Source organism: Musca domestica, unplaced genomic scaffold (genome assembly GCF_030504385.1).
Source record: "Musca domestica strain aabys unplaced genomic scaffold, Musca_domestica.polishedcontigs.V.1.1 9, whole genome shotgun sequence".
Lineage (NCBI taxonomy): Eukaryota > Metazoa > Arthropoda > Insecta > Diptera > Muscidae > Musca > Musca domestica.
Genome location: NW_026712435.1, coordinates 16004228 through 16292585, shown reverse-complemented (window position 1 = coordinate 16292585; position 288358 = coordinate 16004228). Strand labels below are relative to the sequence as shown.

At 34.8% G+C, this 288358-nt stretch overlaps 3 protein-coding genes across 3 annotated transcripts; 2 read left to right on the top strand and 1 right to left on the bottom strand.

Moving 5' to 3' along the window:
* The first annotated feature begins 62770 nt into the window (after positions 1-62770).
* Positions 62771-226818, top strand: LOC101889977 (glucose transporter type 1). The gene is made up of 19 exons (XM_059131636.1): positions 62771-63036; positions 63366-63670; positions 98761-99127; positions 108050-108219; positions 123400-123561; positions 129451-129564; positions 134952-135168; positions 170391-170556; positions 170637-170804; positions 176027-176283; positions 178926-179050; positions 179112-179390; positions 179473-179750; positions 182566-182688; positions 195843-196046; positions 196113-196252; positions 212977-213080; positions 217765-217984; positions 224000-226818. Exons 5-19 carry the CDS (start codon positions 123417-123419, stop codon positions 226755-226757), a joined length of 5298 nt encoding a protein of 1765 aa, XP_058987619.1. The 5' UTR covers positions 62771-63036; positions 63366-63670; positions 98761-99127; positions 108050-108219; positions 123400-123416; the 3' UTR covers positions 226758-226818.
* Positions 226819-260312: 33494 nt separating this feature from the next.
* LOC101890140 (putative odorant receptor 92a) lies at positions 260313-268285 on the bottom strand. The gene is made up of 4 exons (XM_011293435.3): positions 267487-268285; positions 264362-264566; positions 260671-260826; positions 260313-260517 (listed from the first exon to the last, which is right to left on the bottom strand). Exons 1-4 carry the CDS (start codon positions 268263-268265, stop codon positions 260461-260463), a joined length of 1197 nt encoding a protein of 398 aa, XP_011291737.1. The 5' UTR covers positions 268266-268285; the 3' UTR covers positions 260313-260460.
* Positions 268286-279242: 10957 nt separating this feature from the next.
* LOC105261709 (uncharacterized) lies at positions 279243-285173 on the top strand. The gene is made up of 2 exons (XM_011293436.3): positions 279243-281083; positions 284985-285173. The coding sequence occupies exons 1-2, from the start codon at positions 279376-279378 to the stop codon at positions 285074-285076; spliced, it is 1800 nt and encodes a 599-aa protein (XP_011291738.1). The 5' UTR covers positions 279243-279375; the 3' UTR covers positions 285077-285173.
* Positions 285174-288358: the final 3185 nt, after the last annotated feature.

Genomic DNA, 288358 nt, shown 5'->3' with positions numbered 1-288358 from the left:
TACGAACTTCAAATACCAACTTTGAAACAATTCCGGAGAATAATGTAGCTAAAATCATCAAAATATCCAACATCGGGAGGTTCCATTATATGGGGGCTATACGAAGACGTTGACCTACACAGAAAATCTCCTGCCATAGGCTGTAGCATCCATTACGAACATCAAATGCCAAATTTGAAAAAATTCCGGTAAATAATGTCGCTTAAATCATCAAAATACCGAATATCGGGAGGTACCGTGATATGGAGTCTATACCATTACTTGGACCTATATGGCCATTTTAAATAACAAAAGTCCTGCAGGCATAACATTCATTTCAATAAAATTTTATCAAACTACTTCAATTCGTTCGGAAGCTAGAGTGATTCCCACAGACGGACAGACGGACGGACATCGCTAAATCGAAACAGAATTTTATGCTGATCAAGAATAAATATACTTTGTGGGATCTAAAATGTATATTTCGAGGTGTTACAAACGGAATGACAAACTTTATTTACCCTCCACCATTTGAAAGAAATGAGCAAATTTTCAAAAAAAAATCCTTTCAAAAGTTCTAAAAATGTCGAATATAGGGATTTATTCTTATATTGCGGCCAATACGCAGACATGGTCCTGTATATGCAATTTTTTCAGAGGCCATTGCGATATTCATATATATATATATATATATATATATATATATATATATATATATATATATATATATATATATATATATATATATATATATATATATATGTGTGTGTGTGTGTTTCATCTGATTTGGTGTTTAAGTGCCTCACATTCGTAACATCCCCTCCACAAGAATGATATTTGGTACCGGATATCAGATACAGTTCAATTTTTATCGAGAGCGATTCAGATTTGGATATAGCTCATATATCTTAATCCGATTTCACGGTTATTGTTCACAATATATGTAATATCGGCCCAAATTGGATGGAGTTTTTCACATTTAACCGAATATTGCCATTTCATGGAACTCTGCTCCGATATATATTTTAATATAATCCTTCTCTACATCATATTATGCAACCTATAGCAATGTTATTTAGTACTGGAGGTACAACTGCCTCTGTCGAATTTGGTGTAATTCGACTCAGACTTGGATACAGCTCCCCTAAATTAGTTCTCTCTTATTCCAAATTTAAACTGCCCTAGAGCCATAATACTCATTCCAAATAGTTTCATAGTTGGTATGATCTACTTCACATAAACTCGCAAAATATGGAGATACCGTTATATTGGGGCTACACGAAGATCAATTTTATGGCATAGGATGTAGTACCCATTAGGAACTTCTAATTTCAAATTTGAAACATTTCCGGTGGAAAGTGAGACACAAATCATTAAAATACTGAATATCTGGAGCCTATATGGGGACTATGCCAAAACTCAGACCTTTAGTGACAGTTCTATGCAGGAATGTTTCTTACATAATGGGAACACATGCAGCAAATTTACAGCCAATTAGGGTTAAAATTGTGACTGAAAACCCTTAAATCTCTCGGTTATATGTACGGAAGTTAGGGTGATTTCCACACGGACTCGGTTAAATCGACATAGAATTTTATATCAAACAATAATGTGGGATCTAAAATTTATATTTCAAGGTGTTATAGAGGGAATGACAAACATAATATACCCTCCATACTATGGTTGAGGGTACAAAAATTGAACACCATGGCAACCTCTATGAGTGTAAGGAGTTGCCTTGGCGTTGCCGTCTACAAAAATTGATATGTCCTTGGATATAGTCTTCCAGAAAATTGATATGTTTAAATTATTCTCTGTAATTCCGAAATAGTTTAAGTTCTCTAATTGATACCCCACAAACTTTTATATCTTCCACATTGAAAAGGAGGGCATATTAACTGTGTCATTCCGTTTGTAACATCCCTAAATATTCATCGTAAACCCCATAAAGTGTATATATGCATATTCAGCATAACATTTTAAGTCGATTTACCGATGTCCGTATGTGTGCCTGTCGGTCCGTCTGTCTGTCCGTCTGCCGAAATTAAAGCCCACATTATTTGACGTAGAGCGTCAACATTTAGCAGAACAATTTGTATTGTGCCTTGGGTGGTTGGTATTGAAAATAAGATATATCGGTCCACGTTTAGGCATAGCCCCCATACAACAATACCTTTCGATATTCTGTACTTTGATGAATTTTGCAAAATTTTTTTACGGATTTGTCTAAAAATCGGTATTTGTAGGTTATAATGCATTCTGGCTTGTGTGGCGAAACACGTTTTGGTATAGCCCCTGTATAACGGTACCTCCCGATATTCGGTATTTTGACGATTTTTGCCACATTTTTTTATGGATTTGTCTTAAAATTGGTATTTGTAGGATATAATGGGTTTTAGCTCGTGTGGTGAAACATTGTATGTATAAGTCCACGTTTTGCTACAGCCCCTATATAAGGGTACCTCCCGATATTCGGTATTTTGATGATTTTTGCACATTTTTTCACGAATTTGTATAAAAATTGGAATTTGTTGGCCATGATAGGTTCTAGCTCCAGAGCCAAAATATTGTATGTATCGGCCCAACGTTTTGGTACAGCCCCCATCTAAGGGTACTTCCCGATATTAGGTATTTTAATGACTTTTGTCACATTTTTTCACGAATTTGTATAAAAAATGGAAATTGTTGGCCATGACGGGTTCTAGCTCCGGTGGCGAAACATTGTATGTATAGGTCCACGTTTTTGTATAGCCCCATATAACGGTACCTTCCGATATTCGATATTTTGATGATTTTTTTCCACAATTTCCCACAAATTTGTCTAAAAATTGGTATTATCGATATTTTAATAAAAGTTGGTATTTTTAATTCATACTGGGTTCTAGCACGGTGGCAGAACATTGAAGATTTACAGGGTTGCCCATATTCGACGGACCCAACTGGCAACGCCATAACTTTTGACAGAGATGTCACATCGCTTAATGACATACCGCGTTTGAAGCGTCAGTCCAAGCAGATTTTTACCATGAACCAATATACACCACGCGAGCGCTCTGAAATAGTTGAAATTTACATTCACACACCATTAAGCGTTTATACGAAAAATTTTCGACTGGTAAGGCTCTTTCAAATCGAAGAGGCCATATAAAAGTCGACCAAGGCGATCGGCCGAGAATATCGCTGCCGTACGAGCCAGTGTTGAGAGGTCCCCAAGAACATCCCAAAAACGCCGTTCTCAGCAGTTGGGCATGGCTCGGTCCACTTTACAACGGATTATTCGCATTGATTTGCATTTGTTCCCGCACAAAATTCAATTGACGTAAAGAATTTTGACTGCGGACAAGCCTCGTCGATTGGAATGGACCCAAAGGGCTCAAAGGTCCGTCGAATATGGGCAACCCTGTAGTTCCACGTTTTCCCATAGCGCACATATGACGATACTCACCGATATTCAGTATTTTGATAATCCTAGCCACATTTACCCACATAGCTGTTTCAAATTTGGTATTTTAGAAGATTTAATAGATGACAATCCTGGAAGTATAAAATTTTCTATAGAGGTTCCCATTTTGGTATGGCCCCATATAACGGCCACACTCACTTTACGGTTTTTTTGATAAGTTTAACTGCATTATGCAAAAGGTATTACTGGTATATGAAGTTTAAAGTGAAACACGCTTGAATTCAGATACTTTTATGTGAAAATGTTTCTTTTACCCTAAGGTGGAGGGTATTAAAAGTTCGGCCCGGCCGAACTTAATGTATTTTTTTTTACTTGTTTAAATTGCCATTGAATAACAATTTGATAATATTTTCTTTTTATTTTTTACAGGTAATGTGTTGCTTTATTTATTAGCTTACCTTGTAAGTACATCTGCCTTTGTAAAACAATTATAAATGTAAATAAGTTATATTTTGAATTTCCAACAATTTTTATATCCTGTATATAAATGCAATGGGCTCTAAAAAATGTTTGTTCTGAGAATATTAATAAATAAAGCATAGCATATTTAAATTCCATATTAGAGGAAAGATAGGGAGAGTAGAAGATACTTTTCAAGATGTATCACCACCGTGTAATTATGATAATGACCCATGCCCATACTAAACTGTAGTTTCGAAATTGTGACCTATGAAAAACGTTAATCTCAATTAAAATCAACATTGAAACACAAGCCACTTCTACACGCTAATGTCTTAGATTTCTAGCTGCCACTATTCGTACTGAGAACATCTGCACCTATGTAGGTACTTCAATGCGGTTGTGGTCCTCGTAGTTCTCTGAATCTTTGTGGTTAGATTCGTATCATTCCTGATGTTCATCCTGCAATGCAGTAATTTGTGGTTGCCACTTAGCATACGTTTAACTACCATTTGCCTCCACAACCACCACCACCGTAGCAATTTACTTTCGGAAATTATAATTGTCCAACGATATTGTATCGCTTTAATCTAGTCAGATGAACGGTCATAAAATTTAGTTTTGGTTTGGCATGATTTTGATGTGGCTTGTCTTGAATTGAGAACACATATGCATAAGTACTGAAGGAATGTGTGTGGGGGGATACACACATACGTAATTAAGAGGGAGAACAAGTGTCTAATAATAAGTGCACTTGAGATGTGTTTAATTGCTAACTTTGGTTTAAACGTCAATTACACTAAGCTACATAAAAAACCAGTAAGGAAGGTCGAAAGTCGAGCGGGGCCGACTACATGATATCCTACACCACTATGGGTATTTAGTAGAGCTGCGGTTACAAAAATGTTTATATTGGGAATTTATGTGAAGTAGTAGATCATACGAACTATTAACCAAATAACATTGCTGTATAGTTATTGTATGACTTCGATAAATTTTTATTGGAGCAATAGATTTACCGGACCGATTTTCACCAAATGGTAAAATTCGGTTGAAAGTTGGGCAGACATTACATATATCAGCCCAAATAACAGTACAATCGGATGAAGATGTATATCAAAACAATATAAAAACCTGAACCGATCTCGATAAAATTTGGTAGAGGTATTTCCGAGCAGTATCTGATGCTCTGTATCGAATATCATTATTGTGGAGTGCATATTACGCATGTAAGGGACTTTAACACCAAATCGGATGTTAAAATTATTCACATGCGTATTATATATATATCTTAACCAATTTGAAGCACTTGATTTTAGGCTGAATTCTGTTGGAAGTGCCAAAATTCAGTCCATTTGGACTGATATTGGCCATTTGGTGCACAAAAAACTTGAGCTATATACAAAGTCTGGACCTATCTTGACAAAACTTGATACATTTATTTCAGAGCTGTATACTTTTATTTGCGGAAAAAACTTTGACTAAAAAAAAAGACGTTTGGTGTGGTTTGGAATTATAACTTGCTTTCTTTATTTTTCACTGGCTTATATACTAAAATTCTGTTTATTGCTGCATTTTCGTTGTCGGAAATGCAGCAGAAAAGAAAATACAGTTTTAGGCTAATATTAATATTTAAGTAAACAATTCTTTGGAAATTTGTCTGGAATAAAATGTTGAATTGCATATCAATATTTTAATAAACAATTCTTACAAATAAAGTATTAATGAATATTTATTCTTTGGAAATTTATTTTATAAAAATGCTGGATTTGCATATTAATATTTTGGTAAACAATTCTTTGGAATAATAAAATGTGGAACGATTCTCATTAAGGGAATAACGGGAGACACTATCGTTGAGGGGAATTAGTAGTTGATACTATAACACCCCCACCCTTAGTTTGAGGCTCCGACGAAATTATATTATCTTTGCCGGATTGTTTATAATAGTTTGGTTTTTTAATTGTACATTTGGAACATAGGTTTGTTTATTCTTAAAGAGATATATAAATATAATTAAGATACATATTGATGTACCGATTAAAATATCTATACTATAGCCAATTATTTTTGAGTTTTTATCTGTATATAGTACTTGTTTCAGTGTTTCCTCGTATTCTATTTGTTTTAGATATAAATTTTCAAGTTTTATGTCTGCAAGTGTTGTGTTACTGGTATCTTTAATTTTTGTTATAAGGTTAGGTAGGATAAACTTGTCTTGTATTTTTATTTTAAAATTCGTAAAGGTTTTGTTTAACGTGTTTACTTCACAATTTTCGAATTTGATTAAGTAATTTCCTGAAATTTTTAATTTATCTTTGTTACAATTATGTGATATCGTACTGTTAAAGTGTTTAAGGATTAATACTCCTGGAATTATTTCGCTAATTTCTTGTGTATTTAATGTTTGCGTTTTGCAATTAGCTTGTTCAAAGTTTAGTATATTGTTCAAACAATTATCATTAATTTTTATAAGATTTCTTTTTAGGTTATCTTTAATATACGTGCTATAAATATTTCTTTCTAAATCTATAAGAACATCAGAATGATTAACCATTATGGATTTATTATTTTTGTCAGGAATGGGTACGAATGTTACCTTGGATAGTGAATCTTGGGAATATTGTGGTATAGAGAGAATTATTATAACGTTCCCTTCATTACGTGCTATGGCTACTTTTATATTGGTATAGCTGTCAAAGCTTGTGATTAAATCGAGTTCTGTTTGGGTGAGAATATCTGTGGGAATTATTCCCAGTTTCCCGGAGAAAATAATCTGTCCTATGTCGTCTACGTGATGCCGTAGGAGTGAGATGTCGTTGTTAATCTGGTATATGTGTTCTATAAATGTTATCTCGTCCTCTATGGTTGAAATTTTATTCCCTATAATATTCTTGAATTTGACTAAGTAGTCCCCGATAATGTTTTGCTGATAGTTTATATGGTTAGTTATGTTCTGGATTTGGGAGTTCATGACATTGTTTATATAAGTTAGTTTGTTCATTTTGTTAGTTAAGTTTTCTTCGTTCGAATGTAGAGATTTGAGAGCTTCAGTTATTTGTTCTTCATCATCGCTGTCCATTGTACCTGCAATCATTTTTAAGCCTTTTCCTATAATGTTTAAGAGTGCCCGTTTCTTTCTAAAATGTGGGTTAAGATTTTCTATTTTCGCTTTTAGTAGCATAAAGTTCTTGTTTATTGTACTGATTAATGTTTTTGATTCGCTACTGGATGTCTTTAGGGTGTCAATGTTGGTTTTAATTATCTCCATAGTTCGTTCGAATTCTGTAGTGTTTATTATGTGCAGTACTTTTATGTAGTGTTCTACGGTATTGGTCTCTCCTGTTTTTATCGGTATGTAACCATTATTGTTCGATAAGTCTTGTAAGTCGATAGTTTGAGTCTTGAATGTTGGGGCAATTGTTATCAGCATTATGATCCATTTAATCATCTAAAAGGGGATGGTAATTATCTAGATTTTGCTTTAATTTTTGGGTTATTCTTGTCTTGATATTTCTTTTGAGGTCTTATATGTGCTTTGTAATATTTATGCCCTGTTTTTGTGTTTTCAATATGATCTTCGTCGACTTTCTTAGATTCTATCTTTCTGTACCTCCTATGATTTTTACCCCCTCGGATTTCTCTTATATAGTTTGTACCTTCCTCTATCACTATATCGGTTCTATTTTTGTTAAGTTTATTAATATAGTTATTTTTCTTCTTTAATATTAGATCATGTATTTCGGGATATTTATCCTCATGTACTTTGCCATTTATAAAGTCTATAGGTTTGATTTGTGTGGTGCTATGAATAGTATTATTATAAAATCCAATGATACGTGATATTTTTTCCTCTGTCGTTTCGTCTTTGGATTGTTCGTCATGTCGTAGTAATCTTAAGTGTTCGTTCAATGTATTGTGAAGTCGTTCGATATCTGCGTTGGATGTATGGTTACTGTTTGATGTGTAGTGTATATTAATGTTCTCTTTCCTTAAATATTCTTGAATCGGAATGGCTTTAAATCCTAACTCATTGTCGACAACAATTTTTTCTATTCTTCCAAATGTGCTGGTATATTGCATTAATTTTGATTTAAACTCTATCCATGATCTTCCATTAATTTTGTATGCTGTGGCGTGTTTTGAAAATTTGTCAATTATAGTTAAGTAAAGTTGTTTCTCTAGTGTATAGAAAACGTCTAAGTGTAATATTTCTCTGGGTTTTGTGGGTGTTTCCGTTAGTTTGTAAGGTAGTCTAGGTGGTCTTCTGTCATACTTTTCCAATGTGCATATTTCGCAATTGTTAATGAACTGGGTTATCCTTAATTTAAGTTTGGGGTTATAAATTTTTGTTTTTAGTTCCTCGAACACTACCTGAATTCCTCTGTGATTTTTGCTTAGATGTTCTTCCTCAATTATGTTTGTTAGTTGGAGTTCGTCTTCTATATCGTCTAGTTTCTTAAAAGTCCTGATTAATTTGAATCCGTTATTATTTGAAAAGAATTCCCTACAAGTGTCTCTGAAAGTGTCGTAAAATTCATTGTCTATCAGAACTGCATTTATTTGTGTTGGGTGACAGTGGGTTTTTAAAATCATAATTGCATACTCTTTATCTAGTTCTTTTATTGTTACAGTTTTTCTAATATTCTGAAAGATGTTTTCGGTTTTTATCCTTGCTGATCCGGAATGAATTTTTTTTACGATGAGTTGGTTTTTAAATAAATTTATAGGTGAATCGCTCTCTTTAAGAATGGGTTGGATGTTTTCTAATGAATTGATCTCAACAATTTTATTTTCGATCCTTGATAATGCATCTGCATTACTGTTTTTTGTTCCCTTTTTGTATTTAATCTCATAATCGAATTCTGACAACTTGAGCCTCCATCTGACTAGTTTTGAGTTGGGTTCTTTAATCGAAAAGAGCCATGTTAGCGGTTTATGATCTGTCTCGATTATGAACTTGCGTCCGAAAAGGTATGGGCGAAAGTATTTTGTGGCCCAAATAATTGCTAGAAGTTCTTTTTCTATCGTACTGTAATTGATCTCGTGATCATTTAGGGTACGACTAGCGTAGCAAATCGGGTGGTTTTCTTGAGATAGTATCGCTCCAAGGGCAAAGTTACTAGCGTCTGTTGTTAGGGTGAATTTCTTAGTAAAGTCGGGGTAAGCGAGGATTGGGTCGTGTATTAGTAAGTTTCTTAGCGTATTAAAGCTTTCCTGATATTCTGGATTGGATATGTTTATTTTGGCATCCTTTTTAAGACATTTTGTCATGGGTTTAGCAATTAGCGAATAATCTTTTATAAATTTTCGATAATAACCAGTCAAACCTAGGAATTGTTTAATTTGTTTGGGTGATTTGGGGATGGGGAAGTTAACTATGCACTCGATTTTTTTTGGGTTAGGTTTTATACCTTCTAATGTCACGACATGGCCAAGGAATTCAGTTTCCTTTTTTAAAAATTCCGACTTGTCCAATTGGACCTTGAGGTTGGCTTCTTGCAAACGGTTAAAAACAAGTTTTAATGAATTTATGTGTTCCTGCAGTGAGGTGGAAAATATTATCACATCGTCTAGATAAACCAGACAGATTTTGTTGATATAGTCTCTAAGGACGTAGTTCATCAACCTTTGGAATGTCGCTGGGGCTGTCTTTAGCCCAAACGGCATTCGTAAAAACTCGTAATGGCCTCCTTCTACACTGAAGGCAGTTTTATGGATGTCCTCCTCTTCGATTTCAATCTGATGAAATCCTTTTGCGAGGTCAAGTGTTGTAAAATACTGGCATCTTCCCAGTTTGTCGAGTATTTCGTCAATGTTAGGTATGGGGTACTTATCATCGATTGTAACTTCATTTAATTTACGGTAATCAATGACAAGTCTCCATTTGTTCTTCCCACTTGCATCGGCTTTTTTTGGCACAATCCAAATAGGGGCAGAATAAGGCGAATTGCTATGCCTTATTATATTATTTTGCAACATTTCTTGTATCTGTCCTTCGACTTCTCTTTTATGTATGTAAGGATATCTATAGGATTTACTAATTATTGGAACATTGTTTGTTGTCCGAATTTTATGCTTTATAACGTTGGTAAAACTCAATCGAGTATTTTCTTGGAAGAAGATTGAAGAGTATTTTTTTATTAGCTGTAAGAGACATCTTTTCTCTTCAGAATTAAGGTGTTGTGTCCTAATTTGTTTTTCCAAGCTATGATATTGCTTCATATCCCTGGTATCATCGCCTACCTTCTGCGTGGGCATGATTTTACTTAAATTTTTGTTATATTGTTCTTCAAAAAATATTGGTTTGTCATTTGTTTCTTCTCTATTTTCGCTATTTTTATTGTCAAAAAGTATTGGCATGTCCTGTCCGTTTATTTGTATGGAATTGTTTTTATAATTTATGCAAGTATTGTATGTTTTAAGTATATCGTTGCCTAGTAATCCATCATAGTGATTGTGAAATTTTAAAACATAAAACTCTAACGCATTATTAGTTATATTAAATTCTTGAAATGCTGGAATTACTGCCTTTTCTGTTATGGTAACTTGGTGTTGGAGAGTTTTAATAACAAGAGGTTTTATTTGGTGTATCCATTTCGGATGACAAATTCCTGGATTAATAATTGAATTAGTGGCTCCAGTATCCACTATCAGTCTCAAATGACCTAACTTGGTTTTTACCATTATATATGGTAATTGCCTGTCGAGGCTCTGTCCTGAAAATTTTCGGCTGTGCCTATTTCCATGGGTTCAGGCTGATTTCTAGTGTTTTGTCTGTTTGCATGGAAAGGGTTTTGGAAATTTCCTTCGTGGTTTGGGAATGGTTGTTGGTAATTTCTTCCTTGGTTTGTGAATTGTGGTTGGTGATTTCTTCCTTGATTTGCGAATGGTGGTTGGTGATTTCTTCCTTGGTTTGGGAATGGTTGTTGGTAATTTCTTCCTTGGTTTGGGAATGGTTGTTGGTAATTTCTTCCTTGGTTTGGGAATGGTTGTTGGTAATTTCTTCCTTGGTTTACGAATGGTTGTTGGTAATTTCTTCGTTTACTAGATTGTGCATTGGTCTGTGCTCTATTTTCATTGTTTCCGGTGTATGCGTAGCCGGCTTGAAATAATATGTCCATGGCCTGTTCCAAGTCTCCTGGGTTCCTACAGAGCAGGATGGATTTCATAGGCTCCGGAATTTTGCTTTTAAAAATGTTTAAAGCGGTGCGTTTATTATTAATCGCACTTTGCCTAGTTGCTTCACCTTCTCCTAGTATAACTACCAGTTTGTTGTTTAGTCTGTGCAATTTGTCCTTTACGTCATTATAGAAGTCTAGTGTGTTCGTCCTGAAAGTCACACTCCTTAGTTCGTCGAAAAGTTCTTCACTAGAACGTCTGTCCCCAAAATTGTTTTGCAACATGTTTTTTATGTCAGTCCATGAAATCGCGTGGCAGTTTATCTCAATTGCCTGCCTAGCTTTTCCTTTGAGTTTGGACTTTATAATGTCGGAGAAAAGTAATTGGGACAATTCGTCGTATGTGCGTAAGTGTGGGTAAATTCGGTCAACGAGGGTAGTAAAAGTCTGTAAGTTTTTTGAATCCCCATAGAACTCTGGTAAGTTGTTTAAGTATTTTAGCGGGTCTATGATTAGTCTATTAATCTGATTTTCGGCCTGTTCTGCCATTTTAGTTATTAATTTTCCTTTATATTTTGGGTTATAGTCCTGTTTAGTTTTTTTTTTTTTTTTTTTTTTTTTTTTTTTTTTTTTTTTTTGTTTATCTACGTCTAAAATATTGTCTGAGTTTCTTTCTAAAAATGCGTCTGTTTCTGCTACTTCTTATGTCACGAATGTAATGTTCTGTTCTTTCGTCAGTCAGGTATCCATCATTCGATTCAATCCCTGAGTCAAGTTCTAATGCTGTCGACCCGTTATTAGAGTTTCTTGGTATGTATTCAAAGTCTGATGGGTACTCTGATAATGAGTCACTATCGCTCATTGAAATGGGAAAGAGGGAGGAGAGGAAAAAAAAAAATTTTCAACAATTGCTTGTAGGGAATTATTTTCCTACACGATTTTTCACAAAGGTATGTTAAATATTTTCTTATAAAATATACAAGTTATTCTTAATTATAGATTTCTAGAGATAGTCTTACTTTGTAATTTGGTTGTTGGTGCTAAGGATTGCAGGTTTACTTTCTTCTTAGTAGTAGGGTCTTCCACGGTGCAGTTCTCGGCATGAACTGTTCCTTATTGGTTTGTTGGTAATGTTATTTCTTTACAATATTGCTCCAATAGTTGCTGTTGTTTTATTACTTCTCCTTGTTGTTGTTTGCTTGTATTAGACCCGTATTTTAAATTTTATTTTGTTTTGTTGTTGTATTGGTTATTTTTTCTTGTTTTTTGTTTAATATAGTTTTAATCAGTCTTTATATTATGGTTGTTGTTTTTTGAAGTTTATAATCCACTGAAGGAATATCCTTTTTTTTTCACTAGGTTTCCTTCTGACACCAGGATGTTCACCAAAAGGATAGATCTTTATATCCTTTCTGGTTCCACTAATATTTTTTAGTCACAGGGATATTTCTTAATATCCTTTTTTTTTTCACTAGGTTTCCTTCTGACACAAGGATGTTCACCAAAAGGATAGATCTTTATATCCTTTCTGGTTCCACTAATATTTTTTTTAGTCACAGGGATATTTCTTAATATCCTTTTTACTTTTTTCCTTCATAAAATTTGTGTATCCTTTAATCTTATAAAGGATATTTCGAATACCGCACTAAGGATTAAAATCCTAGTTCTATCACGCACAATAAAATCTGTTTTATTATTTTTATACGTTGGATAGGACTTTGCGGTATCCTACCGACTGCGCCACTTTTATTTGCGGAAAAAACTTTGACTAAAAAAAAAGACGTTTGGTGTGGTTTGGAATTATAACTTGCTTTCTTTATTTTTCACTGGCTTATATACTAAAATTCTGTTTATTGCTGCATTTTCGTTGTCGGAAATGCAGCAGAAAAGAAAATACAGTTTTAGGCTAATATTAATATTTAAGTAAACAATTCTTTGGAAATTTGTCTGGAATAAAATGTTGAATTGCATATCAATATTTTAATAAACAATTCTTACAAATAAAGTATTAATGAATATTTATTCTTTGGAAATTTATTTTATAAAAATGCTGGATTTGCATATTAATATTTTGGTAAACAATTCTTTGGAATAATAAAATGTGGAACGATTCTCATTAAGGGAATAACGGGAGACACTATCGTTGAGGGGAATTAGTAGTTGATACTATAACACTGTATCTGATATCTGGTACCAAAGATCATTGTTGTGGAATGCATATTAAGCGTGTGAGGGACTTTAAACCCAAAATCGGATAAAACATATATATGGGAGATATATCTATATCTGAACCGATTTATACCAAAGAAGTATTGGGTTCTAGAATAATTTCAGTCGTAATTGCCAAATTTCAGTCCATTTGGACTGATATTAGCGATTTGGTGCACAATAAACCTGATATCGGATAAAGATATATATGGGAGCTATATCCTAATCTCAACCGATCTCGATAAAATTTGACTGTTTTTCGAACAGTATCTGATGTCCGGTACAAAATATCATTCATGTGGAGTCCATATTACGCATGTGAGGGACCAAATTAAAAACCCAAATCGGATGAAACTTATATATGGGAGCTATATCTGAACCGATTTTCTCCAAATTTGATTTACTTGCTTCTAGACTGAATTCGGTATGATGTACCAAAATTCAGGTCATTAGGACTTATATACAATTATAGCACACATGTCCGAAACCAGCTCCATGTGTCCAGGCTACACATGAAAAGCGAATCTAATAACAAATTTTAGACTCTAAGCACTATCTCTTGGCCTAATACCAAATTGTACCAGTAATAGTACTAATTAGTACTTTTCGTGCACATTTCCAAAACCACCTCTTTATCACAAACCTAACACCAGCGGGGACCCCGATACAAAATTTCAACTCCATCCGTTTTTCCATAAACCAAACAGTTCCAAAATTTAGTACCATGTTGTAGAGTTTGTACACTTAGAACACATTTCCTGAACCACCTTCATGTATCAAACTTTCTGTCCAACATTGATTTTCATACTAAATTTTTGAATTATTGGCTCTCTCCGTTCACATAATACCAAATGATACCATTTTAGAACTTTTCATATCCTTAAAGTTCAAAATTCTAAAAAACTCTTTGGTACATCTATCCTACACTCCATCAATGACTCTTATTCCAAATTTCGTTTATCCAAAACACAGTATTAAATTTTTAGTACGTTTGTGTACTTTTCGTACCCTTTTAGTACGAATTTCCAATAACCCAGCCTTATCACACGCCTACAAACCATGGTAGGGCTGTGTTTTTGGAAATTAGTTTAATATACGAATGCAAAATTTCAAGATTCTAGACTTAGCTGTTTCGTCTGGGCGTTAATTCTAGATCAGTCGGTCAGTATTTCAGTACTTTTTATACCCTTCATCATAGTATGGAGGGTATATTAAGTTTGTCATTCCGTTTATACCACCTCGAAACATACATTGTAGACCCCACAAAGTATATATATTCTTGATCAGTATAAAATTCTATATCGATTTAGCGATGTCCGTCCGCCTGTGCCTCTGTCCGTCTTTCCGTCTGTGGAAATCACTCTAGCTTCCGAACGAATTGAAGTAGATTGATAAAATGTATAAAAAGTAGATAGATAAATGTATATTATGTCTGCAGGACTCTTGGTATTGAAAATGGGCCATCTAGGTCCACGTTTTAGTATAGCCCCCATATAACGGTACCTCCAGATATTCGATGTTTTGATGATTTTTGCGACAATATTAATCGGAATTGTTTCAAATTTGGTATATGAAGTTCAAAATAAGTACTACAGCCTAACACATAAAATTGTCTGTGCAGGTCTACGTCTTTGTATAGCCCCCATACAACGGTGTCTCCCGATATTCGGTACTTTGTTGATTTTAACGACATTATTCACCGCAATTGTTTCAAATTTGGTATTTGAAGTTCGTAATAGATACTACAGTGTAAGACAGAAAATGAGCCATGTAGGTCCACGTCTTCGTATAGGCCCCATATAACGGTACCTCCCGATATTCGGTATATTGATGATTTTATTTTTTTATTCGGTATTCGATGTTTTGATGATTATTCTTCGATTTTTTTAAGTTTCGCATTTGAATATTGTAATGGCTTATGACAAAAGTTAAGTTTAAGTTTCTAACTGAATTTTTAACGGATTTTATTGTTTTTGAGAATTGCCAAATTCGTTCCAAATGGTAGAGGGTATTCAAAGTTCACGGCCAAACTTACAGCTTTTTCACTTGTCTATATATATATATATATATATATATATATATATATATATATAAAGATACCTTATACCAAATTTAGTACCAATTGGTACTTTTCATTCACGTAATTTCAATTCATTTATTTTTAAAACCAAATCATATCTCAACCCTATACCGACCAATATCGACCATAATGTAATTTGTGTACCATTTACTACCTTTCACTTATCTACGGTACGTATTTCCAAAATTACCTCCATATCTGAATACTACACATTAAAACCAATATTTAGAAATATAACTCTATCCGTACAATCACTACTAAATGTTGTACATTTTATTACCTGTTGTACGCACTCATAATTCTTTATTTCAGAATTCCAGCCCTATTGGTTTACGCAAATTCAAACTTAGTACCACATTTAGTATACATAAGTACGAATTCCTAAAACTTTCTACATAGTCCAATCCTACACACCAAACTTCCGAAATTATCTTCATACCTCAATCACACAATCCCATAGAAATTTTTATTCCAAATTTCAGAATTCCATCCTTATCGGTTCGCCCAAATACAAATTATACCACATAAGTCAAATATCTACAACAACCTGCACCGTACAATCCAATAGAGATCGTATTTTCAAATTTCAGGATTCCAGCCCTGTCGGTTCACCTAAAATCCAAATTGTACCAAATTTAGTACCATTTAGTACAAGTAAGTGAACATTTCCATAACTATCTGTATTCTAAAATCCAAATGAGATCTTATTTTTAATTTTCTGGATTCCAACTCTACCGGTTCTCCCAAAATTGGGTCAATTTTAGCGATATTATTTACCGGAATTGTTTCAAATTATGTGTTTGAAGTTCGCAATGAATACTACAGCCTAAGGCATATTGTACACATCTTCGCATCCCAATATTCGGTATTTTGATGATTTTAGCGTCATTATTCACCGGAATTGTTTTAAATTACGCATTTATAGTTCGTAACGGAAACTACAGTCTATGACAGAAAATTGTGTATGCAGGTCCAGGTCTTCGAATAGGCCCCATATATCAGTTTGAGATGTCGTATTTAAAGTTAGTAATGGAAGCTACAGCCTGTGACAGAAAATTGTCTATGCAGGTCCAGGTGTTCGTATAGCTCCGATATAACGATACCTCCCTGTATACGGTATTTTGATGATTTTAGCTACATTATTCGCCGTTTATTTCAAGTTTCGAATTTGAAAATGGTAATGGCTTATGACAAACAATGCCTATGTGTAGGTTCACGTCGCACAGAGCCTAATATAACGACTATATTCGGAATTTTTAGATGTTAACTGATTTTTTGGCGAATGTTATTTTTTTTCGAAAATTTCCAAATTCGTTCCAAATGGTGGAGGGTATTCAAAGTTCGAACTTACTGCTTTTTTACTTGTTAGAGTTTACAGTTAATTTAGACTTACTTTATTGCATAGTTTATTTGTACAATGATGACAGTTAATTCGTTGATCTGAGTCAAGGTTACAAGGGTTATTTTCCCTTATTCTCAGATAAATTCCACTTCTATGTATCTTGCTCTTTTTTCTTTAACTTTTTTTGTCATCAACCTCAATGATGCTCTTCTCTATTTTGCGCTCGATATTGAAATGTTAATAACTTTTAATAGCATTTGAAAATGAGAGAAGATTATGAGAAATGAGAAAAAACTCCCCTCTGTTCCACAAAAACGTTTCCATTTGCTCACTTTGGTATTTTTTGTTTTTCCTCGTTTTGGTTGACCTGCTTTCCGCTGTGTTTTTCTTTTATTTTTTGCACTCAAAAAGACAGAAAAATGCCAACAAACCTTTAGTCACAATAAATAAATGAATAGAACGCTGAAAAGGGGCTGATAAAGCATAATTTTTGTTATTGTTGTGTGACAACTCAAAGTAGAGTAAAATATACCACAATACTAATTTCGAAACAATGGACTTGCCCTTTTGTTGTCCTTTTATATGGAAGACAGTTGGGGACCCTGTGAATAGCCTCAATCAAAAAATGTCACCATTACATTGATATGCAAACCATTAGTCCGTTTTATACAATTTGCAATTTAGTCATTTCGGCTAGATGTATTAAAGCTTTAGAGATGGAAAATTTAGATGGAAAATTGAAAAAAAAAAATGTTAAAGAAATCTTTTTTGGAGAATCAGGTCTGTTCCTAAAAATGGTTCTATTACTGAAGCACTAATAAGCAAATGAGCAAAATACATAAGAACTACGCCTATGGCGGTTAGAGTTTTGGCTAATATAAAAAATGAAAAAGTATTAGGCGGTTTTGCGGAAACGCCTCAGCCAATGTTCGATTATTATACCCTCCACCATAGTATGGAGGGTATATTAAGTTTGTCATTCCGTTAGTAACACCTTGAAATATACATTTTAGACCCCCCAAAGTATATATATTTTTGATCAGCAAAAAATTCTATGTCGATTTAGCCATCTCCGTCCGACTGTCCGTCTACCCGTCTGTCCATCTGGGGAAATCACCCTAGCTTCCGAACGAAATGAAGTAGATTGATAAAATTTTACTTAAATGTACAGGGTTGCCCATATTCGACGGACCCACCTGGCAACGCCATAACTTTTGACAGAGATGTCACATCGCTAAATGACATACCGCGTTTGAAGCGTCAGTCCAAGCAGATTCTTACCACGAACCAATACACGCCACGCGAGCGCTCTGAAATAGTTGAAATTTACATACAACAGTAGAAGTCAATTGTGAAAAAAAAAAATGTGAGAAGTGCACCTTCAAAGAACACCATTAAGCGTTTATACGAAAATTTTTTGACTGAAGAGGCCATAATAATCCGAAGAGGCCATATAAAAGTCGACTGAGGCGATCGGCCGAGAATATCGCTGCCGTACGAGCCAGTGTTGAGAGGTCCCCAAGAACATCCCAAAAACACCGTTCTCAGCAGTTGGGCATGTCTCGGTCTATTTTACAACGGATTATTCGCATTGATTTGCATTTGGACAAGCCTCGTCGATTGGAATGGGCCCAAAGGTCCATCGAATATGGGCAACCCTGTATATTATGTCTGCAGGACTTTTGGTATTGAAAATGGGCCATATAGACCCACGTTTTGGCATAGCCCCCATATAACGGTACCTCCCGATATTCGGTACTTTGTTGATTTTAGCGACATTATTCACAGATTTTTTTCAAGTTTCGCATTTGAATATTGTAATGGCTTATGACAAAAGTTGCCTATGCAGTCCACGTCGTCGTTTAGACCCTAATATTACCTGTTGCACTCTTGTAGGCTACATTTGGTATTTTTAAGATTCAGATTGTTGACACCATATTGAGTATGTTCCGAAGTAATGGGCCAATATCGTCTATTACGTATCGGACCTAAAGAAATATGACATAAGTATCGAGACATGCCAGGTTTGGAGTATATCGACTTCTTCCTTCACTTTAGATGAGATTTGTGACAATTTTTTGAAAAAAAAAAAAAAATACAAGAAAATCGAACATTTATATAAAATTTTATTCCATTTATATATATTCTTGGTCCGAAGGGGTCAGATAAGGCTGGGTTTTTGGAAATTCGTATTAGATCAGTACACAAAGTAATTAAATGTACTAAATATGTATTTGAGGAAGTTTTGGATGTGTGTTCTCATGTACACGAAACGTACTAAACGGTACTAAATTTAGTTCAATTTAAATATGGAGGATCGGATTGAAATCTAAAATTTACATGGGGATATGTCGGAAGTTTTCGAAATTTGTCCTATGTGCACGAATAGTACTAAATGGTACTAAATTTGATACAATTTCGAATTGGATGAAAAAGTAGAGTTGGAATTCTGAAATTTACAAAGAAAGATTACTAATACATTCTAGGGCTGAGGAATGTAGGTCGTTATGGAAATTCGTACTTATGTGTACTAATTACATTTGGAGTGTAGGATTGGAAAATCTGTACAATTTGGTACAATTTGGATTTAAGTAAAACGATAGAGCTGGAATCCTGAAAAATGAGAATAAGATTAGTGTCGGAGTGTAGGATTTGATATTTGATTAGGAAGTATTAGAAATTCGTACTTATGTGCACCAAAGGTACTGAATGGTACAAAATTTTGTATTGCGTGAACAGAAACGGTTTGAAATCTGAAATTTGGCATTAGGATTACTGTTTTTGTGTAGATTTGAGATTTGGAGGTGGTTTTGAGAACACGTACTAAATAGTACTGAATTTTGTTTTTGGGTAAGGAATTCAGTTGGAAGTCTAGAATTTACCATTTGGATCACCTTTTGTGCGGTTTGATTGATTCTTGGCGGGGGATTTGGAAATATGTACTAAAAAGTACGAAAAGTACTAAATAGTATTAACTTTGGTGTTTGAAGAGGGCGTGAATGAGAGTCTTTGATGTTGTATATGATAGACAAGCTAAGAGGTTTTTCAAAATTCTCACAATACCTATATCATAAGTACGAAAATGCACTAAATTAGGTACCACTTGAAGTAGTGGTAAAAACTTGGAGTTTGGTATGAAAATCAATTTGTGAAAAAAAGGCTTGATAAAAGTATGTGGTTTTGGAGATGTGTTCAAGATCTGAACTAAATGGTACCACATTAGTACTACATTTATTATAGGAAAATATATAGAATAAAATAATAGAATATTAAGATCACTGCGAAATACATGCAATCTAGTCATATTTACAAATAAAGAAAAATACAATGCCACATGATCTATGCATAACGTGACCATACGTCCCGCTCTGGGCGGGACAGTCCCGCTTTGAGGTTATCTGTCCCGCTGTCCCCAGCGAGAGCAAAAATGTCCCGCTTTCGAAAATACTGGATATTGATATTGATGAAAAATACATGAGTTATTTTTTTCCCCGTGAACATATAATTTATTTGCATAGTTTTTTTCAAGCAACATTAACATTAAAATTAACTCGAAAGATTTTGTAATGCTAACGCTGGAGGTAATGTCGACGTCGTCGACGGCGTCAAATGTCAAAAAAATTGAATCGTATGAAATTTTATGAGAGCAGTTAATCTTAACGCCGTAAGAAATTCGACGCCGAAAAAGTTCAATCTGTTTCAACTTTTTCGGCGTCGTCGACGGCGTTGACCTTAACTCCAGCATAACAAGGGAAATCACCAAATTAAAAATGATTATAAAAACAGAAAAAGTTTCTGTCACTCTGTCAGTACCCTAAGCATAGACGCTCTAAATTGTTCTGGTACCTTTTTATCGCGCAGTCGGAGAAGGCGAGCAAAGTCAAACAATTTATTTTCAATGTTAGTGATTGTAACATTACAATAATGCCTAAACGCAAGTGCACTTTTAACATTTCTTTGCAAAATAAGTATCCATTTATAAAACAAAGAAGTGGTGAATCAGACGTTACGTGTGAAAAATGTCGTACCGATTTTAGTGTTGGACATGGTGGTGCCAGTGATATTGAGAAGCATTTAAAATCGGAAAAACACAAGCTTTCTGATCAAGCTGCTGCTTCAAGCTCGTCAATGCTTTCTTTTTTTAAAAGAACAAATTTGGCGACTTCCAAAGACTTGGATATAGCTGCAGCGGAGGGTGCGTGGGCGTACCACACAGTGCAAGAAAACCACAGTTTTCGTTCGAATGACTGTGCTTCAAATCTAATACAAACATGTTTTGAGCAAAAATTTAGATGTGCCCGTACAAAATCACAAGCTATAGTTGTAAATGTGCTGGCACCTATGGCGATGGACGAATTGAAAGAACACCTTCACGAAGCCCACTGCATATCTTTATTAACCGATGCCAATCATGGCTCAATAAAATTATTCCCTGTTTTAGTTCGCTATTTTGTACCATACGAAGGCGTGAGAGTCAGGATTTTAGAGTTTCAAAAGCAGCCAGGCGAATCATCTGATATAATTGTGGATTATTTGAAAGAAGTATTATCTTGCAATGATTTGAATAAGAAAATTGTGGCATTTTGTGCAGACAATACAAACTGCAATTTCGGAGGAAAGAATAGAAAAGGGATAAATAATGTTTACGCGAAATTGAACCTATCCGTCGGAAGGCAGCTCATTGGGATTGGGTGTGGAGCCCATATAATTCATAATGCTATCAAAACAGCCGCAGATTGTCTCCCTGTTGACTTCGAATGCATCATTGTGAAAATTTATTCATTCTTCTACATCTACAGCATTCGGGTAGAAGTTCTGAAAGAGTTCTGTGATTCCACCGACACAGAGTATCAGAAACTGTTGGGCTACAGTAAAACAAGGTGGCTTGCTTTAATGCCGGCGCATGAGAGAATTTTAAAAATGTTTCATCCTTTGAAAACCTATTTTCTGAGCATAGATATATGCCCTATTATTTTAAAAACGTTTTTCGAAAATCCCAGCTCTGAATTGTGGTTATATTTTTTGCACGCACAGACAGCGATTTTTCATCAAGCCGTGTTGAAAATCGAGAGACAAAACGTGTCCGCAATAGAGTCTGCGAATGAAATTAATCGTCTCCGAGATAACTTAGAACATAAAGAGAATTCGATTTTCCTTCCTCATTCCGTCCGCAATCTACTGGTAAAATTACAAAAAACTGACGTTGCTGTTGATGAGCAGAATGTGAAAACTGCGGCAGCGGATTTTTATAAGACAAGTAAAGAATACTTGGAACTGTGGTGCCAGTTCAATGCACAACTAGCAGTATTTGAATGGTCAAATTTGAGAAAAGTCCCTACTTGGGAAGACGTACAGAATGTGACGGATTTGCTGTCACACAAAGATTTCTTAGCAGTAGCCAAGATACGGAGCTGTTCGATGAGTTTTCGCTTATTTCCAGTTACGTCACAGTTGAAAAAATCAAAAGCTGGAACGATGAGAATGTTGCTACTGAAGACCGTTGGGTGGAGCTGTTTAAACACTTCCGTGCTAATAATCTCAACTGCACAAACTTTCGCACAATTATTGAGTATGTTTTATGTATGCCTGGAAGTAACGCACCTGTCGAAAGAGCTTTTTCCCTAATGAATAAAATATGGACAAGTGAAAAAACGCAGTTAAGTGTGACAGTTTTAAAAGCTATTTTAATTACAAAGACTAACATCAACAAACAATGTAATCAGCTCCATTCCTACTTGAAAACTAGACCCGATATTTTAAAACTAATTTGCTCTGCTGACAAATATAAAACAAATACTTAGACATAAGATTAATTTCATAAATAAGATTTATACGTATTCTCTCCGTTTTTGAATAAAATTTGTTTTTAAATGCATAATTTTGTTTTTTTTTTTTACAAAATTCCGCAAGCGTCCCGCTCTGACGAAAAATATAAATGGTCACATTATCTATGCACCCACTTTTAGTAATTTATTAGACAGAAAAGTACCATTTTTATACCCTCTACCTTGGAAAGGAGGGTATATTAACTTTGTCATTCCGTTTGTAACATCCGTAGAGCGCCAAAATTTAGCAGAGCTATTTGCATTGTGTCTAGGATGGTTGGTATTGAAAATGAGATATATCGGTCCACGTTCTGGTATAGTCCCCATATAACGGTACCTCCCGATATTCGGTATTTTGATGATTTATGCCACATTTTTTCACGGATTTGTCTGGAAATTGGTATTTGTAGGTCATAACGGGTCCCTGAGCGTGTGGCAAAACATTACATGTATAGGTCCACGTTGTGGTATAGCCCCCATATAAAGGTACCTCCCGACATTCGGTATTTTAGTTTTTTTGCAACATTTTTTCACGGATTTGTCTGAAAATTGGTATTTGTTGGTCATAATGGGATCCAGCTCCGGTGGCGAAACATTGCATGTATGGGTCCATGATTTGGTATAGCCCCCATATAACAGTACCTCCCAATATTCGGTATTTTGATGATTTTTGCCACATTTTTTCACTGATTTGTCTAAAAATTGGTATTTGTAGGTCATAATGGGTCCTACGGCATTTTAATGGTTTTTGCCACATTTCTTCTAATGTTTATTTTACCCTAAGGTGGAGGGTATTAAAAGTTTGGCCCGGCCGAACTTAATGTTTTTTTTTACTTGTTTATATTCGTATTTTTTTGTATATACTTTTTTCGATGTGTAACGAAACTTGTCCTTCAATTTGTTTAATACATTTCCCATTTTAAATCCACTCAGTTTAAATTCATATTTTCGCATAAGAAGTAGCGGGAATTTGCTAGTAATAACCTTGAAAGTCTGAAAATTTAGTACGATGTATGAAGTTGATATTACAATTTTTTGTCAAACTGAATACACTGAACATTTTCAGTACTAAAAAGACGAAGTAGCATGCACTTGCTAGTTAGTGATTGTTAGCTATTAAGACCTGGATCTGGGAAGGTACAGGAAAGTGTGGACCGACATACCCATACCCCATATTCACAATACGAAAAATATAAATGGTCACATTATCTATGCACCCACTTTTAGTAATTTATTAGACAGAAAAGTACCATTTTTATACCCTCTACCTTGGAAAGGAGGGTATATTAACTTTGTCATTCCGTTTGTAACATCCGTAGAGCGCCAAAATTTAGCAGAGCTATTTGCATTGTGTCTAGGATGGTTGGTATTGAAAATGAGATATATCGGTCCACGTTCTGGTATAGTCCCCATATAACGGTACCTCCCGATATTCGGTATTTTGATGATTTATGCCACATTTTTTCACGGATTTGTCTGGAAATTGGTATTTGTAGGTCATAACGGGTCCCTGAGCGTGTGGCAAAACATTACATGTATAGGTCCACGTTGTGGTATAGCCCCCATATAAAGGTACCTCCCGACATTCGGTATTTTAGTTTTTTTGCCACATTTTTTCACGGATTTGTCTAAAAATTGGTATTTGTGGGTCATAATGGTTTCCAGCTCCGGTGACGAAACATTGCTTGTATGGGTCCATGATTTGGTATAGCCCCCATATAACGGTACCTCCCGATATTCGGTAATTTGATGATTTTGGCAACATTTTTTCACGGATTTGTCTGAAAATTGGTATTTGTTGGTCATAATGGGTCCTACGGCATTTTAATGGTTTTTGCCACATTTCTTCTAATGTTTATTTTACCCTAAGGTGGAGGGTATTAAAAGTTTGGCCCGGCCGAACTTAATGTTTTTTTTACTTGTTTATATTCGTATTTTTTTGTATATACTTTTTTCGATGTGTAACGAAACTTGTCCTTCAATTTGTTTAATACATTTCCCATTTTAAATCCACTCAGTTTAAATTCATATTTTCGCATAAGAAGTAGCGGGAATTTGCTAGTAATAACCTTGAAAGTCTGAAAATTTAGTACGATGTATGAAGTTGATATTACAATTTTTTGTCAAACTGAATACACTGAACATTTTCAGTACTAAAAAGACGAAGTAGCATGCACTTGCTAGTTAGTGATTGTTAGCTATTAAGACCTGGATCTGGGAAGGTACAGGAAAGTGTGGACCGACATACCCATACCCCATATTCACAATATGTCAATGGTTGGTAAAAATATTAAATATTCGAAATTTGAACAAAATTTTAAAAATGTTGGCTCTTTGTGACCCATTTCTGTGTTTGAGTAAAGTTTCATAATAATATTACCATGTTATCGTGAGCACCAGCCAGGCTGAAAGATGGTTTACGGACAATGCTAGATCGACTCCAAATGTCCTGAAACGGATATCGTCCAAGGATACTTAGCATCTAAAGCCCTTATTTCGATGAGGCCCATTTTGGCTGTATAAAATTATATATACACTCTGTAAAATCAATAACTAACGTTACATACCGCCAAACTATTATGTTTGATTACCAATGCTTATTATTATTCTGAGCAAAAAATAAATAAAAATATTAAAAAAAAAAATTGTGGCCGAAAAATTCTACGAAAATTCTGCAATAAATAATAAATAAATTACTATACATTGTGAATGGCAGATGTATTTATTTTCCCGCATGGAAAAGAATTTAATAACTTCATTGGGCATTCGTTTAATTGCTGAAAAAAGAACTACTGGAATACATAACCACATTACCTTTTACCCTGAATTTTATATACGGATGGTGTATATTGTTCATTGCATAAACATACATATCTACAATGTGGTAAGTTGATGCTGGATACTCCACTGACACATATTGCTTTCACACAGACACACACACATACTAACCTAACACACTCGTACACTCATACACCCTGTATTGGTTTGAACTCTAGCTAACTCGTCCAAGGATACAAAAAAAAAAAAAAAAAAACAAGAGAACAAATTCTAACAAATGCACAACAATGAATGACGTCATTGGTGAACTTCAGTTATTTTTAAAACGTCTACCGTCAGGTCAAAGCATTAAAACGGAACGTTTGACCAACACAGCAACAAAAACTTAACGAGCATCCAATAAGACAGGCGCTTGTGAAGACCACAGTTCGAAATGAGACGTTAAAAAAATGGTTTAGTTAAAATGGGTTCGATAGATCCTATGAGCAAGCCCACAAATACATATATTTAACAACAATTTGTAGGTACCAGTTATAGTATACCGAAGTATTTCATTATTATAGTTCATCTAATACAGATAAAAATATTTATTTTTTATTCGAAATCATAAATTCCATATTCATCTCAGGTTTCTGGTTGAGAGAAATATTCGGTTATAGCAAGTTGTAAAGAATCGCTGACTTGTTTCGCAAGTTATGACAGATAAAAGTATTGCAAATTGTGACCCTTTGTGGGTGAGGTACTAGAAGGGGTTTGCAGATATATCACAACAGATCTTGTGTTAGCAAAAATTTTTTTTGTGTGAAATTTGAAGAGAATCGGATGCCTATTTCGCTTTCTTTGAGCATTTTCTTTTCCAAAATCTTGAACCCCGTATGGGGGAGGTACCTTAAGAAATGGTCCGATACCTCCCATCCTTAAAACCGATCTTGTGTTGATTGAAAAATTGTGAACGAAATTTCAGACCCAGACTCATGTCAGACCCAACAAAGTAAATATATTCTTGATCACCGTAAAATTCTAAGTCGATCGAACGAACATCGCTAATCGTCTGTCTGTCTATCTTTCGAATGAATTGAGATAGAAGGCTAAATGCACACGTGCACATATTTATTTTGCCAGGAGACATGTTTATTTCGTAAATGGGTTATGTAGGTCCACTTTTTCATATAGCCCCATATAACGGTACCTCCCGATATTCGGTATTTTGATTGTTTCAAATTTAATATTTGAAGTTTGAAATGGATACTACAGCCTAAGACAGAAAATTGTCTATGCAGGTCCAGGTCTTCGTATAGCTCCGATATAATGGTACCTCCCTATATACCGTTTATAATATGGTAATGGCTTATAACAAACGATGCCTATGTAGGTCCACGTCGTATAGACCCCAAAATAATAGCTACATTCAGTATTTTTAAGATATTAACAGGATTTTTAGCGGATTTTATTTTTTTTTTTTTTTGAAAAATGCCAACTTTGTGCCAAATAGTGGAGGGTATACAAAGTTCGGGCCGGCCGAACTTACAGCTTTTTACCTGTTTTTTTTTTTTTTTTTTTTTTTTTGAAAATTTCGTCAGTCAGACAGACAGGCGGACGGGCCCACAGTCATTGCTAGATCGACTCCAAATGTCCTAATCATCATCAAAATACCGAATACGGTGCCATGGGGGTTATAAAACGTGGACCTGCACAGACAATTTTCTGGCATAGGCTGTAGTATCCATTACGAACTTCAAATACAAAATTTGAAATAATTCCGGAATATAATGCCGCTAAAAACATCAAAATTCCGAATAGAGGGGGTACCGTTATAGGGGGGTTATACGAAGACTTGGACCTGCACAGACAATTTTCTGTCACAGGCTGTACTTTTTTTACGAACTTCAGGTGCGGAATTTGAAACAATTCCGGTAAATAATGTCGATAAAAACCTTAAGAATACCGAATATTGGGGGCTACCGTTATATGGGGGCTATACGAAGACGTGAATCTGCACAGCCAATCTCCTGTCACAGGCTGTAGTATCCATTACGAACTTCAAATACGGAATTCGAAACAATTCCCGTAAATAATGTCGCTAAAATCATCAAAATACCGAATATCGGGGGCTACCGTTATGGTTCGTTTCTGTCTTAGGCTGTTGTATCCATTATAAACTTCAAATACCAGATTGGAAACGATTCCGGTAAATAATGTCGCTAAAATCATCAAAATACCGCATGGACTTCTATGGCCCATTTTCAATACCAAAAGTCCTGCAGACATATTACACATTTGAGTAAATTTTCATCACCTTACGTCGTTTTGTTTCGAAGCTGATAGAGTGCTGATCAACAATATATATACTTTGTGGGGTCTAAAATGTATTTTTCGAGGTGTTACAAACGGAATGACAAACTTAATATACCCTCCATACTATGGTGGATGGTCAATAATTTTAATCATCATAACAGAAGTCAAAATATAATTAAATAATCGAACATTGGCTAAGGGTATACAGCTGTCGGCAAACCCGAAATTTGAAATTGCCTTACAGATATATAGCTATTACTCTCATATATATTATCTGATAAATATTTTTATTAGAGGCCTCCAACTAGACAACAAACTAATTTGAGTAGACCCCGAAATGCGAGGTCGCCAACACACACATACACAAATATAACGACTACAACAAAATGTTAATGGTTAGCACTACATTTACATTTAACCAACTGTCAGTTACTAACCGCAGCTATGCCGAAGAAAATCCATGTAAAGCCAAGAGTACATGGCCACTAAAATGATTGCAAACGAAAGAGTTTGCATTGCGGCTCTTGAAAAATGAACAATAACAAAATCCTGTGGCTTTGACGTATCCCTCTTTTCATTCCGCCACGTCCAATGCGATCCGAACTCTACAAATTGTGGTTAACATTTTCGAAGAGAGTTAGTGGAGTGTAAAAATGAAATTCATTAATAATTATTAAGGACGACAAATGAATATTAGCAACAACAAAGAGGATATTCAGAAGAAAAATGAAAACTATTTCGCAAAAGTTTTTTAGTTTTTGCAAGAAAATGGGTATTTTATTTAAACATTCAAATATTTATTATTAACTAGGAGGAAGCAAACAAAAAATTAAAAATGGTTAAAAAAAAATAATAAAAGTAATTTATAATTAAAAATTTAATTTTTTTATATATCGCAATCAATGTACTATGTGAAAACGTTCAATGTGGCTTAAAGTTGGGTGTTCCTTAAAATGCCTACCATTTTTAAATAGCGTTATACTAGTATGGTCTTTGCACAAATATCTGTAAATACTCATTTTAGGACCAACTCTAGTAAATATCGAATTTTATTGACATTTATACCAAAGGGTAGGTATTTGTAATCTGATTCCGGGTTAGTATCTTTCTTTTTGGGCACAGACCCGGATACCCGACTATTTGCCCCGAAAGTCCGGTTCCAAGACACGGATCTTCTAGACTGATATGGACAATATAGGTAAATTTTAAAAGAAAAACCAGTAAATAAAGTCTTAAATTCGGGCGGGGCCGACTTTATGATACCCTACACCACTTTGCTAATTTAGTAGAGCTCCACATAACAATTGAAAGTTTTTATGGGAGAATTCAATCATAAACGCTATGATTATAATTATAATTTTAAGTTCAAAGGACTAAATATGCCGAAACATTTGTATCTTTTAAATTCGGACTTGTGTTGCCCATTTGGTGAACAAATAATTTAAGATCGTATAAAAATATATTTTGGAGCTATATCCAAATCTGAACCGATTTCGATCACTTTATGATACTTATTTTCAGGCGTAATTTGGGTGTATATGCAAAATTCCATACAATTCGGGCTGATATTACACGTTTGGTGCACAATAAAAGATAAATCGGACGAAGATATATATGGGAGCTATATTTTGACCGATTATCTCCAAATTCAATAGGGTTCGTCCCTGGGCCAAACAAATGATCTGTGCAAAATGTAATCTGGATCGGGCAATAAATGCGACCTGTACTTTGTTTATATAAATACATTGACGGACGGACGGACATGCATAAATCGACTCAGAATGTGATTCTATGCAGATCATCAAAAGGAACTATGGGTCTAACTCGTTTCCTTTTGCCCGTTACAAACAAATGCACAAAGACATAATACCCTGACCACCTTGTGGTGCAGGGTATAAAAATACCTATACAACAAGTGGCCACATTAGAACGGTTCTGGGGATTTTTATCAACGCAAGATTAGTTGCGAGGATAATATATACCAGCCCACCCCTTCTGGTACCTCCCCACAATGGGTCACAATATTCAATACTTACAGGGTAAAATGAAAAAACTGCAACAAATATCAGACTGCTGTCATTTCTAAGCCACTCGTCCGACAGCTGTTAAAATTATTCCAGTGACAGCTCATTATATTGTTTACAAGAGTGCAAAGGCATTTCGGTGAGAATTTTCCAGAAAAAAAAAATTATACGTGATGGCTTGAATTCCATCGTGATAGTGTGATTTCTTTATATTTGGCTGGAAAACCACAAGTGGCTATCCTTAGAGCACTCCAGCATTTAAATGTGAATAAATCGTTGGTGTCTCGTACCATCGCTCGTTACTGTGATACTGGTAGCGTAGCCCGACGTCAAGGAAGTGGACGTAAGAAAACAGCAACATCAGCAGAAATGGTTCGAAAAGTAAAGAAGCGACTTGATCAAAACCCGCGTCGCAGTGGCCGAAAAATGGTTTGTGAGCTGAACATATCGCAGTATTCCATTCGGCAAATATTGTAAAATGAGCTCAGGGTAAAGCCATTGAAATTCCCAAAAGTGCAAGAACTTATACCGCAACAGAAAGAAAATAGACTCAAAAGAGCTAAAGATTTGCTTCCCTTGGCCAAAAGTGGTGAACTGCTGAATTTGGTTTTCTCCGATGAGAAAACATTCGTTGTCCAGCAGTTTGTAAACAAACAAAATGATCGTGTTTACTTGCCTAAGAGGTCAGCTGAAAATGTGCACCTTCGGCTGGCCACCAGAACTCACGTGCCGGCCATGGTGACGGTGTGAGCTGCCATAACAGCCGATGGTGCCTCTCCGCTCGTATTAATCGGCCGTGGCATCAGAATAAATGCCAAATATTATCGCGAAAATATCAGGGAAGGCCGCAGACCTTAGACATTCCAACAGGACTCAGCACCATCGCACTTAGCATGCGCCACCCAATAATGGTTACAAAATGAGGTTCCTCGCTTCATTTCCAGTGCACAATGGCCACCAAAATCTTCGGATACCAATCCGTTGGACTATTGTGTCTGAAGTATTTTGGAAAGCAAGTTTGGCACTAAAAAATGTCGAAGTGTCGATCACCTCATGCAAGCGCTTCGCCGGGAATGAGACAAAATACCGCAGAGCATTATTCTGACAGCGTGTGACCGTTTCATTGGCCGTTTGAAGGGCATAATTCGTGCCAAAGTTGACAAATTCGAACAAATCTAAAGTTATTCTAAAATTTGGTGCTATTTCCGACATTTTTTGTTTTTTTCATTCAATAAAATAAAAAATTAAAAAATTATGGCGTTTGACTTTGTTGCAAATTTTTTATCTCACCCTGTATATGTTTCATCCAATTTGTTGTTTAAGTCCCTCACATATATATCCTCAATCCGATTTCAAGTTTATTGAGCAAATAATGGCTAATATCAACCCAACTGGAGTGAATTTCGGGATATACGTTTCCGTTTTGTGCAACTCGGCTCCGATAGATATTTTCTTAATATAATCCTTCTCCAAGAAATATCCTGCACTCTATAGCAAACTATAACTGCTCTAAAGCCAAATGTTGATAGTTGGTATGATCTATTTGAAATAAATTCTTTTGTTGCGGGAGCTCTACTATATGTACAGGGTTGAACATATTCGACGGACGGATCCAATCGACGAGGCTTGTCCGCAGGCAACATTATTTGCATCAATTGAATTTTGTACGGGAACAAATGCAAATCAATGCGAATAATCCGTTGTAAAGTGGGCCGAGCCATGCCCAACTGCTGAGAACGGCGTTTTTGGGATGTTCTTGGGGACCTCTCAACACTGGCTCGTACGGCAACGATATTCTCGGCCGATCGTCGACCAGACTTTTATATGGCCTCTTCGGATTAGAAAGAGCCTTACCAGTCGAAAATTTTTCGTATAAACGCTTAATGGTGTTCTTAGAAGGCGCACTTCTCACATTTCTTTTTTTCACAATTGACTTCTTCGGTTGAATGTAAATTTCAACTATTTCAGAGCGCTCGCGTGGCGTGTATTGGTTCATGGTAAAAATCTGCTTGGACTGACGCTTCAAATACGGTATGTCATTAAGCGATGTGACAACTCTGTCAAAAGTTATGGCGTTGCCAGGTGGGTCCGTCGAATATGGGCAACCCTGTACATGGTGTAGGTTATCATATAGTCGACACTGCCCGTCTTTTGATTTTTCCTTACTCGTTTGTGATGCAAAATGAATTTCACATATTATCACATCCAGGTGCAGTTCTTTGTTAGTTCATACTTATCTCTTTACAAGAATTCATTGGAGCTATGTGCATGTTTAGTATATATTTTTTGAATTTTCACCACAAAAATTAAAATAGAAATAATCTCACGAATGAGAGGCAGACTTGAATGCATACATACATACATAGGGGCGTTGCAGTATACGTGAATATCCCAGTAAAATAAGTAGCTTTAACTGTTTTATTGCAGCAGACAAAAATAAATACTCGGTATGATTGAAACGAAAGCCTTGCATGTAACTTAAAAAAATCATTTTTTTCGATGAGAAAGATTACACTATACACACTTTTATTTTGATCGTGGAAATTTAGCAATAGACATGGAAAAATTGAAGAATTTTTATAGGAAAACAAGAAGATATGGGTACATAAAGATATTATCAATTTGATAAATTATTTTCATAAATATACCATTAAAAAAGTTTAAATATTTTGAGACTATATCAACGCTTTGTATGACATCGTTATCACTACATTTCACAGTTGTCCCAAACTGTGAAAGATTATCAAAAACCTGAACACAACAAATTTTTACTTTAGCGCTTCAAATGTTATCGCATTTTAATATTCCAACAATATTTTTATGAAGGGTATATTAGTTTTGTCATTCCGCCTCTAACTCCTCGAAATATTCATATGAGATCCTACAAAGTATATATATTTTGGATAAGCGTAAAATTCTAAGACGATCTAGCGATGTGTGACTGTCTGTCTGTCTGTTCTAATCACGCTATCTTTCGAACGAATTGAGATAGAAAATTTTGCTTACATGTATAGTTTACCAGTAGGCAGGTTAAGTTCGTAAATGGGCCATGTCGGTCCACGTTTCCATATAGCCCCCCTCCTGATATATAGTATTTTCATGATTCCATATTTAAAGTTTGTAATAGGTACTACAGTCTATGACAAAAATGTTTGTACGCATGTCTACGTCTTCGTATAGCCCCAATATAACGGTACCTCCGGATAGTGGATATTTTGATGATTTCGGCAACATTAGTCACCGGAATTACTCAAATTTCGTATTAGAAAATCTTAATGGGTTCTACAAGCTCTAAAAATTTGACAAATATGGACTCACCTTATATGGGAGTTATACCAAAGTATGATGCTTTTTTGACAATTTTTTTCAAGAAGATATATATCGTATTCAGAATCCAAAATGCCAAATTACATCCAAATCTGTTTTTTTTTTTTGCCAAAATCTTGATAATCCCCAAATCTGGCGCAGGGTTCCATTTGAGCTATATCAAAAACATGCTCAATGATGACAGTTTTTTTACCCTATTCCCAAACATAAATAAAAACTATGGTAAAAACGTTCCAAAAAATTGAATCCAGGGGTGGGATTCTATGGGAGCTATATTTAATTATGGATCCATACATTATTTTGCAAGGACATCAGATAGCCATTAACAACACCAGATGTAAAATTTCAGTTAATTTCAATTAAAAATGTACCTAAAATCTTCAAATTTCATTAAATCGTAGAGTGTCTTATATGGGGACTATGCCTAAACGTGGACCAATCTTCACAATTTTATGATTCCATCATTTTTAATTCATTATGAACCTACTCTAAAAAATTAGACCTCTTAGTTATATAGAATCTTTTTTGTTACACCTTCCCATACATGTGGGACCAGTGTGCATTGGGAGTGTCGTTACATCGTCGTTACTATATGAACCACAAGACTATGGGCCGACTATGTGATACCCTACACCACTATGCATATTTAGTAGAGCTCCCGTAACAAAATAATTTATTTCAAATAGACTACACCACCTATCAACATTTGGTTTCAGAGCAGTTATAGTTTGCTATATGTAGAGTGCATGATATCATTTATATTAAAAAATCGGATTAAGGATATATATGGGAGCTAAATCCAAATCTTAGCCGATCTCAATAAAATTTGGCAAAGGTATTTCCGAGCTTTATAAGATATCTGGTACCAAATATTATTGTTGTCGAATGCATGTTACGAATGAGAGGAGCTTAAACACCAAATCAGATGTAACATACATACATGTTTGATCTAATTGCTTCTAGACTGAATTCGGTCGGATATGCCAAAATGCATATCCGACCCGATACTGAAATTTGCTATACTTATATCAGAGCTGTATCTGATATCTGGTACCAAAGATAATTGTTGTGGAAATCTTATTACGCTTGTGAGGGAATTTAAACCCCAAATCGGATAAAACATACATACGGGAGCTACAGCTATATCTAAACCGATTTACACCAAATGTGAAGTATGGGATTATAGGATGAATTCAGTCGTAATTGCCAAAATTCAGAATCCATTTGAGCTGATATTAGCCATTTGGTACACAATAAACCTGATATCGGATAAAAATATATATATGGGAACTATATGCTAATTTGAATCGATCTCGATAAAATTTGACAGAGGTATTTTCGAGAAGTATCTGATGTCCGGTACCAAATATTATTCTTCTGGAGTGCATACTGCATATGTGTAGTCTTAAAACCTCAAATCGGATGAAATATATATATATATGGGAGCTATAGCTATATCTGAACCGATTTTCACCAAAATTTGATGTAATTGCTTCTAGACTGAATACGGTCGGATATATCGAAATTCAGGTCATTTGGACTAATATTGGCTGTTTGGCGCACAATTAACCCGAAATCGATTGAAGATATGTGGGAGCTATATCTAAATGTGATCCAATTATCACCAATTTCAATAGGGTTTGTCCTTCGGCCAAACTAATATTGTCTAAAAAAATGTCATCTCAATCGGATAATAAATGCGTCCTGCATTTTATTCACAAGAATACATGGACAGACGGACGGACTGACATGCATACATCGACTCAGAAAGTGATTCTATGAAGATCCTCAAAAGTAACTATAGGTCTATTCCGCTTCCTTCTCCATGTTACAAACAAATGCACAAAGTCATAATACTCTTACCGCTATGTGGCGTAGGGTATAAATATGATAAACATATTGGGATGTGCAAAATTTATAAAAAAACAAACATTTATTTCAAATCTGAAGCGAATAATTGTTATTCAAAATTGTAACCTTTTGTGATATTGTAAAATGTGATCCTTTGTAAGGAAGGTACCGGAAGGGTAGAAGGTACTCCTCTAGACCTTATCTTGTGTTAAAAGAAATATTAAAATGTGTAAAATCTGAAGAGAATACCATGCTCACCTTGAATTTTATGAGTATTTTGTTTTTCATAATTTTGTTCTCTTTGTGAGGGAGATTGGACCAATATATCCCAAATTCACACCAGATCATTTGTTTTTAAAAATTATGGGGTGTGTGGAATTTGAGGAGAATTGGGTGCTTATTTCGCATTTTATAAGAGATATAATTATTCAAAATTTTGACCCCTTGGTGGGAGTGGCACCAGAAAGGATAGACCAATATATTCCATCTTCACATCAGAGCTTGTGTTATTAAAATTATTGGGATATGCAAAATATGAAAAATCATACTCATATTTTATAGGAGTTACAAATATTAGAAATTTTGACCGTTTGTGGGGAGGTACTCGATAGAGTAGGTCAAAATTGTCCATTTTCCCACTTGATTTAACACTGATAAAAATATTAGGATTTCTAAAGTAAAGGTAAATTATTTTCTGTGAAATTTTTGAACTTCTGTGGAGGAGGTACCAAAAGGAGTGGACCGATATTGTCCACCTCCGAACTTGATCTAAGCTTTATAGTAATATTACGTTGTACCAAGTTTGGACCAACTCGGATACTCCCTTCGAGAGTTATCGTGTGCACAAGACAGCCAGTCAGACAGGCAGACGGACATCGCTAGATCGACTTAAAATATCCGGAAACGGATTTGGTCCAAAGATACCTAGGGTCTAAAACCGTTTTTCGGTTTGGCCCTATCAAATGATATATACCCTCTCTAGCCATATAACTGAGGATATAAAAAGCAGTAAGTTCGGCATGCCGAACTTTATATACCCTCCACCTCTAGAAAGGAATTTGCAAACGTTAAAAAATACTGCTAACATCATAAATATATCGAATATTTGTAGTTATCGTTATATTGGGGCCTATACAAAGACGTGGACCTGTAGAGGCTATTTTCTGCCACAGATAGTAGTACTCATTAGGAACTTCAAATACGAAATTAGATAGGGAGGTACTTGGAACTATATAGCCAATTTTCAATACCAAAATTCCTGCAGACCAAACAAACATTTGAGTAAAATTTTATCAACCTACTTCATTTCGTTCGGAAGCTAAAGTGATTCATACAGAGAGATAAATCTGCCCCAAAACAACCTAACGGAGGCCGCTGGGGGTCAATAAAATTGAAAAAACTTAAGCAGCCGCCCATGATAAGAATGCACTAAAAAGTCTACATTTGTGCGAACTGCAGGCCAGAGCTAACTTCTCAATACTCCTGGGACATGTTATACGGAAAATTGCATTTCAAGCTATTGCCCGAAAATTGGCTCCACTTGAGTCATACAATTAAGCCAACGTTGCGCCTTGGCGGTCTAATACAACAGTGAAGACTGCATGGCCCCAGATGAATCCTACCAACCGTTCCTAACTTTTATAATAAATGACTTTTCCAACAAATGACATTTTAAACGTATGGCGAGCAGGCAGGCTGGCAGTCAGTCGTTGTCCAAAAATACATAATCGCTCTGAAATACATGCATACATATACACTGACAAAAACGTACACTTGAACATGTGGCATAAAATGCTGCAAAAGTTTTGATGACATTTTTCCTTTACTCTCTCCCTCTCTCCATCTGAGTGCTTGTGTGTGAGAGTGGTCGTGAATGTATGCGTTCACAGCTATTCCATAAATTTGCAGCTCAATGTGCACAAATTTAACATTAAATATTAGCTAGGAAATGTTTTATGACTTTTCCGCTTGACATTTACGTGTTTAACCGAAATAATTCAGCAACGAAGAATGAAGAGAAAAGTACCAAAAACGAAATGAGCACTGCTGCAAGTTTTTGTGTTTTTTTTTTTTTTTTTTTTTTTTTTTTTTGTTACTACAAAAAGGGCTTCAATTGCTGTAACTCCAACTTGCAAATTGTAAAGGTAATGCAAGGTCATACCGTAGCAAACCGATCTATACATACATACACACATACACTAGCATAGTTCCAAATTAGTTACATAATTAGCAAAACTTGTCAGTGTAATTAATTTTGAGTCGTATTGTTTTTATCTGTTTCCAGGAGAAACCATCTACGACGAAGATTACGACGACGACGACGATAATAACAACAACGACTACAACTAGACCCTTAGAAATCCATTAAAATTCCAACAAATGGTAAGTAAAAATGTTACAAGTGGTGCTCTTTTGTCTAGAAATTAAGATTCAAAACCATGGCGCTGTAAACTGTCAGTTATGCATTTGGCAGGAGCCACAAAAAGAAACAGAAACAACAACAAAATAGACAAACAAACAAAAAATGTAAATATACGACCAGACATTGCAACTGCTTTCGTTACCTAACGGTTGACAACGAAAACGACCGATGCCATCTAAGGGCTCACTGGGGTTTTATGCAAATGCAGCTCGTCCTGCCATCCCTTTTCCGTGTCATTACTTTTATGGTCTGGCCAATGTAATGCTTCGACAGGAAACGGAAACATTTAAACACAGTACAGGCTACATTTGTTTTGCTAAAACTCCAATACAGACACACACGCACACACACACACACACACACACACAGAGAAATGATACAAGTCATTCGAAGAAGACGACATAAAGCGTTGAAGAGAAGTCATTCCTAGTTGTCATCGCGAGAACATTTGTGCAATTGTCGAGAAAGATAGACATCAACGAACGATATGATTTTCATTTTCAAAGTGATTGCAGTTCCGGGCTAATGCCAAGTGCTGTAAACGGAATGTGGTCATCAAGAGAATTATAGAAAGAGGTTAAATACAGAGTGGTTTGAGAGGAGGGGGAAAGCAGTAGTAAGTAATATATTGAGAAGCGTTTGTGTGTAAGGGGTGAACCCTTATCATTTTTGGCTTCAGCAATCGAATAACTCGTATATCCTGTAATAAATTGAATGATTTGAATTTTATATACATTGAACTTAAACAAGTAAAAAAGCATTAAATAAAGCCGGGTCGAACTTCTAACATTTGGATGCAATTTGCAAATTTTCAAAAAAAAAAATAAATAAATAAATAAAAATCCCTTGCAAAGTTCTGCTAGATTCATAAGAGTATCGGATATAGGCAGTTACCATTGATGCTTATACGAAGACGTAGGCGTAAGAGTTTCTGTGACAGCACTACAGGAATCAGTAAAAAAAAATTAACCAGTAAAGAAAGTCTTAAAGTCGGGCTGGGCCGACTTTATGATACCCTACAGCACTTTGCTAATTAAGTAGAGCTCCACATAACAATTAAAAGTTTTTATGGGAGAATTCAATCATACACGCTATGATTATAATTATAACTTAGACGTTTGGTGCACAATAAATGGTAAATCGGACGAAGTTATATATGGGAGCTATATCCAAATCTGAACCGATCTCGATAAAATTTAGCAAATGTATTTCTGAGCTATATTTGATATGTTTCCCCAAATATTGCTGCTACAGAATGCATATTACGGCGGCGGTGGACAAAAATAATAAATCGGATGAACAATATATATGGGAGCTATAGCTATATCTGAATCGATTTCGATCAAATTTGGCATACATATTTTCAGGCCTAATTTGGGTGTATATGCAAAATTCCATACAATTTGGGCTGATATTACACGTTTGGTGCACACAAAAAAGCAAATCGGACGAAGATATATATGGGAGCTATATCTAAATTTTGACCGATTATCTCCAATTTCAATAGGGTTCGTCCTTGGGCCAAACAAAAGATCTTTGCAAAATTTCATCTGGATCGGGCAATAAATGCGACCTGTACTCTGTTTACAAAAATACATGGACAGACGGACGGACGGACAGACGGACGGATGGACATGCATAAATCGACTCAGAATGTGATTCTATGCAGATCATCTAAAGGAACTATGGGTCTATCTCGTTTCCTTCTGCCTGTTACAAACAAATGCACAAAGACATAATACCCTGACCACCTTGTGGTGTAGGGTATAAAAAGTATCAGTGGGTTTTGCCGACAAATGTATACCCTCAGCCAATGTTCGATTATACAAATATAACTCGACTTCTGTTATGATTACTCAAATTGATGACTCTCAATGGCGTAGGTTCCAAAAGAATGGGTCAATATTTTTCATTTAGTATCGGTCGAAAATACATATGATATAAATATTGCAACATGCCCGGTTTGGACTATATTGCTTACCCCCATCACTTTATATCATATATCTGATCATTTTTAGAAAATGTTCAAATGCGCGTGAGATACCAGACACAGTCTACCAAGGTACTCCATTTTCATACTTCAACTAATACAGATAAAAATATTGATATTGGCAACATTTCAAGAAAATCTAACTTTTATATCCAATTTAATGCTAAATCACAAATTCCGATAAATTCCATATTGATCTCAGGTTTATGGTTGAGAGAAATATTTAGATATAGCAAGTGGTAAAGAATTGCTAAATTGTTTCACAACTTACAACAGATAAAAATATTTAAAATTGTGACCCGTTGTGGGTGAGGTACCAGAAGGGGTTCGCAGATATAAAAATCTTTGTGAGTGTAAAATTTGAGGTGAGTTGGATGCTTATTTCACTTTCTTTGAGCGTTTTGTTTTTCAAAATCTGAAACCATATGTGGGGAAGGTACCAGAAGAAATGATGCGATATCTACCATCTTTATAACAGATCTTATGTTTATGGGAATATTCTACCAAGCGATTTATGAGCTTCATGGATACTCAAAATTTTACACCTTTGTGGGGGAGCTACCAGAAGGAATGTTTCGATCTTTACCATCTTCATAACAGATCTTGTGTTAATGGAAATATTGAGATGTACCACGTCTGAATGGTAGAGTTATAATTATTCAAAATTTTCACACTTTGTGGGGAAGGTACTTGATAGAGTGTACCGATATTGTCAATTTTATTACCTGACGTAGAACTGATGCAAATATCAGGATTTGCAAAATCGGATTATCCTTTCTCTTTCTGTGCAGCAAAATATTTTCTTTGAAAATTTCGAACTTTTGTGGGGGAGGTGCCAGAAGGAGTGGACCAATATTGCCAGTCTCCGAAGTCGAAATTAGTTTGATAATAATATTGCAATGTACCAAGTTTGGACCAAATCGGATACTCCTTTTGAGAGTTATCGTGCGCATTAGACAGGCTGACGGACGGACATCGCTAAATCGTCTCTAAATGACCTGGGATCTGAAAGCGTTATTTCGACGCGGCACGTTTTGGCCGTATCGAATGATATATATCCTCCTAAGCCATATGGGTATAAAAGTCAGTGGGGGATGACAGCCCTATGGGTTCGTCTGTAAGATTTGAGTAAACCGATAGAGCTGGAATTCTAAGCATTGGAAATTAGATTACCATTGCATTCTAGGACCGGTACATACGTAGTTTTTTGAAATTCGTACTTATATGAATTAAATCGTACTAAATTTGGGAGAACCGGTAGAGTTGGAATCCTGAAATTTAAATATAAGATCTCATTTGGGTTTTACGATACAGATTGTGATGGAAATGTGCACTTATTTGTACTGAATGGCACAAAATTTTCTACAATTTGGATTTGGGTGAACCATTAGAGCTGGTATTCTGAAATTTGGAAACATGATTACTGTTGGAGTAGAGGGAGTGGTATGTGGAGGTAGCTTTGGAAATTTGTACTTGTATGTACAAAAATAGAGATTAAATCCTGAAATTTGGAATTAAGTTTGTAGGATTGCTGCATAGTGTTTGCTGCCGAGTTTCACCAAATTGTAGAATTTTGTCGAATATGAAAGAATCTATCCAATTTGGACTGGTATTACATGTGTGGTGGAAAATAACCGTAAAATCGGATGAATATTTTTGAAAATCTGAACCGATCTCGATAAAATTTTCAAACATCATTGTTGTGGAGTGCATATTATGCGTGTGAGCGACTTTAACACCACATTGGTTGAAACATATGTGTGGGAGCTATAGCTATATCTGAACCGATTTGCTCCAAATTTGATGTACTTGCTTCTAAACTGAATTCGGTCGGATGTGCCAAAATTCAGGTCATTCGAACTGATATTGGCCACAATTAATCCGAAATCGGTTAAAGATATATATGGGAGTTATATCTAAATTTGAACCGATTCTAACCAATTTCAATAGGGTTTGTCCTTGGGCCAAACAAATATTGTTTGGAAAATGTCATCCTAATCGGATAATAAATGTGACCTGCATTTTGTTCACAAAATACATGGACAGACGGACGAACAGACAGACTGACATGCATAATTCGACTCAGAAAGTAATTCTATGAAGATCTTCAAAAGTAATTATGGGTCTATCTCGCTTCCTTAACCATGTTACAAACAAGTGCAACAAAAACATAATACCCTCACCACTATGTGGTGTAGGGTATAAAAATTATCATTTCGCACTATTTATGGAAAACATGAAATAAAGTGACATTCTGAAACTTGCAACCACTACTAAAAGGAAGAAAATATTATACTGTAAGTGCTAAAATTATGAGATTCAGTATACGGTTTTGCGACACACTCGATAAAAGCTACCAATAGGACAAAATTCCAATGATACGAGGGTCGCTGGTGGTCACTTTGAATATCCTCTGTCATTTGAAAAGAATTTGCAAATTCTCGAAAAAAAAAACCGTTTTAAAGTATTGTTAAAACTCATAAATATACCGAGTATAGGGAGTTACCATAATATTGGGGCCGATACGAAGACATGGACCTGTATATAAAATTTTTGTCACAGGCCATTACGATATTCAAGTACGAAACTTGAAATAATGTCAAAATACCAAAATACCAAGTATAGTACCATCGATCACTGGCCGCAGAACCGTTTACGAACTTACAATATGAAATTTGAAACAATTCAAGTGGATTATGTCGATAAAATCATCAAAATACCGAATATAGGGAGGTATCGTTATATGGGGGCTATACGAGAACTACAACCTGTAATGGGATGTAGTACCCATGGTAAAGAGTGTGACACAAATCATAAAAATAACGAATATCTGGAGGTACAGTTATAGACCCATATTGACAGTTCTATGCAAGGATGTTTCTAATAGTGCGAACACATGCTACCAATTTCCAATACATTCGGGTTAAAATTGTGACAAAAACACACAAAAAAAAAACTTAAACCTGTCGGCAAAGTTATACGGAGGCGATAACAAAACGTGGACCTACATAGCACATTTTCAATACCAAAAGACCTATTGCATTTCGTTCGGAAGCTAGAGTGATTTCCACAAACGGACGGACATTGCTAAATGGGCATAGAATGTTATGCTGATGAAGAACAAAGTATATGTAAGTTCTGGAACGTACTCTTTATATAATTGTGGAGGTATACAAAGGGCTAAATGGTATACCATTGTTAGTGATCGATAGATAAGATCAAGAACTTGGAAATATAGTATGAGGATGAAAGCAAAAAATGTCGGAAATAGCATCAAAATTAAGAATAAGTTTAGATTTGGTCATCTAGATTTTGGTGGCCATTGTGCGCTGTAAATGAAACGAGGAACCTCATTGTGTAACAATACTTGGGTGGCGCGTGCTGAGTGCGACGGTTCTGAATCCCGTTGGAATGTCCAAGGTCTGCGGCCAAAATGTTTGCGTGCCCAAGACTTTAATACACTCTCCAGAATATTTTCGCCACGGTCGATTAATACGAGCGGAGATCGACCATCGGTTGTTATGGCGGCCCACACCATGGCCGGCGCTTGACTTCTTTTGGCCAACCGAAGGTGCATATTTTCAGCTGGCCTCTCTGGCAAGTAAATAGGATCATTTTTTTTGTTTACAAATTGCTGGACAACGAATGTTTTCCCATCAGAGAAAACCTTATTTGGCTCTTTTGAGTCTATTTTCTTTCAGTTGCGGTGTAAGTTCTTGCACTTTTTGGAAATTCAATGGCTTTACCCCGAGCTCATATTTCAATATTTGCCGAATGGAATATTGCAATATATTCAGTTCACAAACCTTTTTTCGGGCACTGCGACGCGGGTTTCGATCAAGTCACTTCTTTACTTTTCGAACCATTTCTGCTGATATTGCTGTTTTCTTCCGCCCACTTCCTTGACGTGGGGCTATGGTACCAGTATCACGGTACTTTAAGGTTGTTTATTTGTTCCTTCGCATCAATCCATCTGGCAGAAATTTGCTAATATAGGTCCATGTTTTTATATTTTCCCCGACAGAACCGATATTTTGTATTTTTATTCAATCTTATTTTTCAATGGTATAATGTTCTAAAACTTTTGCACATGTCTGTGTTCCGGAACTGCCGATTTCATTGAGATACATTTTAAAATTATCCATTTTTCCCATTTACACGTAAAACCCTACTTGTTTTAATTATCAAAATAACTTTCTTTATTTATTTTGGTTCGGATCCTTATAACGGTACCATCCATCAACACGACCATTGAAAAGTCAATTTTGTATGTAACAAGTAAAAAACATTAAGTTCGGCCGTGCCAAACTTTTAATGCCCTCCACCTTAGGGTAAAAGAAACATTAGAAGAAATGTGGCAAAAATCATCAAATTACAGAATATCGGGAGGTAGCGTTATATGGGGACTATACCAAAACGTGGACCTATAATTACAATGTTTCGCCACACGAACTAGAACCCATTATGACCCACAAATACCAATTTTTAGACAAATCCTTGAAAAAATGTGGCAAAAACCATCAAAATACCGAATATCGGGAGGTACCGTTGTATGGGGGCTATAGCAAATCATGGACCCATACATGCAATGTTTCGCCACCGAAGCTGGAACCCATTATGACCAACAAATACCAATTTTCAGACAAATCCGTGAAAAAAATGTGGGAAAAACCATCAAAATACCGATTATCGGGAGGTACCGTTATATGGGGGCTATACCAAATCATGGACCCATACATGCAATGTTTCGCCACCGGAGCTGGAAACCATTATGACCCACAAATATCAATTTTTAGACAAATCAGTGAAAAAATGTGGCAAAAAAACTAAATTACCGAATATCGGGAGGTAACGTTATATGGGGACTATACCAAAACGTGGACCTATAATTACAATGTTTCGCCACACGAACTAGAACCCATTATGACCCACAAATACCAATTTTTAGAGAAATCAGTAAAAAAAAATGTGGTAAAAACCACCAAAATACCGATTATCGGGAGGTACCGTTATATGGGGGCTATACCAAATCATGGACCCATACATGCAATGTTTCGCCACCGGAGCTGGAAACCATTATGACCCACAAATATCATTTTTTAGACAAATCCGTGAAAAATGTGGCAAAAAAACTAAAATACCGGATATCGGGAGGTATCTTTATATGGGGGCTATACCACAACGTGGACCAATACATGCAATGTTTTGCCACATGTTCAGGGACCAGTTATAACCTACAAATACCAATTTTCAGACAAATCCGTGAAAAAATGTGGCATAAATCATCAAAATACCGAATATCGGGAGGTACCGTTATATTGGGACTATACCAGAACGTGGACCGATATATCTCATTTTCAATACCAACCATCCTAGACACAATGCAAATAGCTCTGCTAAATTTTGGCGCTCTACGTCAAATAATGTTGGCTGTACGTGATTTCAACAGACAGACAGACAGACAGCCGGACATCGTTAAATGGACTTACAATTTTATGCTGATTATGAATATATATACTTTATGGGGTCTAAGACGAATATTTAAGGATGTTACAAACGGAATGACAAAGTTAATATACCCTCCTTTCCAAGGTGGAGGGTATAAAAATAATTGATTCATGTGTTTTGTGTTCTTCAGAAACCTCCAACAACATTACAAAGGAAGTCATAACGCACAAAGACTTAACTTCCAACCGATTGTCGGTACTTTCAATGACAGCATTTTAAGACTTCCTAAAGACACCATTTTAAAACGAAGCAAGGCGGAAATATTATCACTTGTAAAATGCAAACAGACCATTTTGAGTTTATTTCACATTTCTAGTTTGACATTTAACTGCCAGGCATGACACAATCAAATCGTTTCGTGGCCATAACTAAAATCCAGACAGCCATCAAATGTTCGTTTAAGGCGTTTAAGGACATTTGCATGGAAAATGACTGATGATGAAGAGCAACAACAGCAGGTCGGCAATACAATAAAGAACTTCACATAAATTTCATTTAATAGCCATCATAGAGAATTGACCACACATTTATAACCGAACACTTTTGAAGGCGAACAAAAAAAAATGGTATAACACAGCTGAGTACATTTTCCACAATAACTTCGTGAACATAGAGAGACATTCAAGACCATTTCACTTTGATATTTCAAACTAAGAGTACGTACTTGACAACGGACACGACATTCTAATTGTGAGCAATAAAGGTTGAGTCAGTATCCTAGGTGTTTTTAACTATGCATTAAGAGCTGTTGATAGTGTACTCTGATTTGGGTTTCCATCATTAATCACTGAGTGAAAAAAATCAAACTATTGCCGTTTTCACTTTTCAATAACACTAAATTAAAGTTAGCATCAATTATTTTTTCAACATTAGCTCATTTCTATCCTTTATAGTACGAATGCCCAAAATCCGCTCGTCGTCAACACTGAACTTCTTGACTGTCCTTCCCATATTTGCTATTTTTGTGATATTAGCCATTTTCAATATATTTGTTTAAAATTTGATCCAGGTTCATATAAAGATATCTTCCAATATTCGATTTAGATATTTTCAGTAAAACTCTAAACGGGGTTTTTATACCCTCAGCCATAAATGTGCCTCATCGAAATAATAGTTTTAGACCCTAGGTTCCTTTGGACCAAATCCCTTTCAGGACATTTGGAGTCGACCTGGTGTGTCTTTCTGTCTGGTCAAACGATAATTCTCGAAGGGAGCATACGATTTGGTTTATATTCGGTACAACGTAATATTTTTGTCAATTTAGGTCGATTTCGAAGAGGGGCAACATTAGGCCATTCTTTCTGGTACCTTCCACACAATAGGTCAAAATTTTGACCGAAAATAATTTACCGCATAGAAAAAGAAAGGCTTATCCAATTTAGCGAAAACTTTTAAAATCGCAATATTTTATTTCAAGTGCTAAAATGGACAATATCGGTCTACTCCATTATGTACCTCCCCCATAAAATGCGAAATAAGCAACATTTATCTTCAAATTTCACACATCTCAATATTTCTACTAGCACAATATCTGTTGTGTACATGGTAGATATCGGTCCTTTGCTTCTGGTACCTTCTTCACAAGGGGTCAAAATTTGAATAGCTCATAAAAGGCGATATGAGATACCTATTCCTTTCAAACACATCCCAAAATTTCAACAAACACAAGATCTGGTGCGAGAATAGAATATGTCGAAAAACTCCTTCTGTTACCTCTCCCAAAAAGCGTCAACGTTTTAAATAATTATATCTCTTATAATTTACCAAAACGCATCCGATTCTCTTCAAATTTTACACATCCCAATATTTCTATCAAGACAATATCTGGTGTGAAGATGAAATGTACCTGTCCACTCCTTCTAGACCCCCCCCCCCCCCACAAAAGGTCAACATTTTGAATAACACTAACTCTCATAAAAAGTGATGTCTAATTTTCTTCAAATTACACACATCAAAATATTTTTATTAACCCAAAGTCTGGTCTTAAGATGGAATATATCGGCCCACTTATTCTGGTACCTCTCCCACAAAGAGTCAACATTTTGAATATCCATGAAGCTCATAAAACGCGAAATTAATATCCGATTCCATTTACAATACAATATTCAATATGGTACAGATCGGACCATTTCTTCTGGTACCTCCCTCACATAGTGTTCAAGATTTGAATAACCAAAACAGTTATAAATTCTCTTCATATTTCACACATTATTTCTACTAACACAAGATATGCTGTGAAGATGGCATATATCGGTCCATTCCCTCTGTAACGTCACCTAAAAAGGGTCAACATTTCGAATACCCATAAAGCTCATAAAACGGGAAATTAGCATCCGAATTTATTTGGACTTGACACATCTCAATATTTCCATCAACACAAGTTCTCTTATAAAGATGGTAGAAGTCGGACAATTCCTTCCTGTACCTCCCAAACAAAGGGTCAAAGTTTTGAATAACCAAAACGAACTATGAACTATGAAAATGGAATACTTCGATCGACAACATCAGGTACCTCACGCACAATCTAACATTTTCTAATAATTATCACATATCTCGTATAAAGTGAAGGAAGTAACCAACATAGTTCAAACCTGACATGTCATAATATTTATATCATATATATTTAGGTCCAACACGAAATGGACAATATTGGTCCAATCCTTCGGAAACTACTCCATTGAGAGTCAACATTTTGAATAATCATAACAGAAGTCAAAATATATTTAAATAATCGAGCGCTACTGTCATTTCAAAGCCACTCGTTCGACAGCTGTTCCAGTGACAGCTCATTATACTGTTTACAAGGGTACAAAAACATTTTGGTGAGAATTTTCCAGAAAAAAAGTTATCCGTGATGGAACTTAAGCGTGATAGTGTGATTTCTTTATATTTGGCTGGAAAACCACAAGTGGCTATCGTTAGAGCACTCCAGCATTTAAATATGAATAAATCTATTGTGTCTGGTACCATCGCTCGATACCGTGTTACTGGTAGCGCAGCCTGACGTCACAGAAGTGGACGGAAGAAAACAGCAACATCAGCAGAAATGGTTCGAAAAGTAAAGAAGCGACTTGATCGAAACCCGCGTCGCAGTGGTCGAAAAATGGCTCGACAGCTGAACAAATCGCAATATTCCATTCAGCAAATATTGAAAAATGAGCTCGGGGTAAAGCCAAAATGATCGGCTGAAAATGTGCACCTTCGGTTGGCCACAAGAACTCAAGCACCGGTCATGGTGATGGTGTGGGCCGCCATAACAGCCGATGGTCGCTCACCGCTCGAATTAATCGACCGTAGCATAAGAATAAATGCCGACAATTATCGCGAGAATATTCTGGAGGGTGTATTAAAGCCTTCGGTACGCAAACATTTTGGCCGCAGACCTTGGACATTGGAGTAGGACTCAGCACCAGCACGCGCCACCCAAGAATGGTTACAAAATGAGGTTCCTCACTTCATTTCCAGCGCACAATGGCCACCAAAATCTTCGGATACCAATCCGTTGGACTATTGTGTCTGGAGTACTTTGGAAAGAAAGGTTGGCACTAAAAAATACCAAAGTGTCAATCATCTCATCCAAGCGTTTCGCCAGGAATGGGCCTAAATACCGCAGATCAACATTAGGGAATTCTAAAATTTGATTCTTTTTCCGACATTTTTTTAATTCATTCAATAAAATTGAAAAAAATTTAAAAATTATGGCGTTTGACTTTGTTGCAGTTTTTTTTATCTCACCCTGTATGTATATTCACAAAAATAAAATTCTAAATCAATTTATTGATGTCCGTCTGTCTGTTGAAATCACGATACAGACATTTATTATTTGACGTAGAGCGTCAAAACAATTTCAGAACAATTTGTATTGTGTTTAGGTTGGTTGGTGTTGAAAATGAGATGTATCAGTCCACGTTTTGGTATAGCCCCATATTACGATACTTCCCGATATTCGGTATTTTGATAATTTTTGCCACATTTTCTAACGAATCTGTCTAAAAAGTGGTATTTGTGGGTAATAATGGGTTCTAGCTCCGGTGGCGATACATTATATGTATAGGTTCACGTTTTGGTATAGCACCCATATAACGGTACCTCCTGATATTCGGTATTTTGATGGTTTTTGCCACATTTTTCGTAATGGGTTCTAGTTCCTGTGGCAGAACATAGTATATATAGGTCCACGTTTTCGTATAGTCCCCACATAATGGTACCTCCAGATATACAATATTTTGGGGATTTTTGATACTTTTTTCCACGGACTTGTTCAGAAATTGGTATTTTTGGGTCATAATGGGTTCTATTTCCGTCGGCAGAACATTGAAAATTTAGTTTACCGTTTCCTATAGCTCACATATAACGATACCCCCCAATACTCGGTATTTTGATAATTCTAGTTATATTTTCTCACGAATTTTTTTCAAAGTTGGTATTTAAGAATATTTGGTAGATGACAATCCCTGAAGGTTCCCTTTTTGGTATGGCCCCCATACAACGGCCTCCCCCACTTTATGGTTTTTCGAAAAGTTTAAAAGCAGTAACCAAACAATCTTACTGGTATTTGTAATTTTAAGTGGAACATGTCAAGAATCTGTCACTTATATACTAATTATCTAAATGGGGTATTAAATGTTCGGTCCGGTCGAACTTTTCTATTTATTTACTGGTTTGATGAGATGCGACTGATATATCGCCTAGAAAAACAAGTTGCAACACATGTCGACTTTTTGTGTTATTATATGACACCAACATACACTAGTATTTGATAAAACAATACAATAACCGTAAATAAACATCATGGCAAGGGAGTTGCAGTTGTTGTAGTAAGTGTCGGTACAAGAGTGTCGTCATGCTTCGAGTACATAAATTGTCTTAATGGCAACTAATGTTGCAAGTGTGTCTGTGTTGGTGTGTTCTCTCTAAACTTTCTGTATATACACATGTAGTATATGTATGTGTGTGTGTGTGTGTGTGATGGAAGTTCTCTCTACTTGTTTATTTATAGCTTGCTGTTTGTTTTCGTGCAGTTTATCTTAATGTTCTTGCTTGTTGTTCTTCTTAACTTAGAGGAGACACCTTTTTGTTTCTGCCCGACTTCGGCTGAACGAACACCACTTATGTAAAGTCTTGCTCCCAAACTTATTTCGTTTCCCCCAAAAACAAAACATATCCGTCCATGGTCATGTCCTGCGGCAACGTCTTTGGCATTTGTCCGTCCAACTGGATTTGCAGCGCCATCGCTGGCGTTGTTGTGTGAATTTATTTTATGGCCATTTTCTTAGTCGCTTTAGGTGTTTCTCCTTGTTCTTATCTCCCCCTCCCCCCTCCTCATCGGACCTTGCGACTCTGGCCCATAGCCATGGCGTTCTGCATGCTTTTACATTTTCTCATTTCCCTTAACACGATAAAGAGTCGAATGAAAAGAAATAAAATAAAACAAAAACAAAACAAAATACAATGAAAACATGAATAAGGCTAATGTCCGTTTCCACGTTGAGTGTCATTAAGTTCTGCTTCTGAACACTTGGCCATTTTTTTTTTGTATTTTCTTTTGCTTCGTTTGTTTATTTGTTGGCAGCGTCAATGTCTTTTCGATGAGATTGTTGTGAGAGTATTTGTAACATTTTTACAGACAATTGATGTTTTAGGTGGAAAATGGGTTTTGTTCTAACATTGATTATTGAAAAGCGATACCAATAACCAATAAACTGTTGCAAAAAAAAATGTATTTTATTGTTAATGGCTTGGATTGTGGGATTTTAGAAGAGCTTTGTTCTTGTCTCATTGTAGCCAATTATGATATTGAAATGACATTTTATCAGTTACAACAAATACATAATAAAGTGTGCCTTTTTTCGCGATCCAAAAACAAATTCACTAACCAGTAAAGAAAGTCTTAAAGTCGGGCGGGGCTGACTTTATGATACCCTACACCAATTTGCTAATTTAGTAGAGCTCCACATAACAATTAAAAGTTTCTATGGGAGAATTCAATCATACAAGCTATGATTATAATTATAAATTAAAGTTCAAAAGACTCAATATGCCGAAGCATTTGTATCTTTTAAATTCGGACTTGTATTGCCCATTTGATATATATGGGAGCTATATCCAAATCTGAACCGATCTCGATAAAATTTGGCAAAGATATTTCTGAGCTGTATTTCATATATTTCCCTGAATATCGTTGTTACGGAGTGCATATTACGACTGTGGGAGACAATTATAACAAATCGGATGAACAATATATATGGGAGCTAAATCTATATCTGAACCGATCCGACCAAATTTGAAATACTAGCTTCTAGACTCAATTCGGTCGTAAGTGCCAAAATTCATCCCATTTGGGCAAATATTAGACGTTTGGTGCAAAATAAAATGTAAATTGGACGAAGTTATATATATGGAGATATATCCATATCCGAACCGATCCCGATAAAATTTAGCAAAGGTATTTCTGGGCTGTATTTGATATATTTCCCCAAATATTGTTGGTACAGAATGCATATTACGAGGAGGACTAAAAAAACAAATCGGATGAACAATATATATCGGAACTATAGCTATATCTGAACCGATTTCGATCAAATTTGGCATACTTATTTCCAGGCATAATTTGGTTTATGCGCAAAATGCTTATATTACACATTTGGTGCACAATAAAATGCAAATCGGACGAAGATATATATGGGAGCTATATCTAAATTGTTACCAATTATCTCAATTTCAATAGGGCTCGTCCTTCGGCCAAACAAATGATTTGTGCAAAATTTCATCTGGATCGGGTAATAAATGTGAACTGTACTTTGTTCACAAAAATACATGGACAGACGGACGTACATGCATAAATCGTTTCAGAATGTGATTCTATGCAGATCATTAAAAGGAACTATGGGTCTATCTCGTTTCCTTTTGCCTGTTACAAAGAAATGCACAAAGACATAATACCCTGACCACCTTGTGGTGTAGGGTATAAAAAGGCAGAAACAAGTTAACAGGTATCAGTCCGTTTTGCCGACAGATGTATACCCTCAGCCAATGTTGGATTATTTAAATATATTTTGACTTCTGTTATGATCATTCAAATTGTTGAACCTCTATGGAGTAGGTTTAGAAAGAATGAGCCAATATATTCCGCTTAGTATCGGACCTAAAAAAATATTATATAAATATTGCGACGTGCCAGGTTTGGACTATATTGGTTACTTCCTTCAGTTTATATGAGATATGTTATAATTTTCAGAAAAAGTTAAAATGTGCGTCAGGTATCAGACCGAAGTAATACTTCCATACTTCATGTAATACAGATAACATTATTTGTATGCGCAAAATTAAAAGAAAACCGAACATTTATTTTCAATTTTAAGCGGAATCATAAATTCCACACATAAATTCCGGTTGAGAGAAATATTTGGATACAGCAAGTTGTATAGAATCGCTGACTTGTTCCACAAGTTATGGCAGATAAAAGAATTGACAATTGTTACCCTTTGTGGAAGAGGTTCGCAGACATATATCATCTTCGCAACAGATCTAGCGTAAGCAAAAATGTTTGTATGTGTAGAATTCGAATAGAGTTGGATTCTTATTTCGCTTTCCTTCAACGTTTTGTTTTTCAAAATCATAAACCCTATGTGGGAAATGTACTAGAGCAAATGCTTCGTTCTCTACCATCTCAATAACAGATCTTAAGCTGAAGGAAATATTGAGATGTACCAAGTCTGAATGGAATCGGATGTTAATTTCGCGTTTTATGAGCTTCATGGATATTCAAAATTTTGAGCCTTTGTGGGAAGGAATGGACCAATATATCCCATCCTCACGGTATATCTTTTGTTATACTGGGTGAGATAAAAAACCGCAACAAAGTCAAACACCATAATTTTTAGATTTTTATACCCTCTACCTTGGAAAGGAGGATATATTAACTTTGTCATTCCGTTTGTATATTCATAATCAGCATAAAATTCTAAGTCGATTTGACGATGGATGGTTGGTATCGAAAATGAGATATATCGGTCCACGTTTTGGGTATTCTCTGTATTTTGATGATTTTTGCCACACTTTTTCACGGATTTGTCTAAAAATTGGTATTTGTAGGTCATAATGGGTCCTAGTTCGTGCAGCGAAACATTGTATGTATAGGTCCACGTTTTGGTATAACCCCCATATAACGGCACGTCCCGATATTCGGTATTTTGATGATTTTTGCCACATTTTTTATGGATGTTTCTAAAAATTGGTATTTGTAGTTCATAATGAGTTCCAGCTCCATTGGCGAAATATTGTATGTATAGGTCCACGCTTTTGTATAGCCCTATATAGCGGTAACTCCCGATATTCGGTATTTTGATGATTTTTGCCACATTTTCCCACGAATATGTCTAAAAATTGGTATTTGTGGGTCATAATTGGTTCTAGTGTTTCCATTACCCTAAGGTGGAGGATATTAAAAGTTCGGCCCGGCCGAACATACTGTTTTTTTTACTTGTTTTATTGTTTTTAGTTTTATTGAATAAAAGCCAAAAAGTCGGGAATAGCATCAAATTTTAGAATAAGTTTATATTCGTTCGTATTGGTCACCCCGAATTATAGCCTTCAAACGGCCAGTGAAACCGTCACACGCTGCCCGAATGTTGCTCTGCGGTGAAGCGCTTGCTTGAGGTGATCGACACCTTGGTATTTTTTAGGGTCAACCTTGCTTTCCAAAATACACCAGACACAATAGTCCAAAGGATTGGTATCCGGAGATTTGGAGGCCGTTGTGCGCTGGAAATAAAGCGAGGAACCTCATTTTATTACCATTCTTGGGTGGCGCGTGCTGAGTGCAATTGTGCTGAGTCCTTTTGGAATGTCCAAGGCCTGCGGCCAAAATGTTTGCGTGCCCAAGGCTTTAATACACCCTCCAGAATATTTTCGCAATAATATTCGGTATTTATTCTGATGTCACGGTCGATTAATACGAGCGGAGAGCGACCATTGGCTGTTATGGCATCACCAAGGCCGGCGCTTGAGTTCTGGTGGCCAACCGAAGGTGCACATTTTCAGCTGACCTCTTTGGCAAGTAATCACGATCATTTTGTTTGTTTACAAACTGCTGGACAACGAATGTTTTCTCATCGGAGAAAACCAAATTCGGCATTTCACCACTTTCGGCCAGGCGAATCAACTCATTAGCTCTTTTAAGTCTATTTTCTTTCTGTTGCGGTATAAGTTCTTGCACTTTTTGGAATTTGAATGGCTTTAACCCGAGCCTGAGCGATGTTCAGCTCACGAGCCAATTTTCGGCCACTGCGAGGCGGGTTTCGATCAAGTCGCTTCTTTTTTTCGAACCTTGACGTTGGGCTACGCTACCAGTATCACGGTAACGAGCGATGGTACGAGACACGAAAGATTTATTCACTTTTAAATGCTGGGGTGCTGTAACTATAGCCACTTGTGGTTTTCCAGCCAAATATAAAAAAATCACACTATCACGCTTGAGGTCCACCACGAATAACTTTTTTTCTGGAAAATTCTCAACAAAATGTTTTTGTGAGCTGCTAATAATTTTAACAGCTGTCGGATGAGTGGCTTAGAAATGACAGCAGTCTGAAGTTGGTTGCAGTTTTTTATCCCACCCTGTACTGTGAAATATGCTGCAATAAACTTCCCTAATCTCACGAAAATCATTGTTCCCAATATTTCTGGCGGTTTACGCACAAGTTGAGATAATCGAGTTTAATAAACCAATCAAGTTGCGAGGTCTGGTTGAGATTTCAACGTACAAATTTTGCCAGAATCTGTTTGGAACCTACCCGTACTTTGATTAGCCTGAAAGAGGTTTTACAGGAGATAAATTTTGATATATCATATATATATATATATATATATATATATATATATATATATATATATATATATATATATATATATATATATATATATATATATATATATATATATATATCTATATATATATATGTAATCCATAGCAATGACATTTGGTATTAGAGATCAGATAAAACCGAGAAATATCCTTGAAATATACTTTTTGGCGAAATCGGCTTAGATTTGGATATAGCTCCCACGTATATCTTCTTCCGATTTCACATATTCGCCAAATTCAGATGTTCGCCAAATGTGTAATATTTTCACAAATGGGATACATTTCAACCGAGACTCTTAAATTTTGCCTAGCAGCAATTATATCAAATTTGGTGGTGATAATCGGTTAAGATGTATAGCTAGCATATCTAGGTGTAAATCACCCAAAACCGTAAAAAAAACCGTTATTGAGTCATGACGAAGATTTTCAGTAGAAGATATCAGATATAGGCGAAAAATAACCTTGCCAAATTTTGACGAAATCGGGTAATCCTTCGATTTATCTCAGTGATAGGTCAGGTGCTGCACAAATGATTGGTTTATTAATTTCAGACCAAAATATTTATATTCGTAATTCAACAGCGGTTTTGTGGAATTCCTATGAACATGTATACACACACCTATAAACTCGATGGCTATAACTTCATAACTCTTTCGACTTAACCTTTATCAATATCACAGCTTCACCTTCAATTAAATAAATTAAATTACTTTTACTCTTTGGAACCAATCACTAATACATTTTTGGTCCTGTACACTTTTCACTGAAACTGCTTTTTTTGGTCCTTATTTCAAGCAATGTTGGCTTAAGCTTAATGGCCCTACCCAAAAAAAGGAAAGAAAAATACTACGGAAAATGATGAAAACAGTCAAAGGGATAAAAAGAGTTGCTATGACTTTAAAGGACAGAGAAGTATTGTTCATATGACAATGAGAAAATCAACAACAACTACGAAATGGAGCACAATGTACTGAAATAAAAACAAGAAAGAGAATAAAACATTTCGTAAACGGAAATGCTTATCTTTCTTGTGTTGTGTCGTATTTCCATCGTGTGCTTAAAAGCAAAAGTAAATTTCCGTTCTTTATTCCAGAATCGACTACTCTTTTGCGCCATTAAAAAAATTAGTCAAGTGAAACACAAACAAAGGCAAAACACAAACAGTAGGGAAAGGACATAAGTATCGTGTTTGATGCATAACATACATGAAATCGGGCGACTCTCTGTTCGAATTTCATTGGAATTGGACATATACATCGGGTAAGGTGCATCATATATGTAAAATCGGCCGAAAATATATATGGGAGCTACATGCAAATCTGAACCGATTTCAATATAATTTGGCAAATTTATTTTTGTTCCAAATTCCGCTACGCATTCCAAATTTGGAAAGTATCTGTAATTGATCAATAGATAAGTGCATGTAAAATCTTTATTTTTGTAAGGTACCTCCGATTCTGAGGCTATATCTTCAGTTTCAAGTGGAATTTCAAAAATTTATATAGCCTAAGTTACTTTCAGGCGATGTTGTAGTTTACTTGGAAATTTTCAGGAAATTCTGTGCAACGGTTTTCAAGTCCATAAATTACAAACAAATATACAAACATTTCTCCCTTTTTATAGAAAAAGATCTATTTAGGTCCGATACGAAATAGACAATATTGGCTCATTCCTTCAGAACCTACTCCATAGATGATCAACAATTTAAACAATCATAACTCAAGTCAAAATATATTTATATAATCGAACATTGGCTGAGGGTCTACATCGGTCGGCAAAGCCGACTGATACTTTTTAACTTGTTACTTGTTCGTTATATAGCTTAAGATTTTATATTCTTTGCTCCGTAAAAAACAATAAATTATATCGAAGGAAACTTCTAACATATTTTCTAAGTATTCGAATGCTCTTCATATAGGATTTCCTATCAGAGGCATTCCCACACACACTCCGAAGGAGGTCCACAGTGACCAACCCCCTACGTATGTCTGTGCCTGCACACATATATCAAATGACTGGTGCATTCAACATTTCAAGGAAATAAAAAATACACCTTTGCTAGACCACCTCCCAATAATTTCAATTTCCGTATTCTATTTTATTTGTCATGAAAGCAAACCCAATGACACGAGAAATAGACGAATAAATGAACGGTCTACAATAACAACATATTTCCAACTGTTATTTTCTATAACGCCTTTTGCAAGGATTATTTACATGAATTGCAAAAGAATCCTGTTTCATTTGTGTTTTCCTGTTTCCCAGTTTCCTAGTCTTGATGGACTTTTTTCTTGCCATAATCCTTAGGCTATCTCTGCCTTTCTTCAATGGCCTTTGGCTGGCTCTTCTTATTCCTTTTTTTTTGTTATAATACTTCCTGTCTGTAAGTGGATTGATAGTGGCCCGCCCTTAGTTGATGTTAAAGCACCATAATTCCACTAAAGATGTGCGTCCACTTTTATGCTCTGCCATCCATGCTTATTGAATATTAAATATTTGTAGACCTGGTATTGTATATACCATATAGCGTTCCATTATAATTAAAAATATTGATGTTAAGAACGTCAAGTTAAAACAACTGCAGCACTAGTTTGAAGAAAATGGATTCAAAGTTTGGAAAATATAACTTTGCCTTTAGTAGTTAAATATTCCAGTATCCGTGAAGGAAGAAAACTTGTAGTCAACACAACAGAGTCTAAGTATTGTGAAAATTTCAGCGGAATTTAAATAATTTACAGAAAGTTCTTTTTGAAGAAACTTCAGAAATCTCATTAATATTTTCTTCAGAGGAAAAATCCAAAAAGGGACTAGTAATACATTAAGGTATTGACTTCCTAGTAATGCCTACTTTATGTTAAAGCAATGACTCTGACAAACTGTGATCTAAAGAAAAATCAACTGTTTCACAAAATAGTTCATAAAAATGAAACCAGTAAAGAAAGTCCTAAAGTCGGGCGGGGCCGACTTTATGATACCCTACACCACTTTGCTAATTTAGTAGAGCTCCGCATAACAATTAAAAGTTTTTATGGGAGAATTTAATCACACACGCTATGATTATAATTATAATTTAAAGTTCAAAGGACTAAATATGCCAAAGCATTTGTATCTTTTAAATTCGGACTTGTATTGCCCATTTGTTGTAAATTAATTTGAAATCAGATAAACATGTATATGGGAGTTATGTCCAAACCGATATCGATAAAATTTGGCAAAGGTATTTCTGAGCTGTATTTGATATATTTCCTAGAATATAGTTACTATGGGGTGCATATTACGGCTGCGGAGGACAAAAAATAACAAATCGGATGAACATTATATATGAGAGCTATAGCTATATCTGAACCGATTTTCACCAAATTTGATAAACTTGTTTCTTGACTCAATTTGGTTGTAAGTGTCAAATTCCATCCCATTTGGGTTAATATTACACGTTTGGTGCACAATAAAAGACAAATCGGATGAAGATATATATGGGAGCTATATCCAAATCTGAACCGATTTCGATAATATTTGGCAAAAGTTATTTCTGAGCTATATTTCTACAAATATCGTTATTACAGAGTGCATATTACGGCTGCGGAGAGCAAAAATAACAAATCGGATGAACATTATATATGGGAGCTATAGCTATAGCTGAACTAATTTCGATCAAATTTGGCATACTTATTTTCAGGCCTATTTGGCTTGTATGAGCAAATTTCCATACTATTTGGGCTGATATTACCCGTTTGATGCACAATAAAAGCCAAATCGGACGAAGATATGTATGGCACCTATATTTAATTTTTGACCGATTATCTCCAATTTCAGTAGGGTTCGTCCTTGGGTCAAATGAATTATTTGTGCAAAATTTTATCTGCATCGGGCAATAAATGCGAACTGTACTTTGTTTACAAAAATACATGGACAGACGGACGGACATGCATAAATCGACTCAGAATATGATTCTATGCAGATCATCAAAATGAACTATGGGTGTATCTCGTCTCTTTTTGCCTGTTACGAGCAAATGCACAAAGACACGATACCCTGGCCACCTTGTGGTGTAGGGTATAAAAAGTATCAGTCAGCTTTGCCAACAAATGTATGCCTCAGTCAACGTTCGATTATTAACAAATATTTTACTTGTGCTACGATTATTTAAACTGTTGCCCCATTTTATGGAGAAGGTTTCGAGGAAGCCAATATTGTCCATCCCGAATCTAGCATAAGTCCTTACCTATAAACACCATATTTGGACTATATCAAGTACTTACTTCACTTTTTATGAGACATGTGATAGTTTTGTGGAATATGTTTAAATGCGCATGAGGTCCCAGATATAGCAGACCGAAGTATTCATCTTCATATAATACTGATAAAAATATTGAAATGTGGAAACTTCAAAGAAAATCACAAATTTATTTCCAATTTTATGCGAATAATTGTTAAACAAAACTTTAACCTTTTTGTGAAGGAGGTGCCAGAAAGCGTGGGCCGATAAATTCCATATTCCCAACAGTTCTTCGGTTGAGAGAGTTTAAATGAGTAGTTGACTAGTTTCGCAAGTTATGAGAAATATAAAAATGTTTAACTTTGCGAACCTTTGTGGGACCGGTACCAGAAGGAGTTGGCGGATACATATCATCTTCACACCAGATCTTGTGTTTGTATAAATGTTGGAATGTGCGAAGTTTAGAAAGGATCAGATGCATATTTCGCATTTTATGAGAGATATAATTATTCAAAATTTTGATCCCTTTGTGGGGGAGGTACCAAAAGCAGTAGACCATAGTAGACCATCTTCTAGATCTTGTTTTAATAAAAATATTGGGACATGCAAAAATTTCAAATTTAAAATTAAGAGTTATAATTATTCCAAATTTTGACTCTTTGTGGAGTGGGCCGATATTGTCCATTTTTGTACCTTACCTAGCACTGACAAAAATATTGGGATTGCAAAATTTGCGCAAAGTTGAATGATCTTTCTGTTTCTATGAGTTAAAGTACTTTCTATGAACATTTTGACCTTTTGTGGGGGAGGTACCAGAAGAAGCGCCCATCTCATAGCTCGATCTAAGTTTGACAATAATTACAATGCACCAAGTTTGAATGAAATCGGATAATCTTTTTGTAAGTTATCGTGCGCCCCAGGCAGCCAGGCAAAGAGAAGGACGGATAGACAGATATTCTGAAACGGATTTGGTCCAAAGATACCTAGGTTGGCTGTATCAACCGATCCGATTGCCTCCAAATTACACACTTCACAATATTTTTATTAACCCAACGTCTGGTGTTAAGATTAAATATATCGATCACCTCCTTCTGGTACCTCACCCACAAAGGTCAAAATTTTGAATAACCATAGAGCTCATATAACGCGAAATTAACATCAGATTTCATTAAAACTTGGCACTTCTCAATATTTCTAACAGCAAAAGATCTGTTATAAAGATGGCAGAGATCGGACCATTTCTTCAGGGAGCTCCCCCACAAAGGTTCAAAATTTTGAATAACCAAAACGATTATAAAATCCGAAATATGCACCCGGTTCTCGTCGTATTTACCACATCTCATTATTTCTACTAACACAAGATGTGCTGTGATAATTCGGTCCACTCCTTCTGATACCTTTTCCATAATGGGTCAAAATTTTGAATATCCATGAGACTTATAAAACTCGAAATTAACATCTGATTCCATTCGGTCTTAGTACATCTCAATATCTCCATCAACACAAGATCTGTCAAAAAGATGGTACAGATCAAAACTGCAGCAAAGTCAAACGACATAATTTTTATTTTCATACCCTACACCACAAGGTGGTCAGGGTATTATGTCTTTGTGCATTTGTTTGTAACAGACAAAAGGAAACGAGATAGACCCATAGTTCCTTTCGATGATCTGCATGGAATCACATTCTGAGTCGATTTATGCATGTCCGTCTGTCCATGTATTTTTATAAACAATGTACAGTTCGCATTTATAGCCCTATCCAGATGAAATTTTGCACAAATCATTTGTTTAGCCCAAGGACGAACCCTATTGAAAATGGAGATTATCGGTCAAAATTTAGATATAGCTCGCATATATATCTTTTTCCGATTTGCCTTTTATTGTGCATTAAACGTGTAATATCACTCCGAATAGTATGGAATTTCGCACGTACGATCAGATTGGACCTCAAAATAAGTATGCCAAATTTGATCGAAATCGGTTCAGATATAGCTATAGCTCCCATATATATTGTTCATCCGATTTGTTATTTTTGTCCTCCGCAGCCGTAACAACAATATTTGGGGAAATTTATCAAATACAGCTCAGAAATATCTTTGCCAAATTTTATCGAGATCGGTTCCGATTTGGATATAGCTCCCATATATATTTTTATCCGCTTTCAAATTAATTGTGCACCAAATGGGCAATACAATTCAGAATTTTAAAGATACAAATGCTTCGGCATATTTAGTCCTTTGAACTTTAAATTATAACTATAATCATAGCGTGTATGATTGAATTCTACCATAAAAACTTTTAATTGTTATGAGGAGCTCCACTAAATTGGCAAAGTGGTGTCGGCCCCCCCTCACTTTAAGACTTTCTTTACTGGTTTTAATTTTATTGAATGAAAGCAAAAATTTTCGGAAATAGCATCAAATTTTATAATAACTTTTGATATTTTCGTGCCCAAGTCTTTATTAAACCCTCCAGAATGTTTTCGCGATAATATTCGGCATGTATTCTGATGCCACGGTCGATTGATACGAGCGAAGAGCGACCATCGGCTGTTGTGGCGGCCCACACCATCATCTTGGCCGGCGCTTGAGTTCTGGTGGCCAACCGAAGGTGCACATTTTCAGCTGACCTCTTTGGCAAGTAAACACGATCATTTTGTTTGTTTACAAACTGCTGGACAACGAATGTTTTCTCATCGGAGAAAACCAAATTCGGCTGTTCACCACTTTCGGCCAGGCGAAGCAACTCTTTAGCTCTTTTGAGTCCGTTTTCTTTCTCTTGCGGTGTAAGTTCTTGTACTTTTTGGTTTTTAAGTGGCTTTAACCCGAGTTTATTTTACAATAGTTACCGAATGGAATATTGCGATATGTTCAGCTCACCAGTCGCTTCTTTACTTTTCGAACCATTTCTGCTGATGTTGCTGTTCTGCTGTTTTCTTCCGTCCACTTCCTTGACGTCGGGCTACGCTACCAGTATCACTGTAACGACCGATGGTACAATACACAATATATTTATTCACATTTAAGTGATGGAGTGCCCTAACGATAGCCACTTGTGGTTTTCCAGCCAAATATAATGAAATCACACTATCACGCTTGAATTCCATCACGAATAACTTTTTTTTCTGGAAAATTCTCAACAAAATGCTTTTGTACGCTTGTGAACAATATAATGAGCTGTCACTGGAATAATTTTAACAGCTGTGGCTTAAAAATGACAGCAGTCTGAAATTGGTTGCAGCTTTTTCATCTCTATCTGCGAACCCCTTCTGGTACCTCAGCCACAAAGAGTCACAAAAGTCAATACTTTTATCTGTGATAACTTGCGAAACAAGTCAGCCATTTTTAAAAGTTGCTATATCTAAATATTTCTCTTAACCAGAAACCTAAGATGAATTAGATGAGGTATGAAAATGGAATACTTCGGTTGACTATATCTGATACCTTACGCACATTTTAAAATTTTCTAAAATTGATCTCATATCTCATATAAAGTGAAGGAAGTAGTCGATATAAGCCAAACCTGGCAAGTCCCAATATTTATATGATATTTATTTAGGTCCAATACAAAATGGACAATATTGGCCTATTCCTTTGGAACTTACTCCAGAAAGGGTTAAGCATTTTAATAATCGTAACAGAACTCAAAATATGTGTAAATTATCGAACATTGGCTGAGGGTATACTACTGTTGGCAAAAGCGACTGATACTTTTTATTATTATTATTTTTTTTTTTTTTGTTTTAGTAATAACTTCGATCAGTATACGATACGAAAAATTGTCTATACTTTCATTATTTTGTTTTTCAACTACATTTCAAAATCACCAATTTAACTATTTTCTTGTTGGCCTTCTTATCTTGGGGGAGTAGTCTTTTGATTGCATTTAACATGGCAACACTGGCAAGAAACAGCTTTCAATCAAATAACAGGTTGTTCTTGCCGGTGCTGCAGACGTTGTTTCTAATGCGACATGAACGCCAACGTCGACGTTGACGACTACGTCTACGTTTATGCTCTCAATGCCGATCGTTGTCTCTGGTTTATTATTAAACAATCAACTGGTTTTGCCTGTCATGTTCGAATGGTTGGTTGGTTGTGTTTTGATAGCCATTGGCTGGGTGAGTGTGCTGCGGTGGCGTTCGCTCGTCTGTCGTCACAGTCCACATCAACAAAACAAACCTTTCGCGTCACCACTCCATCTCCAGATATAGCAGACTACAGCGATTCAGTGCATCGCGGCGAGTATTAAGCGCGTGTTGTACATTTAATATACGGCGATCGGTGAGCGTACGGAGATTACCACCTAAATTTATAACAGCCAAGAAAAAGAAGAAAAAAAAATGTGATTATTATCAAATAAATTTGTTCACAAAGAATCCATAAAAATTCCACACAAGTGTTTTCATGATTGAAATGAAATATCAAAAAAATTTATATATTTTTAAGAAGTTGTGAAGAAAATAAAAATAATATTTGCCCATTTCCAATTTGAGATAAAGGCGAGGCACTTACGGGTTCATTTGCCCTGCCGTTTGTGAAAGTGTTTTTTTTTTTTCTGATCTGCCATCTAAAATGTTTTCGTTTTCTAAATTGTTTTCTCCAGCTGAAAAAACAACAACAAATGTTTTGTCAATATTTTGATTTGGTTTTACTTTCGATTATTGTTTCTAGTTTTCGTTGTTGTCTACAACTCTTTGTTGCAAACAAAACATTGTAAATTAGCATTTAAATGTTTTGTGATTCATTGCAATTCAGTTTAAATTGCTTCGGTTTGAATTAAAATTTTTAAGTGTCAATTCAATTGTTGGCGTTGTTGTGCTTAATTGTTTATAGTATTTGTTATTGTTTCGCATTGCTGTTGTTGTTGTTGTGTGCATGGATCAAGATTAGCTTGAATTCCATTCACAACTAGAATGTTGTTAATGTGAAATGCAGTGGAAATACCAGAAGGCATAAATAATTACGACGTCAGTTAGGTAAGTTTGCGAAGTAATTAAATCTACTATATTTTTTTTTTCTTTTTTTGGTGGGTATAGTTCTAATACGTAATAACGATCGTTTATTTAATTGTATTCCCTCCACCATATTTTGGGGGGTATATTAGACATTCCGTTTGTAACTCCTCGACATAATCACATTGGACCCTACAGGGTATATACATTCTTGATCAGAATAAAATCTAAGTCGATTTAGCAATGTCCATCTGTCTGTTATAAGCACGCCATCTTTAGAACGAATATTGCACACATATACAGGGTGAAATGAAAAAAACTGCAACCAATTTCAGACTGCTGTCATTTTTAAGCCACTCGTACGACAGCTGTGAAAATTATTCCAGTGACAACTCCTTATATTGTTTACAAGCGTACAAAAGCATTTTGGTGAGAATTTTCCAGAAAAAAAGTTGGAAAACCACAAGTGGCTATCGTTAGAGCACTTCAGCATTTAAATGTGAATAAAACTTTTGTGTCCCGTACCATCGCTCGTTACTGTGATACTGGTAGCGTAGCCCGACGTCAAGGAAGTGGACGGAAAAAAAGAGCAACATCAGTAGAAATGGTTCGAAAAGTAAAGAAGCGACCTGATCGAAACCCGCGTCGCAGTGGCCGAAAAACGGCGCGTGAGCTGAACATATCACAATATTCCATTCGACAAATATTAAAAAATGAGCTCGGGGTAAAGCCATTGAAATTCCAAAAAGTGCAAGAACTTACACCGATTTGCTTCGCTTGGCCGAAAGTGGTGAACTGCCGAATTTGGTTTTCTTCGATGAGAAAACATTCGTTGTCCAGCAGTTTGTAAACAAACAAAATGATCGTGTTTACTTGCCAAAGAGGCCAGCGGAAAATGTGCGCCTTCGGTTGGCCACCAGAACTCAAGCGCCGGCTATGGTGATGGTGTGGGCCGCAATAACAACCGATGGTCCACATGTATTTATAGCCCCCATATAACTGTACCTCCATATATTCGATATTTTGATAATTTTAGCGACATTGTTCACCGGAATCGTTTTATGTTTAGTAATGATAGTTCGTAAAGAGTACTACAGTCTGTGACGGGAAAATGGCTATGCAGGTCCACGTCTTTGCACAGCAATTGTTTCAAATTACAGGTACTACAATTTATGGCAGAAAATTGTCTATGCATATCCAGGTCATCTTGTAGCTCCCATATAAAGGAACCGACCTATATTCGTTATTATGCTGATTTCAGCGACGCTATTCACCGGAATTGCTTCAAATTTCGTGTATTAAATTCGTAATAGGTACTACAGCCTATGACAGAAAATTATCTATGCAAGTGCAGGTCTTCGTATAGCCCCTAAATATCGGTACCTCCCTAATTCTGTATTTTGATGATTTTAGCTATATTATTCTTCGGAATTGTTTCAAATTTCATATTTGCACTTTGAACTAGAGTATTTTTAAGATTTTAATAGAATTTTTAAAGGTTTTTATTTATTTATTTTTTTTTTTTAATATTTCCATATCCGTTCCATATTGTGGAGGCTATTCAAAGTTCGGTCCGTTCGAAGTTACTGCTTTTAAATTTGTTACTTGTTGAATTTCTCTTTATTCATTTTAACATATGTATGTAAAGATAAATTAAAAATTTTCCAATTTGCGGATAAATATTTTTCGCAGGAAAAGGGTCACTTTCACAAAATTTTTTTTTTCTCAAAATATTTGCTATAGGTCAATTGATTTTGAAAATAGAAGACGTGAGCTTTCCAGCGCGCCTTTTCATATAGACGCAGGTGTCATAGTTTTCGCACAATGGGCCGATAAATAGAGTTTTCACAGTAAAATTTAATTTTAGTTGTTACCCCTAATATTCCACAGAAGTTACCCCTAATATTCCACAGATTCCGCCTCCAATAATCATATGTGCTCCAGAAAATGCTCCTTCTACTAGTAATAACGATTTAATCATAGTTGCTCCCAGAAAAAGTATATTTGTTTCTAGACTACATCCTAGTACTTCTGTAGATAACATTAGTAATTATATCAAGTCAAAACTTCAAAACGTTCTTGATAATGATTATAACATTTTGAAATTTAACTCATCTATACCACGTGATTTATCATCATTTAAAATAACGGTTCATTCTAAATTGTATGATCTAATGTTAAAAGATTCTTTTTGGCCAGACGGTGCATTGGTAAAAGAATTTGAATTTAGAAAACGGCGAAATTTTGTAAAACCAATAACGCTACCTTCTGATTCGAATGTCCCAAAAAACTAAATAAATCTATATCTTTGCTTTATCAAAATGTTAGAGGCCTAAACACTAAACTTAAAAATACATATTTAAAGTCTTTTGAATCAGATCTTAAAATTCTCGTTTTTACAGAAACTTGGCTTAAACCGGATATCCGTGATACTGAAATCTTATCCGATCAATACCAACTTTTTAGAAATGATAGATTAAATAAAGTTGGTGGAGGGGTACTCATAGCAGTTCACAATTCCATTTCCTCTGAGCGTGTTATGCTTACTGATAGTCAAGATGTTGAATTTGTATGTGTGAAATTATCTTACATTAACCAAACTATTTACATAACATGTTCGTATATTCCTCCAAATTCTGATTCAAACATTTATTTAAAATATTCTGAATTAATTAAAAACGTTTCACATATTCACTCGCCAAATTCTGAATTAATTTGTCTTGGTGATTTTAACTTACCAAATACATCGTGGATCCTTGATGATGACACGGCACATTATGTACCTGTTTCGTCAACAGTACAGTCTAACGATATGGAAAATTTTTGGCAAAATATTTTTGACCAAGGTCTATATCAACTCAATAATATTTATAATTTTAAAGGTAAAATATTAGACTTAGTGTTTTCTTCATCCGTTAATACTTCATTAAGTAAATGTTCACCTTTTGTAGAACCGGAAGATAAATATCACCCAACACTTGTCATAGACCTTGAACTTAATATTCAAACAAATTATGCAAAACCACAAACTAAGCCTCACAAATTAAATTTTTCTAAGACTAATATTAATCTCCTTCGTTCTATATTGTCCAATTCAAGTTGGTCTCATGAAGGTGACATTGAATTGCAAATTTCAAATTTTTATAGCGTACTTAAAAATGCGTTAACTATATCAGTTCCATTATTGAAGTTCTATCCTGACTCAGGACCAGTTTGGTTTACCCCACATCTTAGGCGCTTGCGCAACATAAAAAGTAGGTTATTTAAAAAATTTAAAGAATGTAATACCACTTTAAATTATTCAAAATATTCAAAAGCTCGAAGTAAATATAACATTGAAAATTTAAAGTCTTATTCGATTTATTTAAGAAAAATGAAAAATAACTTTCAGAAGAGTCCTAAAAGCTTTTATAAATTTGTAAATTCAAAACGTAAAGTCCGCGAATTTCCTAGTAGCATGAAACTTGGTTGCAGGGAATCAGGGGACCACCTTGAAATAGCAAATTTGTTTGCTGACTTTTTTCAAAATACTTACTCTAAGCATAATCATAATGACAATTATGCTTATAATATTAGTAGATTAAATTATTTCCCCCAAATTATTCTGTCTGAGGAGGAGGTTTTAAATGGTCTTCTATCGTTAAAAAGTAGTAATTCCCCTGGTCCTGATGGAGTACCTGCTTACATTTTAAAGTCATGCGCATATGAGCTTTATTTACCTCTAACCACTATATTTAATTATTCTTTGACATCTGGTTATTTTCCTCAAGTATGGCGATCTAGTTTTGTTATTCCTTTGCATAAAGCTGATAATAGAAGTGTCGTCGAAAATTATAGGGGTATTGCAAAATTAAGTGCAATACCGAAATTGTTTGAGTTTTTAGTCTCGCGTAGACTAACACACTTTGTTTCGTCTATAATATCGTCTTACCAACATGGATTTGTAAAGGGTAGGTCAACTGTAACTAATTTATTAGAACTTATATGTTGTGTACACAGGGGGTTTTCAATAAAATGCCAAACTGATATTATATATACTGATTTCAGTAAGGCTTTTGACAAAGTGGATCACTTATTATTATTACATAAACTTGACAAAATGGGTTTCGCAACATTATTTTTATCATGGATATCATCTTATTTGCAAGGGCGTACACAGAGAGTTTCTTTCAATAATGTTCTTTCTAAACAGATAACTGTGTACTCTGGTGTCCCCCAGGGTAGCCATTTAGGTCCTCTACTTTTTGTATTGTATCTAAATGACCTTCCAACGGTTATACGTTACTCTAAGATCCTAATGTTTGCTGATGATGTCAAACTTTTTTGTAATATGGACTCTCACATTAGTTCCCTTAACTTGCAACATGATATCTACTGCCTTGTTAATTGGTGCAGTGCTAATGGTATGACGCTAAATCTCAAGAAATGTAAAAAACTGTCTTTGTTTAGAACACAACCTTTTAAAAATGATTACCTCATTGGTTCTTACAAATTGGACAATGTAGACTCATTCGTTGATCTTGGTGTAATTTTAGACAATAAATTGCGTTTTAATTTGCATATTGATTCATGTGTAAATAAAGCCAAGTCATTGCTGGGTTTTATAAAAAGATGGTCAAAAGAATTTGACGATCCTTATGTGACTAAGCGTTTATTTATTAGTTTGGTTCGGCCCACTTTAGAATACGGTTGCGTATTGTGGAGTCCTTTTTACAAAACATATTCTGCTAAATTGGAATCAGTACAAACCCAATTTCTTTTATTTGCTCTCAGAGGATTAGGATGGGATATAAATGATACACTTCCACCATATGAGAATCGCCTAAAACTAATTGATCTTCCGACACTGGAAAAGAGACGTTTAACGTTAAGAGCTTTATTTATTATAAAACTTTTGCGTGGCGAAATCGATTCACAGTTTTTAACCGGTGAATTAAATTTTAATATTCCTGCTCGTAATACTCGAAATTACATACCACTTAAACTTTGCTTGGCTAAATCCAATTATGAATCTTATAATCCTATGAGGTCTTTATGTGATATCTACAACAAATTATATAATGAAATATCATTGACAGACCCTTTGCATGTCATTAAACACACTATTTTCCATCTTTAGTATTAAAGCAAGTAGTTGCCAGATTCTCTACTCTTATCTGTTATATGTTGTTTTATTTCCTGTGTGTTGTCTTTATTTGTGAATTTAAACAACCGACTGATGTATAACTGTAGCTGGTTTCCCTAACGTACTAACCCTCCATAGTTCGGACTATGGGGTGTACGCGCTCCCTACGTAATTGGGAGGTGGCAACCTCGGTCGGCAGGGGCGGGTGAGTGTGGCGTTGGGACCGATCGAAAAAAAAAATAAAACTTTAAAAATATTGTATATTATTATTATTATTATTATTATTATTATTATTATTATTATTATTATTATTATTATTATTATTATTATTATTATTATTATTATTATTATTATTATTATTATTATTATTATTATTATTATTATTATTATTATTATTATTATTATTATTATTATTATTATTATTATTATTATTATTATTATTATTATTATTATTATTATTATTATTATTATTATTATTATTATTATTATTATTATTATTATTATTATTATTATTATTATTATTATTATTATTATTATTATTATTATTATTATTATTATTATTATTATTATTGTTATTATTATTATTATTATTATTATTATTATTATTATTATTATTATTATTATTATTATTATTATTATTATTATTATTATTATTATTATTATTATTATTATATATGTATATATATATTATAAGTCTTCAAGGGTGGACGATATTAGTAAAGCACAATTTGATTTGGATTTGGTCCAAATTGATCTAGCCAAAACCTTTATTTCTATTAGGCACGTTTTGCCTAGATCAAATGATATATACTCTCTGTAGCCATATAGCTGAGGGTTTGAAAATACGCTTCTATGAACAGTTCCCACACGTCTCCACTGATATCGGATTATTTTTATTCAATAAAGGAACAAACTGCTCACTAATTTTTTGTATGACATGATGTTCCATTGGACACCTTTACACGATTTAATTTTATGTCAACCCGTGCATAATGATTATTTTTATTTTTGTTAATTTTATTGCAGAAATGTGTCACATTAAGATAATTATTAATAACACCATTTTATTTATTTTTTTAATTTCAGGTAAGCAACAAATATACACATATCTATAGTAAGTATGTATATGATTTTTTCATCACCTTCTTACTATATATAAATATTTTATAAATGCCAAATACGACCTAATTTAACCCAACCCCTTGGAGGAAAATGTGTTTATACCCCCTAACATCTACCACTACCTAACCGTGCTCATCATCCACATTTTGGAAGATAAGATTTAATTCGTTGATTAAAAACAGCTTGTCATACTTAATAGGTTCCTAATTAGATTATCAGAGATAGATATGTGGCACGTATGAGAAAGTATATGTTTAGTTTCATTCCAAAATGATATTGTAGGGACAGATCTGCTCTTAAATAATAAAAAAAGCGGCTGAACTTTCTATGTTTCAATTTTTTGCCAATAAAAGTCAATTAAATAAGTATTAATTAATCGATTTTGGCCACTAAAAATTGTTATAAGAAACCAATGTATCGGCTTTTAGTGGTCAAATTATAGCTACATATTTTTTAACCAGCTTTCCAATGGCACAGTGCAGTTTTGTGATAAATTAAAAAAATAAAATTTTGTTTTTAAATTTTGCTTCTTTATCATCGTTCATACTGAGAATTATGACTGTTATACAGTACGCTGTCAAATTCACCGATCTTCGACTTCGTTATAGAAATTATTTTTCACATCAAGTTTACGCGTATAGCTAACTGAAAATCCAACACCTCCTCAAACTAAAATTTCAATAACATTTTTATTTTCATGTTTATAATATTCTGAGAGCTATTTAGTGGAATGTTTCAAATAAAATTATAAAATGATATTAAGTTTCGAATAGATTACCTTAAAAATAGGTAAACAAACTCACACCGAGAAACAAACCCACATCTACTGCGAGGCATAAAAATCAAACAATGGGCCGTGACAACAAAGTGCTTATATTAACATACCATAAAGGTCACAACAACAAATATGTTGATAATACATATTTAACAAATGACATGTTAGGGATGACATATTGTGATTTATGTGGGAATTTTTATTTTGTTTAATTTTGACATTTTCCACAAAAAGTAAGATAGAGAGATACTTTAGAAATGGGAGATTCATTTTGGGAATTATGGCGTTTGGCAAAAATATAATAAAACCCCAAAGGAAATTATCAACATAGATCAAGATTTCGAGTTATGATGACATGGATTCTTGAATCGGATATTCAGATTTGAAAGACAGCTTTTATGGGTTTTAATTAACGAAATATTCAAAATTTTAGTCTCTTGTGACAGTGGGACGATAAATTCGATATAAAAATCAATATTCATGGGATCTCTGGTTGAGAGAAATTTTCAGAAAAAAAAAAAAAAAAAAAATAAGTATGAATTTTTCTAAAATAATAATTATTCAAAATGTTGACCTTTGTGGGGAAGGTCCCAAAAGGAGTAACCCGATATATTTCATCCTCCCACAAGATCTTGTGTTAGTGGAAACATTGGAATATGCGTAGCTTAGAATTTGTCGGATGTTTATTTCCTCTTTTCTGAAAGTTTGGGTTACTACAAATTTTGATCCGTTGTGGGGGTGGGATTGCAGTAAACTATATATTCCGTCTTCAGCCCAAATTCTGTTTTAATATAAATATTGGGAGGTGTGAAATTTTAAGCGAATTGGATTGTTGGCTTAGTTTGCTTTTTATTATAGTTTTGGTTATTCAAAATTTTGGTACTCTGTGTGAGAGATACGATATCTACCATCTTTACAACAGATCTTGTGTTGATAGAAATATCTACCATATTCACCAGCTAACTTGTTTCAGTATAAATATTGGGATGCAACGAATTCCAAAAGAATCGAATGGTCATTTCGTGTGTTACCCGTTGTGGGGGAAATATCGGAATGTGATGAATTTCAAAGGAATCGGGTGCTCATTTCGCGTTTTACGGCTATTCAAACTTTTGACCCGTTGAGGTGGAGGTACCGGAAGGAGTATACGGATATATCAGACCAGATCTTTTGTTAACAAAAAAAAAAAAAAAATCGGTAACATTTTATAAGAGTTATAATTATTCGAAATTTGGACCCTTCGAGGGGGAAATACTTGATGGAGAGGGCCGCTATTGTTCATTTTCGCACCTGACCTAGCATTATTAGAAATATTGGGAAGGTCCACGACAAATATTGTCAATTTTCAGACCTGACCTCGGCCTCATCGCAATATTACGACGTGACGTATTTGAATTTGATCGTATGTCTGTTGTAATCACGTTATCTTCCGAACGAATTGAGAGAGGAAACTAAACATTTTGCAGACATGTGTATTTTGCCAGTAGACAGGTTAAGTTCCTAAATGGATCATGTTAGTCCACGTTTCCGTATAGTCCCCATATAATGGTACCTCCCGATATTCGGCATTTTTACGATATTAGAGACATTATTCACTGGAATTGTTTAAAATTTCGAATTTGAAGTTCGGAATTGATACTACAGCCTATAAAAAATAATTATAAACAAATAAATACCCTCCACCATTTGGAACGAATTTGGCCATTCTTAAAAACAATAAAATCCTTTAAAAATTCTGTCTAAATGCCGAATATAGCTATTATATTAGGGTCTATACGACGACATAGACCTGCATAGGTAACATTTGTCATAAGCTATTACAATATTCAAATGCGAAACTTAAAAAAGATAGGTGAATAATGTAGCTAAAATCATAAACATACCGAATATCGGGAGGTACCGTTATATGGGGGGTAAGAGGCTATTCGAAGACGTGGATCTGCAGATACAATCTCCTGTCATAGGCTGTAGTATCCATTACGAACTTCAAGTAACAAATTTAAAAAAATTCCTGTGAATAATTTCGCTAAAATCATCAAAATATCCAATATCGGGAAGTACCGTTATATGTGGGCAATACCAAAACGTGGCCCATTTTCAATACCAAAAGTCCTATAGACATAACATACATTTGAGTAAAATTTTATTAATCTACTTCATTTAGTTCGAAAGCTAGAGCGATTTCCGCAGACGGATAGACGGACGGACATCGCTAAAGCGACATAGAATTTTATGCTGATCAAGAATTTTGTGTTACCAACGGAATGACAAACTTAATATACCCTCCATACTATGGTGGAGGGTATACAAAAATTACCACGTGTTCGAATTTTTCGTTTTTTTTTTTTTTTTTTTTTTTGAAAATGTTCAATTTTTGTCCATATGATGGAGGGTATTAAAAGTTTGGGCCGGACGAACTTAGATGTTTTCTTTCTTGCTAATAGTTTAATATCACCTTTGTTATATGTTCATGTTATTGCAGGATATCATATGGTCATATCATGGTGATTGTCGTTTGCTATTGAGACTTTAAAAATATCTTGTTATTTATCTCAATCCAGTTAAAAAAAGTTATAAAGTTATTCGTTCATTTAAAAACCATTATTATTTTCTACTTTGTCATACCTATCAATATTTTCCAAATTTATTTTAAACTAGTTATGATTGTGTGTAAATCGTTCCATGTAAAAGACTACATGCTGAAGTTTGAAACAAAACGGCATTTCAATAAAATTCATTGAAAACTTCGTCACAAAGCAAAGGCCGGTTAGAAAAAATACCAAATAGCAATTACTAAATTTTTAATAACTGGAAATTGTAATTATCGTTCAATATTGCAAAAAAATGTTTAAGTAAAATTATAACAATATTCTATATTGAAAATTGAAACAATACTTTTGACGTCATTGTTTAAAAAAAAAAATTCAGTCATTGTATTTAAAAGCTCGCAAAGTAATTTTTATGTAAGAAGGAAGGATAAGCTGTTATGAAAATATGAATCTCTTCAATTTTTATTCTTACGATAATACAAAATTTTCAATTAGAATAATTTTCAATTAGACGATAGGAAATAAATTTACATTCCTAAGAGAAAATCCTAATTTAATTGCAAGGGCAACAACAATGTTATATTGAATTAACATATGATTTAAAAACATTGATTGTTTTGCTAAGTTCGTATTGAAGTTATTATGAAAGGGTAAACGTGTGTAGAATATGGCTTCTTTTAATTTTCATTATTAGTATACATTTCGAGGAAAAATTATATTCGGAGATAATCTTAATTTTATTGTAAGGAGCACAACTAAATGACAGACTATTTATGCACCCTTTAAAGAAAAACAAGTAAAAAATCATTAAGATCGACTGGGTCAAACTTTTAATACCTTCCACCATTTGGAACAAATTTAAAAATTTTCAAAAAATAAAATTCGTTTTAAAATTCTATTAAAAACTTAAAAATACCGAATATAGAAAGTCGCCGTTATATGGGGGTCTATACGAAGACGAGGACTATCAAAGGCAACTTTTATCATAGGCCATAACTATATTCAAATACGAAACTTAAAAGAATCCGGTGAATAATGTAGCTAAAATCATCAAAAAACGAATATAGGGAGGTACCGATATTGTGGGCTATACGAAGACCTGGACCTGCATAAAAAATTTTCTGTCATAGAGTGTCGTACCAATAAGAACTTCAAATATGAAATTTTAAAGAATTCCGCTGAATATTGTACATAAATCATCAAAATACGGAACATACGGGCTATACGAAGACGTGGACCTGCATAGACAATTTCATGTAACATGCTGTAGTACATATTTAGAACTTCAAATACGAAACTTGAAACAATTCCGGTGAATTATGTCGCTTAATCGTCAAAATACCGAATATAGGGAGGTACGGTTATATGGGGGCTATACGAATACGTGGACCTGCATAGATAATTTCATGTCACATGCTGTACTAAATATTTGGAACTTCAACTATGAAATTTGAAACAATTCCGGTGAATATTGTACATAAAATCGTCAAAATACCGAATATAAAGAGGTTCTATTATGTGGGGCTATACGAAAACCAGGACCTGCATAGACAATTTCATGTCTCATGCTGTAGTACATATTTAGAACTTCAAATACGAAATTTGAAACAATTCCGGGGAATATTGTAAATTAAATCTTCAAAATACCAAATATAGGAAATGGGGCCTATACGAAGTATGTGGGGCCTATACGAAGACCTGACCTGCATAGACAATTTCATGTCACATGCTGTAGTACATATTTGGAAATTCAACTACGAAATTTGAAGTAAATCCTGAGAATAATGTCCCTAAAATCAGCAAAATACCGAATATCGGTAGGTACCGTTATATGGGGGCTATACGAAGACCTGGTCCTGGACATAAACTATTTTCTGTCATAGAATGTATAACATATTTAAAATTTCAATTACGAACTTTTAGACAATTCTGGCGAATTATGTCGCTAAAATCGTTAATATACGGAATATAGGAAGGTACCGTTATATGGGTGCTATACGAAGACCTGGACCTGGATATAAACTATTTTCTGTCATAGAATGTAGAACATATTTATAATTTCAAATACGAAATTTTAGACAATTCTGGTGAATTATGTCGCTAAAATCATCAAAATGCCGTACCGTTATATAGGGGCTATACGAAGACCTGGACCTGCATAGAAAATTGAATATTGTACCCAAAATATCAAAATACCAAATCTAGGGAGGTACCGTCATATGGGGGCTATACGAAGACCTGGACCTGCATACACGATTTCATGTCACATGCTATAATACATATTTGGAAATTCAACTAAGAAATTTGAAGCAAATCCGGTGAATAACGTCCCTTAAATCGGCAAAATACCGAATATCGCAGTAACGTTGTATCGGGGGATATACGATATCGTGGACCTTTGTAGACAATTCTCTTCGAGGGGGTAAACTGCTTAGAAGGAACTCCTTGTGTACATTTCCAGACAATTCCATTGACAGATTTGGCTACAATCATCAAAATACCGAATATCGGTGGCTCGGTTATATGGGGGCTATATGATATCGCGCATCGATATAGCCCATCTTCATACTTGACCTGCCTGCAGACAAAAAACCTGATCTGTGCAAAATTTTAGCTTCATATCTTAATACGTTTTGACTCTAGCGGACGGACGAACAGGGCTAAATCGTCTTAAAATTTTAGTCTCATCCAGTCTAGATTGGTATAAAATTATTACTTTGATGAGTTACAAACGGAATGACGATGAACCTAATAAACTGTGTATTGTACAGGGTATAAGAAAACATTGATTGTAATTATATATTGGATAAATGCTCGACAAATTTTAAATTACTTATTTTGAGAAATATATGTTTGAAACATAAAATTGTATCCAATTAAGCAGGGCTGTTGTGTACCACAATTTGTTAACAATATTTTTTTAGATATGATTTCTCAGATAAAGCCATTGAAACGCAATTGACTCTAATTACTAACGTCACTTTACAACAACGAGATAAGATAAGTGCAGTTAGACACGAGAAACGTGACACCAATCAAATGAAGTTTGATTGGATGTACTCACTTGAAGAATATTTGTTAATGGGTTTTAAGTGGGTTTACGAATTCCCAGAAGGAAATGCATTTCGCATATATGTTTCTCTTATTTTTTATAAATTAAACAAAATTTACTGTACCGCATACCACTTTTTCAATAAGAAATTGTTAATATATATATTTTTTTTTTGTAAAAGAATACTGATTTAAACTACACGTGATTATTGAAAAATGTGGCTTTTGAAATTACAAAAGACGCAACAGCCGTGTTATATTTTGAAATTGTTAATGTAATTTTTCCATTAAATAATTATAATTGTATAAATTATAGATCTTGAAAATAAAATACAAATATTTATTGCTAAATACAGAGACAGTTTGGAATTCCCATTAGACAAAGCGCCATCGGCTTCATTATCAAAGCTATAAAGATCTTAAATATTCACATTCCGAAAAAACTAACATTAAAAGGGGAAGGAAGAGAATAAGCTGAAGTATTTGCTCTCCTCGCACATCGTCATGGGTACAGTGGTTATACCCTCGACCATGCTATGTAGGGTATATTAAGCTTGTCATTCCGTATGTCATGCTGTATGTCTTGATTGTTGTTTCAAAATAGTCAGGATTAATGCCATTATTGTTGTTTTTATAAAAACAACGTTTGTTTATTAGTGGAGAAGAAGGAGGCTGGGTATACCTAGGTTTCGGAAAAAGCCGCCAGTGCTATGACAAAAGAAATACCCCTAGCTACCGAACGAAATGAAGTAGTCTAATAATATTTAAGCTGACGTGTGTTAAGTCTGCAGAACTTTTGGTATTGAAAATGGGTTATATAGATCCACATTTTTGGTATAGCTTCCATATAACTGTACCAACCGATTTTTGATTTTTTGGGTGTTTTAATCATAATTTTAACCCGAATTTGCTGCAAATTGGCTGCATTATGTAGAAATCAGCCTTGCATAGACCTATATGTGTAGGTTTTGGTAAAATTCCCATATAACTGTACCTCCTTATATTTGGAATTTTGATGATTTTAGCGTTAGTAACAGGTGCTACAGCCTGTTACCGAAAATTGCAGATCCACGTTTTCATATAGCCCCATATTATGGTACCTAATTATATTCAGTATTTTGATTATTTCAGCGAAATTTTTCAACGGAATTGTTTCAAATTTCGTATTTGAAGTTCTTAATGGGTACTACCGACTGTGACAGAAAATTGCCTTTGCAGGTCCACTCCGTCTTCGTATAGTCCCCTCCATATAACGCTCCCTCCCTATATTCGGAATTTTGATTATTTTAGCGACATTATTCACCGGAATTTCGTATACAGGCCTACGTCTTCTTATAGGCCCCAATATAACGGCAACTCCCCATATTCGGTATTTTTAAGATTTCAACAATAGTTTTTAACGTAATTTTTTATTTATATGTTCAAATTTCTTCCAAATGGTAGAGGATATTCAAAGATCGTCCCGGCCGGACTTACTCCTTTTTCACTCGTTTTCAATTTAACTTTTAAAATTAATCCATAACTATTTACGCAAGACTAGTAGCATATACAGGCTGAGATAAAAAAATACTGCAACAAAGTCAAACGTCATAATTTTTACATTTTTTATTTTAAATTTTATTGACAAAAAACAAATAATTCGAAAATAGCATCAAATTTTAGAATAAGTTTAGATTGGTTCGAATTGGTCACCTTTGGCACGAATTATGGTCATCAAACGGCCAATGAAACAGTCACACGCTACCCGAATGTTGATCTGTGGTATTTTGGCCCATTCCCAGCGAAGCTCTTGCTTGAGGCGATCGAGACGATTTTCTAGTGCCAATCTTGCTTTCCAAAATACTCCAGACACAATAGTCCAATAGATTGGTATCCGGAGATTTTGGTGGCCATTTTACACTGGAAATGAAGCGAGGAACCTCATTTTGTAACCATTCTTGGGTGGCCCGTGCTGAGTGCGATGGTGCTGAGTCCCGTTGGAATTTACAAGGTCTGCGGCCAAAATGTTTGCGTGCCCAAGGCTTTAATACACCCTCCAGAATATTTTCGCGATAATATTCGGCATTTATTCTGACGCAACGGTCGATTAATACGCGCGGAGAGCTACCATCGGCTGTTATGGTGGCTCACACCATCACCATGGCCGGCGCTTGGGTTCTGGTGGCCGGTGGCCAACCAAGGGTCGAATTTTGCCAATGGAATATTATGTAAAAATTGTGTATCATATGTTAGCCATGGTTCCCAAGAAATTTATAGTGAAATGGAAGGTAGAGAAAGAGAGAGAGAGCTGCAGTATGGCTTCCCCACAGATATTCATCAGTAGCATATTTGTATCCTTTAGAATACTATAGGTTGTATATAAATTTTCTAAAATAATTATTTAAAATTCGCTACTTAGAGTTCGAAACGAGTTATACCTTTTGTAGCAGATTATTTTCCCTCCCGATATTCGGTATTATGTAACGGAATTGTATTTTATAAAGGAATTATTTAATATTCACTACTTAGAATCTGTAGCGACTTCAATCTCTTGTGGGGGATTATTGTCCATATATCCACCTCCTGATATTCTGTATTCTGCTGATATAAGTCACATATTCTCGCGGAATTGTTGAAAATTCGGCTCTTAGGGTTCGTAATGGGGTCTGCCTCCTGTGACAAATTATTGCCTATATATATTCACGTTTCTCTATAGCTCTCACGTTTCGGTACTTCCCGATATTCGGCATTCTGATAATTTAAGCCGTATTTTTCATGGGAATAATTTATTCGGTGTGTAGAGTTTTTAACGGGTTCTGTATTCTATGACGGAAGACTGCTGGAATAGGCTCATTTTTTATACGAATATATATTTATAAAAGAATAGGGACTGACCTGAAATCAACGCCCAGACGAAACGGCTGAAACTAAAGTCTTACAATTTTGAACGAGAGTCAGTCTTGGCGCGTAGTCGTGTGACAATGCTTGGTTTTTGGGAAATTCATGCTAAAAGTTCTAAAACTTGATTCTTTTGTATTGGGCTATCAGTATGAGCTAGAATCCTGAAATTCGGAATGAGAGTCACTGGATAAATGTACCAAAGATTCTCTTGAAATTCGAACCTTAAGACCATAAAAAGTTCTAAAATGGTACTAAACTTCTAAAACTGTACCATTTGGTATTATGTGAACGGATTGAGCTAAAAACTTAAAATTTGGTATGAGAATAGAGATTGAAAAGTAAGTTTGGTTTTGGAAATGTGTATTAAGTGTGCGAACCCTTCTAAATGGTACTAGTTTTAGACCAGTTTGGTTTAGGGTGAACGGATGAAATTGAAATGTTGAACTTTTTTTATTAGAGTCCAAGTGCATGGTAGGTTTCTGATAAAGGGGATGTTTTGAAAATAGTACTATATTTGGTACAATTTGGCATAGTGAAGTGCTTGAAATCTGAAATTTGGTATTAGGGGCGCTGTCCTTGCGTAACCTAAACATATGGAAGTGGTTTCGGAAATGTGTACTATAATTTTCCGGAAAGTTCTGAATGGTACAAAATTTGGATGAAGATGAAGAAATAGATCTGAAATCCTGAAATTAAATATATATATGGATGTCACTGTTGGTGTGTGTGTGTGGTAAAGATATGGTGGTGGTTAAGATAGGTTTGTGATAAAGAGGTTGTTTTGGATATGTGTACTATGATTGTTCGAAAAGCAGAAACAAAGGGATACAAAATTTGGTATTGGGTGAATAGAATCTCGTAGCTTGAATCCGGAAATTTGATGTTATCTCTTGTTATCTGCATGGATACGGAGGTGGTGTTGGAAATGTGTACTATAGTTATACGAAAAGTACTAAGTTTGGTAAAGTTCACGAAAAGTACTAAATGTATTATATTTGGTACAATTTGATATTTGTTGAACAGATAGTATTATAATTGTACGAAAAAGTACTAAATTTGGTAAAGATAGATAGTGCTAGAAATCAGAAATAGGAAATGTTTACTACAAGTTCAGGAAAAGTACTAAATTGTACTATATTTGGTACAATTTGGGATTTGTTGCACAGATAGTGTTTGAAATCTGAAGTTTTGTATTACGATCGCTGTTCATGTGCAGCCTAAATATATAGAGGTTATTTCGGATATGTGTACTATAATTGTACGAAAAGTACTGAATTGTACTATATTTGGTGGTTTTGGATATGTGTACTAAGTGTTAATTTATTATTGGGGAAAATTACAGGGTTGTAATCTTGAAATTTAATATTAAGGTCGCTGTTTGTATCTGAGTTTAAAATATAATAATGGATGAAGGCGTACAGCTGAAATCCTGAAATTTGTTTTTGATGTCACTCTTGGTGTTTGTATTTGAGAGGGAAGTGGTAGTTTTGAAAATTCGTACCATGAACGTACGGAAAATGAAAAATGTCACAAAATTTGCCGTTTGGTGTTGGATTATAGATGGAATTGTTAAATTTGGTATGGAATTCACTTTTGGGGTTTGGGGTGAAGAGCTGTTGACGTATAAACCAATAACATCTAGCCCTTTACTTGTCAGGATTGTCAGAATATTTGATATTGTAAATGTTATCTTTACTGTTCGACATAACTCTCTCTCTCTCTCTCTCTCTCTTTCAATTAAAAATGCAACCAAGGCTAAAAACACCTACTCCTTGTACATGTGATTGGAAGTGCTTCTGACCGTCCTACCACAAACTAACCAAAAACAAAAAAATGAGTACTTCCTGCCTGGGCTTAACAAGAATGAAGAATATTAATTTTAAAAAGTTAAACCTCTTGTAAATTACATATGAATTTTAAATGAATCTCATTAAAAACTCAGTTGGAAAACATGTTCAGGCCATGAACACACACACAGATATGTATATAAATACATGCCGAATTTTTGGGCAAACTATGGCAAATTATGTGAAAGTGGTAAAGTTACAAAACACTTTAATATTAATTTTCATCAACACTTTTTTCTGACGTTTGATGATGTAATCTCAGCCACGGTTAAAAAAAAAAACAGTAAGGAAAGCTCAAAAGTCGGGCGGGGCCGACTATATGATACCCTACACCACTATGCATATTTAGTAGAGCTCTCGTTAAAAAGGTTTATACAGGGCATTTCAGAGCTCTATGAGATATTTGGTACAAAATCAAAATCTATCTAATTCTATCGTGCATTTTACGAACTATAGCTATCTCTGAACCGGGTTTCTCCAAATTTTACGTATTATCTTCTAGACTGGTGATTTGGGCTGATATTGACCATTTAGTGCACATTTAACCCGAAATCGGATGAAGATATATATGAGAGCTATATCCAAATCTGAACCGATTTCGATAAAATTACAAACAGCTATTTCTGGGCTGTATCTTATATCTGGTACCAAATATCATTCTTGTGGAGTGCATATTACGAATGTGAGAGGCTTAAACACCAAATCGGATGAAAGATATATATGGGAGCTATAGCTATATCTGAACCGATTTTCTCCAAATTTGATATACTTGCTTCTAGGCCGAACTCGGTTGGGTGTGCCAAAATTCAGGTAATTTGGACTGGTAGTGGACATTTGGTGCACATTTAACCCGAAATCGGATGAATATATACATGGGAGCTATAGCTGTTTCTGAACCGATTTTCTCCAAATTTGTTGTATTTGCTTTAAGGCTAATCTCGGTCACATGTGCCAAAATTCGGGCCATTTGGGCTGATATTGGCCATTTGGTGCACATTTAACCCGAAATCGGATGAAGATATATATGGGAGCTATATCCAAATCTGAACCGATTTCGATAAAATTACAAAAAGCTATTTCTGGGCTGTATCTTATATCTGGTACCAAATATCATTCTTGTGGAGTGCATATTACGAATGTGAGAGGCTTAAACACCAAATCGGATGAAAGATATATATGGGAGCTATAGCTATATCTGAACCGATTTTCTCCAAATTTGATATACTTGCTTCTAGGCCGAACTCGGTTGGGTGTGCCAAAATTCAGGTAATTTGGACTGATAGTGGACATTTAGTGCACATTTAACCCGAAATCGGATGAATATATATATGGGAGCTATAGCTGTTTCTGAACCGATTTTCTCCAAATTTGTTGTATTTGCTTTAAGGCTAATCTCGGTCACATGTGCCAAAATTCGGGCCATTTGGGCTGATATTAGCCATTTGGTGCACATTTAACCCGAAATCGGATGAAGATATATATGGGAGCTATATCTAAATTTGATCCGATTCTCACCAATTTCAATAGGGTTCGTCCTTGGGCCAAAAAAATATTGTTTGGAAAATTTCATCTCAATCGGATAATAAATGCGACCTGCATTTTGTTCACAAGAATACATGGACAGACGGACGGACGGACGGACAGACGGACTGACATGCATAAATCGACTCAGAAAGTGATTCTATGAAGGTTCTCAAAAGTAACTATGGGTCTATCTCGTTTCCTTCTCCATGTTACAAACAAATGCACAAAGACATAATACCCTTACCACTATGTGGTGTAGGGTATAAAAACAGAGACAACAGCCACATGAGGTCGAGTCGTTGTATATATACAGAGGATGCATCCTAGCATACGTGGCTGAGTTGGTGTATATGTTCATGAGTGGTCATGAGGATGTTAATGAAAAATACCACATACATTTGTGTGTGTTAATTCCCAGCAAAAAAAGAAAAAGAAAAAAAAAACCAAATGATGAGTTTATTAAGTACATTTAGGTTCCAAAAACTACTTACAAAACATCATCAGTAAGTACTTACCAAACTGCAAACAGGCATCAGTAAATCTAAATACATAAATATGACCGACTGAGAATCCATGCCCATGAAATTTATCGCCAGTTTCAGTCTAGGTGCGCAGACGTGGGATAAGACTGGGTTTTGGGAAATTCGTACTAAAAGGGTAGGAAGTGTACTAAAAATTGCAGACATTGTATGGAACAAATGGAACGAGTTAGAATTTTGAAACGAGAGTCACTGATGGAGTACAAGTAAGATGTATGAAAGGGTTTTTGGAAATTCCAACTTTAAGGTTACGAAAAGTTCTACAATAGTGCTAAACTTCTGGACACGTAGCATTTGATATTATGTGAACAGATAGAGCTGAAAACGTTAAATTTGATATTGGAAAGTAAGATGGAAACATGAAGGTGGAAATGTGTACTAAGTGTGCGAATTGTACTAAATGGTACTAAATTTGGAACAATTTGGTTTTGGGTGAACAGATGAATCTGAAATCTTTCATTGGGTGATATAGAGGTGGTTTCGGAAATGTCCACAACAACTGCAAGAAAGGTACTAAATACAGGGTGAGATGAAAAAACTGCAGCCAACTTTAGACTGCTGTCATTTCTAAGCCACTCGTCCGACAGCTGTTAAAGTTATTCCAGTTAAAGCTCATAATATTGTTTACAAGCGTACAAAAGCATTTTGGTGAGAATTTTCCAGCAAAAAAGTTATTTGTCATGGAATTGAAGCATGATAGTGTGATTTCTTTATATTTGGCTGGAAAATCACAAGTGGCCATCGCTAGAACAGTCCAGCATTTAAATATTTATAAATCTTTTGTGTCTCGTACAATCGCTCGTTACCGTGAGCCCGAAGTCAAGGAGGTGTACAGAATAAAACAGCAACATCAGCAGAAATGGTTCAAAAAGTAAAGAAGCGACTTGATCGAAACACGCGTCGCAGTGGCCGAAAAATGGTTCGTAAGCTGAACATATCACGATATTCCATTCGGCAAATATTGAAAAACGAGCTCGGAGTAAAGCTATTGAAATTCCAAAAAGTGCAGCAACTCTTTATGCATCAAAAGAGCTAAAGAGTTGCTTTGCTTGGTAGCAAGTGGTGAACTGCCGAATTTGATTTTCTCCGATTTGAAAACATTCGTTGTCCAGCAGTTTGTAAACAAGCAAAATGATCGTGTTTACTTGCCAAAGAAGTCAGCTGAAAATGTGCACCTTCGGTTGGCCACCAGAACTCAAGCGCCGGCCATGGTGATGGTGTTTACAGCCATAACAACCGATTGTCGCTCTCCGCTCGTATTAATCGACCGTGGCATCGGAATAAATGCCGAATATTATCGCGAAAATATTCTGGAGGGTGTATTAATGCCTTGGGCAAGCAAACATTTTGGCCTCAGACCTTGGACGTTCCAACACGACTCAGCACCATCGCACTTAGCTCGCCCCACCCAAGAATTGTTACCAAATGAGGTTCCTTGATTCATTTCCAGTTCACAATGGCCACCAAAATCCGTCGGACTATTGTTTCCGGAGTGTTTTGGAAAGCAAGTTTGGCAATAATGTTCCAAAATACCGCAGAGCAACATTCGGGCAGCGTGTGACGATTTCATTGGCCGTTTGAAGGCCATAATTCGTGAAAAAGGTGACCAATTCGAATAAATCTAAACTTATTCTAAAATTTGATGCTATTTCCGACATTTTTAGCTTTCATTCAATAAAATTTAAAAAAAAAATTTAAAAATTATGGCGTTTGACATTGTAGCAGTTTTTTTTTATCTCACTCTGTAGTACTATATTTGGTACAATTTGGTATAGGCTGAACAGATTGTTCTTAAAATCTGAAATTTGGGATCGGGGTGAAACCTGCACATATGGTCTTGGTTGAAGAGATGGAGATAGAATTCTGAAATTTGATATTTTGCATAACTGCTGGTATCTGAAGTTGAAATTTAGAGGTGAGTTTGGAAATGCGTTTTATATTTTTGAGGAAGGTAGTAAATAGTACCACCTTGGAGTTGTATAAAGGAATAAGGCTGGAATTTCAAATCAAATTTGATATTGAGGTCTCTGTTGGTATCAGGAATTGAGATGGGAAATTTGCACTATAATTGTACGAAAAGTACTAAATAGCACTAAATTTGGTTATATTGCAGTATTGAAATTCTGAAATTTAATATAGATTGCACTATTTGTGTCTGTGGTTAAGATATGGAGAGTATATTGGAAATATGTAATAAGTGTGCGAACGGTTCTAAATTTGGAACAGTTTAGGTTAAACGGATGAAACTGGAATTAGAAAAGAAATATTGACGCTCCTGTTGGTGCTAGTTTTGTGATTAAGAGGTAGTTTTGGATAAGTTTACTACAAGTGCACGAAAAGTACAAAATTGTACTATATTTGGTACAGTATGGTATTGATTGAACAGATAGTGCTGGAAATCTGAAATTTTGTATTAGGGTCGCTGTTCGTGTGTAGCCTGGATATATGGAAGTGGTTTCGGAAATACGTGCTATAATTGTACGAAGGTTACTAAATAGTAAAATTTTTGGAATTGGGTGAAGGGGCAAAATTCTGAAATTTAGTATTTAGATTATTGATGGTATCTGTGTTTGAGATTTGGCAGTGGTTTGAAAATGTGTCCCAAATTTGTACAAAAAATACTTAATGGTACTAATTTTGTATCACTGTTGCTGTCTAATATGGAAATATGTATATTGTTTTGGACATGCGTACTAAATGTTACTAAATTTGGTATTGGCTGAAGGGATAGAGCGGAAATTCTGAAATTTAATATAGATATCACTGATAGGGTTTGAGATTAAGATATGGAGGTGGTTTTTTTGAAATGTATACTATAATTGTTTGTAAAGTACTAAATTCAATTAAATTTGGTATTGGGTGAAGGGTTAGGACTGGCATGCTCAAATTTGATAATGAGGTCTCTGTTGAAGTCTGTGATTGAGAGAAGGAGCTGGTTTTGGATATGTGTGCTATAATTGTGCTAAATGTTACTAAATTCGGTATTGGGATGAAGGGATAAAACTGTTGCGATATGTTCAGCTTACGAGTCATTTTGGCGACGTGGAATTCGATCAAGTCGCTTCTTTACTTTTCGAAGCATTTCTGCTGATGTTGCTGTTTTCTTCCGTCAACTTTCTTGACGTCGGGCTACGCTATCAGTATCACGGTAACGAGCGATGCTACGACACACAAAAGATTTTTTTCTCATTTAAATGCTGGAGTGCTCTAACGATGGCCACTTGTGGTTTCCCAGCCAAATATAAAGAAATCACACTATCACGCTTGAATTCCATCACGAATAACTTTTTTCTGGAAAATGCTCACCAAAATGCTTCTGTACGCTTGAAAACAATATAATGAGCTGTCACTGGAACAATTTTAACAGCTGTCGGACGAATGGCTTAGAAATGACAGCAGTGTGAAGTTGGTTGAAGTTTTTATGTGCGTTTTAAATTCCGTTACATATTCCAAGTTTCATTGAAATTAGAGATACATAGCGTGTTTGGTGCATCAAATACCTAAAATCGGACGAAAATATATAAGGGTGCTTCATTCAAATTTCAACTGATTTCAATGTAATTTGGAAGACAAATTTTTTTGACAAATTCCATCACAGATTCCGAGTTTCATTGAAATATAGCTTACACAGCGTTTTTAATGCTTCAAATGCATGAAGTCGGGCGAAAATATATATGGGAGCCATATCCAAATCAGCGATTTCAATATAATTTGGCAAATTTATTTTTTTCCAAATTCCGTTACAAATTCCACATTTGGAGACTGTATTTGTAATCGATCTATAGATATCTGATGCTATATCTTCAGTTCCAAGTGGAATTTCTCTATATAGGCTATAGGTTACTTCCAGGAGATGTTGTAGTATACTTGAAAATTTTCAAGAAAATCTGTGCAGCGGTTCAAAAGTAGGACGGAACCGACTTTATGATACCCTACACAACCACGTATATAAGTGGCTCTCACTGGAATTATTTTAATAGCTGTCGGACGAGTGGCTTAGAAATGACAGCAGTTTGAAGTTTGTTGCAGTTTTTTCATCTCACCCTGTATATCTACGAACTCCTTCTGGCACCTCACCCAAAAAGGGTCACAATTTTCAAAACTTTTATTTGTCATAACTTGCGAAACAAGTCAGCGAGTAACCAATGCACAGTGGTCGCTGCCATTGCACTATGGGTTTTTTTACGTTTATTTTGGCATAAACTCTAATTTCACAGCTATTGAATTGAAATTTGGTTTTTATGCATTTTTTATGCTTCCAAGATGACCTACCAATTTTCATATGATTTGGGGCACTATTTCATATAGCTGCTATATAGCCGATCTGGCCGATTTGACCCAACTTTTTTGTTTATGAAGCTATTGAAGTGAAATTTGGTTTGTATTCATTTTTTATTCTCCCAAGATGACCTACCAATTTTCATATGATTTGGGGCACTATTTCATATAGCTGCTATATAGCCGATTTGGCCGATTTGACCCAACTTTTTTGTTTATGAAGCTATTGAAGTGAAATTTGGTTTGTATTCATTTTTTATTCTCCCAAGATGACCTACCAATTTTCATATGATTTGGGACACTATTTCATATAGCTGCTATGTAGCCGATCTGGCCGATTTGACCCAACTTTTTTGTTTATGAAGCTATTGAATTGAAATTTGATTTGTATTCATTTTTATGCCCCCAAGATGACCTACGAATTTTCATATGAGTTGGGGCTCTATTTCATGTAGCTGCTATATAGCCGATCTGACCGATCGGCTATGATGATTTGGAGAAACATACTGCTCATTCATTACAATAATTATACTTTTGCTAAGCCATTTTGAATGTTTAGTTTTAAATCGCTCTAGTTTACGGATGCACATTGGCAAATGCTTTTTTATATAATTAACAAAATCTTTCACTTGTTTTGATATCAAACGCATTTGGTCTTCATTTAAACTGATATTATTGATATTCTGTAACACATATTTCACAAGTGCATCTTCTGAGCGATTGTTGCTTTTCCAAATTTCAATAAGCGCTGCATGGACAAACACATGTTTATCTGCAAAACACGTGTTGGCACAAAATAGAACAAAAAAGGCTAGTTACTCATTAATTAACACACTTTTGTTAATAACTTGGCATTTATACCTTTTTGCAATGCTTTGCCATTCACAAGTTACACTCCACGGAACACAACTACAATTTATAGATTTTATATAAAGCTATACATAAACGAAACAATTCACAGTATTACAACAACAGACAATTATGACAAAAAGGGCACCTCGTCTTAATTTTACATACCTGCACTAACGTTTTCCATAATTACACATTTTATTTTTTTCAATTTTGTCAAATCAGAAGCACTTGAACTTAGCTGATCTTTACCGCCAGTTGTACCAAAACAAAGTGACTTTCAAACAGCTGACTTTAAAAGCTCGCCAGCAAAAAAGGGTTGCCACCCGTATTGATATTAAACATTTTTTTTTCTAATATGGGTATCTACATTTAGGAAATCAGTTAAATTTCAAAATATGAAACCAAAAAAAAAAATGACTTTATGCCAAAAAATCATGCTTTTTACCCATAGTGCATTGGCCAAAATTCAAAAAATTAAAATCAGATATTTATTGTCAAATGTGTACACATGAACTCTTAAGAGGTTAAGCTTTCTAGAAAACAATAATCTTGGTTTCATTCTAACAGGACACTTCGAAAATAGCATAAAAAAATAGAAAATGTAGTTGGTTGCTTTTTTCGGTGGGATCAGTACAAAAAAGAATAAAAATAGATCTGTTTTAGAAAATTAAATACATTTTAAAATGACAATTCTTGGCATAATTATTGAAAAGCAAGGTATTGACTTATTTTTAGTGCAGTAATTTGTGTGTTTAGTAGTTGTGTATAATATAGACGATGTGAGTGTTCTGAGTTGCCTTTAAGATTAATTTTAAAAATAAAATTGGATTTCAGTTAAAGATTTAATTGTTTCCCCCCCCCCCTGAATCCTCCAATGTGATTTTTTTTCACGCCATTAGTAATGATCCTAAGATTCTAGAAGTGTTAATTTAACTGTCAGATTTTGTCAGATTTGTATGTTATGCCCAATATACTGAAGTGACATCGCTCTAATTTTGTCAGTTCTATGGTGCTAGTGACATTGAATATGTTTTTGTTGTTTGGAATTGATAAGGATATAATTGAGGGGTGTTCCATAATGTTGCCTGCATTGTCTTCTGGGTATAATATTGATGTCCAAAAATTTAAGGCCTTTGCACTGGAAACGGCTAAATAGTTAACAAATAGATATCCATGGCACTATCTTCTACCCGCAGCTAATAAAATTTTAATACATATACATTTGTCATTGTATCGATTGGAGAATTATAGGAGGTGGCCGTGGGGTCTAGAAACAAAGATATAAACAAGTTTCGACTAAATCATACCCGAAAAAATATTAATCGTCTTCTTCTGAGCTCTGACCCTTTTATAACGGGCAGCGAACGCTACCAATCAATAAAAAATCTATATTATTAAAATCTGCATTTGATTTACTTGAATAACACTGAAATTTATAAATATCCATTAGTAACTTTCATTTAATTTTATATTGAATTGTTTATTTTGTTTACAAAAAAATCAAATTTGGAATTTTGATTTGTATAAAAAATACTTCTATTTTTGGAGGTACCTTTACAGGGGGATTTGTATAAAAAAATACTTATATTTTTGGAGGTACCTTCGCAGGGGGCTCTACCTGAAGGCGGGCCGTTCCAAATAATTTTCAGTTAGACTACTTTTTAGCTCTTTAGAACGTAAAATGTCAAATAACAGAACAATCTAGTGTAGAAATCTGACAAAAATTGGGCAAATAACCCTTATTCGGGAGGTACGTTGTAAGGGGACCATGCCAAAACATGCATCGACCATATCCATTTTGTCACATTTTTTATTTTTATCCCATCAAGGTACCATAACCAAAGAATCATATTGATATCTGCACTGAAAGTATTTTTGGTCGCTGTTCCCATACGACCTCGTCCACTGTGCAATGTAGTCCAAACCTGGCACGTCGCAATATTTATATCATATTTACTTAGATCCGATACGAAATGGATAATATTGACCCATTCTCTCGGAACCTAGTCCATAGGAGGTCAACAATTTGAATAATCATAAGAGAAGCCAAAATATATTTAAATAATCGAACAATGGCTGAGGGTATACATCTGTCGGCAAAAACGACTGATACCTTATAACTTGTTTTTTGTTTCCATATTTAATCATTACTTGCTAATGATTTCTTGGCCCCTTTACTCATTACTTGGTAAGATAACAATAAGTAATTTTTTCTTGTAAATTTTGTATGAATAATTCATTATTTTTAAACGTTTCTTGCTTCATAATCGTACCATAATATTAAATGAGATATAATTTACAAAAAATTCTACTGAAGCTTAAGTTTCCCTCTGCCAACGTTTTGACAGCAGCCGCGACTTGAAGAACATGTACTTGACGCATTATTTAATTTCCACAGCAAAATTGTAAATTCACCTCACATTGTAGTGTTTCATTTACATCGGCATGCTTGAGTTTCTGTTCATTTGCCAATCCGAAAGGAGGTGGTGATGGCAGTGGGTGTCTGCCCATAACAGTTTTATCCTTCATTCACCTGCTTAACTTTGTCTATCTGGTTTTCTTTTTTCTCATTTACAAGCAACAAAAGTTTGCATTCCTTTATTTTCTTTTTGGCATTTTTTAATAGAATCCTCTTGATTTGGAACAGCTGTCTTAGTAGTTGTTCACTTGAATTTTTAATGGAAATCTGTGTGGGTGTGTGTGTGTGTTTCTTCTTTTCCACAAGGAAATGGCGGTTACAGCAACATCAGCCTCTATTTCCTTGTGGTCTTTCGTCCATAGCGAGCCTTGATTTTAGTTTGCTATTCGTCGGAATCACTGGCATTGTCTATTGCCATGGCAATGCGAATTATTCATGTGAATTCGAATTTGTAAATTACATTTGCATTCCCACCCCCATCGCAAGCGACCCCACCAAAGTAACCATCCATCCCACTGGCGATGCAAACGATGGTGAATGGACCGACCACCAGTTAATGGAAGTATATTTCCAATTTAAATAAGTTTCAAATCCAAATGAAGTAACTTTAACTTAGGCACTGTGAGACGAATTACAAGGGGTTTTAAGGCGGAAAACCGGAACATTTTTTTTTTTAAGTAAAAAAAATGTAAGTTCTTTTCTTAATTCTGCAATTTGGGTTTGTTCTGAATTATTCATAGCTGAGTTTTGACTCTTGCTGAACATTCAACATTATTGGACAGTCTATCCCAAGATCTCTTATAATAATTGGTTTTGAGTTCAAATTCTATATCAGAATTTTAGAGATACAGCACAATCAATATTAGGCAGAGCTATATGTAACACATATACGTCGGCCGTCGAGTGGTCCATCCGTCCAGTATTGGTAAGATACAAGGGACACGTTTTGGTCATTTCTAGAGGCTAAAAGCATCCTATCACAGAAAGGGGAGAAGTGTGAGTGCGAAAATCCTAAGCGTAAAATTCTAAGTCGTCTGTGGAAATCATTCTAGCTTGATGAAATTTGATGAAATTTTACTCAAATGTGTGTTTGTCTGCGGGACTTTTGGTATAGCCTACTTTGAGGTATAGCCCCCATATAACGGTATATTCGGTATTTTTATGATTTTGGCGACGTTATCCACTGGAATTGTTTCAAATTTCATATTTGAAGTTCCCAATTGGTAGTACAGCCTGTCTCTAAATTTGCAGCTCCACGTCTTCCTATAGGTCCCCTATAACGGTACCTCTCCATATTCGGTATTTTGATGATTTTGGCTATATTATTATTTGGAATTGTTTCAAATTTCGCATTCGAAGTTTGTAATGGGTATTTTTAGCAATATTTTCAATGGATCATATACCCTCCACCATACTATGGAGGGTATATTAACTTTGTCATTCCTTTTGTAACTCCTCGAAATACTCATGTCAGACCCAACAAATTATGCATATTCATGATCAGCGTAAAATTCTAAGTCAATTTAGCGATATCCGTCTGTCTGTATGTATGTATGTCTGCTGTAATCACGCTATCTTTCGAACGAATTGAGATAGAAGGCTAAAGCATACAAGCATAGTTTACCAGTAGGCAGTTGGAAAATGGGCCATGTTGGTCCACTTTTTCGTATAGCCCCCATATAACGGTACCTCCCGATATTCGGTATTTTGATGATTTTGGCGACATCATTTACAGGAATTGTTTCAAATTTGGTATTTGAAGTTCGTCATGGATACTACAGCCTAAGACAGAAAATTGTCTGTGTAGGTACACGTCTTCATATAGCCCCCATATAACGGTACCTCCCAATATTCGGAATTCTAACGATTTTAGCGTCATTATTTACCGGAGTAGTTTCAAATTACGTATTTAGAGTTCGTAATAGGAACTACAGACTGTGACAGAAAATTGTCTATACAGGTCCAGGTTTTCGTATAGGCCCCATATATCAGTACCTCCCCCATATATCAGTATTTTGATGATTTTAGGTACAATACTTAACGAAATTGTTTGAAATGTCGTATTTGAAGTTCGTAATGCATGTCCAGGTCTTCGCATAGCTCCGATATAACGGTACCTCCATATATACGGTATTTTGATGATTTTAGCTACATTATTCACCGTTTATTTCAAGTTTCAAATTTTAATATGGTATTGGCTTTAGACAAACAAAACCTATGTAGGTTCACGCCGTAGAGACCACCATATAACGGCTATATTCGGTATTTTTAAGATTTTAACAGAATTTTTAACGGATTTTATTTTTTGAATATTTCCAAAATCGTTGCGAATGGCCGAACTTACTGCTCCGGCCGAAATTACTGCTCTTTAACTTGTTTTTTTTTTTTTTTTTTTGATAATTTGCAAATTTCTTCCAAATAATGGAGGATATTCAAAGTTCGGCCCGAACTTAACTGCTCCGAACTTACAGCTTTTTTACTTATTTTAATTTCATGGGCCAGTTGTTCTCCAACACTGATACTCACCCAAATACAAATATGAAAAGGTTTTTACCTTTTTATATGTGGAAGTACTTCGGCACTTTTACTTACAAAAAGAGTACTAAAAGTAATCAAAAAGTATCAGTCGGTTTTGCCGACAGATATATACCTGTAGATGTAGATACTATCCGTTTAATTAAATATAATGCAACTTGCATTATGATTACTTATACTCCTTATGGGAGTGGTTCTGAAGAAAGTCAAACATTTATTTTCAATTTAATGCGGAGATTTTTATGGATTTTATGTTTTTTTCAACAACAAAATACAACGGTATCCCGAACAAGCAAGCCAAAACTGTTTAGAAAAATTAACCTTTTATGGGGAGGTCCGAGAAGGATTGGGCTGATAGATTCCAAATTCACCTCAGATCTCTTGTTGAGATATATACCAAGTTTGAAAATTTCGCTGATTTATTTCGCAAGTTATGAGAGATATAAGTATTGAAAATTGTGATCCTTGGTGAGGGAGGTACCGTATCTTGGGTTAATAGAAATATTGATTTGTGTGAAATTTACAAGATTTTTCGCATATTATGAGTGCTTTGTTATTCAACATTTTGACCCATATCCCATCTTCACAGAAGACCAGATTTTATGAATAACAAAACATACAAAAATGTGTAAACCATTTGCGGGAGAAGTAGCAGAAGGAGTGGGGGGGGGGTTGAAGGAGTTGGTCTTCACAGCAGATCTTGTGTTATTAGAAATAATGGGAAGTGTCAAATGTAAACAGAATCGGATGCTTTTTTCGCACTTTATGTTCGTTTTCCTGATTCAAAATTTTGACCCGTTGTGGGGCCGTACCAGAAGAAGTGGTCCTATGTACCCCATCTTCCCACTAGATCTACCTCAAATTTTTTTTTTTTTTTTCAAAATGTTTAACCTTTTGGGGGGAGGGGGGCTGAATGTGGCAGAATGAGTGGATTGATAAATCCCATTTTCACACCAGATCTTTTGATGGTAAAAATATTGCAATGTGTTTGGTTTGAAGAAAATCGGACTCTTACTATACTTTTTATAACAGTTATAATTATTCAAAAATTTGCCCTTTGTGGGGAAGCTACTTCGTTGGGTGGCCCGATACTGTCGCACCTGATCTAGAACTGATCTAAATATTAAGATTTGCAAAGTTGGAGCAAAAGCAGATGATCCTGTGTTTTTCTGGTGCATAAAATATTTTTTTCAAAATGTCCACATTTGTGGGTCTTTCCAGAAGGAGTGGATCGATGTTGCCCATCTCCGAACTCGATCTAAGTTTGATAAAAATATTAGTAAAATATTGGAGAGTTATCGTGCGCACCAGCCAGAGAGACAGACAGACAGATGGACGGACATCCCTAGATCTACTGATCCGAGACCTACGGTCTAAAACCGTTATTTCTATGAAGCAAGTTTTGGCCATATCATAAATAATATATACCTTCTCTAGCCTTATGGCTAAGGGTATAAATAGTTCTATTGTACTAAACACTCCACTGTTAATGTAGTCTTGTCCTTTTAAGTTCCGGCCTGCCATATCACGTGTTTATTCTTCAGTATTATAATATTATTCAATAATCGGTTTTATTGGCCAGATGTAAAACCCCCAAATCAATTTCTTTGTAAACATACCCTACTGTTGTTTCGAACCTGCAATTTCAAGATAATTCATTGCCGAACGTTGTGTTGAATGGAATGGAAAGCTCTTCGAGCACCTCATAATGGATTTTAATCAGTTTGAACAATATTCAATGGAATCTCATCAAATCCGAACCGGCAATCAAAATAAAATCCTTTCTTCTATTTCATTTTGAACAGAAGCAGTTGGCATTGCATGCCGCACTGTATTTGCCTACCAATAACTTGGAAAATATTTAAATGTACATGTATATGTATTAGTAGTATTTGCAAGCATAAGCAGGAATCCGTACAAGGACATGTGAGAGAGCGAGCGCCAACACCACCACCCTCCCGTCTACACAATTTGCATTAATAGGACCAAACACACATGCAACCAACCAAATATTGAACCGATATACAAATACATACACAAATCCATATATACATACAAACGTATGTAGGTATGTAATATGTATTTGATTATTTTAAAGGATTTATTGCTGGAAGCCTGAAAACGTCAGCAAGAATTTCTCTGTAATTTCTCTTTCATTCAATGCAAAGGCAAAGCAATGCGTAGGAAAATTTCCTCGGCAAGTGTTCTCTCATTTGCTGGGTGGTGGTACCACAAACACACACGCACATAACCACCCAAATACAGTTTGCCAACCATTGTCGTGCGCCTTGTTAGCTGCAATGCCAACCGATGCAATGAAATGCCCACAGCTATGTCCGTCCTTCCAAAGAGCTCTGGCAGTTATGGTGGGTCGGGACGGGGCTGGTAGTGCGTGTTTATGTCGCACCAGCAACGATTTACGTGGCAATATAACAATTGACCCACTTGTTTCGAGACTTCAAGCATTCCTGCATGCATTACCCATACCCAGCCAGCCACCCACCCTTCGTATGCGGCAATTTTCTTCGATAAATAGACTGAAATTTAAAGGATTATTAAGTAGATGTTAAACACTTGTGATTTGAGTGTCTATAGGCCGGGTCAAAAGCATAAATTTTCATGCGCTGAGGGAGGCATATTCATAATGTAATTTAGGAAAAATAATCAACAGGGTACAGCAGGAATATACCATGTTTATACCCTCCACCATGTCATGAAGGGTATATTAAGTTTGTCATTCCATTTGTAACACCTCGAAATATAAATTTTAGACCACACAAAGTATATATATTCTTGATAAGCATAAAATTCGATGTCGATTTAACGGTGGCCGTCCGTCGGTGGAAATCACTCTAGTTTCCGAACGAATTGAAGTAGCTTGATAAAATTTAACACAAATGTGTGATTCGTCAGTAGGAATTTTGGTATTGAAAATGGGTTATATAGGACAAGGTTTAGCTATAGCCCCCATATAAAGGTACTACCAGTATTTTTATGATTTTAGTAACATAATTCTCCGGATCTGTTTCAAATTTCATATTCGCACTTAGAAATGAGTCCACGTCGATATTTTCACAACTTTAACCAAATTTTTGAAGGGTTCCATTGCATTCTATTTTTATTTTATTTTATTTATTTATTTATTTATTTATTTATTATTAATATTATTATTATTATTATTATTATTATTATTATTATTATTATTATTATTATTATTATTATTATTATTATTATTATTATTATTATTATTATTATTATTATTATTATTATTATTATTAATATTATTATTATTACTATTATTATTATTATTATTATTATTATTATTGTTGTTATTATTATTGTTGTTATTATTATTGTTGTTATTATTATTATTATTATTATTATTATTATTATTATTATTATTATTATTATTATTATTATTATTATTATTATTTTTTTTTTTTTTTTTTTTTTTTTTTGAAAAATTTCGAAATTTTTTGCAAATGTCGGAGTGTATTCATAGGATTTGAAAAGTTTTCACAAAATTGGAAGTTCATACCTGATTCTACAGGGTAAATTATTGCAATGTTGAAATGTTGACCTTTTGTGGGGGAGGTATAAGAAGGAGTGCGCCGATATATCCCAACTTCACAGCAGATTTTTTGTTAGTAGAAATAATGGGATGTGCGAAATTTAAAGAGAACCAGATGTTTTTTTTTTCGGATTTTATAATCGTTTAGTTATTCAAAATTTTTACGCTTTGTGGGGGAGGTACCAGAATCTACCAGATCTCTACCATCCTGAACTCTAGATCTTGTTTTGATGGAAATATTTCGATATGTCACGTTTGAATAGATTTTAATTTCGCTTTTTATGAGCTTCATGTAAATTCAAAATTTTGACCATTTGTGAGAGAGCTACTTGAAGGATATTTTTCATTTTCGTACCTGACCTAGCACTGATGCAAGTATTTGGATTTGCAGAGTTGGAGCAAAATCGGATTATCCTTTCTCTTTCTGTGGAGTACAATATTTTTTTGGGCCGAAAATGACTTGTGAGCTGAACATATCGCAATATTTCATTCGGCAAATATTGAAAAAAGTGCTCGGGGTAACGCCATTGAAATTGCAAAAAGTGCAAGAACTTACACCGCAACAGCAAGAAAATAGACTCAAAAGAGCTAAAGATTTGCTACGTTTGGCTGAAAGTGGTGAACTGCCCAATTTGATTTTCTCCGATGAATAAACATTCGTTGTCCAGCAGTTTGTTTGCCAAAGAGGTCAGCTGAAAATGTGTACCTTCGGTTGGCCACCAGAACTCAAGCGCCGGCCATGATGATGGTGTGGGCCGCAAATATTTTGGCCACAAACCTTGGACACTCCAACAGGACTCAGCACCCTCGCACTCAGCACGCGCCACCCAAGAATGGTTACAAAATGAGGTTCCTCGCTTCATTTGCAGCGCACAATGACCACCAAAATCTCCGGATACCAATCCGTTGGACTATTGTGTCTAGAGAATTTTGGAAAGCAAGGTTGGCACAAAAAAAATACCAAAGTGTCGATCGCCCCAGGCAAACGCTTCGCCAGGAATGGGCTCAATTACCGGAGAGAAACCTTCGGGCAGCGTGTGACGGTTTCATTGGCCGTTTGAAGGTCATAATTCGAGCCAAAGGTGACCAATTCGAACAAATCTAAATTTATTCTTAAATTTGATGCTGTTTCCGAATTTTTTTGCTTTCATTCAACAATTTTTTTTTTTTTTTTTGCTTTCATTCAACAATTTTTTTTTTTTTTTTAAGTAAAAATTGTGCCTTTTGACTTTGTTTAATTTTTTTGTGTATCTACATATCTTAATGTAGGCCCTTTTTGGTACATCCCCTGAAAAAAGTATACATACTGAGCCTATATATTTTTCGGAGCACCGACTGAAACTCTCTAACCTCTTGTTTTAGTCTTCTTTAATGTAATATATTTTTATTAAAACTGTGTTGTTAAGGTGAATAGATATAACTCTAAATTTATTAGTTTCCCAACTTTAGGATATTCGGAGAAGAAGATTTACATTACATACGATCCAATTTGGTTGCATATTTCATTTGATTTTGAATTTTCATATTTTCAAATATAAAATAATGCCATATTTTATATACTCATTTCACGCCATGTAATAAAGATTGATTATAGATTACCAGTTTCAACATCCAATATCGTCCTATTGTCGCTGTGGCAATCTCTTTCGATGTATTTAGATCAATTCAAATTTTGAGATCGATTAGATTCTTTGTACAATTTTATCGTGGCGTATTAAAAAATATTAATACAGCAATCCTTTTTCATAATCCTTTACCACACATTCAGCAACCCGTTTGCCTCCTCAGTCATGACGTAACTGGAAAACAGGGTCAACATCGTTAAAAACAAGGAAAACATTGTCCGAAATAAATAAATGAGTTATCCCAGTTTGCACACACCTGCATACAACACACTATTCCTCCATTTTATTTATATTTGTATCATCTATCCATTCACGTTCTTTTTCAAGTCAAAATGAAGTGATTGCGATTTTCTGTTCTCAATTAACCAACTTATTTTGTAGCTGCGCATTTGCTGATGTTTCCCTTTTCGTTTTGCTTACAGACTGACATCGATCGGCGCGGCTTGAACGGGCAACTTTAAGGCAACGCTTTGTCTGCTATTCTTTCGACAGGCGCCTCAAGCAAAATGCCTTTTTTCTAGCAGAGAGGGGAGATTTAATTTCCTTAGCTCACTCCTCTCCTTGTTTTATTTCATTTTATTCATTCATTTCGAGGATGAAAAGAAATTGAATGGAACAAAAGCAAGGTCCGTTAAACAATAAAATGAATAACAACAGCAATTAAACAATTCAGATACTGCCTTTAACAACAACTACAACAACGGTAACAATTGGAAGAAAAGGCCATGCAGATTGTTGGTCAAACGGAATAATCTTCTCAACTCCCGCCAAACAATATCCAGAAAATTGGTAAGTTGCAATAATAACGGAATGTTTGATTAACATGTGGGTATTACATAATTAATGGAATCATTTTGGGATGGTATGTTGCAAAGAAAAACAATTAAAAAAAAAAACAGTAAGTTAGGCTGGGCCGAACTTTGAATACCCTCAAACATTTGGAAAAATTTTAGAAATTAAAAAAAACGTTCAAAAATGACCTCCATCATTTGGAACAAATTTGGAAATTTTCAAAAAAAAAAAAAAAAAACAGTAAAGAAAGTCCTAAAGTCGGGCGGGGCCGTCTTTATGATACCCTACACCACTTTGCTAATTTAGTTGAGCTCCACATAACAATTAAAAGTTTTTTTTTTGGTAGAATTCAATCATACACGCTATGATTCCAGTTGTAATTTAAAGTTCAAAGGACTAAATATGCCGAAGCATTTGTATCTTTTAAATTCGGACTTGCCGAACCAATCTCGATAAAATTTGGCAAAGGTATTTCTGAGCTGTATTTGATATATTTCCCTGAATATCTTTGTTACGGAGTGCATATTACGGCTGTGGGTAACAAATACAACAAATCGAATGAAAGCTATAGCTATATCTGAACCGATTTCGATTAAATTTGGCATACTTATTTTCGGGCATAATTTGGTTGTATGTGCAATATTCCATACTATTCGCGTTGATATTACACGTTTGGTGCACAATAAAAGGAAAATCGGACGAAGTTATATATGGGAGCTATATCCAAATCGGAACTGATCTCGATAAAATTTAGCAAAGGTATTTCTGAGCTGCATTTGATATATTTCCCCAAATATTGTTGTTACATAGTGCATATTACGGCTGCGGAGGACAAAAATAATAAATCGGATGAACAATATATATGAGAGCTATAGCTATATCTGAACCGATTTCGATTAAATTTGGCATACTTATTTTCAGGCATAATTTGGTTGTATGTGCAATATTCCATACTATTCGCGCTGATATTACACGTTTGGTGCACAATAAAAGGAAAATCGGACGAAGTTATATATGGGAGCTATATCTAAATTTTTACCGATTATTATTATCTCCAATTTCAATAGGGTTCGTCCTTGGGTCAAATGATTTGTGCAAAATTTCATCTTAATCGGATAATAAATGCGACCTGCATTTTGTTCACAAGGATACATGGACAGACGGACGGACGGACATACGGACTGACATGCATAAATCAATTCAGAAAGTGATTCTATGCAGATCCTCAATCTCTCATTTCCTTTTGCCTGTTACAAACAAATGCACAAAGATATAATACCCTGACCACCTTGTGATGTATAAAAACGCTGAAAACACCCGTTACGAACTGCAAATATGAAAATTGAAACAATTCCGGCGAATAAAGTCTCTAAATTTATCTAAATATCTATTGTAGGAAGTTACCGATATTTTGGGCACTATACGAAGACGTGGTCCTGTATAGGAAATTTTCTGTGCAAATATGATATTTGAAACAATTCCGGAGAATAATGAGCTAAAATACCACCAAATACCAGATTATCGGGAGGGATCGTTTCTTAGAAGCTATATAAAGAACTGGACCGGCATATGCAATTTTCTGTCGTAGACTGTAGTACTAATTAGGAACTTCAAATACGAAATTTGAAACAGATCTGGTGAAAAATGTCGCTTAAATCCTCAAAATACCGAATATAGGGAAGCACAGTTTTATTAGGGCTATAACTAAACGTGGACCTATATAGCCCATTTTCAATATCAACAGTCCTGAAGAAAAAACACACATTTCAGTAAACTCTTATCAACCTACTTCAATTCGTTCGGAAGCTAGAGTGATTTCCCCAGCCGGGTGAGATGTACAGGATGAGATAAAAAAAAACTGCAAAAAAGTCAAACGCCATAATTTTTACATTTATCTTTAAATTTTATTGATAGAATGCAAAAAAATATCGGAAGTAGCATCAAATTTTAGACTCAATTTAGATTTGTTCGAATAAGTCAATTTTGGCACGAATTATGACCTTAAAACGGCCAATGAAACCGTCACACGCTGCCCGAATGTTGCTTTGCCGTATTTTGGCCCATTCCCGGCGAAGCGCTTGCTTGAGGTGATCGACACTTTGTTATTTTTTAGTGACAACATTACTTTCCAAAATACTCCAGACACAATAGTCCAACGGATTGGTATCCGGAGATTTTGGTGGCCATTGTGCGCTGGAAATGAAGCGAGAAACCTCATTTTGTAAGCATTTTTGAGTGGTACGTGCTAAGTGCGATGGTGCTGAGTCCTGTTGGAATGTCCAAGGTCTGCGGCCAAAATGTTTGCGTGCCCAAGGCTTTCCAGAATATTTTCGCGATAATACTCGGCATTTATTCTGATGCCACGTCTATTATGGCGCCCCACACCACCAAGGCCGGCGCTTGAGTTCTGGTGGCCGGTGGCCAACCGAAGGTGCATATTTTCAGCTGGACAACAAATGTTTTCTCATCGCAGAAAACCAAATTCGGCGGTTCACCACTTTCAGCCAAGCAACTTTTTAGCTCTTTTGAGTCTTTTTTCCTTCTGTTGCGGTGTAAGTTCTTGCACTTTTGGGAATTTCCCGAGCTAGTTTTTCAAAATATTTGCCGAATGGAATATTGTGATATGTTCAGCTCACGAGCCATTTTTCGGTCACTGCGACGCGGGTTTCGATCAAGTCGCTTCTTTACTTTTCGAACCATTTCTGCTGATGTTGCTGTTTTCTTCCGTCCACTTCCTTGACGTCGGGCCACGGTAACGAGCGATGGTACGAGACACAAAAGATTTATTCACATTTCAATGCTGGAGTGCTCTAACGATAGTCACTTGTGGCTTTCTAGCCAAATGTAAAAAAATCACACTATCATGTTGGAATTCCATCACGAATAACTTTTTTTTTTTGGAAAAGTCTGAAGTTTGTTGCAGTTTTTTAATCTCATATCGAGGTGTTACGATAGGAATGACAAACTTAATATACCCTCCATACTATGGTGGAGGATATAACAAATAAAACAAGTAAAAAAGCAGTAAGTTCGGCCGGGTCGAACTTTGAATACCCTCCACCATATGGAACGAATTAGAAAATTTTCAAAAAAAATCCACCGTTATATGGGGGATATACGATATCGTGGACCTGTATAGACAATTCTCTCTCAGGGGGTGAAGTACTCACAAGGAACTACTTGTGTTGATTTTAAGACAATTCCATTGAAAAGCGTGGCTAACATCATCGATCATATACCGAATATCGGAGGTTACAGTTATATGGGGGATATACGATATCGTGGACCTATATAGACACTTCATTTTGAGGCGGTAAAGTACCCACAAGGAACTCCTTGTGTGGATTTTCAGACAATTCCGTTGAAAAATGTGGGTAAAATCATCAAAATACCGAATATCGGGGGGTACCGTTACATGGGGGCTATACGATATTGTGGACCTATATAGATAATTCTCTGCCGAGGTATAAAGTACCCACAAGGAACTCCTTGTGTGGATTTTCAGACAATTTCGTTGAAAAATGTGGGTAAAATCATCAAAATACCGAATATCGGGGGTACCGTTACATGGGGGCTATACGATATTGTGGATCTATGTAGATAATTCTCTGCCGAGGTATAAAGTACCCACAAGGAACTCCTTGTGTGGATTTTCAGACAATTCCGTTGAAAAATGTGGGTAAAATCATCAAAATACCGAATATCGGGGGGTACCGTTACATGGGGGCTATACGATATCGTGGAGCGATATAGCCCATCTTCGAACTTTACCTGCCTGCAGACAAAAGAGAGATCTGTGCAAAATTTTAGCTTCCTATCTTAATTCGTTTAGACTGTAGCGTGATTACAACAGACGGACAGACGGACGGACAGGGCTAAATCGTCTTAGAATTTTACGCTGATCAAGAATATATATACTTTCTTGGGTCTAAAATGATTATTTCGATGAGTTACAAACGGAATGACAAAGTTAATATACCCTCCATACCTTTTTTGGTGGAGGGTATAAAAATAGTTAAGTTGGGACGGGCCGAAATTTTTAAGCCTTCCACCATTTGGAAAGTAAGAATAGGGTCCATATAACAACGTTGACCTATTTAGAAATTATTCTACTACAGGAAGTAATACGAAATTCAAATACCAAAATTTACGTAATTCCGTTAGAAAATGTGGCTAAAACCACATGGACCTCTATAGACAATATTCTGCCACAGGAGTTAGAACACGCTATGAACTCTGAATGCCAAAGTTTAGACTATTGCTTTAAACAGACAGTCTAAAATCGTCAAAATACCGAATATGGGTTGGTACAATTATTTGGGTGCTATATGAAAACTTTGACCGATAAAACTCGTTTCGAACTTGCCTGCGGACAAAAGACATTTCTATGCAAAATCATAGTATTCTACCGCATGCCGTTCGTCGATGAATTCCGTCGGAAGTGCAAAAATTCAGCTTGTTTGGGCATTTGGTGCACAAAAAACCTGAAATCGGTTAAAGATATATATGGGAGCTATATTTTTTTTATAATCTAATCCGATCTCGATAAAATTTGAGAGAGACATTTTTGAGCTCCATAAGTTATCTGGTACCAACCATTATTCTAGTGTAGTGTATATTACGCATGTGAGGGACTTTAACACCAAATCGGATAAGACATATATATGAGATCTGTAGGTATATCTGAATCGATTTTCACCAAATTTAAAGTACTTATTTTTAGGATGAATGTCGTCGAATGTGCCATAATTCAGGTCATTTGGACTGTTATTGGCCATTTCGTGCACAATTAACCCGAAATCAATTGATGATATGTATGGGATCTATATCTAAATTTGAACCGATTCTCACCAAATCCAATAGAATTATTTGGGCCAAACAAATATTATTTGGAAAGTTTACTCTGAATCTGATAATAAATGCGACCTGCATTTTTTTCACAAAAATACATTGACAGAAGGACAGACTGACATTCATTAATGAACTCAGAAAGTGATTCTATGAGCATTCTCAAAAGTATTTATGGCTCTATCTCGTTTCTTTCTCCATGTTACAAACAAATGCACAAATACATAATACCCCGACCACTATGTGGTGTAGGGTATAAAAAGGTTCATAGTTGGTTTTGATTCACAAAAATTCCCAATGTAAACGTTTATTTGTAACAGGTAGCCCTACTAAATATACATGGTATATTGGACCCTTTTTAACTGTTTTCCTTCTTGAATCCGAAGATAAGTATCACAAGAAGAGATTTTTTCGACATCATAATGTCCTTTCCGTCTGTTCAAGTACAGGTCGCATTTGTTGTCCCAATAAGATGAAGTTTTACACAATTCATTTGTTTGGTCGAACAACGAACTCCAACGAATTTGGTTTTAATCGGATTTAGATATAACTTTCTTCGTCCAATTGAATGTGTCAGGTCCACCAAATGTTATGTTATGTTAAAATCTGTTCAGATTCATTAACCCATATCTATATCTATAAAAAAAGGAAAATGTTTGTATGTTTGTTTGTTTGTTTGTAATTTATGGACTCGAAAACCGCTGAATAGATTTTCTTGAAAATTTCCAAATAAACTACCACATCGCCTGAAAGTAACATAGGCAATACAAAGTTTTGAAATTCCACTTGGAACTGGAGATATAGCATCAGATTCGGAGGTACCTCCCAAAAATTTACATTTTATATGCTCATGTCTATTGATCGATTACAGATACAGTCTCCCGATTTGAAATAAGTGATGGGATTTGAATAGAAAATATATTTGCCAAATTTTATGGAAATCAGTTCAGATTTGGATATATATATATATATCTTCGCCCGATTTCATGGATTTGATGCATTAAACACGCTATGTACCCCACATTTCAAAGAAATTTGAAATGTATGATGGAATTTGTCTAAAAAATTTGTTTGCCAAATTATACAAAAATCGGTACAGATTTGGATATAGCTCCCATATATATTTTCGACCGATTTAGTTTTTTTTGATGCCCCAAACACGATATTATGTTCGATTTTAATGAAATTTGAAATGCGTGATGGATTTTGGCTAACAAATTTGTTTTCTTAATTATATGGGAATCGGTTCAGATTTGGATATAGCTCCCATTTAAAGTATTTGATGCACCAAAAACGATACGTATATCCGATTCCAATTTAATCCGGCAGGAGTAACTTAATTTGGAACAAAAATAAATTTGTCAAATTATATTGAAATCGTTTCAAATTGGGATATGATTTTATTAAGAAGCATTGACCCACAACGCCTTTGCAATGGTATAAGGCATACAGTAAACAAACAAAAAAACCTGTAAGTTCGGCCAAACCTAACGTTGAACGCCCTCTACCATTTGGAACAAAATCGGCAACTTCAAAAAAAAAAAAAAAATCCGTTAAAAATTGTGTTAAAATCTTAAAAATACTAAATGTAGCCATTATATTAGGGTCTATACGACGACGTGGACCTGCACAAACGATTTTCTGTCTTAGGCTGTAGTATCCATTACGAACATCAAATGCAAAATTTGAAACAATTCCGGTGAATAATGTCGTTAAAGTCATCAAAATATCGAATATCGGGAGGTACCGATATGTGGGGGCTATACGAAGAAATGGACCTGCACATACAAATTTCTGTCTTATGCTGAAGTATCCATTGCGGGAGGTACGCTTATATTGAGGCTTCTGTCATAGACTGTGGTATCAATTACGAACTTCAAATTCCAAATTTGTCACAATTCGGTGAATAATGCTGCTAAAATAATCGAAATACCAACTATCGGGAGATACCCTTATATGGGGGCTGTACCAAAACATGAACATACCTGGTCCATTTTCAATACCAAAAGTCCTGCAGACATAATATACATTTGCGTAAAGTTTTATCAATCTACTTCTATTTGTTCGGAAGCTAGAGTGATTTCCACAGACTGACGGACATCGCTAAATCGAAATTTATGCTGATCAAGAATACATTTAATTTGTGGGATCTAGAATGTATATTTCGAGGTGTTACAAACGGAGTGACAAACTTAATATACCCTCCATAAAGAAACCCTCCGTATAGAAAAACCCTCCATATAAAAACTACATAACAATTTATTTGAGGATACGATTATTACGGGGAAGTATGTTGCTACCTCGAATTCTCTAATTCCAACAGAAATGCCACTCAACTCCAAAAGATTGCAGTTTCCTGCACGCTTGGCATTTACTATGAAATTAATAGGCCCGAAGGACAAACTCTTCGTGTATGCGGACAAAATTTGGTATGTTCCTGCTTTTCTCATCGGCAGCTGTTCCTGGCATGTTCACGCGTTGGCGGACCGAGCTATTTGTTCATTTACGCACTTAAGTATTACAATAATTATTTTTTTTAAGTTTTAAATTTGTTTTTTTTTTTTTAAACAAATTTTCGTATAAAAATTTTGATCGCATATAAAATCAAAAGGGGTAGCGAAGCGCACAGGGTTCAGCTAGTCCATATATATAAGAAGGGTCACCATCTGAACGAGACGTCATTTTTATACGCTACACCACAAGGTGGTCAGGGTATTATGTCTTTGTGCATTTGTTTGTAACAGGCAAAAGGAAAAAGGAGATAGCCCCATAGTTCCTTTTGGTGATCTGCATAGAATCACATTCTGAGTCGATTTATGCATGTCCATCTGTCCACATATTTTTGTAAACAAAGTACAGTTCGTATTTATTGTCCTATCCAGATGAAATTTTCCTTATTGAAATTGGAGATAATCGGTCAAAATTTAGATATAGCTTCCATATATATCTTCGTCCGATTTGCTTTTTATTGTGCACCAAACGTGTAATATCAGTCCGAATGGTATGAAATTTTGCACGTACGATCAGATTGGACCTGGAAATAAGTATGCCAAATTTGATCGAAACCGGTTCAGATATAGCTATAGCTCCCATATATATTTTTCATCCGATTTGTTATTTTTGTCCTCCGCAGCCCTAATATGCACTCAACAACATCAATATTTGGGGAAATATATCAAATACAGCTCAGAAATACATTTGCTAAATTTTATCGAGATCGGTTCAGATTTGGATATAGCTCCCATATATAACTTCGTCCGATTTACCATTGATTGTGCACTGAACGTCTAATTTTTGCCCAAATTGGATGAAATTTGGCACATCCAACCGAAATGAGTCTAGAAGCTAGTATGCCGATCATCCGATTTGTCATATTTGTTACCCACAGCCGTAACATGCACTCCGTAGCAACGATATTCAGGGAAATATATCAAATACAGCTCAAAAATATATTTGCCAAATTTTATCGAGATCGGTTCCGATTTGGATATAGCTCCCATATACATCTTTATCCGATTTCAAATTAATTGTGCACCAAATGGGCAATACAATTCCGAATTTAAAAGCACATTTTGTCTTTTGAACTTTAAATTATAATTATAATCATAGCGTGTATGATTGAATTCTCCCATAAAAACTTTTAGTTGTTATGCGCAGCTCTATTAAATTAGCAAAGTGGTGTAGGGTAGGGTATCATAAAGTCGGCCCCGCCCGACTTTAAGACTTTCTGTACTGGTTAATTGATTGCACTTGTTTTCACCTGCATATAACCAGAGTTGTGTAAGTTATCGCAAAGTCGGTTCTGTCCGACTTTGGTCTTTTCCTTACTGGATCCTAATGATCCCAGCAATAGAGCTCGGTCTGAACGTAATGTAATTTTTACTCATTTTCATCTGCTGCTTGGTTTTTTCTAGATCCTGACTACAATTGACGATTCTGTTTTAAGAATTTATTTTCAAGGACAAAGGATTAAATATAGAAACAATTACGGACTTTTCAAAAAAATCACAAATATTTTATTCTCTATTCTATTCTTAAAATAAACTTCGCATTTTTTGGCTTTCTTTACAGCGTTTTAATCCAACAGAAAACTATATTTAAGCCACATCCAGTGGTGCTCAAGAAATCAACAGAGACACGTAGAAATTCTCATATCACCACTACCGGGAAGTGCAGTGGAAATTTAAATATATTTTGTACAAACGTTTACTTACGATATGGCCGGTTGCTGTGACACAACAGTAAGTACATTTTCCGTTTTCTTTCATATCAAAAACTACAAAAACAACAACAACATATGGTCGTGTCTTACGAGCTCAACGGCTTACAGACAAATCTATCTTTGGCAAGAGTTAAAGCAATGCAAATACAATAGTGCCTTGCAGTAACTCCTCCTTGGCGTTTTATGGGAACGAACTATTTGGCAACTTTTCAATATTAACAAGAAAGAAACCCCCCCCCCCCCCCGCCCCCCCAAAGAAAAACAAAAAAATACCAACAAAATATATGGTCTGAACATGAAACAAATCCACTGTGTTAACGGTTTAACATGCCATATTCAAACGGCATGACACAGACCACAAGCAAGGGCTTCTCACTTGATTTTTTTTATTTGTTTGTTTTGTAAGGATAGAACGTGGAGAATAAATCGAGGCCTTCCGACATCCCTTCTTCGTCTGTTTCTGCGTCTATTTTCCTTTGGCAAATAAAATGTAGATGAAAGTAAACATCAAGTATTGCTGAATAAATTCAGTGTACCCGGTGTTCACGGAAATGCAAACAATCAAAACCGAAATTGTAACGATACATCTGGCCATAGAAACAACAAATAATGTCACATCACATATTCACATATACGGCTATGGCTGTGTATATGGATATGGATAAATTAAATTGTTTTGTAATCTGGTGTGTTGGGGGGGGGGGGGTCAAACATTTTTGCTGAAAAGAGGGAACTATGAACATATTTATGTAATGTAGTACAAACATAGATATACATGTTGCTTGTATTGCACTACTAATGGAGAATAGCTAGTATATTAAATCTTTAGAGGGTAAATGACAGTAAAGAATTACTGCTCTATGGAAATTTAATTCCAATAAACCAAAAACAAATTATAAAGTATATGTCGGGTTTGAGGACCGAGGTAAACCCTCAGAAAATGTCTGTTTGTTTACATACTTATTGACTTTTGTTATGATTATTAAATTTTTTTTTCTTTATGGGGGAGGTTCTGAAAGGTTTGGCCAATATTGTCCATTTCATATTTGACTGAAGTCTGATGTAAAGATTACAAGGTGCCAGATTTGGACCAAATTCGGCCCCATTACGGTTGTCGTCGCCGCCGCAAAATGAAGTCGAGGCGACAATAACGGTATTAGGATTGTCGTTTTTTGTCGATAGCATTGAATGATTCCTTTTATCATTGTCGATACAACAATCGATATGAAGTCGTTTTTAGTGAATATCTGTCGTCGTAAAAAATTGTGACGACATTACATTTTTTGGTCGACGTTGATATTTTAACCACTTTGTATTTGACCATGAAAATAACAACAGCAAAACAATTTGGAAATATTGAAGTCATTTCCGACACCAGGCTACTAAGATCCTAGACCTTAAAACCTCAATGCTTTGGCCAATCGAAACCACTCTAGTTTAATAAAAATCTCTTCGATTTGATTCCGGGAACTATTACTGTGACTCAACAGATTTTTGACTCGAAAGTCCAGGTTCAAGACCCGAGCTAGACCTGAATATACAGGTATATGTTGAAAGCTTATAAAAGCTTATACCTATCCAACAAGTGGTAACATGGTCACATAAGCCGGCTATTTACAACATCTGTTAATTTTAGAAAAGTTTAGTTCGCGTAGCCGCTATGGGAAACCTGATTCGAATTAGGAAGATATTTGGATAAATAATAAAAAAGCATTAAGTTCGGCCGGGCCAAACTTTTAATACCCTCCACCTTAGGGTAAAGGAAACATTAGAAGAAATGTGGCAAAACCATTAAAATGCCGAATATCGAGAGGCATCGTTATATGGGGCCTATACCAAAACGTGGACCTACACATGCAATGTTTCGCCAACGGAGCTAGAATAAATTATGACCTACAAATATCAATTTTCAGACAAATACGTGAAAAAATTTGGCAAAAATCATCAAATTACCGAATATCGGGAGGTACCGTTTTATGGGGGCTATACCAAATCATGGACCCATACATGCAATGTTTCGCCACCGGAGCTGGAACTCATTATGACCAACAAATACCAAGTTTTAGACAAATCCGTGAAAAAATGTGGCAAAAATAATCAAAATGCCGAATATCGGGAGGTACCTTTATATGGGGGCTATACCAAAACGTGGACCTAAAATTACAAAGACTCGCCACACGAACTAGGACCCATTAGGACCCACAAATACCAATTTTTAGACAAATCAGTAAAAAAATGTTGCAAAAATAATCAAAATACCGAATATCGGGAGATACCTTTATATGGGGGTTATACCAAAACGTGGACCTACACATGCAATGTTTTGCCACATATACAGGGACCTGTTATGACCTACAAATACCAATTTTCAGACAAATCCGTGAAAAATGTGGCATAAATCATCAAAATACCGAATATCGGGAGGTACCGTTATATGGGGACTATACCAGAACGGAACGGACCGATATATCTCATTTTCAATACCAACCATCCTAGACACAATACCAATTGCTCTGCTAAATTTTGGCGCTCTACGTCAAATTATGTGGGCTGTATCGTGATTTCAACAGACAGACGGGCAGACGGACAGAGAGACAGACAGACGGACATCGTTAAAACGTCTTAGAATTTTATGCTGATTATGAATATGAATGGGGTCTACGACGAATATTTAAGGATGTTACAAATGGAATGACAAAGTTAATATACCCTCCTTTCCAAGGTGGAGGTTATAAAAATGTTAAAGTTGAGTTTAAAGTAAATGTTACGGTCATATATATTTTTTTTTTTTTTTTTTTTTTTTTTTTTTTTTTTTTTTTTTTTTTTTTTTTTTTTGACATATTCTAGGTTCTCCACCACACAAATAAACTCATTCAGTTGGAATCAGACTTAGAGTGGCAAGAACCACACCTCTTCCGACGAGCCGTGGCAGCGCAAAACGCCAGCATACCGGCAAAGCCATTCGAAGACACACACTTGCGGTTTTCCATTGACATAATAAACACCGGTTGTAACAAAATGATACATACCCAAACTAATAACATTTCTGGGTCCAGAGAGCATAATTTGTAGCAAGTTAAAAGTGTCAGCTATACAAATTTCAATTTTATTTTCATAAGCGATACCGATATTGTATATATTGGATAAGTGGGTCTTGAACCCGCACTTTCGGGTCAAAAAACTGGGATTCCGGGTCCATCCCCCCAAAAAATAGTTTCTCTGAATCAGGGTAGATATTGAATCAGGGAAAAATTGAAGAAGTTTTACTAAACTAGAGTTAAGCCAGTCAATTTAATTTCAGGCTTACGAGCCAATGACCGGCACCTACATGCAACTTTGTCGAAATTTCTTTTAGCACATGCTGAAAGCAGTTCTTGTTAATTCCGAAGTATTTTAAAAATCTAAAATATACAAATTTAAGTACATATTTTGATTAAAATATGAACTAACTTGGAGTCAGGCAATGCATATATGTTTGTTTGCTGCCTTAGCACTCGCCGCTGCAAACAATTTTTATACCCTTCACTATAGTATGGAGGGTATATTAAGTTTGTCATTCCGTTTGTAACACCTCGAAATATACATTTTAGACCCCACAAAGTATATATATTCTTGATCAGCAGAAAATTCTATGCCGTCCGTCTGTGGAAATCACTCTAGCTTCCAAACGAAATGAAGTAGATTGATAAAATTTTGTGGTATTGAAAATGGGCCATGTAGGTCGACGTCTTCGTATAGCCCCCATATAACGGTACCTACCGATATGCGGTAATTAATATTTAAAGTTGGTAATAGATGCTACAGCACAAAACAGAAAATGGGTCATGTAGGTTCACTTCTTCGTATAGCCCCCATATAACGGTTCCCCCTATATTCGGTATTTTGATGATTTTAGCGACATTATATTTACCGGAAATGTTTCAAATTTTGTATTTGAAGTTCGTAATGGATGTTACAGCCTATGACAGAAAATTTTCTGTGCAGATCCACGTTTTATAACCACCATGGTACCTCCCTATATTCGGTATTCTGATGATTTTAGCTACATTATAAAAATATTTTTTTTTTCAAGTTTCGCATTTGAATATTGTAATAGCTTGTGACAAAAGTTGACTATGTAGGTCCATGTCGTTGCATAGACTCTAACATACGGCTGTATTAGGTATTTTCAAAATTTTAACAGAATTTTTAACGGATTTTTTTTTTTTGAAAATTGTTAAATTTGTACCAAATGGTGGAGGGTATTCAAAGTTCGGCCCGGCAGAACTTACAGCTTTTTATGCCCTCAGCCATATGGAATATCATTTGATATGGTCAAAACGTGCCTAGTCGAAATAACGGTTTTAGACCCTAGGTCTCTTTGGACCAAATCCGTTTCAGAACATTTGGAGTCGATCTAGCGATGTCCGTCCGTCTGTCTGTCTGGCTGGCTGGTACGCACGATAACTCTCGAAGGGAGTATCCGATTTGGCCCAAAGTTGGTACACCGTAATATTTTTGTCAAACTTAGATCGAGTTCGAAGATGGACAATATCGGTCCACTCCTTCTGGTACCTCCCCCACAAAAGGTCGAAATTTGCAAAAAATTTATTCTTTGCACAGAAAGAGAAGGGAAAATCCGATTTTGCTCCAAATTTTGCAAATCCTAATATTTGCATCAGTGCTAGGTCAGGTGTGAAAATGGACAATAGCGGTCCACTCCATCAAGTACCTCCCCCACAAATGGTCAAAATTTTGAATAATTAGAATTCTCATAAAATGTGATTTAAAAGTCCGATTGTCTTCAAATTTTACACATCCCAATATTTATATTAACCCAAGGTCAGGTGTTAAGATGAGCAATATCGGTCCACTCCTTCTGGTACCTCCCCACAAAAGGTCGAAATTTGCAAAAAAATTATTCTTTGCACAGAAAGAGAAGGGAAAATCCGACTTTGCTCCAAATTTTGCAATTCCTAATATTTGCATCAGTGCTAGGTCAGGTGTGAAAATGGACAATATCGGTCCACTCCATCAAGTACCTCCCCACAAATGGTCAAAATTTTGAATAATTACAACTCTCATAAAATGTGATTTAAGAGTTCGATTGTCTTCAAATTTCACCCATCCCAATCATTTAATTAGTCAAGGTCTGGTGTTAAGATGGAGTATATCGGTCCACTTCTTCTGGTACCTCCCCCACAAATGGTCGAAATTTTAAAAATATATATTTTCTGCACAGAAAGGGAAGCAATAATCTAATTTTGAAAACATAACACTCAAAGAAAGCGAAATAAGGATCCAACTCTCTTCAAATTTCACACATACAATAATTTTTGCTAACACCAGATCTGTTGTGAAGATGCTATGTATCTTCGAACACCTTCTGGCACCTCACCCACAAAGGGACACAATTTTCAATATTTTCATCTATTATAAATTGCGAAGCAACTCAGCGATTCTTTACAATTGCTATATCCATCTACTATAATTTATTTTTTTTTATATATGATTAGTTTTATGTATAATAATATTTATATCATATTTATTTAGGTGGGATACGAAATGGACAATATCGAACGATTCTTTCTAAACCCACTCCATAGAGGGTGAATAGGGCTGAGGGTATACATCTGTCGGCAAAACTGACCGATACTTTTTTACTTGTTCACTTGTTAAAATATTTTTTTTTTTTTACAATTTTCAAAAAAAAAAAGTCATGGAGGGCCCATAACCTATAGAGTAACAATTTTATTTTGTAATTTTGCCCATACGAATACAAAGTGAAGGAAGTAGTCGATATACTCCGAACTTGCCACGTCGCAATATTTATATCATATTTATTTAGGACCGATACAAAACGGACCATATTGGCCCAATACTTTGAATAATCATATCAAAAGTCAAAATATATTTAGATCATCGAACATTGGTTGAGGGTATGTATCTGTTGACATGTATCTGATACTTTTAAACTTTCTTCTTTCTTATGTATAATTCAAATATATGATCCATTGAAACAATTAGACGGAAGTCCTTATTGTAACCACAGCCAAGAATTTGCACAGCAACACATTAACTTACTGACATAATGAACCGAATAACTCACACGAATACCAATTTTTCCACCAATGAATGTAACTCTTTACGCGCGTCTGTGTGTGTATACATGTGGGTTTTTAGCAAATGGCCTCTGTAATATACCTAAGTCTGTTGCTATGGTCTCTCTCGCTCGCTCTTACCCTTCACTGATGACGAATGTGTGTATAAAATATTGCACTCTGTAAAGTTTCAAGAAATCTGTTGTCCGTTATTGTGTTAGTTGTGGTGGTAATGATGGTGATAGTGTTGGTGTTTTTTGTTGAAGGCTGTTGGCTGGTGCGTCCGAAATTATCATCATCACATGCTTTATGTCAAGGTTTTGTTCAGGGCTTCTTGTGAATGCAATACCAACTAAAGAATACACCTACACGGAAATAACCGCATATATGAACACATTTATGCTTAGATATTGAAAGCAGCCTCCCTTTATGTATATATACATATACATATGTATGTGTGTATGTAATTATAAATGTGGCCCAGAGACCAAGTCAGCTTCGTTCGTTTTTTTTTGCTTAATGAATGCCAGCACAAATGGGGAAATGCCAACAAAATGGAGAAACAAAACACATGTCTTTGGTTTGGGGGTTAAGAAAATATACCTCCAGAATGTAAGCCTTGGCTCGGCCACAGAAAAGGGGTTCTCCCTCACAAAAAAAAAAAATCTCTGCTTTGACAAAACGAATAAAATGCAAAGCGATGCGAAGCAAAAAAGCCAGCCGAAGCAATCATATGTTCATTCACACCCACATGCCGCCTGCCAATGTTAAGCGACATTTGCATAATGGCATTGCTTTAAGCTAATGCCTTCTGTTTCAGTGGGTGGGTGTGCATGTGTGTGTGCTTAGGAGTATGTATATAGAACTCGTTATATATATATATATATATATATATATATATATATATATGCAAGTCCATTGGCTTTTTAAGCGAAAAATGAAAAAATATTAGACCTCACCTCAAATGCATAATTTGTGTAAATATTTGCACGAGTCAACGTCATCGCCATAAATGTCAACTACATCATGGTTGCGGTAGTTGCCGTCATCATTATCATCATAATAAAAACACATTCAACGTGGCTTCCTTTTACGATTCAACTTTCTTCTTAGTTCTTCCTTACATATTCATACTGTACAGTGATTTTTCTTGTAATTCTGATAATATTCCAAATCTGGCATATATGGAATTCTATTCCGAAATACTGGGTGAGATGAAAAAAAAAAAACTGCAACCAAATTCAGACTACTGTCATTTCCAAGCCACTCATTCGACAGTTCTTAAAATTATTCCAGTGACAGCTCATTATATTGTTTACAAGCGTACAAAAGCATTTTTGAAAGTGAGAATATTCGTGATGGAATTCAAAGGTGATAGTGTGATTTCTTTACATTTGGCTGGAAAACCACAAGTGACTATCGTTAGAGCACTCCAGCATTTAAATGGAAATAAATCTTATGTATCTCGTACCATCGCTCGTTACCCTGATACTGGTAGCGTAGCCCGACGTCAAGGAAGTGGACGGAAGAAAAAAACAGAAACATCAGCAGTAATGGTTCGAAAAGTAAAGAAGCGAATTGATCGATACCAACGTCGTTGTGGCCGAAAAATGGCTTGTGAGCTGAACATATCGCAATATTCCATTCGCAAATATTGAAAAATGAGCTCGAGGTAAACCATTGAAATTCCCAAAAGTGCAAGAACTTACACCACACCAAAAAAAAAAAAAAATAAATAAAGACTCAAAAGAGCTAAAGACTTGCTTCGCTTGGCTGAAAGTGGTGAACTGCCGAATTTGGGTTTCTCCGATGAGAAAACATTCGTTGTCCAGCAGTTTGATAACAAACAAAATGATCGTGTTTACTTGCCAAAGAGGTCAGCAAAAGTGCACCTTCGGTTGGTCACCAGAACTCAAGCGCCGGCCATATTGATGGCGTGGGCCACCATAACAGCCGATGGTCGCTCTCCGCTCGTATTAATCGACTCTGTCACAGCCTATAGTATTAATCGACCAAATGCCGAATATTATCGCGAAAATATTCAGGAGGGTTTATTAAAACCTTGGAGACGCAAACATTTTGACCTTGGACATCCCAACTAGACTCAGCATCAGTTACCAGTTACAAAATGAGGTTTCTCGCTTCATTTCCAGCGCACAATGACCACCAAAATCTCCGGATACCAATCTGAGTATTTTGGAAAGCAAGGTTGGCACTAAAAAATACCAAAGTGTCGATCATCTCAAGCAAGCGCTTCGCCGGGAATGGGCCAAAATACAGCAGAGCAACATTCGGGCAGCGTGTGACGCGTTCATTGGCCGTTTAAAGGCCATAATTTGTGCCAAAGATGATCAACTCGAACAAATCTTAACTTATTCTAAAATTTGATGCTATTTTCGACATTTTTGCTTTCATTCAATAAAATTAAAAAAAAAAAATGTAAAAATTATGGCGTTTGACTTTGTTGTAGCTTATATATAACCAATTTTTGTTTGCTCAGAGACTTGTTAAATAAGCAGTAAAAAACGTTAACTGAAAATTTACAATTATTTACTTTTATTTCGAAATTTCGAAATGATTTACTTTAAAACTATTGAATCTGAGAATTATAACGAAATTTTGTGTAGAAAATATCTTCTTTAAAGACTTTTTCTTTTCTCCTTTTAGAAAAGTCCGAGGAAACGTGTATTTAAAAAATTAGGATATATTTCCTTTGTTTTTTGGCAACATGGATGCTAATATTTTCTGGATTTATAGCGAAAATTTAGTTTATTTTTCTGTGGCGATTTAAAGCAAATTTGCCTTAGACGTAAGATTTCAGATAAGATTTTTAAGATAAAAGATTTTTTATATAAAAGTAAAATTCTTTTGTAAAGCTGGTAAATATTACCATCGTTCTCCACTAATAGTCGTTGTTTTTATAAAAACAACAATAAAGGGATTAAGCCTGACCAATTTTGAAACAACAAAATACTAAGGTATCCCGAACAAAAAAGCCAACACTGTTCTAAATAATTTTTAAGTATTCTGGAGCCTACAGCCACAATAACAAATTTTGACTTGCAACGATCGAATTATAAGGGAGTTTTTATCAATATTTGGAAAAACCCACCAAAAGAACCCTTCGGTGGTGACTCGATTGAGTGTTAATATTTTCGACATAAGCTACTGTAGTATTCCTATAATTATTGATGATTTCATTATTATTATTACACTGTACAACATAATGGTTATGTAAATAGAGCTAACAAGTTAAAAAGCAGTAAGTTCGGCCGGGGAACGAATTTGGAAATTAAAAAAAAAAAATGAAATCCTTAAAAAATCCTGTTAAAATTTTAAAAATACGGAATATAGCCGTTATATTGGGGTCTATACGACGTGGAACTGCATAGGCATTGTTTGTCATAAGTCATTACCATATTTAAATTCGAAACTTGAAATAAACGGTGAATAATGTAACTAAAATCAACAAAATATCGTATATAGGGAGGTACCGTTATATCGTAGCTGTGCGAAGACCTGGACCGGTGAATAATGAAGCTACAATCACCAAAATACCGAATATATGGAAGTACCGTTATATGGGGGCTATACGAAGACGTGGGCCTGCATAATTAATTTTCTGTCACAGCCTATAGCATCCACTACGAACTTTAAATACGACATCTCAAACAATTTCGGTGGGTACTGTCCCTAAAAATACTGTCAAAATACCGAATATAGACCTGGACCTGCAGACTGTAGTACCCATTACGAACTCTAAATACGTAATTCGTAACAATTCCGGTGAATAATGACGCTAAAATCATCAAAATACCGAATATATGGAAGTACTGTTATATGGGGGCTATACGTAGACGAGGGCCTGCATAGACAATTTTCTGTCTTAGACTGTAGCATCCATTTGGAACTTCAAATACCAAATTTAAAACAACTCCGGTGAATAGTGTTGCTAAAATAATCAAAATACCGAATATCGGGAGGTACCATTATATGGGGGCTATACGAAGACGTGGACCTGAACGGATAATTTTCCGTCTTAGGGTGTAGTATCCATTTTGAACTTCAAATACCAAATTTGAAACAATTCCCGTGAATAATGTCGCTAAAATCATCAAAATACCGAATATAGGGAGGTACCGTTATATGGGGGCTATATGAAAACGTGGACCTACATGGCCCATTTACGAACTTAACCTGCCTACTGGAAAAATAAACATGTGTGCAAAATTTTAGCCACCTATCTCAATTCATTCGAAAGATAGCGTGATTACAACAGACAGACGGACAGACAGACAGAGAGACAGACGGACAGACAGACAGACAGACAGACAGACAGACGGACATCGCTAAATCGACTTAGAATTTTACGCTGATCAAGAATATATATATATACTTTGTTGGATCTGATATGAGGAGGAGTTACAAACGAAATGATAAAGTTAATATACCCTCCATAGTATGGTGGAGGGTATAAAAAGGCTGTATATTCCTAGATTATTACTCTACAGTGTAGTTGCAATGCGGAAGGAAACCAAACGAACTAGATGTGGAAGAAAAACGAAAACAAAACCAACCACTGCAATAATAAGCAGGCCAATGTGCCAAGCCACCAATAAAAACGAACATTTAAGCCAACCCGAGCATCATCTCATGAATGAAGCTGGCCGTAGTTGTACATTCCTATAGTCGTGGCCAGTGCTTGTCAGCAACTTTTTGTTATTATTATTCATTCATTTGTGCCTGCAAACACGCAGGATTCATCAACGTTCAGAGGCCAAAATCGGGGAAAATTTCAAGATAGGCAGACTGCAAGGATAAATGCTATTATTTACACTTAACACATACACACACAAACGCGCGCGAAGCCACATCTAGCTGTAGTGTTGTGTTTGTTGATCTGGTCACACTAGCATGTAACCACTTTATCTATAGAAGGGATGTGTCGCATAACCCACAAAATCAAAGCCACTTTTGTGTGTATCTGGGTGTGTGTGCGTGTGCGTTCGTTTTTACATGTGTATGAATGTGTGCGAATAATTCTCTCAAAAGGTTAAAGACCGTGACGCTTGATTCGTTTCAGAAGAACGTGTGTGATACGGTCGCATTAACCGATGCACCATCGATAATTTGATCAGTTTTTTAAACAAGCAGTCGATTTTTGTAGTTTTGACAACGGGGCTATTCTAATCGGATTTGAAGAAAACGTCAATTAATAGGTGCGTCTGGTTACCCTAAAGTTTGTAACAATTGTTACAAATTGTTACTGGAAGTCGTCTCTTAACCCAAAAGTTCTGCAAAAGAGAGCGGTCGGAGAGAGAAATTTTGACAGTTCTTTCAGTGAGAGTTTGCAAATTCTTGCTGGACAAATTTCTTCTTGCAATCACTTGCAACTCTTCTTCTTCTCATTCATCGACATTCAATCAGATGTTTTCTATTGTTTATTTATTTATTTTTGTGCTTTCAATTTGAAAATATTTTTTTTGGAATTAGCAAGACTAATAGTTTTTGGAGAACAACTTTACAAAATGTGAAAAACGTAAATGTTAATATGTAATAAGAAAATAAAAGACTATTTTCAACATTTTTATTAAAAAAACTTGTACAATTAGTATTGGTTCCTTTGTTTTAATTCTCCTTATGGGGGACAAATTGGTTTGTTTTGACAAATCAGCTGATAAGTTGCAAGCTTCTGCAGAAATACCGTCTGTTTACTTTTCGCATTTTCCTTGCAAAAGAGAATAAAACTACCTTACTCTCTCAGAAAGAAGTTACTGGACAATTCCTGCAGGAAAAGTAACCAGACACACCTAATGTTTGTTAATGTTTAGTTCGCTTTCGTACAAAACGCCCTCTTGTGTGATGATAAATGGAAGTAAAAATTTTGGACCGGGCCGCCATTGCCAAGCACTAGTTTTATTGTTTAATACTCAAATTTAAAGAACATTATAATTTTAAAATTCATTTGAATTATCTAAAAAATATAAGCAGCAATCGTATGTCATTTCCGTTTGAATAAACCACTGTACTTTTCAAAAAAAAAAAAAAAAAAAAAAAAAAAAAAAATTATATATATATATATATATATATATATATATATATATATATATAGAAGGGATGTGTCGCATAACCCACAAAATCAAAGCCACTTTTGTGTGTATCTGGGTGTGTGTGCGTGTGCGTTCGTTTTTACATGTGTATGAATGTGTGCGAATAATTCTCTCAAAAGGTTAAAGACCGTGACGCTTGATTCGTTTCAGAAGAACGTGTGTGATACGGTCGCATTAACCGATGCACCATCGATAATTTGATCAGTTTTTTAAACAAGCAGTCGATTTTTGTAGTTTTGACAACGGGGCTATTCTAATCGGATTTGAAGAAAACGTCAATTAATAGGTGCGTCTGGTTACCCTAAAGTTTGTAACAATTGTTACAAATTGTTACTGGAAGTCGTCTCTTAACCCAAAAGTTCTGCAAAAGAGAGCGGTCGGAGAGAGAAATTTTGACAGTTCTTTCAGTGAGAGTTTGCAAATTCTTGCTGGACAAATTTCTTCTTGCAATCACTTGCAACTCTTCTTCTTCTCATTCATCGACATTCAATCAGATGTTTTCTATTGTTTATTTATTTATTTTTGTGCTTTCAATTTGAAAATATTTTTTTTGGAATTAGCAAGACTAATAGTTTTTGGAGAACAACTTTACAAAATGTGAAAAACGTAAATGTTAATATGTAATAAGAAAATAAAAGACTATTTTCAACATTTTTATTAAAAAAACTTGTACAATTAGTATTGGTTCCTTTGTTTTAATTCTCCTTATGGGGGACAAATTGGTTTGTTTTGACAAATCAGCTGATAAGTTGCAAGCTTCTGCAGAAATACCGTCTGTTTACTTTTCGCATTTTCCTTGCAAAAGAGAATAAAACTACCTTACTCTCTCAGAAAGAAGTTACTGGACAATTCCTGCAGGAAAAGTAACCAGACACACCTAATGTTTGTTAATGTTTAGTTCGCTTTCGTACAAAACGCCCTCTTGTGTGATGATAAATGGAAGTAAAAATTTTGGACCGGGCCGCCATTGCCAAGCACTAGTTTTATTGTTTAATACTCAAATTTAAAGAACATTATAATTTTAAAATTCATTTGAATTATCTTAAAAATATAAGTAGCAATCGTATGCCATTTCCGTTTGAATAAACCCCTGTACTTTTCTCCAAAAATTTATATTTATATAAGGCGACTTAAGGGGGCGACTAAGAATGTGTTTCTATGCATATCATCAAAAAGAACTATGGGTCTATATCGCTTCCTTCTCCATGCTACAAAAAATCGCACAAAGATGTAATACCCTTACCACATGTGGTGTACGGTATAAAAATGTTTAATTCTTGAAACGATGCACAGAGGGGTGAAATCAAAAAACACGGAGATTAATTAAAAAATAAAATTCGTCTTTTGGAATAAATATTTTTAAACTATTATAGAACACTAAATCCTACATCAGTACTGAAAATTTTAAAGTCATACCTTGTTTAGTTTTCTAATTAGACAGTGGCAAAGTTAAGAAATATTTCTTTTTTTCGCAAGAAGAAGGAAATTATCCTTGGATTTTTGAAGTGCAATAATTAAGTTTTTTTTTTTTGCATCAAAAGTGATCATTTTAAAAATGAAACATAGAATACAGGTTGTTATTAGTGTTTCTGAGTAAAAAAGTTTTAAAAATACTAATGTCAAAATATTTTAAAAATCAATTCAAAATATTACCATATTTTCGCAATATCTGAAAAGTATATGGAGTTTTAAAAAAATAATATTGATATCTTAAAATTTTAATTTTGTATTTTAGTATGGAATGACATCTTTCATAATCAACAAAAAACTCGTGCCGTTTTTTGCAGTTTTTGATTAATTTATAAAATGGTGAAAATAGTCACCTGATTCTGTGGTGAATGTACTTTGATCTAGTTCTCCGTTTTATTTGTGTTTTTTTTTTTTATTTTTTGCTCTTTATTAAATAAGTTTCTCTTGCGTTTTTATCCTGTTATTAACTGGAATTCTAATTTATATAAAAAATATTCCAGTCTCTTTAAAAAGTCAGTTGTGAGGTTACTTGCCTCACCCTCAATTTTAACTGATGATCCAATTTAAGGAAAATGAGAGACATTTAGGGGAGGATGATTTTTCTATTTCAGATCGGAATGCTCAGTTGCCAGCCAATTTTGTATACATATTTTTTTATAATTGTTCCTTTCTCCTAAAAATATGTAGCCTTTTTGTCTTCAGATTTTAGAAGTTTTTACGTTTTTAAGGATAAATTATTTTTCTGGCTTTACTCAAATTTTGGTTTTTTTATAGGCAATTTTTGTAATTTTTCCTTCCATCCATTGGGAAACAAAATACCAAATAATAAGTTTGTAAAAAACTCTGTCTGAAACCATCAAAATACCTAATATTAGGATATGTTGTGCAGGGAGAAATTTCCAAAATACCTAACATTTGGAAGTGCCGTTATATATGGTCAATACTAATAGTAGATTTATCTTCACAAAATTTAGCAGGGAGTGATTTTGTCCGCTCCGAACTCAAAATGTCAAGATAATCATAATTGGGTTTGAAATTGTGGCCAAAACCTTCAAAATACCAAAAATCAGGATGTAACGCTATATGGGTGCCTCACCGAAACGTGGACCGTTATGTCCCATTTTTAATGTCAAATGAAGGTAATATGAATGTCTGAGCAAAATTTCAGAGCGATAGGATGCTTCCCTGAATTAATCTCCGTTTTAGGGCATCTCACCCCACTGTGCGATGAATTAAATACACTTTACTCGTAGGGAAATATTAAGTCAATGTAAATGATTGTTCAATATTTTATGGCGTATACGTTATGGCTCTTCCAAATTACAATGCTCATACGCAGTTATGTCGTACTCTAAAATGACAAGTTTTTATTTAATATTAAATTAAACATATGATGATATTTACAAAAAAAATATTAATAACACACTATTTATCCAATCTCTTTCTCTTCCTTGTTCTTTTTACAAAATGTTTGTTTTCCACAACTTCTTTGTTTTATTTTGTTGGTTTTTTTATTGTTTAAATTAATAACAATTATAGCTGGCCGCAATAATGAAATGGCGCATAGCGTTGATATATCGATGATCTCGCCACCAACATCGTCTTCCATATCCAACGATCAGGATCCATTTGGACAATTGCCACCGCTGTTACCGCCACTGCGTTCAACACAAGTCTTACAACCTTTAACGGTATTTCCAGGTGGGCATTGCCTTGCAACAAATCTACCAAACACTTCAACCTTGTTTGTTGTTGTTTTCGAAATTTGTCATGCAAATATTAATGAAATTACAAAAAAAAACATATGTTCTTGTAGATTTTGAGTTTGATTGAAATGTTTTTGTTGTGTTTTTTTTTTTTAGCGAAGTATGTTTCTGTCTTTGGCGTTGTATAAATGAGTGTGTGTGTGTGTGTATGATATCACCAGTTTTGTGTAGATACATTCTTGTGTGGTTATTTGCATGTTATGGTTTTAGTTATTGTTTTTTGTTCAAATTCTCCCCCAAAAAATGTCAAATATAAATTATTCGAATATTTAAGTTTTCTTTTACATTTTTGTTTGAAATAAAATGAAAATAGAGAAATAGCAATTAGTTGAACAAAAAAATGACCATTACCCCTGAACTTCTCATATCCTACCACTGACAATTCTCAGAAATTTGTAGTAGGTTCTATGTACATGTATTTTTATTTAGTCCCCAATCCATCATAGATAACATTTACAAAAAACGATGGACTTTAATGTCCAAATTTTGTATGGTCAATTTGAAAGTAGTTTACTTACGAATTCCATAAAAACTTATTTTTCGAAGGTCCTCACAAGTCCATTGATACTTATAGCCCCATAGCCCTATGTACGACTTTGCTCCTATATATATTTGTGTGTATACATAACCCCTATAGAATTTTTAACGTGGATAATCCCTTCTTTAATTTCATCTATGTTTTGAAAAAAGTCCCAAAATTGTACTGCTCACGCTTTAAATTAGATTTATCTTTTTTTAAATCTATCTGTTTTGTATGGATTTACAGTTTTATAAAATTTTGGTCATTGTAACAAAAATACCAGAAAAAGTAAAACAAACAATGCTCCTTTTCGAAATCAGTGCAGACCGACTAAAAAAATATTATTTATGAAAAAAAAAGTTCGTATTATTTGTCCATTTTAGGAAAGAATATTAGGAAAATGTGTACCGAAGAGGATATTATTAAAACCATTACACAAAAGGAAAAAAAAAAAGAAAAAAAAACCTCAGATCTCAGATCTCAAAACCAGATACCAACAGAGACCCCGACATCAAATTCACTTCAAAGGCAAAAACCATTTAGTAATATTTAGCACTTTTTGTGCAGCTATAGAATACATTTCCATATCACAATTCAAAATACCAAAAGAGAGCTTAATGTCGAATCTGAAAAGCCGAAGTTTTAACCATTTAATAGTTTTCGCACATTTCCGACCATTACCAACGGTATACCTCAGTTTCAGATACCAACAGAGACTTTAATATCTATTTTGAGGATTTCAGCTCTATTCCTAATACAAAATTTAGTACTATTCAAATACACATTTCCAAAACCACCAGACACCAACAGAGACCTTTATATTACATATCATGATTTCTGCTCGATTTCTTCCCCAAATACCAAATTTCGTACCTTTTAGTACTTTTAGTACAACTAAAGAACACATTTCCATAACCACCTTCATATCTTAACTCCAGACACCAACAGTGACTTTAATATCAAATTTCAGGATTTTTGCTCTATTCCTTCCGCCAATACCAAATTGAGTACTATTTAGTACTTTTCGTACAATTCTATATACCAACAGAGAGCTGAATATTAAATTTGACGATTCCAGATCTATCCCTTCAACCAATACCAAATTTAGTACCACTTAGTACTTTTTAAATAATTATAGCACGCATTTTGAAAGCAATCTCCTTACCTCAACCTCAGATAGCAACAGTGAATTTAATATTATATTTCAGCTCTTTTATTTTCCCATTGCCAAATTGAATACCACTTACATACATATTGCCAAAACCATCCAAGATACCAAGGGAGACCTGAATATAAAATTTCGTGATTCCAGCTCTATCCCTTCAACCAATACCAAATTTAGTACCACTTAGTACTTTTCGAATAAGTATAGTACACATTTCCATATCTTAACCACAGATGCCAACAGTGACTTCTGTATCAAATTTCAGCTCTATTTTTTGCACTTAATAGCAAATATAGTACTATTAAGTACTTTTCGTGCAAATGTAGAATGAATTTACAAAACCCCTGTCAAATCTCAAACGCTAAATATCAATTTTGATCTTAATATCAATTTTCCGAATTTTATTTCTTTGAGTACTTTTCGTACACTTATAGTACACATTTTTAGAAACCACCTCCAGGTTAGAAACCACCTCCAGGCTACACATGACCAGCTATCCTTATACCAAATTTCAGATTTCAAGCAATATATGTTCACCCAATAACGAATTGTACCACATATAGTACTATTTATTACCGTTCAACCTCAACCAAACTTTTCCAAATTTTTTACCATTTATTACAGTTTGTACACTTATTACACATTTCTAAAACCACCTTATATATCAAACTTACTTTCCAACCTTGATTCTTATAGCAAATTTCAAGTTTTAAGCTTAATCCGTTCACATGATACCAAATGGTTCACTTTTAGAAGCTTAGTATAATTTAAGATCTTTTCGTACTCTTATAGTTATAATTTATAAAAACTCTTTGGTATATTTAAACTGCGCTCCATATGTGCCATCCATTCCAAATTTCTTTCTAGCTCATTCCGTTTGTCCAATAAAAAGTATTGAATTTTTAGTATATTTTAGAACTCTTCGTACCCTTTTAGTACTTATACCAAAAACCTAGCCCATTCACACGCCTTCGCACCAAGACTGGCAAAATTTCAAGATTTTAACTTCAACAGTTGTTTATACCTCAGCCATATGGCTAGAGAGACTATATATCATTTGATACGGCCTCATCGAAACAGCGGCTTCCGAAAATAGGTCTCTTTGGACTATATCCGTTTCAGGACATTTGGAATCGATCTAGCAATGTCCGTCAGTCTGTATGTTAGCCTGGCTGGCTGGTGCGTACGATAACTCTCGAAGGTAGTATCCGATTTGGTCCAAACTTGGTACATCGCAATATTATTATCAAACTTAGATCGAGTTCGGAGATGGGTAATATCGGTCTACTCCTTCTAGTAGCTCCCTCACCGGAGGTCGATATTTTCAACAAAATAATATTATACTGTACAGAAAGAGAAATGAAAATTCAATTATGTTCCAACTATACAAATCCAAGTATTTGCATCAGTTCTAGGTCAGGTGCGAAAATAAACAATATCAGTAAACTCCATGAAGTACCTCCCCCACAAAGGGTAAACATTTGAAAATAAGTATAATTTTAATGAAATGTGACATAAGAGTCAGATTTTCTTCAAGTTACACACATCACAATATTTTCACTAGTCCAATATCTGCTGTGAAGATGGAATGTATCGGTCCACTTCTTCTGGTACCTCTCCCACAAAAGGGTCAAGATTTTGTGGAACCATGAAGCTAAATTAACATTCGATTCCATTCACAAGATCTGTTATAAAGATGGTAGAGATCGGACCATTCTTTCTGGTACCTCTCCCACAAAGGGTCAAAGTTTTGAATAACCAAAACGATTATAAAATTGGAAATAAGCATTCGGTTCTCTTTATATATCACACATCCCATTATTCTTACTAACACAAAATCTGCTGTGTAATATGGTGTATATCGGTACACTCCTCTTCCTGGTACTTCCCCCACAAACGGGTCAACATTTTGAAAAACAAAACGATCATAAAACGCGAAATAAGCACCCAACTCTCTTCAAATTTCACACATCCAAACATTGTTGCTAACGCAAAATCTGTTGAGAAGCTAATAGATATCTGCCAACCCCTTCTGGTACCTCAACCACAAAAGGTCACAATTTCCAATACTTATATCTGTCATAACTTGCGAAACAAGTCAGCAATTCCATACAAATTTCTATATCTAAATATTTCTCTTAGCAAGAAATCTAATATAAATATGAATTTATCGGATTTTATGGTTTCGTATAAAATTGGATATAAATATTCGATTTCCTTGAAATTCTGCACATACCAATATTTTTATATGTATAAGATTAAGGTGGAACATTTCGCTCCGCTATATCTGGTACCTCACTTATATTTCTACATTTAAAGTAAAGTATAGGAAATAGACGATATATTGCAAATCTGTCACGTTGCAATATTTATATGAAACATAGGTCAGATACGAATTGGATAATATGGACCAATGCTTTGAAACCTCCCTCATAAATGGTCAACAGTTAGAATAATCATAACTCAAGGCTGGGGGTATACATTTGTCGGCAAAACCAACTGATGCTATTTAAATTGTTTTTAATAGTTATTATTAATTTTTACAAATTATATACATTTATTAAATTATTTTTTTTTAACTTTTTTATGTGTGTTCAGATTGGAGTTCATCATAAAGCAAAACAAATATTTTTCCAACACCACATTTCAAAATCTAAATGTAAATGTTTAACACACCCCCCCCCCCCCCAAAAAAAAAAAAAAAAATGTATGTGTATTTAATCCGCACCTCCACCATCCATCAGATATTGCTTTTGTATGGCATTTTTGTGAGATTGTGTTACAACAAATCGACCCCACACAAATATACACCAAAACAAACAACAGCAACAACAAAAATATCATTACTGTTGCAATCAGAAGCACCTTTCAAATCCCTAACTGTTGCAAATCGTCATCACGAGAAGAAAACATCCGTTGTAGCGGAGAGTAGCTTCCAAATGGAGAAGCGATTTTTTTTGAATAGCTCTTTGAATTTTATGTACTGGTTGTATAATTTTTAAATGCAAGTATTTATGTAACTATTTTTGTGAATTGGAATTTTAACGCTTACCTCGTTTTTTTTTTTCTCAGAAAAAGTAAAGCAGACATTTTTTTCATCCGACAACCATCATCACCAAAGCATTCCAAATAATGAAACTAGAAATCTGATTTGCTCAGTTTGTGCGATTGATGCATTGAGAGACCTTTTTTATAGCCACCAGCAATGCCAAACCATTGAAGAACATTGCATTCCTTCATTATCACCTGCATTGGTATTCCAGTAATTTTTGTTATTTGTTAACAGTTTTTGTCTCTATCTCCATATCCTTTTATTTGCTATCTATCTATCTACCTCTCTCTCTCTCTGTATATTGATGTTGATGTTCACCAAAGAAATGCAGCAAAATAAAAACAAAAATTAAAAATTATAACTTTTTCAATTCCATCCAACAAAAATGCTTACAAAGTTTTAAATAAAACAAAATCTACATCTTCTTCCGTTCTCTTCTTGTTCTTCTGTTCTTTTTCCATTCCTTGTGAATTAAAAATCGTCGTCGTCATTGGAATAAAATGACCGACCATCCAACGACCAAACAACTCCAAATACCCTTTTATGTTACCAAAAAAAATATACATAAAATTATTAATTAAAAACTTAACCATGGTTTTATAAAAAAAAAAACACACTAACAACTAAACAATAAATTTATATACAAATAAAAAAAAACTACTGTAGAGTGAGTATAAAAGAAAAACCCGCAACGGAATAACAACAGTAAAATTAACGTGGAACACAAAACTAGCTAGCGGAACGTTCAAAAACAAACAACGAAAAAAAAAACGCTATATTGACAACACTTTTAGTCGTGTTTTGTGCGTTGCAATGAACAGAATATATATATATATATACATATTATAATTTCTGTTATATATTAGAATGCCTATTGTAAACGAATTCATATTTTAGTTTTTTTTTTTTTTTTTTTTTTTTGATTCTAAGTTTTATGAAGTTTTATTTATTTATTTTTATTTTTTTGATGATTTTCAATTGTTCTTGTGTGATTGATTTAATTGTGCTTTAGTTTTTTTTTATGTGTGATTCACTTCCATATAACAATTGTGAAAATCTCTATATATCGAATTTTCTATACAAATAGTGTCCAATTTGAGTGAAGATTCATATGACTATGTGTTTGGTGGTCGACGCAAGACTCCGCCTTCTACAACAGCACTTAAGTTGACCTCGCCTCCAGTAAGATTGAGACCAGAGGGTAAGTTAAACACACACACTCTCACACATTACTCCATGACACGTACATAAAAACATTACTCTTGCACATTGGACATGACAAAAATATATACGTGCATACTAGGTAAAGTAGTGTGTAATAGACTGTCCAGATATTCGATTAGTCCAGGTTTACACTAACTACAATTCCATTACCAAACCAGTTAGGAAAGGTTCAAAGTCGGGTGGGGAAGACTATATGATATCATACACCAATATGCGTATTTAGTAGAGCTACCGTAACAAAAACAGTTTATATTTGGGAACTACATCCAACTCTAAACCGATTTTCAACACATTTTTTTATACCCTTCAACACTATGTTTTGAGGGTATTATAAGTTTGATTGGGCCAAGAATTATGTATCACCTCGAAATATTGATTTCCAACATAGGAAAGTATATATGGATCTTCCTATCTCCCCGAGCTGAGTCGATCTAGCTATGTATGTCCGTCCGCCTGTAGTTCGCCTGTCCATGTTAATTTGTAATCACTCTTCAAGTCGCAATTATTGCCCGATCTTAACGAAATTTAGAATGGAGATGGGACTAGAGCCTGGATAGAAGCCTATTGCTTTTAGAGATGATAGCATAATATTTAGGGGTTGAAATGGACCAAAAACTGAAAAATTTCATGATTTTGTAGTTGCTCTACAGGTCGCAGATTATGAACCAATCGAAGCGGAAGTTAGCACGGGGCTAGAGCTATGGGCTGCAATGGGCTCCAATTTTGATGGTCATCGGATAATTAGTGGGCGAAAATGACCATAACATTTGTGTTAAATAAAAATCAAATTTTCCATTAAACCGCGAATATTTTTGCTTCCGGCGAAGTTAGAACGAAGAGATCAATTCTGACCGTTACGTAGATGCCGAAAGTAAATATATATATAGTAAATATATATATATATATATATATATATATATATATATATATATATATATTTGTCAAAATCTGTCCAGCCATTCTTGAGATATAAGCATTCTTGCTAACATCCCTTTCTTTTCGCTATATATATATATATATATATATATATATATATATATATATATAGCGAAAAGAAAGGGATGTTAGCAAGAATGCTTATATCTCAAGAATGGCTGGACAGATTTTGACATATGTCTATTCAGAATGTCCTCTTGGGATAAAAGTATGAAATCTAAACAAGTTAAAAAGCAGTAAGTTCGGCCAGGCCGAACTTTGAACACCCTCGATCATTTGGAATGAATTTGAAAAAATTTCCAAAAATAAAATTCTTAAAAATTCTGTTAAAATTTTAAAAATATCATATTATATTGTGGTCTATACGACGTGGACCTACATAGGCATTGTTTATCATAAGCCATTACCATATTCAAATTCGAAACTTGAAATATACACGGTGAATAATGTAGCTAAAATCATCAAAATATCTTATATAGGAAGGTACCGTTATATCGGAGCTGTGCGAACACCTGGACCAACGTAGACAATTTTCTGTCACGGGCTGTAGCATCCATTACGAACTTCAAATACGACATCTCAAAAAATTTCATTGGGTTTTGTACCCAAACTCGTCAAAATACAGAATATAGGGAGGTACTGATATATGGTCTATACGAAGACCTGGACCTGTATAGACAATATTCTGTCACAGACTGTAGTTCCCATTACGAACTCTAAATACGTAATTTGAAACAATTCCGGTGAATAATGACGCAAAAATCACCAAAATACCGAATATCGGGAGGTACCATTATATGGGGGCTATACGAAGACGTGGACCCGTAGCGACAATTTTCTGCCTTACGCTGTAGTATCCATTACGAACCTCAAGTGCCAAATTTGAAACATTTCCGGTGAATAATGTCGCTAAAATCATCAAAATACCGAATATCGGGAAGTACCACTATATGGGGACTATACGAAGACGTGAACCTGCACAGACAATTTTCGTCATAGGCTGTAGTATCCATTTCGAACTTCAAATACCAAATTTGAAACAATTTCGGTGAATAATGTCGCTAAAATCATGAAAATACCGAATATCGGGAGGTACCTTTATATGGGGATTATATGAAAACGTGGACCTGCATGGCCCATTTTCTGTTTTATGCTGTAGTATCTATTACGAACTTCAAATACCAAATTTGAAATATTTCTGGTAAATAATGTCGCAAAAATCATCAAAATATCGCATATCGGCAGGTACCGTGATATGGGGGCTGCACGAAGACGTAGACCGGCACAGACAATTTTCTGTCTTATGCTGTAGTATCCATTATGAACTTCAAATACCAAAAGTCCTGTAGACATAACATACATTTGAGTAAAATTTTATCAATCTACTTCAATTCGTTCGGAAGCTAGAGTGATTTCCACAGACGGGCAGACAGATAGACGGACGGGCATCGCTAAATCGACATAGAAGTTTATGCTGATCAAGAAAATATATCCTTTGTGGGGTCTAAAATGTATATCTCGAGATGCTACAATCGAAATGACAAACTTAATACACCCTCCATACTACGGTGGAGTTTATAAAAATATATTTCGAAGCCAAGTTGCACAAAATGGAAACGTACGTCCCAAAATTCACTCCATTTAGACTGATATTAGCCATTATTTGCACAATAAATCTGAAATCGGATTAAGGATGTATTTGAGAGCTACATCCAAATCTTAGCCGTTCTCGATAAAATTTGGCAAAGGTATATCTGAGCTCTATAAGACATCTGGTATCAAATATCGTTGTTGTCGAATGCATATTACGAATATAAGGCACTTAAACACCAAATCGGATGAAACATATATTTGGGAGCTAAGGATATATCTGAACCGATTTTCATCAAAATTTGAAATAATTGCTTCTGGGATGTATTTCCTCGGAAGTGCCAAAATTCACGTCATTTGGACTAATATTTGCCATTTGGAGCACAATAAACCTGAAATCGGATAAAGATACCAAATTTGGTCCGATCCCGATAAAATTTGACAGAGGTATTTTCGAGCCGTATCTGATATTCGGTATCAAATGTCATTGTTGTGGAGTGCATATTACGCATGTGAGGAACTTGAAACCCCAAATTGGATGAAACATATATATTGTAGCTATAGATATATCGGAACCGATTTTCAATAAAATTTGAATAACTTGCTTCTGGGACGAATTTTGTAGGATGTGCCAAAATTCACGCCATTTGGACTGATATTTGCCATTTGGAGCACAATAAACCTGAAATCGGATAAAGATATACAGGGTGAGATACAAAAAACTGCAACAAAGTTAAACGCCATAATTTTTACTTTTTTTATACCCTCCACCATACATAGTATGGAGGGTATATTAAGTTCGTCATTCCGTTTGTAACTCATCGAAATAATCATTTTAAACCCAACAAAGTATATATTCTTGATCTGCGTAAAATTCTAAGACGATTTAGCCCTGTCCGTCCGACTGTCCGTCTGTAGTAATCACGCTACAATCTAAACGAATTAAGATAGGAAGCTAAAATTTTGCACAGATCTCTCTTTTGTCTGCAGGCAGGTCAAGTACCCCGATATTCGGTAATTTGATGATGTTAGCCACATTTTTCAATGGAATTGTCTTAAAATCCACACAAGTAGTTCCTTGTGGGTACTTTATACCTCGGCAGAGAATTATCTATATAGGTACACAATATCGTATAGCCCCCATATAACGATACCCCCACGGTATTCGGTATTTTGATGATGTTAGCCACATTTTTACAATGGAATTGTCTGAAATTGCACAAAAGGAGCCCCTTGTGGGCATTTTACCCCCTCAAAAAGAATTGTCTATATAGGTCCCCGATATCGTATATCCCCCATATAACTGTACCCCCCTATATTCCGTATTTTGATGATGTTAGCCACACTTTTCAATGGAATTGTCTTAAAATCCACACAAGTTGTTCCTTGTGAGTACTTTACCCCCCTGAGAGAGAATTGTCTATACAGGTCCACGATATCGTATATCCCCCATATAACGGTACCCCCCGATATTCGGTATTTTGATGATTTTACCCACATTTTTCAACGGAATTGTCTGAAAATACACTCACGTACTGAGTCCTGTTGGAATGTCCAAAGTCTGCGGACAAAATGTTTGCGTGACCATGGTTTTAATACACCCTCCAGAATATTTTCGCTTTAATAATTTTAACAGCTTTCGGGCGAGTGGCTTAGAAATGACAGCAGTCTGATTGGTTGGTTGCAGTTTTTTCATCTCACCCTGTATATTGACAGTTCTGTTCAAAGATGTTTCTTACAAAATAAGAAGGCATGCTGCCAATTTGCGATGACTTTACCAAACCGTGGACCTATAAATCCCATTTTCAATACCAGAAATTCTGCGGACCTAACGCACACCTGATAAAATTAATTTCTTTGGGAAGCTAGAGTGATTTTAGACCTGCTGGTATTAAACTCACAATCTCCTTATTCGGTAAAGAACATTAAGTCTGTTTACAGTTTTACATCTACATTAACAACTCATCGTTTTCCTTCGTTTGCCGTTGCCGAGTCTCAAGCTCACAACCTTTAGCTTAGTAATAGGACGCGCATACGCTGAGTGGAAGTTGGTTATTACTTGGGAATGAGGTAATAAGAAGTTTTTCTTTGGATTTTTTGAGAAATATACCATTGCCATTAATCTGTTGGCAATGCAGAAAGTAATTTGTTTGCATTACTTTGTAATGGGTTATTCGGCTCTTATAGCTAGCAAAATGTGTGCTGCAAAAACATAATAGCTAGCAAAAACAGCTAAGTTCGGCCGGGCCGAACTTTAAATACCCTCCACCATTTGAAAGAAACTTGAACATTTCCAAAAAAATCCGAATACTACCACTTAGTTGAAAACCGCTACATGGGGACTATACGAAGACGTGGACCTGCATACGAACATTTTTGTCACGAACTTCAAATACGAAATTTGAAATAATTCCGATAAATAATGTCGCTAAAATAAGGGACATGCCAAAATCTACTCAAAAAGTGATTCGAAGTAGATTCTTCCAATATAGCTATGGGCCCCTATGGGTTTGATGTACATTTCACTACTGACAACTTTTAAGAACTGCACGTGACACGGTGACAACGGTTTTTGTGACAAAGCAAACAATTTAACATTTCAAACACGCACACTTATAAACATACAAAAACAACAACAACACAAAACCCACACACACAAAACTTTGTAATTATTATAAATTGTAACAAAAATATATTCTTTCATACAAACGTTCATACACATATATATATTCTTTCTTTATTCCCCCTCTCTCTTCCTCTCTCTCTCTCATTCTCTTTTTCTTCCTGCCGCATTAACTTTGTGTTTGATCTCAAACGGATTTATTGTCCTTCGTGCAGACGCCTATACAAATACACGCAACAGTGGTAGTGGTGGTTTCGCTAGTTCAAATACAAATAACGGTACTACAGCTGGTCGTCTTTATCGTCATTCCTTCAGTTATGTACCAAAACGTTCTCGTCACTCACAAAACGAACGTGAACGGAATGCAAATTACGAATCGAGATTAAGATGTCATGGCGAAGATGAAGCAACCCTGCGGCAACTGCTACTTGAGTATGTAAACCAATAACCGAACCATGAAAAACAAGAATAAGTAAAATACACACACACAACACACACATGCACCTTACAACCAAGTCTAAATAAAATATTCAAATATATAACCGAAAAAAAAAACAAAATTCATACATAAATAAAAATAACCGCATATACCAGAAAATAATTTAAATATAAAAATTCATCGTAGAAGTATCCCCCTTCCCCCACCATATAAAACACAACTAACACAACTGTATGGCTAATTGGTATGCATGTGTAGGTATGTATGCACGTGTATGGAACGTTTCATGTCTGGACATTATCAGAAGATCCTCGTCTTCGTCTTTATTCTAAGATCGAATTCAGCGCCGTAATTCTCCAGGAATTCGAAATGTCTCAAAAACAAGTTAAAAAGTATCAGTCGGTTTTGCCGACAGATATATACCCTCAGCCTATGTTCGATTATATAATCGAAATATATTTGACTAGTATTACAATTATTCAAACGTTTGACCCTCTATGGAGCCGGTTCCGAAGGAATGGGCCAATATTGTCCATTTCGTATCAGACTCAAAAATATGATATAAATATTCCAACGTTCCTGGTATGGATTATATCGACTCACCCCTTATTTTATATGAGATATGTAATAATTTTTAGAAAATGTTAAAATGTGCGTGATATACCATATAGAGTCTACCGAAATATTCCATTTTTATACTTCATCTGATACAAATAAAAAATATTGAGCGAAATATGGGGCAAAATTACAAGAAAAGACATTTATGTCAAATTTTATGCGAAATCATAAATTCCGATAAATTTAATATTCATATCAGGCTTCTTATTGAGAGAAATATTTGAGCATAGCAAGTAGCAAAGAATTGCTAAATTGTTTCGAAAGTTATCACAGATAAAATTTTTGAAAATTGTGACCCTTTGTGGGAGAGGTACCAGAAGGGGTTCGCAGATACATACAAACAAACAACAGATTTTGTGTTAGCAAAAAAAATTGTGTGTGTGTGAAATTTGAAAAGAGTTGGATGGTTATTTAGCTTTATTTGTGGGTTTTGTTTTTCAAAATCTTGAACCCTATGTATAGGGGAGGTACCAGAAAAAATGGTTCGATCTATACCACCTTCATAACCGATCTTGTGTTAATAGAAATATTGAGATGTGCCAAGTCTAAATGGAATCGGATCTTAATTGGCGTTTTATGAGCTTCATGGGTATTCAAAATTTCGACACTTTGTCGGGGAGGTACCAGAAGGTGTGGACCGATACATTCCATGTTAACACCAGATTTTGGGTTTATAAAAATATTGGAATGTGTGAAATTTGAAGACGTTCGGATCCCTACATCACATTTTATAAGAGGTCATTTTAGCACCTGACCTAGCACTGATATTAGGATTTGCAAAGTTAGAGCAAAACCGGGTAATCGTTTCTCTTCCTGTGCAAAAAATATATTTTATATATTTTGAAAATGTCGACCTTTTTTGGGGGAGGTACCAAAAGTAGTGGACCGATGTATTCCCTCTTAACAGCAGACCTTGGGTTAATAAAAATATTGAGATATGTGAAATTTGAAGACTATCGGACTCTTACATCACATTTTATAAAAGTTGTAATTATTCAAAATTTTGACCCTTTGTGGGGGAGGACCGATATAATGTAGTGGACCTATATTGTCCATTTTCGCACCTTACCTAGCACTAATGAAAATATTAGCATTTTCAAGGTTCGAGCAAAATTGGATTATCGTTTCTCTTTGTGTGCAAAAAATATTTTTTGAAATTTCGACCTTTTGTGGGGGAGGTACCAGAAGGAGTGGACCGATACATTCCATTCGTGTACCAGATTTTGTGCTAATAAAATTATTGCGATGTGTGAAATTTGAAGACTATCGGACTCTTACATCACATTTTATAAGAGTTGTAATTATTCAAAATGTTGACTCTTTGTGGGGGAGGTCCCTGATGGAGTGGACCGATATTATCCATTTTCCTAGAACTGATGAAAATATTAAGATTCGCAAAGATTGAGGAAAATCGGATTATCCTTTTTCTTTCTGTGCAATAAATTATTTTCTTTGAAAATTTGGGCATTTTGTGTGGGAGGTACCAGAAGGAGTTAACCGATATTGCCCATTTCCGAACTCGATCTAAGTTTGACAAAAATATTGCGATGTACCAAGTTTGGGTCAAATCAGTTACTCCCTTCGAGAGTTATCGTGCCCACCAGCCAGCCAGACAGACGGACGGACATCGGTATATCGACTCCAAATGTTCTGAAACGGATTTGGCCCAAAGAGACCTAGGGTCTAAAACCGTTATTTCGACTAGGCACGTTTTGACCGTATCAAATGATATATACCCTCTGTAACCAGGGTATAATAATTGGCCATTGTCAAATTCAGCTCATATCAATATACATAAAGAAGGCAGAACACATATTGGAAACAAACTAAGTATTGTAAATGGAGGTTCAATCTCCTACCCTATCAGTCTAAGCAATCAGGTGTATTTCCAAATTGTGTACCAACATTGATTTTTTAAGCATTCTCCTTACACTAGTATTAATGGAAAATGTTTTAGATTAATATAATTAAGCTTTAAATTTGTATATATCAAAGAGCCGAATTTTTAATACCCTCCACCATTTCGAAGGAACTTGAAAAACTTTAAAACAATTTCAAAGCAATAGAAAAATACCCCTCAAAGGAAAATCGTTATATGGGGGCTATACGAAGAAGCGGTCCTCCATATAAAATGCTTCGTCATTGGCTGTAGAACCCATTACTAGCTTTTTTAAAGCAATGCCGGTAAAAATGTCGCTAAAATCATCCAAATAGCAAATAGCGGGGGTACCGTTGTATTTGGCTATACGATATCGTGAACTTAAAGAGGCTAAATTACTATCCACCATATACAGTCACTCCTCGAAATAATAATTTTCGACATAACAAAGTATATATATTCTTGTTCAGCGTAAAATTCTAAGACGATTTAGCCCTGTCCGTCCTTCCGTCTTTTGTAATAGCGCAAGAGTCAAAACTAATAAATATAGGAAGCTAAAATTTTGCACGGATCAGTCTTTTGTCTGCAGGCAGGTCAAGTTCGAAGATAGATTACAGTGGCCCACGATATCGCATTGTTCGAAGATGGACCATATCGGTCCACGATATCACATAGCCCCCATATAACGATAGCCCCGATATACGGAATTTTGATGATTGTAGCAATTTTTAAATAAAATTATCTGAAAATCCACAAAAAGAGTTCCTTCTGCGTACTTTACCCCTTGGAAGAGTATTGTCTATATAGGTCCACGATATAACGATACCTCTCCGGTATTTTGACGATTCTAGCTACATTTTTCAATGGAATTATATAATTCCACAATGAAAACATACGTCCGGATAATCACTCTATTTGGGCTGATATTAGCCTATTTGCACAATAAACGTGAAATCGTATTAAGGATATGTATGGGGGTTATATCCAAATCTTAGCCGTTCTCGATAAGATTTGACAAACGTATTTTTGAGCTCTATGATTCTTGTGGAGTGCATATTACGGATGTGAGAGACTTAAAAACACAAATCTTTGAAACATATGTATGGGAGCTATCCCCATATCTGAGCCGATTTTCATCAAATTTGATATGCTTGCTTCTGGGCTGATTCCCGTCGGAACTACCAAAATTCAGTCGATTTGGGCAGATATTAGTCATTTGGTGCACAATAAACCTGAAATCTGATGATGATGTATATCGAAGGTATATACAAATCTTAACCGATTTCGATAAAATTTGGCAAGGGTGTTTTCGAGTTGTATCTACTATCTGATACCAAATTTCTTTCTTGCGGAGTGCATATTACGAATGGGAGGGACTTACACACCAAATCGGATGAAACGTATATATGGGAGCTACACCGAATTCGATTGTAAGTGCCGAAATTCAAGTTATTTCGACTGTTATTGGCCTGTTGGTCCACAATTAACCCGAAATTGGCTGAAGATATATATGGGACCTATATCTAAATTTGTACCACTTCTCACCAATTTTAATAGGGTTTGTCCTTGAACCAAACAAATATTGTTTAGAAAATTTAATTTCAATCAAAAAATAAATGCCACCTGCATTTTGTTCACAAAACGACATGGTCAGACGGATCAACAGACAGGCGGACAGACCGACTGACACGCATAAATCGACTCAGAAAGTGTTTCTGTGAAGATCCTCAAAAGTAACTATGGGTCTATCTCGCTTCCTTCTCCATGTTACAAACAAATGCACAAAGACATAATACCGTTACCACTATGTGGTGTAGGGTATAAAAACAACAATAATTTCAAGAAGTCTCCATAAAATACTAAGAAAATTTACAAACCGAAACCCACAGAAATAGAAAAAAATCATGTCTAAATCTGCTCATGTTAAAAACTTTGTAGAAAAAATATTTCTAATATTCCTTATACATGAATTAAAAATATTTAACAACGAAACGAGCCATATATGTACATACACACATTCATGCATACATACATAAAATCAATTACATCAAATGTTTATACCTTTATAAAATTTCCCAAGAATTTTTTAAGTTTTGTTTATTATTTATCGCCCATCATTTTGCAACAATTTTAAACACATGACAAATGTGTTTTTGTTTCTTTTTTCTTCTTTATTTTTGCAGCTAAAAATTTATTTCTCAAAAAACGAAATATTTCAAAAAATTGTTTCTCTAAACGACAGTAAGGTTTCATAAAATTTTAAATTGAAATGTTTTATATAGCTGAAAATATTAAAAGAATTCTTGTTGAAAATAGAAAAAAATTCCCATAAGATCTCCTATTGAGGTCGCCCCATGAATTACATATAACAGGAAATACAGTATCGAAACTAATTGTTCATTTTAAAATCATGGTAGAAGGCAAAACTTGATAGTGGTACAATAGCTCCATTCAAGAATGCGCAAAAATTTAAAACGTTAACTATTTCTGATTTTTATACCCTCCCTCTTTCTATGGAAAGTATATTAACTTTGTCATTCCGTTTGTAACTCCTCGAAATACTCGTGTCAGACCCAAAAGAGGTATATATATTCTTGATCAGCGTAAAATTCTACGACGATTTAGCCATGTCCGTCTGTCCGTCTGTCTGTTGTAATCACGCTATCTTTCGAACGAATTGAGATAGAAGGCTAAAATTTTGCACACATGTTTATTTTGCCAGTAGGCAGGTTAAGTTCGTAAATGGGTCATGTAGGTCCACGTTTTCATATAGCCCCTATATTATGGTACTTCCCGACATTCAGTATTTTCATAATTTTAGCGACATTATTCACCGGAATTATTTAAAATTTCGTATTTGAAGTTCGCAATGGGTACTACAGCCTATGATAAAAATGTTTGTATGCAGGTTCAAGTCCTCGCATAGCCCCCATATAATGGTACCTACCGATATTCGGTATTTTAATGATTTCAGCAGCATTATTCACCGGAATCGTTCAAAACTTTGTACTGGAAGTTCTTAATGGGTACTACAGCCAATGAAAAAAAATTTTGTATGCAGGTCCAAGTCTTCGTATAGCCCCCGTGTAACGATACCTCCCGATATTCGGTATTTTCAGCAACATTATTCACTGGAATTGTTTCAAATTTCCTACTGGAAGATCCCAATGGGTACTACAACCTAAGACAGAAAATTGTCTGTGCAGGTCCATGTTTTCGGTACCTCCCGATACTATGTATTTTCTTGATTTTTGCGACATTATTCTCCGTAATTGTAACAAATTTCGTATTTGAAGTTCTTAATGGGCACTACAGCCTATGACAAAAAATTTCGTATACATGTCTACGTCTTCGTATAGTCCCAATAAAACGGTTTTCATTTAAGTTGTAGTTTTCGGACTTTTTTGAAATTTTTCTATTTCCTTCGATATGGTGGAGGGTATTAAAAGTTCGGCCCGGCCAAACTTACCTTCTTTTTTACTTGTTTTTTTTTTCTAATACTCTCAGAACAATGTTCACATTCGATGGGGCGGGTTTCTATAATAATCCCAACACTTTAGTACGTAATTTTTTGTTCCAAAAAGGAATTTAAAATTACTTTTTGTGCCCTTTCAACTTTTTTTGCTACAACATTTTAGCTGTGTAACATTTTGCATAATCAAGGATGTGAAAAGGTCGTTGTTTATGCTGACGATGTGGTTCTGATGATTACAGCTGAGGAAGAGTTTCAGATCTAATCCAAGGAGCCCTCGTTAAACTTTCAAGTTGAGCACGTAGCAATGGGCATCTAAACAGAGCTAGCCCTTTTTACAGGGAAACGGGAATAATATTCTATTCGTGGATTACAAACTATTATTTTTAAATCTGCTTCTTTTTATACCACAGCTATATGGCTACGGCGGATATATGTCATTTGATATGGCCAAAACGTGCCTCATGTCAAAATTGACACAAAGGGTCAAAATTTATAATGAGTATAACTCGTAATAAATGTGGAATCTGTGAATCCAATTGTCTTTAAATTTTACATATCCCAATATTTATATTAATACCAGATTTGCTGTGAAGACGGAATAGAGGGTGAGATGAAAAAATTGCAACCAACTTCAGACTGCTGTCATTTCTTAGCCACTCGTCCGACAACTGTTAAAATTATTCCAGTGACAGCTCATTATATTGTTTACAAGCGTACAAAAGCATTTTGGTGAGAATTTTCCAGAAAAAAAATTATTCGTGATAGAAGTCAAGCGTGATAGTGTGATTCCTTTATATTTAACTGGAAAACCACAAGTGACTATCGTTACAGCGTAAATACATTTTTTGTGTCTCGTACCATCGCTCGTTACCGTGATACTGGTAGCATAGCCCGACGCCAAGGTAGTGGACGGAACAAAACAGCAACATCAGCAGAAATGGTTCGAAAAGTAAAGAAGCGACTTGATCGAGACCCGCGTCGCAGTGGCCGCAAAATGGCTCGTGAGCTAAACATATCACAATATTTCATTCGGCAAAAATTGAAAAATGAGCTCGGGGTAAAGCTATTGAAATTCCAAAAAGTGCAAGAACTTACATCGCAACAGAAAGAAAATAAACTCAAAAGGGCTAAAAAACTTGATTGGTGAACTGCCGAATTTGTTTGTGTTTTGGTTGTCCCGCAGTTTGTAAACAAACAAAATGATCGTGTTTAGTTGCCAAAGAGGTCAGCTGAAAATGTGCATCTTCGGTTGACCACCAGAACTCAAGCGCCGGCCATGGTGATGGTGTGGACCCCCATAACACCCGACGGTCGCTCTCTGCTAGTATTAATCGACTGTGGCATCAGAATAAATGCCGAATATTATCGCGAAAATATTCTGGAGGGTGTATTAAAGCCTTGAGCATGCAAACATTTTGGCCGCAGACCTTGGACATTCCAACAGGACTCAGCACCATCGCTAAGTGCGATCCAAGAATGGTTACAAAATGAGGTTCTTCGCTTTATTTTCAGCGCACAATGGCCACCAAAATCTCCGGATACCAATCCCTAGGACTATTGTGTCTGGAGTATTTTGGAAAGCAAAGTTGGCACTAACAAATACAAAAGTGTCGATCACCTCAAGCAAGCGCTTTGCCGGGAATGGGCAAAAATACCATAGAACAACATTCGGGCAGCGTGTGACGGTTTCATTGGCCGTTTAAAGGACATAATTCGCGCCAAAGGTGACCAATTCGAACAAATCTAAACTTATTCTAAAATTTGATGTCATTTCCGACATTTTCTGCTTTCATTCAATACAATTAAAAAAAAATTCAAAAATGAAGGCGTTTGGCTTTGTTGCAGTTTTTTTTATCTCACCCTGTATATCGGAGCACTCCCTCTTACATCGTCCCCACAACGGGAAAAAATGTTGAATTAACATGAAGCTCATAAAACGCAAAATGAGCATCCGAACTCTTTCAAACTGGGCACATCTCAATATGTCTACCAACATAAGATCTGGTATGAAGAACTGATAGAATGGACCCCTACTTCTGGTACCTCCCTCACAACGGATCAAAATTTTGAATAACGAAAAATTATCATCCGCGAAAACTATCATCCGATTCCATTCAAACTAGACTCTTCTCAATATTTCCATCAACACAAGGTCTGATGTGAAGATGGAATATAATAAACCACTCCCTCTGATACCTACCCCAGAACGGGTCCAAATTTTTAAAAATTATATCTCCCACAAAATACGAAATAAGTATCCGATTCTTTCAAATTTTACACAACTCAATATTTTTACCAACGCAAGATATGGCGTAAAGATAATATATACCAGCCCACCCCTTCTGGTACCTTCACCAGAAAGGGTCACAATTTTCAATACTTATATCTGTAATAAATTTCTAAATATTAATATGTAAATATTTCTCTCAACCAGAGATCTGATCTGATTATCAGACTAAGGTTATATGCGAAATGGTCAATATTGACACAGTGCTTTGGTAACTTTCTCTCAGAGGGTTAACATTTTAAACAATGTTAACGGAGGGCAATCTGTCGGCAAAACGTACTGGTAATATAGGGGATGTGTTGTTCCCATTATTGTTGGGATACTGCCAACGCTGAGGGTATATTGTAGTCATTACCTGTTGTTAAACCAGTAAAGAAAAGTTAAACCAGTAAAAAAGTCGGAAGGGGCTGACTTTATGGTACACCACTCTGCATAAATAAACGTTTTTATGGGGAATTTATGAGAATTATATTATAAGAACTACGATCGTTTTGGAGTGCGTATTATGGTTTTAAAACAGTTATAATTTAAAGCCGAAAGAAACTTTTATATTGGAGGTAAATCATCCTTTGAATCGGTGAATCTGAAACGATATTCATCAAAATCCATCCTATTTGAACTTATATTAAGCTTTTCAGGCACAATAAACGTGAAATGATATGAAAATATATATGGGAGCCATATCCAAATCTGAACAGATCTCTTTAAAATTTAGCCGAGTTATTTCTATGATGTATCTCATAGCTGGCACCAAAAATCGTTTTTGTGGAGTGCATTTTACGCATGTGAGGGACTTAAATGAGGGAAAATCGCATAAAACATATATATAGGACCTATAGCTAAATATAAACCGATTTTCAACAAATTTGATACACTTTCTGTCAGCCTGCATTTGTTTGTATCTTCCAAAATCCATTCAATTTGGGCTTATATTAAGCATTTGGTGTACGATCAGCTCCAAATCGAGTAAAGATACATATATGTGAGCTATATCCAATCTGAACCGATCTCGATAAAATTTGGCAATGGTATTTTTGAGATGTATTCTATATATTTCTCCGAATATTGTTGTCACAGAGTGCATATTACGATTGTGGAGAACAATTTTAACAAATCAGATGAACGATATTTATGGGAGCTATAGGTATATCTGAACCAATGGCAACTATAGGTATACCTCCACTAATTTCAATAGGGTTCGTCCTTGGTCCAAAGAAATGTTTTGTGCAAAATTTCATTTCGATCTGCCAATAAAATCCAACCTGTTCTTTGTTTACAAAAATACATGGACGGACGGTCGGGCAGACGGAGGGACATGCATAAATCGACTCAAAATGTGATTATATGCGAACCTCATAAAGAAACTATGGATCTATCTCGTTTCCTTCTCCAAGTTACAAACAAAGCACCAGATTCATATTACACATCCCAATATTTTTACCAACGCAAGATAAGGCGCGAAGAAGGTGTGTTACCAGCTAACCACTTCTGATACCTCTGGTGATTCTTTCAAACTTGGTGTATCTTAATATTTCTCTCAACCAGAGATCTGATGTAAATATGATATATATCGGTACACACTCGTTCTGGCACCTTCCCCACGAGGATCAAAAATTAGAAAAATTATAAGTATTACACATGCACATAAAATTCGGCGATTTTCCTCAAATCATCATGTGTCTCAATATTTCTAACAAAAATAAATCTACTGTAAATATGGGATATATTAGTTCACAATTTCTGCTACCTCCTACACAAAATGTTAAAATTTTGATTCAAAATTATTTTCATGAATTTCGAAATAAGTGTTCGTTTTTTTTCAAACTTTGCATATTCCAATATTTTTTATGTGAAAATGGAGTATATCGGTTTACTCCCCAACAAAAATTCAATGATTTCCAAAACACATCTCCTTCATAAAATCTTAATTTTTATTAATTTTTTTTTTTTTTTTTTTTTTTTTTTGAGAAATTAACTTTCAGCTGCATTCATTATTTATCAAAATTAACAGCATTCTTGAGTTTTAAAAATGTTTCCTTTTACACATACATACACATACACACTCGTATATTTACGAAATTTGTAATTGCATATAAATAATAGATGTCCACATGTGATATTAATAGCGTACGAAACCATATTTTTTTTATTTTCATCAACGGCACTTATTATTTATTATAGCATATAAATGGTTTTATTTATATAGTTTCAAAAAACATTAGTGGTTGACAGAGATGGTGTGAAGGGAGCTTAATGAAGTTGTCCCACACCTACACCACTAATGATACACACATATGCATACAAATATTTTATTGACTGCAAACCTAACGAATTAAATTATAATTAATCTTCTTCCTTTTCCTCTCTTTGTTTTTGTGTTTTTTTTTTTCGGAAAAAATAAATGGACTTAAACCGCCTTCCCCCCTTCCTATCACATTAAATTATTTCTCCACACAAAAAAAATACCTTTAATAAAACTGAAATTTTCAATTAATAAAAAAAAAAATACTGCTGACAACCACAACTAACCTCTCCCCCCCCCTGCCCACAAAATACACCCTAATGTAATGCATAAATTACGCAGATTATGTTAATTGAAAGCAACGTTACATACACCAAATTTAATGCGTCTACAGACCAGACACTAATAACGAACGCCAACTAATGTCAATTAATCATTCCGACAAAAAAAGAAGAAGAAGAAACATTTAACACAACCTAACCTAAAGCGCCACATAAACAATTCCTAAAGTAAATGAATTTATTTTTTGTTTGAAAAAAAAAATTAACTAAAAAGAGAGCGCCAACGAAAGCTGAACGAAACACAAAAATAAAAGACCTGGTCCTGATTTGTCGCTTATATCTCCTTACCACTGGGCATTTATACGACATTCACCAAAAATACGGCAAACAATTGTTTTGTTTTTTTGTTTCACACTCAAATAACAAAAACCACAAACAGAAAAGAGAGAAAAAAACCTGACGTACCGAAAGTCACTATTGTCTTTATTGTATATTTATTGTAATAAATTTTGAAATACAACAAAACAAAAAATAAAACGACAAGTCAAAAAGAAAACTCCCACAAAGGGAACAATCACAACAGAAAAAATAAAAAAACATCATCAGCTCATTATTAAAAGTCTGACACCATCACCAAAAAAAAAAAAAAAACAAACAGAAAAACAAAGCATACATTTCACAGTTGAAATTTAGCAATCCTTGAATTCAAATCATCAGCAATACGAACCAAGCAAAGCAAAAAACGAAAAAAAGAAACGTACCAAAGCATCCTTCCTCCCAATTCTAATCCACATCAATTCAAGCTCGCCACAGAACAGCATTAACCAATAAACCGCAATCATGATGATGGAAACAATGCCCCCCAGGTATTCAAAACTAAAAATGTTTTAAGTCTCTTACTAATAATTCTTTACATGCCTCTCATCATTTCTCGTTTCTCTCATTTGCCACATTAATTACTAACATTTGCCATTAACAAACAAAACAAAAAAAAAAAAAAACTATTAACACCAATTAAATTTTTTGTGAAAAAAATTTGTATTTTTTTGTTGTTTGTATTCATTATGCAGTAATTGTTGCACATTGTGACAGTAGGTCTCATACAATTTTTTTGTAAAAAATTTTAAAATTTAACACATATTACACACATACACATGTAATTCATTAACGCAGAAAAAAATCTCATTACCATGTATTGGCTATATTCAGTACGGAATCCTAGCACCTTATCTTAAGATGGGCCTGTCATAGGAAGTAAGTACTTACCAAACGTGTTAAGATCGATCAAGCCGATTTTAAGTTCAACATAGGTCTCTTTAGACCAAATCCATTTCAGGAAATTTGGAATCGATCTAGCGATAACTGCCGAAGGGATTATCCGATATGGTCCACACTTGGTACATTGTAATCTTGTTGTCAAACTTAGATCGAGTTCGTAGATGGGCAAAATCGGTCCACTCCTTCTGGTGCCTCCCCCATAAATGGTCAACATTTTCAAACAAAAAAAAAATATTTTACGGCCAGCAAGAGAAAGGATAGTCCGATTTTGATCCAACTTTGCAAATGGTAATATTTGTATTAGTGCAAAGTTAAGTGGGAAAATGCGTCAAAATTTTGAATAATTGTAACTCTTATAAAATATCCGATTATTATACCCTCCACCATACTATTTAGGGTATATTAAGTTTGTCATTCCATTGGTAACACCTCGAAATATATATTTTAGACCCCACAAAGTATATATATTCTTGATCAGCATAAAACTCTATGGCTATATCTGTCCGTCTGAGGAAATCACTCTAGTTTCCGAACGATATGAAATGGGTTGATAAAATTGTACTCACATGTATATTCTGTCTGCATTATAGATATTTGGTATTGAAAATGGGCCATGTAAATCCAACTTTTGGTATAGCCCCCATATAATGGTACCTCACTATTTTCGGTATTTTGGTGATTTAAGTGGCATTATTCACCGGAAATGTTTCAAAATTGGTATTTGAAGTTCGTAATGGATACTACAGCCTATTACAGAAAATAGTCTGTGCAGGTCCACGTTTTGATATAGCACCCATATAACAGTAACTCCCTATACTCGGTATTTTGACGAATTTAGCTATATTATTCACCGATTTTTTTCAAGTTTCGCATTTGAATATTGTAATGGCCTATGGCAAAAGTTGCCTATGCAGGTCTACGTTGTCGTATGGACCCTAATACAACGGCTACATTCGGTATTTATACCCTACACCACAAGGTGGTCAGGGTATTATGTCTTTGTGCATTTGTTTGTAACATGCAAAGGGAAACTAGATAGACCCATAGTTCCTTTTGATGATCTGCATAGACTCACATTCTGAGTCGATTTATGCATGTCCGTCCTTCCGTCTGTGCATGTATTTTTTTAAATTAATTTTTTTTTATTGTCCTATCCAGATGAAATTTTGCACAAATAATTTGTTTGGCCCAAGGACGAACCCTATTGAAATTGGAGATAATCGGTCAAAATTTAGATATAGCTCCCATAAATATCTTCGTCCGATTTGCTTTTTATTGTGCACCAAACGTGTAACATCAGCTCGAATAGTAGGGAATTTTGCACATACAACCAAATAAGGTCTGAAAATAAGTCTGCCAAATTTAATCGAAATCGGTTCAGATATAGCTATAGCTCCCATATATATTGTTTATCCGATTTGTTATTATTGTCCTCCACAGCCGTAATATGCACTCTGTAACAACAATATTTGGGGGAAATATATCAAATGCAGTTTAGAAATACCTTTGACAAATTTTATCGAAATCGGTTCAGATTTGGATATAGCTTCTATATTCATCCGATTTACTTTTTATTGTGCACCAAACGTCTAATATTTGTTCAAATGGGATGGAATTTGGCACTTACGACCGAATTGAGTCTAGAAGCTAGTATGTCAAATTTGGTGAAATCGGTTCAGATATAGCTATAGCTCCCACATATATTGTTCATCCGATTTGTTGTATTTGTTACACACAGCCGTAATATGCAATCCGTAACAACGATATTCAGGGAAATATATCAACTACAGCTAAGAAATATCTTTGCCAAATTTTATCGAGATCGGTTCAGATTTGTATATAGCTCCCTTATATTTATATCTTTATCTGATTTCAAATTAATTTTGCAAAATATACAAATGCTTAGGCATAGTTAGTCCTTTGAACTTTAAATTATAATTATAATCATAGCGTGTATGATTGAATTCTCCCATAAAAACTTTTGTTATGTGGAGCTATACTAAATAAGCAAAATGGTGTAGGGTATCATAAAGTCGGCCCCGCCCGACTTTAGGGCTTTCTTTACTGCTTTTAAGATTGTAACAGAATTTTTAAGGGATTTCAATTTTTGAAAATTGCCAAATTCATTTTAAATGGTGGAGGGTATTCAAAGTTCGGCCCGGCCAAACTTACAGCTTTTTTACGTGTTTTCAAATTACACACATCACAATATTTTCACTACAAAATTAACATCGGAATTCATTCAGACTTGGTATATCTCAATATTTCTATCAAAACAAAATTTGTTACAATGATTGTAGGATCAGACAATTTCTTCTGGCACCTCCGCCACAAAGGGTTAAAATTTTGAGTAACCAAAACGATCATAGAATCTGAAATAAGCATCCTGTTTTGTAGAAATTTCACACATGTCATTGTTTTACTAACACAAGATCTGCTGCGAAAATGGGATAGATCGACCCACTCCTTATGGTACCTCCCCCACAAAATGTCGACATCTTCAAAAAAATTATTTTATTGCACAGAAAGAGAAAGACTGATCTGATTTTGCTCCAAATCCTAATATTTCCATCAGTGCTAGTCAAGTACCTCCTCCACAAAGGATCAAAATTTTAAATAATTATAACTCTTATAAAATGTGATGTGATAGTCCAAAGTCCAAATCCATCCATCCATCTCCTCAAACTTCTCACATGCAAACATTTTTGCTAACACGAGATCTGATATCTGCCAACCCCAGCCAAAAAACTTTAAATCTCTCGGTACAGTTATATGGGGGCTATACCAAATCGTGGACCTGTACAGCCCATTTTCAATACCAAAAATCCTGCAGACCAAACGCCCATATGAGTAAAATGTTAACAACTTAGACGGACGGACGGAGAGGCAGACAGAAAGACGGATATCTCTAAATCGGCATATAAATTTATGCTGATCAAGATTATATATATATACTTTGTTGAGTCTAAGATGTATATTTCGATGTGTTACAAACGGAATGACAAACTTAATATACCCTCCATACTTTGGCGAAGGCTATAAATAATAATCCAAATAGCGAAACCCATATTATCATCTAGTTCTGTTGGAAATTGTGGTAGACGCCATCAAAATACAGAAAATCGGGAGGTACCGTTTTATGGGGGTTATTCCAATTAGTGAATCTGAATTGAACAAGTTTCAAATGTGTCCGCATTTGCCCATACGACATGTAGGTATTATGCAATTGATCGTATTGTACAGCCACGGGAGTTTATTTTCGATTTTCTCAACTCTTTTACTATCACATTGTGCAACAAGTTTACAATTTAATAAATGCAAACAATCATAAAAATTAACAATTTCCCATTGAAATTTAAATTATTTGTATAAATTTTGTTTGTGTTGCTTTGTACAATCATCAACGAATTCATGAGAACTAACATAATTTGTGTAAAAAGAAATCACAATAAGTTTTTGTAAATACATTTTTAAGTCTTCTGTAATTTATTAAAACTTTTGTTTAAACATAGGTGAAAATTTTTTAATTGGGCGCCATATTTTATTATTTATTTTTCGTTATTAATTTTTTCTCGTTATTTATTTTTCATTTTTTAATTAAAAGTATCGTTTAATGATTTATTATCCTTCTTTGCCTTCATAAATTTATCTGCTCATCACATTGTATCTATCATGTATTATTTTTTGTTCTATCTCTCTCTCTCTTTTATTCTCTATGTCTATCTCTCTGCCTAATATTTCTATTTCTCTATTTTTTTATTTTTATTTCCTAACAACTCGAACTACTTCCGATCATGTTGTGTCGCCCAACATACTTCCGTTTGTTTTGTTTGTCACTTTTGCGCAACATTTTTGTACTACAATCATCACAACCACCACCACCACTACTACTACTACTGGCACCTTACCACCAACAACAACAACATCAAACGACATCATCATCAACGCCACAATTTGTGTATATGTATGTGTATCTACTTCTTTTCTATGTATGTTTGTCACCATCAATCGATATCGAATTGTTAAATTTTGTCTCACAACCAACCAACCAACAATCACAAATGTAATGCTGTTACAAAACAAAAAAAAAAAAATAATAAATAAAATAACAACAAACTGCACCCATCATCAACACAACTTCATCGAAACAAACAATTACTCTCTCTCAACAAAAACAACAACAAAAATAAAACAGTGGAATGGTCCTATCACCATTAAATAAGTATGTTGTTAGTGTTAATTCATTATTTATTAAATCAGTTTTAGTCACCCACTGCTCATTTTGTTTTAAAGATTTTATTGTATTTTATTCGAGCAGTCGTGTTAGATGCACCACGTTTTATCTTAGCCATCCACCTCTATCTTTAAGAGATATTCAATAAATATTTTTTTCTTTTTTTTTTTAATTTGCGCTCTTTTCGAAGAGATACTCCAAGTGACAAACAAAATCGAAAATTCAAATTTCAAATTAAAAACATTTCCGGTGAAAAGTGTGACACAAAATGTGATCAAAATACCGAATATCATGTATAGGGTAGCAATGTATAGACGTTTTTGGAACCGTCCATGGCCTTATGGGCTAGGTACAAAACAAATTAAAAATAAATAAATGAATATCTGGAGGTACAGTTATATGGGGACTATACCAAACATAGACCTATATTGCGAAGTAAGATCTATGCGAGATCTTACATAATGGGAGCACATGCTGCAAATTTACAGCACACTCGGGTTAAAATTGTGACAAAAACAACCAAAAAGCCTTTAATCTGTCGGTACAGTAATATGGGGGCTATACCAAAACGTGAACCCATTACGTAGCCCGTTTTTAATACCAAAAGTACTGTGGTCAATGGGATAGTCTTATTGCTGTTGTAATAGCAATACATATTTTATACGTTTCTTCTAAGTCGGTTCCAACTCGAGGTTTAAATGTTCGGCTTACTTAGCTGGATGTAAACAAAGTTCTTCTAGAGTGAGTGGGGTATACAGGGTGAGATGAAAAAAAACTGCAACCAAATTCAGACTGCTGTCATTTCTAAGCCACTCGTCCGACAGCTGTTAAAATTATTCCAGTGACAACTCATTATATTGTTTACAAGCGGACAAAAGCATTTTGGCGAGAATTTTCCAGAAAAAAAAATTATTCGTGATGGAATTCATGCGTGATTGTGGGATTTCCGTATATTTGGCTGGAAAAAACAAGTGGCTATCGTTAGATCACTCCAGCATTTAAATGTGAATAAATCTTTTGTGTCTCGTACCATCGCTCGTTATCGTGATACTGGTAGCGTTGCCCGACGTCAAGGAAGTGGACGGAAGAAAATAGCAGAACAGCAACATCAGCAGAAATGGTCCGAAAAGTAAAGAAGCGACTTGATCGAGACCCACGTCGCAGTGGCCGAAAAATGGCTCGTGAGCTGAACATATCGCAATATTCCATTCGGGAATTATAAAAAAACGAGCTCGGGTAAGGCCATTGAAATTCCAAAAAGTGCATGAACTTACACCGCAACAGAAAGAAAATAGACTCAAAAGAGCTAAAGAGTTGCTTCGCTTGGTCGAAAGTGGTGAACTGCCTAATTTGGTTTTCTCCGATGAGAAAACATTCGTTGTCCAGCAGTTTGTAAACAAACAAAATGATTGTGTTTACTTGCCAAAGAGGTCAGCTTAAAATGTGCACCTTCGGTTGGCCACCAGAACTTAAGCGGCGGCCATGATGATGGTGTTGGCTGCCATAACAGCCGATAATCGTATTAATCGACAGTGGCATCAGAATAAATGTCGAATATTATCGCGAAATTATTCTGGAGGTTGTATTAAAACCTTGGGCACGCAAACATTTTGGCCGCAGACCTTGGACATTCCAACAGGATTCTGCGCCATCGCACTCAGCACGCGCCAAACAAGAATGGTTACAAAAGGAGGTTCCTCGCTTCATTTCCAGCGCACAATGGCCACCAAAATCTCCGGATACCAATCCGTTGGACTATTGTGTCTGGAGTATTTTGGAAACCAAAAAATACCAAAGAGTCGATCACCGGGAATGGGCCGAAATACTGCAGAGTAACATTTGGGAAGGGTATGACGGTTTCATTGGCCGATTGAAGGCCATAATTCGTGCCAAAAGTGACCAAATCTAAACTTATTTTAAAATTTGATGCTATTTCCGACATTTTTTGCATTCATTCAATAAAAAAATTTGAAAATTATGGCGTTTGACTTTTTTGCAGTGTTTTTATCTCACCCTGTATTTGAGATGTCAATTAAAGATCATCGTATTCTACGGAAAAAATCTGTACTTTATGGGGTCTTTATATGGCGAATATTATAAAAAGCTATTTTTAAGGTGAATTATGAGTCTCGAACTAACAACCTTTGGTTTTGCATGCACAATCTGTGCGCCGATACTCATTACTTCGTATAAAGGAACAAGTAAAAAAACAGCTAAGTTCGGCCGGGTCGAGCTTTTACTACCCTCCACCATTTTAAAGGAACTTGAAAGTTTTCCAAAGAAAAATCCGTCGAAAATACTGCTTAATGGCAACCGGGCATTACGAGGACGTGGTCCTGCATAAGTAATTTTTTCATAGGCTCTAGTAACCATTAAGAACTTTAAATACGCAACGGGAGGTATCGTTACATGGAGGCTACACAAAGACGTGGACCTGCATACGCAATTTTTTGTGATAGGATGTAGTACCCATTTAAATACGAAATTTGATAGAATTTCCGGTAGAAATGTCATTAAAATCATCAAAATATCGGATGTAGGGGGATATACGATATCGAGGACCTATATAGACAATTTTCGTTCAAGGGTAAAGTACTCAAAAGAAACCCCTTGTGTGGATTTTCAGACAATTCCATTGAAAAATTTGCCTACAATCATCAACATACCTTATATCGGGGTGTACCTTTATAAACGATATCGTGGACCGATATAGTCCATCTTCGAACTTGACCTGCCTGCAGACGAAAGACTGATCTGTGCAAAAATTTAGCTTCCTATCTTAATTCATTTTAACTCTAGCGTGATTACAATAGTCGGATAGACGGACGGACGGTCACGGCAAGATAGTCTTAGAATCTGACGTTGATCAAGAATATATATACCGTAATAGGTCTAAAAGTATTATTTCGATGAGTTGCAAACGGAATGACGAACTTAATATACCCTACATACTATGTATGGTGGAGGGTATAAAAATAATATCTTCATTTTCACAATACTTGCAACCCTAAGCAAATATGAAAATAAAGTTGACCATGGATATTGCGTACAGAATGTGAGATCATGCTTACGTTAATACGTACGTTCATCTCTGTCATTAACCATTTACATTTTCGTTACAACCAATACCATTCATTATTTTACACTCTAATCGAAACATGAAATTTTTAGACAATCTCACAAATTACAATAGGGTTTTATGTGCTTCACTCAACTCCAATAACGTACGTTTTACATGTAACATATAATTAACGAGAACAAAAAAACTAATTGGCAATAACTGTGACCTTTCACCAATTAAAATGTTTGTATATATTTATGTTGATATTCCATGTATACTCTTTTGATAAACACTGAAATTTGTTTGTTTTTAGTTTTTCGTTCTTGTTTTGTTATTTTTTTTTTTTGTTTTTTTTTTTTTTTTCTTAGCACATATATTAAATAATAAGCATTGCTCCAGGCACAATGGGGCGGTACCTTTCGAAAATATTTAAATTAAGATCACCATATTCCAGTATATGAAATCATGTAATGGGTGATCGTGAAGAATGTCTGTACATCAAGGCATTTGAAAACTTTCATTTTTGGCGTGTCGTTAGGACTTTATTAATAATCATTTCAAATTTAGATGTAGCTCCCATATATAACTACCTCCGATTTCACGTAGGACAAATTCTCTCTAGAAAATCAATACAGATTTAGCTCTTCCTCTAAAAAAATTTGATCAAAATTTTCTGAAAAAGGCAATTAAAAATATCTTTTCTGGGATCTTCTGCAGTTCTTCTCAGGGCTCTGGAGTTAACTCTGACAACACACAAAAATTGTGAAAAAATAGATCCATTAAAAGTTGATTCTAGAAAATTTTTGTATTGCGTTGTTCAAAACCCCGGTCTGTGGAAGAACTTTATTGAAATAATAAGGGTTATCTTTTCAAACTTATATATTTCCGATTTCACGTTTCTTGTGCACCAAATGCATAATATATGCCCAAATACGATGGATTTTTGCACATAGGCCAAATTCGCAGTAGAAAATAGATTCAGACTTTAATGTAGTAGGAGTCGAGTTTTTATTAACGATTCCGCCTCCAACAAAGTAGCTCGACTCTGACTCTGAAACTTTTTAATAGCCCTCTTCAGTTACCGGAGGAATCTGGAAAATACAGAGCAGTGTGATCAACACTGCCGAAAATTGTGAAGTGCAAACATATTGAGGCATGTACCCATCTCCGAGTTCAGCCTAGAAACTTTCTTTCAGTTATCGACAGAAGCCGATCATTTTCAATCACAGTGTAATTGCCGCTAATTCGTTCAATAAGATTTTTTTTAAATTTATAATTAATTCTTAAAACTAACGAGTAAAAAAAGTGGTTATGTTCGGCCGGGCCAAACTTTTAATACCCTCCACCATTTGCAAGGAACTTAACCTGCCTACTGGAAAAATACACATGTGTGCAAAATTTTAGCCTCTATCTCAATTCGTTCGAAAGATAGCCTGATTACAACAGATAGATAGACAGACGCACATCCCTAAATCTTAGAAAGTATTAGAATTTCACGCTGATCCAGAATAGATATACTTTCTATGGTCTGTCCTGAATATTTCGAGAAGTTACAAACGGAATATTCTCCATAGAATGGTGTATGGTATAAAATTATAACAATATGAGGAATATCTTGGTTTTATGTTTCATACTTGGAAGCGGAAAAAGGCTCAAAAAAATATTTTAGGTTGTTTTGCATTTGAAAGTTACCGATTTTTGTCGGTAACTCAACAAAAATGAGTTAGAGAATCCCCCTACTCGCTTGTGGTTTAAAATTTACACCCAAAATAATTCTTGTGTTGTAATAATGCCGAGGGCAATATATACCTTAAATGCAAAAAGCCAATATGCGTTTCTTCTATTTTTATTCCCTCACCCATAGGGCTTCAGGGGATATATATCATTTGATAGGCCAAAACGTGCCTAATCGTTTTAGACCCTATGTCTCTTTGAACCAAATCCATTTCAGGATATTTGGAGCCGATTTAGCGATGTCCGTCTGTCTATCTGTCTGGCTGATGCGCACGATAACTCCCGAAGAGAGTATCGGATTTGGTAGAAACTTGGTACATCGTATTATTATTGTCAAACTTAGATCGAGTTCGGAGTTGGACAACATCGGCTCACTTCTTCTGGTACATCCCCCACAGAAGGTCAAAATTTTCAAAGAAAATAATTTACTTCATAGAAAGAGAAAGGATCATCTGATTTTGTTCAAACATTGCAAATCCTAATATTTGCATCAGTTCTAGGCCAGGTGCGAATCGTCCGACTCCATGAAGTACCTCCACCACAAGGGGTCAACATTTTCAAAGAAAATTATTTACTTCATAGAAAGAGAAAGGATCATTTGATTTTGTTCAAACTTTGCAAATCCCAATACTTTTGTCAGTTCTATGGTACGAATATGGAAAATATCGGCCCACTTCCATGAAGTGCCTTCCCCACAATATTTTAAATCATTATAACTCTTATATAATGAGAAATATGGGTTCGATTCTACTAAAACTTCATATGTTGCAATCTTTTTATAAACACAAGATCTGTTGCGGAGGTGGGATATATCGGTTTGAATAGCCATGAAGCTCCTAAACTGCGAAATGAGCAAAGGGAATTGGATCCCTTTAAACTCGGCACAAAGTTTTTATCAAAAAAAAAAAAAAAAAAGTATGAAGATGGTATATATCGGTCCACTCTTTCTGGTACCTCCAGCACAACGGGTCAACATTTTGAATTGTTATATCTCCCATAAAATGCTAAATAATTATCCGATTTTCTTCAAATTTCACATATCCCAATATTGTTACTAATGCAAGGTCTGGTGTTAAGATAGGATGTATCGGACAACCAATTCTGGTACCTACCGCACAAAGGGGTCAAAATTCCATCCCAATATTTCTATCAACACAAAATCAGGTGTGAAGATTGTATGTGTCGGACCACTCCTTCCAGTACCTCTCCCACAACGGGTCAAAATTTTGAATAATTGTATCTTTCATAAAATGCGATATAAACATCAGATTCTCTTCAAATTTTCACATATAGCAATAGTGTTACTAAGACAAGATCTGGTGTAAAGACGCCCTTATCTATAATTATGTCTCTACTAACTTGCGAAACAAGTCAGTGATTCTTTTCAAACTTTTTATATCTAAAAATTCTTTTAACCAGAGATCTGATGTGAATGTGGAACTTATCGGCCTACTCTTTCTAGTAGCTCTCCCACAAAAGAATAAAAATTTGACTAATAATTAATTGATTGAATATAAATGTTCGATTTTCTTTAAAAATTGCAGATATGTCAGATACGACATAGACAATAGTGACCCAATAGTTCGGAACAACATTCATAAAGGGGATCAATTTGAATAAGAACAAGAAAAAATATATTTAATAGGCTGAGGGTATACATCTGTAGGCAATGCCCACTGATACTTTCCAACTTGTATAACTCTACATTCATAGGTAACGAAATATTGAAGTCCCCTAAAGACATAATATTTTTTCGATTCACAATATTCCGTACTAGATATTAAAGCTTAGAAATAGCTTTGCCGAATTTTGACAAAATCGGACCAGATTAATATATGAAAACCAGTAAAGAAAGTCTTAAAGTCGGGCGGGGCCGACTTTATGATACCCTACACCACTTTGCTAATTTAGTAGAGCTCCGCATAACAATTAAAAGTTTTTATAGGAGAATTCAATCATACACGCTATGATTATAATTATAATTTAAAGTTCAAAGGACTAAATATGCCGAAGCATTTGTATCTTTTAAATTCGGACTTGTATTGCCCATTTGGTGCACAATTAATTTGAAATCGGATAAAAATATATATAGGAGCTATATCCAAATCGGAACCGATCTCGATAAAATTTGGCAAAAATATTTCTGAGCTGTTTTTGATATATTTCCCTGAATATCGTTGTTACGGAGTGCATATTACGGCTGTGGGTAACAAATATAACAAATCGGATGAACAATGTATATGGGAGCTATAGCTATATCTGAACCGATCTCGATAAAATTTAGCAAAGGTATTTCTGAGCTGTATTTGATATATTTCCCCAAATATTGTTGTTAAAGAGTGCATATTACGGCTGCGGAGGACAAAAATAACAAATCGGATGAACAATATATATGGGAGCTATAGCTATATCTGAACCGATTTCGATCAAATTTGGCATACTTATTTTCAGGTCCAATCTGATCGTAAGTTCAAAATTCCATATTATCCGGACTGATATTACACGTTTGGTACACAAAAAAAAGCAAATCGGACGAAGATATATATCTAAATTTTGACCGATTATCTCCAATTTCAATAGGGTTCGTCCGTGGGCCAAACAAATGATTTGTGCAAAATTTCATCTGGATAGGACAATAAATGCGAACTGTACTTGGTTTACAAAAATGCATGGACAGACGGACGGACGGACATGCATAAATCGACTCAGAATGTGATTCTATACAGATCATCAAAAGGAACTCTGGGTCTATCTCGTTTCCTTTTGCCTGTTACAAACAAATGCATAAAGACATAATACCCTGACCACCTTGTGGTGTTGGGTATAAATATTGCACAAAACATGCTATGTTTCTTCAAGTTCCAATTAGAATTAAGTTTGGTAAGTTTGGAACAAATCGATGCAGATCGAGCTCCTATATACACTTTTCCTCTAATTTTATCTTAGAGCCATCTCAAGGATTTAATACAATTTGTTTCGTCACATTTAGTGGACATCGCTATAGATTAAAGTTAGATCAAAGTTACCAAGATTATCAGAAAATCCCATTGTAAACTAATATATTTTATGGGAAGAACTATTAAATAAATTGAATACTGGCATAGGGTATTATGCAGTCGGAAATCAACATTATTAAGAGATTTCAAACACTATCCCCAATGGAATTAGAAAATTTGACCTACATTGATATGAGGCTATACCTAGGCGGCGGTGTTACAAAACTTTATACTTTTCATCATTTGGTGGGGGCTGAAAAAAAATCTAAATACCACTAACATAATTTCCTTGTTAAAGAACGACAAAACCTGTGAGCCCTCCCTGTCACTATGTTTCCTTTTATTCGACCGCTTTATTATTTGGCTTTTTAATTTACTCAATACGTTTTAAATAATTTTGTATTATTTTATCAAAAGCAACCACATAAATACATGAGTGTGTTACTCTCTATTTATTGTTTTATTTATTTTGCATATTTTATTTATTTTTTTTTATATCAATTTCATTTCGGGACATTATACATTATCCAACATTAATTCCATTCTTGACACACAGCCACACATGAAATTGAATTAAGTAAATCGTACTAATAATTGTTTAACTAAAACTCAACCTAAAAAGCAACAAAATCAACACTTATATTAATTCAATAGACTTGAATTAAAAAATAATCATGAAATCAATTACAATAATTAGTTAATACAAGAAGAACAAAAGAAACGGAATTTGAAATATTTTTTATTTATCTTTTAATACGTTTTTTTTATTAAATTAGTTGGTGAATGTCCACGAATGCCAATTGGTTTGAAGACATAAACGAATATTTAAAACTTAACTGATTAAATAAAATTTAAAATACATATATAAAACGTTTAAAATTTGCACAAAAGTTATATATTTTCAACGTAAATTTTATTAAAAAAAAAAACATTTACTTATTCATTATTTTAGAGGATTTATGCAAAATAAAGGGTTCTCAATAACTTTGGGGCGTGTTATAATTGGACCAATTATAAAAAGAGAAATAAACAAATAAATCATAAACATATGTTCTTCGCCTTAACAAGGCAAAACTCATTAAAAAAAGTCCATACCTGCATTTTTGAAATTTTGAATAAGATAGTGAAAAAACAACCTGGACATAAATGGGAATAGAAAATAGAAGATTGTACCCAAACCCGAACTTCAAAGAAAAAATTTGAAATAATTGCTTTGAACCAAATACCGATTGCGGCAATGCGAAATCATGGACCTCTATAAACAATTTTCTGCCCGAGAAGGCGGAACTTCAAATAACAACATGGAAAATCATCCAATATCGAACATTGCCAGGTATAATAGGAGGTCCCATATAACCACTAAGGAAAGGTCACAAGTCAGACTGGACCAACTATATGATACCCTACAACACTATGTGTATTTAGTAGAGCTCCCGTAACAAAAAAAGTTTATATTGGAAAATTATGTGAAGTAGATCATACCAACTATGAACCCTACAGGGTGAGATAAAAAAAAAACTGCAACAAAGTAATTTATACATTTTTTAAAATTTTATTGAATGAGAGCAAAAAATTACGGAAATAGCATCAAATTTTAGAATAAGTTTAGATTTGTTCGAATTGGTTACCTTTGGCACGAATTATGGCCTTTAAACGGCCAATGAAACCGTCACAGGCTCCCCGAATGTTGCTCTGCGGTATTTTGGCCCATTCCCAGCAAAGCGCTTGCTTTAGGTGATCGACACTTTGGTATTTTTTAGTGCCAACCTTGCTTTCCAAAATACTCCAGACACAATAGTCCAACGGATTACTATCCGGAGATTTTAGTGGCCATTGTGTGCTGGAACTGAATCAATTTTGTAACTTTTCGAACCATTTCTGCTGATGTTGCTGTTCTGCTGTTTTCTTCCGTTCACTTCCTTGACGTCGGGCTACGCTACCAGTATCACGGTAACGAGCAATGATACGAGACACAAAAGATTTATTCTCCTTTAAATGCTGAAGTGCTGTAACGATAGCCACTTGTGGTTTTCCAGCCAAATATAAAGAAATCACTCTATCACGCTTGAATTCCATCAGGAATAACTTTTTTTCTGGAAAATTGAGGATGGTATACATGTGTCCATTCACTCTGGTACCTCCCCCACAAAAAGTCAAAATTTTTAATAACCATGAAGCTCATAAAAGGCGAAATTAACATTCAATTCCATTCGGAATTGGCACATCTCAATATTTCCATTAACACGAGATCTGTAATAAAGATGGGAGGAATTGGATCATTTCTTCTGATATCTCCCACACATAGAGTTCAAGATATTGAAAAACCAAACGCTCAAAGAAGGCGAAAGAAACATCCAGCTCTCTTCAAGCTTCATATATTTGCGAACACAAAATCTTTTGTGAAGATGATATAAACCCTTCTGGAACCTCACACGCAAAGGGTCACAATTTTCAATACTTTTATCTGTTCTAACTTGCGAGACAGGATTCTTTATAACTTGCTTTATCTAAATATTTCACTTTACAGAAACCTGAGATGAATATGGAATTTATTATTTCGTATAAAATTGGACATATATGTTCGATTTTCTTGTAATTTTGCCCCTATCAAGATTTTTATCTGTATCAGGTGAAATATGAAAATCAAATACTTCGGCTTCGACTAGATGTGGTATCTCACGCATACTTTTACATCATCATCACATATTTCATATAAAGTGCAAGAAGTAACCAATATAGTCCACACCTGAAACGTCGCGATATTTATAACATGTTTATTTAGGTCTGATACGAAATGGTCAATATTGGCCCATTCCTTCGGAAACTACTCCATTGAGGGTCAACAATTTGAATAATCATAACGCAAGTCAAAATATATTTTAATAATCGAACATTGGCTAAGGGTATACATCTGTCGGTGAAACCGACTAATACTTTTTTGCCTCTTAAAAAAACTGGCTCAAAGTCGATCAAGAGCACTCTCGGCTGTAGTAAAAACGAAGCGAGCAAAATTGTATTTTCAGATTTGGCGCGAATAAGGGCGAGAATGGTTTGCTCGTTTTAGACTGGGAGCAAAATTCGTGCGAAAACGAGCAGATTATACTCTTGCTGTTGTTGTATTTCTATGTATGTGTAACAAAGCATATTATATTGCTGTTGATTTTATTCACAAAATCGATTGGATCCTTCCTTTTGCTGAAGAAGATCACACACACACACACAAATCAGCAAACAAAATACTTTTTCCACTCTCTTAGAGGAAACTCTCACTCTATTTCGTGCATGAGTGTCTAGGAAGCGCTCGCACATACAGTAAAACAGCGATGAGTAAACCCCACATAAAATTCCTATTCTTCGAGTAATCCCGCTCGCGAGAAAGTTTCACTTCTCTGATTAAATGCTATAACTTCATTGTTAACAAATTCAACAAATAAACTAATAATTTTTTCAACAAGAAAAACACCACTTGTTCGATCTAAAATCAAACGATAAAATTAACATTTTGAAATGACTTCTCTCAAACACTCTCAAGACGCTTGTTGCCTGGCAAGCATATTTGGTCATAGGTTTAAGTTCTAAAATGCTAATGTCAGCAGTCACACAAAGTGTTCCCATGAACCTCCTGCCATTATGACGAGGACGATACGATGATGATGAAAACATAAACAAAAGAAATTATGAAGAACATAAACAATGGCATAATTTGATGTTTTCCCTTTTTAGTATCCACTTACGAGTAGATGCTCTCGAATTGAGTATTTGTGTGTGTGTGAGCAATTTAGAAATAACCAAACAACGATAAGCATCACAACAACAACCATCTTTATTAGGTTTTTGCTGTGTGTTCACTTTCTTTTAAAATCCTTGCTAAAGTGCAAGGATATACATTTGATGTTCTCTTTATGCTTGTCGTTGCCAGTTGCATCTCATTAAGTGGATATATGTGTGTGTGTGTCTGTCTGAATATTGGTTGTTTCGATAAGCCTGGTATAAAGCTATTGTCATTTCTGTTAGCTTTTAAATTGGATGCTGATCTATTGTAATGGTAAAATTATGGCTACGTTGTCATTGCTTAACACAGGGGATCGAGTATAGTTGCTATTTGAAATTGTAGGATGTTCCAGGAGATGTTAGAATCGATTATAACAAACAAGTCGTGAATAATGCGGACAAATTTACAATAACGTTGTTATTATAATATATTTTCAATACACAAACACTCGTAGAAATATTTAGATATGTGCCGGGATCCAGGATTCAAACAGTGCATGTTATTTCTGTTATTAGAAATATCTTCCTTCAAAAAAAAAAAAATAATAAATAAATAAATAAATTAAAATATTAAGAAGTGTCAGTCGGTTTTGTCGACAGATGTATACACTCAGCCTACGTCAGTTTTTATACCCTCCACCACTGTATGGAGGGTATAAGTTTGTCATTCCGTTTGTTACACCTCGATATATACATTTTAGACCCCACAACGTATATATATGTCCGTCCGTCTGCGGAAATCGCTCTAGCTTCCGAACGAAATGAGGTAGGTTGATAAAATGTTACTCAAATGTGTATTATGTTTGCAGGAATTTGGCATTGAAAATGGGCCATGTAGGTCCACGTCTTCTTATAGCCCCCATATAACGGTACGATATGCGGTATTTTTATGATTTTAGCGACATTATTTACCGGAATTGTTTCAAATTTGGTATTTGAAATTCGTAACGGATACTACAGCCTAATACAGAAAATGAGCCATATAGGTCCACACCTTCGTACAGCCCCCATATAACGGTAACCCCCGATATTCGATATTTTGAAGTTTTTAGCGACATTATTTACCGGAATTATTTCAAATTTTGTATTTTAAGTTCGTGATAGATACTACAGCCTATCCCAGAAAAAATTTATAACCCCCACCGTACCTCCCTATATTCGGGATTTTAATGATTTTAACTACATTAAAACAGATTTATTTTCAAGTTTTGTATTTGAATATTGTAATAATATATTTGAATATTGTAACAAGTTATGAGAGATATAAACATTTGAAATTTTGATCCTTTGTAGGAGAGGTACCCGGAATTGTGTTATCGAAAATGTTGGGATGTGCGAAATTTGAAGAGAATCTGATACTTATTTCGTATTTTATGAGAGATATAATGATTTAATATTTTGACACGTTGTGGGGGAGGTATCAGTAGGAGTGGGTTGGCATATCCCATATTCGATCTTGTGTTAATATAAATATTAGGATGTGCCGAGTTTAAAAAAAAAACGGATGCGCATTTCGCGTTTTATGAACTTCATGGTACCAGAAGAAGTGGACCGATATCTACCATCTTCACAGCAGATCTTGTGATAGTAGAAATATTGGGATGTGTGGAATTTAAAGAGAATCGGTTGCTTATTTCGCGTTTTACAAGACTAAATAATTACTCAAAATTTTGACCCCTTTTGGGGGAGGTACATGATGGAGTGGGTCCGTCTGTCCATGTATTTTTATGAACAAAATGCAGGTCGCATTTATTATCCGATTGAGATGAAAATTTCCAAACAATACTTGTTTGGTCCAAGGACGAAACATATTGAAATTGACGAGAATCGGTTCAAATTTAGATATAACTCCCATATATGTGTTCCATACGATTTTGGGTTTTAAGTCCCTCACAAGCGTAATATTCAGCCCACAACAATGATATTTGGTACCAGATATCAGATGCAGTTAAGAAATAAGAGCCTAAAATTTTGTCAATATCGGTTCTGATTTGGATATCGTTTTATCCGATTTCAGGTTTATTGTACAAAAAATGGCAACTACTTCAAATTTGATGAAAATCGATTCCGATATTGGTATAGCTCTCATATATATGCTTAATCCGATTTGGTTTTAAATTCCTCACAGCCCGAATTGAATAGATTTTTTCATATTCACTCGAATTTTAAATTTGGCAACACTCGGTCCGGTATATCTATTGCTCCAATAAATATTTTTAAATATAATTCTTTCGAAGTCATAGCATGTCCTATACAGCAATGTTATTTGGTACTAGAGGTACAAAAGCCTTTGTCAAATTTGTTGAAAATCTATTCAGTGTTAAATCTATTCAATATAGTTCCCAAATAAGTTTCATACTTGGTATGATCTACTTCACATAAATTCCCAATATACACCTTTTTGTTACGGGGGCTCTACTGAATACGCATAATGGTATACCATTATATAGTCGGTATAATATAGTCGGCTCCGCTCAACTTTTGACCTTTCCTTACTGGCTTTCGTTTGCTAATTTATACCGTCTTATCTACACCTTCGTTCGAAAACTTTAAAATTATAACTTGTACAGATCGCCCAGAAATTATGCTGTGATGTTAAAGAACGGATATCAGAACTTCAAACTCCAAACACAGATGTTTCCAAAATTCTTCCCTAAGTTCCAATCAATTTCAAAATTTCAAAGTTGTATCTTTTATCTATGGCGAAATAAGAATTTTATACCACTTTTTCACCACAATTTAGTAATTTACCGTTACGTTTTCATAATTTAAATTTCTAGCTCTTATCGAAACAAGGTTGTATCGTTTTGCGTCTGATGATACTTTTTGCACCCTTAAAAAATTAAGTCCCAAAATTCCACCCCAAAATTCAATATTCTACCACATCATACTTTACTTGCCCCCTGAATCTCGAATTTCCAATAATCGATAATTATATCAGACCCGACATAGAAGTTGTGGCCCTCGCTTTAGAACAGTGATGTCCCTTTCTTCTGGCCATTGATGACGATACTGTGAACTCCACTCCAACAATAACTTTTCATGACACTTGATTCTCGGTCGATATAACTTTCACTTTTCACAAACTGGCCCCAGCAACACTTCCAACTATTTAGATCAACTTGCAAGAGTAATCGTTACTTTCGTAATACATTTGTATACATGTATGTGTTTGCCGGAAACTGTGGTTATATGGACACATATAAGTACATACGAACGTATGTGTGTTCAATTCTTCTGGAGCAACCTAGTTTTTGGTAAATACAAAATATAGAGACTTGGGGGTTTTTTATTTTCCTTTTTTCTTCCAAACAATTGAAGTGTTCTTCCTTTGACTTCACTTGCTCAACAGATTGTGGCTTTTAGGAAAATTTCTGCTGCCTTTGTCTATTGTCTGTAATCGATGTGTGTGTGTGTGTTTTTCTACGTACGTACGTATATGTGTTTGAATGCATCTTGTCTGAGTGCAATCTCAGATATTAATTCCAAGAAGTGAAAATCATTCTCAATTAAAACAATACTTTCTTGTTTTACAAAAAAAATGTAACCCATTTTCACCTTTACAATTTGCACATACATACACACATAGCTACAAATATTCATACCTATGCATTTCTTCGGGTTCATTACTTTAATGCACCTGAGGTTTATCTTTTTTGTGACAACTGCATTGAAGCGAAATGTTATTGCCAAAGTGGTCCTATGAAAATATTGAAATGAAAGGACTTAGAAATAATCTACTTTTAGGGTACTTTCGAATTTTAGAACCAGATCAACATGGTATTTTTTATAAATACAACCATGTCAAAAACAAACACAACAAGTAGAAACTTTGAATACCGTCCACCATTTCGAACGAATTTGGCAATTCAAATATGAAATCCATTAAAAAATCTGTTAAATTCTTAAAATTACCAAATTATATTACGGTCTATACGACTATACAATATTCAAATGCGAAATTTAAGAAAAATCGGTAAATAATGTCGCTAAAATCATCAAAATACCAAATATAGGGAGGTACCATTATAAGGGCTAAGTCAAAACGTGGACCTGCACAGACAATTCTCTGTCGTAGGCTATATTATCCATTACGAACTTCAAGTACCAAATTTGAAACAAATCCGGTGAATAAAGTCGCTAAAATCATCAAAATACCGAATATCGGGAGGTATCGTTATATGCTGACTCTACGAAGACGTGGACCTGCATACGCAATTTTATGTCAGAGGCTGTAGTACCCATTACGAACTTTAAATACGAAATTTGAAACAATACCGGTAACACCATATAAATACCAAATATTGGTAGGTACCATTACATAAGGTTTATACAAAGACGTGGATCTGCATAAGTAATTTTTTGTCGTAGGTTGTACCTCTTAAGATCTGCTAATACGAAATTTGATAAGATTCCTTTCTATAATGTCGCTAAAATCATCAAATACCGAATATTGAGAGGTACCGTTATATGGGAGCTGTACGAAAACATGGATTGACCCATGACCCATTTACGAACTAACCTTCCTACTGGCAAAATTCACATGTGTGCAAAGTTTTAGTCTTCTATCTCAATTCGTTCGCAAGATAGCGTGACTAGAACAGACAAACGGATACACGGACTGACAGACAGTAATGCCTCGAAATACTCATGTCAGACCCAACAAAGTATATATTTAATCTTCATCAGCCTAGAATTCTATGCCGATTTATGCATGTCCGTCCGTCTGTCTATCCATGTATTCTTGTAAACAAAATACAGGTCGCAGTTATTGCCCAATCTAGATGAAATTCTGCACAAGTCATTTGTTTGACCCAAGGACGAACCCATTTGAAATTGGAGGTAATCGGTCAAAATTTAGATATATATCTTCGTCCGATTTGCTTTTTATTATGCACCAAAGGAGTAATATCAGCCCAAATAGTATGGAATTTTGCACATACGACCAAATTAAGCCTGGAAATAAGTATGTCAAATTTGATTGTAATCGGTTTCGATATAGCTATAGCTCCCATATATATTGTTCATCCAATTTTTTATTTCTGTAATATGCACTCTGTAACAACGATATTTGGGATAATATATCAAATACAGCTCAGAAATACCTCCGTTATATTTTATCGGTTCAGATTTGGATATAGCTCACATATATATCTTTGTCTGAGTTGCTTTTTATTGTGCACCAAACGTGTAATACTTGCCCAAATGGGATGGAACTTGGCACATACGACCGAATAGAGTCTAGAATCTATTATATCAAATTTGGTGAAGATCGGTTCATATATAGCTATAGCTCCCATATGTATTGTCCATCCGATTTGTTATATTTGTTACCGACAGCCGTAATGTGCACTCCATAACAACGATATTCAGGGAAATATATTAAATACAGCTCAGAAATATCTTTGCCAAATTTTATCGAGATCGGTTCAGATTTGGATATAGCTCCCATATATATCAAATGGGCAATACAAGTCCTAATTTAAAAGATACAAATGCTTCCGAATTTTTAGTCCTTTGAACTTTAAATTATAATTAGGGTATCATAAAGTCGGCCCCGCCCGAATTTAAGACTTTCTTTACTAGTTTTAAATATAATTCTTATCGAAGTCATATTATGCACTATACAGCAATGTTTTTTTGGTACTAGAGGTACAAAGGCCTCTTAGTTAATTTGTTTAAAATCGATTCAAAGTTGGATATAGTTCCCAAATTGTGACTACTCTAAAGCCATGATACGCATTCAAATAAGGTTCATCATATCATCGATTAATCTACTTCACATAAATTCCCAATATAAACTTTTTTGGGTATCATAAGTTTGTCATTCCGTTTGTAACACCACGAAATACATTTTAGACCCCACTAAGTATATATATTCTTGATCAGCATAAAATTCTATTTCGATTTAGCGATGTCCGTCCGTCTGTTCGCCTGTGGAAATCACTCTAGCATCCGAACGAAGTGAAGTAGGTTAATAAAATTTTACTCAAATGCCTATTTTGTCTGCAGGACTTTTGGTATTAAAAATGGGCCATGTAGGTCCAGATTTTGGTATAGCCCTTATATAACGTTACGTCCCGATATTCGGTATTGTGACACCGGCATTGTTTCAAATTTGGTATTTGAAGTTCGTAATGGATACTTCAGCCTAAGACAGAAAATAAGCCATGTAGTTCCACCTCTTCGTATAGCCCCCATATACCTTCCGACATTCGCTACTTTGTTGATTTTAGCGACATTATTCACCGGAATTCTTTCAAATTTGGTATTTGATGTTCGAAATGGATACTACAGCCTAAGACAGACAATTGTCTGTGCAGGTCCACGTCTTCATGTAGCCCTTATATAATGGTACCTCCCTATATTCGGTATTTTGATGATTTTAGCGACATTACTCACCGGAATTGTTTCAAATTTGGTATTTGAAGTTCGTAATGGATTCTACAGCCTATGACAGAAAATTGTCTGTGCAGGTCCACGTCTTTGTATATCCTCCATATAACGGTACCTCCCGATATTCAGTATTTTGATAATTTTGGCAACATTATTCACCGATTTTTTTCAAATTTGGCATTTGAATATTGTAATGGCTCATGATAAAAGTTGCCTATGCAGCTCCACGTCGTAGTATAGAACCTAATATGAAATTTGCTAAAATCCTTCGAAATAGTGGAGGGTATGCAAAGTTCGGCCCGGTCGAACTTACAGTTTTTTACTTGTTTTAAAATAACACTGTGCGACACCTGTGGTATTTTGAGAAAATTTGATTCAATTTTAAAGCTAATGGTATGTTTACATTAGAGATTTTTGTAGGGATTATTTTATCTGGTACTCTGTAAATGTACTAAAAAATAATTTACCATATTTTTATTTTGAGGGGAGATATCGGTTTCCCTTCTGTTCCTTAGTTCTATATTTTTGGATCAACACTTATAAATGACTGTAGTTTTATTTACTTATTTCGAATTTTATATCATCTTGCAATTTTTTCCTATAATCTACCTGAAAACTAGTTACTAAACAATGTTATTGTTTTTTTTTTTTTTTTTATTTTCCACTTATTTAATACAATCACTCACTATCGTGGCGCTAATTTGATTCATATAAATTATTATTTTTAATTGTTGTTTATATTGTTTCTTAGTGTTTCCTTTTCATGTGCACTCGTAACATCTCAGCATTTTGTTATTCTCACTCATAGGTGTAAACCTAACATGTATGACTCTTGAATAAGAAAAAAAAACTGAAATACCTTTACATGTGTAATAACTAATTAACATACAATCGATTTCCTTGTTCTAACTCTTTTTCATTAAACAAAAAAAAATTAAAAAATAAAAATAAATTCAAACACAGTTTGCAAAAGCAAGTTAGCGTGATGAGCATGAATCTTTCGGCTAAATTAGATGAGCTTCAGAGAGGCGATCGTCACTTGGAGACAACAGTCGCCTTGTGTGAAATACGAACACAGCTACAGGAATTAACCAAATCCGTGGAAAGTTGTCAAAGTGAAGTGTCCGAGGTAAGTGGGCTCGCGGAAAACAGAACTCCCCAAGACATTTTGCATTTCTTACATTTCCATTTCCGAATTTTCCTTTGCAGGTTAAGCGTGACATGGTTGCGATCAAACACGAACTGGACACAGTACAACAAGTCAAAGAGGAAATCGAGGAGCTACGCGAATATGTTGACAGATTGGAAGAGCACACGCACAGAAGGAAGCTAAGACTTTTAGAACAAGTTTGTAGCTTAAATTATTTGCCATGTTGTGTAATTATAATATTTAAGATGCAAAACTGCAAACAATCTCAAATACCAATCATTTTGAAACTCATACCAAGAAAAAATATATATATCTCAATATATTTATATTTTTCTATACAAGAAAGAAATCTCCAAAGTAACAAAGTGACATATCCCACAACAAATCCAATGACAAAAGAAAACAACATATTGTAAAACAAAGGAGCTATGCCGGAAAACAACCATGATAGAGTTAAGAAAGCCTGTTTCAGAATATGCAAAAATTTACAAAAAATTTTCTCTTATTTAAAAAATCCCATTAAAGTTGAAGACTTATTCAAGGGAAAGCAATCAAAAATGGCGGTGAATGCCGCTGCCTTAAAAAACTTTTTATACCTTCACTGACTGCCTGACCGAGAATCAACGCCCAAAGCGAAACGGCTGAAGCAAGAATTTTGAAATATTGCACGAAGGTCAATCTTAATGCGTAGGCGTGGGATAATTTTGGGTTTTTGGAAATTCGTACTAAAAGGGTACGAAAAATACTAAAGATATAATAATTTGTATTGGTCAGCCATGATGCGTAGGCGTGTGATAAGATTTCGGAAAGTACTAAAATTTACTAGAAATTTAATACTTTGTATTGGACAAACGGAATGAGCTATGAATTTTGGAATGAGAGTCACTGATGGAGTGCAGGATAGATGTACCAAAGGGTTTTGGAAGTCTCGAAATTCAAAGGTTAGGAAAAGTTTTAAAAGGGTACTAAATTTCTAAAATGGTGCCATTTTGTATTATATGAATCAAAGTTGGAAATGGAAACTAATTTTGATATATAAAAGTGGTTTTAAAAATGTGTACTAAGTGTGCGACTAAATTTGGAGTATGATTTAGAGTCAACGGAGTAGGCTGGAATTTTTTATTGGGGTCCCTGTTTGTGATAGATTTGTGGTAAAGCTGTGGTTTTGGAAATGTTTATTAAAAATGCACGAAAAGTACTAAATAGTGCTAAATTTGGTCCAATTTGGTATTGGTTAAAGGAATAGTGTTGAAAATCTTAAAATCGGTATTGTGGTCACTAATATGAGGTAGTTACGGAAATGTGTGGTATTTATATTTAGATTATTGATGGTGTCTGTGTTTTAGAATTGGGAGGTGGTTTGGAAAAGTCAGTAGGAAAAGTCATAAATGGTACAAAATTTTGTATTGGGCGAAGGGATAGGACTGGAAGCCTCAAAATTGATATTGAGTTCTCTGTTGGTATCTGGAATTGAGAATGGTACACATTCTTATACGAATTATACATAAAGTACTAAATGGTACTATATTTGGTATTAGGTGAAGGTATAGAGATATAATTCTGAAACTTGATGTTTAGATTTCTGGTGGTAACTGTGTTTGGAATGTGGCGATGGTTTGAAAATCGGCCCAACATTTGTACGAAAGGTACTAAATTTGGTATTGGGTAAAGGGATAGGGCTGGAATCCTTAAATTTGATAATGAGCTCTCTGAGGTAGTTTTGGAAATGTGTACTATAATTGTACGAAAAGTACTACATTTGGTACAATTTGGTATTTGGTGAACAGATAGCGCGTGAAACTTCGTATTAGAGTCACCATTTATTTGTAACCTGAACAGAGACTAGAGGATAGAGCTGAAGTCCTGAAATTTGGTATACATGTCACGGTTGGCATCTGGAATTGAGATATGGATGTTGTTTTGGAAATGTGTACTATATACATACGAAAAGTACTAAATAGTTCTAATTTTGCATTTCGTGAAGGCTTAGAGCTGAAATCTTGAAATTTGATGTGGATGGCACTGTTGATCTCTCTTGTTGAGAAAATGCGCTGCTTTTGGATATGCGTACATAAAGTTACGAAATTAGGTATTGGCTGATGGGATAGAGGTGAAATTATGAGATTTGATTTTGAAGTCCTTGATAGTTTCTACGTAGGGTTTACATATGGAGATGTTTAAATTGATTAGGATAGAAACATTGGATGTGGGTCTATTGAGCAATGGTGTCACAAATATCTTCCCCAGGAAACGACAAATCAAAAGATTTTGAAGACTTTTTGGTGTAACAGCTAAAGATTTCCGAAAAAGAAAAACTTGAGTAATATATGAAACCTTGAGAGACTGAAAATTTAGTACGGTGACTTAAAAAAAGTGGGAATTTTCAGAATCTAAAATTTTAAGGTGGACTGAAGAAATAGTGGGGCATTGCTCCATTACTTCTTTTACCTCTTCGCCAGAGGATCAAACATTTTAAAAACTCAAATAAAATTCAAGATTATTCCCCAGTTTTCTTCATTATTTCCATAAACATCAGTTACATCGGGTATAAAGATGGAATGTGTAGATCTGTTGGAACACTGGCTGAAACTTTCTAACATATTTTAATATCATGGTTGTTATGATGGCATGGTTTCATTTACAAACAAAAATATTGGCAAAAAACACCGTTCATTTGGTTTAATTAAGCTTTTATTTTTAGCTTTATTTTAATATATTTTAGTAATATGTTATTTTCGTAATATTTTATTTTATATAAATAAATAAAAATAAATATTTTTTTACCTTTTTTCATTGTTTTTAATTATCTTTAAGTTTTTTGTAAGTTTATTTTCCAAAAAAAAAAAAAAATAGCATACAAAAGTCTAAAAATCTATGCCCTTTCCAATAATCAAGGGATTTTAGTCCTAGAGGTTTTGGATTTTTTTTTCAAAACACGAACAGGGAAATTTCTAGTTGCAATGAATATTTCTCATATTTACTTTTTTCGAACCCAGGAATAATCATTTTTGCATAGTTTTTACTCCAATATTAGTTAAAAGAAATCAAATATTGATTTTCTATTAGTTACTTTTGATGATCTGCATAGAATCACTTTCTGAGTCGATTTATACATGCCAGTCTGTTTGTCCGTCTGGCCATATATTTCTGAACAAAATTCAGGTCGCATTTCTTATCGGGTGAAGAGATAATATTGTCCAAACAATATTTGTTTGGCCCAAGGACGAACCCTATTGAAATTGGTGAGAATCGGTTCAAATTTAGATATTGCTCTCATATATATCAGATGTTTAATATCAAACCAAATGACCTGAAATTTGGTACATCAGACCGAATTCAGTACCTTAAATTTGGAGAGAATCGGTTCAGATATAGCTAAAGCTCCCATATGTACGTTTTATACGATGTGGTGTTTTACTCCCCCACATTTGTAATATGCACCCCACAAGAATAATATTTGGTACCAGATATCAGATACAGGTCGAAAATACCTCTACCAAATTTTATCAAGATCTTTTCAGATTTGGATATAGTTCCCATATATATATTCAACCGATTTCGGGTTAATTGTGCACCATAAGCCCAATATCAGTCCAAATGACATGACAAGAATGATATTTGGTACCACATTTTATAGAGCTCGGAAATACCTCTGCCAAACTTTATCGAGATCGTCAGTAACTCCTCGAAGTAGTCATGTTAGACCCTACAAAGTATATATATTCTGGATCAGCGAAAAATTCTAAGGCGACTTAGTGATGTCCATATGTCTGTGTGTGTGTCTGTCGGTCTATCCGTTTGTCTGTCTGTTGTTATCACGCTATCTTTCGAACGAATTGAGAGAGAAGGCTACAATTTTGCACACATGTGTATTTTGCCAGTAGTTTAAGTTCGTAAATGGGCCATGCCGGTCCAAGTTTTCGTATAGCCCCAATATAACGATTTCAAGTCGTACATTCACATCAACAACTTTTCGTATTTTATTATACCCTTCACCATAGTGTGGAGGGTCCGTCCGTCAGTCAGTCCGTCTGTCCGTCTGTGGAAATCATTCTAGCTTCCGAACGAAATGAAGTAGGTTGATACAATTTTACTCAAATGTTTATTATGTCTGCAGGACATTTGGTATTGAAAATGGGCCATGTAGGTCTACGTCTTCGTATAGCCCCCCATATAACGGTACCTCCCGATATTGGGTATTTTGATGATTTTAGAGACATTACTTACGGGATTTTAGAGACATTACTTATAGGTCCTAATATACGGCTACATTCGGTATTTTTAAGATTTTAACAGAATTTTTAACGGATTTTATTTTTTGAAAATTGACAAATTTTTACTGGAGAGTATTCAAAGTTCGGCCCGGCCGAACTTACAACTTTATTATTTGTTTTTTTTTTTCGATTGTCGTCTCCAACTCACAAACTCAGATTAGATTGCTGGACACGCCCAGTGCGGTGAGATCCTCAAAAATTGAAAATTAAATGAGTGTAGCATTCTGTCACTTTGAAATTTTGCTGAGATATTTATTTTACCCCTAGTACGTTTGACGTTGAAAATGGAACATATCGGTTCACGATTAGCTATGGCCCCTATATAATGTTACTTCCTGATTTTTGGTATTTTGAATGTCCTGACAACAATTTCAAACGCAATAATATGCAACTTGACATTTCAAGTTCTGAGCAGATATAATCTCTCCACGCAAAAAAATCTATATTTCCCCTATTATTTGACCCATATTGGGGTATCTTCCAATTTTCGGTATTTTCCAGGTTACGGCCACAATTTCAAACTAAATCATGTATAACTTGACTTTTTGAATTCTGATCTGATAGAATCTCAACCTTAAATTAACCTTAAAATTTGGAGGAAGATAGGGTCACTATTATGTATAGGCTCTATATAACGTTGGAAGAATATAAGGAAGAATTCAGTTGTTCCTATTCTTTTGTTTTTCCGATGTTCGTATCGTAATTATTAAAAAAGAATGAGCAAAGCCAGAAGAGTTATATAAGTTATTTCAGGATGTAAATTCTCAACACACCCAAATATAAGACTTCTAATTTTATCTCCTTTTTCAGAAACAGAGGTTCTTTTAGTCCTATGTAATTTATTATTATTTATATATTTTTTACTTTAATTTATTAAACAATTTTTTTAACTATCAAACAGCTAAAATAGCTACACAAACAACAATCCAAATCACAATCATTTTCAAAAAACCTATCATTAATCTAATTTCAAATTAAAAAAAAGAACTTTTAATTTACACTCCCTCCAATTAATCCCAATTTTATTTTTAATATTTAAAAAAAAAAATCCAAATGAATTAATAGAAATGACTAAAACGAGTTTTAAAATGAGCCTTCGTTTTTTTACCCACCCCCTCCGAAAATATGAATATAACTAATGCGCCCTCATCTGTTTTCTCCATTTTTCTTTACAGGGTCTTACCTTTTTCCTAACATACTCAATATTTTCGGCGGTATTGGGTATGTTACAGTTCGGTTACAATACCGGTGTGATAAATGCGCCCGAAAAGAATATCGAAAACTTTATGAAGGATGTGTACAAAGATCGTTTTGGCGAAGATATCAGCGAAGAATTTATACAACAGCTGTACTCGGTGGCAGTGTCAATATTTGCCATCGGTGGTATGCTGGGCGGTTTCAGTGGCGGTTGGATGGCGAATCGCTTCGGAAGGTAATATATACTGAATGGAATGAACAATCGCTACAATAGCTATAATTAGTATGTTTAATATCATGTACTCACGGCCAGCAAAGGAAAGTTGTAGACTCCTAAAAGACCATAAATTGCATTATCTGGTATGGTCGTTGCAGCATCTAAATTTATATGTTGATAAATTCATAAGTACCAAATTAGAACTTAAAAATGTATTTTTTTTTTTTTTTTTTTTTTTTTTTTTTTTGATCAATCCTTTTTATATGTACCTACCACCACACTGTGGTCAGGGTATTATTTTTTTGTACATGTTTTGTTTGAAACTTGGAGAAGGAAACAAGATAGGTCCATAGTTACTTTTAAGTGTCCTCATAGAATCACTTTCTGGGTCGATTTGTGGATATCCCTCCCTCTGTCTGTCAATGTATTTTTGTGAACAAAATGAAAGTTGCTTTTATTGTCCGATTTTCCACATCAAACCTAGATCGAATTCGGAGATAGATGTTATCAGTCTACTCCTTCTGGTACCTCCCCCACAAAAAATCAACATTTTGAAAGAAAATTATTTATCTCATTGCAAGAGAGAAGATCATTCGATTTGGTGTAAACTTTGCAAATCCCAATATTTTTATCAGTGCTATGTGAGGTGTGGAAAAGAACAATATGTGTTCACTCCATCTAGAACCTCCCCCACGAAAGATCAAACAGAGTCCGATTGTCTTCAAATTTCACACATCTCAGTACTTTTATAAACACAAGATGTGGTGTGAAGATAAAATATATCGGGCTACTCCTTATGGTACCTCCCCCACAAAAGGTTAAAAAATTTGAATGCTCAATGAGTATTCAATTCTCTTAAAATTTCACACATCCCAATATTTTTACTAATACCAGATCTGGTGTGAAGATGGAATATGTAGGACCCGCGCTTCTGGTATTTCCCTCATAACGGGAAAAATTTGGAATAACCCAAACTCTCATAAACTGCGAAATAAGCATCTAATTTATTCTAGTCTTCACATATGTCAACATTTTCACTAACACAAGATCTGATATGAAGATGGGATGTATCGCCTCACTATTTGTAGTACCTCCCCCACAACGGGTCAATATTCTGAATAATTATATATCTCATAAAAGGTGAAATGTGAGTCCGATTGTCTCCAATTTTCACACATCCCTATATTTCTATCAACACAAGATCTGATATGAATTTACCGTTTCACTAATTCTGGGTTAAAACCCTTTTTGGTTTGAGTCAAAAACTTGAATAATTAAAGGGTGAGATGATAAAACTGCAACCAACTTCAGACTGCTGTCATTTCTAAGCCACTCGTCCGGCAGGTGTTAAAATTATTCCAGTGACAGCTCATTATATTGTTTGCAAGCGTACAAAAGCTTTTTGGTGAGAATTTTCCAGAAAAAAAGTTATTCGTGATGGGGAATTCAAGCGTGATAGGGTGATTCCTTCATATTTGGCTGGAAAACCACAAGTGGCTATCGTTAGAGCTCTCCAGCATTTAAATGTGAATAAATCTTTTGTGTCTCGTACCACCGCTCGTTAGCATGATGCTGGTAGCGTAGCCCGATGTCAAGGAAATGGACGGGAAAAAACAGCAATATCAGCAGAAATGGTTCGAAAAGTAAAGAAGTGACTTGAACGAAACCCTCGTCGCAGTGGCAAGGCCGAAAAATGGATCGTGAGCTGAATATATCGCAATATTCCATTCGGAAAATATTGTAAATTGAGCTCGGGGTAAAGCTATTGAAATTGCAAAAAGTGCAAGAACTTATACCGCAACAGAAAGAAAATAGACTCAAAAGAGGTAAAGAGTTGCTGCGCTTGGCCGAAAGTGGTGAACTGCCGAATTTGGTTTTCTCCGTAAACTAACAAAATGATCGTGTTTACATGCCAAAGAGGTCAGTTAAATATGTGCGCCTTCGGTTGACCACCAGAACTCCAGCGCGGGACACGGTGATGGTGTGGCCCGCCATAACAGCTGATGGTCGCTCTCCGCGCATATTAATCGACCGTGGCATCAGAATAAATGCCGAATATTATCGCCAAAATATTCTGGAGGGTGTATATAAAGCCTTAGGCAAGCAAACATTTGGCTGTAGACCTTCGACATTCCAACAGGACTCAGCAGCATCGCATTAAGCAGGCGGCACCCAAAAGCGGTTACAAAATGAGGTTCCTCTCTTCATTTCCAGCGCACAGTGGCCACCAAAATCCCCGGATACCAATCCGTTGGACTATTGTGCCTGGAGTATTTTAGAAATCAAGGTTGGCACTAAGAAATACCAAAGTGTCGATCACCTCAAGAAAGCGCTAGCCAGGAATGGGCCAAAATACCGCAGTGGAACATTCGGACAGCGTTTGACGGTTTCATTGGCCGTTTGAAGGCCATAATTCGTGACAAAGGTGACCAATTCGAACAAAACTAAACTTACTCTAAAATTTGATGCTATTTAAGAAATTTGATTGCTAATTAAAAATTTTAAAAATTATGCCATTTGACTTTGTTGCAGTTTTTTTTATCTATGAGGGTATACGTCTGTCGTCAAATCCGGCTGATACTTTCTAAATGTTATTTTTTTATTTTTTTGTTAAGATTGAAAATAATATTTCTTTTTTCTATTTCTTTTTTTCTTTGCAGAAAGGGTGGTTTATTATTAAATAATGTTTTGGGTATAACTGGTGGCTGTTTAATGGGTTTTACCAAAGTTAGTCATTCCTATGAAATGTTATTCCTTGGCCGTTTTATAATTGGTGTTAATTGCGGTAAGTGGCGACATCTATATCTGAAATTAAAAGAAATTGCATAAATTCGATTCGTTAACAGGTCTCAATACATCATTAGTGCCAATGTACATTTCCGAAATTGCCCCTCTGAATTTAAGAGGCGGCCTAGGTACTGTTAATCAATTGGCTGTGACTGTAGGTTTACTATTATCCCAAGTATTGGGTATTGAACAAATTTTAGGAACCAATGATGGCTGGCCTATTCTATTGGGCCTGGCCGTGTGTCCTGCAGTTTTACAATTAATCTTACTGCCGGTATGTCCAGAATCTCCTAGATATCTGTTAATTACCAAACAATGGGAGGAAGAAGCTAGAAAAGGTAAGGAACGCCATGTGGCTTTAAAGTCGTTTCATTCAACTGCGATTAATCTTTTTTAATCTCCCCTCTCCTTCTGCCGCAGCACTCAGACGTTTACGTGCCTCAAGTACCGTCGATGAAGACATCGAAGAAATGCGTGCCGAAGAGCGTGCCCAACAATCCGAAAGTCATATATCCACAATGGAACTGATATGTTCGCCCACACTCAGAGCCCCTCTGATCATTGGCATTGTCATGCAGCTATCGCAACAATTCAGTGGTATCAATGCTGTTTTCTATTACTCAACATCACTGTTCGTTAGTTCGGGGCTATCGGAAGAAAGCGCCAAATTTGCGACAATAGGCATTGGTGCTATCATGGTGAGTAATGGACAACGCATTGCCTTCGATTTTAATGAGAAAACCCTGAAAAAAGAGAGAATGAGAGAGAGAGAAAATCAAAATTACTTCGCCTCTCCCGAATGGCCAAGATATCGAATGAATCGTCAATTTCGAGCGATTTGTGGAAATTTCATTGTGTATACATGTCTTCGTTTCATGTGATGTGTCGTGATGTGGGGTGAACGACGACGGCGACAACCTTGGCGAACAATGAATTTCAATTCCAATCTACTCGAATATGGTTTAAAAACAAAGCGACTTACAATTCCTTGCCGTTTTGATCGAAGCAAAAAATTGAACATTATTTCAATATAATGCTGGGATGCAATGTTTGACAAAAGTTTCTAGAAATAAGAAAATATTATTTTAAGGAAGAATTTGAACTTAATTTCAATAATTGCGGGAGAAAGGTCCTTTTTGAAAACAAATACTGAATGGTTATGTTATTTCGGCCACTGAAAGTAACAAAGGATTGTACGAGAGTTTGAAGGAATTTAAGGAATATTTTTTCAAAAATCATCAAATACAGTTTTTCGAAAAAAAATTAAGTTGCCCTGAATTGTATTCATTTCGTGCCATTAAAATTTTTTCGATATCGCTTACCAAATTCGAAAAAACGGTAATTCGAAAGTATGCCAAAATTGCAATTTTCGAACATCGAAAAATTAGCAAGAAAATTGTGCTGAATTGTGCTAGGTTTGTGCTCAATTGTGCCGATTTTTTCTAGAAATTCGAAAAAAAATCTGAGACGTTAAAATTTACAAAATTCGAAAAAACGATAATTTCGGAAGTATACCAGAATTGCAATTTTCGAAATTCGAAAAAATAACAGTTTTGCTGTTTTGTGCCGTTTATTTTTTTTCTCAAAATCTTTAACCGTTTTCGAGATATGACAATTTCGAAAAAGCCAGTATTTTTCAAAAAATCGCTGTAGTTTTTGTAAAAATCAAATATTGAGATGAGGTAAATTGAGCTTATTTATATTTTTTTTAAATAAAAAAATCTTTTTTCGAATAACTCAAAATTTTTTCTAGTTTCGAAAAAATTCGGCACAATTGAGCACAAACCTAGTACAATTCAGCACGATTATCCTTCTTTCGAAATTCGAAAATTACAATTCCAACGGACACCACATTATGTATCATCAGAAATGGCCAGAATATGCCTCATCGAAGTCACTGTTTTGAACACAAGGTCTCTTGCCATCAGCCCCATCCGATTTTCTATCTGTCTGGCAGTATGGGTGTGCACTATAACTCTCGAAGGGAGAATACGATTTTATACTTAGTGCATATTTTTATGGAACATAAATCGGAGATTGGCAATATCGGTCCGCTTCTTCTGGTACCTCCCCCACAAAATATCGAAATTTTCATAAAAAAAATAATTTGCCTAATAGAACAAGTAAGGATCATCCAATTTTGGGAAAACTCTGCAAATCCAAATATCTGCATCAATGCTAGGTCAGTTGCGAATATGGACAATATCGGGTCAAAATTTGGAATAATTATAATTCTTATAAAATGTGAAAAATAGTCCGATTGTCCTCAAATTTCACAGATCCTAATATTTTTACAAACACAAGATCTAATGTGAAGATGGAATATGTTGGGCAACCCTTTCTGGTACCTCCCCACAAGGGGTCAATATTCGGAATAATTATATATCCCATGAAATGCAAAATAAGCACATCTATTTACCTTCTTTCACACATCACAGTATTTCTATGAACACAAGATCTGGTGTGTAGATGGTATATATCGGTCCACCCCTTCTGGTACTTCTCCCCACAACGGGTCAGCATTTTAAATAAATTATCTATCATAAAATGTGAAATAAGCACTCCATTCTCTTTGAATTTCATTTTTCCCCATATTTTTCATTAAAAAAGATTTGGTTTGAAGATGGGATAGATCGTCAACGGGTCAAATTTGGAATCATTATGTATCTCATAAAATGCGAAATATGCATCCGATTCCTTTCAAACTCAGCGCATTTCAAATATTTGTATAGGATTAGGTGTGAAGATGGAATATGTTGGGCTACTGCTTCTGGTTCCTCCAGATTATTCAAAATGTTGAATAATTGTATCATGAATATTCATGAAATCTGTAATAAATACCCGATTTAAATTTGTTTTTATAAATTTCACACATCCCAATATTTCGATCAACACAAGATCTGGTACCTTCTGGTACTTCTCCCACAACGGGTCAAAATTTTGAATAGCCATGAAGCTCATAAATCGTGGGATGAGCATCCGATTATTTTCAAACTTGGCACATTCCAGTATTTCTATCAACACAAGATCTGGTGTGAAGTTGGGATATGTCGGTCCACTCTTTCTGCCACTTCCCCGAAATTTCCCAAAAATTATCAAATATCTTATATGAAGTAAAGGGAGAAGTGGTGCCAAATCTAACACGTTGTAATATTTAATCAGACCTATATTTGATGCAAAATAGGCAACACTCGCCCACTTCTTCCGAAGCTATCCTTAAAATGGTCAACATTTTAAATAATCTTAGCGATAATCTTAACGAACATTGGCTGAAGGTACATATCTGTCGGCAAAACCAACTGATGCCTTTTTAATTGTTTGATTTGAATTGTATTCCAGCATAAAATTATTGATGTTCTTGAAATATGTTCAATTTTTTTTCTAAATCAAACATGGGATTGTATTTATCCGACGTGTGTATGCAACGCAAATGTTTTTTTTTTTTTTTTGGAATATTATAATTTTTTTCTTATATTAATCACATATCCTCCCAACATTTTTAATCTCTACCAGGTGGCGATGACATTAGTTTCTATACCTCTGATGGATCGAACCGGTCGCCGTACTCTTCACCTGTATGGCTTGGGTGGCATGTTCATATTCTCGATATTTATAACAATATCGTTTTTAATAAAGGCAAGTACTAGATTTTTCGATGGCAAACAACATTTCAAAAAAGCTCTTGAAATGCAAATGTGCCATGGCAAAAGCATAAGCACCAGGATAAGTATGAGAATGTACATTTTTAATGAATTCTAGTTCAAAATTTTCTTATTTAATTTTTGTATGATTTGTATGGTGATCTTTGCGATGATTGTAATTAAGAAAAATAATTTGTTTCCAAATGTGGTTGATTACAATTTTGGCCCCCTCCTTAATTAATGAATTATTTTTTATGCATGAAGTTGTGTGTGATGAGAAACGAACAAAAAAAAAAAAAAAAAAAGATAATTATGTTAACAAATCCCAAAAGAGTATTCTTTAGAAAATATATTTAAGAAAAGAAAAACGTTGGCTTACAAGAGTCCCTGCTCACTCACTACAGATCATTCCATGGGAATCTGCACTTATGGGATCAAAAATTGGGTTTCACTAGTGCAATTCTCTAACCAGTTAACGGTAGAATCAAGAACATTTATCGATAGCTGAATTATTTCAGTTGCTTATAATTTCGGTAATTAACAAAATTTGTCGGTAAGTTAGCGACGAAAAAAAAAACATTTTATGTAAAAAGAGAGTTAAAAGTTGACAACATTGTTTCCATAGGTAGGCCTTAGCAGCTAATTTATATTCGTAGCTAAATTACCGTCAAATGTCCTTAGTAAAGCTCAGATTATAAATGGTGTTAGAGTAATATGTAAAATATGTATATATTTTTTACTATCAGCCATATGGCTAGAGAGAGTATATATCATTTAGGAAATAACGGTCTTAGAACCTAGGTCTCTTTGGACCAAATCCGTTTCAGGACATTTGGAGTCGATCTAGCTATGTAAGTCCGTCTGTCTGGCTGGCACTATAACTCTTGTAGGGAGTATCCAATTTAGTCTGAACTTGGTACATTGTAATATTACTATCAAACTTAGATCTATTTCGGAGATGGGCAATATCGATCCACTTCTTCTGGTACCTCCCCCACAAACGGTATAAATTTTCAAAAAAAAAAAAAAAAATATATATATATATATATATATACATATTTTACTGCACATAAGGAGAAAAGATAAACCGATTCTGCTCCAGGTGCGAAAATGAACAATATTGGTCCACTCCATCAAGTACCTCCTCCCCAAAGCGTTAAAATTTTGATAAATTACAACTCTAATAAAATGTAATTAAAGACTCCGATTTGCCACACCTTCTGGTACCTCCCACACAAAGGTTCAAATGAATATTCATGAAGCTCATAAAACGTTAAACTAATCTCCGATTCCACTTAGACTTGGGACATTGCAATACTTTTATCAACATAAGATGTTTAATAAAGATGGTAGAGATTGGACCATTCCTTCTGGTACCTTTCCCACAAAGGATCAAAAAATTTGAATAACCAAAACGATCATAAAATCCGATGTATAAGCATCCGTTTCGCTTAATATTTCACACATCGATTTTTTGCTAATAACGCAAGATCTGGTGTGAAGATGGGATATATCAGTTCACTCCCTCTAGTACCTCCCCCACAAAGGGTAAACATTTTGAATATCCATAAAATTACCATCTGATTCCATTCATACTTGGCACATCTCAATATTTCCATAAACAAAAAATCTGTTATAAAGATGGTAGAGATCGGGCCATTTCTTCTGGTAACTCCCCCACGAAGTTTCAAAGTTTCGATCATAAAATTCGAAAAAAGCACCCGGTTCTTTTAATATCTCACACACTCCATTATTTCTACTAACACTAGATCTGCTTTGATAAAAGGTCTCAATATTTCCATCAACGCAACATCTGTTATAAATATGGAAGTGATCGGACCATTCCTTCTGATACCTCCCCCACAAAGGGTTTAAGTATTGAATAACAAAAAAAAAATAAAAAATAAAAAAACACCCGGTTCTCTTCATATTTCACACATCCAATTGGTTCTACTAACGCCAGATCTTCTCTAAAGATAGAATATATCGGTCCGCTCCTTCTAGTACCTCCTCCAAAAAGGATCAACATTTTTAATATCCATGAAGCTCATAAAACGGGATATAAACAACCGAATCCATTCAGATTTGGTACATTTCAATACTTCCATCAACGCAAGATTTATTATAAATATGGGATGTATCGGTCATTTCCTTCTGTTGCCTCCCCCACAAAGGTTCAAAACTTTGAATATCCATGAAGCTCAAATTATTGAAGTTAACATCTGATTCCATACAGAGTTGGAATGTCTCAATATTTCCGTCAACACATAAATAAATATGGAAGAGATCGGACCGTTGCTTTTGGTACCTCCCCCACAAAGGATCAAAGTTTTAAATAACCAAAACTAACATAACATCCGAAAAAAACATTCGTTTCCCCTAATATTTCACACATCCCATTGGTTCTACTAAGGCGACATCTTCTGTGAAGATGGAATATATCGGTCCGCTCCTTCTGGTACCTCCCCCACAAAGGTTCAAAATTTTAAATATCCCTGGAGCTTATAGAACGCGAAATTATCATTTGATTCCAATTAGACTTGGCACATCTCAATATTTCTTTCCATACCAGATCTGTTATAAAGATGTTAGAGATGGGACCATTTTTTCTGGTACCACCCCCACATAGGGTTCAAGATTTTAAAAACCAAAACGTTCAAAGAAAGCGAAATAAGCATCCAACTCTCTTCAAATTTCACATATACAAAGATTTTTGCTAACACAAGATATGTATGTTGTGAAGATGATATATATCTGCGAACCCCTTCTGGTACCTCACCCACAACGGGTCACAGTTTTCGATACTTTTTATCTGTCATAACTGCGAAACAAGTCAACGATTTGAATAATCATAACATAAGTCAAAATATATTTTAATAACCGAAGTTTGGCTGAGGGTATACATCTGTCGGCAAAACCGATTGATACTTTTTAACTTGTTATGGCCTACTTTTAGTCGCTTCCAAAAATGTTTCTCGATAGAAGCAATTGGTAATAGAAACGATTTATAGTTAACATTAATAGTTGTACTTCAAGTATAGAATGTATAAAATACAAGGGTAGTTAAAGTTATTTTTAAGTTGAAAACATTTTTAGGAGCTCCTCAAAGTATGCTGTATAATTGTAGGATATGAAATGTGAAAAAGTCTCTTTACATATGACTAACATCATGTGTAATCGGGCATTAACTAGAATTATAAGTAGTTTAAAAGTTACTACTATCGATAATCGACCTTAATTCTGTCGAGAACTATTTAAAGAATGAAATTGGCCATTAAATTACTACATTAGGCGATTTTAATTGCCAGAATTGTTAGTTGTGAGATGCATGTTGAGACGCCACTACATACTTCAACTCTCTCTTCATAATTATCTAATGCAAATCTAGAGATCAAAACCTAAAGCTAAAACCTCATAAAATGCCAAACTCGACTACTTCCAAATTTTACAAAAAATAATGCAGTAACAATAATTTTGCACCCCATTTAAAATGGAATGAATCCCATATGTTCTGATTAAATTGTTACAAAAAAAAAAAAAAAAAAAAAAAAAAAACAACAGCAGCAGGGCTCTGATAAGCCTGATGTTTTCATATTATTCTTTAGTTTTTTCCCCGTTCGAATGTCATTAAAGAAAAAATATATTTAAACAGAAGGTCGGATTAAATTGGAAATAAAATTGCCTTTATTCCGATCTTTAGAAACGTTTGTTAAATTATTTTAATTTCGGAAATTCTTTTAAAAGATGCATGGAACATATAAATATTTTATAAAATGATTATAACATACCCTCAAATGCGCCTAAATATATGCAATACTTTAAGGAAATTATTATTTTGTGTAATTAATTATAATGTAATTTAATGTAGTGTAATTATTATAAAACAATTGTAGACAAAAGTAGATATGGGCGTTTAGAAAGATTACATCGAAAAGTGGAGGGGGCAATTCCTCCTCTTCCACACTTTTAGAAATTTTCGTATTACGATTCTTCGAATTCCGTACGTTTTAGATATATCACTTCATCGGTAAATTTGCAGATAAAAATACGATAAATACTTCGTTCAAAATTCGACTCGATTGAGAGTCACTGTGGGGTTTTTTTGTTCTTTTTACAAATTTGACTAAAAATACCCTTAATACGGATTCGTAAAATAAAAAAAAATCATTGGTCATAAGATTCTACTATAAGTCCTAGAACACGCCAAGAGTCTAAATCTTATCTAACCCTTAGGAATTCATATGTACAGGGTGAGATAAAAAATTGTAACAAAGTCAAATGCCATTATTTTTATTTTTTTTTTTAAATTCTATTGAATAAAAGCAAAAAATGTCGGAAATAGCATCAAATTTTTGAATAAGTTCTCCTTTGGCACGAATTGTGGCCTTCAAACGGCCAATGAAACCGTCGCACTTTTGTATTTTGGCCCAATTCCGGCGAAACGTCTACTTGAGTCGATCGACACTTGGGTATTTTTTAGTGCCAACCTTGCTTTCCAAAATACTCCAGACACAATAGTCCAACGGATTGGTATCCGGAGATTTTGGTGGCCATTGTGCACTGAAAATTAAGCGAGGAACCTCATTTTTTAACCATTCTTGTGTGGCGCGTTCTGAGTGCAATGGTTCTGAGTCCTATTGGAATGTCCAAAGTCTGCGGTGCACATTTTCAGCTGACCTCTTTGGCAAGTAAACACGATAATTTTGTTTGTTTACAAACTGCTGGACAACGAATGTTTTCTCATCGGAGAAAAGCAAATTCGGCAGTTCACCTCTTTCGACCAAGCGAAGCAACTCTTTAGTTCTTTGGGTCTATTTTCTTTCTGTTGCAGTGTAAGTTCTTGCACTTTTTGGAATTTCAATGGCTTTACCCCGAGCTCATTTTTTAATATTTGCCGAATGGTATATTACGATATGTTCAGTTCACGAGCCATTTTTCGGCACTGCGACGCGGTTTTTGATCAAGTCGCTTCTTCACTTTTCGAACCATTTCTGCTGATATTGCTGTTCTGCTGTTTTCTTCCGTCCGCTTCCTTGGCGTTAGGCTAAGCTACCAGCATCACGGCAACGAGCGATGGTACGAAACACAAAAAAAATATTCACAAAAATTCTTCGTCAAATTTTACTATAAGTAATAAGAAATCTCCATTTGCATTGTATATTAAAAAAATATTAGCAACAATGTTGCCAAAAAAAAAAATATTCCCTAATTTTTTTGATGCATTTTTTCTTGAATTTTTTTCGAGTTGACACCTGAAAGAAATTTGTAGACTTAATATGTACCATAAAAAATAACAGCAAAGTCGTACTCGTTTTTAGATCATGCTCCCAAAGGAGTTCTTAGGCCAAATGTTTTTATGGCACTTTGACCATTTACAAAGTTTTTATGCATTTCAAAGCTGAGTCAAATCCCCCTTAATACTTTTTTGTGGAAAGTGTCAAAGGATGAAATATTCTACATCGAATTTCATCATGAGTTTCCGAACAAAAGAAATGTGTAAACATTAAATGTGCCATAAAAGATCAACAAATTTTTTCCCAAAAATATTTACAGAAATCAGACAAATATAATAATAAATATAAATTATTGCATATATTTAGGATGTTATATTACATTTTAATACAGCATATATTTGCACGCCTTATGCACGTTTCAAAACATATTTTTATTAATTTTCTAGAATTTAGATGTTTTACAGTTTTTTATGCGATTTCCTTTTAATAATTATAACTTGTGTTTAATAATGACTTGTGTTTTTAATGTCAATATTTTTTGTGAATTGTTTTTCAAAGATGTTGCTATATGAAAATTTTTACTCAAAATTCCAGAAGCTTTTTGCTTTTTTCGGTTTGTATATAGTCTGTAGATTCTTAGGCTAAGTTTTATTGAATAAATGAGTTTTAAAAATGTTGTTAATTAAGAGGAGAACTTGCTTAACAATTATTTGAATACATATAAAGGATACTTACATGATGTTCTTCTAAGATGCAAGCCGAAATGAAATCTCCTCGTGGAAGAAAAGAAATCGTCTGCAGGATTTTAAGTTTGATCAACTCGTTTAACCATAATAATTTGTTTAGGAGAACACAGTTTCAAAACTATAACACATTGGGCGCCAAAATTTCTACGTGATGGACATACACTTAAGGCTGTATTGACCTGTTATGCGCTCTACACTCCTGTTATTGAAAGAAGACGGGCAATTTTCAGTTTATTAACCCAGGAACTCAGTCGCCTTAACAAAATTTCTAAATTTTTCTTTACCATGATCTGATTAAGTTCTGATATGGAGTCGTTCCCTATGAATTGGGATCTGTATTTGCAAACGCTGGCATTGACAAAAAAATCCCCAACATTTCAGACGCATCCTTTCTTGTACAAATGAGCTTGTAGGCGCCCTAGTGACCATAAGGATTACTATTACCCCACTTACCTCTTTCTTACCTAGTAATAAAAGGTTCTTCGTTTTACCTCCTTGGGGACTCTCCATAGAGTTTTTGTGGGTTTCCCTTCGTCTTCATTGTTCCATAGGGATATGTGGGCCTTTTATTTGTCTTTAACTCTAGACGTGACGCATTAAGCGGCATTGGATTGTCCAAGTTTAATGTTGATAATTTCCGGGCTATTTTGACGAAAGAGTTAGCTACTCGTTACCTCTAATCCCCGCATGACCTGGTACCAATATATCATGAGCCGTGTTGAGAATAATTGAATTGATATATTCCAATAGAGGTTTTGATTTTACTGTCTTGAATGTTATAGCTTTTATTGCGATCTTTTCGATTACGGTAGCAGGTCCCCTGTTGGCTTTAAGTCAATTCAGACACTCTGCATCACCCGGTCCTCCGTTTGATCGTATTATGATCGGGCAAGCAAAAAGAGGATATGATATAATGCTCTTCAATAAAAAGTCCCAGTCCCGCTCTTCCCCTAAACCGAACCGTCTGTGCAATAACAGTTTCCAGTGGGCATTTGTGATAGGATTCTCTGATTAGAATTAATGTTTCACATGAGGCCGCTACAATTGTTTTAGGTATTATTTTTTTTGTAAAATTTTTTGATGGTATGCCAAGTGGCCTCTATTTGGCCACGTCCGTCACCTTGAGCCTTATTGCCGCGACCTTCGCTTCATACTGAATCGGAATATCTATTGGGTGCACATAAAAAATTGTCTCTAAGCAATTTTGCCAAGTGGCCTCTATTTGGCCACGTCCGTCACCTTGAGCCTTATGGCCGCGACCTTCGCTTCATACTGAATCGGAATATCTATTGGGTGCACATAAAAAATTGTCTCTAAGCAGGTCTAGCCAACCATTACAAATAAAAAAGCTCTGATTGTGTGAGTTTCACAGACTTAAACATCGAGAGAGTAACTCTCGCGCTCTCTGTAATCATTGTGTGTTCTAATTCTTTGAGAAATTTAAAATCATGAAATCAAGAGACCGGACCTTCTACTTCATTGGCTTTAGACCGGACCTCCTACTTCATTGAAAACGGAAAAGTTAGGGACTGTTTTCAAAGCAAATTTGTTGTTGGTAAAAAAGTGAATAGTTCTGTGAGTTTACTGATCGATGGTGAGCTTTATACGCAAAACTATGATTGTGTGCGAGGTGTGTTGAATTTGACATGGGCGGTGTGTTGACGAGCGCTGCTCTAAAGTCCTAGTTGATGTTGTCCTCATTCCACCGCACATGCCTAAACAGACCTTCGTTTGAAATTTTTATCCGATTGAAATGAAATTTTCCAAAAAATATTTGTTTGATCCGAGGACAAACCTTATTGAAATTGGTGAGAATCGTTTCAAATTTCGATATAGCTACCATATATATATCTTCAACCGATTTCGTGCTAATTGTCAACCAATTGGCCAATAGTAGTCCAAAAACATCAGACGGAATTCAGCCTAGAAGCAAATACATCAAATTTGGTGAAAATCAGTTATAGCCCAGAAATACCTCTGTCAAATTTTATCGAGACCGGTTCAGATTTGGATAAAGCTCCCATATATATATATATATATATATATATCTTTATCGGATTTCAGGTTAATTGTGCACCAAATGGCTAATATCAGTCCAAATTACCTGAATTTTGGCGCTTCCGACGAAATTTAGCCCAGAAGCAAGTACATCGAGAAAATCGGTTCAGATATAGCTTTAGCTTACATACATATGTTTCATCCGATTTGGTGTTGTAGTCCCTCACATGTGTAATATGCACTCCACAACAATGGTCTTTGGTACCAGATATAATTTTGTCAAGATCGGTTCAGAATTTTATACCAGCCCGAATGCAGTGATTTTCGGGACGTACGTTTTCATGTGGTGGAACTCAGCTCCGGTATAAATCTTTTTTTAATATAATCCTTCTCGAAATGATATCATACACTCTATAGCAATGTTATTTGGTATAAAAGATTAAAATGTCTTCGTCAAATTTAGTAAAAATCGATTCAGAATTGGATAAGCCTTCCATATATTAGTTCCCTCTGTAAGCAAATTACAACTGATCTAAAGCCAAAGGTTGATGGGTGGTATGATCTACTCCAAATAAATAATTTTTTTTTTACGGGAGCTCTACTTAATATACATAGTGGTATAGGTATCATATAGTCGGTGCCGCCATACTTTTGGGTTTTCCTAACTGGTTGTTATCTGTTACGTGTAGTCCTGTGTTTCATTGGTGTTCGGCCGTCTCGATGTTAATAAAATTATTGCCATTTTCATTGTAATATAGTTCCTGGCATGTGGTAGCTAATAGCATTCGAAATTTTAAGCTAGACCGTGATAATGGTCCAATTGTAAGGTCCCCCCTCAAGATCAACTGATTACCTAATTGCGTATCAAAATGCATTATTGTGACTGACATCAGATAAAAATTAAAGAAATAGGCTGATTTTTAATATTCACTCGACATGACCCAGAATTTGTCATTTTGACATTTCGTCTGATTTTCAACATTCGCTGGAGCACCTTCTTATTATGACATGACCCAGATGATTTTCTCTTCGAATTTAATAATTTTAGAAACTGAAATAAAATGGAAAGAATTGGTATTCGAAAATAGTTTAATTTATGACGAGTCTTGTGGGTTATTTTTTATTAAAACTACGATTATTTATGAAATAAATTTCGGCTTCGGTTTTTGGTTTGATATTGAAGAAATATCATAAGAAAACATCAAAAAGTATCCCTTATTCGAAATCAAAAAAAAAAATTTCTACCAAAAAAACTCATTTATTCAATTGTCCCCCACCCCTCAAATGAAAAAATTCTCGACTTGGCAGGCTTTTGTCCCATAGCAAATAAAAAAAATTACAATTATTTTTTTTTTCTTTTAATTTTTGTAAATTTACTTCTAATTTCTTTCGAAATACACTTTTCATTTTCAAAAATAAAAAATGCTTTGCAGAACAAAACAATTTCGTTTACATTAAAAACAAACCGACATGGTGAACAACAAGTATCTACACCGATAAAGCACCAGATTCAGTCACCTTCTTCACGAAACAACTTAAGAAAATACAAGCAATTCACAGAAGTTTTTGTTAACAACAACAAATGAAACACCGAAAAAAACTAAAAAAAAAATACAACAAGAAAAATACAACACAAGTAATTTATTGTATAAATTAAAAAAAAAAAAAAAAAATAAACGAATAACAATCCCATTCAAACACTTTAATAAGCTGTGTAAAATAACACCTATTACACTGTTTCAAAAAATAAAAAAACTTCACGAAAGCCACGCCGCAAAAATTCAAATTTTGACTTCACCATTTAAATATATATTTTTTATAAATAATTAAATTAATAAAAACACATGTTATTTATTGTTAAACTTATAACAACAAAACTGTTCCATGCCAATAAAAAAAACGATTAAAGCGACAGTTGAATTCTGTAAAATATCAAAAAAAAGTGAAACCGAATTTCAAACTGCCATTGTGACAATGCAGCTGTTTTTTAGAAAATAAAACTATAAAACCAAAAAATTACTCAACTCATGCATAAAAATAACGAAATAACATAATAGCTTGTTTGTATTAAAAATAGAATTTTATGAGGTAACTATTTGATAATAAATCAAATTGTATTTTAATTAACGAAATTTTAAATTGAGTTAAATGAGAAGCTGGAGAACTGATTCTTTATTTTTATATTTCGAATATTTTAATTGCTTATTTAATTTCAAAATATTGCCTTTTAATGTCTTGATCAGGCAATAGATGGCCGATGACATGCAAAAAATGTATTGGAAAATGTACTGACATTTTTTATTCCGAAAATTTCGAAAACGATGTCAGTGGAACTTTTCATCAAAGACATAAAATTATACAGGTTGGACAAATATTGCCTTTTTATCAGGCAATAGATGGCCGAGGACATGCAAAAACTGCATTGGAAATTTTGCTGAAATCTATTAATCCGAAATAGCCGAAAAATATACAGGGTGAGATACAAAAACTGCAACAAAGTCAAATGCCATAATTGTTATGAATGAAAGTAAAAAAATGTCGGAATTAGCAGCAAATTTTAGAATAACTTTAGATTTGTTCGAATTGATCACCTTTGGCACGAATTATAGCCTTCAAACGGCAAATGAAACGGTCGCACGCTGCCCGAATGTTATTCTGCGATATTTCCGCGGTATATTCAGCGAGGTGATCGACACTTTGCTTTCCAAAAAACTGCAGACACATAAGTCCAGCGGATTGGTATCCGGAGATTTTGGTGGCCATTGTGCGCTGGAAATGAAACGAGGAACCTCATTTTGTAACCACTATTGCTGAGAGCGATAGTGCAGAGTCTTGTTGGAATATCCAAGGTTTGCGGTCAAAATGTGCCCGAGGCTTTAATACACCTTCCAGAATATTTTCGCGATAATATTCGGCATTTATTATGCCACGGTCGATTAATATGAGCGGAGAGCGACCCTTGGCTGTTATGGCGGCCTACACAATCACATTTAAATGCTGGAGTGCTCTAACGATAGCCACTTGTGGTTTTCCAGCCGAATATAAAGAAGTCACACTATCACGCTTCAATTCCAGCACGAATAACTTTTTTCCGGGAAAATTCTCACCAAAATGCTTTTGTACGCTTGTAAACAATATAATGAGCTGTCACTGGAATAATTTTAATAGCTGTCGGACGAGTGGCTTAGAAATGACAGCAGTCTGAAGTTGGTTGCAGTTTTTTCATCTTATCCTGTATGTCTTTGTTTTCATTTTCATACTTTGCCAAAAAGTATGCAACGATTATTGTGAAATGCCATAGAAAGTATATAATCGATAGTGGTAATTGTATTATGTCTTTGTCCATTTGATTGTAACATGGAGAAGGAAGCGAGATAGCCCCATAGTTACTTTTAAGGATCTTCATAGAATCACTTTCTGTCAGTCCGTCTGTCCGGTCAAGGATGTCAAGGATGAACCCTTTTAAAATTGGTGAGAATCGATTGCAATTTAGATATAGCTCCCATATATATCTTCAACCGATTCTGGATTAATGGTGCCCCAAATTTCCAATAGCAGTCCAAATCATCTGAATTTTCACATATCCGACCGAATTCAGTGAAGAAACCAGTATAACAAATTTGGTGAAAATCGGCTCAGATATAGCTATAGCTCTCATATATGGGTTTCATTCGATGTGGGCTTTATGTCCCTCCCATGCGCAATATGCATTCCACAAGAATAATATTTGGTACCAGATATTAGTTACACCTCAGAAATGAGTGCCTAAAATTTTGTTAAGGTCGGTTCAGATTTGAAAATAGCTCCCATATCCGATATCAGGTTCATTGTGCACCAAATAGGTAATATCAGCCCAATTGGGCTGCATTTTGGTACTTCCGGCCGAGTCCAGTTTGGAAGCAAGTATATCAAATTTGGAGAAAATCGGTTCCTATATATAGGTTTCAACCAATTTGTGGTTTTAAGTCCTTCACATGCGTAATATGCACTCCACAACTATGATATTGGGTTCCAGATATCAGTTACACCTCAGAAATAAGTGCCTAAAATTTTGTTAAGTTCGGTTCAGATTTGGATATAACATCCATACATATATTTTGTTTATCCTATCCATACATATATTTATATATTGCAGGATTATTGAGCCTCAAATGGCTAATAGCATATCCAAATGGACTGAATCTTGGCACTTTTGGCTGAATTACACCCAGAAGAGTGTACATCAAATTTGGTGAAAATTAGTTCAGATATACCTATAGCTCCCATATACATGTTTCATTCGATTTGGTATTAAAGTCCCTCATATGCGTAATATGCACTCCACAAAAAATAAAATTTGATACCGGACAACAGATACAACTCGAAAATACCTCTGTCAGGTTTTATCGAGATCGGTTCAGATTTCTACATACATTCGATATACATACGATTCATACGATTTTAGAATTATTGTTCTCCATATATATAATATCAGCACAAATTGGATAGATTTTTTCATATTCAACTTAATTTTTCCATTTGGTGAAACTCGGTCCGGTATATCTATTGCTCCAATAAATATTTGTCAATATAGTTCTTATCGAAGTCATATCATGTACTATACAGCAACAGTTATTTGGTACTAGAGGTACAAAAAGAGTTGAATATAGTCCCTAAGTTTTGACTATTCTAAAGCTATGATACGCAACAAATCTCTCTCATCTATGCTAGATGTCACCGCTATTCTCCTTTATTTAAAAAAAAACATGTTCTCTTAACCGTCCGTCTCATCAGTTCATTTGATCTAGTTCATTTGTGAACCATGAATGTAAAGTATACCTCTTAGAATAAGAGCTGGTAGCTCATAGCTCATAGCGTCCGATATACCAAGTTTCATAAAGACGAGTCCTCACTAGGCCAACTGAATTTATAAAGTTTTTACCTCTCAAAATTCCATCGAATCAGTTCTGCAACTTCCCATAAACCCATAATTAGGACAGAGTTAACAGAGTAAATACTTTTTTTATTTGATTTCATTTCCTTTAAGTGAGAATTTAAATTATCATTTATTTTTTAATTAATTAATTTTAATTTAAAACAATTAAAAAAAAAACAAACCCAAAAAAAGCCTACAAATCATCGAGAATTTGGTAGCTTCACGTTTTGTATAGGAGTTTTTTGGTTATGTACAGGAAATGATCGATTGGATGTCCTATCTGTCGGTGGTATCCACACTGGGCTTTGTCGTCTTCTTTGCGGTGGGTCCCGGCTCAATACCCTGGATGATAACGGCCGAACTATTTTCCCAAGGCCCCCGGCCCAGTGCCATGGCCATAGCGGTGTTGGTAAATTGGATGGCCAATTTTGTGGTTGGCATTGGATTCCCCAGTATGAAGGTAAGTAGCTTAAATATTTATACTCTTCGTGTTATTAGATAATGCATATATCACTTCTTCTTGCAGACTGCTTTGGAAAACTATACATTCTTACCGTTTAGTGTATTCTTAGCCATATTTTGGATATTCACCTACAAGAAGGTTCCTGAGACCAAAAATAAGACATTCGAAGAGATTTTGGCTCTCTTCCGTCATGGAAATGGAAGGTATATTTTTTGATCATTTGTCATACACTTATTGTTGTTGTTGTTATTTACATACATAAACTCCATCTATATATTTTTATTCATCATTCATACTACATCATCATCTATTTTTAAGTTTTCATTAAATATTTTATTTGAGATTTGTTTTTATTTTTTGTTGTTTTGTTTTCAATTGTCGTTTCTAGGCCTAAAAATAATTATTCGACTTTTCAATAAAAATAATATCTTTAGTTTTTAGATTAATACAATTAAATTCAATGAAAAATATAATCGCTCTCAGAATATAAAAACAATACTTGGAAGTTTATTAACAGAGTTTAAAAAATATATATTTTTATTTTATTTATTTTTTTTTTTTTTTAAATAATAATGTTGTTGTAGCAATGATAAAGTCGAGACTTAAAGTGTTCATAATTTCGAACCTTTTTCGTTTAGTTTATTTGAAAAAAAATTATTTCTAAAATATGAATCAATACGATGACAATATCGATATATAACGGGGATATCGATCGATAGATTTTCCTATATACTAAAATGAACGCCTTGAGTAATAAGTTTATGAATAATGAAAGGCTCCTGATGGTGGCTTCCATAAATTAGCTTCGACATTAAAGGCCAACGCAGTATTAAAGCGCTACGCGTTGTTTCGTGTCACGCGTTGACATAACCGCACTGATCTTAAAAATTAACAAGTAAAAAAGCAATAAGTTCGGCCGGGCCGAACTTTGAATACCCTTCACCATTTGAAACGAATTTGAAAATTAAAAAAAAAATAATATCCGCTAAAAATTCTGTTAAATTCTTAAGAATACCGAATATAGCCGTTATATTGGGGTCTATGTATACAAAGACGTGGACCGGCATATTCAGCTTTTGTAAAAAGTCATTACAACATTCAAATACGAAACTTGAAAACATCCGGTTAATAATGGAGCTAAAATCAGGAAAATACCGAATATAGGGAGGTACTGATATATAGGGCCTATACGAAGGCCTGGACCTGCATAGAAAAATTTTCTGTAATAGACTGTAGTTCCCATTACGAACTCTAAATACGAAATTTGAGACAACTCCGGTCTAGGTACGAAATTTGAGAAAACTCCGACGAAAAAATGTCCCTAAAATCGTCAAAATATCGATGGGTACCGTTGTATGTGGGCTATACGATATTGTGGACCTATACAGACATTCTGTTCCAGGGAGTAAAATGCTTAAAAAGAACTTCTATTATGGATTTTTAGACAATTCAATTGGAAAATGTAGCTAAAATCATCAAAATACAGAATATAGGGAGGTACCGTTATATGGGGGATATACGATATGGTGGACCAATATAGACAATAATCTTCCAGGGGTAAAGTACCCAGAAGAAAATCTCTTTGTGTATTTACGGACAATTTCATTTAAAAATTTGGCTACAATCATCAAATACCGAATTTCGGGGGTACCGTTGTATGAGGGCTATACGATATCGTAGACTTATATAGACAATTCTTTTCCAGGGCGTAAAATACTCAAAAAGAGCTCAGACGATTGTATGGGGGCATACGACATCGTAGAACTATATAAACAATTTTGATCCGAAGCGTAAAGTACTCAGAAAGAATTCCATGTGTGGATTTTCAGAGAATTTCACTGGAAAATGTGGCTAAAATCATCAAAAACCCGAAAATCATCAAAAAACCCGAAATGATATCGAATTTGACCTGCCTGCACAAAAAATACTGATCTGTGCAAAACTTTAGCTTGCTATCTCTATTTGTTCTGGGTCTAGCGTGATTACAACAGACGGACAGACGGACCGACGGACAGGGTTAAATCGTCTTAGAATTTTACGTTGATCAAGAATAGATACTTTGTTATGTCTAAAGTGATTATTTCGACGAGTTATAAACGGAATGACAAACTTATATATATATACCCCCCATACTATGTATGGTGGAGGAAAGTCCCGTTATCTTAATATCGATTTTTATTCGTGTCCTACTTCGAGAAAATACAGAACGAAACGAGAAAATACAGAGCCAAACGATTGCAAACGTTTCCTAAAGTTTTTTTTTCTTACGCCATTTTTAAAATGTTCAAATTTTACCATAGCCAAGAGCCTAGATCTTACATTTATTAAAAACATATTTTTGGGTAAAAACCGTACTTTCTGTAAGTTTGTGCAAAAATCTCCCAATTAAAAAAATCCTCTAATATTTTCGAATTATAACTCCGAAGAGCAATATCTTCTTCATTAAATTTCACTATTAGTTCCTAAAGAAATCTCTATTTCCACTATATATGAAAAAACTACTACATATGGCTGATGCGGCTAATGCTAATATTTGCATCAGTGCTAGGTCAAGTGCGAAAATGGACAATATCGGTCAACTCCATCAATTACCTCCACATCCAAAAGTGTCAAAATTTTGAATAATTATAACTGTTACAAAATGTGATGTAAGAGTCCGATTGTCACACATCACAATATTTTTATTTAACCAAGAAGAACAACCTTATGGTGCGATTGTTGATTCGATTATATATCCGGCTCGAAGGACCAAATGTACGATGCGAGGAAGGAACGCAGCCGCTTAGTTTGGGTGTAGATTTAATTATCTATCTTGTTCGAAGGACCAATGTTTCTTTTTAATAATGAAAAGGGAATCCAACCAAATAATAAGGCCAACGAACGGGCTTGGTTTCACGTTGCTGTTGGATTCGCGAATTTTTACTTCTCAGGTTGTTCAAGCTATAGAGTGGCTTTTTAGTTCTCTTGGTTCAAATTAACATCTGACCAGCCTTAATGACTTCAACTAATCACGGCACGGTGGGTGAGTGGTCTAGGGAAGCTGACTCTCGCTTGTCTCGATGTCCATACTAATCTGTCTGTACTATGATCTCTCTCAAAGGTTTCCACTCCCTTTTGTAGGGATCAGTTTACCAACGTTTCACATGTTTTGCTATTTTTTATCATTCTTAATTTTTGACAAGGATCCTTCGCGGCAACGAAAATAACTCTAGAGAAGTACAACAGCTATTTAAAAAGCAGCAAGCTCGACCGAACAGAATTTTGTAGTACCTATTAGGAACTTCAAATACCAAATTTGAAACAATTCTGATGAACAATGTGGACGGGCGTGGACCTGCACATACAATTTTCTGTCTTAGGCTGTAGCATCCATTACGAACTTCAAATACCAAATTTGAAACAATTCTGGTGAACAATGTCGCTGAAATCATCAAAATACCTAATATATGGAGGTACCGTTATGTGGGGGATATACGAAGACTTGGACCTGCAATTTTCCGTTATAGGCTGTAGTACCCATTAGGAACTTTAAATTCCAAAATATAAACTTGTGAAAAGCGTGACATACATCATCAAAATACCGAATATCTGGAAGTACAATTATATTGGGACTATAGGAACACTCAGACCTATATTGACGTATTCATGCAAGGATGTTTCTTACAAAATGGGTCACATAATGCCAATTTACAGGTTATAATTGTGACCATATATATCATATCATATTGGGGCTTTATAAAAACATGTTCCTATATGGCCCATTTTCAATACCAAAAAGTCCTGCAGATCACATCTGAGTAAATTTGGCATTTAATCTTGACCACATCATGGCTACAATAACATTATTATAGTTCACAAAATTTACATTCACTCTACCAAAACAATCATTTATTTCCAACCAGCACATTTCACAACTGATTTCGTAAATATTTTATTTAACTTTTTTGATGCAATTATTAAAATTTAATTTTATTCAATTAACGTTACCGCAAAAAAAAAAAAAAAACTAACAATCAATGAACAAAAAATATACCAAACAAATAATATTTTTTTGTGAAACACAAGAAGGAGTTTCCGAGATAGTAGACTGTACGGGTAAGTTGCATGATGAACAAAAGAAAAACAAATCGAATCCCAAACAAAGAAAAAAAAAACGGTTGAAAAAAATAAAAAAAAAGTTTCTTCTTTTTTTAACGACAAAAATAATTCCACCCAGCATAACAAATTCCCCTGCAGTTGCCTTTCTAAACAAAGCAATAATAAAATAAATTAGTTACGTTTCGTTTCTCTAACCGATAAACACAATATTTTTCTTTTAAAATAAAAAGAAGACAATTTTATTTTTCATTTTGAAAATAAAAACTGAAAAAACAACAAATACAATTATTCTAATCTTTGTAGTATTTCGTATACAAACATATTACAATTTTATTAAGTAGTCCAATGTTACATGTGTTACATTTTGCTCTTGGCTATAATTTCATACTATACATTCATATATATATTTTTGAACAAAAAAAAAAAAAAATAATAATAATAATGTACCTACATAAATTTAAATGTTTTCTTTATCAATCCAAAACTACCAATCAAACTCATTCTTCCTCCCTTTCGAATAATCAACAACAACCAGGATAGCCTAACTAGTTTTCATTTACTTTTGGAATGAATGCTTTGAATGCTAAATAATCAACACTTCAAATAACCCTTTTGTAAACAACTGTTCGTCTACTACTCTTTCATTTCACATTTCATTGAATTTTCTAAATTTCAATTTTAAATTAAAAAAAAATAAATAAATAAATAAAAAAATTGATACATTCCCAAATTGTGTGTTGTAAATATTGTGAAACTTTCATTCGAACCTGAATAAACCTTGAAATTAAAATAAAAAAATAAAAAGTATTTTTTAAGAAACATTTGCTATGGATCGTCCTTTTTCTATCAGTCTTCATCATGTCAACCACTACATCCAAACCAACAACAACAAATCGTTCGTTATTGTTCTTCATGCCTTTTTACTTACCATAAATTAGCTCTATCTCTCATCATTCCTTCGCCTCACACGCACATACACACACACACACAAGCATAACTCAGAGAAAATTATCACTTAAACTAACGACAGCAACACAACATTAATTAAAAATTAAATTATAATTTTTATTTGAATTTGTATTTCTAATTTGAATTTTCTTAAAATATTATTTTGATGCACTCGTGAGAAAATTGTATGCAAAATTTATATTGAACCGGATAATCAAAACAAGAAACAAGGCGTATAACCTCAAAAACAACAAGTAAACAAGAAGAAATTTGAAATCAAGAAGAAATTTGAAATTTTTCAAAAAAAACTTTGGAAAATATTGCTAAAAATCATAAAAATGCGGAATATATTAAGTTATCGTTATATTGGACCTATACGGAGACGTGGACCTGTATAAGCAAATTTTAGTCATAGGCAATTACGATATTCAAATACGAAACTTGAAATAATTCCGGTGAATAATGTCGCTAAAATCATCAAAACACCGAAAATAGGAAGGTACCGTTATATGAGGGCTATACAAAGACCTGGGCCTGCATATGTAATTTCCTGGCATAAGCTGCAGTAACTATTAGGAACTTCAAATACTTCCGGTAAATAATGTCGCAAAATTCATCAAAATACCGAATATAGCGAATATACCGTTATGTGGGGGCTATACGGAATTGTGGACCTGAATAGGCAATTTTCGGTCAAGTACCCATTATGAACTTCAAATGCCAAATTTGAAACATTGAATAATGTCGCTAAATTCATCAAAATACCAAATATCGGGAGATGTCGTTATATGGGGGCAATACGAAAACGTGGACCTGCACAGCCAATTTTCTGTCATAGACTGTAATATCCACTATGAACTTCAAATGCCAAATTTAAAACAATTCCGGTGAATAATACCGTTAACAACAAAATGCGAAATATCGGGAGGTGCCGTTATATGGGGGCTATACGAAGACGTGGACCTGCACGGACAATTTTCTGTCATAGACTGTTTGTTGTATCCATTAACGTTATTTGGGAACTATACTAAAAATTGGACCTGAATAGGCAATTTTCGGTCGATGGTACTACCCATTATGGACTTCAAATACTGAATTTGAAAGAATTCCGGCTAATAATGTATTTAAAATCATCAAAATAACGAATATTTTTCGAAAAAGGGAAGTTGTGCTGAATTATTCTTGGGTTCGCTCATTTGTGCAGTTAAAATTTTTTTCGATATCCCTTACGATTTTTGAAAATAAACCTATTTTCCAAAATATTAAAATTGAAATTTTCGAAAATAAAAAACAAAACGTGCCGTGTTCTCCATATCTCAATTTCAATAAAAAAAATAAATAAAAAAACACAGCCCTAGCCCTATTTATACCCTATGCCAAGCTGTGGTACAGGTTGTTATGTCTTTGTGCATTTGTTTGTAACAGGCACAACCGGCCGAATTTAGTTTAGAAGTTTGGCAAGTATAGCTCGCATATACATATGTTTCATCCGATTTGATGTTTAAATCTCTCACTTTCGTAACATGAAATCCATAACAATGAGCTCAGAAATATCTCTCTCAAATGTTATCAAGATCGGTTCAGATTTGGTTATATAGGTTCTATATATATCTTTATCCGAGTTCACGGTTACTGTGCAGCAAACGCTTAATATCAGCCCAAATGGATTGAATTTTCGCACATGCATCCTAACTCAGCTCATAAGCAAGCACTTCGAATTTGGTTTGATCGGTTCAGATATAGCTCCCATGCCCATCAATAACATGTCTCATCCGATTTGGTGTTGAATATGTACTCTACAACAATGACATTTGTTATTAGATAGCAGACACCACCCAGATATACCTCTCTCAATTTTTATCGGGATCGGTTCAGATTTGGATATAGCTTCCATATGTATGTTTCATCCGATTTGGTGTTAAAGTATTAATATGCACTCTACAACAATGATTTTGGGTACCACATATCAGGTACAGCTCAGAAATAAGTGCTTAAAATTTTGTCAAGATCGGTTCAGATTTGTACATAGCTCATATATATTTTCATCCGATTTCAGGTTTGTTGTACACCAAATGTCTAATTTCTGCGAAAATGAACTGAATCGTGGCTATTCCGAGAGAATTCAGCCCAGAAGCAAGTACTTCAAATTTTGGTGAAAATCGGTTCAAATATAGCTATAGCTCCCATATATATGTTTCATGCGATTTGGTGTAAAAGTTCCTCACATGCGTAATATGCACTCTACAACAAGAATATATGATACCGGAACCAGATACAGCCAAATTTAATCCTGATCGATTCAGATTTTTATATAGCTTCGATATACCTCTTCATCCGACTTTACGGTTACAGCTCACCATATACGTAATATCAGCCCAAAATGAATAGACTTTTTCATATTCAACCGAATTTTTCCGTTCGGTGAAATTCGGTCCGGTATATCTATTGCTGCAGTAAATATTTTTCAATATAGTTCTTATCGAAGTCATACCATGCGCCATACTTCAGTATTATTTGACCTTCGTCAAATTTGTTGCGTTGGGTATAGTTTCCAAATTGTGACTACTCTAAAGCCATGATACGCATTCAAATAAGGTTCATAGTTGGTATGATCGACTTCACATACATTTCCAATATAAACTTTTTTGTTACGGGAGCTCAACTAAATACGCATAGTGGTGTAGGGTATCATATAGTCGGCCCCGCCGATTTACATTTTTTGTTTGTTTGCAAAAAAGATGGGGGATATCGGTCCACGATATCGGGTGGACCCCATATACCCGTATCCCTCGAATTGTTTACAATTTGATATTTTAAATTAGTAATGAACACTTCTTCATCTGGCAAAAAAATTAGAAACATTTGCCAAGGGAATTGTTTAAAATTGGGTAGTTATAGTTCTTGGGGTCACTACATTCTCTGGCAGAAGATGTTCATTATAGGGCCATTTATTAAAGACACATTTTCTATCACAATTGTTTAAAATTCCGTATTTATTGTTCGTAATAGGTTCTATTTTCTTTGAAGGATATTGTCTATATATAGGTCCACGTTTTTCATAGCACCCACATAACGGTACCTACTAATATTAGGGTTTATAATGATTTCAGTAAAATGTTTAAAACAGACGGCCTTTAACTTTTTTTAATGGATTCTACATTCGGTGGTTGAAAATCGTGTTTATGGGTCCAAGTTTTTCAATGGCCCCTACCTCCGGATATTCGATATTTTAACAATTAAAGCCACATTTTTTTATGGATTGTTTTAAATTCGTTAATTATGGTTCGTAATGGCGTATGTTGGTTTTCCTACAACCCCATATAACTGTAGCTTCAGGAATGCGGTATTTAAATGATTTTAACCACATTTACGAAAGTTTTTCAATTTTTATACCCTACATACTGTTGTTGTTAGGGTATTATGCGTTTGATTGGCCCCAAGATTATGTAACACCTCGAAATATTAGTTCCCGACATAGGAAACTATAAATGGATCTTCCTATCACGCCAAGCCGAGTCGATCTAGCTATGTATGTCCGTTCGTCCATCTGTCCATGATAGTTTGTTATCACAGGTCGCAATTATGGACCGATCATAACGAAATTGAGAATGAAGGTGTGGTTAAGGTCAGATCAGAATCAGAATTATTTTTGGAGATGATCGCAAAATATTTATGGGTTGAAATGGACCAAAATTAGAAAAATTTCCTGATTTTGCAGCTGCTCTACAGGTCGCAATTATAGATCAATCGACTGAATTTAGCATAGGGCTGAGCAGAAACTTAACATTTTGTTTATTTAGCGGGTAAAATAGACCATAACTTTTATGTTAAAAAAAAAAAAACCAAAAAGAAAATCGCAAAAATATGCCTTTTTATTAGTTTTTCTTTGTCAAAATTTTTATCGCATGCGATTTTTTCATATTTGACTTAAAATTTTGATTTGAACATTTTTTATTATTTTTACACCTGCAACACTATGTGTTAGGGTCAGAATAGAAGTTTACTGTTTTTGAAGTTTTAAAAACCAATCGACACACAATTTCGCATGAAGAGAGAGTTAAAGTCAGGGCAGAAGTCTGGCATTTTGGAAATTGTGTTTTTATGTGAAATTGTTTTGAATACCACTCAGCACAACAGAGAGGGGTACATTTAGGCCAAATGCCTCGGTAACAAAGGTAGCATTTGTGCAAGATTGTATTGTATTATTTAAAAAAATAATCAGCAAAAATGTAGGTTTTCCCCACGAAACATTGCAGATAACTGGGTTAATCCTCCTAATATTCGGTATTTTTCTGAGAATTCGAAATGCTTACCTTGTTAAATTTTGCATGATATTTTCACGTGTGCATTCTTATTTTCTTTGATTTATTTATTTTAATTTGTTTTTATTTTCTATATTTTTGTTTCATTTTTTATCATTTTCAACACCTTAGCGAAGACACTGCAACCACGCGTAGCATTAAATCGGAAACCGAAGAAATTGAAATTTCATCACGTGATTCCGATAACACCTCACGACCCAAACAACACAATTCTTAATTTTGTTTTACTTGTTGTAATTCTTAAGTATCTTTTTTTGTACCCACATTTGTTAATTTTAATTCCTTTTTGCAATATTTGTTTTTGTCTTAATTTGTCACCCATTGCCGATAAAGACAAGTGTTTAATGCAACACTTAGTTCTTTTTTATTTTTATATATTAATAAAAGAAAGCTCTATAAAACTTCCAAGAAAATGTGTTTTTTCATCTATGTTAAGACTAAGGAATATAGTATCAGCAATCACCAGAAATAATAATATGTCTAAGGTTTTCAAAAAAAAAAAAAAAAAAAAAAAAAATGTAATATAAAATATCCGGGTTCAAGCTAAGCCTTTAGAAATAACAAAATTACCAGGTATCTCAAAGATGTATAGAGATGCTTAAATGAGAAACAATAACCTAACATATGGTTATGCGTTGGATATTAATCCTAAGTTTTGTCTAAAAATCTGCCGTTCATCATAAAAATATTAACAAATTAAAATAAAAGTATGTTCGTAATTTCACATTATTTCAACATAATTTTCATAATTTTCAATTTTTTCAATAATGAAAATCGTGATAATCGACATAATTTTAAAATTTAATTTGAAAAAAAAAAATTAAATAAAAATCAAAGTAAAAAAACCATTGATTTTAGTTATATAATTCGTAAGTATTAACATTGTTTTTATTTTTCTTTTTTTATTAAATTTCTTTTAAATTATTTTTCAATTTTATTTTCATTTTTAACTAAGCAACCATCTCATACACAATTTGTAATCATAATTAATTATTGATCAAATTTAAATTTATTGAATTTTTATTTAAAGAAATTGATGTAAATGACAGTCAGTGGAAATTCAAAGGCCAAATTTACATTCTATGGACTTTCAAAAAAGACATTTCAATAAAAATAGAAATATTTCGGGAAAAAGACTTACTTATAACAAATTGTGATTGCTTTTCAAAAAGCTGTAGGATTTTTTTTTTTAATTTTTTCCAGAATTATATATTTGTACCCTTATTTCGGGAAAGTATTTTTATAACCTCCACCATACTATGGAGGGTATATTAAATGTGTCATTGCGTTTGAAATTTCTCGAAATGCTCATGGCACACCCAACAAGGTATATATATTCTTGATCTGCCTAAAATTCCGTCCGTCCGTCTGTCTATCCGTCTGTCTGTCTATCCGTTGAAATCACGCTATCTTTCGAACACATTGAGATAAAATTCTAAAATTTTGCACGCATGTGTATTTTGCCAGTGGACAAGTTAAGTTCGTAAATGGGTCATTTAGGTCCAAGTTTTCATATAGCCCCCATATAAGGGTACCTCCCAATATTCGGTATTTTGATGATTTTAGAGGCATTTTTTATCGGAATAGTTGCAAATTTCTTATTTAAAGTTCGCAACAGGTACCTACAGACTATGACATAAAATCGTGTATGCTCGTTCACGTCCTTGTATCGCCCCCATATAACGATACCTCCCGATATTCGGTATTTTGATGATTTTAGGGGCATTATTAACTGGAATTGTTTCAAATTTCGTAACTGAAATTCGTAATGGATACTACAATGCATACCAAAAAATGGTCTATGCAGATCCACGTTTTCGCATAGCGCCCATATAATGATACCTCCATATTGTCGGTATTTTATGATTTTAGCGACATTACTCACCGGAATTGTTTCAAATTTCGTAATTGAAGTTCGTAATAAATATTATAACACTTACGAAGGAACACGTCTTCGTATAGCCTCCATATAAGGGATTTCATTTGAAAGATATTTTTCTACGATTTCTTTTTTTAATTTTTCAATTTCTTTCAAAATGGTTCGGCCCGGCCGAACATAGCTGTATTTTTCACTTGTTTTCTTTGAGGATGGACCCGGATTAGAACCGGATCCATTAACCGATATAAACAGATGGTTCGGCCCGGCCGAACTTAGCTGTATTTTTCACTTGTTTTCGTTGGGGACGGACCCGGATTAGATCCGGATCCACTAAACCGATATGAAAAAATGGTTTCTTTTGGGTGGTCAAATTTTGGAGTTATTTTTTCGTGAGTTATTATCGATTTTTTGACCCTAACATTTTATAAAACCCCAAAGAATTCGAAAAATGGCCCATTATGGAGATCATAAAAAATATTCCAAATTATAGCCAGACAACCCGCTTGTATTCAGTACAGCGAACCAAAGCTTTTCTGAATTTGATGATGTTTTAGGTAGACCGAAGTTTGGGCTTTTCTCCTCTAGGTATGTCCAACACCGAACCATGGTCCAAATACCCATATCTCTGGATCCAATAAAGATAAAACACATATTTTGAAAATGTTATATTGTCAACAATAATATTTTGTGGATTCCTAAAAGGAGGCGTTTTCGACTATTGGGCATTTTTTTCAAAAAAGTGATAATTTTAATACAACTCCCAAACCGTGACTTGAATAAATATTTGCTTTAAAATTATACATGTATTCTTCATATCGGTCTACTGGATCCGCGTCCCGATTTCAAATATCTGGGCACAAGTATCCCCCAAGAAAAAAATACTTTTCCCGGATTCTCGGTACAAATACCTACCTCTGGAAAAAAAACCAAATATACATATCCTCATGATCATATTATTTCAACTCTTGTTTTGCAAAATTGTCGGTCACACAAAATTATTCGTTTTTTCGGAGGCAATTTTCTTCGCCATTTTAGCGATTATCGTTTAACAGATCTTAAAAGCACTGTGCAACACAAAAAAAATAATTACGCGAAAAATCCAACAGATTATGAAAGAGATAAGAAATAGGACACGTGTATCGGCATTTTAAAAGTTTGCCCCCTCTTCAACACTTTTGGTAATTTTCGGATTAAGATTCCTCGGAATCCGTGCTTTTTAGGCAAAATTGCAGATAAAAATAACCCTCAAACGAGTTATCATAGGGAACTTTTTGGTCATTTTTCGAAAATATGGTAAAAGGGAACTCCCTTTAAACGGAATCGTAGCAAGTCAAAATATTTCACCAAATTATTTGTCATAAAATTGTTCTAGAAGATGTTCAAAGTCTAGATCTTATCTAAACGGCAGGAATTCATATATATTAAAAAACACATTTTTAAGTTAAAGCACTACTTTGTGAGAGTTTATGCAAATATCTCCAGCAAAGCATCATTATAGAAGGATGACGTCAAAGACAAAAATATTCTTCAACAAATTATATAATAAGCGACAAAGGAAAAGAAAAGTCTATTTTCACTGCATATCAAAAAATATTTGCATCAATGTACTCAAAAAAAAAAAAAAAAATAATAATAATATAGTATCAGTCGGTTTTGAAGACAGATGTATACCCCAGCCTTGTTGGTCACCCTTTTTGGGGGAGGTTCCGAAGCAGTTGGCCAATATTGACCAATTCCAGATTGAACTATATCGACTACTTCCTATACTTTATATGAGATATGTGTAATTTGTTGGAAAATGTGGAAATATGCGTGTGGTTACAGACATAGCGGACCGAATTATTCCATTTTTATACTTCATATAATACAGATAAAAATACTGGTATGTGCAAAATTTGAAGGAAATCTAATATTTATATCCAATTTTTTGCGAAATCATAAATTTCGATAAATTGAATATTCATGTGAGATTTCTGGTTAAGATAAATATATAGATATCGCAAGTTGTAAAGAATCGCTGATAGGTTTTACAAGTTATGACAGTTATAATTATTGGAAATTATGACCCTTTGTGGGTAAGTTGCCAGAAGGGGTTGGATCCTCATCCTCACAATACATACGGATATGTGAAATGTGAAGAGAGTTGGATGCCTATTACGCTATCTTTAAGCGTTTTGTTTTTCAAAAATCTTGAACTCTATGTGGGGGAGGTACCAAAAGAAATGGTCCGATCGCTACTATCTGTATAAGAGATCTTGTGTTGATGGAAATAATGAGATGTACCAAGGCTGAATGGACGTTATTTTCGGGTTTTATGAGCTTTATGGATACTCAAAATTTTGACCCTTTGTGGGGGGATACCAGAAGGAGTGGATCGATATATACCATCTTCACACCAGACCTAATAAAAATATTGTGATATGTGTAATTTGGTTATTCAAAATTTTGACCCTTTGTGGGGGAGGTACCAGATGGAATAGTCCGCTCCTATCACCTTCATAAAAGACTTGGGTTGATGGAAATATTGAGATGTGCCAAGTCTGAATGGAATCGGATGTCGTGTTTTAAAAGCTTTCTGAATATTCAAAATTTTGACCATTGGTGGGGGAGGTACCAGAAGGAATGGATCGATATATACCATCTTCACACCAAACCTTGGATTAAGAAAAATATTGTGATATGTGTAATTTGAACATCACATTCTATAAGAGTTGTAATTATTCAAAATGTTGACCCTTTGTGGGGGAGGTACTTAATGGAGTGGACCGATATTGTCCATTTTCGCACCTGAACTAGCACTTATGCAAATATTAGGATTTGCAAAGATGGAGCAAAGTCGGATTATATTTTCTCTCTCTCTCTCTCTTTCTCTGTGTGCAGTAAAATATTTTATTTGAAAATTGCGATCTTTTTTTGGGGAGATACCAGAAGGAGTGGACCGATATTGCCCATCTCCGAACTCAATCTAAGTTTGATAATATTATGACGATGTACCAAGTTTGGACCAAATCGGATACTCCCCACAATATTTCTATCAACACAAGTTCTGTTAAAAAGATATTTGAGTTCGGGTACCTCCCCCACAAGGGGTCAAAGTTTCGAATAACGAAAACAATTTTTAAATCCGAAATATGCATCCGGTTCTCTTCATATTTCACCATTTCTTCTACTAACACAAGATCTGCTATGAAGATGGAATATATCGGTCCATTCGTTCTGGTATCTCCCCCACAAGATGGAAGAGATTGAACCATTTCTTTGGTAACTCCCCCATATCGGGTTAGAGATTTCAAAAAAAAGATATCTGCGGTACCGCACCCACTAATTGTCACAATTTTCAATACTTTTATCTGTCTTAACTTGCGAAGCATTTTTTTAAAACTTGCTATATCTAAATATTTCTTTCAACCAGAAACCTGAGACGAATATGAAATTTATGATTTCGATTCTGTACATGCCAATATTTTTATCTGTATTAGATGAAGTATAACAATGGAATACTCCATATTTGGTACCTCACGCACATTTTCTAAAAATTATTACATCTCTCATATAAAGTGAAGGAAATAACCAATATAGTCCAAACCGGGCATGTCGCAATATTTATGTCATATTTATTTATACTAGGAACGTACTCTATAGAGAGTCAACAGTTTGAATAACCATAACAAAAGTCAAAATATATTTAAATAATCGAAAATTGACTGAAGGTATACATCTGTCGGCAAAACCGTCTGATAACTTTTAACTTGCTTTTTTTTTGAAAAATTAAAACAGTGAATTTCTTGATATACCTATAATAGAAATATAAATTTCTTTTCTATGGCGACGTACAGTGAATTTGGTGAAGAAAATGTTTGTCTCTTACGTCATCCTTCCAAAATTATGCTTTGTAGGAGTATTTTGCATAAGTTTTTAAAAAGTAAGGCTTTAACCTTAAAATGTGGTTTTAATATACATGCATTCCTGGCGTGTAGGTGTGATTTAGAGGTTTGATATATTCTGGGACTTGTAGTAGGATTTGATGACAAATATTTTAGTAAAATGTTTTTTACTGTTACGACAATGTTTTTTAACAATTTTTCAAAAAAAAAAAACAATTTAAAAAGCAGTAAGTTCGACCGGACCAAACTTTGAATACCCTCCACCATTTTGAACGAATTTGGAAATAAAATCCTTAAAAAATTCTGTTAAAATTTTAAAAATACCGAATATAGCCCTTGGTGTTGGTGTCTATACAACGTGGTCCTACATGGGAATTGTTTGTCATAACTCATTACCATATTGAAATTCGAAACATGAAATAAACGGTGAATAATGTAGTTAAAATCATCAAAATATCATATAAAGGGAGGTAGCGTTATATCGGAGCTGTGCGAAGACCTGAACCAGCATAGACAATTTTCTGCCATAGGTTGTAGCATCCACAACGAACTTGAAATACGCGTCTCAAACAATTTCGGTGGGTATTGTACCTAAACTCGTCAAAATACCGAATATAGGGAGGTACTGGTATGTGGGGCCTATACGAAGGCCTGGACCTGCATAGACAATTTTTTGTCACAGACTGTAGTTCCCATTACGAGCTCTAAATACGTAATTTGAATTTAACCTGCCTACTGGAAAAATAAATAAATGTGTGCAACATTTTGGCCTTCTATCTCAATTCGTTCGAAAGAATATATATACTTTGTTGGGTCTGACATGAGGGTATAAAAAAGAGCCCATTTGTGATTTGAGACATAAAATGGTTGACCAAAATATTCCTCGTGTTGTTATACCTCCACCATACTATGGAGGGTATATTACCTTTGTCATTCCGTTTGTAACTCCTCGAAATAATCATGTCAGACCCAACAAAGTATATATATTCTTGATTAGCGTAAAATTCTAAGTCGATGTCCGTCTGTCTATCTGTTGTAATCACGTTATCTTTCGAACGAATTGAGACAGAAGGCTAATATTTTGGTCCACGTCGTACTGGCACCAAAATAACGGCTATATTCGGTATTTTTAATATTTTAACAGAATTTTTTAAGGATTTTATTTCCAAATTTGTTCCAATTAATGGAGGGTATTCAAAGTTCGCCCGGCCGAACTTTTAATATTTTTTTAATTGTTATTAATAATACTACCGAAAACGGTGTATCTATAATGCAACGATTCTGATGAATAATAATCAGAAAATTTAAAAAAAATGTGGAGGAATGGGTATTTTGCTCTCTCTCTCTCTATTTTGCAATGTAAACTTCCAAAGCTAAAACGTGTCATCCCATTTTAGTCCTACTTTGATTATCTACTAAAGTTTTTGCCACAATTTTTGAAAAATAAATGTTTTCTTTTTGTACAATGTAATCTAACCCCCGAAAGTATGCAATAGTACAGGATTTTGGCTGATATAAAATGAATTCCGTAAATTCGGTGAATACTTCAACTACCTTCAAACTACCTAAAATCGGGAGGGCGCTGAAAATGCAAAAAAAAAAATAATTTCGCAAACAAATAAAAACTGACAAGATTTACAACAGTTTCCCATTAACAATGTATAATTTTTTCAATTTTTTAGTTTAAATAAAAAATCTTGTTAATATTCCAAAACAAAACCAAAAAAAAAAAAAAAAAAAAAAAAAAAAACAACCCATACAATTTAAAACATAATCGTAGAGTGTGCGAATTTCAGGAGTACGCAAAACTTCACAAATAGTTCGGAGCCACAAAGCATGAATTCGGGCATCGAACATGCCGCCCTCATGGTGTCTGAGGAGAAAACCCAACATGATTCACGTAAGAAATTAATACTATAATTCCATACGAAATGTACTCGTACTAATTAATATACAAACATAACCTCACACACACACACACTTATATAATTGTATAACGTCTAACACAAATGTAACATTGTTTTTTATATGAGATTTATTTATTAAGAAATTATTTTTTTTATTTTCAAAGAAAAACATAATTATATAACAAAACATAATAAATATTTACAATGGAATCGGAATCGAATTAACAAGTTTTTCTAAGCCAAAGAAAAAACTACTTTTTTCGAATAGTTATAGAATGCACTCTTAAAAAGATAATATTTGGCAAAACACACTTGTTCACTCGACTCCGATTCGCTGTCTGAAATTGCAATTCGAAAAATATTCAAATTAGAAATTTATTCCTAAAGCATTTGGCATCCATAATGTGTGATATAATTTTAATTTATTGTTGCTTATATTTTTAGTTAAAATATAATTTCAATAATTTTTTTTTCATTATTATTAACACAGTATACACAGCCATCTACTAACAAACACTAGAGACTTGAATCCCCATGAAATTACCCATCTGCTCATCATCGCATCTATCATCATCATCATCAAACCCATTCACATCTTCATTTCCATATCCATTTCATAGTTGAATACTCATTCTCACAGTTTAATCATTTCTCATGCATTTAATTTACCTATCCCATAATTGTTTGTTTAGTTCTTAATTATAAAAAATAGAGATTGGTAATATATAAATATATATATATATATATATATATATATATATATATATATATATATATATATATATATATATATATATATATATATATATGTATGTTATATGTTGGTTACAAAGGTGTATAAAAGAGGTGACGTTAAAAGTTTGAAGATAACATAGATGAAGGAAATACGTTAGAATGTACGGGGGCAGGCAATAAATTTATAACTTTCAGAACTTCGCTCGCAATTAGACAGAATGGATTGCATTGCAATCACAAGAACTTCTCATGTTCTCCATCTGAATATTAAACTTTTCCAATATTCTCAAAACGCCTAAAATCTTAACGATAAGCCCAATTACAAACACTACGACTGGTAGAAATGACCTTTCTTACTAGAATACCGCTACATGCGGGTTATATTTCACAAAAACAGTTTACTTTTTGTGTGGGGAATATAAAGAAGTAAACATAACGTTATGTACAGTGGGACGAACCCTCTATCCGAAATGTTAAATAACTGATGATTTGGTTGGACATTGAGATGGAAACCCTCTAACATATTTAGGAGTAGTAAATATAACCATGGCCAAAAAAGCCAAAATATTGGATTGGAAATTGAGGCAGAATCCTTAAATGTACCGAAAATCAAAAAAATGGACTTATATTTAATTTTTTTTTTCGAGAATTATACCAACCACGGAATGTGTAAAATTGTCAAGATAAAACTGATTTGCTTGAAAATGTTGACAGGTAAATCTGTAGGTACCGTTATATAGGATATTGGTCCACGCTAAAGTAAAGCCCAAAGCTCCTTCTTCAATAGAACGAACTATTTCGTGATTTCAGAGTTTTTTCGCGGATCACCTGTGGAAGGTATAAAATTATGTGTGATAATCTCTAGTAACGAAAAAGGGGTCCACATTGGGTGTCAATTACGTTAGTCATGCAAATTGTTTAAGTAAATTCCTGTAGCGAGGCCTAAAAATAGTATAACGGAAGCGGTACATCCTTTTATAATTTTTTACGTAAAAAGACGAGTGTTGCGGACGACTCCAGAATCGAATCCATGTGAATAGTTCTCCACTCAAACGGTAGGCAACGTTAAGCGAGTAAAGTCATATATTAAGGGCTTTTTCACATTTATCTGAAGCATATGTTCCCCAGAATTTGTAAATTAACATGTTTAAAAGTATCAGTCGATTTTGTCAACAGATTTATACCCTCAGCCTATGTTAATTTATTAAAGTATATTTTGACTTATTATTATTCAAAATATTGACCCGTAGGAGTGGATTAATATTATCCACTTTTAATCTGAGCTAATGAATACAGGGTGAGATAACAAAACTGCAACAAAGTCAAACGCCATAATTTTTCATTTTTTTTTTAATTTTATTTTTTTCAAATTTAGAATACGTTTATATTTGTTCGAAATGGTCACCTTTGGCACGAAATGGTCACCTTTGGCACGAATGTTGCTCTGCGGCATTTAAGCCCATGCCCAGCGAAGTGCTTGCTTGAGGTGATCGACACTTTGGTATTTTTTAGTGCCAACCTTGCTTTTCAAGATATATTTTCCGGAGATTTTGGTGCCCATTGTGCACTGGAAATGAAGCGAGGACCATTCTTGGGTGTCGCGTGCTGAGTCCTGTTGGAATGTCCAAGGTCTGTTGACAAAATGTTTTCGTGGCCAAAGGCTTTAATACACCCTCGGTATTTATTCTGATGTCACAGTCGACTCGGTATTTATTCTGATGTCACAGAGAGCGACCATCGACTGTTATGGCGGCCCACACCATCACCATGGCCGGCGCTTGAGTTGTAGTGGCCAACCAAAGGTGTAAACACGATTATTTTGTTTGTTTACAAACTACTGGACAACGAATGATTTCTCATCGGAGAAAACCAAATTCGGCTCGGCAGTTCACCACTTTAGGCCAAGCGAAGCAACTTTTTACCTCTTTTGAGTCTATATTTTTTCTGTTGCGGTGTAAGTTCTTGCTCTTTTTAGAATTTCAATTGCTTTATTCCGAGCTCATTTTTCAATATTTGCCGAATGGAATTTTGCGATATGCTCAGCTCACGAGCCATTTTTCGGCCACTGCGACGCGGGTTTCGATCAAGCCGCTTCTTTACTTTTCGAACCATTTCTGCTAATGTTACTGTTTTCTTCCGTACACTTCCTTGACGTCGGGCTACGCTTCCAGTATCACGATAACGTGCGATAGTACGAGACACAAAAGATTTATTTACATATAAATGCTGGAGTGCTCTAACGATAACCACGTGTGGTTTTCCAGCCAAATATAAAGAAATCACACTATCACGCTTGAAATCCATCACGAATAACTTTTTTTCTGGAAAATTCTCACCAAAATGCTTTTGTACACTTTTAAACAATATAATGAGCTAGCACTGGACCACGGAGTAAGGCAGGGAATACCTAGGTTTCGGAAAGAGCCGCAAACATCATCATTAGTTCCCTTGTTTTTGTCTGGCATATTCTACCCAGGAGTTATTTTAAAAATAACTCATGCGACAAAAAAACTTGTTTTATACAAGTGACGAGATCGTAAGCTCAATAGAAGAGGAACCAAAGAATCACGAACAAATATACCAACACTGTTCTATTAAAATTTCCTTGATTTTGTCGCCGCTCTGCAGGTCAGAATTGAGAACCAATCGACACGGAATTTTGTATAATTTTAGAGTTTGGGATGGGGAATAAATCTAGCTTTTTGGATGACAATTGGATTATATTTAGCGGTTAAAATGAACCACAAATTTTGAGTAAAATGGTTTGGAATATCTATCAGCGTAAATATAGGACAAGTGCCCCGGTCAAAAACCAACGGTAACATTTGTGCAGGGCTGTTCGGCATTACTTCAATAACTAAATCTATCAAAATGGATTCGGACCTAAGGGGGCTTCCAACATATTATAGTGTTGTAGGGTATCACATGGTCGGCCCCGCACGACTTAAGCCTTTGCTTACTTGTTATATTTAATATTAATTGTGGATCAAATGGCTTTTTTATTTCAAGAATTACAGAGCATTTTGCTTTTAATTAGCATAGATCGTTTAGCAACGTCACTATTTCCACGGTTAATGGAGGCTTTTAAGCCTTTTTTTTTTTTGATAACAATAAATCACTTTATTGTTTCTTATACCCATCTGATACGACCAAAACGTGCATCATCGAAATAATTGGTTTCGGTTCTAGGTCTCTTTGGACCAAATCCGTTTCAGGACATTTGAAGTCGATCTAGGTGTGTCCGTCCGTCTGTCTAGCTGGATGGTGGGCACAATAACTCTCTCGAAGGGAGTATTTGATTCGATCCAAACTTGGTGTATCGTAATATTTTTGTCAAAATTAGATCGATTTCGGAAATGGGACGTATCGGTCCACTCCTTCTTATTTATCTGTCCTCTTCGATGTATACCTTTGGAACCAACTATAATAATAAAAAAAATTATATAATTAAATAGAAATGACATAGACATATTTAGTATTGAATGTTTTGTGCTTGTTATATGTTTAATGTTATTGGTCGTCCTAGATTAAACTGGAATATATATTTCGATATTAAGGCAAATATCAAATAAGTAAACCAGTATTAAAATATCCTCAAATAATTTGTAATAAATTTAATTATATTTATTAATTATAATTTCAACTTCTATTTCTTTCCATATAAATTTATGAATTAATATTCTTCGTTTTTATTAATTTTGCATTAATCATTTATGCGGTAACTTGAATGAATTATCAACTTTCGCCATCTCTCTCTCTCTACCTCAAAAAATATGGACGAATTGGATACAAATTTTCAAACTCCCCCAAAAAACCCAAAAACCCTTACTTACATCACACATTTCATTGAATTGGCCAAAATGATACTTAAATAAAAAATTACAACAACCATTCTAACACCACAAATACAATTACAAATACCGAACCGATTCCTAACTAAAGTCTTTGGTACAACTTCATTTTCATTAACGGTTGAAGGCATGGGTCCATATCCGTTAAGTGATAGCACCAATCTGTTGGGGCCCACAACAAGTTTGGCCCCAAATGCTGCGTGTTATACGAACTACGGTACCAACATCCATACACCGGTCCCAACACGAAAATGTTACTATGATTATTATGATCGGGATAATTTTCGTCGTCATTCGGCTCACGGAAGAATGTGTACGTCATCAGGTAGAATTTATAAAACCAAAAAAAAAAAAAAAAAACACAAGATCTATGTTTCCACCAAATCTCTGTATATCTCTCTCTGTTTCGTTCTTCACTGACACACACTAATACACTAACACATCACCACATACACCCCCTAAAAGTTGAATACATAAAACCACTCACTCGTTCTAATCGTATGTATAAGAAAATAATGCTGTATTCTTGTCTGGTTTTCCATGTATATGTACAATTGACAAAATTCACACCGACCACTCAAAATTATGTATTTTGGCCAATACAATTGGTAAAGCAATATAAAGTTGACGTAACACTCATACACAGTTTCGTAGAATTTATTGATATTCCACACAAGATGTTAAAAATTCAAATAAAAAATGCAACACCGCTTAATATCTGAGTAAATCTGACACTAACCTGAGCAAGGAAACTTGAATGGAACTGCGTATGGTAGTTTAAGACATGTTTATTTTAAAACAAGTAAAACAACATTAAGTTCGGCCGGGCCAAACTTTTAATACCCTCCACCTTAGGGTAAATGAAACATTAGAAGAAATGTGGCAAAAACCATTAAAATGCCGAATATCGGGAGGAACCGTTATATGGGGGGCTATACCAAAACGTGGACCTACACATGCAATGTTTCGCCACCGGAGCTGGAATCCATTATGACCAACAAATACCAATTTTTAGACAAATCCGTGAAAAAAATGTGGCAAAAATCATCAAATTACCGAATATCGGGAGGTACCGTTATATGGGGGCTATACCAAAACGTGGACCTATAATTACAATGACTCGCCACACGAACTGGGACCCATTATGATCTACAACTACCAATTTTTAGATATATCCGTGAAGAAATGTGTCAAAAATCATCAAAATACCGAATATTGGGAGGTACCGTTATATGGGGACTATATAAAAAGGTGGACCTTTACATACAATGTTTCGCCACACGAACTAGGACCCATTCTGGCCCACAAATACCATTTTCAAGACAAATCAGTGAAAAAATGTGGTAGAAACCACCAAAATACTGAATATAGGGAGGCACCGTTATATGGGGGCTATACCAAATCGTGGACCCATACATGCAATGTTTCGCCACCGGAGCTGGAATCCATTATGACCAACAAATACCAATGTTTAGACAAATCCGTGAAAAAATGTGGCAATAAAAATCAAAATACCGAATATCGGGAGGTGCCTTTATATGGGGGCTATACCAAAACGTGGACATATACATGCCATGTTTTGCCACACGCACAGGGACTCGTTATGACCTACAAATACCAATTTTCAGACAAATCCGTGAAAAAATGTGGCATACATCATCAAAATACCGAATATCGGGAGGTACCTTTATATGGGGGCTATACCAAAACGTGGACCTATACATGCAATGTTTTGCCACACGCACAGAGACTCATTATGACCTACAAATACCAACAGAGCTGGAATCCATTATGACCAACAAATACCAATTTTTGGACAAATCCGTGAAAAAATGTGGCAATAATAATCAAAATACCGAATATCGGGAGGTACCTTTATATGGGGGCTATATCAAAACGTGGACCTATACATGCCATGTTTTGCCACACGCACAGGGACTCGTTATGACCTACAAATACCAATTTTCAGACAAATCCGTGAAAAAATGTGGCATACATCATCAAAATACCGAATATCGGGAGGTACCATTATATGGGGACTATACCAAAACGTGGACCGATATATCTCATTTTCAATACCAACAATCCTAGACACAATACAACTTGCTCTACTAAATTTAATACGTCAAAGAATTGGGGCTGTATCGTGATTTCAACAGACAGGCGGACAGACAGACGGATTTCGTTAAATCGACTTAGAATTTTATGCTGATTATGAATATATATACTTTATGGGGTCTACGACGAATATTTAAGGATGTTACAAACGGAATGACAAAGTTAATATACCCTCCTTTCCAAAGTGGAGGGTATAACTAGGATTCAGTGCTATTGACGGTCTCCAAAAAGTAACAAATAATAACAAGTAAAAAAACAGCTAATTTGGGCCGGGCCGAACTTTTAATACCCTCCACCATTTACAAGGAAAATTGTGTAACAAATTCCGAAAAACACCGTTTAAATTATGAGTTTTATGGGGGGCTATATAAAGACGAGAACCCGCATAAGTAATTTTTTGTCCTAGGCTGTAGTATCCATTAAGATCTTCAAATGCGAAATTTGAAACAATTCCGGCGAATAATGTCGCTAAAATCATCAAAATGCCGAATAAAGGGAGGTACCGTTTTATGGGAGCTATACAAAGACATTGACCTGCATACGAAATATTTAGACAACGAATACGAAACAAACTTCGAATACGAAATTTCAAACAATTCGGGTGAATGATGTCGTTAAAATCATCAAAATACCGAATATCGGAATGTATCGTTATAGGGGGGCTATACGAAAACGTGGACTGAAATGGCTCATTTACGACCTTAACCTGCCTACTGGCAAAATAAACATGTGTGCAATATTTTAGCCATCTATCTCAATTTGTTCGAGAGATAGCGTGATTACAACAGACAAACAGACAGAGGGATATCGCTAAATCGGTTTAGAATTTTACGCTGATCAGGAATGTATATACTTTGTTGGGTCTGACATGAGTATTTCGAGTAGTTACAAACGGAATGTATGGTGGAGAGTATAAAATCGTACTTGTTGTAATGCTTTAGGATATACAATGATTTTATACCCTCCAGGGAGGTATATTAACTTTGTCATTCCGTTTGTAACTCCTCGGAATACACATGTCAGACCCAACAAAGTATACACATTCTTGATCAGCGTAAAATTCTAAGTCGATGTCCGTCTGTCTGTTGTAATAACGCTATCTTTCGAACGAATTGAGATTAAAGGCTAAAATTTTGCACACATGTTTATTTTGCCAGTAGGCAGGTTAAGTTCGTAAATGGGCCATGTAGGTCCACGTTTTCACATAGACCCCGGTACCTCCCTATATTCGATATTTTGATGATTTTAGCGACATTATTCACTGGAATGATTTCAATCTTGGTGTTTGAGATTCGAAATGGATATTACAGCCTATGACAGAAAATTGTCTGTGCATGTCCACTTCTTCGTATAGTCTCCATATAACGGCACCTCTCGATATTCGGTATTTTTTATGATATTATCGTCATTATTCACCGGAGTAGTTTTAAAATATGTATGCAGAATTCGTAGAGGATGCTACATCCTGTGACAAAAAATTGTTTATGCAGGTCCAGGTCTTCGTATAGCTCCGATATAACTGTACCTCCCTATATACGGTATGTTGATGATTTTAGCTACATTATTCACCGTTTATTTCAAGTTCCGAATTTCAAAATGATAATGGCTTATGATAAACAATGCCTATGTAGGTCCACATCGTATAGACCCCAATATAACAGCAATATTCGGTATTTTTAAAATTTTTACAGAATTTTTAACGGATTTTATTTTTTGAAAATTTCCAAATTCGTTCCAAATGGTGGAGGGTATTCAAAGTTCGGCCCGGCCGAATTTACTGCATTTTAACCTGTTTTCCTTCAGAAGCGTAAACAATGAAATCGTTGTGTCTACCCTCACGTGAACATTCCACATACAGCTGACTATAAGAAAAGCAGGAACATGTTATATTTAGTCCGCATGCACGAAGAGTTGGTATTTGTGATTTATTAATTCTAATAGCAAATGCCAACCGTACAGGAAACTGCAATCTTTTCAAGTTGAACGTCATTTTTGTAGCTATTGGAGGTATTCTAGGTAGCAATACATATCAACTTACATACTTCCCAGCAATAATCGTAGCCTCAATTAAGTTGTTGTGTAGTTTTTTTTTTTTACTGTTAGCCTAGTTAGCCAAATTCTGTCACACATTCCACACTTCATGATATTTGACATATATACAGGGTGAGATAAAAAAAACTGCAACAAAGTCAAAAGCCATAATTTTTACATTTTTTTTTTTCAATTTTATTGAATGAAAGCAAAGAATGTCGTATGTCGTGTAACCATTCTTGGGTGGCGTGTGCTGAGTGCGATGGTGCTGAGTCCTGTTGGAATGCCCAAGGTCTGCGGTAATTCGAAACATTTGAATTGTAATATGAGAATTCTATTTGTACTTCGAATCCTACGAATTATAATTCGAAAATTCCAATTGTAATTCGAATTTTATCTTATAATTATTATCAATAATGGAATTTGAATTAAAATGGAATTCTCGAATTAAAATTAAATTAATTTGAATTACAATCGGAATTCTTGAATTTCAGCTGAAATAATTAGAATTACAATTCGAATTCCAAATATAAATCAGAAATTATATTTAAAATGTTTCGAATGACATGGAGAAAATGTGTAGTGTGTTGATTGTAGCGGGTGTATAGCATGGCTTTTATGAACTCAGGTGAATTGTCTATGGAGGATACACCTAAGCCGATTTCCAACCACAAACCACCGGTATCTTACCGGGATGACAAAAATTAACAGTACACAATTAAATCTCTATCGAACTATGAACACGTCCTCCACTTTTATTCTTCCATTACGTTTTGCTTCACAACAAAATCGTGCCTATAATTATAATTCTCCGAGTGTAGCTCCTTTATATTAAATAAGTCCTAAGTTCGTCTATAAGCAAGTATTTTTTAAAGGTCCTCAATTTTAAGGGTTCAGTGTTAAAAAAAAGAAAACTTTAAATGGTTTTGAATGATAAAATACCTGCAAGATAATTTCAAAAAATATTAAAAAGTCTAGAAACGACGATCTTCTGGGCGGTCATTTTATTAATCTCTTAAATATATAGGAGATTTAGGATATTTTATAGAAGTGGGCCTCTGTAAATGGAAAGAAGAAAATTTTATAGTAAAACGGTTACAGTTTCTTTATGTGTGAGAGCGAAGACGAATTTGGCCTTTGGACTTTCCTTTGGCCACTAAACTTCTTATAGCACTATTTTTTGTGAGATTCCCCAAGAAGGTGGGAAGTATTTAAGGTAAAAACATAAGAATATTAACTGAAACATTTTCCATAATCAATTGTCCTACCACATACAGAAATACATAATTTATAACCCACTCTAAAATGAAGATCAGCTTAAACACCAAAATCAATCCTAGCACCGCCAACATTTGACCACAAACTAACTCACTCTGTGTTACTGTGAAATATGAAAAAACAAAAACGAAATCTTCATGTGACGTCTGTAAATATCCAATTATCCCGGCAAAAAAGTGTACCGCAAAATGAAAGAACCACAATACTCACCCAACTGCTACCGCTCAGCTAAGCTAATTTTATTTATTAATTTTGTTTGATTTTTCTATTTTAAAAATTTAATAAACTTTTTTTTCGTGACAATAGCATGTCTTAGGAATGCATGAAACAGCCACATGAACTCGGCAAGTATGAATCTATAAAGACGTATGAACATGCTTTTTGAAATACCTACTCATAGATATTTTTTTCTTATATATAATTCCCCTGCCTACTTCTCCCCATTCTTAAGACAAATAAAGCACGCTTAAATAAATTATTTTAACCATAAAGATACGAAAGAAAAGACCAACCGTATAAAAATTATTTTTTTTTCTCTACCCTAAACTATTTGTGGCGAATTTATTAACTCTTGTTTTGTTTGTATCATTTTAATGTGCAGCTGCATCCGAGCGTTGTTTAGGAGACGGCCGAAATACACACCAGGGCCGGAACGCTGCCTCTGTGCCCCATCACCTTCGTCAGCAAGTACATGCCTACCCGAACAACGGGCCTTGACTGAGGAACGACTCACTTCCTGAAACTGCCAGTGTACATTCAACGAGCGTTGAACCAACCCAACAACAACAACAACCACAACACCAGTCGCAATCTAAACTACAAAAACAGCATTCCGGAGAACAGCCACAACAACAAAAACAGCAAGCCGATCAACACCACCACCATCACGTACACTGTAGCTATGAAAAAGATATTGTATGTGATGAGTCTCAAATGCACCAGCACCATCAGCAGCCGCAACAACCGCAACAGCCGACATCAAAGCAGCACAGCGAGCACTGGCAACAAAGCAACACCAACACTGCGACCACCACCACTTGCACCGCCGACTATTCACTGCCGTTTAATGCAAGCGATTCGCAAACACCGCAACAACAACAACAGCATCGCCACCAACACATGCCACGAAAACAATCTGCGCATGGACACAGTCACAGTCCACATCCAAGTCGTCATACCTCCCCGCACAGTCGTCACACATCTCCACACAGCCGGCATACATCACCCCATAGCCGACACACTTCACCTCATAGCCGTCATACTTCACCACATAGCCGTCACACCTCTCCACATAGCCGTCATACCTCTCCACACAGTCGCCACACCTCACCCCATGGTGCTGGAGGACATGGTCATAGCCACAGTCATGGACATTCTCATTCCTCACCACATCAATCAACTCATCATCACCTGCATGATCAACACCAACAAAATGGCCACGATGCACCGGAACCATTTGTACGCAACAGTGCTCTGAGAGCCTCGGTGAGGAGTACCTCTTCCCACATGCATGCCCGTCATCACTCCCATCACCACCATCGCAGGCGTAAACCACTTACGAATGGAGCGGGCAATAACGATGCAGACATCCAGCAGCATCATCACGATGGCCCAACACACTCCGCTCTTCGCACTCAGACGCACACAACACACACATGCACCCGTCGCCATCGCTCGGTAACCGACCTATCCAATGCATCGCTAAACACCTGTAACGATCCGACCTGCACTGATCGTGAGGTTCAAGAAATTTTCGTACACAAATCCGCAGCCTGTTGCTCGGGTTCAAGGCCTGAGTTAGCTCAATATTTTGCCGAGGATTTGTATGGCACCTCATCGCGCCGGCCATCGTCCTGCTGCACTTCTTCCGACTATTGCTACCAAACCGATTCAACCAGTCTCTATGGTTCGCGTTCCTCCCTGAGTCGCAACAATTCCGTCAAATCGGCCTCGGTCACTCTGCGAAAGAAGAAAATAAGCCAACAGCGTCAACCCAGCTATCACTCAATCTCGCTGCGGGCCCTCAATGCCGAGTCACGGCCTGACAGTAATATGGGCTCCTTAGCCTCCATATTCGATCGTGCCAAACAATATGCCGAGACTGGTGAGAAACTACACGGCTCCGCTTCCAAGGTAACTATAGAAAGACAAACTTCGAAAGATGCTTTAAGTAATGACCTACCTGAATATGCTTGTTCTCCCTCCCCGATAAGGTGGAGTTTCCTGGCTGATGGCAAAAATGACAAAGACGCTGGCGACTCGACCCAATCGAAAGCCGAAACCGCTGAGAGAAATGGAGCCAAATCAAAGCCGCCCGAACATAAACGGGCTGCTGATAAGCAGCAGCAGCAGCAACAACACTCCTCCTCGTCCCAGCAATATCACTATCAACAGCCCATCAAGCCAGAACGAGGCCGCAAGGACCACCGGACGGCTGGACAACCCCAGAAACCGCCAAGATCTCAATCTCAGCATCGTAAATCCATAGCCTCCGACGATGTCAGGCCATCGACATCATCGCGAAAATGTTGTGACAGTCCTTGCAAGTACGAAGAGTCGACCATGGTCCAGTTCCATCAGGATGCTGAGGCCTTCAACAACTGTTGCAGCAATTACATACAATGCAACACGTACTTGGATCAGGATCTGCAAATCACCAGTGAGGATATCCATCACTATCTGGCCAAGGGTCAACAGGATGTTGGAAATATATTGAACAATACCAAGACGTATCCCTTCCAGCCGAGCAATGCCTTGGAGTTCCAATACAAGAATAATTTTGCCAATAACAACACTGCCACCAACACCTTGTCTTCGGTGGAGGGGGCCGAAAGCATGCGCAGCTATGACAGTCGTTATCGCCGCAACTCCAGTAAGGAGACAAATCTTAATCAAAACACATCCACATCTGAGAGTTGTGCAGGTGGAGCAGGTTGTCCCTCGGCAAACTTCAACCAGCAACCCTTGTCGGCGGCCAACATCAACTTATCTTCGAGCACAAATAATATAAATATCGTTTTCAGTACCTCCACAGAGCGCAATACCAATGAGGTGAAGTTCATCAATACCACGTCGCGCACTGCTACTTCAATGATGACATCGGATAGCTCTTATCTGCCATACAGTTATCCAACGTACGACTACACCAACATGTCGGCCAACTCAACGTTCGACAAACCCTTGGGCATCGATGAAATACCCGCAAACATGAATCGGGGTGATGAAGCCAACGGCGGTAATACATCGTCCAGTCAGCACTCCTCATCGTTGCATTCGCCCGAACCACGAGGCGTGTCATTTGAATCATTCGATGCTGCTTCGGGTCACAATTTGATTTCATCACATCGCGGCAGTTGCCAGTATTCACCCACAACACCACGCTCACCCATATCGCCCGGTTCGCCAGCTTGCTCCTCCACCTATTCGGCTTCGATAAATCCTTCGACAACATCCTATGTACATTTGCAGCAGCATCATCCTCACTATGACTATCCGCCGGGCATTCAGCGGTCGCATGTCCACTCTCACACGCATTCACATCACTCGCATCATCATCTACACGATCATCATTTGCGTGAAAGTTTCAAGATAAGCAATGCTTTGAAGAAAGTGCGCAAGCGGGCACGTAAATATACCGACTTTTTGCGTAAGAAATGAGCGAGTGAGAGGGAGTGTTAAAGCACAACAAAAAAAAAAAAAGAGATGAGAGAGAAGTTCATTGAAAGAGTGCAAAATAGTTGTCATTTCAATATTCAAATGTTAATTGAGCTTTAAATGGAAATGGGGAGGGTTGTAATGTGTTTGAGGTTACTTGCTCATGGCAAATCTCATTACGGGGTAATGCATAAAGTACTCATGTACAAGTGTCATATTATGATTTAGCAACGCTCAATCTTTTCGAAGAATTTTTGATTTAATTAGTAGCATTCCATTGGTACTTCGAGAATTCTAATTGTAATTCGCATTATTTCATTTGTAATTCGAGAATTTCAATTATAATACGAATGATTGATAATTGGAGAATTCCATTTGTAATTCGAATCATTCGATTTGTAATTCGAAAATTCCAGTTGTAATTCGATTTTTTTCATTTGTAATTCGAAAACTTCTACATTTTACAATTTGAATAATTCTAACTAAAAATAGAATAATTCGAATTACAATTGGAATTTAATTCGTGACATTTCATTTGTAATTCGAGAATTCCAATTGTAATTCGAATTATTTCAGTTATAATTCGAGTATTCCAATTATAATTAGAATGATCAATAATTTGAAAATTATATTTGTAATTCGAAAATTTCAATTGTAATTCGAATTACAACTGAAATATTCCCATTTGCAATTCAAATTATTTAAATTTTCTTCTTCGAATTAAAATTACAGTAATTCAAATTTCAAATGAAAGAATTTTAATTACAATTGGAATTCCTGAATTACAACTGGAATAATTAGAATTACAATTGGAATTTTTGAATTACAATTCGAAAGATTCGAATTACAAATATAATTCTCAAATTACAATTAAAGTGTTTCGAATTACATCTGAGAAAGATGTAGAATTTATGGAACCTTCCTAGTCATTTTATGGTTTACTTTTTGAGGTATCTGCCAGAAATTAGAAGAATTCGCCTCACAAGAGGCGACTTCAGGCCTAAGTCTTTTCTTCCTGTCTGTCCTGTGGAATCCTTTAAAACCGAAAAAATATACATAAATATGTTTCAGAAATTTTACATTTCGATGTTGTGCATGAATATTTTTGTCAAAATTTAAATATTTTTTGAAAAATATTTTTATTTAAAAAAAATTAGTGTTGACAGCAAAAGAAGAGTCTAGGCTTACTGTGTCACCTCTAGGCTTACTGTACACCAATGTTTTGCGCATGTGTACTTACAAGAGGATACGAAAAATCCAGCTGCTCTCTTCTACCGCTTTCAAAACACATTTTTTATTAAAAATATTCAATAAATATTTCTATTTTGAAAAAATATACAACTGGGGCTCAAGCGAATATTACAACAAATCAACTTTTGTGGGAACTTGATATATTTAAAAATTGTAAATAAGGCGAACTCAGTTGACATATTCAATTCGGGCCAAAGTTTTCCCCACCAATGAAAACATTCAATATTTAACTACAAGCCCCCATATAGTATATTGAAAATGCGCAGTTGAATTGTGCGGTTGGTCGGAACAAATTTCAAAATAGGGCATGAAACAGAATCCAGCACATGAATGAATTTTCAAAGATTTTTTTTTAATTCGAAAATTTTCTAAAACTATTTTTACACTCTTTTAAGACCGCAGGACCTGGATTTCTAAAAAAAATCATACGGAATAATTTTGGTTCTTAAATCCTAGATATTGTATAGGATTTTTCCGGGTCGCAAATCATGTTTTTTTTTAAATGATTCCGCTCTTCAAATCATGAACTTCTAAATGTTTGTTTTTCAGATCTTAAGTCATGGATTATTGAAGAATAATTCAGGGTTTCAAATTGCGAATATTTCTATGTCTCAAATTATGTATTTTTCCGAGTCCGAAATCGCGAATATTTCCCAGTCTGAGGTCGTTGATATTTTGTAGGATATGTTTAAAGAAGGTGTCCGGGTATCGAAACATGGATTTTTAGGGAAAGTTCATTTCCGGGTCTTAAATCATGGATTTTAAATGAATATTAGTGAATATTATTAGTGTCTCCAAAAGTGAGCTTAAGGAAGAATTCCAGCTCGCATATCTTGTATTTTATAAAAACTTCCCTGGTTTCAAACTATGAATCTCTAAAGAGATCTCAAAACGTAATTTTGAAGAAAACTTCCTGGTTTGAAATCGTAGATTTCGGATGAAATCTCTGATGTTTTATAGAGTATTACCTGGTCTCAAAACATGGATTCCTTAAGAATTTTTTTCCAAGTCTCAAAGCATGGATTTTAAAAAAATTAAAGAAATTATACCCTAAATCTCGGGTATTTTATAGAATATTTCCGGCGATCAAATTGTTGATATGCTATAGGATTTTTTGTCAACTAAACGAGAATGAATACCAGTTGCTTATGTATTTATTGCTTGAAAAGAATTCCTACAGTTTCTTATACAGAGAGCCGTCTCTCTTCACTTCTTTTTATACATATAGCTTTGCGAAATGCGAAAGGTAAATCGGAATGCAACTCTTTGACCCTTGTCTGAAAGGTAAGGTTTGGTCTTTCGGATAAATAAGGTGCCTAATAAGACTCACCAGGTTTCAATAAAACACATAATATTATCCCATGAATTATTCGCCTATATTTTATGCACCATTCACCAGGCTTTTGCTTTTTGCCACGCTTTCGCATGAAACTATTTTTAATATTGAAAGCACAAAACTCTCATTCAAAAAAGACAGAGAGAGAAGCAATACATCGCACCCATATAAATGCAATTTTTGAGAAGTGTAATTACTAAAATCTCCTTCTCTCTCGATTCTCTTTTTATCTCTCTCCCTCTCTCTATCTCTCTCTTGCTCAAGGCTCAACAAGTTTCTCACCTTATTTTGGGCGTAAATATGTGGTTTTACATGTGAAGAATAGATCTCTAAGTTTGGAAAGAGAGACTCATTAGCTAACTACTACCCTCACATATTATTATACTCTCAAACAAAAACAAGGAAAAAGATTGCCATCTAAGTGAGAAATCTGTACAACTACACTGAGAAAAAATATTGTCTATGAAAGGATGAACAAATTATCCAAAACTGATTAATTTAAGCTAAGCAATCAATTATCCTTAAATTGAAACTATATAAACAAGCAATAAAAAAGAGAAAACTATTTGATTAGAAATTAAAAAAACACACACACACACACAAATAACTAAATACACTCAAAGAAATCATATGAATAATGTTAACATGTAAAAAGAAAATTAAGTTATATACACTGCCAAAAAAAAGAAAGAAAACCCCAAACAAATAAAAATCGATAACCCTTAAATGAAATTAAATTTATTTCCCAAAAAAGAAGAACAAAACAAAAACTCTAAACCAAATAGATCTTGGCAATCGTCTTAAGTGGTAGCTCGTTGAAAGGCTGTTGCAATATTTTCACCACGTCACACACTGAGAAAAAGATCTGTTGCAAAATATTTGAAATAAATGTGTAATGTGGCATTGCAAATTTAAGGAATATGGTGCAAGGAATATATTCTAAAAATCCGATGACAACAACAACAACATCTCTCACACAACGACATCATATAAATAAAACAAGAAAAGAACAACAACAAAAAGGATAAATATTATGAAATAATCTAAAAATCTCAAAACCCAAAAACAAAATCCAAACGTAGTTTTAGCTTAGCAAACCAAACAAGAAAAATAAAATAAACACTTAAAGTAATTACATTTACCTAGTTAAATAATAAAAAATAATATAGATAAATTGTTTATAAACAAAAAAGTAAATAAATAAATAAAGAAAATAAATAACAAGTAAAAAAACCAGAAATGATGTAAGAATACTAACATAATTGTGTAAGTAGATCCGATCCCAACCACCCAATCCAATAGCGAATTGAATGAATGCACTTAAAAAACAAAACTCTACAATAAGCATCGCCTGAAATAGATCCCACTTTGCAATATAAAAATAACAACAAATAAAGTCTTATAATCGGTTTTCTTTATTAGTTTTTTTTTTTTTTTTTGAAATTTCATACATTCGAGTGAAATTCTGTTCTTTACATAATTGCTCCGTTTCCGAATCTGCAAAAATCTACTAGTTTTAAAATTTTCGTCGATATCATAAGGAAAAATCCGTTATCGTAGTCACTTTTTTTTAAATTCTTGCACTACTGGAACACAGCAAATATGATTCATAATATATGAATAATCAACGTTCGCCTAAAAGTATGCTTTGGGGTTTTAGAGTAGAAATGCATTATTATTTAATGTAAAATAATTTCATCACAAAATATTAAATTATTTCGATAAGAGATATAAAATCTTATCAGTTTTCATGAGAATATTTGAAAATTTTAATATTTCGCCCAGAAATAACATGGAAGCTGTATGAGACGAATAACCCCAATAAAAGGCAGTGTAAAAACCTACCTTCTACATCAACAGCTGTTGGAATATATTGTATGTACCCTTTCACCATTGTGTAGAGGGTATATTAAGTTTGTCATTCCGTTTGTAACACCTCGAAATATATATTTTAGACCCCACAAAGTATATATATTCTAGATCAGCATAAATTCTATGTCGATTTAGCAAAGTCCGTCCGTCTGTGGAAATCACTCTAGCTTCCGAACGAAATAAAGTAAGTTGATAAAAATTTACTCAAATGTGTATTATGTCTGCAGGAATTTGGTATTGAAAATGGGTCATGTAGGTCACGTCTTCGCATAGCCCCATATAAAGGTACCTCCCAATATTCGGTATTTTGATGATCTTAGCGACATTATTTACCGGAATTGGTATTTGAAGTTCGTAATAGATACTAATGAGCCATGTAGGTCCACGTCTTCGTATAGCCCCCATATAACGGTACCTCCCGATATTCGGTATTTTGATTATTTTAGCGACATTATTTACCGGAATTATTTCAAGTTTTGTATTTGAAGTTCGTAATGGATACTACAGCCTATCCCAGTAAATTGTCTGTGCAGATCCAAGTTTTATTATCACCATGGTACCTTCCTATATTCGGTGTTTTGATGGTTTTAGCTACATTATAAACAAATCTTTTTTCAAGTTTCGCATTTGAATATTGTAATAGCTTATGACAAAAGTTGCACTGCCCGGACGGAGGTTGCTTAACCACCAGGTGGTGATTGGGTGGCTATGTTTGTAAAACCAACGAGTATAGCATTTTATTATGCTGCCATAGGTGAGCGACAGGTGTCATATACCCTTGTTGCTGTTCTGTTTGGGCGCCATTCTGGCAGATTTGAATATATTTCTATTTCGGCCTATTGCTTCAGAAGAGGATTTACCTATCAGCTACATAAGTGCTGCTGACAATAGCTTTGAGAACCTTCTTCCTACTTCTAATCTTATGAGAGATAGCTCTGTAATGCGCGGACTACAAGTCGTCCGCTTTCGAATGTGTCCCCTAAGAACTTTGGGTAATTGATGGTTGGAATTAATGCATAATTGACCTGCACATTCTCTGATAGCTGCATCTACTCTGTGGCAAATAATTTTACCATCGATTAAGTGGCAGCTATTGGCATTGTCATCGTATTTAAAAATAATCTTTAGCATCAACAAACTAGTTAATCAGCCAATCGCAAATGTCATCAATAATCGGTCCAGAAGTCAACTCGTGATCATCTCAATGCAGTCAGCCGGACGTTAAATACCATAAAGATAGAGATTAAACAGTTCCAGAGACATCACCCCACCTTGGGAAAATCCCAGTTTCACTCTACAGATCTTCGGCTTTTTGTTTCTGAATACCCGGCAAGACTGAGGTACACAAATATTGGCGACTTAATGTTTCAAACTTGGCCGGAGGGTTGTAATCCCAATGTCCGCAAACAGTATAGCGTGATTGACTATATCACATGCTTTGCCGCCCTTGCTGCATATCCTGTTCTGTTTGAGTCTCCTGCTGATATGTGTTGTCGTTCTTCCCTAGCTTACGTAGCGGGACCACCACGTATATTTTCCAGACATCGAGGACTAGGGTGTTTGGTTAATGACAAGTTGCGGAGTTTAGTTAAATTCTCCAGTTGCCTAAACACCATCGTCAAGATCAAGTGCTTCGAATGGTACCTCCCCAACTGGGAGATATCGTACAAAACGTAGTATTCTTCTCAAGGCCCTGTCACTCTCGGTATTCTCTATGAACTGTCTGTTAAAACAATGTTGCTCAAAAACAAGAGGCTTCTCATCAGTCATTTTCTCTTATCACCTCTTCGAATCTCTATGTCGTTTAACGAAACAGACGACTCATCATCCTGGTTTCAATGGTTCGGCCTAATCGCTCAGATACTCTAGCTACTTGTCCGCTCAATTGTGCCCGCCTTGCCAGGCATCTGCGAAACATTTTTTAGGTGCCGTATCATAATCTCCACGGACTGTGGATTATGGTCGTTATGTTTTCGGCCATAATCCCCAGAAAGTAGCGGACATAATACTCATTATGGGGATTATGCCCATAACGTATTTTTATCCTGATATTTTTTGTTGTTTGTGGGAAATACCTGGTTACCTGGTTACCCGGTTATTCGACCCGAAAGTTCAGATACAAAATCCATATTTTATACGTTTCTACTAAATACATATGGAAATGCCTATATTATAAGTGGTCAAATGATGCAGTTGCGTGAGCGGGTTTCGGATTAATGCACGAAAATTGGTTTCTTTGTGTCGGAACTTTTACTCATTATTGGATATTAAGATCTGCAAAAGTACATTCCTAATACTTTACAACCTAATTCATTCAAAATTTGATACCTCTTGTTGTTCCGAAGATATTAGTGATAAAAATGGTGAAATCATGATTTTCTCCACTTATGCAGCCTGCCTCTAGCAGGGTCTATGCGATCAATAGTTTTTATAAATTTTAAAATTTTTAAGTAGCCTGCCTTCGGCCGGGGCTTGAGTCTATGCGATCAATAGTTTTTTCAAAATATTATAACTTTTTTAAGTAGCCTGCCTTCGGCCGAGGCTTGAGAATTTTTTTTTAAGTAGCCGGCCTTCAGCCAGCTACTAACTACGCGATCCATAGTAAATCCAAATGTTATAACTTTTTTAAATAGCCAACATTCGGCTGGGGCTTGAGATTTTCTCCTCCGGGGTATGTCTAGCTTTGTTTTCCTTTTAGGGACTAGGCTCGAACCTATTTCGAACATAATTTCCACAGCAAACGGTCATACTCCCCATCTCCGCTTCCAAAACGGACATAATCCCCACATTATTATGGGGATTATGACCAAAATTAAATCAGACATAACCCCCATAACAGCAATGGGGACTATGTCCGTGGGGATTATATCCGGGCTTGTATGAATCACATTTTCGGAAATCCTTCAAGGCATCGGGAACATATTCGGCTCATACAGCTTCAATGTTTTTCATGGGTTATATAAAAATCCCTCTTACTTAAAACCTCTATGATAATTCTGGAACTGAAAGAAACAAAATCAACTTTAGTTAGAGCAGTGACTTTTTGACCTTAAATCTCTTTAGTTCAATACATTTGGTACCTTTTTTTAAACGTCCTATAAACTTAAAATAATTATCAATCAAACCAAATCAACAAAACGAAACTCACACACACACACAGAAACACACTTTAGTATAATGAAATTACATTTAGAACCAAACACCCCCAAAAATATATATTACATCTTAAAATAATTCATAATTATATAAATAACTAAATAATAAAAAAACCTAAGATATTGTTATAAACGCATTAAGTGAATTTGTATAAAAAAATAAATATTCTAGTTACAACAAAACCAAGAACAATTTTAAAACTGTAGTGAAGACTTATAGTAAAGTATTGTAATGTTAACATTAAAAGAAATTTGTACCAAACCCTTTAGTTGTATCTGTGTTATTTTGTTTAAATCAAAGAAGGTGTATATTACAAAAATATATTTACATTTCTTTCAATTGTTATCAGTTCAACTATTTTATGTTAATTCGTACTGAAACATATGTTATTATTCATTTAACTTAACTAAAACAAAGAACTCAAAATAAGAATATTGAATATGAAAATCAAATCATTGCATTTTATTTCATCACCAAAAGAAAATCCATTGGGTCCACACACGCGATAATACATTGTAAATCTCTTGTGAGAAAATAAATAATCACCGTAGTATATTTTTCCGATAAACCCTGATAATTGATCTATCACAATACACCTGACCATGGAAGACTTACGTTAAAGTGTTTGTGATGAGTCAATTGCACTGTGCGACACAATTCAATTTTTTTTCAATAATTACGGGGAAATAGAGAAGATTATGAAAGCAGAGCTAAAAAAAATGAAGCTACCTGTATTGGCGTTTTAAATGTTTTCATCGCAAGGTAGCCAAAATAGATCAAGCTAGTTCACACCTCTTCCACACCTTGGGAAATGTTCGGACTAAGATTCCTCGAAATCCGTGTATTTTAGGTATATAGTGTCATCGGCAATATTGCAGATAAAAATTCGGAAATATTTTTGTCCAAGGTTTTTAACCCTCAAGTGAATTAACAAGGAGGTCTTTATATATGCTTAAAAACTCCATTTTAAAGGGATCGTAGCCGGCCAAAATATTCTACAATGTTACTTGTAATCAAATTCTACTGTAGGTCCTAGAAGACATCAAGAGTCCAAATCTTAACTAAATGCTAGGAATCCATATTTATTACAAACACATTTTGCGGTTAAAGCCCTAATTTTGTTCAAAATATCTCCAAAAAAAACATCAGCAGGATGAAAGAGAAAAATATTCTTGTATATTTTACTAAAAGTCATCAAAGAAAATGAATCTCTATATCCGGGCATGTCAAAAGAAATGTTCCAAAAAAATCCCCCTAATTATACCCTGCACCACAAGTTGGTCAGGGTATTATGTCTTTGTTCATTTGTTTGTAACTGGCAAAAGGAAACGAGATAGACCCATAGTTCCTTTTGATGATCTGCATAGAATCATATTCTGAGTCGATTTATGCATGTCCGTCCGTCCGTCCGTCTGTCCGTCCGTCTGTCTATCCGTCTGTCCATGTATTTTTGTGAACAAAGTACAGTTCGCATTTATTACCCGATCCAGATGAAATTTTGCACAAATCATTTGTTTGGCCCATGGACGAACCCTATTGAAATTGGAGATAATCGGTAACAATTTAGATATAGCTCCCATATATATCTTCGTCCGATTTGCTTTTTATTGTGCACCAAACGTGTAATATAAGCCCGAATAGTAAGGAATTTTGCACATACAACCTAATTAGACCTGAAAATAAGTATGCCAAATTTAATCGAAATCGGTTCAGATGTAGATATAGCTCCCATATATATTGTTCATCCGATTTGTTACTTTTGTCCTCCGCAGCCGTAATATGCACTCTGTAACAACAATATTTTGGGGTAATATATCAAATGCAGCTCAAAAATACCTTTGCTAAATTTTATCGAGATCGGTTCAGATTTGGATGTAACTTCGTCCGATTTACCATTTATTGTGCACCAAACGTCTAATATTTGCCCAAATGGGATGGAATTTAGCACATACGACCGAATTGAGTCTAGAAGCTAGGTTCCCAAATTTGGTGAAGATCGGTTCAGATATAGCTGTAGCTGCCATTCATATTGTTCATCCGATATGTTGTATTTGGTACCCACAGCCGTTATATGCACTCCGTAACAACGATATTCAGGGAAATATATCAAATACAGCTCAGAAATAGCTTTGCTAAATTTTATCGAGATCGATTCGAATTTGGATATAGCTCCCATATATATATATATATATATATATATATATATATATATATATATATATATATATATATATATATATATATATATATATAGATATATATATATATATATATATATATATATATATATATTAAATGGGCAATACAAATCCGAATTTAAAAGATACAAATGCTTTGGCATATTTAGTCTTTTGAACTTTAAATTACAATTATAATCATAGCGTGTATGATTGAATTCTCCCATAAAAACTTTTAATTATTATGTGGAGCTCAACTAAATTAGCAAAGTGGTGTAGGGTATCATAAAAGGACTTTCTTTACTGGTTTTATTTTAAAATGAATTATAATTGTAATAATTGTTTAAATATAGCTTCGAATATTAGTTTTTGCAAACAAAGTTGTTTTGAAAACAGAAAATTTAAAATTTAAAAATTAAATCTAAAAATTATTTCTATCTGTCTTTTCTTGTTTCTTTGGTCTAAGATTTTAACCTTCAAGCGAATTAAAAAAGAGGTCTTTATATATGATTAGCAACTCCCCTTTAAATGGATCGTAGCCGGTCAAAACATTTTACAATGTTACTTGTTATCAAATTCTACTATAGATCCTAGAAGACATCAAGAGTTTGGCTTTGGATATCTATATCCGACATAAGCTTTATTGTGCGCCAAATGGCTAATATCATTCCAAATGAACTGAATCTTGGCAATTCCGAGTAAATTCATGTAATATAGTCGGCCACGCCCGATTTTTAACCTGGTTAACATTTTAGGTATTTTCACTCATACCTCTGAAACGACATAGACAACATCTGCTGATTGAAAATGTCGGAAATGCGCAAAGAAAAACGTCAAAAACTCATAAATCCGGATCATTTTCGTGCTCATCGGATCGCTAAAAACCAATGAAGTTGAGAGTTGCTTAAATGTCGTTTGTTATTTTAACAATAACAAACAAATAATTTTTTTGTAAAAAAAAAATGAGAAGAGTTATTAAAAATTGCAGAATAGGGGGCTGGTTTTTATGTTGCTGCGTACAGCAGAAGAGTGGGAAAAGAGAGGGTGAAGAGGGGAGAGGTAATCTTGTACAGAAAAATACGCCTAAATAGAAATACAACAGTATATGAAAAACTAAGAGAGTGCTTTGCAAGAGTAGAATCTGCTCTATTTTGAACTAGTTTTGATCCTACTCAAAAAAGAGGAAAATATTTGAGTTTGCTCGATTTGTTCTGCTCTAAGAAGAGCACTCGCTCGAAATTGAGTGAGTTTTACTCTTTGTACAAAGCAAGTTTTTCACAGGCCTGATATATAAAAACACAACGGAAGAGAAACAATAAATAAGAATATAGAGCTACTTTACCAATAAAAAATATTCAGTAATTTACAGAGCAAAGATTAGCTTGTTTATTCACTCAGCGTTGCCGAGTCAATCTTGTTTGAAAAATTAGAATGAGAATCGAATCGCTTGAAATTGAGTAAGACTTTACTCTAAGAGTCAAAAGGAGTGGAAAATTATTTAGTTTGACGGTTTGTGTGCACGTGTGTGTGTGTGTGTAAATTAAACTAGCACAAAATCAAATAAGGGAAAAGCAGTAGAAACAAGGAAATGGTGAATTGTTTGTACATATGCAATGCTTTAGTATAGATTGTCGACAATGCTTTCGAGCAAATTTTGCTCCCACTCTGGAACCAGCGAAGCATGTTCGATCTTAATTGAGCGAAATCGAAAAATGAAGCATGCTCAATTTATTTTTTCCTACTCCCTGGAATGCTCGAACGAACGACTTTTACTATTTTCTCGAGAGAGTTTTTCGAAGGTCTGATAACTTATACTTAGAGAAATATCTCTCTTACATTCAAAATATGCGTCTCGAGAGAGAGAGAGAGAGAGAGAGAGAGAGTGACACAGAGAGATAAACAAATAAAATCACTATTATTTAATAATCACCTTTAAAAGGTGCAACTCAAAAATACAAGAAAATATGAATGTGCAGTGGTAAACGACCCCCTCTCTCTTTAATAATCAGCGGTCTTGTTATGCTATTGTAGAGTTCTTTTACCATTTCTGCTGCCTTCTTGATTGCAAGAATCAATAAGTTTATATGAGTGTTTAATGATTGGGTTAGGATTGGTGGGTTTGGTTTATAGATGCACGGCTACACGAATTCTGCAACTTCGGCAATCGAAGACCTTTGGTCCATTCTGTTCATCCTATATATATCTGAGAAGAACATTAGAGTTTCTATCTCCCGCCTGCCAAATACTCTCGTCTCTACCTCTTCTTCATTTTCACAAAGTCTACAGTAGGCAGGAACACTCGTGTCCCCATCTTGAGGTCAGATATCTGATACTGCAGTGACCCGTCAGTATGCCCCAAACTATTCTTAAATCTGATCTACTAATTTCCGATATTCCCAGCCAGATGGCCTTGGAACCAATTTTCAAGTGTCGTTTTCTCCCATCTTCTTCTATGAGGAGTTTTCCTGGAAACCAACAAAGCTCAATGAGTCCAAGTGTTTCAAGGAGGGCTTTTGTACAATCAAGAGTGGCTCTCGATTTAATGGCTCTTGACTTGAGGGCCGCTTGACTATCGGCCTAAGTAGTCCTGGTCTGTTGTAGAGTTCTATTACCATTTTGACTGCTATAGTAACATCAATATTGTTAAAGTCAAAAAAGATGAACATTTAATCACTTATCCAATTACCTTTAACTAAGATATTCCGACCAATTGGTATGTCCAGGATTTGTGCATGGTCAAAACTAGAAGAGTGTCATTCCCCACTTCAAATATCCAGAGGTCGGAAGTTAAGCAGCACATTCAAGGCAGATAGGGGAATACATTTTTTTCAAATAGATTACGTGAAAATGTGATTTATGTCCAAGGTTTAACTGTCTATCTTATGACCATCATAAACCGAACCTTGTGTTTTTTTTTTTGGATACAAAATTTTCCCAAAACAATCATTACTTTATAGGATTTTATCATCATCGCACCCCATTTAAAAACAGTAAAGAAAGTCTTAAAGTCGGGCGGGGCCGACTTTATGATACCCTACACCACTTTGCTAATTTAGTAGAGCTCCACACAACAATAAAAAGTTTTTATGGGAGAATTCAATCGCTATGCTCTGCTACGCTATGATTAAAATTATAATTTAAAGTTCAAAAGACTAAATATGCCGAAGCATTAGTATCTTTTAAATTCGGACTTGTATTGCCCATTTGGTACAATTAATTTGAAATAGGATATAGATATATATGAAAGCTATATCCAAATCGGAATCGATCTCGATAAAATTTGGCAAATATATTTTTGAGCTGTATTTGATATATTTCCCCGAATATCGTTGTTACGGAGTGCATATTACGGCTGCGGAGGACAGAAATAACAAATCGGATGAACAATATATATTTGAGCTATAACTATATCTGAACCGATTTCGGTCAAATTTGACATACTACCTTGTAGACTTAAATCGGTCGTAAGTGCCAACATTCATCCCATTTGGGCAAATATTAGACGTTTGGTGCACAATAAAAGGTAAATCGGACGAAGTTATATATGTCAGATATATCCAAATCCGAACCGATCTAGATAACATTTAGCAAAGGTATTTCTGAGCTGTATTTGATATATTTCCCCAAATATTGTTGTTACAGAGTGCATATAAAAGCTGCGGAGGACAAAAATTACAAATCGCATGAACAATATATGTTGGAGCTATAGCTATATCTGAACCGATTTCGATCAAATTTGGCATACTTGTCTTCAGGCCTGATTTGGTTGTATGAGCAAAATTCCATACTATTCAGGTTTGGTGATATTACACGTTTGGTGCACAATAAAAGGCAAATCGGACGAAGATATATATGGGAGCTATATCTAAATTTTGACCGATTATCTCCAATTTCAATAGGGTCCGTCCTTGGGCCAAATAAATGATTTGTGCAAAATTTCATATGGAGCGGGTAAGCGAACTGTACTTTGTGCACAAAAATACGTGGACAGACGGACGGACATGCATAAATCGACTCAGAATGTGATTCTATGCAGATCATCAAAAGGAACTATGGGTCTATCTCGTTTCCTTTTGCCTGTTACAAACATATGCACAAAGACATAATAGGGTATAATGACCACCTTGTGGTGTAGGGTATAAAAATAGTTTGTCACATTTCCATCCGATGTGTCTGTAATTCGCAATGTAGTTTTCAAAACTTTACTTTTCAAAGCTAAATGTGAACTGTGTTGTAAGGTGTGGACCCGGTATGGATTGCAAGTAACACAAAATGCTCAAATAAAACTTTAACTTTAATTTATATCTTAATTACTTAATTACTAACATAAATATGGTTCCTAATACAATTTTTATGCATTGAATGTTTTTTCGAATTTTTTTTTTCTTATTTTTTTAATATTTTTTATAATAACGTTTTTTTTAATAAAAAAAAACTATTGTCTTCCATTACGAAAAAATAATTATTATTATTATTGTTTCTTTTCAAATATTTAAATATAATTATGTTGGGTTTAAGAAATAGGTGTATAATCATTTTGTTGTTTTTATTTCTTAAATATTTTTTTATTTAACAATTTATAGCAAATAGGAAAAATACTAAAAATAAATCGTTTAACAACAAAATAGAAAATAATACAAATATGAAATATAACAAAAATACCGACTAAAAGAACTAATAATTAAAACAAAAATAGTTAATATAAATATATTTCAATGCACTGCCAAAATGGTTTATTTATTTGTTTGTTTTATGACAACAACATAAGAAATTTATACAAAAACATTTAGGCTAAATTACACAACAACAAACAAGAAAAAAAAACAATATTAAATCGAACAATTTTGTAAATATCAAATAAATGTTAAAAAATAAAAACTAACAACACAACAAAAATAAATTGAACAAAAACAAACATACATATAAATATAAGCCAAAATACAGAAATGAAACAATGTAGCTATACAACAACAACAACAACAAAAAGAATAGTCAATACATTTTTTGTATAATTTTTTATGTTACGAAATTTAGAAAGTTATTTAAAAATTTAAACATAACATAAATACAGAATAAAATAAAACAAAATGAAACGACGAAATATAAGTAAATTAAATAACATTCGGAATCACCTGTTGAGCAAAAAAAAAAAAAAGAAAACCAAACAAATTTTCAATAAAAATTATCAATAATAAAATACAAAAAAAAAACAACGTTTAATGGTTGTGCGTTTTAGTTGATAAATCTTCCTGAATGAGACGGATAAGTCGTTGTTTTGTTTTTAGAATTAATAATAACAACAACAACGTGCCATCTTTATATACAACTGCAACAAAGCCAAACTCCATAATTTTTATAATTTTTTTATTTTAAATTTTATTGAATGAAATAAAAAAAATGTTGGAAATAGCATCAAATTTTAGAATAAGTTTAGATATGTTTGAATTGGTCACCTTTGGCACGAATTATGGTCTCCAAACGGCCAATGAAACCGTCACATGCTGCCCGAATGTTGCTCTGCGGCGAAGCTCTTGCTTGAGGTGATCGACACATTGGTAGTTTTTAGTGCCAACTTTGCTTTCCAAAATACTCCAGACACAATAGTCCAACTGATTGGTATCCGCAAATTTTGGTGGCTATGAAAATGAAGCGAGGAACCTCATTTTGTAACCATTCTTGGGTGGCGCGTGCTGAGTGCGAAGGTTCTGAGTCCTGTTGGAATGTCCAAAGTCTGCGGCCAAAATGTTTTGCGTGCCCTACACCTGACATTAATACACCCTCCAGAATATTTTCGCTATAATATTCGGCATTTATTCTGATGCCACGGTCGATTAATACGAGCGGAGAGCGACCATCGGATGTTATGGCGGCTCACACCATCACCATGGCCGGCGCTTGAGTTCTGGTGGCCAACCGAAGGTGGACATTTTTAGCTAACCTCTTTGGCAAGTAAACACGATAATTTTGTTTGTTTACAAACTGCTGGACAACGAATGTTTTCTCATCGCAGAAAACCAAATTCGACAGTTCACCATTTTCGTTCAAGCGAAGCAACTCTTAAGCTCTTTTAAATCTACTTTCTTTCTGTTGCGGTGTAAGTTCTTGCACTTTTTATACCCTCCACCATACTATACTCGTGTACACATTGCACACATGTTTATTTTTCCAGTAGGCTGGTTAAGATCGTAAATGGGCCATGTAGGTCCACGTTTTCATATAGCCCCCATATAACGGTACCTTCTGATATTCGGTATTTTGATGATTTTGGCGAAATTATTCACCGGAAGTGTTTCAAATTTTGTATTTGAAGTTCACAATGGATACTACAGCCTAAGACAGAAAATTGTCTGTACAGGTCCATGTCCTCATAATTGTGTATGCAGATTCAGGTCTTCGTATAGGCCCAATATATCAGTACCTACACATATTCTGTATTTTGATTATTTTAGGTACAATACTCACCGAAATTGTTTGAGATTTCGTATTTGAAGTTCGTAATGGATGCTATAGCCTGTGACAGAAAATTGTCTATGCAGGTCCAGGTCTTCGTATAGCTCCGATATAACGGTACCTCCTAGTTTGATGCTTTTAGCTACAGAATTCACCGTTTATTTCAAGTTTCGAATTTGAATATGGTAATGGCTTATGACAAACAAAGCCTATGTAGGTTCACGTCGTAACGGCTATATTCGGTATTTTTAAGATTTTAACAGATTTTTAACGGATTTTATTTTGGAAAAATTTCCAAATTCGTTCCCAATGGTGGAGGGTATTCAAAGTTCGGCCCGGCCGATCTTTTGTTAACAAAAATATTGGGATGTGTGCAATTTGAAGACAGTTGGGCTCTTATTCCACACTTTATAAGAGTTGTAATTATTCGAAATGTTGACCCTTTACGAGGAAGATAGTTGATGGAGTGGACCAATGTTGTCCATTTTCGTACCTGACCTAGCACTGGCAAAAATACTGGAATGTACAAAGTTTGCACAAAATCGAATAATCCTTTCTATAAGGAAAATTATTTTCTTTGAATATTATGTCCTTTTGTGGGGGAGGTATCTCTAGATCGACTCCAAAAGTCCAGAAACGGATTTGGTTCAAAGAAACCTAGGTCTAAAACCATTATTTCGATGAAGCACATTTTGGCCGTATCAAATGATATATACCCTCTGTAGCCATGTGGCTGAGGGAATAATAAGAAACATAACGCTATATATTTGATACCGTTTACAATTTCCAAAAATGATGAAATTTTTGGGGGCGGGAAACTTTGAGTTATACAACTGACCTATGAAAAATAGCGAAAATTATTGGTATTGTCGTTTGAGGTCTACATCTGAACATGGAATGCTAGAGTTCATCCTAGCCACAAATAATGTGAGCTCTGTCTTGATTTCAATACACTGGCGATCTTATTAAATAGAACTTGAAGAATAATTCGAGGTGCAAATTTTATACACTCTTCATATAGAAGTAAGAGTTACCGTATATAAGGGCTATACCAAAGTGTTGGCGAGAAGTTAGTAAACCCAACGAAAATATGAAATTTCGAATTATTGCTCATTTGATTGGAAATTGCAGTTGAAACTTAAAAACACATAATTTGTTCAAATTATTACAATATATTGTTCGAAGACCCAAAGTCCAGTAAAGAAGTTTAAATCTGCAATAAAATTAAGATTACTGAGAGAAATAGTGGTGTTCCGATAGAAATCAATTTTTAAATTAAAAAAAAAATCACGTTAAGCATCGACTTCAGAAAACCCCCAAAGAAAAAAGTTTAAAGGTGTTAAATTCCACGATCTAGACGTCCAATTCTGGTCTGCAAAACGCGATTTAACAGGACGGCACCGTCTTGTTGAAACCACATGTCCCCACATTCATTTCTTCAATGCTGGGCATGAAAAAACTGGTTATCATTCCACGACACCAAACACCATTGACTGTTTGCGCTTGACATGTCGCCTCATTTTTATAAAAAAGGTCTAATGATTCCTTCATCCCAAAAACACACCACGCAGTGACACATTGAGGATGCATTTGCTTTTCGTAAACCACTCGAGCGTTTTCCTCACCCCAAATGCGACAATTCTGCCCATTGACGAAGCCATCAAGATGGAAAATTTAAAAATTGCGTTCTAGTTGGGACACCCTTTATTATAAAAATAATTGTATATTATATGTTAACATGGGATTACCTTGCAAAATTTTGAAATGGGAGTCCCTTACTATAGCTTCAACGGTTTTTATACCCTACAACACTATGTGTGGGGAGTATTGTTATGTTTGATTAGTCCAAAAATTGTGTGACACCTCGAAATATTGGTTTCCCACATAGGAAAGTACATATGGATCTTCCTATCTCGCCGAGCTGAGTCGATCTAGCTAAGTATGTCCGTCCGTTTGACCATGTTAATTTGAAATCAGGCTACAGGTCGCAATTATGGCCCGATCCTCACGAAATTGAAAATGGAGGTGGGGTTTAAGTCAGAATAGAACCCTTTGATGATCGCATAATTTAGGGGTTGGAATTGATAAAAAAAATCTGAAAAATGTCCTGAATTTGCAGTTGCTCTACAGGTGACAGTCGACGCGGAAGTTCGTATGGGGCTAGAGCTTAGGGCTGGGCAGAAGCCTTCCAATTTAGATGGTCGTCGGACAATATTTAGTGGGTGAAATAGACCATAAAATTTGTGTTAAAGAAAAATTAAATTAAACTGCGAATATTTTTAATCCCGACAAAATCACAAATAGACGAATAAGTCAATTCTGACGGTTATGTAGATGGCGATAGTAAATATATCGGATATATATAGCTATATATGTACAATGTGTATATACAAAGGAAAGGGATGTTAGCTAGAATGCTTAGATCTCAAAAATGGCTGGAACGATTTTGACAAATTTTGTCAATTCAGAATGCTCTCCTGGCATAAAAGAGATTAGAACAACTGGTAGAATGGACCACTACTTTTGTGTGAAAAAAATACCAACATTTCCATTCTACCGAAATGCAGAAAATATCTTGCATGCGAAATCCAAAATACAATAAAGGCGAACTTTTGGCTTTTTTATGCTGATTTCGTTGGCGAATATAGCCATATATCGTAGAAAAGAAAAATATATAGATGAGACTAAATTTGAAGATACAGAGGGGCCTTTTGCATTTGGAGATGATCGTTAAATATTTAGGGGTTAAAATGAACCAAAAACAGAAAATATTTGAAACCAATCAATACGGAATTTTGCATGAGAAGAGTGTAATGGACGGAGCATTTTGGATAATCATTGCATTATATTTAGCTGTATCTAACAGCACGACCAGGTAAGAATAATACCTGGACAGTGCTCCGTGACATAATTTCAAAAGCGAAAGCTTCCAAAATGGATTTGGACATAAGGGGAGTTCTACCATATTGTAGTGTTGTAGGGTATCACATGGCCGGCTCCGCACGACTATAGCCTTTGCTTACTTGTTGATTTTGGAGTATCGTTATTTCCTGGCGACTTCATGCTGTCTCATCATATTTATTTAGATTTGTTTGGAGTATTTATTTTTCATTCGTTCCCACCCCTGCCAACCAAGGAGGCAACCTCTCCATACGTAGGGAGCGCATACACACCAAAGACCGGTAAAACAAAGACTACTGTTCAAATGCTGATATCTACTGTTTCCGCAGAGGCAATTGTAGACTAGGTGTCGTATAAAATGAACTTAACGATTCTGACAACTAGTGTTCAAAGGCTGAGTCTACTGGTTCCGCAAAGGGAGATGTAGATTAGGTGCCGCAAAAATGAGCTTCTAAATTCAAAATGGATAAGTAAACATATACAATCACATGTGGAGAATAGATCTGTTAATAGAGTTCAACGAATTACTTAAACAAATACTAGACTATTGTAGATTACACATAAGGACCTCAATGGGTTGCTGATTTCGAAATTGGTTCTTGCGAGTGATAATTTTAAGGGTTCTAAGAGAAGGAGTATTATAAGTAACTTCACCAGTTAAAAAAGGAGAATCAATCAAAGCGCCTGTTAATTTCATGATAAATAACGCTCTTAGCTTAAACCGGCTCCTTTCAAGTGTTGGAAGAATCAATTAACAGTAAACGACTTTCATAAGACGCAAGTAATTCTGACGGGTTCCAGTTAAGGTCCCGTAGAACAAACAACAAAAATGGAACTTGAGCTGATTCGATTTTATCTGAATAGGATTTGTAAAAAGGATTCTACAGAATGAATCCGTATTCTAACCCTAGGCGAACTAAGCTAACAAACAATCTTTTGATGACATAAGCATCATCGAACTCTTTAGACCAGCGTTTCATGAAACCTATTAACAAGTTGGCTTTACGATATTACGATATTTTGATGATCTTACAAAAAATTTCCAACAGAATTGTCGGAAAATCCACACAAGGAGTTCCTTATGAGTACTTTATCCCCTGAAAGAGAATTATCTATATCGGACCACGATATCGTATTGCCCCCATATAACAGTACTCCCCGATATTCGGTATTTTGATGATTTTAGCCACATTTTTATACCCTACCCCACATAGTGGTAATTGTATTATCCATTTGTTTGTAACATGGAGAAGGAAGCGAGATAGACCCATAGTTACTTTTGAGGATCCCCATAGAATCACTTTCTGAGTTGATTTATGCATGTCCGTCCGTCCGTCTGTCCATGTATTCTTGTGAACAAAATGCAAGTCGCATTTATTATCCGATTGAGATGAAATTTTCCATACAACATTTGTTTGGCCCAAGGACGAATCCTATTGAAATTGGAGATAATTGGTAAAAAATTATATATAGCTCCCATATATATCTTCGTCCGATTTGCTTTTTATTGTGCACCAAACGTGTAATATCAGTCCGAATAGTATGGAACATACAACCAAATTAGACCTGAATATAGGTATGCCAAATTAGATCGAAATCGGTTCAGATATAGCTATAGCTCCCATATATATTGTTCATCCGATTTGTTATTTTTGTCCTCAGCAGCCGTAATATGCACTCCGTAACAACGATATTTTGGGGAAATATATCAAATGTAGCTCAGAAATACCTTTCCTAAAATTTGTCGAGATCGGTTCAGATTTGGATATAGCTCCCATATATAACTTCGTCCGATTTACCTTTTATTGTGCACCAAACGTCTAATATTCCATCAAATGGGATGGAATTTGGCACATACGACCGAATTGAGTCTAGAAACTAGTATGCCAAATTTGGTGAAGATCGGTTCAGATATAGCTATAGCTCCCATATATATTGTTCTTCCGATTTATTGTATTTGTTACCCACAGCCGTAATATGCACTCCGTAACAACGATATTCAGGGAAATATATCAAATACAGCTCAGAAATATCTTTGCCAAATTTTATCGAGATCGGTTCAGATTTGGATATAGCTCCCATATATATCTTTTTCTGATTCCAAATTATTTTTGCACCAAATGGGCAATACTATAGCATACTTTCAAACATTCCATAATCTTGTCTCACATTAGTTATGGCTCTATTATTTTTGATTTTGGTTTTGATTCTATACTCCTTGATAGAGAGCATGGTAGAATTAAGAAGGTAAAGCCAAGCATTCATATGTTTACAATTTTTTTCAAAATTATTCATTTGATAACATCTCATTGTCAAAATGAGTACTTATTAATCCATTGTATATACACAAACCACAGATACGAAAAGGCTTTCTATGCAGTGAAATTTGACGAAATACGTTACAGAAAATGCAGAGAAGGATATGCTTATTTGAAATGGCTTTACCGTCTTAATTCTATCATGACAGACGGTATAAAGGGCATGAAAATGGCAAAATATTTGGTCGGTAAATTTCGTGCCTATTGTGTGCCCAAATCTAAGGAAGAACTACAAAATATAAATTTGACAAAGGAGGGGCATCAAATAAACAGTTGAAAACATATGATTGCATAAGATTACCTTCGTAATTGTATCATGGTTAAAGATTTTACCGGGTGATACTCTAACACCAAACCCAGCTAAATGAGCCAATACAGGTAGGGAAAATAAACAAACTTCTGACAAGGAGTTTGAAAGTAATGGAGGGTATATTAAGTTTGTCATTCCGTTTGTAACTCCCCGAAATAAGCATTTTAGACCGCACAAAGTATACATACATATATTCTTGTTCAGCATAAGATTCTATGTCGAATTAACCAAATCCTTCAGTCTGTGGAAATCACTCAAGCTTCCGAACGAAATGTTCGTAAACATTTTGGTTGAGATGCATTTCACGAATTTCTGGTATTAAAAAATGAGATATCATTGTAGCACCAGATTTATGGTGTTTTGGCAGTATTAGTCATATTTTTGAACAGAATTTGCTGAAAATTGGTATTTTGTGTTCCCCATATTTTAGATTTTTTTTGCACAGAACTGTCTTTACAGGTCCAAGTTTTGGTATAGTCCCTATATCTATCTGATATTCGGTATTTTGTCGATTTGTGTCACACTTTCTCCGGAATTATATCAAATTTGGTAGATGTAGTTCCCACGACAGAAAATTTTCTAAACACCTTAACTTCTTAGCCCTCATATAACTGGTAGTCGATAATTTCCCAATTTTAGCCACATATTTCACCGGAATTGTTTTAAATGTAGTACTTGGAGATTGTAATGATTGCCCATTATGATAAAATTTTACACAAATATGTGCTTGGTCTGCAGGCCTTTTGATATTGAAAATGGGCTATATAGGTCCATGTTTAGGTATAGTCCCCATATAACTGTACCTCTCTATATTTGGTATTTTTCTGATTTCATCGACATTATTCAGTGGAATTGTTTCCAATTTCATATTTAAAGTTCGTGGTGGATACTGCAGCCTTAGACAGAAAATTGTCTGTGCAGGTCCACGTCTTCGTATAGCCCCCATATAACAGTACCTACCGATATTCGGTATTTTGATGATTTTAGCGACATTATTCACCGGAATTGTTTCAAATTTGGTATTTAAAGTTCGTCATGGATATTACAGCCTACGACTGAATATTGTCTATTCAGGTCAACGTCTTCGTATAGCCCTCATATAACGGCACCCCAAGATATTCGGTATTTAGATGATTTTAGCGACATTATTAAGCGGAATTGTTAAAAATATTGTATTTGAAGTTCGTAATGGATACTACAGCCTAAGACAGAAAATTTTCTGTGCAGGTTCACCTCTTCGTTTAACCCCCATATAACGGCACCTCCCGTTATTCGGTATTTTGACGAGATTAGGTATAATACCCACCGAAATTGTTTGAGACGCGTATTTGAAGTTCGTCATGGATGCTCCAGCCCATGACAGAAAATTGTCTATGCTGGTTCAGGTCTTCGCACAGCTCCGATATAACGCTACCTTCCTATATACGATATTTTGATGATTTTTAACTACATTATTCACCGTTTATTTCAAGTTTCGAATTTGAATATGGTAATGACTTATGACAAACAATGCCACGTAGGTCCACGTCGTATAGACACCAATATAACGGCTATATTCGGAATTTTTAAAATTTTAACAGAATTTTTTAAGGATTTTATTTCCTAATTCGTTCCAAATGGTGGAGGGTATTCAAAGTTTGGCCCGGCCGAACTTACTGCTTTTTAACTTGTTTGTATTTGTTTTCCTAAACATAAAAAATTTGTCGGAAATGTAAAAGAAACAACAGCTATATATATTTGGTCTAATCTAACCAATCATATTAACCGTATTTCAGGCAGAGGGGAGAAACAAAACTGGCCTATCACAATTTGTAAGAAGGCGAGAAAAGAAGCACGACCGCTTGGTTAGGGTGTAATTTCAATTCTCCATCCGGCTCGAAGGACCAAATTTAAACGGGAAGAGAAGCACGACCGAATGGTCTGGCTGTAGAATCAATCCGGTTATAAAACTCGATCCGGTTACAAAAATTTGATGTACTACAACTCTAGCATAGAGGTGCATGTTTTGCACATGACTACAGGCAATTCGGTTAAAAATTGTGGCTAGATTTAAGAAAATTTTGGAGTATTAGAAATAACTTAGAAACCTCTAAATTTCGGCCCAATTCTGTTGGAGAATTTATACGACGCATTCGCAACATTTTAAATCCGGATGTATAGCTATATATGTGGTATAAACTAAACAATCATATTAATTTCATTTCAGGAGAAACAAAACTGGCCGCTTATAGTTGGACTATTAAATTTATTTTAAAAAAATTGTATCCACCCATTATATGTTCTCTAAATGCAATTCACTCAAAATTTAATAAATTCGCTGATAATTTTCTCCTTATCATGTCAAAATTCAGGATTATTTTGATCACTTAAAGCCTAGAACCAGGCACTGTTATTATGTGAAAAATAGTAAAGCGCAAAAAACTGTATATAAGTTTCTTAAAAACAATATAATAAATTTAGACAAAGACAAAAAAAACAAGTACTCAAGCGACAACATGAAAGACCTACAAAAACCAAAATTTTTAACGAAACCAAAAAAAAAAATGCAGAAAATATATATACATATATTTATATATTATAAATAAATAATTAATAATAAAAAAAATACATAAAATAGGTTAAAAAGTGTAACAACAACAACAAGAAAATATAAATTAAACACGACACACACACACACATATAACATTAACAATAAGCGATTGCTAGCGACGTAAGAAGAAAACCAAATTCTAAAATAGTTTATAATGACAAAAAACAACACAAACAAAAACATGCATAGAATATAAAAATAATTACCGAAAAAAAGACACAATTAAATAATATTACCAATTAGTTTAAGGATGTAAGAGGATGCAAAAAGTAAACAATACGTCGATAACATTTATAAAAACAAAACAAAAAAAAAACAAATCAAGTTTATTAAAATATTGTCACAAAAAAGCAATGATAAATAAATTACGAAATAATTCATCAAATAAAATATGAAAATCAAATATTGTCCTTTTGCATTTTTTATGGCTTTACAATGTCCTGTGGCTATGTTGTATTACATAACAAAGGAGTGGGATCACAACTGGTTGTTTTGGTCTTGATGGGTTTGTTTAAGAATGTGCAGCTACACACGGAGACCTTTGGTCCATTGTATTCATTAGAGATGAGAAATTTGGCAATAGGGGAGATGTAGAAGGGAGAAGGAGAAGAAAAGATTTATAGAGAACAAGTAAGCAAAGGCTACAGTCGAGCGTGGCCGACCGTTGAATACCCTACAACACTATAATAAACCATACAGTTTATATAGGCGAGATACTCGAAAGAATTCCACAAGATATTGTGACAGATAATAAAAGAAAACCATCAGGTTTCGTTCTCTAATTTTCGAGTAATACCAACTTAAACTAATTTTCTCATTCCCAATTTATTGGTAAATGGTCTTCCTAGATCTGGAACCAATATTTCCCAAAGACCTATAATCTCTCAGAAGTGGCAAAAGATTAACATTTATTATTGATTTTGACTGAAACGCATCTATATGAGATACAGACATTTGACTATATTCTTCAAAGAAATCAGCGTTAACGAAATAGTCAGAAGTGCGTCTTTCCTGTATTTGTGAATTCTCGAAAAAGTCACTGGAATGGAAAATTTTCGTATTTTGTCTACAAAAGTTGGCAAACTATTTCGCACATTGAATATTTTTGGATGGTTATCCAAAACTGCTTGGCTTTTGCAATGTCCGGTAACCCCCATTCAAATGTGCGTGAGGATCGGGCGACAATTACGACCTGCTGACAATTTTGCAGTTTTTTGGTCCATTTCAACCCCTAAATATATAACGATCATCTCCAAAAAGAGTAGGCTTCTATTCTGACCCTCATCTTATCCCCATGCAAAATTTCGTAAGGGTCGGGCCATAAATGCGATTTGTATAAGATATCCTGATATCCCAACTACTTAGTTTTGTTAGCTGTAGAAATATTACCAAATGTTTAATTCAAAATGAAAATATGCCAAAAATATGACAAAATTGAAAAAAATATGAGAAAAGTTTAGAAAATCAATATTTTCATCTTTAGAGAGATATTTTTATGCGATTTTTTTAGACGTTTTTTCTTTCCTGCCAAAAGGCCATTCTGAATTAATGAGAACTGTCGAAATCAGTTCAGCTGTTCTCGACATATAAGAAATTTTTCAAACATATCTTCTTTGATAAACATATATATCGCACATGTTTTGCTATATATTCGATTTGTTGGATCTTAACATCAGTGTAAAGATCAGAAGTAACCTTGTCATGGCTTTCTGATTTCGCCGGGATTTAAAATATTCGCGGTTTAATGAAAAATTTTGAATTTTTTCAACACAAAAGATATGGTATATTTTACCCGCTAAATATTATCCGATGACCACCCAAATTGGTAGGCTTCTTCCCTGCCCTAAACTCTAGCTACATGCGAAATTCCGCGTCGATTGGTCTATAGTTGCGACCTGTATAGCTACTGCAAAATCCGATATTTTTTCAGTATTTGGTCCATTTCAACCCCTAAACATTTGGCGATCATCTCCAAAAGAAATGGGCTTCTATTCTGACCCTAACCCCACCATCGTGCAAAATTTCGTAAGGATCGGGCCATAATTGCGACCTGTAGAGTGATTACAAATTAACATGGACAGACGGACAGACGGACGGACGAACATACATAGCTACATCGACTCAGCTCGGCGAGCTAGGAAGATCCATATATACTTTCCTATATGGGAAACCAATATTTCGAGGTGTTACATAAATTCTGGCCCAATCAAACTTATAATACCCCCAACACATAGTGTTGTAGGGTATAAAAATGGAGTTAACAGGGGGTCTGCTTAGCCAGGGAATAGCTTTGGCAAATTTGAGAATGTTGATGGAGTCTATGTCTGAGAGGAACGTTAAAACCTGCCAAAAAGCCTATTTCTCTTGTTGGATAACATGGTACAAGTGCAAAGTAGATGTTCGGTCGTCTCTACCTCTTCTTTATCTGACAGCAGTCAGGAACACTGTTGTCCCAAATTTGAGGTTAGATATTTGATACTATAGTGACCAATCAGTATGCCAACGACCTACGACCTACGACTGATAGAAGGGAGCTTATTCTTCTCCTCGAGATAACCGGCCAGATGGCCTTAGATATCCTGCAATCGGGTTTCAAGTGCCAAATTGGTGATAATCGGATCAGATTTAGGTATAGCTCCCATTTATCTTCAACAGATTTCGGGTTAATTGTTCACCAAATGGCTAGTATAAGTCCAAAGTAAAATGCCATAATTTTTTATTTAATTTTATTGAACGAAAGCAAAACATGTCGGAAATAGCATCAAATTTTAGAATAAGTTTAAATTTATTTGAATTGGACAACTTTGGCACCAATTATGGCCTTCAAACAGCCAATGAAACCGTCACACGCTGCCCGAAGCGAGGAATCTTGGGTGGCGCGTGCTGAGTGAGATGGAGCTGAGACCTGTTGGAATGTCCAACGTCTGCGGCCAAAATGTTTGCGTCCCCAAGGCTTTAATACAGCCTCCAGAATATTTTCGCGATAATATTCGGCGTTTATTCTGATGCTACGGTCGATTAATATGAGCGGAGAGCGACCATCGGCTGTTATGGCGGCCAACATCATCACCATGGCCGGTGGTCTGGTGGATGGTCTGGTGGTCAACCGAAGGTGCACATTTTCAGCTGACCTCTTTGGCAAGTAAACACGATCATTTTGTTTGTTTACAAACTGCTGAACAACGAATGTTTTCTCATCGGAGAAAACCAAATTCGGCTGTTCACCACTTTCGGTCAAGCGGAGCAACTCTTTAGCTCTTTTGAGTTTATTTTCCTTCTCTTGCGGTGTAAGTTCTTGAACTTTTTGGAATTTCAATGGCTTTACCCCGTGCTCATTTATCAATATTTGCCGAATGGAATATTGCGATATGTTCTGCTCACGAGCCATTTTTTTTGGTCACTTCGACGCGGGTTTCGATCAAGTCGCTTCTTTACTTTTCGAACCATTTCTGCTGTTTTCTTCAGTCCACTTCCTTGACGTTCTTGAGATTTATTCACATTTAAATGCTGAAGTGCTCTAACGATAGCCACTTGTGGTTTTCCAACCAATTATGAAGAAGTCACACTATCACGCTTGAATTCCATCACGAATAACTTTTTTTCTGAAAAATTCTCACCAAAATGCTGTTGTATCCTTATAAACACTAGAATGAGCTGCCACTGGAAGAATTTGAACGGACGAGTGGCTTAGAAATGACAGATGTCTGAAGTTGGTTGCATCTCACTCTGTATACTTTGTGGGGTCTAAAATGAATATTTCGTATTTTACAAACGGAATGACAAACTTCGGGAAGGGTATAAAAATCGCCTGCGATCAAAAATATGAAAAAATTGAAAAAAAAAAAAAAAATACACGATTTTCTTCGATTTTTTCTTTTCTGGCAAAACGCCATTCCGTATTGATGAGAGTTATCAAAATCAGTTCAGCGGTCCTTGACTTATATAACAAAATAACTATGGTCAATTTCTTTTACATATATATTGTACCTACTGTAATGGTCAGAATGGTGACCTTTTAATGTACTTGTGATTTGGTCGGGATTAAAAATTAGTCCTAAACTAGTCCTAAAATCTAATTCCATGAAAATTTCCCCGTCGATTGGTTCATAATTGTGGCCTATAGAGCAACTGCAAAATCAAGAAAATTTTTTGTTTTTGGTTCATTTCAACCCCTAAATATTTTGCAATCATCTCCAAAAACAAAAGGTTTCTATTCTCACCCTAATTCCACCTCCATTTTCAATTTCGTTCAATTAACATGGACAAACGGACGGACATACATAGCTAGATCGACTGCTTATAAGTCAAGAACGGCTGGATAGATTTTCACAATTCTCATCAATTCAGGATGACCTCTTGCCAGAAAAGGATAATATCTAAGAAATTCGCGTAAAATATGACAACAAAAAAGTGAATATTTTTTGTTACATTTTTTCAATTTTTGTCATATTTTTTATCGCATTTTGAATTGAACATTTTCGAAAGTTTTTCTACACCCTGCAACCCTATGTGTTGAGAGTTATGTACATGGAAGAAGTCTAGCCTTTTGGATAACCATTGGATTAAGTTTAGAGGTAAAATGGACCACAACTTTCGTGTGAAATTGTTTTGAATACATAACAACATGACGGAGAGCGTAAATATTCTGGAAATACCCCCGATCAAAAATCTAAGGGTACGGCTCTGTGGCATCACAGAGTTGTGTGGACCCCAGGGTAGCCTAAAACAATTTTTTAGGCAAATCAATGTTGTCAAGACCAAGATGGGCCCTATTCCGAAAATTGAAAATTTTATGCGAAGAGCTTTTCTACCTCCTTAAAACCAAGATGCCAAAAAAGGGCCAAAAAAATGAAAAAAGTGTCCAAGACCCTGAAAATAGTTTAAATCATATGATGGCTATACCAAAGCCTGATAATTTTTTGCAAGGATGGTTTCTTCTCAAATTACCAATGTTTACACCTTGTCCGGGGGTTATGACCCATATTATGACCTATAAAAGCGATTTAAGATATCTTGAAAGTTTAGGAAGAATTTCTGATAGGATGTAAATCCTTTTCTTATCTATTGTCCATTCGCTCTACTATTTTGCGCCCTTTATATTCGGTAATTACCGAAGTAGGTCTACGTTTTGAAATGAGTCCCATAATGCTTTGTCTGTAATTTGTGTTTGTTAAAATGTATATGCATCTTCCAGATTAAGCACGATGGCAGGTCCTGGAGTTTAAAGCTAGGTGCCAATTTTATACATGAAAGATCGCCATTTAACATCGTATTGCGCACTCGTTCCATTTCTAATATTATTCATTCAGAATTGAAAAATATTAAAAAATGTCAATATCAATATTGCATGTCATGTTGAAAAAATTCACGTCAAAAAGATTTTTTTCCCTCCCCTCCACCATTCTATGGAGGGTATATTAACTTTCTCATACCGTTTGTAACTCCTCGAAATATTTATAATAGACCCTACAAAGCATATATGTTCTGGATCAGCGTAAAATTCTGAGACGATCCAGCGATGCTCGTCTGTCTGTTGTAATAACGCTATCTTTCGAACGAATTGAGATAGCATATATGCATAGTTTACCAGTATTTTCGTATAGCCCTCATATAACGTTACCTCCCGACATGCAGTATGTTCATGATTTTAGCGACATTATTTACCGGAATTATTTCAAATTTCGTATTTGAAGTTCGTAATGGGTGCTACAGCCTATGACAAAAATTTTTGTATGCAGGTCCAAGTTCTCGTATAGACCCCATAAAACGGTACCTCCCGATCGGTATTTTGATGATTTTAACAACATTTTTCACCGGAATCGTTTCAAAATACGTATCTTAATGGGTACAATAACTTATGACGGTACCTCCCGATACTCTGTATTTTCATGATTTTTACGATAATATTCACCGTAATTGTAACAAATTTCGTATTTAAAGTTCGTAATGGGCACTACTACTGACAAAAAAATTCGTATGCAGGTCCACGTCTTCGTATAGTCCCCATATAACGGTTTTCATTTAAGTGGTAGTTTTCGGATTTTTTATACCCTACACCACAAGGTGGTCAGGGTATTATGTATTTGTGCATTTGTTTGTAACAGGCAAAAGGAAACGAGATAGACCCATTGTTCCTTTTGATGATCTGCATAGAATCATATTCTGAGTCGATTTTTGAATGTCCGTCCGTCTGTCTGTCCGTCCGCCTCTCCATGTATTTTTGTAAACAAAGTACTGTTTTGGCATCATTTCTCTGGCCCAAGGACGAACCCTATTGAAATTGGAGATAATCGGTAAAAATTTAGAAATAGCACCCATATATATCTTCGTCAGATTTGCTTTTTATTGTGCACCAAACGTGCAATATCAGTCCGAATAGTATGGAATTTTGCACATACAACCAAAATAGGCTTGCAAATAAGTATACCAAATTTGATCGAAATCGGTTCAGATATAGCTATAGCTCCAATATATATTGTTCATCCGATTTTGTATTTTTGTCCTCCGCAGCCGTAATATGCACTCTGTAACAACAATATTTGGGGAAATTTATCAAATACAGCTCAGAAATACATTTGCTAAATTTTATCGAGATCAATTCAGATTTGTATATAGCTCCAATCTATAACTTCGTCTGATTTACCTTATATTGTGCACCAAACGTCTAATATTTGCCCAAATGGGATGGAATTTGGCACTTATGAATGAATTAAATCTAGAAGCTAGTATGCCAAATTTGGTGATTGGTTCAGATATAGCAATAGCTCCAATATATATTGTTCATCCGATTTTGTATTTTTGTCCTCCGCAGCCGTATTCAGGGAAATATATGAAATACAGCTCAAAAATATATTTGCCAAATTTTATCGAGATTGGTTCAGATTTGGATATAGCTCCCATATATATCTTTATCTGATTTCAAATAAATTTTGCGCCAAATTGGCAATACAACTTTAAATTATAATTATAATCGTCGCGTGTATGATTGAATTCTCCCTTCTACTAAATTAGCAAAGTGGGGTAGGGTATTATAAAGTCGGCCTCACCCGACTTTAATAGCCTGTTCACAGAACTTTTGTTTAAGGCAGACAAGCAATTGCTACCCAGACAATCAAGTTATTATTTCAGTTCATTTCCTTTTTTGCCTGGCAGTAAAAGCTCATTTTACCCATTGCCCTACTGCCAAAAAAAATTGTTTATATTTCCAAAAATAAAATTTGTTTATTTATTTATTTATTTTTTTTTTTTAAATTATTACGTCCGTTGGTTTTAGACGTGACGTGTCGGTGCCCGGACGTAATCCTCACGGACATAAACCCCATTGCAATTATGGGGATTATGCCCGGTTTGTTTTTGTCCGCTCCCACACAGAGACAACCCCCATGGGGAGTATGACCGTTTGCTGTGTGGACTACTTACAAAAATAATTAATTTTAGAAATCTTTGATTCGCGGTAGCCGGTGCAGGACACGCTCAGAGGAGAAGATCTCAAGCCCCGGCCAAACAACGGCTACTTACAAGAATTATGAAATTTTGGGAGCAGGAAAAAATCTCAATTTTTGGGCAATTTTTTGGAAATTAGCGGACAAACCTCCCATAATAATGGGTATGTCCAAAGACTTTCCCTCTGTTTGGCACCGGCTATCGCGAATCAAATATTTCTAAAATTAATTATTGTTGTAAGTAGTTCACACAGCAAACAGTCATACTTAATTATTTGGATTATGGCGATTATCACCGAAAAAAGGTCATAATCCCCATAATTGCAATGGGGATTGAGACAGTGGGGATTATGTCTGGGTGCCGGTTTTGGATTTTCCATTTTAAATAAAAGTGTAGATGGGGGTGGCGAAAATATCGACCTATTACGCCAATCCTTAAATATTCATCGTAGACCCCATAAAGTATATATATATATATATATATATATATATATATATATATATATATATATATATATATATATATATATATATATATATATATTCATAATCAGAATAAAATTCTAAGTCGATTTAACGATGTCCGTCTGTCTGTCTGTCCATCTTTCCGTCTGTCTGCCTGTTGAAATCACGATACAGCCCACATTATTTGAGCCAAAATTTATCAGAGTAATTTGTATTGTGTCTAGGATGGTTGGTATTGAAAATGAGATATATCGGTCCACGTTCTGGTATAGTCCCCATATAACGGTTCCCCCGATATTCGGTATTTTGATGATTTATGCCACATTTTTTCACGGATTTGTCTGAAAATTGGTATTTGAAGATCATAACGGGTTCCTGTGCGTGTGGCAAAACATTGCATGTATAGGTCCACGTTTTGATATAGCCCCCATATAAAGGTACCTCCCGATGTTCGGTATTTTGATGATTATTGCCGCATTTTTTCACGGATTTGTCTAAAAATTGGTATTTGTTGGTCATAATGGGTTCCAGCTCCAGTGGCGAAACATTGCATGTATGGGTCCAAGATTTGGTATAGCCCCCGTAAAACGGTACCTCCCGATATTCGGCATTTTAATGGTTTTTACCACATTTCTTCTAATGTTTCCTTTACCCTAAGGTGGAGGGTATTAAAAGTTTGGCACGGCCGAACTTAATGTTTTTACTTGTTTATTTCTAGTCACGCTACACGGGGTTTGCGTCACAATTATGACGCAAACCTCACGAAATTAGGCGTTGAGTCAGGGTTAGGGTCAGAATAAATAAATTTGGTGAACAGGCTATAAGACTATCTTTACCGTTTTTTTTTTTGTTTTTGAAAATTTTCAAGTTCCTTCGAAATGGCCCGGCCGAACTTAGCTGCTTTTTTTTTTTTTTTTTTTTTTTTTTTTTTTTTTTTTTTTTTTGCCAGGATACCGTGCCGTGTATGAATTGTCAAAACCAGTCATGGCATTCTTGAGTTATAAGCGTAGTAAGTAACATAACTTTCTTTTGAAAATAATTCTTTCGTTTGTATCCTTCTCTGAAATGATATTATTCGCATAGTTAAACTTACCGAAGAAATACATAAAATCTAAAAATAAAAACACTTCACATCATATTAGAATTCATTTTTTTTTTTTTTTTTTTTTTTTTGATTTAATCCTTTTCTTTCAAAAGACAATTCCAAATTTGTCTGAATCGTTAAAATCAGACCACCTGTTCGTAAGTTATAAGCGTAGTAACTAACACAACTTTTTTTTATATATTTAGATTAAATAATAAAAACGTATCATAAAGTTGTATTGCCATCCGTCTAATCATCAATCCATTTTCACCTTTTCCACTCAGCACTGCATTGTATATATGTGTCTTTAAGCCATGTATATAGATAAAAACTAAGTGTGAGTATATTGTATCTTTACTGTTCCATTTGGGCCTTAAGTAGGGTAAAAAATTGATATGCCGTTGTCATTAGCTGCAACAAACAAAAAAAGGCCAAAATAAATAGAAATCGTAGAAAAATTAATAGCGTTAGCCAAGATTTGACGCACTACTTCTATGTGTAGTCGTATGTAACGGCTATTGCAGACATTTAAAAACGAAATATATGCTCTTAATAGAAACTCACATTTCCATAACTTTCCATGGATATGGTGAAAAATTTAAATGCTGTCAAATGTGAAGGCCTCTGAGAACGGGCTATAGCCAATACCAGCATACGTTGATAACGAACATCAGTCCAATACCATTCTTGACCGATTAATGACTCGCTTACTCGGGAACTCTGGAAAATAAGAAACAAGTAAAAAAGCTTTAAGTTCGACCGGGCCGAATTTTGAATACCCACCACCATTTGGAACGAACTTTGCAATTTTCAAAAAATTAAAATCCGTTAAAAATTCTGTTGAAATCTTAATAATACCGAATATAGCTGTTATATTAATGTCTATACGACGACGTGGACCAGCATAGGCAACATTTGTCATAAGCCATTACAATATTCAAATGCGAAACTTGAAAAAAATGTCGCTAAAATCATTCAAATATCGAATATTGAGAGGTACCGTTATGTGGGGGCTATACAAGGACGTGGACCTACACATAAAATTTTCTGTCAAAGGTTGTAGTGTCCAATTCTAATTTCAAATAACAAATTTGAAAGAATTCCGATGAATAATGTCGCTCAAATATCGGGAGTTACCATTGTATGCGGGTATACGAAGATGTGGACCTGCACAGACAATTTTCTGTAATAGGCTGTAATATCCATTACGAACTTCAAATACCTAACTTGAAACAATTCCGCTGAATAGTGTCGCTAAAATCATCAAAATACCGAATACCGGTAGGTACCATTATATAGGGGCTATAGCAAAACGTGCACCTACATAGGCTATTTTTATTACCAAAAGTCCTGAAGATATAATATACAATTGAGTAATTTTTTTCAACCACTTCATTTCCTTCGGAAGCTAGACTGCAACATTTCTAAGCCACCCTTCCGACAGCTGTTAAAAATATTCCAGTGACAGCTCATTAAATTGTTTACAAGCGAACAAAAGCATTTTGGTGAGAATTTTCCAGAAAAAAATGTATTCGTGATGGAATTAAAGTGTGATACACAAGTGGCTGTCGTTAGATTACTCCAGGATTTAAATGTGAATACATTTTTTGTGTCTCGTACCATCACTCGTTACCGTGATACTGGTAGCGTAGTCCATCGCCAAGGAAGTGCACGGAAGAAATTAGAAACATCAGCAGAAATGATTCGAAAAGTAAAGAAGCGACTTGGTCGAAACCCGCGTCGCACTGGCCGGAAAAAGCCTCGAGAGCTGAACATATCACAATATTCCATTCGGAAAATATTGAAAAATAAGCACGAGGTAAAAACATTAAAATTCTAAAAAGTGCAAAAAGTTACACCTCAACAGAAAGAAAATAGACTCAAAAGAGCTAAACAGTTGCTTCACTTGGCCGAATGTAGTGAACTGCCGAATTTGGTTTTCTCCGATGAGAAAACATTCGTGATTCAGCAGTTTGTAAACAAACAACATGATCGTATTGACTTGTCAAGGAGGTCAGCAAATAATGTGCACCTTCGGTTCGCCACCAGGACTCAAGCGCCGGGTATGGTGATGGTGTGGGCCGTCATAACAGTTGACGGTCTCCGCTATTATTCTGGAGGGTGTATTAAAGCCTTGAGCAGTTTTTTATGTCACCCTGTATATACTTTGTGAGATAAAAAATGTATATTTTGAGGTGTTACAAACGGAATGACAAACTTAATATACCCTCCATACTATGGCCGAGGGTATAATAACATACACACAAATATAGCTGGAGGTACATTTAGCATAAATCTTTGAATGCTCCTCCGTAAAATAACAAAGGAGCGTGGGGTGAAATTAAATTAAGTCAACCTCCTTTGTTTTCTTACGACGAAGCCAGCCAGTGTCTTAGTCGAAAAAAATCTTCTATGTTCCTGCTAAGAAGGAGCAATAAGAAGTAAGCCTAGGAACATACATAAATGCATAAAATGTAACATGCGCCTGTTGTGTGTGAGCGAAACTTAAAAGCAGGTAAAAAAACTCACTTCATTTTTCTGGACGTTTTAGAGCATGAAACGTTCTTTGTGTTATCAAAATTTAAAAAAAAAATTAAATGGTTCGATTTTTGAAATGGGGTTTTTTCAGGCAGCTCGAACCGTTGTCTTGGTTCGGTTCAGTATTATCTTTATATAAAAGAGTAGTTGGCTGGAATTTTGAAATTTAAAGAGGTGGTCTTGGAAATGTGTACTACAAGTGCACGACAAGTACTAAATCGTACCATATTTGGTACAATTTGGTATTCGGTTAACAGATAATGCTTGAAATCTGACATTTCGTATTAGGGTCGCTGTTCATTTGTAGCCTGGACATATGGAGGTAGTTTCGGAAATATGTGCTATAATTGTACGAAAAGTACTAAATAGCATTAAATTTGGTATTGTTTGAAGGGATAGGGATGGAATCCTTAAATTTAATAAATTTATCGGGTGAAGGAGTAGAGATGTTATTCTGAAATTTTATATAAATGTCACAGTCTGTGTCTGTTTTGTTAAGATATGGAGCTGACTATAAATTTACTAAATGGTACAAAATCTGACAATATTGGAAGTTAGCTGGAAGCTGAAATCGTGAAATTTGATATTTTGATTACTGAAGGTATCCGTACTTGAGATTTGGCGGTGGCGAAGAGTCCGATATTTGAACGAAAAGTACTAAATGGTACTACGGGGGATGATTTTAATATATATTTAATAGAGCTGAAATCCTGTAATTTAATATATAAGGGTTACATTGGTGTCTGTGGTTAAGATATGTAGCTAACTCCAATTGTACTAAATGGTAATAAATTTGGCAATAGGGAAAATTACAGAGCTAAAATCCTGAAATTTGATATTAAGACCATTGTTGGTATCTGAGGTTGAGGTATGGAGATTGTTTTAAAAATCCGTTTAATTGTACGAAAAGAATCAAATGCTACTAAATATTGGGTGAAGACATAGAACTGAAATTTGCTATGGCAAAAATGATCGGTCAAAAATTCTTCTAGGTATCTGCGCCTTAAGATATGCTATGGAACTGGCTGGAATGTAGAAGTAAGAAGACAAAATTTCGTCTTTTAGATTAGATAAAATTAAGGTTTTTATACCCCACACCACAAAGTGGTCAGGGTATTATGTCTTTGTGCATTTGTTTGTAACATTCAAAAGGAAACGAGACAGACCCATAGTTCCTTTTAATGATCTGCATAAAATCACATTCTTAGTCGATTTATGCATTTCTGTGAAAAAAGTACAGTTCGTATTTATTACCCGATCCAGATGAAATTTTCCAAACAACATTTGTTTGGCCCAAGGACGAACCCTATTGAAATTGGGGATAATCGGTAAAAATTTATGTATATATATCATCGTCCGATTTGTCTCTTATTGTGCACCAAACGTGTAATATCAGCCCGAATAGTATGCAATTTTGCACATACAACCAAATTAGGCCTGAAAATAAGTATGTCAAATTGGAAATCGTTTCAGATATAGCTATAACTCCCACCCGACTTTAAGACTTTCTTTACTGGTTTTTATTGGCTTAAGTCATCGACTACCTTCTTTGTAAAAGAAGATATTGGTGTGTGCATGTATAAATTATGGACTGACAGCATATTTTATACTTGCACCTCTATTGTTAGTTGTTTTCCTATAGTAACCTCCTTTATGAGAATTTATGTGACGCATACTTACTGAATCCGGTAAAACGAAAACCTACTATTATACTTACATAGTCCATCAATAAGTTTCCAAACATACAAATATAGTAAACCTGAGTGGATGCTGATGTAAAAAAGCCCACAAATTTTATCATATCCAAGCCAAATTCCGAACCTTTTGTTATTTGTATTGAAATCATGACGATAATTAGTATGGAGATCATATAATTCAACAGAATCGAAATACTGAAAACTTCATTTACCGTTTCGGCAACACTGCAATGGAATATTAAAAACACAAATATTTTCATAAATATTACAATAATACATATTGAGACTTTCAAACAATCATTGCATTTATACCGTACTTTAATAAGACCAGGAAATACTTAAAAGAAAGGTAAACCAAAGAAGTAAAACAACAGGAAGTTCAGCCGGGCTGAACTTTGAATACTCTCCACCATTTGGAACGAATTAGAAAATTTCCAAAAAAAAAAAATAAAATCCATTAAAAATTCGTTTAAAATCTATAAAATACCTAATATAGGAAGGTGCCGATATATGGGAGGATATACGATATTGTGGACCTATTAAGATTAATCTATGTCTGGGTGTAAAGTACTCATAAGGAACTTTTTGTGTTAATTTTCAGATAATTCCATTGAAATAAGCGGCTAAAATTATGAAAATACCGAATATCGGGGGGTACCGTTATATGGAGGATATATGATATTGTAGACTGGCATACTAGCTTCTAGGCTCAATTAGGTCGCATGTGCCGAATTCCATCCCATTTGGGCAAATATTAGACGTTTGGTGCACAAAAAAGGTAAATCGGGCGAAGTTATATATTGGAGCTATAGCTATATCTGATCCGATTTCGATCAAATTTGGCATACTTATTTTCAGGCCTAATTTGGTTGTATATGCAAAATTCCATACTATTCGGACTGATATAACACGTTTGGTGCACAATAAAAGGCAAATCGGACGAAGATATATATGGGAGCTATGTATAAATTTTTACGGATTATCTCCAATTTCAATAGGGTTCGTCCTTGGGCCAAACAAATGATTTGTGCAAAATTTCATCTCAATCGGATAATAAATGCGACCTGCATTTTGTTCACAAGAATACATGGACAGGCGGACGGACTGACATGCATAAATCAACTCAGAAAGTGATTCTATGGAGATCCTCAAAAGTAACTATGGGTCTATCTCGCTTCCTTCTCCATGTTACAAACAAATGCACCACTATGTGGTATAGGTTAAAAATATTAGTATTGGCAATATTACAAAAAAAAAAAAAAAAAAAAAAAAAAAAAAAAAAAAAACAAGTAAAAAGCTGTTAGTTCGTCCGGGCCGAACTTTGAATACCCTCCACCATTTGGAACGATTTTTGAAATTTTCAAAAACAAAATCCGTTAAAAATTCTTTTAAAATTTTTAAAATACCGAATGTATCCGTTATATTAGGGCCTATACGACGACGTGGATCTGGAGATTCAAATGCGAAACTTGAAAACAATTTCGGTGAATAATGTAGCTAAAATCATTAAAATACCGAATATCGGAAGGTACCATTTTATGAGGGCTATACGAAGACGTGGACTTACATTTTCAATACCAAAAGTCCTGTAGATATAATATACATTTAAGTAAAGTTGTATCAACCTTCTTCATTTCATTCGGAAGCTAGAGTGATTTCCACAGACGGACGGACGTCGCTAAGTCGACACAGAATTTTATGCTGCTCAATAATATATGTACTTTGTGGGGTCTTAAATGTATTTTTCGAGGTGTTACAAATGGAATGACAAACTTAATATACCCTCCATACTATGGTGGAGGGTATAACAAACATCTATATTAAATTGTATGCGAAATCATAAATTCCATATTCATCTCAGGTTTCTGGTTGAGAGGAATATTAGATATAAAGCAAGTTGTAAAGAATCTACGACCTGTTTTGCAAATGTCACAGATAAAAGTATTAAAAATTGTGACCATTTGTGGGTGAGGTACCTTAAGGGGCTCGCAGATATATATCGTCTTCACAATAGATCTTGAGTTAGCAAAAATGTTTGTCTATGTGAAATTTAAGGAGAGTTGGATGCTTATTTTGCTTTCTTTTGGAACGAATTTGGAAATTTTCAAAAACTAAGATCCCGTAAAAATTCTATTAAAATATTAAAAATACCGAATACAGCCATTATATTGGAGTTTCTACGACGTGAACCTACATAGGCTTTGTTTGTCATAAGCCATTACCATTTTTAAATTCGAAACTTAAAATAAACGGTGAATAATGTAGCTAAACTCATCAAAATGCGGTATATAGGGAGATACCGTTATATCAAAACTATACGAAGACCTGGTCCTGCATAGACAATTTTCTGTCACAGGCTGTAGCATCCATTACGAACTTCAAATACGACATCTCAAACTATTTCGGTGAATACTGTACCTGAAATCGTCAAAATACCGAATATAGGGAGGTACTGATGTATGGGGCCTGTACGAAGACCTGGACCTGCATAGACAATTTTCTGTCACAGACTGTAGTTCCTATTACGATCTCTAAATACGTAATTTAAAACTACTCTGGTGATTAATAACGCTAAAATCATCAAAATATCGAATATCGGGAGGGAATGTTAAATGGGGGCTATTCGAAGATGTGGACCTGCACCGACGATTTTCTGTCATAGGCTGTAGTATCCATTACGTACTTCAAATAACAAATTTGAAACATTTCTGGTGAATAATGTCGCTAAAATCATTAAAATAACGAATATCGGGAGGTACCAAAACGTGGACCTGTACAGAAGATTTTCTGTCATAATCTGTAGTATCCATTGCAAACTTCAAAAACCAAATTTTAAACGATTCCGATAAGTAATGTCGCTAAGATCATTAAAATACCGAATCCTGCAAACCAAACATCCTGCATACATAATATACATTTGAGTAAAATTTTATAAACCTTCTTCATTTCGTTCGGAAGCAAGACTGATTTCCACAGACGAACGGACATCGTTAAATCGACATAGAATTTTATGCTGATCAAGAATATATATACTTTGTGGGGCCTAAAAATGTATATTTCGAGGTGTTACAAACGCAATGACAAACTTAATATACCCTCCATACTATGGTGGAGGGTAAAAGAATAAAACATATTTTGAACTTACATATTCAACAAATTATGCCGTTCCAAAACAATTTTCAGTTCCTTCATATCTTCCTCATAATTCCGTGATTTGAAATTTTCAATGCGATAACAGATATAATCGTACTGCATTATGACCAAATATATTGTGCACATTAGCAACATATCGGAACCGACGAAATAGCACGACACCGTAAAACCACCAAGGAACTGGGAAAAATAGCCGACGACATAACCAATGCCGGCAGTTGCATCAAATGGGTATACCATAATGTAGGGTGTGCGAGTAACAAACTCCGAATCCGCACTGGTCAGATATTCAATTGTCGACTGGACCAAGGGAAAGGCAATGAACATTATGGCAATACTGCAGTGTTGAATGCTCATGATCTTGGCATGACGCATAATATAGCCGTAGTTGTGGGCCAAACGAAATTCTTGACGTTCCTTGAGTGTTGCCGGAAATATGCCCTCAATATCCTTGAGAACGGTGTAGAGCTTCTTGCGACCAATGGCCACGGAAATGGTTTTGCAACAACCATTCATGGCAAACATGAAATAGAGAATCCACTGGGTTGCCTGCATCGTATCGACGAATTCGCCAAACACACAGAACAAACTTTTGGCCAAGAAACAACCGATGAAATTGATGCCGAGCAGCAGGAAGATACACTTCTCCTTGGTGGTCATTATATCATCGGCATCCCATTGAAATATCTTTATGCCGACAGCGCTATAAAACTTCAACGGTAGACGTATGAAGTCGAACAGAATTAGAGAATTATCCGTTTCCAGTACCATTGCAATCGGGCTAAGGGAACACTTTGAATGATGTGGAAATGCCGAAGGGCTAGTTTACCTTGCCATTGAAGGATTATGATTTAATTGATACATTGTTAATTTGAGAGTACTCTTAATAATGAGTCTATTTGTAAAGATATATATAATTGGCTTTTATGGTTTATTACAGAACGAAACGGGGAGGCTTTCTAATGCCTTTTTTTTTCTTTTGTTCAATGTTTGCAAACAATGCAGACAAGTTCGACAACAGGTGTGTGATATAATTACAATTCACAATGTATGATCCAACCAATTAATGGGATTGAAATTATACTGCAAAGAAAGTGTGTGTGCGATTGTTATATCCTCTATATTAAGTTCGCCATTCCATTTGTAACTCGTCGAAAGAATTATTTTAGATCTAACGAAGTATTGTTACGAATATTACCTTCATTATATAATTAATTGACCTTTTTACAAATCTTGTTATTAAATAAAGGCAAATTTGCTTCCCGAGAGGTTTTAATACCCTACAACATTATGTATTGGAGGTATTATAAGTTTGATTGGGCTAAAAATTATGTAACATCTCGAAACATTGGTTTCCCGCATAGGAAAGTATATATAGATCTTCCCAGCTCGCCGAGCTGAGTCGATCTAGCTATGTATGTCCGTCCATACGTCCGTCTGTCCATGTTAATTTGTAATTACTCTACAGGTCGCAATTCACGAAATTTAGAATGGAGGTGGGGCTAGTGCCGGAATAGAAGCCTAAGCCTAAATTGAGTTAGTTTAGTTAAAACTGACCAAAAACGGAAAATTTTCCTGATTATGCAGTTGCTCTACAGTTCGCAATTATAGACCAATCGAATAGGAAATTAGCATAGGACTAGAGCTTTGGGCTGAGCAGGGGTTTTTCAATTGATGGTCATCGGGTAATATTTAGTGGGTGAAAAAGACAATAATATTTGTGCTACATAAAAGTCAAATTTTCCATTACACGGCGAATATCCCGATGAAGTAACAAATAGACGAACAGGTCAATTCTGACCGTTATGTAAATGCCGATAGTAAATATATCGGATATACAGGGTGAGAATAAAAAACTGCAAAAAAAAAACTTCAGACTACTGCCATTTCAAGGCCACTCGTCCGACAGCTGTTAAAATTATTCCAGTGACAGCTCATTATATTGTTTACAAGCGTACAAAAGCATTTTGGTGAGAATTTTCCAGAAAATAAGTTATTCGTGATGGAATTCAATCGTGATGTTGTTATTTCTTTATATTTGGCTGGAAAACCATCTTTAGAACACTCCAGCATTTAAATGTGAATAAATCTTTTGTGTCTCGTACCATCGCTCGTTACCGTGATACTGGTAGCGTAGCCCGACGTCAGGGAAGTGGACCGAAGAATACAGCAACATCAGCAGAAATGGTTCGAAAAATAAAAAAGCGACTTCATCGAAACCCTCGTCGCAGTGGCTGAAAAATTACTCGTGAGCTGAACTTTTCGCAATATTTCATTCGGCAAATATTGAAAAATGAGCTCGGCGTAAAGCGATTGAAATTCCAAAAAGTGCAAGAACTTACACCGCAACAGAAAGAAAGTAAATTCAAAAGAGGTAAAGTTTCTCTTCGCTTGGCCGAAAGTGGTGAAATGCCGAACTTCTTCGATGAGAAAACATTCGTTGTCCAGCAGCTTGTAATCAAAGAAAATGGTCGTGTTTTCTTGCTAAAGAGGTCAGCTGAAAATGTGCACCTTCGGTTGGCCACCAGAACTCAAGCGCCGGCCATGGTGATGGGCTGGGCCGCCATAACAGTCAATGGTCGCTCTCCGTTCTTATTAATCGACCGTGGCATCAGAATAAATACCGAATATTATCGCAAAAATATTCTGGAGGGTGTATTAAAGCCTTGGGCACGCAAACATTTAGGCAGCAAACCTTGGACATTCCAAGAGGACTCAGCAATATTGCACTCGGCAAGCGCCACCCAAGAATGGTTACAAAATGAGGTTCCTCGCTTCATTTCCAGCGCACAATCGCCACCAAAATTTCCGGATACCAATCCATTAGACTATTGTGTCTGGAGTATTTTCAAAAGCAAGGTTGGCACTAAAAAATATCAAAGTGTCGATCACCTCAAGCAAGTGCTTCGCCGGGAGTGGGCCAAAATACCGCAGACCAACATTTGGTCAGCGTGTGGCGTTTTCATTGGCCGTTTTAAGGCCATAATTCGTGACAAAGGTGACAAATTCGAACAAATCTAAACTTATTCTAAAACTTGATGCTATTTCCGACATTTTTTGCTTTCATTTAATAAAATTTAAAAAAATTTAAAAAATATGGCATTTGACTTTGTTGCAATATTTTTATCTCACCCTGTAGATAGCGAAATATATACAATGCGTATGTACAAAGGAAGGGGATATTAACTAGAATGCATGTATCTCACGAATGGCGGGACCTATTTTGACAAATATTGTCAATTCAGAATTTGACTTATAATATTGAAGTGTACGTTTTGTAATATTTTTTTCACCTCACAACACAGGTTGGGGTTATTATATACAGATTGCAATTATCGTCCGATCATCATGAAATTTTAGGGTAGAGTAAGGCCTATTGTTTTCAAAGATCCCCGCAATACATTTAAGGGTTGAAATGGACCAGCAACTAAAAAAGTTAAAAGTTTTGCAGCCGATATAAAGATCACAAATAGAAACCAAATGGACCACTACTTTTGTGTGAAAAAATACCAACATTACTTACAGATGAAGTCCGAAAAACACAAAAGGCGAACTTACGGCTTTCTATTCTGATTTCGTTGACGAATATATCCTAATATCATAGACAAGCAAATCATATAGATGAGTCTAAATTTCAAATGAACCAAAAACCAGAAAAAAATGTCCTGATCACACAACTGAAGCCAATCGACACGCCTGAGAAGAGAATTAAGGTCTGGGAAGAATTCAAGCATTTTGGATGACCATTGAATTATATTTAGCTGTAAAATGGACCACAACAACCAACAGCACGACGGAGTCTGTAAATATTTGGCAAATGTCCCTGGTCGAAAAGCTAAGCTAACTTAAAATGCGAAATCTAACATATTATAGTGTTGTAGGATATCACATGGTCGGCCCCACACGACTATAGCCTTTGCTTACTCGTTTCTGCTAACTTGATTAATATATAACTCATCGGTCCACTCCTTCTGGTACCTACCTTAAAACATAACAATTTTGATAAACACTTAGTCGCATATCGGTCTTCCAAACCGACTGATACTTAGTTTTAAAGACAGGTATGCGATTAATTGTTTATAAAAATCTTTATTTTTTTAAGGTAGGTAACAGAAGGAGTGGACCGATGAGTTCTATATTCATACTAGATCTAATGTCAATAGTGCATTGTATGCTCATCGGAGAAAACCAAATTCGGAAGTTCACCACTTTCGAACAAGCAAAGCAACTCTTAAGCTTGTTTGAGTCTATTTTCTTTCTTTTGCGGTGTGCGTTCTTGAAATTTTTGAAATTTCAATGACTTTACCCCGAGCTCATATGTTAATATTTGCCGAATGGAATATTGCGATATGTTCAGCCCACAAACCATTTTTCGGCCATGCCACTGCGACGCGGGTTTCGATCAGTCGCTTCTTTACTTTTCGAAACATTTCTGCTGATGTTGCTGTTTTCATCCGTCCACTTCCTTGACGTGGGGCTACGCTACCAGTATCACGGTAACGAGCGATGGTACGAGACACAAAAGATTTATTCGCATTTAAATGCTGGAGTGCTCTAACGATAGCCACTTGTGGTTTTCCAGCCAAATATAAAGGAATCACACTATGAGGCTTGAATTCCATCACGAATAACTTATTTTCTGAAAAATTCTCACCAAAATGCTTTTGTACGCTTGTAAACAATATAATGAGCTGTCAATGGAATAATTTTAACAGCTGTCGAATGAGTGGCTTAGAAATGACACAGTCTGAAGTTGGTTGTAGTTTTTTCATCTCACCCTGTACAGTTCAGCAGTTTATTGAAAAGCATAAGGATTGCTCCGAAAAATTTGCGAAACCCAAGGCATTCAAATCCAATAATACGAAATATTGCTCGATACATGTTCTGGATACAATTTTTCCCAAACAAAAAATTTTCTTTCATGCAATATATGATTGTTATCAAATTCACTACCAGAAGAAACCCATATATTTTCTTAGTGTATAGGGTACCAGAATTAGCCGTAGAACAAAAATTTACTGTTTTTATATATTTAACAAAATAATGGCAAAAAAAAATATAAAAAGGGAAGACAGCGAGGACAAACCACTGTTGAAGTTAGGAATTTAGTAATTAAAAATTACAAAAACCATAAATCACTAAGTGAGATATCTGAGGTAGTTAAAAGAAGCCGATCTAAAGTTCAGCAGAGAATGTAGAGAATAAGCCAAAATGGCAAATAATAAAATATTTACCATAAGTGATGGAAAGTATATTTTACGGCAGATTAAAATTTTTGAGTGCACCGAAGCTCACAAAAATTGCTGAAAAGGATTTGGGAAAAGTAGGTTGCCCTCAAACAATAAGATATATACTGTATAAGTCAAACTAGACATAAACCTCTAATCAGCAATCGAAATCAAAAAGTAAGATTGCGATTTGCCAAGGAGCACATATCAAAAATTTTTTCATTTTGTAAGAATGTGCTGTTCACGAACGAGACCAAGTTTAACCTTTTTGGTTCAGATGGCAGATCTTATGTATTGAGAATGGCAAAAATATGAAGCCTACAGTGAAGCACGGTGGTGGGTCAATAATGGTGTGGGGTTCATTTTCAGTCTCTGGAGCTGGTGTATTGCATTTTTTTTAGGGGATTTATGGATCAGACTATGTACCTGAAAGAAAGTTTGCCACTGTGTAAGGAAAAGCTCGGCCTTGGGGAAGATTGCTATTTTTATCAAGACAATGATCCGACACAAGGCTTATAAAGTGCGGTCATGGCTGCTATATAATTGTCCCCACGTCATGGATAAATCCCAGGCCAGACATAAATCCAATAGAGAATTTTTGGAGCTATCTCAATGGAAAAATCCGCCAGAATACCATATCTTGCAAAGAAGATTTGAAGAAAGCTTTGTTGGAAAATCTTGTTAAAAGTACGCCGAATAAGCTACAAATGGTAATAAAAGGTAAAGGAATGCATACAAAATATTAATGTCTGGCAATACTTTAAATCATACGAAGTGTACGAGTTTGACTTTGGCATTGAAATATAATCTCTTTTAATATTTATTTATTTTTTTACTTTAAATGAATTAAAATGTTAATTAAAAGTTAAGTTTACATAGTGTACTAATAAAATGTAAAAAAACATTTTATTGTTAATTTTGATTTTTGGAAATTAAAAAAAAAAAACAATTTTTCTTTAGTTGTACGAGTTTCGCTTGGAGGTACTGTATTTATACAAGAGTAGGCTCTAGAAGGAAAAAATATCGCGCAAATCACTTAGAAGTCACACTTAAGCGATAGAAATCATTTTTCAAACTTTGCACAGGCTTTTGTATTATTCTTAACATGATTGATGTTACAAAAGATATATATTTGTTCTCATTTGCATATAGACCTAATATATTATTATCTCTATAAATTCGTCGACCAAATGTGCTCTAATTTAGATGATGTGAGGTATTTTGAAGGACTCAAAAGCCTTTTCATACGACAAAAAATTACTACAAAAGACCACTTTATGATTTATTTGCTATTTCCCAGTACCTCTCTTTATTCGTTATATCATCGTATTTAATAAAATTTTTTAAACCTCAATTATCAGTATTGTAAAGGTAGAATATATCCGTTTCATTTAGGTATAAAAATATCAAAATGCGTCCTTTGGCATGTTTTTGTTATAATTTCTACCGAATGAACCGTAATTTGACATTAAAATTTTTCAGTATTGTCAATTCAATACCGGCAATAATTGTTTACGATTGGTACCCCATTTGGCTTAGCCTCAATTAAATAGAATTTCAGAATTTAAATGAAGTATTTTTTGAGAAGTATTTTTTAATAAAAATTGTAAAAAAATAAACGGCATGTAAAGAAAATATGCAAAATTTCTCGATTTTTCCGATTTCCGATTTTTTTCTACTTCAGATTTTTTTCGATTTTTTTTTCAATAAGAATTTTTAATTCCAAAAGGCATTCTGAAAAAATTCTACACAAAATTCCATATCAAAATAGTACTTTCATTTTTTTCAGTTCGGCAATTTTTTTAGAGGTTTTTCTCAAAATTTTCTTTAATGAAAACGTTTCCACTGTAATTACAAATAACCAAAAGAAATTTTGAATCAAATCGGCTCAGCTCGGCTTAATTTTTTTTTTCTTATAGATTTAATTTTTAGATTTTAGATAAATCGAAATAGTGGGCGTAAGAGTATGTGTGGCCTACTTTATATATATATATATATATATATATATATATATATATATATATATATATATATATATATATATATATATATATATATAAATACTTCTCAGCTCTATTGTAAAAAGTATTCAAATGAGCTATAATTCGAATTTTGTATTTCCAACGTTTAAAATTCCGTACTGCGTGGTATTTAGTTTTGTCCACCTCATAATTGAAGGCAGAATGTTGTCAGAATAGCCAAAATAATTACTCTTTTGTTCCGATTACCGTAAGATTGTCATTAATTGTTTGTCATTTAAATTGTGCGGTGGAGATCCATTTAAGTTACTTTATAGTTTCGTATGTTGTTTCATCTTTCTGCCACAATTTCCGACTGAATGAGTCCCAGATTGACATTTCGGAGTTTATTTCATATAGACGTACATCCCAAATCTACGTTCCCAACCAATATTCTCTTGGGGGTAACAAATTTGGGAAAGTGGACTTGGGTGTATACTAATGTGGGGACTATACTTAAATAAATGCCTATGCGGATAATTATCTGTAAGATGATTTTCTACCCCAGGGTTTTTTTTACCCCAGGTAGCCTCAAGACTAAGATGCACCCTTTTCCGAAAAATAAAAAATTTATAAGAAGAGGTTTTCTTCCCCTTAGAAACAAAGATGTCAAATAAGGGCCAAAAAATTTAAAAAGTTGCCAAGACCCCGAAAATACCTTAAATCATATGATGGTGATACCAAAACGTGATAATTTTTTGCAAAGATGGTTTTTTCTTAAATTATCAAAATACGCTAAAATTAGTACGAAAAATATGGTTAAAATGTAAAATATACTTGAAATCGGGTTGTTCCGTTATCGGGGGTTATGACCCATATCATGACCTGCCAAAGCGATTAAAGGTATCTTGAATGTTTAGGAAGAATTTCTAATTTGACTCCTTTATAGTCGGTATTTAACTGATTGCAGTCCCAATGTATTTTGCATTTTGTGTTCTCATTTGACATTTTATTGTCATATGAAAGAAGCAGATCCACTTTCGAAATGAACCCCATAACGCATTTTCGGTCATTATTGTTTGTTTAAATGTGTTCGCATCTTCCAGCTGAAGCACGATGTAGGTCCTGGAGTAGAAAGCATTTAACATCGTATTGCGCCCTCGTTTCATTTTTAATATTATTCATTCAGAATTCAAAACAATAAAAAATGTACATTTCAATATAGAAAAAAAGAAAAAGAATCTTCAACTGGTTCGCTGATTTTTTTGCGGCAAATTTTTAAAGGTCCTTACGAAGTTTGTCGGTAGAATGTACTATTATTTCGAAATTCGATGCCATTGAAAAATTGTCGATTTTTCCTGATTTTAGAATTTTCATATAAAGCGACCACGGATAAAAGTTTTATTTATATATTTTATGTATTTATTGGGTAATACGAATAAATACATAAAATCTATAAATAACAGTTTTATCCATTGTGGCTTTATACTACCCAAAAAAAAAACCTACACATAATATTAGAATTCCAAAAAAAAAAAAAAAAAAAAATCCAAAAATGTACATTCGAAAATAGTAATAGCATGTTCTCAGAATCACGTACACGAATTATCCCGTTCATACGGCACGATTCGTAATTCATAGTAAAATAATTCCTTTTTTAAAAAATTTTGTTTGTTTAATTTAAATGGGAATTTATACGAAAATACATTAAATTCACACTAATATGAATAGAAGAATTATTGTTTTCCTCCCAAACATTTATTATATCGTTAATTTTACAATTTTCATTCATGTTTTCAACTTTTTGTGTAAATGTTGAAATTTTGGACATATTTTAGTATTTTTCTATTTTCAAATTCTGCTGGAGAGACACTTGTTAAACTTTTGAAAATATTGCATCTTTTGTTTCCAGTTTTCTGTGGAAATTTCAACTCGTGGACAAAATGCGCACCTCGGATGAGAGGGAAAACAAAATATACTTTCGTTTGAATGTACATACGCCATTCAACGTTGTAGTTTTCATTCATAATTTTCAGTCTTCCCAAAAAATTTTAAAATTTCATTAAATTTTCCTATTTTTAATTTTTAAATGTCATAATTTATTTTTTCGATAAATGCTCTCATTTGTTAGGGATGGGACATATTTTTTCGTTGTTCTGAGAGTGATTTGATTTGAACAACGTACAAATATGAGTGTTCGCTCAGGAAATTTTGTGTGAAGAATTAGATAGTTTTTTCATAGTTAAGGACCAAACAACGAATTGAGAGGGAATTAAGTGCAGTGGAAACGCCACATAAGTCAAAATGGAAAAAAATATGCAATAAAACATTACTATCGTACATTTTAAAAGTCAAAATGAAAATGTTGAAATTTCACATTTTTACATGATTTTTTTTTTTATACCCTACAACACTATGTGTTGGAGGTATTATAAGTTTGATTGGGCCAAAAATTATGTAACACCTCGAAATATTGGTTTCCCATATAGGAAAGTATAGATCCATATATATCTTCCTAGCTCGCCGAGCTGAGTCGATCTAGCTATGTATGTCCGTCCGTCCGTCTGTCCGTCTGTCCATGTTAATTTGTAATCACTCTACAGGTCGCAATTATGGTCCGATTTTCACGAAATTTAGAATGTAGGTGGGACTTGGACCAGAATAGAACCCTATTGCTTTTGGAGATGATCGCCAAATGTTTAGGGGTTGAAATGGACCAAATACTGAAAAAATGTCGGATTTTGCAGTAGCTATACAGGTCGCAATTATAGACCAATCGACACGGATTTTCGCATGTATCTAGAGTTTAGGGCGGGGAAGAAGCCTACCAATTTGGGTGGTCATCGGATAATATTAGCGGGTAAAATAGACCATATCTTTTGTGTTGAAAAAATTCAAAATTTTTCATTAAACCGCGAATATTTTAAATCCCGGCGAAATCACAAAGCCATGACAAAGTTACTTCTGATCTTTACATTGATGTTAACATCCAACAAAACGGATATATAGCAAAATATGTGCGATATATATATATATATATCTATCAAAGAAGATATGCTTGAAAAATCTCTTATATGTCGAGAACGGCTGAACTGATTTCGACAGTTCTCATTAATTCAAAATGGCCTCTTGACAGGAAAGAAAAAACTTCTAACAAAATTGCATAAAAATATCTCTCTAAAGATGAAAATATTGATTTTGTAATATTTTCTCATATTTTTTCAATTTTGTTATATTTTTGGCATATTTTCATTTTGAATTAAACATTTCGTAATATTTCTACAGCTAACAAAACTAAGTAGTTAGGATATCAGGATATCATATACAGATCGCATTTATGGCCCGATCCTTACGAAATTTTGCATGGGTATAAGATGAGGGTCAGAATAGAAGCCTACTCTTTTTGGAGAAGATCGCAATATATTTAGGGGTTGAAATGGACCAAAAAACTGCAAAATTGTAAGCAGGTCGTAATTATCGCCCGATCCTCACGCACATTTGAATGGGGGTTACCGGACATTGCAAAAGCCAAGCAGTTTTGGATGGCCATCCAAAAATATTCAATGTGCGAAATAGTTTGCCAACTTTTGTAGACAAAATACGAAAATGTCCATTCCAGTGACTTTTTGGAGAATTCACAAATACAGGAAAGACGCACTTCTGACTATTTCGTTAAGGCTGATTTCGTTGAAGAATATAGTCAAATGTCTGTATCTCATATAGATGCGTTTCAGTCAAAATCAATAATAAATGTTAATCTTTTGCCACTTCTGAGAGATTATAGGTCTTTGGGAAATATTGGTTCCAGATCTAGGAAGACCATTTACCAATAAATTGGGAATGAGAAAATTAGTTTAAGTTGGTATTACTCGAAAATTAGAGAACGAAACCTGATGGTTTTCTTTTATTATCTGTCACAATATCTTGTGGAATTCTTTCGACTATCTTGCCTATATAAACTGCCTTTGCTTACTTGTTTGGATTCAATTCTTTTTTGCCAAGAGGCAATTCCGAATTTGTCTGAATCGTTAAAATATATATATATATATATATATATATATATATATATATATATATATATATATATATATATATATATATATATATATATATATATATATATATATATATATATATATATATATATATATATATATATATATATATACTTGCGGAAAACATATATATATATATATATATATATATATATATATATGTTTTCATTAAACAACTGTGGAGGGTATTAAAAGTTCGGCCCGGCCGAGCTTAATGTTTTTTAATTGTTATTTTTTAAATAAATCAAGTAGATTCTCTGTGGTTTTCTATAGGTACTGAACAAGTACCTTCACCATAACTTGATATGGGCCAGTCCACCCACAATGTCGGCAATCTGTGTTTATCGGTTATTCTTCGAGCTATGAACCGCACATAAAATCTCTCTCTACCAACCGCAGTGTATTTCTTTTTTCAACTTGCCTGTGAAAACAATTCCATTCTTGTGCATTTAAAATAACCTAATAAATCATGCCATCAAAATAACTCATCTTCGTCAGAGACAATATTCCAATGCGATTCTTAGCGGTTTTACGAAAGTAGTTTTTAGAACATGATTTGTGGAATCCAAACCATTAATCAGTTGAAAGCAACAATACAAACGCGTCGCATATCATCCGTCCATGTTTTCCGCAAAGCGAAATGGATCAATCGTCGTTAGCCAATCAAATCCTAAATAATAGCCTAATTTTGGAAAAAATATTTCGAAATCTACAACTAAAACATCATTTGGCGATAGTGAATTTGTGCAAAGAATTTCGTGAGACCCTGGTCCATTTTGTGTGGCGATCCAGCTGCAAACAGTTGAAAATCACAGCTAGAGGAGATCATTATTTTGTGAGCTTAAATGAAACTGAAATTTGCTGCATGAAAGACCAAGTAGCTCGAGAATTTCTCAAGCTAAATCGTTACAATGTTCAAACATTGGTACTAGCAAGTTGCAGCAATGTCATCCTGATGCAAGAAATAGAGCGATACGAGAATCTTACCCATTTGAATATGCGACAGTGCAGGTTATCAAACAACAACCTGGAAACGATTGCCACAAATTGCCAGGGTTTGAACAGATTAATTTTGGATCGTTGTTGTTGTGTTCATTGCAGTGATGAACTGGTTTTGGGCCAGGAATTGAAAGTAGAAACTTTGGCCCGCATGGCATCGCTAAGAGAGCTAAGAATCGATAATCGATACTCTATCAAAATGAACTATGAAGTTCTTAATGATATTGGCTGGAAATTGAGTCTTTCGAAATTATTTTTACGTGCCTCTTTATTTTATGATGGAGGCCAAAATTTGGAAGATGTAAACAATTCAAAATTTGCGTATTCAAACCTACAACATTTGGATATTGGAAGATTTTCAGATCGCAGTGCCTGGCTATTGTTTGTGCAATTACATTTGCCTCAACTGGGAAATCTGCAATCTCTGTCGATATTCATAGACTTGGCCAATTGTGTTCTGATAACAGATGCCACGCTAACGGCCATACAAGAGTCCTGTCCCAGATTACAGAGTCTCTCATTTGAACAGTGTAAATTTCGAACAAACAAATTCATACTGCCGCCATCCCTGTTGCATCTGTCGTTGATATGGTGTAGGGGTGTAACATGGCAAAACTTCATCCAAATGCTACATGAGTATCCACTTCAGAGTTTCGAAACAATTAACAGCTCTTATGATGGTCATGAGATCGATTTAGTTTATCCATCTAATACACTCACCAACCTCACTGTGGAGACATCAATTATTCAGGGCTTTGAAGAGATACTGGCCAATGGCAACTACACCTTTCCCCAGGTGACCACATTGAATTGGTTGAACTCCAGTGAAGGATCCGGTGACACATATCCCATACAAAATAACTTTAATCTTTCCAAAATATTTCCCCAACTGGAGGAACTCCATCTGGACCAGGCTTACCTTCCGCTCAAGGAATTCCAACAAATGTCCTACCTACAAATCCTTAGAATATCTATGTTCACACACATGACATGGTCCTATATGCTGCAGTTGTTGCAGTCCAGCATTCTGCAGCAATTGATTATTGATCTACCCCCAGCATTCAGCATTTTCTTGTGTCCCATACCCTCTACGAAACCAGATCTACATCTGACGTCCACACGAACGCTGCCAGCAAACAATTTGGTTTTCTTACAAATTCCATTGCAGCTGTTTCGCATATCCTTAGACTTTTGGCTTGATTTGTATTCGAAGAATAAGCGAATGAAACTGAAAGTCTACACTCGCCAGGCGACAACTATTTTCAAGAGAACATTTTTTAAAATACTACTAAATCATCCAACGCTGGTGGGTTCTTTGAAGCGCATCAATATTTGCAATTGTAAAGTGGGTAAGTCCGCATTTTATATTAAATCATATTAATGTTTGGGATATTATAGCGGTCTGCAGGACTTTTGGTATTGAAAATGGGCTATATAGGTCTAAGTTTTGGTATACGTCTCATATTAACTGTAGCGGCATATTTTAGGTTTTTTTTCGATGTTTTAGTCGTAATATGAAATCGTGTTTGCTATAAACTGGGAATATGTGCTTCCAGCATGTAGGAAACATCCTTGCAGAGAACTGTACATTTAGGTGCAAGTTTTGGCAAAAGCTGTGTTAAAATTGAAATTATTTTTGTATGTTTTTATACCCTCCACCATACATAGGATGGAGGGTATATTAAGTTCGTCGTCCCATTTGTAACTCATCGAAATAATAATTTTAGACCTAACAAAGTCTATATATATTCTTGGTAAGCTTAAATTTCTAAGACGATTCAGATCTGTATGTCCGTCCGTCTGTTGTAATGACTATAGAGATCACAGATCAGTCTTTTGTCTGCAGGCAGTTCAAGTTCGAATATGGGATATATCTTTTTTTCATTGCAGAATTGGAATGTGCCAAGTTTGAAAAGAATTGGATGCTCATTTTGCGTTTTATGAGCTTCGTGGTCATTCAAAATGTTGACTCCTTTAACAAAAAATAAGTCAATCGATATCTATTAACTTCCAACCAGGTTTTGTGCTCATTCAATTATTGTGGGGGTGGTAACAGAAGGAATGGACCGATATATCTTATCTTCACACCAGATCGTGAGCACCAATCAGACAGTCAGACAGACTGACGTACGGACACCACTTGATCGACTCCAAATGTTCTGAATCAGATTTCGGCAAAAAGGCCTAGGGTCTAAAACCATTATTTCGATGTGGCATGTTTTGCAATGTCAAATGATATATTTTCTAGCCATATGGCTGAGGGTATAATAACATGATGTTACAAATTTGGACCAACACGATTACCCCTTTCGTCTTCAATAACGTCTATTATCCTAACACGGATTTCGTCCACAATACAGGGTGAGATAAAAAACCGCCACAAAGTCAAATGCCATAATTTTTTTTTTTTTTTTTCTTTAATTTTAATGAATGAAAGCAAAAAATGTCGGAAATAGCTACAAATTTTAGAATACGTTTAGATTGGTTCGGATTGGTCACCTTTGGCACGAACTATGGCCTTCAAACGGTCAATGAAACCGTCACACGCTGCCCTAATGCTTGTTTGCTTGAGGTGATCGACACTTTGGTATTTTTTAGTGCCTACCTTGCTTTCCAAAATACTCCAGACACAATAGTCCAACGGATTGGTATCCGGAGATTTTGGTGGCCATTGTGCGCTGGAAATGGAGCGAGGAACTTCATTTTGTAACCATTCTTGGATGGCGCGTGCTGAGAGCGATGGGGCTGAGTCCTAACCAAGGTCAGTGGGCAAAATGATTGCGTGCTCAAGGCTTTAATACACCCTCCAGAATATTTTCGTTATAATATTCGGCATTTATTCTGATGCCACGGTCGACTAATACGAGCGGAGAGCGGCCATCGGCTGTTATGGCGGCCCACACCATCACCATGGCCGGCGCTTGAGTTCTGGTGGCCAAGCGAAGGTGCATTTTTCAGCTGACCTCTTTGGCAAGTAAACACGATGATATTGTTTGTTTACAAACTGCTGGACAACGAATGTTTATTCATCGGCGAAAATTAAAATTCGGCAGTTCACCACTTTCAGCCAAGCGAAGCAAATCTTTAGCTCTTTTGAGTCTATTTGCTTTCTGTTGCGGTGTAAGTTCTTGCACTTTTGGAATTTCAATGACTTTACCCCGAGCTCATTTTTTTAATATTTGCCGAATGGAATATAGCGATATGTTCTTCCGTCCACTTTCTTCAGGTCGGGCTACGCTACCAGTATCACGGTAACGAGCGATGGAACGAGATACAAAAGAATTATTCACATTGAAATGCTGGAGTGCTCAAGTGGCTATCGCTAACTTGTGGTTTTGTAGCCAAATATAAAGAAATCACACTATCACGCTTGAACTCCATCAAAAATAACTTTTATCTGGAAAATTCTCCCCAAAATGCTTTTGTACGCTTGGTACAGAAAATAATGCGAAAAAAACAAAAAAAAAAAAATAAATAAAAAAACAAGTAAGCAAAGGCTACAGTCGAGCGGGGCCGACCGTTGAATACCCTACAACACTCTAATAAATGATACAGGTAATATAGGCGAGATACTCGAAAGAATTCCACAAGATATTGTGACAAGTAATAAAAGAAAACCATCAGGTTTCGTTCTCTAATTTTCGAATAATAGCAACTTAAACTAATTTGCTCATTTCCAATTTATTGGTAGATGTTGCACGCAAATGGTCTTCCTAGATCTGGAACCAATATTTCCCAAAGACCTATAATATCTCAGAAGTGGCAAAAGATTAACATTTATTATTGGTTTTTGACTAAAACGCATCTATATGAGATACAGACATATGACTATATTCTTCAACGAAATCAGTCTTAACGAAATAGTCGGAAGTGCGTCTTTCCTGTATTTGTGAATTCTCCAAATAGTCACTACAAAAGTTGGCAAACTATTTCACACATTGAATATTTTTGGATGGCCATCCAAAACTATTTGGCTTTTGCAATGTCCGGTAACCCCCATTCAAATGTGCGTAAGGATCGGGCGATAATTACGACCTGCTGACAATTTAGCAGTTTTTTGGTCCATTTCAACCCCTAAAGATATTGCGATCATCTCCAAAAAGAGTAGGCTTCTATTCTGACCCTCATCTTATACCCATGCAAAATTTCGTAAGGATCGGGCCATAAATGCGATCTGTATATGATATCCTGATATCCTAACTACTTAGTTTTGTTAGCTGTAGAAATATTACGAAATGTTTAATTCAAAATGAAAATATGCCAAAAACATGACAAAATTGAAAAAATATGAGAAAATATTACAAAATCAATATTTTCATCTTTAGAGAGATATTTTTATGCAATTTTTTTAGAAGTTTTTTCTTTCCTGCCAAGAGGCCATTTTGAATTAATGAGAACTGTCGAAATCAGTTCAGCCGTTCTCGACATATAAGAGATCTTTCAAGCATATCTTCTTGGATAGACATATATATCGCACATATTTTGCTATATATCCGATTTGATGGATGTTAACATCAATGTAATTTTTCGCCTGGATTTAAAATAATCGCGGTTTAATGAAAAATTTTGAATTTTTTCAAAACAAAATATATGGTCTATTTTACGCGCTAAATATTATCCTATGATCACCCAAATATATATATATATATATATATATATATATATATATATATATATATATATATATATACAAATATATATATATATATATATATATATATATATATATATATATATATATATATATATATATATATATATATATATATATATATGTATATATATATATATATATATAATTTTGCACGAAGGTGGGGTTAGGGTCAGAATAAAAGCCTATTTCTTTTGGAGATGAGATGATTAGCTCAGGATCAAATATCGGAAATATTGGCCAAGTGCTTCTCTCCCTCTCAAAGATTTCCCTCTCCCAAAAAGATCTCATACACATTTTAATTTTCTTTAAGCTTACATATCTCAATAAAATAGCATTGGATATCACATGACGATGTGTAGGTTCACACCTTCTTGTATCTCCCTTCAAAAAGTGTCTACATTTTGCCCATATCTGTATTTAAATGTTACATATTATGAACATTATTATAAACGTTATACATACTACAATTTTTACTAACATTAAATCTAATGTACAGACGTTCCGCAACACCTCCAGGAACGCGGTCTAAAACTTAATGAACTTTATTACAGATTTGCACACAATCTAAAACTAAAATGTATCCTCTTTCATTACAGAATGCTCTGAACTTCGAAAATCCTTTACCGATGTTGTGCACGAATACGAGTTCGAATGCGATTCCAAGGGACATTATTTCTTCATTATTTAAAAACAACCATGGCTAAAGCAGTGTTCTTTTCAATAACTACAAATTGATGTATTTTATGAAATAAGACAGTCAAATTAAATATATATTTTCATTCAAACTAAGTCAAAAAAATAACTCGACTCCGGGCAATTAATGCTATGTTCCAGAACCTGCAAGAATCTAATAGTTATGCAATTTTTTATTTCGATATTAAAAAGGAAAAATCGCTTAGTAAAATTTTTCAAATTCGTGCAATTCTGGTACAGAGCAAATATAAAGAAGAGTTCCTGAACTAATAATATATCTAAATTCCAGAACTAACAATACTTCTTGATTCGTCGAGTCGAAAGTGTTCTTTTGTTGGAAGACTTTTCAAAATCATGAAGTTTTCTAACACTAATGACCAAAATATCAAAACAGCCAAATCATTTAAGAAAAAAATGTTTACATTTATATGTCCATGCACATTTTTTAATCAATATGTAAATTGCAAAACAAATTTCTGCCTCACCATGAAATGTTCATTTCGTTAAGGCCAGTTTCCACATCTTTAAAAATTGAGTTTTCGGCGTTTTTAGCTATAATGTGCAATCACTTTTTGATGCGAGAATTAATTGGCCATAACTCCTTAAATATTGAGTTTTCGGCGTTTTTAGCTATTATTTGTGATCACCTTTTTAAGTGTGAATTAATAATTAAATTAAAATGACCATAACTCCTTAAATATTGAGTTTTCGGTGTTTTGAGCTATTATTTATATTCACTTTTTTAAGTGTGAAGTAATCAATATTTTAAAATGGCCATAACTCCTTAAATATTGAGTTTTCGGCGTTTTTAGCTATTATTTGTGATCACTTTTTTAAGTGTGAATTAATAAGGATTTTAAAATGGCCATAACTCCTTAAATATTGAGTTTTCGGCGTTTTTAGCTATTATTTGTGGTCACTTTTTTAAGTGTGAATTAATCAATATTTTAAAATGGCCATAACTCCTTAAATATTGAGTTTTCGGCGTTTTTAGCTATTATTTGTGATCACTTTTTTAAGTGTGAATTAATAAGAATTTTAAAATGGCCATAACTCCTTAAATATTGAGTTTTCGGCATTTTTAGCTATTATTTGTGATCACTTTTTTAAGCGTGAATTTATCAATATTTTAAAATGGCCATAACTCCTTAAGTATTGAGTTTTCGGCGCTTTTAGCTATTAGTTGTGGTCACCTTTTTAAGCGTGAATTAATCAATATTTTAAAATGGCCATAACTCCGTAATTATTGAGTTTTCGGCGTTTTTAGCTATTATTTGTGATCACTTTTTTAAGCGTGAATTAATCAATATTTTAAAATGGCCATAACTCCTTAAATATTGAGTTTTCGACATTTAAGCTATTATTTATGATCACTTTTTTAAGTGGGAATTAATAAGAATTTTAAAATGGCCATAACTCCTTAAATTTTGTGTTTTCGGCGTTTTTAGCTTTTATTTGTGATCACTTTTTTAAGTGTGAATTAATAAGAATTTTAAAATGGCCATAACTCTTTAAATATTGAGTTTTCGGCGTTTTTAGCTATTATTTGTGATCACGTTTTAAAGTGTGAATTAATAAGAATTTTAAAATGGCCATAACTCCATAAATATTGTGTTTTCGGCGTATTTAGCTATTATTTGTGATCACTTTTTTAAGTGTGAATTAATAAGAATTTTAAAATGGCCATAACTCTTTAAATATTGAGTTTTCGGCATTTTTAGCTATTATTTGTGATCACCTTTTTTAGTGTGAAAATAAGAATTTTAAAATGGCCATAACTCTTTAAATATTGAGTTTTCGGCGTTTTTAGCTATTATTTGTGATCACGTTTTAAAGTGTGAATTAATAAGAATTTTAAAATGGCCATAACTCCATAAATATTGTGTTTTCGGCGTATTTAGCTATTATTTGTGATCACTTTTTTAAGTGTGAATTAATAAGAATTTTAAAATGGCCATAACTCTTTAAATATTGAGTTTTCGGCATTTTTAGCTATTATTTGTGATCACCTTTTTTAGTGTGAAAATAAGAATTTTAAAATGGCCATAACTCTTTAAATATTGAGTTTTCACGTTTTTAGCTATTATTTGTGATCACTTTTTTAAGCGTGAATTAATCAATATTTTAAAATGGTCATAACTCCTTAAATATTGAGTTTTCGGCGTTTTTAGCTATTATTTGTGATCACTTTTTTAAGCGTGAATTAATCAATATATTAAAATGGCCATAACTCCTTAAGTATTGAGTTTTCGGCGCTTTTAGCTATTATTTGTGATCACTTTTTTAATTGTGAATTAATCAATATTTTAAAATGGCCATAACTCCTTAAATATTGATTTTTCGGCGTTTTTAGCTATTATTTGTGATCACTTTTTTAAGTGGGAATTAATAAGAATTTTAAAATGGCCATAACTCCTTAAATATTGTGTTTTCGGCGTTTTTAGCTTTTATTTGTGATCACTTTTTTAAGTGTGAATTAATAAGAATTTTAAAATGGCCATAACTCTTTAAATATTGAGTTTTCGGCGTTTTTAGCTATTATTTGTGATCACGTTTTAACATGAATTAATCAATATTCTAAAATGGTCATAACTCCTTAAATATTGAGTTTTCGGCGTTTTTAGCTATTATTTGTGATCACTTTTTTAAGTGTGAATTAATAAGAATTTTAAAATGGCCATAAATCTTTTAATATTGAGTTTTCGGCATTTTTAGCTATTATTTGTGATCACGTTTTAAAGTGTGAATTAATAAGAATTTTAAAATGGCCATAACTCCTTAAATATTGTGTTTTCGGCGTTTTTAGCTATTATTTGTGATCACTTTTTTAAGTGTGAATTAATAAGAATTTTAAAATGGCCATAACTCTTTAAATATTGAGTTTTCGGCATTTTTAGCTATTATTTGTGATCACGTTTTAAAGTGTGAATTAATAAGAATTTTAAAATGGCCATAACTCCTTAAATATTGAGTTTTCGGCATTTTTAGCTATTATTTGTGATCACCTTTTTTAGTGTGAAAATAAGAATTTTAAAATGGCCATAACTCTTTAAATATTGAGTTTTCACGTTTTTAGCTATTATTTGTGATCACTTTTTTAAGCGTGAATTAATCAATATTTTAAAATGGTCATAACTCCTTAAATATTGAGTTTTCGGCGTTTTTAGCTATTATTTGTGATCACTTTTTTAAGCGTGAATTAATCAATATTTTAAAATGGTCATAACTCCTTAAATATTGAGTTTTCGGCGTTTTTAGCTATTATTTGTGATCACTT

Coding starts and splice junctions, on each gene's coding strand:
- LOC101889977 (XM_059131636.1), top strand. CDS start 123,417: ATGGCGCATAGCGTTGATATATCGATGATCTCGCCACCAACATCGTCT. Junction 179,051..179,111: donor TATAATTGGTGTTAATTGCG/GTAAGTGGCGAC, acceptor ATTCGTTAACAG/GTCTCAATACATCATTAGTG. Junction 217,985..223,999: donor CATTCGGCTCACGGAAGAAT/GTGTACGTCATC, acceptor CGTACACTGTAG/CTATGAAAAAGATATTGTAT.
- LOC101890140 (XM_011293435.3), bottom strand. CDS start 268,265: ATGGTACTGGAAACGGATAATTCTCTAATTCTGTTCGACTTCATACGT. Junction 264,567..267,486: donor CGGCATAATTTGTTGAATAT/GTAAGTTCAAAA, acceptor ATTCCATTGCAG/TGTTGCCGAAACGGTAAATG. Junction 260,827..264,361: donor GAAACTTATTGATGGACTAT/GTAAGTATAATA, acceptor CTTATTTTCCAG/AGTTCCCGAGTAAGCGAGTC.
- LOC105261709 (XM_011293436.3), top strand. CDS start 279,376: ATGGATCAATCGTCGTTAGCCAATCAAATCCTAAATAATAGCCTAATT. Junction 281,084..284,984: donor TATTTGCAATTGTAAAGTGG/GTAAGTCCGCAT, acceptor CTTTCATTACAG/AATGCTCTGAACTTCGAAAA.